At 36.9% G+C, this 259,747-nt stretch overlaps 21 protein-coding genes across 40 annotated transcripts; 14 read left to right on the forward strand and 7 right to left on the reverse strand.

Annotated features, from left to right (window-relative positions):
- Positions 1–43,057: 43,057 nt before the first annotated feature.
- Positions 43,058–44,169, reverse strand: LOC111519003. The gene is made up of 2 exons (XM_023177521.2): positions 43,999–44,169; positions 43,058–43,942 (listed from the first exon to the last, which is right to left on the reverse strand). Exons 1-2 carry the CDS (start codon positions 44,032–44,034, stop codon positions 43,058–43,060), a joined length of 921 nt encoding a protein of 306 aa, XP_023033289.2. The 5' UTR covers positions 44,035–44,169.
- Positions 44,170–48,566: 4,397 nt separating this feature from the next.
- On the forward strand, positions 48,567–56,296 carry LOC6645202 (LIM homeobox transcription factor 1-beta). Its single transcript, XM_002068176.4, has 6 exons — positions 48,567–48,603; positions 54,330–55,116; positions 55,194–55,408; positions 55,479–55,666; positions 55,736–56,009; positions 56,078–56,296. The coding sequence occupies exons 1-6, from the start codon at positions 48,567–48,569 to the stop codon at positions 56,281–56,283; spliced, it is 1,707 nt and encodes a 568-aa protein (XP_002068212.2). The 3' UTR covers positions 56,284–56,296.
- A 3,324-nt stretch (positions 56,297–59,620) lies between these two features.
- LOC111518996 lies at positions 59,621–60,796 on the forward strand. Its single transcript, XM_023177500.2, has 2 exons — positions 59,621–59,701; positions 59,758–60,796. Exons 1-2 carry the CDS (start codon positions 59,666–59,668, stop codon positions 60,637–60,639), a joined length of 918 nt encoding a protein of 305 aa, XP_023033268.2. The 5' UTR covers positions 59,621–59,665; the 3' UTR covers positions 60,640–60,796.
- Positions 60,797–75,428: 14,632 nt separating this feature from the next.
- LOC26529588 (inositol polyphosphate 5-phosphatase E) lies at positions 75,429–80,115 on the reverse strand. 2 transcript variants are annotated; one of them, XM_015177841.3, is made up of 5 exons: positions 79,987–80,115; positions 79,402–79,447; positions 77,657–79,343; positions 76,672–77,586; positions 75,429–76,150 (listed from the first exon to the last, which is right to left on the reverse strand). In XM_015177841.3, exons 3-5 carry the CDS (start codon positions 78,883–78,885, stop codon positions 76,042–76,044), a joined length of 2,253 nt encoding a protein of 750 aa, XP_015033327.1. In that variant the 5' UTR covers positions 78,886–79,343; positions 79,402–79,447; positions 79,987–80,115; the 3' UTR covers positions 75,429–76,041. The 2 variants fall into 2 exon arrangements, with proteins under 2 accessions (XP_015033327.1, XP_023033101.1); XM_023177333.2 differs by having other exon boundaries at positions 77,657–79,349.
- A 249-nt stretch (positions 80,116–80,364) lies between these two features.
- Positions 80,365–85,898, forward strand: LOC6645203 (spermine synthase). 2 transcript variants are annotated; one of them, XM_023177284.2, is made up of 4 exons: positions 80,365–80,804; positions 82,243–82,354; positions 84,002–84,124; positions 84,180–85,898. In XM_023177284.2, the coding sequence occupies exons 1-4, from the start codon at positions 80,520–80,522 to the stop codon at positions 84,761–84,763; spliced, it is 1,104 nt and encodes a 367-aa protein (XP_023033052.1). In that variant the 5' UTR covers positions 80,365–80,519; the 3' UTR covers positions 84,764–85,898. The 2 variants fall into 2 exon arrangements, with proteins under 2 accessions (XP_023033052.1, XP_002068213.2); XM_002068177.4 differs by lacking the exon at positions 82,243–82,354 and adding an exon at positions 83,447–83,555 and having other exon boundaries at positions 80,369–80,804.
- Positions 85,899–86,499: 601 nt separating this feature from the next.
- LOC6645204 (myophilin) lies at positions 86,500–96,370 on the reverse strand. 2 transcript variants are annotated; one of them, XM_002068178.4, is made up of 3 exons: positions 96,066–96,370; positions 87,551–87,892; positions 86,500–87,444 (listed from the first exon to the last, which is right to left on the reverse strand). In XM_002068178.4, the coding sequence occupies exons 1-3, from the start codon at positions 96,117–96,119 to the stop codon at positions 87,274–87,276; spliced, it is 567 nt and encodes a 188-aa protein (XP_002068214.1). In that variant the 5' UTR covers positions 96,120–96,370; the 3' UTR covers positions 86,500–87,273. The 2 variants fall into 2 exon arrangements, with proteins under 2 accessions (XP_002068214.1, XP_015033256.1); XM_015177770.3 differs by lacking the exon at positions 96,066–96,370 and adding an exon at positions 87,989–88,018.
- Positions 96,371–99,461: 3,091 nt separating this feature from the next.
- On the reverse strand, positions 99,462–111,318 carry LOC6645387 (ensconsin). 11 transcript variants are annotated; one of them, XM_023177408.2, is made up of 15 exons: positions 111,236–111,318; positions 110,377–110,433; positions 108,522–108,778; positions 108,265–108,404; positions 107,659–107,777; positions 106,667–106,942; positions 105,038–105,178; positions 103,682–104,362; positions 102,065–102,238; positions 101,834–102,003; positions 100,833–101,774; positions 100,534–100,764; positions 100,082–100,467; positions 99,838–100,001; positions 99,462–99,727 (listed from the first exon to the last, which is right to left on the reverse strand). In XM_023177408.2, the coding sequence occupies exons 1-15, from the start codon at positions 111,282–111,284 to the stop codon at positions 99,711–99,713; spliced, it is 3,804 nt and encodes a 1,267-aa protein (XP_023033176.1). In that variant the 5' UTR covers positions 111,285–111,318; the 3' UTR covers positions 99,462–99,710. The 11 variants fall into 11 exon arrangements, with proteins under 11 accessions (XP_023033176.1, XP_023033177.1, XP_023033178.1 ...); XM_023177409.2 differs by lacking the exon at positions 111,236–111,318 and adding an exon at positions 111,128–111,155; XM_023177410.2 differs by having other exon boundaries at positions 99,464–99,727; positions 104,015–104,362; positions 111,236–111,317.
- LOC6645388 (replication factor C subunit 2) lies at positions 111,318–112,614 on the reverse strand. Its single transcript, XM_002068180.3, has 2 exons — positions 112,340–112,614; positions 111,318–112,274 (listed from the first exon to the last, which is right to left on the reverse strand). The coding sequence occupies exons 1-2, from the start codon at positions 112,508–112,510 to the stop codon at positions 111,444–111,446; spliced, it is 1,002 nt and encodes a 333-aa protein (XP_002068216.1). The 5' UTR covers positions 112,511–112,614; the 3' UTR covers positions 111,318–111,443.
- A 130-nt stretch (positions 112,615–112,744) lies between these two features.
- On the forward strand, positions 112,745–115,664 carry LOC6645389 (ras-like protein 2). Its single transcript, XM_002068181.4, has 3 exons — positions 112,745–112,968; positions 113,914–114,001; positions 114,318–115,664. Exons 1-3 carry the CDS (start codon positions 112,888–112,890, stop codon positions 114,725–114,727), a joined length of 579 nt encoding a protein of 192 aa, XP_002068217.1. The 5' UTR covers positions 112,745–112,887; the 3' UTR covers positions 114,728–115,664.
- A 687-nt stretch (positions 115,665–116,351) lies between these two features.
- LOC6645390 (adipokinetic hormone) lies at positions 116,352–116,828 on the forward strand. The gene is made up of 2 exons (XM_002068182.4): positions 116,352–116,464; positions 116,552–116,828. Exons 1-2 carry the CDS (start codon positions 116,393–116,395, stop codon positions 116,726–116,728), a joined length of 249 nt encoding a protein of 82 aa, XP_002068218.1. The 5' UTR covers positions 116,352–116,392; the 3' UTR covers positions 116,729–116,828.
- Positions 116,829–118,064: 1,236 nt separating this feature from the next.
- LOC111518963 (proline-rich receptor-like protein kinase PERK2) lies at positions 118,065–118,725 on the forward strand. Its single transcript, XM_023177389.2, has one exon. The coding sequence runs from the start codon at positions 118,065–118,067 to the stop codon at positions 118,683–118,685; it is 621 nt and encodes a 206-aa protein (XP_023033157.1). The 3' UTR covers positions 118,686–118,725.
- A 497-nt stretch (positions 118,726–119,222) lies between these two features.
- Positions 119,223–131,586, forward strand: LOC6645391. The gene is made up of 11 exons (XM_023177501.2): positions 119,223–119,822; positions 119,887–120,098; positions 120,168–120,239; positions 120,451–120,573; positions 123,107–123,832; positions 126,758–126,989; positions 129,759–129,928; positions 129,990–130,260; positions 130,324–130,717; positions 130,783–130,858; positions 130,924–131,586. The coding sequence occupies exons 1-11, from the start codon at positions 119,273–119,275 to the stop codon at positions 131,449–131,451; spliced, it is 3,354 nt and encodes a 1,117-aa protein (XP_023033269.2). The 5' UTR covers positions 119,223–119,272; the 3' UTR covers positions 131,452–131,586.
- Positions 122,973–124,145, forward strand: LOC124460623. The gene is made up of 2 exons (XM_047011860.1): positions 122,973–123,050; positions 123,107–124,145. Exons 1-2 carry the CDS (start codon positions 123,015–123,017, stop codon positions 123,986–123,988), a joined length of 918 nt encoding a protein of 305 aa, XP_046867816.1. The 5' UTR covers positions 122,973–123,014; the 3' UTR covers positions 123,989–124,145.
- A 3,793-nt stretch (positions 131,587–135,379) lies between the features above and the next one.
- LOC6645393 (NGFI-A-binding protein homolog) lies at positions 135,380–143,337 on the reverse strand. 3 transcript variants are annotated; one of them, XM_047011883.1, is made up of 6 exons: positions 142,836–143,337; positions 137,829–138,101; positions 136,837–137,762; positions 135,956–136,047; positions 135,807–135,882; positions 135,380–135,690 (listed from the first exon to the last, which is right to left on the reverse strand). In XM_047011883.1, exons 1-6 carry the CDS (start codon positions 143,335–143,337, stop codon positions 135,442–135,444), a joined length of 2,118 nt encoding a protein of 705 aa, XP_046867839.1. In that variant the 3' UTR covers positions 135,380–135,441. The 3 variants fall into 3 exon arrangements, with proteins under 3 accessions (XP_046867839.1, XP_046867838.1, XP_046867841.1); XM_047011882.1 differs by having other exon boundaries at positions 135,807–135,885; XM_047011885.1 differs by having other exon boundaries at positions 135,619–135,690; positions 135,803–135,885.
- A 1,025-nt stretch (positions 143,338–144,362) lies between these two features.
- Positions 144,363–151,230, reverse strand: LOC6645521 (protein masquerade). 2 transcript variants are annotated; one of them, XM_047011924.1, is made up of 9 exons: positions 151,179–151,230; positions 148,265–148,424; positions 148,058–148,207; positions 147,662–147,985; positions 147,452–147,607; positions 146,469–147,380; positions 145,433–146,402; positions 145,087–145,364; positions 144,363–145,008 (listed from the first exon to the last, which is right to left on the reverse strand). In XM_047011924.1, the coding sequence occupies exons 2-9, from the start codon at positions 148,371–148,373 to the stop codon at positions 144,686–144,688; spliced, it is 3,222 nt and encodes a 1,073-aa protein (XP_046867880.1). In that variant the 5' UTR covers positions 148,374–148,424; positions 151,179–151,230; the 3' UTR covers positions 144,363–144,685. The 2 variants fall into 2 exon arrangements, with proteins under 2 accessions (XP_046867880.1, XP_023033270.1); XM_023177502.2 differs by having other exon boundaries at positions 148,265–148,414; positions 151,179–151,201.
- Positions 151,231–153,980: 2,750 nt separating this feature from the next.
- On the forward strand, positions 153,981–155,530 carry LOC6645522 (general transcription factor IIH subunit 2). Its single transcript, XM_002068187.4, has 2 exons — positions 153,981–154,443; positions 154,504–155,530. The coding sequence occupies exons 1-2, from the start codon at positions 154,046–154,048 to the stop codon at positions 155,468–155,470; spliced, it is 1,365 nt and encodes a 454-aa protein (XP_002068223.3). The 5' UTR covers positions 153,981–154,045; the 3' UTR covers positions 155,471–155,530.
- Positions 155,531–165,127: 9,597 nt separating this feature from the next.
- Positions 165,128–178,441, forward strand: LOC6645523 (cationic amino acid transporter 3). 4 transcript variants are annotated; one of them, XM_047011857.1, is made up of 4 exons: positions 165,128–165,188; positions 165,282–165,445; positions 176,218–176,836; positions 176,896–178,441. In XM_047011857.1, the coding sequence occupies exons 3-4, from the start codon at positions 176,221–176,223 to the stop codon at positions 178,107–178,109; spliced, it is 1,830 nt and encodes a 609-aa protein (XP_046867813.1). In that variant the 5' UTR covers positions 165,128–165,188; positions 165,282–165,445; positions 176,218–176,220; the 3' UTR covers positions 178,110–178,441. The 4 variants fall into 4 exon arrangements, with proteins under 4 accessions (XP_046867813.1, XP_046867814.1, XP_002068224.1 ...); XM_047011858.1 differs by lacking the exon at positions 165,282–165,445 and having other exon boundaries at positions 165,134–165,188; XM_002068188.4 differs by lacking the exon at positions 165,128–165,188 and having other exon boundaries at positions 165,241–165,445.
- A 12,841-nt stretch (positions 178,442–191,282) lies between these two features.
- On the forward strand, positions 191,283–192,327 carry LOC6645524. Its single transcript, XM_023177503.2, has 2 exons — positions 191,283–191,350; positions 191,407–192,327. Exons 1-2 carry the CDS (start codon positions 191,315–191,317, stop codon positions 192,292–192,294), a joined length of 924 nt encoding a protein of 307 aa, XP_023033271.1. The 5' UTR covers positions 191,283–191,314; the 3' UTR covers positions 192,295–192,327.
- Positions 192,328–193,350: 1,023 nt separating this feature from the next.
- LOC111518997 lies at positions 193,351–194,811 on the forward strand. The gene is made up of 2 exons (XM_023177504.1): positions 193,351–193,368; positions 194,128–194,811. Exons 1-2 carry the CDS (start codon positions 193,351–193,353, stop codon positions 194,809–194,811), a joined length of 702 nt encoding a protein of 233 aa, XP_023033272.1.
- Positions 194,812–205,938: 11,127 nt separating this feature from the next.
- Positions 205,939–209,275, forward strand: LOC6645525 (myb-like protein AA). The gene is made up of 3 exons (XM_023177437.2): positions 205,939–206,166; positions 207,358–207,835; positions 207,948–209,275. The coding sequence occupies exons 2-3, from the start codon at positions 207,528–207,530 to the stop codon at positions 209,128–209,130; spliced, it is 1,491 nt and encodes a 496-aa protein (XP_023033205.1). The 5' UTR covers positions 205,939–206,166; positions 207,358–207,527; the 3' UTR covers positions 209,131–209,275.
- A 15,658-nt stretch (positions 209,276–224,933) lies between these two features.
- On the forward strand, positions 224,934–226,082 carry LOC111518998. Its single transcript, XM_023177505.2, has 2 exons — positions 224,934–225,102; positions 225,159–226,082. Exons 1-2 carry the CDS (start codon positions 225,067–225,069, stop codon positions 226,044–226,046), a joined length of 924 nt encoding a protein of 307 aa, XP_023033273.1. The 5' UTR covers positions 224,934–225,066; the 3' UTR covers positions 226,047–226,082.
- Positions 226,083–259,747: the final 33,665 nt, after the last annotated feature.

The raw sequence follows: 259,747 nt of genomic DNA on the forward strand, positions 1-259,747 counted from the left end.
TTGGCAAAAACTGTTTGTAAGTTAAAAAAAAAAGAATTAAAGCTTAATTTTTAATTTGATGTATAAAAAATTCACTTTAACTTTGTTTATAGTCTTAATCAGAAGTATCTGCCAAATTTAAGGATCTGGAATATTTTTCATATTACTATTGTATAGCATTTTAATAGACACCCTTTATGCTTTGCTTGGGCAATCTTAAAAGTAGGCAAGTCGAACCCGTTTTGGTAGAAACCAAGCGAAAAGTGCCAACTATTACTACAACCGCCCACACACACACACACACACACATGAGAAATATAATCTTAGTGTGTGTGGAACGTTAAAAGAAAGCCGAACAGCAACAAGGAGAAAAACGGAAACTGAAAAGACAAACCAAACATGGCGCTGTGCATAAAAGTTTGGCTATACTGATGCCTGATGCCTTTGCACTCCTCTTTAATGCTCTCCCTCTCGCCTCCTTCATCTCTTTATCTCATGTTTCTTCTTTTGTTTGGCGCTTTTGGCAACTTCTTGTTGGCTTTTGGCTTAAGACTGGGCTTTAGCTTCAACGATTTTCCACAGAACTCGGCAGAGAACGCAGACATAATTCGGATGGACGGTCGGTCGGTCGGTCGGTCGCTCGGTAGGTTGGTTGGTTGGTTGGTTGGTTGGTTGGTTGGCTGGTAGGTAGGTTTCGGTTTTAGCTTTGGCTTTGACTTGGTTGAGTTGGCCATGTTTTTGTCTCTCAGAGCTTAGAGAAATCTTAGAGAAGTCCGCGCGCCAAGTGAGAGAATTTGGCAAAGTTGTGCCTTTGGCATCACCTCGCCGCACTTGGCCAAAACAAGAAATTGGCAACGCATACTTTTGTTGCCTTTGCTCGGCTGTTTTGGGCTGCTGCTGCTGCTGCCACTGTTTCTTCTTGGCTTGTTGTGAGTTGAGTTTTGTTGCCAGTTTGTGCAACTTTGAAAACTTTATTCTTTTCGATTGCGACTAGAACAAAGGCCATTGAAACTGAAGAAGCCCGCCCTCTCCTCATCATTCTTGATCTACATCCCATCCATTTGCTGTGTGGAATTATAACAAAGCAGGGAAAATATATTCAATAGTCGAATGTTTTGATACGTACTTACTTTTGTGTTTTACTTTTTTTTCATATTGTTGTTTAAACATCAACAAATTATTGGAATAAGAAAGGAGCGCTTAACTTTTAGCTAATATCATTGAATGTACCTACTGATGCATTACCCTATGTCTATATTGCCTTATCTATATCCACATATATCGAAATGTCAAACTTGTCCATTTATGACCATCAATTGGTATCAATTGCAATCGGAGGAAAAGCTCCCTGCCCATAATTAAACTATCTGCGTGAAATCCATTGAATTCGGTGACAAAAACTTCGGTCAGTTAGACCAGCAAACCATCATATACTCCAAATTATGGTTTACAACGGGCATTATAAAGATAAAAAGACTAACTTCGATGGATGTCATAAATTTTCGCATATATCTAAATGATAGCAAAACAGTTTCGATGCATAAAAGCGAAAATTCAATTAACCTTGGCCCCCATCATGGGCGTAGTTCTTTGGGGTTACGAAATCCAATCAATTTTATAATGAAAATTAAATATTTCTAACTTTAATCTTGTATAGGTTGAAACTATATACATATATAAATATATAGGTAGTACATAAAGTACATTCTTCTTTGAATTTACTTTCAAGACCCTTCAAGTTCAGAACGAAAATCTCTATATGTTGTATTCAAAAAATTTTCTCCAATAGAAGGAATTTGCACCTTTCATCTACTCCCTACTCTTTTCTATAATTGCCACGTTTATGTTTGTACTCAACACAGAGAAGAGGGACGAGTTGCTTGTCATTGGGTTCCGTGTGGTTTATTTGCAACCCCATTAATCGGAATAATGATGTCATCATAGGGCCGATAAGTTGCTGAGAGGCGACCACCGCAAATAGAAAGCAAGCGGGCTAATAAAATCAAATCGACAATGGGCAAAAAGTGGAAATTGTCATCAAACTCGTCCGTCAAATGGGAACAGGAATGACAACAACTACAATTGCAGTACACACAGGCAGAGAAATGAATGAAGAAGGAGGAGGAGTATATTATGGAAGGGGGTATTGAAGCCAAAATGCCATGGCACTGGAAACAAATTTAATAAAATATCTAAAAAAAACAAAAAACAACATAGGAAGGCAGAAAAAAAAGTACTGCAAAGGGTAGCACAGGGAGTAGGGGTACGAGATTTGGGTTCAATGCATCCATTGTCCGTCTGCCTCTCATTTCTGTCAATGGTAAAGTAATATTGAATAACCACAACAACAGTAAGAACACCAACAACAACAGCAACAGCAACAGCAAGGGCACGCTCGGAAGCCTCAGGATAAATAGTTTTTGTGTGGCACTTCAATTATCATTTGAGCATGATAAGCGCTAAAGAGGCATGAAGAGTAGCAGTAGCTGTGGCAGTGGCAAAAGCAAAGGCAATGCCATGTTCTATGTAGTAAGTAAACGTTTTGGGTCTAACCATTGAAAAGTGGTAAGAAAGAAACCAGTCGAAGTAACCGCACAAGACTGCTTGAGGGACCACCATCGATATGGGATAGGGGTCAATATGTTTGCTGGAGTGGGTCGATGAAGATGAAGATGAAGGTTGATGGTTGCCTACGTTGCTTTTTATTTCGCATTGAAATGCTGGGCAGTCAAGTAGAAGGGCGTCTTGGCATGAGCGGGTGGTGTCATTGTTTGTTTTGGCAAAGACTCCTCTCGAATGTTCAAACGCTCAAACGCTGCACCGATGCAGCTGCACTAAGAATATACACTATATATATAGAATGAATGAAATCTGTGAAGAAACCTGACTACTACTACTACTTCTGCCTAGCAAACTGTCAACACAACGCGTGCTGAATATACTGGGCAAATGAGTTTTTTCCTTTTCTCGAGAAACGGGCCACGGCCAGGCAAATTGTATGTGAAGTGTGTAAACAAAGGGTAGAAAAACACAGAGAGCTCTCAGAAGAGGAGAGGGAGAGGTTGAACAGCAAAAGAGTGCAGTATCGAGCCAATGCACCCGCTATGAGCAGCAGGCCCGACGACCTTAAGTGGGCTAATTTGATGGTCCCCTGCGTTGCTGTGTATAATCAACCCCCATTACCCCAGTGCCTGTGCGTATGTGTCCAGATCCAGGTCTAAGGAAAAAGTGTTAAAGGATTTATGCGCGTAATTTTGCAGATGTTTAGATTTCAGCATCGACTCATATCAAACATTCGCGGCTACACTGTGAGACAATAGGAACAATTTGAACGAAAATGGAAATGCTGAGATCTGATATAGATATGTAGGTTTTAGGGTTTCAAGTAGAAAATCTGTTAGTTCTAAGCGCTAGTTTTAAAATTTAAGTATTCATTTTTTCATTTCTTTCATGGTTTAATTTTGTTTTATGGATTTCTAAGTTTGTTGAAGAGTTTTTCTCTCAGTGTGGTTCTGCCAATTCAGTTCCTGCCCGGTATGTGTGTCAACAGATATCGTTGTCTCAGCCTCAGTCACAGTCTCCATCTCCCTAACCCCATCCAATCCTGGTCCAGTTTCAGTTCATGTTCAGTTGGGTTCCGTATTCAATTTGAGTCTTAGGCATTGATAGACATGCTGTCTGGCCGCACTCGGGACACAGGACGCAATGGCTCAGGGGGGTTCTGTGACTGGCTTTAAAGTGTGTACATATATACTTAAATATACAGATATTTATATATGTATATAGAAGTATGTATATGCATGAAGAAAGTGGCTCAGCATGTGTGCAATTTAGTTTTGAATATTATCTTTGCCTCCCTTACCCACCATGGTATACAAATGCCACGCTTCGACTCTTCTTGAAAGCCGATTTGTTTGCTTAATGGCAATTTTAAGGATATTTGTTCTAGGGACCGATTCCATCTCAAGTCAAATTTACCTCAAAATTCATATCTTTTGCATACGGAGACTCTCATGTGGGAAGAATGGTGACTCAATTGATTCGCTGACCAATGTTTATTGTTTGTCCAGTTTGTTTATTTGCCTTTTGCAGTTTTCTCATAATTTGTTTTGACATACCAAGTTCAATCGATGCACTGGCCGAATGTTTATGTCTTTGATTGAAAATGAAATGGTGTGAATTTTGCATTTGACTAATTCAAAAACCAAAAAAAAACCTTGTGTATAAATATTTAAAAGTCAACGGTCATATCTCTGCTATACCCTTCGACCAGTGGATTCCCTGCGGCTGGTTCACTTCGCTCTTCTGAAAATGATACTTTGAAGTTGTTTTTATTTTTTCTCTCTATCTCTTTGATGGGGCTTTGGAGGCGGAGGCAAACGACCATGTCAAAGACAAATACAAATATTGGCAATACGCTAAAGCCAAAATCAAATAGAGCAGCCACATCGAAACCAATATTCATTTGCCGTCCACCGAAGCGGCAATAAATTGCTCAGTTGTTGCCTAGGGTGTGCACGGCACCAGAACCAAAGCCATAGCCAGGACCACTTTAAGCCTTAGCACTAGCAACCAGCATAACACCAGCACCAAAATCGGAATCAGCCTCAGAATGGGAATGAATATTCGCGAATCATAAGCGAAAACCATAAAAACTTATATTAACAAATGGCTCATTTGGCACATTGGGCAAATACTTTCTATAAAGGGATACATACTAATATTTACATTTGGTTGAACTGATAACCTAAGAAGCGTTCCCATCGGTATCTGTCTACCATTTTTTAGTATTTTTTTTTTGTTTTTTCTGAAGAATGATATTTAATAGACAACACAAAAAAGATAGCAAACTGTTTTAAAGGACTCGAGAAATGTAATGGCCTTACCATACGCTTTGACGCTAAAACAAGTTAAGACTTACAACTAAACAAAGCGAAAATGACTGCGAAATGTTCCAATATTGGAGTTCACCTTTAATGCATTACTCATCGTATTCATCCAATCGTAAGTTTAATTAGCTTAAATGTAACACAAGAAGAGATATAAGCTTATAAATCGAAAAGATGTATTCAATTGACTATCTTGTCTAAAAAATCTATGAATCTGTTTTCGTACAAAATACTTACAGATCTTCGAAAGAGCTATCGAAAGAGATACATCATGATGAGAGAAGAAGTGGAAAGGTCTTTCTTAAAACAAATGTCCAAAATACAAGTTCAAAAGTGATTAGGCAGAATGTGAACAAATTTTAGTTCCTTTCACTTCTAATTATATATTTTGCATTCATAGTTCCCATCCCGCTATCAGGCGTATGTAAAGCAACATATTTTCAAAAATACCAGAATCTTCAATTGAGATTATGCTTTTGTTAAACGTTTTCGACAAACTCATCAATTTTACGCATAATTTTCACAATATCACAATAACTCTAAAGCACTGTGGCGATACGTGGGATGGAAAAATGGTAAACGCGAAAGGAAGGAAGGCAGCCAGTGAGTAGTCAGTGTTCAGTATCGATGACCTTTCAAATTGTTTGCGTGTGCTGCTGGTGCTCCTCTTGATGTCGATGCCGATGCCGATGCTGATGCTTTTGCTTGACTATTTTTCATTTTGCTAGTACGGTGGCGTCCATCCCGTTCTTGTAGTCTGTCCATGAATATTTTCTTTTTTGCCAGCTTGTTGGCACAGCGGAACGCGCATTTTCCAATTTCATTTGCGTTACAAACGCGGAATGTGAAAGCGCGGACGCGGGCGAATCTGTTTTTTTGGACGGGAGGCGCTCGCATTCATCATTGGCAGGGAGCGCCATCATCATCATCATCATCCGCTATAGCTTTGGCATTGGTAACTGGCGCAGCGGCGGCATCATCATCATCATCGCCCATCGTCAGTGACGGTGACGACGACGACGACGTCAACGTCGTTATCGTATCGTCCGTCATGGGCCAGCCATTTGGCCGTTTGAAAAAGCAACATTTCAGCCATATTTTTCTTGCTTTCAATTTAGCGTTGTGTGCTTTGGCCATTTTTCAAACGAGGCTTTGATGCGTAAACCTTCGGTTCTTTGCCCCACTAACCGCCCTCTCGCTCCCTTCAACTCCAAACATATTCGCTTTAGATGCTTTTTCAGTTTTGCTTCGAAAAACGCAAAACGCATAAAACGCGTCCTTTGAGCGATTTGAAGTCAAGTGTAAAAAAAACGTTTTTTTGTTTTTTGCTGGTATTTTTTTTGTTTTTTTTTTTTTGAAATAAAATAAAAATCGGCAAGCCAAGTGTTTTATATGTTTAATTTGGAAATATTTGAATTTTGCTTATTTCTTGGTTCAGTGGTCAGCACAAGTTTCGTTTTTGGTTTTGTTTTTCAGCAGCAATTGGTGTGAACTGAATGCTTATCACAGAAAACGGGTGAGAAAAATCTCTTTCAGTGCAATTTGGATAGTATCTCGGCAAACAGTCCATATTCAATCTACATTAACGACAAACAGGCAAATATTTAAGGACACGCACACGGACATAGACAGACACCCACAAATGGGAAAATTCGCATACGAAAACGAGCGAAGGTCGCCCCCTTTTCGTTTTGTATTTGATATGGCAAACTACCCTTTGTGGCTATCGGCCACGGCAATCAATCTGTGATTCCATTGGCGGCACACAAAAACGTTTCAATTTCAATATTTACACAAATAGCCCAAATCGCTTAGTTTGATCAAAAATCTTGCCATCTCGTTATTTGTCTGTGTCTCTGAATGAGAGAGTGAGTGTGAGATTCTAAGGACTCATGGGAACAATTTCGTGTTGCCATAAACGGCAAATCAATGAGGTTGACCCTCTGGGAATAATATTCTGAAATTGAAATCATTTCAAATGGAAACGGGTGTATATTGTATATTGGCAAAATGTTTACATAAGATAAAAAGCTTAGAAACGATTTTTGACTTGCTGATAACTCAACGGTTAATCCTTAATTGCTAATATCGAGAGAATTTTAAAATTTCTGGTGAAAAGACTTTCGAAACTCAGTACCAAAAAGACTTAACCACGATTTTTCCGATGTTAGGAATAGTTAAAAAACGTACAAAACATCACAAAAGTATTTGAAATTATCTTATCTAATGTCAATTAATCTTTGTTCTCTAATATCTATCTAAAGATAATCTGTTTTCATCTATGTCTATTTAGATTCACAAGACTTTGTTTTTGCTAGCCCCATAGCAGCTTGAGAAGAGTTTGCCCGCATAAGTAGGCAACAGTAATTGTTCTTTTTATTTACTATAAATTCCAAAATAATTTAGCTAAGCTTAGCGGACTAAATGAGATATCACTTGTAAGGATGAATGACAGAATGAGTTTTTATCACAATACAATGACAGGAACAAAGATATAATTCTGAATGCAAATATTTTGTACTGTTTGGGCTCTTAGCCTGCTCTTTATTTTGAAAAATGGTAAATAACAGAGAGAGAGAGAGAGTGATAGAAAGAGAGTTAATATTGCCTATTGGACTGATGGTATCTGTTTGCATGTCGTTTTAGTATTGAACTGCAATTGCTGTGAGTTTGAGATAGAAAAATTTTGTGCTGACCAACCAAACTAAACAAAATATTTGAACGTTGTGCTTACGGGGCGTACATACATATAAGTACATAAGTCCGTATGTATAGAAAAGATAACCCCCGTAGCAGCAACCAATGGACACAGCATGGTGTTTGGGGTCAGCATCAAAAATGCTGAGGCATAAAAATACTGACCAAAAGAGTGTATAAAAACAAAAAAAAAAAAAGACCAAAAACGAAAAAGAACCGAAAAAAAACAAATACCAAACCAAAGACATCACTTGTGGCAGTAGTTTCGGGCCATGTGCAGCTTTTATGGTTGTTGTAGTTGTTTTTATTATTATACCCAGCGACAAAGCACAAACAAAGATACCAACACATATACACACACACACACACATACACACAACCAATGGCTATCTCATACATATTCCGTTTACGTAGCCCGTTCGTTTAACTGTTGTTTTTATGCGCTGCAGACAAATATTTGCTTTCCGACAATAGTCATAAATACCAAAAGCTACATGCTCGGCATACTTAGAAATACACACACACACACACACACACACAAACACACGCGTATATATATAGAATGAGAGGGATAACATACACACACACACACACATATGCACGTCCTGGGCGCAAATAGAAATCGAGGAAAGCAAATAGCGTACAGGATATGGTTTTTGGCAGCACCAGCAACAGCAGCAGCAACATTCAGGCTAGTGCCAACAAAAAAGCGAACAAGAAAAGAAACGATGCTAACGAAAAATGCGGCTGGCCGAAAAATGGTTGGATGGGGACTAAATATGGGAAGGAGCAGAGGAGGACAGAAGAGTGAGCGAGGAGCGACGAATGGTGGGGGGCGAGGGTGATGGCGATGCTGCTGCCGTTGCAAGGCCAACCAGAGCAAACAAAATGGCTGCGCAAAAAGTGGCAGCAGTCAACGAAAAATATTAGAAAAAAAAGGAAAGAAAAAAAAAAACAATATCCCCTATACGTTAAGCCATTGATTGCAACGTCTTTAAGATACCCTGCAGTCAAGTGGCACTAAAATAGGCGCATGAACTGACTTATGTCTTGACCAAATTTAGTATCAATCTTTCTTAAATGAATCCTCTTACAATTATCTGTCTTCTCCTGACAGTCTCTTCCCTTGGACTAAATACCTTTTCTTGGTGGATAGTTTCAAAAAGTTAAATGTTTTGATTGCCACCCTTTATTACTTTTATAATCTAGAGATTAGCTAAGATTCCTAATATTTCCTAGAGTTTGATTTCATATAAACCTAAAAGTGGAAATATATTCCTTTACAATGTACTGAGTACAGGGTATATGAAATGCTTTTACCAAACTGGTAGCAATAGTGGCCAATACCCACACACACGCACAGACATAGAAAGAACACAGTAATGGTCGATGGGACATGCCAAAGTGTTTAACGAAATGGCGACCAACAACTGTGACACCATCTCATGGTAATGGAAATTGAAGTTCACAAAATAAGATCGTCTATAAGACATATAACGAACTATCGAATATGAATACTAATTCACAGATCACACATAGGATTTTAAGACTGAACTACAAAAAGTTTGTCAGAAAATATTTTATTCTGTTTGCAGTATATCTGAAAGAAAGAAAGAAAGAAATAGTTCTTTACAGATCTATGTGTGGCCAAAGCACTGCAATTCAAGTAGAAAACTCTGGACTATATTGTGACTAATTATTAGACTAAATTGTAGCCCAAGTTATAGACATAAATTTATTATCTATTGTAATACGATCTACAAATTCCAGATATGTATTAAGCTATTCAGCTCTTAATTAGCATTTAAGATGGAATAATTATTCGATATATCTTTGTGAGGATTTGAAATTTTATACTGAAAATGAACTTGCAGCCCCAACAACTGATATGCACCTGACTCACTTCTTCTCTCTCTCTCTCTCTCTCTCTCTCCCTCTCTCTCTCTCTCTCTCCCTCTCTCTCTGTAAAAAAGGGTAAGAAACTCATATCGGTCTCCTTTTTTCTATCAGAAAGATGAAAAGTAGTAGAAAAAGGTAGAAATAGTGTGAGAATAGTTTTCATATTGAACTAACTCTTCTCTCTCTCTCTCTCTCTCTCTCTCTCTCTCTCATTATTTCTTTCTTTCTCTATCATCTAGTTCAGTTCTCTTGCACATGCTAGATAAGAATGTGGTTGCAGTTGTGGAGAGGAAGATCTCTCTCACAAGTGAACTTTTGCCTTATACCTCTGAAAAGGTATAACTAATCATTTACCATTGGAAAGTATATATGGGAAATATATGTTATTTCACGTTCCCGGTTCTGATTGTAAGTAAACACATAATTCATTTTATAATTGAAATACCTCAATCTTAAGAGCTGAGTGTGTCTTAGATAATTTAAATCTATGGAAAATTTGATAGATTATATATAAAAATATTAAATTTTTGTCGAGCTATATTATATTTATATCATAAGATGCATTTCAATGAATAGAAGGAATTATCGTTTGGCCAAATCTACCTAAGTAGACGATTAGTAAACGATTCGCTGCAATTACTTTAATTTTTAACAAAGCAATTCATTCTTAACTGCTTTTGAAGAGTTAATTGATTCAACGTTAGATTTTATGTCTCAAGCAAATTGAATAAAAAATACTAACAAAGATGTTCCAATGTCGCCTACACATTTATGGAGTGAAATGGCCAACAATACGAGCACTAAAAACTTCAAAGTCACAGAAAAAGTTTGCCTCCTGCTAAGAGAAAACGAGATGATGGAAAATTGTTACTAGGAACAAAGGCAAACGACTTATCCATGTGAAAAATCTATGCCTCGTGTCCAATGCACACGTTCCCATTGCCCCAGGTTTTTTCTTACTGTATCTCTCATTCGTTCGCTCACACTGTGCCGTTAACGCATTACACCTTTGGACATTGCTGGCGGGATCCGGATGTTAGTATTGAAGTTGGAATCAGAGCTGAACGACCCACTAGGCAGGCAAAACAAATAAACATAGCTCACGTGCCTTCCCGGAGATTATCCCCGCATCACAATCAAAACAACAACACCAACAACAAACAAACTACCCGCCATTGAGAAGCGGTGAGTAGATTTGATTGCGAGTCTGGAGACCTGTTTGATTTGCACAGAGCACAGACCACACCCTATCCTGACCCTTGGTACTTGTATGTGCTCCTTCTCCGTTCCCGTCGATGTTTTTTTCTCTCCATTTTTTTTATTTTTCGTTTTTTTTTTTTTTTGCGATGCTAATCTCAACGAAATGTTACAAAATGTTTAACAATTAAGTAGCGACACGCGCTGCCACGTTTCAAGTGTATGTGTTTTGTGTATTGTTGTTGTGTGTGAGTGAGTGTATTTGGTGTGTGTCCTGCCTCGGGGCAACGTTCGTTTTTTATTATTGACTGATATCGCTTACATGAGATGCATAGATACAAGATAAGAGAGCGCTCGGCATGACACTTGAGGCAATTGAGAGAAGGACGAACGGTTGGCCACTTGAAATTATTATTCCGTTCCATATATGTATGTATGTATAAATGTATGTATATTGAATATTCCAATGACAATGCCGATCATCACACCGATAATCAAATGCAAAGGGCCAATCAAGAGTTTAAGCACATTGTCAAGAACGTTTCTCGATATAATAAAGTTTGATATGATTTTGTATACATCTTATTTATTCATTTAACAGCAAACTATTATACTTCTAGGGTTAAGACTAAATTACTCTTCAATGACCTCGTATTCGCTTACAAATTTAAACATTATAAATTATTCAATATTTGCTTGATACGTATATATATTAATCAGTAAAGGTTTTTCTCCTTTTTTATTTCATAATATTCATCAAAGCTAATATAATCATGTAAATATTTAATAATAAGCGAAAAATAGAGAAATCTAATTGAAAATCTAATAAAAATAATTCCAATAAAAACAAGTTAAGTTTAGCCATTTATTGAGAGATGATTGTAATAAGGTAATCTGCCCGCAAATATTTTAAAAGAAAGGCTGAGAAACCCGCGAGGTTGAGGATCTTCTTGTTTGATTTCAATTTATGTTTTATCTTAGCGGACGTTAAGGATACTTAGCGCACTAGATTAAAATTTGTGCAGCACTATAAGGCACGGCACACATGAGAAAAACAATTCATAATTCTACAGCTATCTATGAACTAAATAGGAAAGGATAGATGTTTTAAGGAAAGTAATAGAATACTCTGAGCAGATTACAGGGAATAGGAGGCTGTAATCAGAGCAGCGGACTCTAAAAGGTTCGTGCAAGGCATAGTTTTCTTAGTAACTAAAACTTCTAAAAATTTGTACTGTATTTTTAGAAGTTGTTGAAGTTTTTAATCAGAGTGATTGAAATAAACACATGTTGCGATAGTTGCATTATTATAAAATAAGTTAAAACAAAGAAGAGGCTATGCCGAAGTTTGAATACCCTTGCAGTCCTTGGCAATAATATTTTTATATGTTCAAAATTATTTTTCTGTAACTCAATTTATCACACCATCAAAACCATTTCTTCTTCTTTCCCCATGCCCTTTGCAAACCAAATGTATGTATAGCATTTGAGCGTTTGACCAGAGCCGATTCATATTGACTGTAACTTGTGTTCTATTTATCCGATCGGATTGAAATTTTGGAATCTGAGTTTTCGATATCACATTAGTAAGTTTCACAGGAATACTCCAATTTCTTCACGTATTACGTATCACGATTTTCATACTTGATCTCACGCAGGTCATAAAAAGCCCAAAAAAAAATTACATCCCGACGCATTGACGGAAAGACGGGCAGAAATATTTCCTTCTATGCGTTACAAACATCTAACCAATTTTATAATACCTTATAAAAAGGGAAATTCATTGCGATTCCATTATATTAACATTCAAAAATATATGCTGAATAGCACAGCCAGAAATATTAGATTAGTTAACAATATTTGATTGAATTCGATTAAAGATTGAATGCTCTAAATAAAATATTCAAGAAATTGAATGAAAGATCGATGCACTGGTTAGACTGCGATTTGATTATCATATTTAGTGATCTTTTATGAATAGAAAAAACAGAGAATAATTTTAAATCAATTGTCAAGGCAGATATGTGAGTGTGGGTTTTCCTTTCTTTTGGTTTTGCTTGTTGCAATATGGCTATGCCGAATGTATGAGGCACTTATTAAAAAAAAATGAAAGAAGGAAAGAAGAAAGGAAGGAAGGAAGGGAAAAAAGAGAAGAGCGTGGCTGAAAAACCGCCACCGAAACTACTGCAATATGCAGCAGGAGCACTACTAACAGCAGAAGCAGCAGCAGCAGTTGCAACAGACCAAAAAAAAAACAACAAAAATGAAGAAAAAGTCACGACAAGGAAACGATAAAAGCGACAGAGTAAAAGGCAGACTCAACGACAAGGCAAACACGAAAAACGACAACGACAAAGTGCGGGAAGTTTGCACAAGGACATTGCTGCACTCACCACATGCATGCACACAAGGATATGAAAGGACACACAAACAGACGCAGACACACAGAGACAAACTAACAACCACATGGCAGGCAAATGACACAAACAACAAGGACAACAGGAAAAGAAAGGACAGAACAAGAAGATGAAGAAAAAGTCAACATGCCAACAGTGCAAAACAGTTAAACGAGTCCTTATGTAATTGTATGGAAAAGCGTTGCTGTCCTCTTCATATATGTAAGTGTTTCTGTGTGTGTGTGTATGGGTAAGTGTGGGTGGCAGGACAACCAATTGAGGCTCCACTTGTCATGCACGCACGAACATGAAAAGAAACACTCACACACAGCTAACGAACGAACGAACGAGCGTGCGTGCGTGCGTCCAATGTCAATAAGGCTCTTGCCCTAGCACTGCCACAGCCACTGGCACTGGCCTCTCTTCACTGTTTTTGGCTTTTCCCAACGAGCACCCCCAAAAACCCCCGAAAAGACTTCCATCCGATGTCCTCCCTAGTATGCTGTGGCCATGCGCTTCACTGCATCCAATGACAAACCAAATATGTTTCGTGGTTTTTACGCACGTTGCGCCCGCAGACCAGTACCACACACACATTACACCTCACCACAGTATCCACACTCACACACACACACACACACACACACACAAATGCATTCTGGAAATCAATCAGTCCGCCTGTGATGCGAGTCCATGTCCATGTCCATGTTCATGTCCATGTCCATGTCCATGTCCATATCGTTCAGTCAAAAGTCAATGTAAATGCAAATTTTCGCCTTTTTGTGACTGTAAATCTGAATCTCACTTTAGGCTTGTGCCTCAAATCCGTGACTTTTTCACTGATGAAGTGCATGTTACTATGTCCCATTTCTACGCTTTGACAATCCTCTCCAGTCGCTTGCCCATTCTGCTTGTTCGATCTGTTGACATTTTCACATACATATGTACTACATACATACATTTGCCAAGGGCTCACAATCGGTGGACAAGTGGGCATGACTGTATTGTAAGCCACAGTCGATTTCCCACTCAAGTATATCCAGGACCTGGACCAGAGTTGCAAGTGTTGCAAAGTTAATTACCAACTTGCCCCAATAAAATACATTTCCTCCCAAAATGCAATTGATGCAGGTGCTTAAAAGGGCAATTTTATGAGCTAATTTAAATGTTTTATATGAATGAATTAAACAAAAAACAAAGTGAATACCAAAAAAAAAAAAAAGGAATAAAGAAAAATATCAAATCATCTCCAGTCTTTATTTTAGTCATATTAAAGCTGATTTAAATCACATTAATTAAAAACATTTCAATTGTTGAAAATATAAATAAATGACCCAAAATACACAATTAAATGTAATGCAATATTTTAAGGCTATAAAGAAAATTAACCAGTTTATTGAGATGATTTCCTCATACGTTCTAGCATGTTATATATGTATGTACGGTATTGTCTGTGTAGCTACGGGCGTGTGTGTGTGTCATAGCAAGGATATATTTTGAGTGTGCATCAGCATCAAAGTCACGGAAAACACAACTCATATATTAAGAAGACAACCCGAAATGTTAATCTAGTCATTAAAATTCATACTAGAACCTCCTAGGGCACAAAAAGAAAAGAAAAAAAATTAAGGCAAAAGAAGAGAAGACACAGCCCATGACAAAATCCACTTGGTAAAGCGGATGATGATGATGATGATGATGGAGAAGAAGAACTAGAAGTAGAAGGCAACATAAACAAGTCAGTTGTTGGAGTTGCCTTGGCTCGACACAAAATCAACAAAAATAAATAAGAGCAAACGGAAACTTGAAAAGCTTTGTCAGTTCCATTCCATTCCAAGCGATAGAAAAAGGTGAGAAACGGCAGTGGAAGCATCAAAAGGTTTTTGGTGGATGCCACGACAACAACTTAATGATGATGTCATGAATAAATTAGTTGACTTGCGCCGTCTTTCGACAACTGCCACAAACAAAAAAAGAAAAAGAGCCACACTAAGACAGAGAAAGGGATAGAGAGAGAGCGATGAAAAGCTAAAAGTGCTCAAAGTACAGGGAAAACTACAAGGCAGCGAATGAAGAAGAATGCCTTAGGCCATATAGCTGGTAGCAAAAGGTGTCTAATAACCATCCACCCACTAACCCAACCACCAAAATGGATTTTTCGGCTAGGAAAGTTAATGACAAAAATGAAGTAAACCACAAAAAGTGGCATTGGCATTGTGGTTGCTAGTTTTGCTAGTTTTTGGTAACGAAAAACTCAACACCCGCCCCCCACAACCAACCCCCCCACCACCATAAATGAGCAGCTCTGGAAACTGTCGCACACGTGTGATCCCCTTGGATGAAGTCATTTAAATTTAAGTTTCAAATTATGCAAATGAAATATGCAAGAGAACTGAAAGAAAGAAACAAAAAGTAAAAAATACAAAAAGCAAGAGCCATCATTCCATCCCCTTCCACTTTCATTTATGGTATGAGCAGCACACAGGACACGTGTGGTTTTTTTTCACCCACCTACTTTCCTTCATCCTCTCTGTGTCTACATGCTACCTCTATATTGCAGGTGGCCAATGTACCAGTTTGACATCAGCAATGTTCTAGCCACGCCCTGTTTTCAACGCCTCATTGTCACAGTGACATAAATTAATTAGTTGCGCCTACTTTTGCGATCAATCATTCAATTTTCTGCGCCATAAACTCAAAAGGGAAACAAAAAATTCAGCCAAACCAAAGGGCGCCACTTGTTTCTGCTGTTACCCATTATTATGTCCTGCTAACATTGATGCAACATTTCCACTTCCACTCCCTCAGTTTGTCAAACTTTTGAAAACTGCCTTGTCATTTATGCGCTACTCGGTTTCGTTACGCTTTTTACGATGCGGGTTTGTCGCCTTGAGTTACATAAGTTGCGTCTCATCCCATCCGGATAATGCGAGGGTTACTGAACATTAGCGGCAATTTTCTTTTGCCTCGATTGGGCTGCAAGTTTTCAACCGAATCTGACTGAAATCTACAACAATCTGTCACATGGCCAACAATAATGAAGAGCGAATCCTTTAACTCTTTCAGTGACCTCAGTTACCATTGACAAAACAATAAAAACTATTTTGTAGAAATAAACCAGGCTTAAGTGAATAAAAATTCTTATTGCTATCATTGGAAAAATAGCGCCCAATTCATATATGTATCAGTTTTCGTATTGGAAAGTAATCTTTTCTTAAAGAAGTGCATTAAAATCTTAGGTACTAAAATTTTTGAAATAATTTTTTTCAAATATCCTAGTTTTTAATACCACTTTAATTGAGATATAACTTTTAGAAATTGGTATGAAATTGGCGAAAATATAGTTTGAGGAAAATAGGTCGAACAGCAAAGATTATTTTAAAAATATCTCAAATATTCTCAAATAACCCTAAGTACATATGTGAATCCGTAATTCTGTCAATTTTCGGCCGATTTTTAAAACTCATATATCGGGTTTCTCCTTAAAAGGTAATCTTTAAGTTTGCACTAAAACCTCAAAAACTAAAATTTTGTCAATTTGCGTAAAAAATTATGATGCACCTATACACCATGACTTTTCTCAAGAATCGGGCTGAAATGAACTTGTTTAAATATCCATGTTTTCAGTGCTTTTTTAAAATATATGCTAAATTCTACTTTAATTAAGATATAACTTTTAGAAATCGGTATGAAATTGATGAAAATATAGTCTGAGGAAAATAGGTGGAAACACCAAATATCTAAAATATTTTCAATTAACCCTAAGTATGTGAGTAATTCTGTAAATTACCGACCGATTTTTGAAATTTATTTATCGGTTTTCGTAATTGATCGGTTTTCGTACTAGAAACTAATACAATTTAATAAAAGATATATAAATTTGTAAGTCAATTTCATAGTGCTAATTGGTAGGGTTGAAGACTTTTAAACTGTAATTGTAATTGCTTATTAAATGGGATTATTACCTTAAAATTAGGTTAACTATGCCGCTTTTTCAATGTGTTAATGCCCTCAGGGATTTAAGAATGGTGGCAAAAGGGTTTTTTGTTTGTTTTTGTATTCTATTTTTCTCTTTTTTTTGGTACACAAATTGTTTTATATTCGAAAATAATTTCAAATATTTGTGCCCGCAATGAAATTAGCTAAATTAACACCTAGAGACCAAAAGTCTCGGCTAAAGGCTTAGACCGAAAAATAAATGAAATATTTCTTCTTGTGTTTTAATAAAAAGGTTCGCCGACGTCGTCACCATCACTGCCGAAGTGTGTGTGTGTGTGTGTGTGTGTGGGTGGATGAAATAAGTGAGTTACTATTACTAACTGAGTGCGGTGGGAATGTGGCATATTTAAATGGCTAAGGCCCACATTGGTGGAAATGGTTTGGCTTGATTACATACGAAATAAAACAATACAAAAAAGAGACCAAAAACTTGACCTTTTGTGTCTCTTATTTTTTTCTGGCAAAACCGGGATTCCCCGTCTCCATTTCCGTTTCCCTCTCGCCTGTCTCCGTTCCCGGTCGGTGTCTCTGTCTGCCCTCACTCAATTAGGCAGAAGTCACTGCGTGGCGGCGGTGGCGGCGGTGGCGGCGGTGGCGGCGGCGGCGGAGGCGATTTTCGGTCCATTTGGAGGCAAATACTTTAAACCATTTTAACAATTTCCATTAACAAATATGCGCAAATTGCCCTTTGGCGGTTTTGCACAAATACAAATAAATTATAACAGTAAAAATATTTTTTGACGAGAAAACCGAAATACATGATGTTTAATCTTTTTTAACCGAAATGCATGAAATATTTTTGTAAATTATTTTTATGCACTTCATTAAATATTTGAACAATTTGTCTGTGTGTGTGTGTGTGAGAATGGCTATCCACAAGGCAAAGAGAGAGTGAGACAAGGAGTCAGAGAGGTTTGCTGCAGAAAAGGGTAAGGGAAAGGGGGTGGTGGGGTTTAAACTGCCCCCCCTAAAAACGCTTCCAGCTACAGCCTGGCGCACTTTAATCAACCGTAAAATGTTGACCTTTTTTCTCTCTCTCTCTCTCTCTCTCTGTGTTAGTGTGTGTGTGTGTGTGTATATTTTTTTTCTTCCATTTTTGTTGGGCCACAACATGTTGTCAGAAAATTTCTGAAGCAAGTGGGCGTAGATGGTTGGTATGAGTTACTGTGGGCGTGTGGGCGGTTGGACGGTTGGACGGTTGGGCGGTTGGTTGTGTGTGTGGTGAGCCTAATGGATGGAGACCTCAGAGCATGCAACTATCAGCTGGCCCAAGGTATTAGGGTTCTGGGATTTTGAGATCTTTCGCCAGGCTGCTGCATTTACATAATTTATATAGCAAAAAAGAAAGAAAGAAAGAAAAGGGAAAACGAACTGGGGTGAAATCAACTTGCAGCCAATTTCATTTACGTTTTCCACAACTCAGTTTATGACACATCCTGTGTGACGTTGTCGACGTCGTCTACGGCTGCTGTATAGCTCTCTACATACCACCTACCTACCTACATAATTTCCATTTTCACCGGATCCGAGACCGGGCAGGCGAGTGACATTGAGGTTTTTATGGGCCAAAAACTGAAGTCAGCACCAGATGAAGAAACCAAAACGAAGGAGATGGAGAAAGTGAGTGTTTTAAATGAAATGAAGGCACATTACAATGTCAGAAAATGACATTGCCATTGTCATGCCAATGACTGCATGAAATATTTAATATTTTATTTATGCACACATACACACGCACAGACACTCACATATACATACATACATATATGGTTTTATATGTAGTAATGAAATTCAATGGCTATTGCATTATTTATGCATTTCAATGGCCAAGAGAAAATTCATAAACATTTGTTGTGCAAATTTCTTGCAGATATTTCTCACGCCCTTTTGTGGAATCTATCCGGCTTTGATTCGTCCTCCTCCTTCCCCTCATCCTGCCCCTTCTCAAACAACTCCCGCTCAACTTGCTTTTATCGCCCCCTTCTCTTCTTCGTCTTTGCTTTTTTTTTTTTTTTGGCCATTGCCAATAAATTCACATCAAAGGTCTTTATTTATATTTGCTTAGCAGCCAGCCAAAACGAGAGAAAGCCAAAAAGGATGCGCCCCCTGGCTCTGGGCTTACGGCTAAGGCCTGTGCAAATATCATTTTGCGTTTCAATTGAACATCTCTCCTTGTACTGTCGTTTGGCTTAGGATCTATATGTATCTATAGACTCGATGCTAACCTACGACACGCGCATCATCGCCTAATCCCGCTGCCGTTGTTGCTGTTAAATGATTTTCTAGTTGCCAGGCAGCAGCAGCAGCAGCAGCAGCATCAGTACTCTATCCTACCAGAGCGCACGTGTCAATTGTGTGTGTTGAGCCTTGGGCTTGCCTCGACTTGGGGTGGAAACCTCTATACGGCCAAAAATAGCCAAACGTCTTGCATTGCAATGAACTCGACACTTGAGCCATTGGTTGGTCGTTTTCTGACAAAGTAACTCCCGGCATTAGGCGAATGACCGCCAATGGATTTTTAAATACTCGGCATACGTTCGCCATCGACACGGTCATCCCCCACCCTCACCCCTTAGGGCTCACACGGCGAAATTAAATGCCTTGCCGCGCTTCATCTCTCTCTCTGTCTCTGCTGCCCGCCTTTGCCCAAATAAATAACTCAATTGTTTTGTTGACATTTTATTTGACACGTGACTTTGACTGGTTAAACATTCAACCTTACCAACCTTCTCCACCTACATAGCTTCCACGGGTCTTTAATGCTTTGTTCTTTTTGCGGTTCATGTGGTTTCCATCGTCCTCGTCCTAGTCCTCGTCCTTGTCGTTGGCGTCGTCGTCGTCGTCGTCGTCGTCGAGTCATCGCATCGTCGCTTCGTTCACAGCAATTAATCTCAAAGGTGTCCATTAAGGCAGACACGCGCTAGCCATGGTAGTAAAAACTGTGCACACTCACTTGCACACGCTCTAACACACACACATAGACACATACACACACACATATACACACAGGTAGGTAGGTAGATAGGTAGGTGATAAAAGGGGGCGTTTATACCAAATGGGCGTGTAATAGTGTCAATTTGGTATTTATGGCTTTTGTTGCATGGCAGTGATTTGTGTAAAAGTTTCAAAATGAATATAGCTTAAAGCATCCACGCATAAACTAAGACATCAGCATACTTTCAGGGGCAGACACACACACACGCACAGTTAAAATAGAACAGAAACAATTCTCACACCCTGTGGATAAAGCATACAAATTGTTGTTAGGGTTAGTGTTCTATTTGAATCAATTTCATCTTAATATATTCAGTATCGGACGGCTCCAAAATCGGTTTAAAAAATTTAAAAATCCTCTGCCTTTATTTTTAAGTCCTTTATCGTTTGATGCGTTCGAAACATCAGATTTTGCAGTTTAATTATGACAAACGAAAATTTACCTTAAAGATTGGATAGGAAATGATCCACTAACTAAATCTCAGCAAATCAAAGGTAATTAGATTAATTCATGAAATTTTGATAATTAATAACTAAATTAATATGTAAACTTACTAATAGATAGACTTTACCTGTAGGTACTATATGAGGCAAACAAATTGTTTGTTTTTTTTGTTTTTTTTTTTTTTTGGTAACCTGATTTGCACTTAAATATTGAATTATATATACAAAATACATTTGTAATTGGTACTTTTACTTAGATGTTAAATACTTTGGAAATCGGAAAAATATGCAAATTTTCATTGATGTTCGATAGGTTCCAAATGCAAATTTTCCTCTTACAGGGGAAATTGGCAAACAACAAAGAAAACGAAACGAACAAGACAGCGAAAAATTAACATATGTATGTACTTCTATATGTATTGCTTAGTACAGGAAACGGAAGTGTGAAGCATATATACTACAACCGCATATAGACAAACTGACAAACACGCACACACACTCACCCACGCACACACATACAGAGACGGACCAAAAAATGTGCACGACTTGTTTAGTTTGGCAAAAGTTTTTCTGTCCGCCTCAATCTAACTGGTTGGCTGGATGGCTGGCTGGTTGGTTGGCTGGTTGGTTGGTTGGTTGTTTGTTTGCCTGCTCTTCCACTCCCTACTCCCATCGACATACCTTACTTTTTCAAGACTTTTGACTTTCTTTTGCCAGAGAGTTGAGCTTTGTGTATGCGTGCGTTCATGTGGTTGCTGACACAAAACCAAAATTTAAACAAAAGAAAGCTGGCAACATCCAACATTGAGTGTCGAGTATGAGACAAACTTATCCCTCATTCCCAGTTTGAAGCCTCAGTTAAGGCTGTTGGCTAACGGAAACCGCACTCACACACATACCTATACACATATACGCACTCGCATACACACACACACACACACACACAGACTATTACACGTTTCGGTGCTAAGTGACTCTTGGCTCTTTTGTTGGTCCTGGTCTTGGTCCTGGGTTTTTGTATGCCTTTGAAGCAACAACGGCACAAAAACTGAAGTATATTGTTAACAGGATATATAATACACAAAATAAAGTTTTCAGCCAAAGTTACACAAAAGTATTTTACAAGTTCTCCTCCTCGTCGCGACGAGACTTTCCAGAGAGAGAGAGAGAGAGAGAGAGGGACAGAGAGAGGGAAAGCGGAGAGGCGGTAGCCAGAGCCATAGTCAGAGCCCCTGCATCACCTTACACTTGCTTTTGTGTGTTTGATATTTGGTATTGTTTTACTTTTGTTGATTTTACAATACAACAAAAGAAACAACAGTACCTCCAACACCCACCCCCACCCCGCCCCCATCCCCACCCATCATCATATGGATGGCTAATGGAAAAACTGAAAAGGAATTAAATATATAAAAAGAAAATTAGACTGTAAGCAATTTAAATTTGATTCTTTTTTTTTTTTTACTTAAAGATAAAACAAAAATATTTCATATTATTCCAAATAAATGTTGGCCAAGAAAGAAGTAACCAAAGGCAGTGTCAAAATTTTTAAAGAACAAAATCTAAAAGAAAGTAGTAAACGAAACTATTTCTCAATACATTTATCTGTTTTTTATCGAATTTCACTGAACTGGAAATTCAATTTACTTCACTTCTAATTAAAATTAGTTAATGTCGTAAAATAATGCCAAATCGATAGACTCAAATTCATTTTTTTAGTTTTGCCTCCAAATGGGATTCTGGTTCTTAATTCAGTTTTTAATTGACTCTAAATTGGATTCGAAAAGACCTTCATCTTTTTCTTAGGGTCCAAAGGTGTAAATTTGAATTTGAAAGTTGTAAAAATGTTTTTTCCTTTGTTGTCGAATCAAAAATTTGTGGCTTTGTATGAAAATTTACTTTTTACAAAAAACCCTTAAAGCCATGTACACATAATTTACAGTACATCATCTCACTAGAGTAATAAACCAAGAGCTATAACTAAAACGCTTTCCTAACCTTACTTAAAATTCGAATAATATCTAAATTTAAGAACCAAAAATCTAACCTTTATATGCATTGGTGTCCAATTGGTGACATGCAAATTATGTTTATTTTTTGTCATTCAATCAGTTCTTTCTATCTGCATATTTTTACTGAGTTGCATATGACAAACAACTGGAAGTGGAATAACCAACAATAATTGAAATAGTTAACAACTCGGAGATTGCAAAGATGCTAAAGTAATTAAAATATTTCAAAGGAAGTGTCATATATGGAAGTAATATATATGTCTAGACAATTTTACTAAATCATTAGACGATTCACACCTATAGTTCGCTAAATATTTTTGAATTTACTACATTAATTGTATTTTTTTTTAAGTACAAAAAGAATGATCCATGAAGTTTTTTTTGTCACTTTAGGTTGTGACTGTAAATTGTTATATTTTTTGATGCTGCCGATGCTGTGGAAAAGAGGACCCATTTGCTGACAAATAGAAGAGGGCATCGACAACTACATAAATGCCTTTTGGAAGTGAGGGTTTGTCAGAGGTGTGTGTTTTTAAGGGGGGTTGTGAGGTGGCATCATCATTTATCACAGGACACGCAACATGCCCCCAGAATATGCGTCACTAAAAACCATTGCCAGGACCTCTGCCCTACCACCAACACACACACACACACACACAGACGCACACATTAACTTTGAGCGGCAACTCTGAAACCGAATTGCAGGAATGGAATGGCAAAAAAATAAACTGGCAAACGGCGACGAGCTGTCAGTTGGCAGTTGGCAAAAAAGAGAAGCTTTACGAGTTTGAATGTTGCTGTTGTTGTATATGGAGCAAAAATAAATGTTTTCAAATGTTTGACGCGTACTGACAACAAATAAGAACAGAACGAAATGGTACCAGGGACAGGGGGTGAACACTCAGAGGACCAGAGTGTCCCCGCACACATACACTTACACTTGTCCTTATGCCTGGGTATATCTTGATGGGTGAATCGGTGTGTGCGTGAATGTGTGTGTGTGTGCGTTTAATGTCTGTAATTTACCGTTAAGTAGACAAGTATTAATGGTAAAATACCAACGGAATGCGTAGCAGAACGTAACCGAACAAACACGCACACACACACACACACACACACACACGACGCCATCGATGGAGGGTGGAGGATGGAGGAGGAGAAGTAAAAGAGAAGAACCAGAAGACAAGGGCAGCGCTTTGGGGTACAAAAAAAACCCACACACACACACACACACGTAGAACCGTCAGCCGAAAACAAAATGGCGACGAGGACAACATCAGTTTGACTTGACGTTGAAGTTACATGTTAACTGTGGCAGTGCCACCCCCACGGACACACACAGAACCGCTCACACCCCCCCCCCAAGCAACCAACCATCCACCCAAACCCACCCACCCACCCACACACACACACACACACACATACAAATAAGCAATTGTCATTGTGGCGCGCGCATGTTGCCTCCCCCGCAACAGCAGCAGCAGCAGAGATGTCAAAAAGAAGAAAAAAAAAACAGAAAGGAAGAAAGAATAAAAATAAAAAAAAAAATAAAATAAAACCTGAAAGGAACAGAAGAAAAGAAAAAGAAGAGAAGAACAAAAAAAAAAAACGAACGAACGCCAACAAATTCCAAAGAAAACTCAACTTTGGATTGTTGGCATTTTTGCTGTGTGCTTTGAATGGCTGAGGACGAGAATGGGAATTGAGAATGGGGCATGCAGAATGGAAGCAATTGAGAAGATGGAGGGGTGGGGTTTGGCAAAAGAAGAAAAAATATTTGCGCGTTAAAATAGTAGAGATAAGACGAATGCGGAGTGAAAGCGTAGGGGGGGGGGAGGGGGGAAGAGATGGAAGCGGGAATGACAAAACAAACGCGCCGTTTTTCTTGACGTTTAGCAATTTGACATTTTACGTGATTTTTCGGTGCCAGACCCAGTCAGGACTCAATGGTCTACCTCCCCCCACACCCCACCTACCGAACCCCTCTACCACCTCCGCAGGCCTTATTGGGGCATCAGAGAGGGACCTCCAGTAGCCTGGTGACTTGCCATTTGCTGAAAATTACAAACTGCCAAACTGTGTGTGCACGATTCTTCTACTACTGCTGCGCTTATGTAATTGAGTTCAAAAGCGAAGCACCCAACCATTCAACCAGCCAGCCAGCCAGCCAACCAACCAACCAACCAATCCACCCATCCAAACAACCAACCCACTGGAGAAAGAGAGTCCTCAGAGCCTTAGCACATTTTTCACAATTCATTTCATTTTGCCGCGTTGGCGCTGCAAGGCAACATTATTACAAAAAAAATAAACGAAAAGAAGCAACAGCACACAAAAAATATTGCTCAAAATAGAAAGAAATGAAGGAACCGAAAAAAAATGTAGCATAACTTAAGGCTCTTTCACATGAACACACAAAAAAGCGAAAGAAGTGCAAAAAAAAAAAAAATAAAACGCAGAAAAGAAATGGTTCGCTTTAAACAAAGGCAACGAACAAATGCTGCACAATAATTTGGTTTTTTTTTCTTTTTTTGTTTACATTTCGCTCCTCCATTTCATTTTTTTTTGTTTTGCCTGAAAGTCTCCTTGTCCTGACTAGACTAAGATGGATTAAGCCCAAGTAGTAGCAGTGGCAAGGCAAGGCAAGGCAGTCAGCCAGCTAGCATTCATCTCCTTTCACCATAAGGACCCTGGCAGGCACTAAACAATTTTTCTTGATTTCTTTTTAGCATTTCGCCTTTCCTTTTTCACAGTTCTCATCTCTCATTTTCCCCCCCTAACATCTCTGAATTTCTGACTCTTGGCACTGACTCTGACTATGGGGGTCCTTGCTTTTGTTGCCTTTCATTCCTTCGACTGGCTTTGTTTGTGTCTTCGAGCATTAGAAAATAATATTTTATTCGCTTCACTTACAATTTTTCTTGTAGTGTTTGCGCTCGACTGCTCCACGTTGTTGCATTCATTCGGTTGGTCGCCATATTGTTGGAGTTGTTGATGTTGAAAAATGTTACATGCCAGAAATTGCTGGTTACCCACATGGAAATTACGTTGCATGTTTTTCCAAAACGGAGATACTTTCCCACATACACACACACACAAACACACACAGCCACACATACACTTTACTTTACTCTACTTTTACATTTGTATGCGTGTTTGAAAGAAAAGCTGCAGCTGCCGCTTTGATGCGAATTAATCGCCCATAAGTTCGTTCCACTTTCTTTTCACTAGTCGTTATCGGTCCGTTAAAGTCGTTGACAGCGACAGGTGACACTTTGCCCGTTAAACTCACGTCCAGCTGCCCTTAGACCACAACACTCCAAAGTTCTATGTGACTATGTCCCTTGTGACTAAAATTACTTCTTAATTATCTTAGATTTTTAATTGATGCAAATTGGAATCTAAAGTACAAGTAAGTTTTGATTTTCTTTTTTAAGGTGTTTGATGAAATTATTAATTATTAATTGATGAATTCAAATGCATATGCGAATTTCGTACCTTAGCGTAGGAAGTAGAATTGAAATGAAAACAGAGAGTCAGATCAAAATCTCACAAAGTGTTCGATATGTCCTTGTTGACTTAAACACCAAATTATTGCATTATTGGATGTAATTAGGATCCATTCACTAATATGTCAACTTAAATCATAGGCGGATCTAGGACTAGGTTATACGGAAACTTTGCTCCTTAATTGGCTTTACAAAAAATTTATACCGTATCGTGTGCCCAATAACTTAAAAATTGTCTACAAGCAATGTTTGATTTAAGGCTTTTTTTATCCAGAAAATTTACCAAAACTTCTTCGTATGTTTCAAAAAGCGAATTCTTTAACTTCTTTTTGCATACTTTTGCGAGCAAATTCAGCTTAATTCCCCTTTATAGATCGTTCAATGCTTAAATCATTTAACTATTTGATTTGAGTAAATATTTAAATACTTATGTACATTTTAGTAATTAAAGCGAGGTAATTGGCATGAGATTATGAAAAATAAAAATACCAAAAAATTATATTTATCGTATTTTAATACAATCAGTTTTTTTGTGTTACGCCACAAAACTTAAGAACATAAGTTGAATATTCCAATTCCAATTTACTTCAGCATTGGAGCAATTGAAACATATTTCGAGTACTATTATCATGTAGCAAATGTTGGCTTAATTCTTGAGTACTGACAAATTTCTTACAACTACGAGTTTGTTTAAAGGAACAAGCTATATTAAGCTACCGATATTTCAGACTTCTCACTACCTAGATATATGTATGTATATATAAATTAAAACTAGGCCACGTTATTAACTTTAATTAAAGTTAATAAGTTAGTCCATTTCATTTATATATTCGGGTCACCTACTTTCTTTTCTCAATTTGTTCATATTATAGGGTATATCAAAAATCATCTTTTCGACAATAAACGAAACAGTTTTAATTTGCCAACTATGCAACTTGGCGTAGCAAATGGAAAACATTTTCAATAAACGCTTGTAACACACATTCAAACAAAACCCCATACACTGACAATTGGAAGGGGCTGGGGAGGGAATAAAAAAAAAGGGAGAGAATTACATAGAGCTGGCTATCTGACTGGCTGGTTTGGCTGGTTAGCTGGCTTCCTTGTACAAAAATCAATTTTATTTGAATTTAACAATTTAACCGTAAAACCACAGAAAACATTTTAAACGCATTTTTAATAGACTCAAATATGTGATGCATATGATGCGGGGTTCCGCCTCGTAGGTGTGTGCTTGTGTGTTTGTGTGTGTGAGGCATCAATACCATTACGCAGCACCGCAACCCAATGCCAGCCATTTTGTTTTTGTTTGTTACAACATTTTGCACATTTACAAAAGCCATTGGCAAAAAGGCTTCCCGAGAGCGCAACTAAAAGCGCGAGCTAAAAATTATCCAAGCCCTCCCACCCCCCCCTTCCCCATCCCGGCCATGGCCAGACCAACACCCACTCACCCATCCACCACTCGACTTGCATTTTATTTTGTCGATGGAAAATTAGTTTTTGCAATGTTGTTGGTTATGTAGTGCACAAACACACTTACACACACACATTTATATATATATGTAAATTTATCAGCTCCATGTTGGCACTGTGCTTCTCTATGCTTTTGTGTATGTGTGTGTGTGTGCCAGTGTGTGTGGGCGGGTCGGGCTATGATTGTGGGTATGGGTGTAGCTTGTTTGCACATTGTCTGCATACTTTTGGCTCTGGCACAAAGTCGCGTGCCTTCATTTTATGTTTTTTTTTTTCTTTTTGTTTTTCTCTGCATGTTTTATTTCCACATGTACAAGCAAAACGCGAATAGCAAATATTTGTAAGAGAAGAGAGAAAAAATATTTACCTACGCATCAAGTCAAGCCGATTTCATAAGCTCAAAACTTTTCATAAGTAACATTGACGGGCATTGGCTTTGCAAGGTTTTCTATAGCCCCCCTTACCCCGAACAAAAAACCAAAGCAAAACCAATACTCAAAAAGACAACTTAAACCTACATATATGTGTGTGTGTGTGTGTGTAGATGGACAGTCAGTCTGTCGTGTCTCCATTGTTCACACATGTTGCTCGACCCGAAATCATAATCCCAACTGACCATGAAATGAAAGTGCATAAAATACATCCATATGAAGCTGTTTTTGCTGGCCAATTGCACATTGTGTGTGGTCAAATTGAAGCGATGCTGTTGCTGTTGTTACCATTAAATGCTAACCCCAAAGTGTCGACAAGGGTCAGAGCACAGTGGGCCACAATATACATATAGCTCATTTTGAATTAGAACTCATTTTTATTTTGATCTTACTTTGGCTTCTTTTTGACGACAGTTCAAAACAGACTTTATGACTTTTTAGTATAGTTGCTTAGATTATTATGATAATCATAAATTTTATGACCAAACTCTCAAACAAGTTAGTTGATTCTGATCTGTATTAATATTTGTGTCTATCCTTGAATCACTCTTAAGCATAACTAGTAATAAAAGATTATCCACTAATTGTTTCTATCAGTTGTCTTATTCATTTGAGCTTCTAATTAAGTGATTCATAATGATGTTGGATAATTTGTTAACAGACAACAACTTACAATTAGACAAAGTATTTTGCAAATTTAAATTATCTCACAGCTCTCAATTTTCATCATCTGTTATGTAAATGTTTGAATCTTTACATATGTGAAATACTTTGGAATGAAGTTAGAAATAGCATTTGATTCGTTTTGGAAATTTGACGACTAATTTGTGACAGATTTTTGAGTAATCTATTTCACTGTACATACGTCATTGTCGTCAGGCCAGTAGAAATTTAGATAACGCTTTGAGTACATCATATGGCAGACGTTACCATAGTAAAAGTCTCCAGTCAGTGTGTCTTCTCCTCCACCCTCCACTTTCCCCATCTCAAATTCCATCTCCATCTCCGTCTCATCTTGATCAGTCAGAACGATGCGTTAAAAGCGCCGCATGTTGTCTGAGAGTTGCTATTACTGTTGCCATACTATGCCTTCTGCTTTGACAATTTTAACATAAATTCGGACAATTTTTTTTTTTTGTCTGTTGTTCTTTCGTTATTTTTTTTTCCATAGCGCTGAGATTTTTTCAATTCAGTTGCTGCGTTGATGCTGCAACATCTGGCAATGTGCGCCGCGCCGTTCAATGGAAACATATTGGTGGTCCGCTATATATTGGTGTGGAGCGGGGGTGGGATGGGTGAAGCAAAACCCATGGGTGAAGCAAAATGGTTGGAATGTCGCCTTATTTTTGTGGGGCGGGGTGTCGACTGTATGCCATAATCATCGCTTGCGCTGGCCTAGCCAACTTAGCCTCCATCTTCACGAACTAGGGGAATCCATGTCAGCACCACAGGATGTACTGGCAGGCTGGCAGGCTGGCAGGATAGCAGGATGGCAGGACGGCAGGCGTTGGCGTTGCTATTCTTAATTCCCCGCTAAGTCCAGACACAGTCGCAGGGTGCTCGCAGTGGTGGTCCATTTGTGTGAGTGTCAGAGAATTCATCAGGGATTTACAATAAGAATGTAATCGAAACCTTTGTAGATGTACTTATATATATATTAATTCGATTGTTTGTAGATATATGTATATATATATATTAATTCGATTGTTTGTTTACTATAGAAACCGGAAAATCTACAAGTTGTATCACTTAGTTCATTTAAGTATATTGAAATTTATCAGAATTATAATTTCCAATCTCCAAGAGTTTAACTAATATGTGTATACGAGTTTTCATTATCTACCTTAATAAGCTGAGTTTATTTTATTAATATATTCATTGAAAGATAAACCAACTTAACGACTGACTGAAAAGAAATGCTTTAATAGGTAAATAGCCACACACTTTAAACCGCTTTAAACTTTTATTGTTGACGCACCTGGACACCCTGTACCCTTTATATGTATATATGTACAACACTTAATATGTAGCTCAAGTAGACCCCGCACCAGCAAGAGGACTCCGACACGGGGTAGCAAAAGGAAACTGGAAGAGCAAGAGCCAATCTAAGAAAATGCTACAAGCTTACACACTGACACTTTGACTTGAGCCTGAAACTGGAGCCATGAGTTTTGGTTGGCTTTCCCTTCCCTACTCTGCTGGACTATTGTTCCGTTTCCATTTGCTACGTGCCCAGAGGCAACTGCTGGGCAGTCAGTCAGCAGGTGTGCTTGCCGTGTCCATGTCCATGTCCGTGTCCTTGCCATGCTTTGTCTTGCCTTGCCTTGCTTGCGATTTTTGGGCCCAGGACGCTAAAATCGTCGCTGTGTTGTAAGCAAACCAACAACAACAAACACAAAGTAGATCAAGCGGCAAACAGACCAGGCCACTGGTCGAACTTTCAAAGTCTTTGGAGAAGGCATCGCCTGGCATGGTATGGTATGGCAAGGCACTGGCGTCACGTGGTCACAACATAAAAACGTGATGAAATTTCACAAAAATAAAACGGGCAAACCCAAACCCAAAAGGACGTTGCCAAGACCTCTGCCAGTCAGTGACAACCAAGAACCAGAGCGGATGAGGGGCGCGGAGGATTGTGTATTGAGAATGGGCCGAGAGGTCGGTCGGCATTTGGTTGGTTCAGTTTTGTTCTGCTTTTTACGAGCTGGGCTATGCGATTGCTTGACATGGCTAAATGTGTGCCTTAGTAGCGTAAATAAGTAGTAAAAAATTTATAGGATTTGTTGTATTTTGTTTTTTTTTTGTGCTCTCACTTCCTTTTTTTTCTCCATTTTTGTTATGGTTTTTTGTTATTTTTTTTTTTGGTTTTGCGAAATGAATGGGAGACGTAACAGTTGCAAAGGTTCTGTATTTTGTAGGTGGTGCGAAACAAAAGCGCGGACAATTAATAAAAATCGCCTTCACTTGAGCAAAAAATATGGTTGTGGGGGAACAAATCAAAGGGGGGAAAGGGAGAGAGGGCCACAGATGATAAACATTTTGAAATGTCATGGCCTTAGCCACCACAGTGATGGGGTCCGCTAACAGTTTCTAGTGTGACTGGCAGTGCAATAAAGTAACGCAAAGTGAACGCTTGTGTCTGGTTCTGGTTCTCATATTTAAGCGGAGCTCAACTCATAAAAGCCAAAAGGCAACAAACAACAACACACAGCACACACATACACACACACACACACACACACACACAGAGGAGGAGGAGGAGGAGGAGGGAGCGAGCTGGAAAAGAGTTTCTCATCTTGCTAAAACTTCGCCTTCGCCCTCGTCCATTTTTATAATCGCATTTTTATGATTAAGACGCATTTTATGGGATTTTAACTGCTATTATTTTCGCTTTTAACTGTCACAATAAAGTCAAAGTTAAAGACAGCAAAAGCTGCACACAGACACAACACACAATGCGAAAAAGAGAGAGAGAGGGATAGAGAGAGTTCCCTTTTGTTTATGCGGAGCTGTTCCATAAACGAAGGAAACAGAGCATGGGGCATCGGGCATGAGGCATGAGGCAATACCCGAGACGTAGACCAAGCAAAAGGAAAAGGGCACAAAACAGACACAGACGATTCATTCTTCTTTGGCTTGTGCAAACTTTGTTGTTATGCAGATTTCACAAAATGATTTGAAAAGAATTTTATTTAAGATTCTTATTTTTATACCATACACCCATAGGGTGAAATGGTATATTAAAGTCGCCAAAATGTATGTAACAGGCAGAAGGAAGCACCTCCGACCCCACAAAGTATATATATTCTTGATCAGGATCAACAACCGAGTCGATCTAGCCATGTCCGTCTGTCCGTCCGTCTGTCCGTCTGTCCGTCCGTCCGTCTGTCCGTCTGTCCGTCTGTCCGTCTGTCCGTATGAACACCTAGATCTCGGAGACTATAAGAGCTAGAGCCACCAAATTTTGTATGTAGACTCGTGTAGTATGTAGAGTGATCAAGTTTATTTCAAATTTTTGCCACGCCCCTTTCCGCCCCCGCAGTTTAATAAAAGCGTTTATCTCAAAAACTATTCCAGCTAGAGACACCATATTTGGTATGTATATTCGCCTAGGAAATGCACACATTTTGTATGTGTAAAAATTTTGCCACGCCCTTTTCCGCCCCCGTAATTTGAAAAACTTGATTATCTCCCGTATTTTTTTACCTTATGCAATCAAATTTGGCACACTTAAATTTAATACTAATATCTAGCAAAATACCAAGCTTGATCAAAATCGGACAAAAAACAGTCGAGTTATGCATATAAACGTTTTTCCGTTGGCTGGTGGGGGCGCTAGGGTGCTCGTATGATTGAGTGAGCGAGATACTAAGATATGCTTGTAAGAAGCATGTGAAAATGCATTTGTTTAATAAAGTTGAAATATTTGCTTTACTGGTGTATGGTATACCTAAGTCGGCGAGACGACTTACTTACTTCATTTTGTTATTTTTTGTTTTTACGCTGATTAAAGTATTCGTCTTTATCATTTACGAAAGCATGGACTTCAATTACTTACTTCTTATTATCATTAAATTCTAAACCTATTGTCAAAGTAATTTAAGATGATTCGAATCGAATTCAATTATAAGATATCAAAAAATAGTTTCTATTCATGGGAAATTTTAAAATGGCCAAGAATATCCTCGAAATTTTTTATTTCTTTGTAGATATTCCAAAATGCAATTCCTCAGTTTGTATATGTAACTATAATTGTGATATTTAAAAAGTCTGCAAGTATTTAATGATTTTTAAAGTAACATTAAATAAAAAATATATCTTCATAGTTAATAGAATACCTACCTATCTCCCTTTACTTACATACTTAAAATTACTTTTCTACTCTATGACAATTCTAACAACTAAAAGTAATTCTTATAATACAGCGGTAATTCCACTTGAAAGTACTTACTTTTTAATTGAATTGTAACGATAAAGAAAGGTAGTTAATTTAAATGAAGATTCCAATATGTTGTTCTAACCCACAGTTCCGCCACAAATCCCTCTGCAGTTGAAATCAATGACAATTTATCATAAATTAAACAAAAGTCAATGCCTTTGCCCAGCGGCAATTACCGCGTTCATTGTAATGTTGCAATATATTGCGAATAAATATTGTTGTAAAAATTGATGAGCATATCAAAATGGCCAAGACGACGATGGCTTTGTGGCATTAACATTTATGAGGCACAGTAAAAACATAAAAAAAAAGAAGAAAGCAAAGAGCAAAAGAGAGAGAGAGAGAAAACCACAGACGAAATGGCAACTCTGTCAAAATGCTACGATATGAACTCTTTTTTAATGAGGTGCTAAAAATGCCGTTATTGTTATGACAGACAGGATAAGGATTCGGTATGGCCATTTAACGGCCACACTGGACCATCCCAGAGAGTTTGCTAAGTTTGCTGTTGTTGGCTTTTGTTTTCTTTTTTTTTTTTTTTTTGGTTCATCTTCTTTCTCCACAGAACATTACAGTGAAAAGTTTTTCAGGCAAGAATAAACAATACAAGACGGAAGAGGGGAGAGAGGGGACAGGAGAAGAAAATGGGTTGGGGAGATGAAATTAAGTTGCCTTTAAACATCGATTTGTAAATTGTTAAATGATTGCCGGCTAAAAGCGCGTGGCTAATGCATATGCCTCCGCTCCCATCTCATCTCTGACTCTTCCCAAAAAATAAAAAATAAAAAAAAACCGTTTTCCTCCCTTGCACTTTGATAGACGAATTTATATGGAAGCAAGGGTTGTTCCTATCCTAGCCAGAATCATCCACGGTTCTCAGACAGAGTCTGGGTCTGGCATTTCGCATTGAATTCTTGAAATATTCTTGCAATGTGCTCACATTTTCTCTGGATTCTCTTTTTTCGCCATTTGTCTATATGTATATAGCTATTTTTATTTTATGTTTTTTGATCTCGATTTCTTTACTCACCGCAAGAAATTATTTTGCCCTGCAAAACAAAGAAAAACTATTTAAGAGACATCACATAAACAGATATACCAATCTATGTATATATACATAAATGTATGTATTTCTATCTGATTCTTGACTTTGGCTTCCTTTTTTGGGGTTCTTCTGATGATGACTTCTTAAGTCGTGGCCCCCATACTCCATGTTGGGGCACTTCAATTGCCGGCTATAGCGTTTTGTCGGCCCCCAAGTAGCTCTCCAAAGTCAAAGTGCGGAAGCAGCCATTGAATATTCAAGCGGCAAACACTTGGCCGATGATGGCGGGCATAGAAATTGGCAAGGAGTGTGGGTTTGGTGATGGAATACGCCTTGTTTCATTGGCGGTTTTTATGAAACTTTTGCACAGCCATTTGAGAAAAATGTTGTCCACTAAGAAAGCCATATTTGACTTTTTCTTTACATAATTTTTTTCTCCCTTTCCTTTTACTTTTTGGGGTTTTTTTTTGTTATTTTTTCTTTTGGTTTTTGTTGTTTTTGACATGGCATAACACTTTGGCCCGGCTAAAGGCAACGCCAGCAGCAGCAGCAGCAGTTGGCAAACAAATTTGAATTTATATTAATTTATTAGCATAGCAAAAGCGCAGCAGCAGCACAGTAAGCCGGACGCGAACTTGGACTCCAAATCTGACACAGAAAAAAAAAGAAAGAAAAGTCGGGCATAATGAAAATGAAAAGTAATTCCAGCATTTTTAGCAATGAAGTTGCTAATTTGAAATGTAAATTGAGTCAGAAATGAATTTTGGTCAAAGTGGTTTGGTTTGGCTTTGGCTTTTGGCCTTACCTTGGTTTGGGTGTATGTCAATTTTGGCTTAAATGAGGGTTGCAGATTTACTTATTATTAATACGAGCACTTTCTCACTTTTCTTTCTGGCCATAAAATGAACAATGTTGCTTTAGTCGACTTGGCAATGCCTTTCCCATTATCAAATGTCTACATAGAAATTTCGAGAACATAATTCAAATATCCTCATTATAGAGTTGTCTGCATTGCTGCTGAGGCTTGTCACTTATAGAAGGGCTGTCAATTTAACAGCAAATCACAGTATTGCCAGATATCTTTAAATATGTACATAGACCCTTTTAAATTTTAGGAGAAGAAGCTTGCGATTTTATTATTACTGGGATAGTTAACAAACAAAAAAATACTTAAATTTATTAAAATAACTAACTAATTAAATTAGTCTTTATTTATTTTAATGTGAAACAGTGTTATTAATAATACTAATGTTAATCAAATATTTAGTTTATATTGAAAACCCTGAACTCACTTGTCATTTCATATTGACAGATGAAAAATTCTTCTCTTTCTGCTTTTCCTCGCTGCTGGTCGGTTCATATTCTGCTGGCTCATCCCGTGCATACATATATACATATATAATTAACAAGTGAAAGTGAAATTTGATATTAAAAAGTGAGTGAAAAATTAATAAATAAAGAACATCCACATATACTGATTTGTTTATTTTCTTTCCCTTCTTCAATTCTAGTCCGAAATAATGGTGACACTTGAAGAAAACGACAATTTTTCCAACATATTGCTAGAGATTATAGATCATAAACTGAAATTAATGGGAATCAATGTAGATGACCCTCCGACCGATAAAGTGAATTTAATTATCAATCACTTGCCGTGTGATATGTATGAAGACGAATTCTACTTGTTATTTGCCAAATATGGGTCAATTGCTAGTTACAAACTAGTACGTGATGCTGTTACTTATCAAAGTATTGGATACGGATACGTTCAGTATAAAGAACACGACAACGCGGTTCAGGCCCAAATGCTTCTACATAATCATGAAATCCGTGGAAATTGTCTAAAGGTGGGATTTTATAATCCATACAGGATGGATACCAAGATCAATGTCGGGGGTATACCATTTGATATGTCTACCCATCACTTTGAAACATTTTTCAAAAGGTTTGGAAAAATGAATGATATACATTTTAGAGCTAAAGGGGTGGGCTTTTTATTCTACGAAGACTTGATCAGTGCCGAAAGGGCTTGGCTTGCCATGGAAATAAATTCACCGATTCCGATTCCCTATGGCAAATATATAGCAATTAAAATTGCCCATTGTCGTCTAAATAAACCAAAAATTGTGGACAAAATCGAAGATGAATCACCAGAATCTGTTATTCCAGATGAAAAGCAACAAAATGAACCCATCTATTATGAGAATGAATTGATCAATTTTTTCACAATTTTATTGTTAATCGTATTCAGTATTATATTGTATTATATTTCCGGTTAAATAGGTTTTTTTTTGCTTAAATAAATTTTTGTACACTTTTTTTCCCCCCCAATTCTTTTTATAGATGCTTTTTTTTCCACTAACTAACTTTATTATTGCTAAATACTAAAGTGAAAAAATGCCAGTGTATACTTAGGTACTATTCTCATTGACTGTATTTAGCTTTGCTCTTTGCTCTTTGCTCTTTGACACAACTTACACACACTCATATCCACTTAACTATATCTATCTCTGATTCTTGTAGACAATTCTTCAACTAAACACAAATCTAGTTTTAGATCTTTTTTTTTAGTATTTCAATATCATCATACAGACGTTTATCAATGCAAAAGTATTTCACTTATGTTACTTGCATTTGGTTGACTTTAATATACCCCACCTTTGACTTTTGTGCAGGTTACAGAGTAAGACAAGCTGCGACTTCATTTAGAGTTTTGTCCCAAAAATAGAAGAAAGGGAGGCAAATATGCAGCATTTGCTTGAATTATGCCAGAAATGCAAAATTATGCTAATGCCAGGTAAAAGGGAGCATTGCTAAGTCGATGGGTGGGATATGTCGAGGTGGGAGGTGCAACAGTTTTATGCTGCCAAATGTCAACCAACAGCTTGTTGGCTTGCAGTTTTTGTTTAGTTTAGAATGAAAGAGTCAAAGCATTGGGGAGAACTTTAACACGCCCCTTCCCATTCTCAACACGGCCCCCTCTCCCATAACAAGCAACCTTTGCAGTTTAAAGTCAACTCCAACCTCGTTCTCACCTACACACTCATAAAATGCGCATTAAAATACACACACACACACCCACACACACACACACACACACACATACACACCTATTGAGGCAAAAAGCCAGCTCGGCCCTGGCCAAATCCAAAAGGATTTAGTTACGCCACAGGAGGTGGTTACTTCACGTCGTCAATTGCGCCATCTTTGCATATATATACATATATATGTATAGGATGGAGCCCAAACCATACAATCCACCCATCCAGAAGCATCCATCCCACCAAACAAGCAACCAACCAACGAGCCAACCAACTGAGCAACCTCTGCTCCCCAGCTGGTAACATGAATGGCTTTTTCATCCATCAAACATGGCGTCAAACGTCACAAGACTCTGCGAGAGCAGCAAAAGGCTGGCAGAATGGCCCGTCCTCCAACCCGCCAGCCCACAGACCCCCAACCCCTGACTCAAGCTATTGTCGTCTAATACCACAACCAAAACGTCCACAGCCACGTCCCCTTTCCCGTCCTCGTACCTCGATTTCATTCTTCCCCCAAGGGATACCCCGTATCCTTTCAGACCGCACCACGGACAGAGAAGCGCCATGCATCACATCACTTCCGTTGCCGCTCCCTTCGCCTTCTGGCGGTTAACTGCCACCATGCCGTGGGCTACATAATCTTTCCAGCTTTATGTGTGCTGATGACTTGCTGAGCCTCAAACTGAGACAGGGATAGAAGGTAGCTTGTTGTTGTTGTTGTTGGGTGTTGGGTGTTGGAGGCCATTGAATGGGTAGGTGGAGAAATGTGGGGATTAGGTTTACTGCGTGTTTGGTTGTACCGAAATGTGCTGAGTCGGTTTTTGTGTATGAGCCCTGGTTGGGATCTTTTGCACTTTTGTTTGTGGATCGGGGTGAGTTCCATTGCCACTGCTGTTAGCTCAGCATGTTACTCGACTCTAAATACATGGACACACACACACACACACACACACACACACACACACACACTTACATATATACACACTTGGACTTGCATAAGCATAGACATTCATATAATGCTTGTAATATTTGCGCTTAGCCTTTGCCATCCGCCACCGTCATCGTCAGTCTCCATTCGCCTCCGTCTTCAACTTTTTGCCGCGGAGCCTCTTCTCACACTTCTATTGTAACATTTTGGACTTAAATTTAGCTTCAAATACTGGTCTCCCACTGGCCATCCAAGTTTTAGCTTGTCTTTTGCCTTTTGCCTTTGCCTTGGCAGTTGAGTTCAAAATGTTTATTTTGTTGTCCTTAGGTTAGTCGTTTGCTCATTTTGTGTGTTTCCGTGTGCCCAAACTGGAACTCATCGTCCTCCATATCCTCTTGGCACTAGGTACTGATGCTGATGCTGGATGCTGGATGCTGCTCCCCAAGCTCTTGTTTGCCCTGAAATGTACTCGTGTGTACACATAGTTGAATGTGAATGTTCACTCACTGCGTTTTATTTTCTTTTATTTTTTATTCCTTTTCGTTTTTTTATTTTTTGCTCTCTTTACGTTCTCCCCATTGTTTTTGTGTATGTTATTTGATTTGAACAGTTTGCGTTTTGCGCTGTTTACATTTCTCAGGAATATCTAGCCCGTCCCTACGGTAAATATCCTTGATCCATTTGCAAACATCAAGTTGTAGTAGCAATGGCAAGCAGCAACAAGAGCAACACATATTCCCCCACAGCCCCCAACCCCTCAGCCATTTCCTCTTTCTCAAGCTTATTGAAGCTTTTAAGCAAATGTTTGAAAATTAAACTTGACTCTTAAAGCCAAATTGCCATTTAAATGTCTATTTCAAATCATCGACAAATTGAATGAGAGATACTAAGAATTTTTTATGTTAACCTTTTATATACATATGTACTAAGAAGTCTTTATCTTAAACCATCTATCCACATATGTACATATGTATATATATGTATGTATGGGAACATATGTTCCCACGTAGATGAACATTTTTTAAGAAAAATCTAACAATAAGAGTAACAAAAGGTGGGGAAGATGGATCTAGATCTTCAAAAGTAATAAGAAATATATAAATTTTATAGAGAGATTTTATATATGTTTTGAATGTCAGCAAAGAAACCAAGAAATTAAAAAAACCTTAGAGATCTCAAGGATATCTAATACATATCTCATAATTTACCTTGATATTCCATATTTATCTTTACAAAACCCTTTTTTCGACAGTAAAATTACAAACTGAAGGGCATTTCAAATCATTATCATCACTATGCCACAAAAATGGTCTTTAAAAATTTCAAATGGCCACTCAGCAAACAGTTTTGGCCGGATTGCAAATGTCCATCATAGCCAAATTCTTTGTAATACGGATAAGTATGAGTACCAAAAAGGAAAAAAGAAAAAAATTGTAAAAAAAAAGAGTGAGTCACATAAAAAGCGGCCATGGAAAAGAAAAAGAAGACACAATGCTGACGATGACGAGATGATGAGCAGCGCACAAAACGATGATGCACAAATCCTTTAAGAGCGGATTTGGAATATTTGCGAGGAGGCCAGAACGGATGGGGGGCCACAACGACAACGTCGAACAAACGGACGAGGCTTAGCAGCTGCTTCTGCTGCTGCTGCTGCTGCTTAACGAAAGAATTTACTAGGGCTAAATGGGGGCGGGCTTTAAAATATTGTAAATGTAAAGTATATGCAGAAACACTCACACACACACAGACATAGATAGAGAGTGAAGAAAAGCCATGAATGCCGCATGCTGTGGCCATGCGGGGGGTGGTGTGTGTGCGAAACCCAAATGACAATGTGGGCGGAGTAGTAGATGATATGACAAGTCAATCCCCAAGCCATTGGCATAGTCATAGCTATAGCTATAGCCACAGCCATAAAGAGGACAGTTCGAAAAGGAAGTGTTGTATTTGTAGCTCACAAAACTATTTGTTTTTGGCCCGCTGTGCAATGCGCTGTGCGCAAATTTCTCTCAATTCCGTGTAATCGTAAGCCTTAATGGTTATTGGAAACGCAGTGAGAAAGAAGAACTGTCGTCAAATATTGACATTGTCTGGCTCACCACCTCTCCACCACATCCCTTCACCCTTCACCCCTCTCTCTCACTCTCTGTAACTCTCTTTTGCTATAAAGCAAAACCAACTTGGCAAATCCTTTAATAACGATAAACGTTCATTCCCCACATCCGCATTTAGGCTACAGCCTCCCATCTCCATCTCTACTCATATGTGGACTGAGGGGAGAGAGAGAGAGAGAGAAAAAAAGTATGTATACACCAATTCAATTGCCCTTGCCAGAAATCCCCCTTGGCCTTTTTTATATTGTGTCAACCATAAACTTTTATTATGCCTTAAGGTAAATTATTTTATTTATTTTTTAGGCCTATTGCCGACAGCCACGCAAAGGCGACAACAACAACAACAACAGCAACAACATGGACATCAAGGACAACAGTAACCCAACAATGATCCTGGTCAACGCATAATTCTACGTTATTTTGTTGCCACACGACTCCCCCACCGTAAACCCCTCTCTCTCTCTCTCTCTCTCTCTCTGTGTCGTTTTTCACCCCAAGCGCCACCACCCACAGAGACACAGAGCGGCAACATCCGCAACTCCATCTCCTGTATCCATTTACCCAAAAAAAAACTCGCATCCCTTTTGGCCAGAAGCAGAAGCAAAAACAAAAAAAAAAAACCCCAACAACAAAAAAATCGCAACAATTTGTAATGCCAAATATTTTATTCATTCTGCGATTGCGGGGCCTCCCATGGGCAGTCCGCCACCCTCCCCCTAAATGACTACAGACACAAGCACACAATATACATAAATAAATACATATTTGTGTATTTATATATTTATTGTTTTCTCTTCTTCTTTTTTTTTGTCAGCAAAAGCCGCTCGATTAGCTCAACAGGTTCCCATCAGCAGGAGGTCCGTGTCCGGTCGCCACAATCCGAGACCACATATGTACATATGTATGTATGGGAAAGCATTTGCTACTAACCAATTACTCTCTACTTTTTGCCATGATAACAAGTTAATACGAATTCAATAAAACAACAAATTTACAATCATCCCAAGTGAAAGAATCACCCAGCATGCTTTCGAGAGATTTTTGTTTGAGTTTTATTTAAATTTTTAAGATTCTAAAGTTGAACAGTTTTTAACAACCAACAGCAAGATGCAGAATTCTTCAAATATTTACATAATGTTCAAATACAATTTCATTTCTTAATCAATTCTCATATCATCATACTAAAAAGATAACGGCTATCAAACTATTTAATTTTCAAGTTGAAAACTATTTTATTATTTTTCCAAACCATGAAAAATAGTCAATGAAAAGTAAAATAATAGTCCTGACAACTTTTTCTCTGCCCTCATAATTTGTTTCATAATTATGATTTATAATATTCCTTAAGCCATCTAGTGAAACAGTTCCATACATTGCAAAAGGTATATAATTTTGGTCAGAAGTGTGCACGCATAGAAGGAGCTTACGACATATAAGTATATATATTCTTGATCAGTACGACGAGACGAGTTTATATAGCCATGTCCGCCCGTCCGTCCGTCTGTCCGTCCGTCTGGATCAACGCAAACTCCTCCTAGACCGTAAGAGCTACAGAGCTGAAATTTTGCATGTAGGCTTGTATGTATATACTGCAGGGGTTATATATCTCGGATTCAGTCGGATCGTATCACTATATCATATAGCTCCCATACAAACGTCAAAGTCATGAACAGTGACTTTTCTCAATAACTTTGTTATTTTCTAACTATTGTCATGAAATTTAATATTTGTGAGATTATTAAACATATAAACGACTATGCAAATTTGATAAAGATCGGGTGACTATATCATATAGCTCCCATACCAACGATCGGGGGAAAACAGTGAGTTTGAAAATTCACTTGGCAACGTTTCGGTAGTAAAGCAACGTCCATAAATTATTATTATATTTTATTATTTTTCTATTACGATAAACTATTTGACCGTTGCCAATCAGAATAATCGGTAGGCAAACGAGTCTGCCGTAATCGTAACTTTTTTTTAACATTGCAAGATATAAATTCGATAAAATAAAAATATATAAAGTCATCTAATCGCGAAATCGAATACGATGTCAAAACATTTTATTTTTCTTGATTATGCCTGTGATACAGATTCAATGTTGAAATAACAACCAACAGCAAGATGCAGAATTCTTCAAATATTTACATAATGTTCAAATACAATTTCATTTCTTAATCAATTCTCATATCATCATACTAAAAAGATAACGGCTATCAAACTATTTAATTTTCAAGTTGAAAACTATTTTATTATTTTTCAAAACCATGAAAAATAGTCAATGAAAAGTAAAATAATAGTCCTGACAACTTTTTCTCTGCCCCTCATAATTTGTTTCAATAAATTATGATTATAATAATATTCCCTTAAGGCCCATCTAGTGAAACACGTTTCCATACCATTGCAAAAAGGGTATATTAATTTTGGTCAGAAGTGTGCAACGCATAGAAGGAAGCATCTACGACCATATAAAGTATATATATTCTTGATCAGTACGACGAGACGAGTTTATATAGCCATGTCCGCCCGTCCGTCCGTCTGTCCGTCCGTCTGGATCAACGCAAACTCCTCCTAGACCGTAAGAGCTACAGAGCTGAAATTTTGCATGTAGGCTTGTATGTATATACTGCAGGGGTTATATATCTCGGATTCAGTCGGATCGTATCACTATATCATATAGCTCCCATACAAACGTCAAAGTCATGAACAGTGACTTTTCTCAATAACTTTGTTATTTTCTAAACTATTGTCATGAAATTTAATATTTGTGAGATTATTAAACATATAAACGACTATGCCAAATTTGATAAAGATCGGGTGACTATATCATATAGCTCCCATACCAACGATCGGGGGAAAACAGTGAGTTTGAAAATTCACTTGGCAACGTTTCGGTAGTAAAGCAACGTCCATAAATTATTATTATATTTTATTATTTTTCTATTACGATAAACTATTTGACCGTTGCCAATCAGAATAATCGGTAGGCAAACGAGTCTGCCGTAATCGTAACTTTTTTTTAACATTGCAAGATATAAATTCGATAAAATAAAAATATATAAAAGTCATCTAATCGCGAAACTCGAATACGATCGTCCAAAAACATAGTTTAAGGCAGTTGAATCTCTCCTTGATGATATCCGCACTGTCCGCATCCATCCAGATGTCAACCTGTTCATTGGGGCAAATATTTGTGACTGTAGGGGTACATATTCCCGGCTCACGACAGCCCACTTCTCCGTCTTTATATCAGTGTTCTGCTGTTCGAGGAGCGTGAAAATTCGCAGCAAACAAGTCTCTACCTTTGGCCAAGTAACTCTGGCCGCTGTCAGGTGCAGGAAGTCTATAAAACCAGCGGCCTCATAGAGCCCTATAGAACACACGCTGCTCGCCACCCATTCCCTGGTCTCTTCGTTGGCCGCTGCGATGTACAGCCGGCCATGGTATTCAGCGACCGGAGTGACATCATTGAAATCTAAGCTCCGAACGTCTCCGAAACGCAAAAGTATATCAAAGAACCCTTCGAACAGATCGGAAAAGTTCTTTGCGCATGAAGAAACTACCACAATAAACGGCCTCTTCTCTGGCAGGATGTTCATGTATGGCGGGTGCTGACCAGTTGTAACATCCGGTTCCATTTCCATTTCAGATTCAACTTTAACTTCGATACTTGAGTCTGACACCGAATTATCGACTAGTGGAAGCGCGATATCCTCGGCCTCAAGAGAAAATCGTATATAGCACACAAAATTGTTGCCTTCATAGCAAGACACAATCGGCTTAATTTGTTCGTTGTTGCCTAGACCAGCAATTTCTGTCAAAAGAACTGAATCGGCCAACGTTACATCAGAAGTACAAATCTCCAATGGTTCCTGAATATTGAGAAGACTCTGCAGCTCTCTCTTAAGTTCGTATATACTAGCTGAGATCGGGAGCTTCATAACCAATTGCTGGAAAAGAACACTTGGTCACGATTATGAAAAGTAATATCCTCACGTTTACTAACCTCTCCGGATTCCATGATCAATTGAACAGTCAACATATTTTCACTTTTTCTCTTTTTTAATATTCAGAATTAAAACAGTTTTTGTTTTATTTTTGATGTTGACTGTATGAGTTTACGAAGTAGAATGATTGAAGTACTGTACCCCCTTGACCAGGTCGAATTTTACAAACATCCCAGGCCTTCTTGGATCTCAAAAATATGTGAATTGCTTCCGACTAGCCGAAAGTACTAGATACTTTCGAAAATAAGCTGAGCAGTAAGCAATTGTCAAATATTTCTGTCTCTTTTTATACCCTTGCAAAATGGGTATATTAATTTTGGTCAGAAGTGTGCAACGCATAGAAGGAAGCATCTCCGACCATATAAAGTATATATAAGATTGTAGGCCGCTCTATCGCAAACATTAGCTTTTTTAGATAAAACTATTTCCACTTTGATGGCTATAGGTAACGAAAGAGTTTCCAAAAAAGTTGCAAGGGTATACAAACTTTGACGCGGTCAAAGTTAGCCCCGGCCCTCTGGTTACATATAATTTAAATATTTCCAGTCCGATTTGTCCGAAACTGCCTTCTGCCTGTTACATACATTTTGCCGACTTTAATGTACCATTTCGATCTATGGGTACATCGTACATGGTACATGGTACATAACGCGACAGTATCAACAGTTTTATAGAAAATATAGAATTGAGACATTTCGTAGGGATATTTGCCAATGGAAATAACGTCAAAATAATTTCAAGACCTCATGAGTTGAATTTGATGAGTAATTTGTTAATTTACATAGTGGCAATCGGTAAATGATTGTTATGTTGTTGTGCATGTGAAAGAACTATCAGTATATTAATGGTCGCAGCATTATGTGTTTCTATTTCCATAAATCAACACAACAGACCAATGAAAACACCAGAAATTATAAGCAACTGCAACTGCAATGGGCAACTTCATAAAAGCATCAACACGCTGCTTTTGTAGTGCCACATAATGAACTGAGTTTGCGAGATGGGGTTTGGTCGGTGGCAATTTGTCTATTATGGGGCACATTGATTAGCGCCTGCAGCCTCCTACTTATTCACACTAGGCGAGGAGGGGCTAAAGGGGCTCTACAAGAGGTGCCGCGTCCTGCATTTCGCTGTCGCTGCACAAATGCATGCAATGCCACACATGTCGTGCTTAATTAACCCCGAACAATTTCAACTTCCGACTCTGACTCTCACACACACAAACACACACACACACACACACACACACACATGGACAGAGAACACAATGGGCGGCATTCATTCATTCATTCATACGAAAAAGGCACGCGCATAATTCCTATAGTTGGGGCACACTCTACAACCACACTACCCATTCTCACACTTCCCCCCACCCCCCAAAAACACGCACACATAACTCCCCATACACACACACACACACTCACACTTGCCCCACCAATGCATGGCCATGCCTTGTGCCTCCTCCACACAGAGCACAGTGACCCAAATTAATCTTAGTCATTAGCAGTGGCAAGTGCAAGTGTATAGCGGTAGCCAACTTCAAGTCGCCTCTGACAGACATCACGAGGACGACGACGACAGCATCCTCCCAAATTCTATGTGTATGTGTGTGTGTGTGTGAGAGGGGTGGTTGAGCGGTTGCCTATTCCCTCTCGCCTTGACTTGTCTAGGTTACGCGCAGACAAAGTGGCAAAAGTTTTCTGACGGCTGACGGTTTTGTCAGGGGGTCGAGAAGTGTTCCAGCGGGGGCAAAGCGGGCGAATGTTATGTTGACAGCCTTTATTTTGGCATTTACGAAATTCGACGGCGTGAAAAACGAAAGTATTCTCACACTCTAATAATAATTTATGAAAATTGTAACAACCTTAGTTTTGATTTCGCTTTATCTTCAGATTAAGTAATGTGCTTTAAGCACAAATAACAAGAGATACAAAAAAGTGTTTTAAATTTGATTTAAATTTGATTTTATTTTGTTTTTAGATAAGATCAAATATTTCAACCCAGCATTTTATAAACTTCCTTTTTATATACAAATCATTTTCGTATCCTCTTTCTGACTAAAATTGTCTTTTTAGTCTTTTTAGAGTCATATTTTTATCAAACCTTTATTATATACCAGCTCCAGTTGCCGAATATATTTCAATCTCCTTTGAAAATCATCTTCAGGGGATTGAATGATTACATTTTTTTTTTGTTACTTAGACCTTAAGCCGGCAATAAAAATCAAAATCGCAGTAACAACATAATATTGTTTATTTTACACTGCGATAGCTTTACTTTTTTTGTTATTGTACTTTATATAAATGAGAACTTAAACATATGGAAGGGTTATTTTTGGTTATTTTCTTAATCAAGTAAAAAACTAATCATTTTTTTCAAGAGAGTTTAAAAAAGACTCATCTAGGTGATTTGTGATACAACAATATATTCCAAAACTAAGACTAAAAACAATTTTATCCATAACAGTAATAAATAATTTTTTTAAAAGTTTTGAATTAAATATTTAATAAATTTACAACTTTTGATATTTGTGATGGATTTTTAAGGCACAAATAAACACAAAACAATATTTTTTATTATAACAAAATCTTTCAAGGGGTTTTTTAGTTCAATTTGTCTAGCAAATTATTATACATTTAAGTAGAAAATGCCAATGCAGTATAAACTCTTAACCCTTAGAATATTACTCACACATATCAAATACATACATGGAGCATGACCTTTATTAAGAATTATTATCATTGTATTTTAATCAGTTTGAGTTAAAACTCAATTGATCGCTTTATTCATAGACTGTTTAAAAATCAATTAAAAGAAAGCCAAAAAAACAGGAAAGCATTAACATGTACTATCTACCGGCCATGATTATGAATCATGAAAATTGCTCACATAATTATTATTATCATTACCATCGAAATGAGGGCAAAAGAAGGAGGCCAGAAGAGCCAAAAAGTCAGTCTCTCCTCCAATGACGGTTAAGTGGCTGTGCCCTCCACTAATTGTAAGTAACACGTTCTCATTTACGAAACTTTCTGAGTAAGTATTTTTGTTGGAAAACACCAGCAAGCCAACCAGTCAGCCAACCAGTCAGCCATCAGGCGAAGACAAGGCATCCAGGCAACCGGCTAGACATGACTCCAGTCAGCCAGCCATGCTTAGACATTAAAGTTTTGGCGCTTCCTTTGCTTCTGTTTAATAGACCGAAAAATCATTTCTGGCCAAAAGTTTAAAGTGTGCGCCTACATTTATCACTCATTAACACGACCGAGCCAGCGACTTTCTCTCTCTTTGCCTCCCCTTGTGGCACGAAGAAGGACGAAGTAGCCAACCAGTCAGCCAACCTAAATGCAATTAAAGCCAAAAACTTAAAGTTGATAGCATCTTGCCCCTTTTTTTGTTTCTTCGTTTTTGCTTGGTTCTGTTTTCTATAACATTGAAAATCAATAAAATTAAAAACAACAACAAAAAAGAAATAAACAAAAATAATGTTGACTGCAAGCCAGAAAAAAATGAAGCAGAAGAAAAGAAAAACAACATTCCAGCCATAGATTTGTTAAGTATAGATGAGGGGAAATTTCTTTCACGGGCAAGGGGGGTGGATATTGAGAGGGCCAAAAGCAAGAAATCGCCGAGCCAAACATCCTTTGAACAATACAACAACAACAACAAGACAAAGACCAACTCACTTGGCCAGAAACAAAGACAAAAGTCAAAAGTGCAAAAACCCAACAAAAAAAAATGAAATAAAAGAAAAACCGATATAAAAAAAAGGAAATGCCAACAACAGAAAGCCAAAAGAAGACTAAAAAACAAAAAAAAATGATATATATATATGTATATATATATATATATACATACATATATGGAAAGAATACCAGTGAGACGTCCCCAAAAGAAGTCAGGCGGAGCAGAGGCAAAACGCATGCGCCCAACGATGCCGATGAATCTCACTCAAAACAGGGGAAGGCCGTACTCACACAACTGGGTTAGCCGGGGATGGAGCACAGGAAATGCACACACACACACACAATCCATATATATATGTATATAAAATGGCGCGTACAACCCATAGAGAAAGTGGTGTCCATTTCTCCTCCATTTTTTGGAGAAAATTTCCTATCTCGGCAGCAGGCAGCAAGAGTCAGCAGCATTTTGCCCAGAGCCCAAGAGCAAATGATTTTTAACAAATTTCATTAACATCAGAGGTCCGTAATCATTCAAGCATCGCGTTTCGTAACAGGGCCCTCAGTTGGCAAAGCTGTGGCCACTCCAATTAAGTGTGTGTAGTGCCGCACAATTGCATTATCTCATACAAGACAAGATTCGACGACGAATTTGAACTCACAACACACCGGCCTCCTGCCCCGCCCCGCCCCGCTCCGCCACTCTCTCACCCCTTTTGAAGGACTAAATTATTATATAGTAATAATTCTATAAGTTCATAGTGTCTTATATTAAACTCTCTCAACCGCGTTCCAAATGTGCATTTTTTTAAATTAAATGTGAATGTCCACCTTGTTACTGATTGTCAGTGTTTTCTTTTTGTGATTCGATAAACTTGAACAAAATGATCGATGAGCATCATCCAATGCAGATTGGCATGTGTAAGTACAAACAAATGAAAACCCAATTTTGCCGACGGTCAAATTTTTGGCACAATTACCGACGCGTCTTACCAAAAAAAAAAAAAATTCTTTCATACAAAAAAGATGAAACCATAACAAATGTGATGGATTATACTGACAAATGTACTGTTTTTTACACACATTTGCGGCATAGTTTTAATGGTTTTTCATAAAACTTGTGAGGAGGTGAAATTCTGGAGACTGGTTAGCTAAATTAAACTAAACAGTCGGTGGATTATATTATAGCAACTAGAAAAACGATTCAATCAGTGAGAAGTCTAACACAACATGTCCTTTTGGCATGATCAGAAAAGCATTTATATATTTAACCGATTACACCACGGGGTGGGGGGCGTTCCTAGGAAACACCGTGTTAAACGAAACATTGGATTCACGTTATGTTCCAAGAATTCGATGGAGGCTAGAGAAAACTTCATATTCGTCGAATTTCACATATTTTACAGAGCAGACGATTTGAAACTGTTTCTTTAGCTTATTGATTCCATGTGACTTTGAATTTATGGCTTTATTGTCAGCAAGTGCAAGGTCGTCTTAGAATCGAGCTTAGATCCGCCAGCAAATCTTGTATTTCGTCGATTGTATGATCTCTCTATCATTCACCGTTAACTAAACCATCATGGAGTTTGCATTGTATCAGTTGCCTTTTAGCCAATTCACAATCGTGTTAGAGAAGAAGAGATTGTGTTAAGCAAAGTGTAAAATATACAAACGGGGCGATGGTGGAAAAACTTTATTCCTGTTCTGCTGAAACTGTAACTATAACTGTTAGAACTGTTATTAGAATAGTTGTATCAAATGACCTGTGAATCTGTTCGCATTGAACCTCTAAGCCTGACAAATTTGTCACAAAACTTCCTTTAATCAGACTTTTCTACATTCCCACTAAAAAATATCTCAATAGAGTAGGATTTATTATACCCTTGCAAAGGATATATTTATTTTAATCAGAAGTGTGCAACGCACAGAAAGAACCATCTCTATAGTATATATATCCTTGATCAGCACGACGAGACACATTTATACAGCCATGACCGTCCACCCGTCTGGATCAACGTAAACTCCTCCTAGACTCTAAGAGTCACATAACATTTTGCATGCGAACTTGTATACACTGCAGGGATTGTATATCTTGGATTTAGCCGGATCGGACCACTATATCCTCTAGCTCCCATACAAATGTCACGAACAAAGACTTTTCTCAATAATTTCGTTGTTTTTTAAACTATTATTATAAAAACTAATATATCTATACCTATTAATGACTATGCCAAATTTGATCAAGATCAGATGACTACATCATATAGCCATAGGAATGATCGGTCGGAAACTTGCAAGGGTATACAAACTTCGACGCGGTCGAAGTTAGCTCCGGCCTTCTGATCGATTGGCATTACCAATTAGAAAACTGATTTTAATCCTCTGATATGAGATTATCTGTTAAATGTTAAACAGCTATGATATTCAAAATAGAGCAAGTGTCTAATCTATGTGCTTTATATTTTAAATTAACGTCTAACAAATACAATATAAATAGCGTATTTTAAATATTAGGGTCTTATGATTAGTTGATTAAACACCCAAGGTAGGCACATTTAGATGAATTCTAGTATTGCACATTTTACCAATTTTTTCGCTTTAGGTAGTTGTAATTCTCAACTATGTAGTTTTGATGTTGAATACCATAACAATTCTGTAGGATTTGCAATGTCCGTCTCATTATAGACCTTGTGAATTGTTAAAATAACTATACTGAGTCTTTATTACAGGCAATCTGCCCACCTTTCTTCAGCTGCCTATGAAAAAAATGTATTTGGGGATTGAATTATTTTAAAGAAACCGAAATCTAGGCAGAATTAACTTTTTGAAGGCTTCTTTGGCCCTTTTTTGTTGATCAATACAAACACACTAAAGGTTGACTCACTTTAAAAATGTGCTTAAGAAGTTGTTTAAATCTATTTAGAAATAGATAACTACATAACCAACCCATGCTATAAAAAGAAAACTCATTGGACTTATTATGTAATATTCTTTTAAATTAAATTTTAGCACTAATGGCTTAGCATACGACTAAATAGGAATCCAACAAAAATGTATGGTTTTTAATTTTAGTAATTTTTAAAATATTTTCGATTTTTTAACGAAATACATAAATACATTGTATATCAATTAGGCTCAAAAATATTTAAAACGTGAAAAAATATTACAGAAAACACATTTTTTCTAAATTTTCTTGAGCCAAATAATGGTTAGACTCACTAAGTGAGTCTTTTTATTTCTGTTTATGCTGTTATAAATATTTACTTATCCATTATTTACATTCCACCTTCATGGCCCATCATGTATGAAAATTGCTTTACCCACTTCAACTGTTCGAAATCTCAACATATTTTGCAGTGCTGAACAAATTTTTTGACTTCTGTCAAAGATTAGAAGAAAACAAAGCATTTAAGTTGCAATTGCTGGCACAACAAAACTGCTGCTCCATAATTTCGCTTTGTGTGCTCGAAATCCGATTAAAATATAAATGCCGCATCCGTTGTAGGAACAGCCAATTCGCTCTGACAGACAAACGGGAATGGAAACGGGGGAACGAGAACGCTAACCAAAAAGGAGAAGGGCAGTCAGCGGCAACACACAGCATCCTGGCAAGGGGTTTCCGCTCACCGACTGCCAACATATGCCGCCAGCCGCCGTAACCAACATAATGAATCGCCTGCCTTTGCTTTTTGCCTTCTACTTTTGCTCACTGTTCCTCGAGGCTGGGTTTGCAGGGATGGCATGGGATGCGATGGGATGGGATGGGATGGGATGAGACGAGGATGAAGTAAGGGTTGCCATTTCGTACCCCTTGTTGTTTATTCATTTAAATGCCCCGGTTAACGGGGCACGCACTACTCGTAAATTCTTTTATAATTTAGTTATAAGCTGGCGAGAGGGGAGATGGACCGTAAGGCGAAGGGTAGTTGCTGTTGCATCGAACTGTTTCATCAGTAGTGTCTCTAATCCGAACACTCCGCCCCCTTGATTTTCATATGCACACATTAGAATCTAATTAGAGTTGAGGGAAAGCGCATAGCTATCAATGTCGGATTTGCACTTGTTGTCATCCACAGTGCAAATCCTCTGATCTTAGGCATCGGCATGTCCGGCAAATATGTTGGCATATTTTCTCTCCAAATGTCAAAATGAACTGAACACTAAAGTGTAACAGGTGTGGCCGCTGAGCCGCTTAGCCCTGGTTAAGTATGTTCGTTTGAAAGTGTCTAAAGTTAAAGTGCGAGTAACTTTTGCCAAGAGGGCATTTCCTTTGATGGCTATGATTGAGAAGGGGCTCCCTCCACCTTCCTCCATCACCATTGTTTATTTGATTAGATTGAAATGGGCAACGGGCTGCATGAGACTGCAGTTGCGATTGACAGCCAGAAGCTGACAGGGTGAAGCATTTTGCCCACTTTACCCTGTCTTCTTAGTCTTCCTGATTTTCTCCTACTTCCTTTCTGACTGAGCTGCTATATAAAACGCGGGTACCAACAACATCCAAGTTGAGGCAACTACATATACATTTATACTTTTCAGCATATATTTTTTGACATTTTTTTGGAGTATGAGTTATGAGTGCATTTTATGTTTTTATATCTTTTATCAGTCATTTTTTAAATGATCAAAAAAACGAGTAAAATCTATCTATTAGCTGATAATAAAAAGGATATAGGCAGAACTCTTAGATCCAAACTTTCCAAACTTTAAAATCATAAGATCATTAAATCAAAATCTTTCTAATTCGGACTTGAATGAGTTTACATTAAGAATAAGGTGGAGTTTTCCAAATTCCAACTTTATTATTTCAACTATCTAGCATTTTTGAACTAATCATCTCAATTCTAATAAAACTATGAGTTAGACGATTTGAAAAATGGTTGAATCGTCTTGGAGCTATAAATATATATATAGATTAAAGTTTTTTAGATATAGCTTTAAGATTTTCAACTTGCCAAATTTTGTCGATCGTGACAAATATCTAATTCTCTAATGGAAATTATTTTTCCGAAGCAAATAAAGGGATATACCTAAGACTCTGAGAACGGTTACTGGGGCTGAAAATAAATGAACCATGTAAAAATCAATCCATAAAGAAATGATTAAGAAATGAATCATACACATACATCCACAGGACTTAGATTAAGTACTACACTACGACGAAACAGTTTAAACTTGTTGTCATAAGTTAGAAGAACATTCAACAAATAGAAAAAACATTTAAAAAGGGAAAATTAATTGGAGATATCGAGGATATTGAATGATTATCTAGATTCTAGAATAATAGTTTTTGCAAATATAGATTTTTTAGAAACCCAAGATCAAATAATCAAATAAAAGCTAATGAGCGATTTAATAATCTTTGTCATCGGATCATAATTATGAGAGTCTATAAAAAGCCGCTTTAAAGAAGTTTTATTTTCAATAAAGGATTAATTTTTAATATAAGTATTTCCCTATTTCTACAGATATTCAATTGTCATCTTCTGTCTCTTGTTAAAGTAATACAAATAAACGTTTGAATGAAATACAAATAACTGAGTCCGTTTTAAATGTAATAACTTTAAAAATTCTATAAATATTTCTGAATGCCACAAATATTATTTTTCTGCCACAAATTTAATGAAATTGTGAACACGTTTAAATCATTTAACTGTGGATTTCACACACAGGTCACGAGAGGGAAGGGAAGAGGAAGAGGAAGGGGAAGAGGAGGAGGCAAAAGGTGGTGAAGGAAGTGGAGAACATTTGCTGTGTGAAACAATGAAAGAGAAAAAGCGTGTAATGGAAAACAAAACAAAGTGAATACAATGCACACATACAGGACAGAGGGAAAGGGAATGAGACAGAGACACACACACACACACACACATGGAGGGAAACAAATTACGGTGAAATTTCAACAATTTGCCATAAATTGAGACAACAAGTAGCAAAAAAGCCAACCAACAGAACAAATACCGCAAATGTACAGTAATTTTTTGCCAGCAACTCGAACAATCTCACACAGATACAAAACCCACACAATCCCACACACGCACTTACATACATACATACATGCATACCCACACATATAGGGAAGTTACGCATACGCAACGTTGCCTTTACATATATTTATTTTCTGTTGTGTATAATTTTTTTTTTTTGTTTGTTATTGTTGTCGTTGTTACTGTATTGCAAGTGCGTGGAATTTCGAGTGAGAGACAGACACGCACATATTACGTCGCTGGAAAAGTCATTTCAATAATTGCAAAACCACAAATTTACTACAACTCGAAATGGTAATGGTTTTTGACCAAATGGTCAACAACCAACTCTCTCCCTCTCTCTCTCTCTCTCCCTCTATATCTGTCTCTGCCTCCTGGACGGATTCAGAGATATGTATGCAGATGTGGCAGAAAACCGCAAATGCAAATCCTATTTTTTTGTTTAAGTGGGTTGGGTTCAGTTGAGTTGGTAGAGAGTATAGTTTTTGCCACGATAACCAACAGTTGTAAATTTGGCTCACACACACACACATACTTTTAGCCGCAATTTGCATGCTAAAGTGAAAATAAAAATATCTGAAATGTTTCTCATTTACATGTAATCGGAAAATACGGGGCTGGGTAACAACAACCGGGATCTGACCACAAAAACCAAAATAGTTCCAATGGACATGAAATGTCAACAACAACAACATCAACAGCAGCAGCAGCAGCAGCACCAACAACAACAACATCCGCAAAATGGGAGCCTCAATCAACTGCTGCTGTTGAACGGAAATGAGCGCATGTTAACAACACCCACACCAACAGCAGCAACAGTAACGGATATAACAACGGTAGCAACAGCAGCAACAACAACAACGGCAGTGGCAGCGGCAACGGCAACAGGCAACAAGCCTGGGGCTAGCCACAATGACAAAATGGCGTCAATCAGCCGAAATGTCAACGGAAGTTGCAACAACCTCAATAGCAACACCAACAGCAATACCAAAACCCATGCACATCAGCAGCATCAGCAGCAGCAACATTCAATGCCCATGACAATGCCTGGACAAGGACCAGGTCCACCATCAGCCCCCAACCATACTCAACTCTGCAGTCGTATCACTCTGGGTGAATGCAGTCTCAATGGTATGAGCAATTTTACAGCACCAGCACCTCCATTGGCAACAACAAACAGCACACCGCAAGCGCCTCAAATACTCCAACAGCACACGGCAATGGCCATGGGTGCCGGTGTGGGTGTGAGTGTGGGTGTGGGTGGTGTGGGAGCACCGCTTAACCAGTGCTCTTACTGCTGTCAGCCAATTTGTGATCGCTACATCATGAGGGTGGTGGACAATTCATTTCACGAGAGTTGCCTCAAATGCACAGCATGTTCCCTACATTTGGTACACTCCTGCTATGCAAAGGATGGCAAACTCTTTTGCCGCATCGACTATGAGAGGTAAGAAATGTGATCAATTTATGACTTATGCGATTTATTTCATTTTACATACATCCAATACCTACATATGTTCTCAGACTCTATATACGCAATCGTTGCCTTGGCTGCGGCCATAAAATTGCACACGATGAGCTTGTGATGCGATGTCATGAGAATGTATTCCATTTGAAGTGCTTTGCCTGTGTGGTATGCGGATCATTACTAAAAAAGGGCGAACAATATGTGGTTAAACAGGGACAACTGTTCTGTCGTTTCGATTATGAGAAGGAAGTTGAAATGCTTCAAGGATATGGTATAGATTTCTCGTTTCTATATTCCTTTTCTTGCTGACTAAAAAAGTTGTTTTTATGTTTTGTAAGCAGACTTCTATAGCGATGATATATTTCCGCCCAAAATGGATGGCAGACGTGGTCCAAAGCGTCCCAGAACTATATTGAATACCCAACAGAGGCGGGCCTTTAAAGCCTCCTTTGAGGTGTCACCCAAACCTTGTCGCAAAGTGAGAGAGAATTTGGCCAAAGAGACTGGTTTAAGCTTAAGGATCGTGCAGGTTAGTTCACACCCGCTTAGCCTTCGAAAAGCCTCCATTCAATTCAATGTGATTTACTTTCCCTTTAAGGTTTGGTTTCAAAATCAACGTGCCAAGGTTAAGAAAATCCAAAAGAAGGCCAAACAAGAGCCACCATCTAAGGGTGCCAGCGACTCGCAAGATTCACAAGAGTCCCAGGACAGCAGTCTGGCCACAAAGATCAAAGATGAGGCTCACAGTGACAGTGAATCGCCCATGGAATCATCGCCATATTCAGCCACTTCCGATGGTTTGGCTCGACTCCGTTGCACAATTAAGGATGAACAGGAGCAAGTGCCCTTCAACTGCATGGAAACTAATAAAGGTGAAACTGAAATGAAGTGAAGCCATCTAGGTTACACATCTAATTGAACTCATTTAAATCATTTACAGAGAACTGCAATAAAAACAACGAGCCCATTTTGAATACCATATTGGGTTTAAGCTATGCCACATTTCAACAACTCATGGGTCCTTTCACCCAAACGCCAATGATTAATCCAATCGATCGGCTATATAGCATGCAAAGCTCTTACTTCCGACCCGAGGAGCTGGGAGCCTATGGCGAATGCGGTGGCGGCAAGGAGCCAATGGACTAAAGTCCTAACTAGAATTCTGTTTTTTTTTTTTTTTTTTTGACAATTGAAAATCAAAATTAGATCTTGTAAAAAAAAAAAAGAAAACCAAATAAAAAACAAATGTTAATGTGCTAGTCATTGAAAATGCCGACAAGCTTTAGCAAAAAAAAAAAAAAAATACCCCAACCCAATTTGGACATGACGTGCTCAAACAACCACCCAGAGCAAGGTTGCGAAATATTTTCCCTTTTCTCGATTTTTTTTCTGATTTTGGTTGTTTTGCAGGTGCAGCCTTGAAATTAGTTCCACTCAGTTGACAGGAAGCCACCCCAAAAACAAAAAAAGGAAACCTGAAATCGGGCTCATTGCCCTTTATAGGCGTAAAATGCCGATTCGTCATGCATTGTTCGATGAGCAGCAGCAGCCCCGCCCACACACACACACACACACATACAGGCACATTACCGACCCTCTGTGTTGACAGCGGCAAGCCGTCACTTTTGGCCCAAAGTGCAGCCAACTTCAACGACCCCAAAAACTGAAGCTACTGGGTCCCTGTCGTGGAGCGACATCAACTGCGTTATTTGAGGTATGCGCCTGCTCTGTGGCAGACACAAACGAGGCATGGCAGGACCAGGACAGGACAGGACAGGACAGATAGCAGGACTTACGTGAATGCCATTGGCATGCATAGGGTTATGCGATGTTAATGGTATTTGTGTCTTACCTATTACTGTCTCCAAACTGGACTAAAAACTCTTTATCTAAGGGAGTTAGGGAGTCTCTTAAAGTATAGTATAAAAATTGATGGGGTATGAATATTAAAGGCTCTGATTAGGTTCACTAGGGAATTGGTAATCACAGAATACTCATTCAATTATCTTTCCTGCTGAAACCAGTTGAGAATCCGAATCACATATCTTATGCCTAGAAATACTTTTTTTGTTTTTGAATAGTTTTTATAGATTTTGCCAAATTTTTTAAATTAGCCAGTCAAATACTCAATTGGAAATGAACGCGCAATTGTGCGCCCCCAAACAAATTGAATTTCAAGACACTTGCAACACGTGTTTACACACAGGCCTTTCCATTTGTCGTTTCTCTCACCCCCTCCTTCTATATTTGCCCCCTCTCCGTGTATTGCTGCTGCCGTACTTTATGCAATTTGTCACAATATGTGTCACATTAGCCACAGCAATTGTGCTTAAAGGTCGTCGTTGTCGTCGTAGACTCACACTTCCTTTTGTTTTTGGGTGGCGTCATCATCAGTTTAGCGCTGCTAACCAGATTATACCCCAATTGCAGCACGGTACACCAATACGGGTTGGTCGTGGTCGCTTCAAGTAAAGAAATAGTAGTTAAACAAAAGGGCCACACCACCAGGCAAACTACCACCAACCCATCCCAACCCAACCAAACAATCTAGTGCCACTACCCCAGCTCAACTCGACTCGACTCGGCTCAACTCAGCTCATCACCACCACCACAAGAACAGTAACATTGGATTCTGTTGAGACCAATGCGCACCCCTGACGGGTATGAGGAGCATGTAAGTCATTTCTGAAACACGCTGTTAAAAAACAATGCACGATCTGCCTGAGCTCGAGCCGGAGTCAGTCCGTCTGTCCGTCCAACCCATTAATCAAACGCTCTGACAAAGGACAAACAAGTGCGCGGCGAGAAAAAAACCAAAAGAAAAAAAGGAGAGAGGAGCAAAAAAACACACCGATGATTGCTGAATGGTGAAGCAAATGATGGATAAAAAAAAAAAGAGCACCGCAAGTTGGTTGTTTGCCCAAATGTCCATACGTCCTTGAGAGCCACCATAGACATACACTTGGCCGGCGATTGTCCTGCTCTTTGCTCAACGATCTGATTCCGCTCGTTAATGTGTAAATGACGTAATTAATTACCATTCTATCTGTAGTCAGTGGACATCATTGAAATGCACACACAGCAAAAAATGCAAAAGGGACACAAAGACAATCAAAAAGCGATTCAATATTATAAAAAATCTAAAGAAAAGGCACAATAGTATTCAAAGACTATGTTCTAAAACTAAATTTGCTTGTACTTATTATTATTTAAAGATTACATACCTACTTTATTTAACCCTTCCTTGGTTACCCTTTTTAAGCATCCTAGGTGTATATTTTAAGTGTATGTATTTATGTACCATTTCGTGTTTTCAGCAATGCACAACTCATTCAATATTTATCCAATTTTAATCTACATTATCTTGTCGACACGAAATCATAATTTTCTTTTGCTTAACCACGAAAAAATGACTTAAACTTTATAGAGATATAACACACTGCTTAAGTGAAAGTCAGAAACCAAAAAAAAAATTAAAACTACATTAATTTATCTATTAAATTTTTTATAATTGTCGTTTCAAAAAGGAAAAACCTATTTATAGGGGTCTGTGATATCTCATTTTAAAACTTTTAAATTCATTATTTAACTGCAATGTAAATTAAGCTAATAATGAAGTTTTTTTTTCAAGGCAGACAAAAAATTAATATAAATAGCAACATATTCAAAAACCCAGAGGGCCGGGGCTAACTTCGACCGCGTCAAAGTTTGTATACCCTTACAACTTTTTTGGTATCTTTTTCCTTACCTATAGCCATCAAAGTGAAAAAACATTTTTTCTAAAAACGCTAATGCTTGCGAAAGAACGGCCAACAATTTTAGCATTGGAAATAACGAAGATATTGATCAAAGTCACTGTTTTCCACCGATCGTTCCTATGGGAGCTATATATAATATAATATATAATAGTAACCCGATATTTATCAAATTCGGCATAGTCGTTTATATGTATTATAAACTCACTAATATTAAATTTCACGACAATAGCTCAGAAAATAACGAAGTTATTGAGAAAAGTCACTGTTCGTGACTTTGCGGTTTGTATGGGAGCTATATGATATAGTGGTCCGATCCGGTTGAATCCGAGATATACAACCCCTGCAGTATATACAAGCCTACATGCAAACTTTCAACGGACGGACGGACGGACATGGCTATATGAACTCGTCTCGTCATGCTGATCAAGAAAATATATACTTTATATGGTCGGTGATGCTTCCTTCTATGCGTTGCACACTTCTGACCAAAATTAATATACCCTATTTGCAAGGGTATAAAAAGAGACAGAAATATTTGACAATTGCTTACTGCTCAGCTTATTTTCGAAAGTATCTAGAACTTTCGGCTAGTCGGAAGCAATTCACATATTTTTGAGATCCAAGAAGGCCTGGGATGTTTGTAAAATTCGACCTGGTCAAGGGGGTACAGTACTTCAATCATTCTACTTCGTAAACTCATACAGTCAACATCAAAAATAAAACAAAAACTGTTTTAATTCTGAATATTAAAAAAGAGAAAAAGTGAAAATATGTTGACTGTTCAATTGATCATGGAATCCGGAGAGGTTAGTAAACGTGAGGATATTACTTTTCATAATCGTGACCAAGTGTTCTTTTCCAGCAATTGGTTATGAAGCTCCCGATCTCAGCTAGTATATACGAACTTAAGAGAGAGCTGCAGAGTCTTCTCAATATTCAGGAACCATTGGAGATTTGTACTTCTGATGTAACGTTGGCCGATTCAGTTCTTTTAACAGAATTTGCTGGTCTAGGCAACAACGAACAAATTAAGCCGATTGTGTCTTGCTATGAAGGCAACAATTTTGTGTGCTTGATACGATTTTCTCTTGAGGCCGAGGATATCGCGCTTCCACTAGTCGATAATTCGGTGTCAGACTCAAGTATCGAAGTTAAAGTTGAATCTGAAATGGAAATGGAACCGGATGTTACAACTGGTCAGCACCCGCCATACATGAACATCCTGCCAGAGAAGAGGCCGTTTATTGTGGTAGTTTCTTCATGCGCAAAGAACTTTTCCGATCTGTTCGAAGGGTTCTTTGATATACTTTTGCGTTTCGGAGACGTTCGGAGCTTAGATTTCAATGATGTCACTCCGGTCGCTGAATACCATGGCCGGCTGTACATCGCAGCGGCCAACGAAGAGACCAGGGAATGGGTGGCGAGCAGCGTGTGTTCTATAGGGCTCTATGAGGCCGCTGGTTTTATAGACTTCCTGCACTTGACAGCGGCCAGAGTTACTTGGCCAAAGGTAGAGACTTGTTTGCTGCGAATTTTCACGCTCCTCGAAGAGCAGAACTCTGATATAAAGACGGAGAAGTGGGCTGTCGTGAGCCGGGAATATGTACCCCCTACAGTCACAAATATTTGCCCCAATGAACAGGTTGACATCTGGATGGATGCGGACAGTGCGGATATCATCAAGGAGAGATTCAACTGCCTTAAACTATGTTTTTGGACGATCGTATTCGAGTTTCGCGATTAGATGACTTTTATATTTTTTTATTTTATCGAATTTATATTTTGCAATGTTAAAAAAAAGTTACGATTACGGCAGACTCGTTTGCCTACCGATTATTCTGATTGGCAACGGTCAAATAGTTTATCGTAATAGAAAAATAATAAAATATAATAATAATTTATGGACGTTGCTTTACTACCGAAACGTTGCCAAGTGAATTTTCAAACTCACTGTTTTCCCCCGATCGTTGGTATGGGAGCTATATGATATAGTCACCCGATCTTTATCAAATTTGGCATAGTCGTTTATATGTTTAATAATCTCACAAATATTAAATTTCATGACAATAGTTTAGAAAATAACAAAGTTATTGAGAAAAGTCACTGTTCGTGACTTTGCGGTTTGTATGGGAGCTATATGATATAGTGGTCCGATCCGGCTGAATCCGAGATATACAACCCCTGCAGTATATACAAGCCTACATGCAAACTTTCAACGGACGGACGGACGGACGGACGGACATGGCTATATGAACTCGTCTCGTCATGCTGATCAAGAAAATATATACTTTATATGGTCGGTGATGCTTCCTTCTATGCGTTGCACACTTCTGACCAAAATTAATATACCCTTTTTGCAAGGGTATAAAAACTTTAATTTTATGAAGCTTTCATTTGTTTCACTTTTTTTAGGTATTTGAAGAATTTTCTGTCTTTATTTTCAAGTTAGAACATAAATCAATCAGAACCTAACTCTCGACAATTAAAATGCTTACAAATTTTCGCAAAAAGTCATGAATTTTTTTAAAAATCGGGTTGACATTAATTTTTTTTAAATATCCAAGATTTGAGTGCCATTTTCAAATGAGATATAACTTTTTAAAATCGGTGAGAAATTGACCAAAATACAGTCTAAGGAAAATAGGTGGTATCATCAAAGACTTTTAAAAAATATCTCAAATAACCCTAACTTTGTGAATATGTAATTTCGTAAATTCTCGGTTTTTAAAACTCATATGTGTATTACATTATCTTATTGGAAAGTAATCTTTAAGTATAAATTTTCGATTTTCAAAACTCATATGTGTATCACAATTTCTTATTGGAAAGTAATCCTTAAGTATAAGTTGGAAACCCAGATTTGCGTATTGTTTTCCTTAGACTGTATTTTGGTTTTTCTAAAACTTATATCTCATTTGAAAATGGCATTAAAATCTTGGATATGCATATTCCTTTTCGAGAAAGAATTCAATTTTAGGAAGTTACCTGAATCTATAGGTCAAAATATATGGAAATCATGTTCAATGTCGTTAAAGTTCTGACAAAACACATGGGTTAAATAATCGAACTTATTAGACATCTTATAAATTATTAAATAGTAATCATATATGAAATCAAGTATCCTTAATTGTTTCATACAATTCCTTTTGCATTGTTAAATATGAAAACGTTTTTTTAAATCTCACTGTAAATCCCTTTTTTTATGCAAATCAAACAACAATTTTGTTTTTGTCAAAGACTTACAAATCGGTCATTGATTTTTATGCACCGACAAACCCAATAAGAGGCTTTTAAAATTGTATTAGTATTTGAGAAAAATTGTTGACAAAAATTGTGTTTTAATATTATATCCAGCTCGTAATGCCATAAAAATCTAAAAACCATTGAATACTTCTCTTTCCTTTTGCTCCCTTAAATTGTGTGTGTGTGTGTGTGTGTCTCTCTCAATAAAATCGAAATCATAAAAGCAATCCAAATCCATATAAAATTGACAGTTTCCCAAAAATTCTGTGTAAAACGAAAAGTAGCCCATTCTGTTGTATAAACAATGCAACATTTTTCACAAAATGCCAATCATTATTGTTTTATTTTTGTAAAGGCAACACCACGCCGATCGAAATAATAAACATAAAAGACAAAGTGCTTAAGTGGTTGGCAATAAAATGTTACAAATTTTGTGAGAAAAATTGGCAAAAATATTTGACGGGCTACACATTTCATGGGAACAAAGGTGTTATTAAGTTAAGCCCAAAAATCATTTATTAAGTCATTTTTTCAATTACATTTTTTAGTTTTCAAAATTGTTAAGAAAGTTGATTAGTTTATGCAAATGTGTTCTCAATTATTGCAAATAGCTACGCAATCTGTAAGTATGAATATAGATGAAAGTTTTGTTCGTTCTCTGTTTCTGCTTGTTGCTGTAAGTGAAACAGCAAATGTTACGAACAAAAAAAAGTTTTTTGGTCAAAAATTGTATACTTGTAATTATGTAAATCGAAGTCCATAACATGAACTATATCCTGGAGCAAGTGTAACCGCAAGAAGTATACAAATTGTCAGAAAGCCAGGCAGGCAGGCAGGCAAAACATCAAAAACAGATGTCACTTGTCCCTGGACCACCACCACCACCAACTCTCAACTTTTAGTAGTAGTTCAAAGGCCTCAACACACACAGACACACACACCGCACACACCACACACACATACACAGGCCAGATGGGTTGGGTGGGCAAGACTAGTGTACTGGAGTTGAAGTTGGCAATCTAAATGCAAATGGAAGGGCGCCCAATGATGACTAAAAGTGAGCCGTTGCCCCCCAAAAAAGCCGCAAAAGCCATAACCAAGAATCTCTCGCATAATCCAGTCAAGAGTAGAGAGTAGAGAGTAGAAAGAGCCTAGGGTAAATGAGTGGGCCAAGTCATTTGATGTAGTTGTAGATGTACATACGTGCCACAGCAACTGCTACTGCTACTGCTGTTGCCACTAGTGTTGGCTGTTGGGTGTTGCTGCTTTGGCTGCTCCAGCCTTTGCTTCTACTTCTGCTCCTGTTGTCGTCGTCGTCATCGTTTGGTTAGAAGTTGGTTCGACATTTGGCACAAAATTCATAAATGCTAATTTCAACACATTGCGCACACGCTACAAATATGAATATTTACCATAACTACACAAACACACACAAATGCACAGAGAGAGAGAGAAAGAGAGAGCACACACACATATATAGACTTCGATTGCCTTTTGCCAGTTAACCACATTCCAACCCATACCTTTAGACGGCTTTATCGACCTACAGCTTTTGCTTTGGTTTTAGCTCAACTGTTTCTATTTCTCTTTCTGATTCTGGTTCTGGTTCTGGTTCGGGCTTAGGTTTGGGTTTGGGATCGAGCTTGGGTTCTGTTTCTGGTTTAATAAAAGCCTTTTACGAAATGAAGCAATTGTGCATTTCACTTTTGAGCACATGCTGCGGCGCCTCAAATGTATCTCATATCTGCTTAAGTATACATATGTATGTATGTATGCGTGTGCGTGTGTGTGTGTGTTTGGCAAATATGCGTCAAATCGCACAGACGCACAGTTTTTGAATACCAAATAGAGGCAACTCACATACACACACACACACACACACACACCATCCACCCACCCAAACAAATGTCGATAGACAAGTAGATACTTACACATGGCCATAGTCCATATTTGTCTACTTGATATGCCATAGATTGAGATTGGTTTTTGCTGCCTCTAAACTGAACTCAACTGTTGTAATTGGCTTACCGTCTGCCTCTCTAACAATTTCTTTGGCATTAAATTGGAAAATTTTCTTTCCAATCAACCAACCAGCCGCCAGCCGCTAGCGCTTGGCCGCTGATCACCACATTATTACTTCAAATTTGTATGTGTTTTCCTCCCTTTCCAACCAAACTAAAACGAGCATCTAATGAGTTTTCAATGGGCTTAAAAATTGCCACTTTTGTTTGTGACCAAGCATTATAAGAGACGCGGGCAGCGGGTGGTTGCAAGTAAAGAAAAAATTGACTTAATTAACTTTTGCAATTTTGAAATCAAAACTCATATCATTGATTCCTTAGTTCATGATTAAAAAGAAACACACTGTACGAAGTTTCAGGGGGAAAAAAGTGATAACAATCCGATACCCAAAATGAAGGGATGCCTTCATCATTGGCTGATCTACTGCTACGGATTGGGGAAACCTTGTCCCTTAAAATAAGTATTCATAAGTATTTATTGTTTTTATAAATTTATAAATTTTCATGTGCCCCAAATTGTATATGAAAAATATTTGCTTCGACATTTCAAAATTTTGCGAATTTTAAAACTGCTCGTTGCATTTTTTTAGGGTTCAAACTTCCCAGTCATATCACAGACCTTGATCTACCAGTGGGCTGAATTGAATCCGAAATTCTCTCCATCCTAGTCATTTGACTCTATCCTTTTCATGGTAGGTGTAACTGATTTGGAAAAGGGACATATACATACATAATTGCTTGTCAAGTTTGGCTATCTAAGAAAACTTCAATCATGAATTTTGATTGTTTTGTCTTTTTTTTTAGGGATTTGCCTTTTAGCACACACACACACACACACATTTTGGAAAATTAGAATTGCAAAACTGGCAACTGGCAAATTGAAAAGCCCAACTATGACACTTGGCACTTTGGCAAGCGAAACGAAAACCAGTTGATATATTCGACATCAAAAGGGCGTAGTTCAAGACAATGAATGTCTTTTGTAGCTCCTTTTGCGGTTGCTGCTGCTGCTGCATCTGGAACCTAGACGTATTGCCTTTATAGTATAAGTATGTGTGTGTGTGTGAGACCATTCAAGGTGTTGCCGTGACTCAAAGTCAAAATGCAAATGAGCAAAGCGTTTAATATGCAAATTTTGTTACAAAAATATTTAAAGGGAAATATTTTAGCTGTTACTGTTGCTGCTGCTGAGTAATTTGAGTAAATACAAAATCTTATATAAAAAAAAATTCAAAAAATACAAAAATGGAGGAGAAAAGCGAAAATGCATTGCATATTTTTGCATATGACTGGAATGTTTTTCATTATATGCTGCCAATAAAAGCAACAACAACAACAACAAAAAAAAAAACCAACATCAAATGGTTGGCAACAGTTTGGTGTATGTGTGTGTGCGTGTATGGGTGTATGGGTATTTGGGTATATGGGTGTATGGATGTGGGTGTTTGGCATACTCAAAGTCGCGTGCATGTATTAAAAAATATCTTTTAGATACTTTCGCAACAGCAGTAGAAGCAGCAACAGTAACAACAACAACAACATCAACTGTGACTTCAGTAGCACAAAGCAAGAAGTTGGTACTAGAAAATCGGTTGCAGTGGAACGAAATAAGATGTTTGCCTGCCTGATGGAAAAAAATGTTTTTATTACATTTCGCGAACGTATTTTACGCTACTCACAAAATACTTCTAGCCAACAAAACCAGCAGCAACAGCAGCAGCAGAGTCAAAAAGCCAAAGAGTCTGCTTCTAACTATAGTCTAACCGATTTTGGTATACCCTTGCTAAAAGGCCTTATCTAACTATTATATTTGATCTAATTTTAAAAAGTAAGCAATTTATTAAAACAAAAATTGATTAGGAAAATATTTTTGCCAATTACTTGGACAATATGGGTATGTCAAAAAAATGCTGCCTACTTTTAGGCACTATCGCTTAGTGGTGAATTTAAGGATGTAAAAAGGACAACGTTTGCCCTCCAAGGTGTGGGCAATATACTAGAAGAAACAAACAAAAAAAAAATAAATTTTATATATCCTGTAGATAAGTCATTACTTTTCTTATCCACTGATCTCCCATCTTCTTTTTTAGGATCATTATCCAAGATGGAAATATTGCATTCATTTTAACATCCTGCTTTGATTCAACTTAACATAATTTGTGTTTCTTGACCTGTTATACTAAAAATATCACAAGCTGGGAACATAAAAAGCTAATTTGTGGTCAAATAGCAACCACATATAAAGGTAAATCCTTTAGCATAAGCAAGAGTTAGTTAAATAAATATATGCACATATGGATGTAGATACTCTTCTTTGGCAAGAGTATGATGAAACCAAGTCAAAATAAATAAATATCAAGCAGCAACAGTAGGAGCAGCACAAAAATGAAAATGAAAAGAAAGAAGAAAGGAAGAAAAAAAAAGCCATGCTATGGCACTACCGCGAGGAGTACCTTCCTCTGGATAGCCCCACCAACCTCCAAATAGCTGCCACCCCTGCACCCATCCTTCCCCCCACTATGCCATGGCAGTCACACTCACGCACAAAGCCGTGCGCATCAAAGCGTATTCACAAGTGGTCCTTTTCGCTTTACTGATTTCCCAAAGGCTAAAGGATATTTAGCAAGCAGTCCTTCGACTTTGGCCCTCCCTTTCTATGTTTTTGTTCTTGATTTTTTCTTCTTTTTTTTTTGTTGTTCCTGTTTGCATGGAAAACTGCGAGCACACCACCACGAGCAATAGAAGCAGCACAGAACTGAAGGAGTTGTCTAGGAAACTTTTCTGCGAGCTACTCAAGTCGCTGCTCAAGTTATTGTTGTTCGTTGGGCGTACGCGAATATAAAAACCATAGGACCAATCCAAATTTGATTGTCCATGCCGTTGCTTTGAATACACTAACTAATTCGATTCATTTTAAGCTCTAAGTACTGACTAACTAAAGTCTTTAATTTGGCATTTTATTTTCTTATCCTAATTTTGATTATTTTTGTTCAAATGATTATACTTATTAGTCATTCAATGCTTTAAGATCCACTTCAGCTTTGCAAACTCGACAAAAAAAAATTGAATAATAAACTAAACAAACAAAAATCCTTGTACTAACATCGATTCAGTTCCATAGTTCAAGAAATGTTTGTTCTTTTTAAAATATCATTCTCAATGAAATCAATATACTCCTTCCATTTGAAAGAGTATTAAATATAAAAATTGAAAAAAATTGAATAAAACGAAACCAGATACTTTGGTATGTCTTCTGGGCTGAGCTACTAAGTAAAAGAAGTCTAATTTTATAATAAAAAATACAAAAAATTAAAATTACAAAAATTTCACTCAAAAAGCTGTAGTAAAAAGTCCGAATTATTTAAAAAAAAATACAACAAATAAACGCTAATTCAAAAAATAACAATTTAAGCTGCATAATAAGGCAAAGGGGTTTTAATAAGATCTAAGTATATTACTTATAAGTACATTTGATTTTCTTAGAGATTGTATACACCTGCAAGCCCAAAAACAAAATGAATTTTTGAACATTTCTATAATGAGAAATGCTTAATATTATTTTATATAAAAATACATAGATTTAAATATACTAAATTCTTTTTTATTCAGAAATTAGAGGTATTCTAAAGGAATATATTAGATCTTTCCTCCGCAGAGCCAAATGGCTTATCCATAAACATTATCTGATATGAACGTGACCTTTCAAATTCAACTATATATCCGAACATTTTAATCGCATTTGGTTAGAATTTTCATGAAATACTATTAAATATTTATAAAACAAAAAATTGATTTGATTTCCATTTGTAAAGGTATTAGGGGGATTCTTAAACATAATCTCGAAATAAATACAATTTTAAACACTTTTTGACATGTTTTAAAACATATAAAAACAATTGATGGAAAAGAGTTCTATTTTTCTTATACAACAGAATAGGTATAATGTACGTAAATATTTACAAAGTTTAGAGAAAAAAATCTTAAATATTTTAAAACTAATGCAAATTTACCCCGAAAATTATATTAAAATTCAACAAGACATTTTTGATTATTTTGGCATATACCAAGCTAAGTTGAAAAAGTGTGAGCACAATACGAATCGAAATCCAATAAAAAAAAAAGATGAAACACAATTTTATGGATACAATGCAATAAAGTGAAGAAATATTTTATAAAAAAAATTTCTATCGGCATAGTCCTTGGACAATAGGATAAAGATTTCAACTATAACTTTGTAAAAACCCTCATTAACCCATTTAAGCCATATTCAAAGAAGCCAAACCATGAGGTTTGGCTTTTTATTAAGCAAAAATTAACGATTTTATTTTAAATTAGTTTGCTTTTTCTATGATGGATGATGAATGGTCCTTCGATCTACCTACCTATCTCTCTTCCCCAAGTTTCTCTATCACTTCGTTGGCCAGATATAGCAGAGAGTCAGTCAATCAGCGGGGTTGCAATTGAAAATGCAATCAAGCCAAAGAGAAATACTTATCACTCGTGCTCCAAGAACAGAAGCCTCGAAAAGCTCTTAACAGACGACCTGTCGCCATTTATTAAAACAAAAAAAAAAAAAAAGAATAAAAATTTTCCTACAACGTTGTGTTGTGCAGCATTTTATCTAGAGGGATACCTGATGGAAGGAAGGGTGGGATGCCCCCATTGGCATCTTGGATTGCTGCTTGTTGCCACCTTCTCGTACTCCTTCTGCTCCTCTTTCTCCATCTGCTGTCTCAGCGTTTATATTGTGAGTCGCGGGTTTTAGCTCTCGTTTGCTGCGTGTTCTTGGTGTGAGTCTAAATGTGTGTGTGTGTGTGTGTGTGTTTTTTTTTTTCTTCTTTTTTTCTGCATGCAGATTATGTTTTCATTAAATTATGGTAGCTATGGTTACTTTTATACAATCCAAAGCTACTTCAAACACGAGAGTGGTAGAGTGCGAAACCATTGCGACCATCCATCCACCCCTGCCCCCGCCCACCCCAACCCCCAAAAGGCACCCCCATGACAAGGAACCAAAAAAAAAATAAATAACAATGAAATAAAATAAAAAAAAAAAAGAAAAAGCCAAAATGGAAACGAAACGAAAAGAAAAAGTATGCGCATAATAGAAAGTAATACTGCAAAATGGGGGACAAAAGGTAAGGGTGAAGCGGGGTTGGGAAGGGGGAAACGAAATGAAATGGAGATGCTGCAAAAGTAGTCAAAGAAAATGGTAGTTTATTTTTATTGCATTACGTAGAGTGAAAACTGTGTGTGTGTGTGTGTGTGTGTGTGTGTGTGTGTGTGTGTGTGTGTGTGTGTGTGTGTGTGTGTGTGTGTGTGTGTGTGTGTGTGTGTGTGTGTGTGTGTGTGTGTGTGTGTGTGTGTACACTCGCGTTCGAATTGGTGCATTTACATGCAGGCCTTGTGATCGTGACATGTGCGACGATGTGTACGACGCACGAAGAAGCAGGAGCAGGAGAAGTCGAAGGAGAAATGCCTTGCAAACGGAAACGGAAGTGCCATCTTTTTGACTCGAAATTCACGCCAAGTGTATGCATATGTATATTCGTGTGTGTGTGTGTGTGTATATGTTGTTGTATTTTAGTGCGGCACGTACATTTATTACTTTTTTGCTTACTTGCCACCCCTTCCCTCATCTTCCCGTTGTTGCCCCTCTACTGATAGTCGCTGTGGCAGCTCCTTTTTTCACCTCCTCCTCGTCCTCTTCAGTTGCATGCAAAGCGGTTTTCATTTTTTATTGCAAATATGTAACGTGCCGCATGCGAATTGCTTGCTTTTAGCCTCAGTCTAACCGAGTCTCTCTTTCCAGCAGCCTTGGTAGCCTTTTCGGCACCACCAAAGAGCCATGGCTCTTAATGTTAACGTTTTTTTTTTCGTTGTTGCCCCACTTGGCGCAGCAAAAATATGAAAAATATTCGTAATAGAGTTGTTTGAAAATGTACAATAAGCATTCAAGTGGCCTCGCTGAATGTCGAAACGAATGTATGTATGTATGAATGAAAGAAGGATCCCTCCTGTCTCCATCAGTATCTCCATCTCTTTTTTGAGGCATGGGCATAAAATGGGGCGTGAATATGACTATGAAACTGCCGCTAATGTGGAATCTTTTTATTGTTAACCAGTTGAAATTTCAAATGCCATGGGCAACATTATCAATGTGCTTAAAATATGCACAAATGGCGCATACCATACACAAAATGGCCGCTTGAACACGACATTTTGAATTTTTACACACACAAAAATTATAAGCGCAATCAAATGAATAATTCATATGCCTCAAACAAAACTCATTAAAGATAATTAAAAGCAACCAAATTCAATGCTTAGTTGAACCTCAAGATAAACGACTTGTCTTATTTATGAAATTGACAGTAAATATTATGAACTCAACAACAGAAATCCAAGATTCCTTTTAGACCAAGTCAAATGATCTTAATTGACTTAAATTGCAATTGAAAGTATTCCAAAATGATTTCACCGAATTGGCTCTTAAATATGTATACAATAATCTACCAATCTACCAGATTTTCTATATTCCACTGTTGAGTATGTCCTGCTTCAAGGTTTTAAATATCTGTAAACGTCCACAAGCTACTGCACATATCCATCAGCTCACTGCATCCGACTCCTGTTGCTCCTTTGACACCTCCTGGATCTTCTCTTGCTCTCGACTTCAACCACCTTGCCAGAGTTTCATACGAGGGCTGTCATATATCTTTTCCAAATGGCTAATAAATATAAAAAGTTTTTACATAAAAATTCCTTTTTTTTTTTTTAAATATTCCATAGGTCACAGCAGTTGCTTCACTTTTCTTAAGAAATCTCCAAATAGGTTTTTGAACTCTCTAATTGCTTGTTGTGAGAGAATAATAAGATGTCATTGCGTTCCTAGGCAGGACTTTAAGGCGGATGACTTATTAATTCAAACAAAATTTTACGAAATGTGTGAGAGTTCGTTTTGTAATGATTGCGAATGAATTCGGCGACGAATTTCTTTAAAGATTTCCGGCAAACTGAATTGTCAGTCCTACGGTGGTCTAGCGAAACAATAGCCTCATGACTTATTTTCCCGAAAAAACAGTCCACCATCTGCTTCAAAATGCTTTGTGTTTGAGCAACTTTTATTAGATTTATCTCATCTTAGAATACCCAGACGGTCGTTTGCTCTTTAGTTTCCGGCTACATAAATCCCTAATTCATCATTTGTCACAATTTGATAAACGTCTTCTGAAGTACTCCACTCGATAAGAGCCTTTTTATACAGTGAAATGGTAAGATCTAAACTATACAACATTAACAAATCTTTTGTACCATTGGAACTAATGTGGAAGGATGCCTATATCGGACAGTATGTACCATGTCCATAGTAAACTAACAATTCACGGCTACCAACCGATTTCGGATGATCATAATCAAATTCTGCAAACCAAAACTAAGTTAATTAACATCTATGTCGGGATAATCCCCGTCAAAAGTTGTGAAAAATAATCTAACGAAAACGATTTTAAGAAATTTCCCACGAAAACCAAATGTATTTTAAGACCATTGTACGTTTAACTAATGATAGACACCAGTATCAACAATGCCCGAAATATAAATAGCAGCCCTCGTACATACATACATATGAAATATGTTCTCTATTTGACTGTACGAGTCCTTCTGATATACGACTATAGTATAACGTATCCCACACTCTGATGTAGTTTGCAATATGCAAGTGCCGGGATGTCCGGGAGTCTGGGAGTCCGGGTGGAAGGCAAAATTTTAATAATTTCTGCATCTTCAACACTTTGAATAAAAATTGTTGCTTTGATGATGGAAACGACAGCATCCAGAAGCGTAACTAACAATAAAACTTTTTAGTGTGAAGCTGGAAAAAAGAGGAAAGGCGACACACAAAAAACAGAGAAAAGGGAATATATATACATACATATATAGTATATATGGACACATATGAAGTCATAAAGTCATATTAACACGTACGAATGCGCACAGGATATTAATGTGCAGTGGCAACAGCAACAACAACAACAACAACAACAAACAACAACTATAGAAAGTTGAGAAAAAGGCAAATGGTGGGGAATGGTGGGCCTGAGGTAGGGCCATAGTTTTTATGCGCCAAGTTGCTGCCGCCTGACTTCAATGTTAATATAATTTCATATATATTGTGGTTAATTTTTGTACGTGCAACGGCTGCAAAGTAATCAACAAAAACCGAAACGAGGAAACAAAATCATAATGAAGGAAAGTCATGAGCCAAGGAAATGAGTTAAGTTGAGTTGAGTTGAGGAAATTTTTTGTTTTCTCGCCGTTTTTATCTGCGCATTTTCATTTTGAAACCGCCGCAAACTAATTTCATCCAATGACCCCAAAAAGTATGCAATACAACAGAAAGAACAAAAAAAAAAGCAATTCACAAACCTTTATGAATTTCTCTAGCAACAACAATTGCAACAGCAACAGAAACAGAAGCAACATTTGGCCATTTGGCCGACCACAGCGCAAAAATTGCAATAAACAAAACGCATGCGAAATTTTCGTTTTTTTGTTCGTCTTATTGCTTCACAATCGCGGTCTGCCAAAAAGGGTTAACACAATGGCCCAAGCATTCGGCTCAGAGCGACAGCCATTTGACCAATACGAATGAAAGTGGGAGTGAGAGTGGGGGATGGACATGAAGGACATGTGCCCCCTCCCAAAGTTCCGTGGTACGGGGAGTGTTAACTTTTCAATCGTTGGCAGTTGCCCGCTTGGCCTCGAGTTGGCCCAAAATGATTTTGGCCCAAAAATGGATGGGGACAACCGCATCGGAACTCATCCAAACACAATTTCGAGGGATGTTAATGCATTTTTGCAATCATTTATCAATAGTTCTGAGTTATAAATAGCGATTTCTAAATGTTAGAAATTGTATTAAAAATACAATTCAATCCCGGGCTGGTCAGCAGTGCCGGATTAGTCAAATACATATATGGTAGGATTACTGAATGGAAGAATGATTTAATGTGTAAATTAAAAAAATCACATTTTAAAGCTTCAATTTATTCAAATTTAATTTATAATTGGAATGGAACTTAAGCTAATAGTCAAAATCAAGTTCATCTTTTCAAGCCAGACAAAAAATGGAAATAAATATCAAAGTATTCCAAAAAATTTTAATTTTATGAAACTCTAATTAAATCAATTTATGGAGTATTTGAAATATACCTATATATATATATCTTCATTTTCAAGTTGGAATAATGTCTTTCAATCTGAACTAAAATCTCGCAAAATTCATTTTTTACAAATTTTTTGCAAAAAGTAGACTTTTTTCAAAAATCGAGTTGAAATTAATTTTTCCATACTCTCGTTTTTAATGCCATTATAAAATATTCCGCTTTAAATGAGATATACATTTTAGAAATCGGTTTTAAATTGACGAAAATACAGTTTAAGCAAAATAGGTGGAAAAACCAAAGATCATTTTAAAAATATCTCAAATAATTCTTTACATTTTCGACGAATTTATAAAATTCGAGAATCACTTTTCTTATTAAAAAGCAATCTTTGCATTTAAATTTTTAATAATCGGGTTGAAATTTATTTCTCCTAATATCCAAGTTTTTAGTGCCATTTTTAAAGATGGTAACTTACGATTTAATTGGGGTAAACATTTTTATAGGCAGAGCGACAAAAAAGCGTTTGGTTCAAAAATTCTAAAAAACAAAACCATTATCATTGGGAAATGCTTTTATATTTTCATTCATGTTCTAATATCTTTTTATTCCTACAGGATCCAGGATTAGGATCAGGATTACATTACTAAAAAATTCTTTACACAAATACAACAACAAAAAAGACGGCGACTGAGACAAGTTTTTCCACTATTATTTCCATATGGATCGTTAAGTGATCGAAAACTCACTCTTCTTGCCCGTCAATGTCCCAACCGCATATTTATAAAGAAATAGATCAACAAGTTGATTTAAAATCACAGATATCAACCCAAAAATTCTTTCCAAATCAAATTTTGTAAAGATTGTAAGATATATTATGAAATTTTGGAGGGTGATATCTGATATTTAAGGGGGAAATTCATCAAATATGTATATAATGGGGTATAGATGCGTATCTTAATTGTTCAGAAGAAACGTAATAACATCTCACTGCAAATTGCTGAACAAAACTAACTTTAATAAAATATCCAATAAGATGAAAATCCCAGTTTTACCATTTTTTCATCCAAAAATTTCTAACCGAATACTATTTAAATAAACAAAGTTCTGAACATTGATTTGTATTTTAAATGTCCCATTTTTTTGCATAATCTTTTGATTGATACTCCTCAACAGGCTCTCGTAGTGGAGCATAGGCGTTTTTGCATCAACAAAAACACCCACGAAATCGCCTCATTGTGAATGTTGGGAGCCTAGACCGCGAGGCCACTTATATGACGGACAAGTGGTGCGATGCGGTGGCCAGTGGCCATCGGTGCCAACTTCAGCGAACGCCAACCAATCGTCATGGCAATAAATTGCCGTCCCCATGGCCGTTCTCGTTCATCTCCACCACTCAGCGGGAAGCGGTGGTGAGCGGCGGCGGCGAGGCCAACTCAAGCTGAAATTGGTCAAAAGTTTAACATATTTGCGTTCATGTGCGGAGTGCAGAGGCTAAACCCCAACCACAGCAGTGAGCCGGGCAAGCGGGCAGGCTGGCAAACAGCAGGCGCCATCGTCAACTGCTTTTGTGTGTCCTTTTTCTGTGCATTTTTGGGTAAATAAACGAGTTGCAGTATTTTCGAGTGCTGCACGCGACCGGCCACACATCACGGTCGTTTGCTGTGGTGAGTCCTTCACATGAGAGATGGCGAATGGTGAGGGGACGGATTTAAAAACATATATGAATATTGAAATATGCATGGAAAATCTGTAAATATAAGAAAAATACAATAAACGAATATAAAAATAAACCAAAACAACACAAATAACAAAAACTTCTGCACAATATGTAACAAAAACAAATTATTCTTTTAGTGTAAAAAAATTATTGTATGTAAAAGAGGAGGAAAAAAAACATAGTAGCTAAGTTATACACTAAACAATTCAACAATCAAATAAATAATGAGGCACTAATTAATAACACAACTTACTAAATATATAAGCGATAACAATCAACAACAATTTTAACTAGGTTTAAAGCAAAAGTTGTTTTTTTTTCATAAGCTGTATATACATACATATGTATGTGTGTATATCTATAGAGATATATGTATATTCATTTAGTTTTTACTTTTATATTACATTTTCATTGTAGCTTCATAAATATAATTTGACTTCATTTAAATATTTGCACTAAACTATTAATAATTAGCTAACAGATTTCAGGATTTTGCTATACACTAGGCTTGTGCATTTAAAGTATACATATATATTTATCTATATATTCATATATTTTGTATATATAAAGAGAGAGGTACATATTTGTTACTCTGTGGAGTATATGTATTCAATTTCATAAGGAACCTTTTACAACTAAGTAAGGCCAAAGACCTTAAGGCAATAATATTGAACTACTGCAGCAGCATGAGTATTAAAGTATTCTTTAGTTATTTAGTTTTCATTTATAGTATTTCTGCAGCATCTTGTTCTATCCTTTGGTTTTCTTTTGTTTGTTTTTTGGTATTCGACTTTAGGCTAAACTAAGTATAATACAAAGGCATTACACAACCGTAGGAAATAATATTTATATATATATAGACAATGTCCTGACTAGCAGACAGAATCAGTTTAAATGAGTTATTCCAGATCAAGATTAAGCTAACGATCTAGAGTTTTAGTTTTGACTAGTGTCTCTCTCTCTCTCTCGCTCTCTTTCTCTAGCTCTCTCTTTTTTTTCTACTGTATGGCACATACAGCCGAGGCACCTGTATATTGGTTATTAAGACGTCGTCTCATCCCTTCCAGATAAATGTCACGACTAAATAAACCAGCGGCCAGTGGAATTCTGAAAAAAATTAAAAAAGGGAGGTGAAAAAAACACATTAGTCTAAATAAATCGTACATCTAATTGCCATAATTGCATTAAGCATTAGGCTGTATAGTAATTTACGAGTAATAGTTTCTGTTACAATAGCTTTGGATTGAAATCAATCAATTATATTAAAGCTTTGTGGATACTTAATATTTTTTGTCTACTTTTTCCCAACGAAAGCTTTATTTTCAAACTAAAAACAGATTATTTTTAAAATGTCTACTGCTATATTTTAAGCAAATTATTGAAACGCACACAATTAGGCATAACTATTTTAGTAAGTAGTAGTTTTCTCACTAAGAAACTAAGAGATAAGAGTCAATATTGATTCAGTCAAATCTATATAGATTTATAAAGTCATCTGATGTGAAAAAGATTCAACATTACTTTAAGAGATTGCTAAACTATTAGTTGTAGGAAATTTTGAGATTTCTATGATACTGCTAAATTCTGATCCAGCTACAAAGAAGCTGGCAAATTGGTTAAATACTCACGCATCGGTTCCAGCTCGTATGAGAGTGCGAAATAGAGCCCACACTGGCTTGTGATCTGAGGTGGTAATCGATGGCACCGAATCGTACAGCAGACATTGAACATAAGGTTGCGTGGGTGTGGATATGCCCGGCACGATGCTTTGTCGTCTTATAACCAGACCTTGAACCTGACGATATTTATATAGTATCCTATCGGTATAGGCCGGAGCCCGTTGCTTTGATGAGGTATCAAAATTCTGGCTACCCGGATCATATTTGTAGGTGGGTGGAAACGTTATATTTGCCTCCATGAAGCCACGAAAAGCTGCACCATCTGCAAGAACCGACGTAAGCTGATCCGTATGCATATAGCCATGGGGCAAATGCGAGGGTAATGGAAATTTTGTGTTTTGTATCCATTCTAGCAATTTTTCACGCGGTTCGCTCAATCGGAAATTAAGATCACCGCACCAAAAGACATTGTCAAAGTTTTGGGTAACATCCTTGTTCTTGTGCCTTAGATTGGGTAAATTCCGTGGCAGATCCAAGGCGTTAATAATGCGTTTAACATCTGATACACGTTCCTTCACCTTCTGCTGGTGCGCCGTCAAATGGGAGGTGACAAAGAGCATAGAGGTACCGAATAGGCAGAAGGATATTGCCACAGCGCCTTTTGTGCGAAAAGCCGAACCCGTGCGCACCGACATCGATGCATCTTCTGGCGCTGAGCAATACCAAATGAGATCACGTCGCATATAGACAGCCAAGTGGAGAGTGCCCAATGTCGTTGAATGGAATAGCACATGGGATGGTCCAAGGGTCTCCTGCAATGTGACCTCCCATTCAAAACGATCTGGGGTGGATTCCTGTGTGCCAACCACCACAATATCCGGAACATGTTCAACATTCGCTGGCAACACGAAATCATTCATTTGCCTAAAGAAACGCAAAAAATTTTAAAAAGTCAAAGATCTATGCGAAATTTTCATTCAATTGCGTGACTCACTTGGGCGGACTGTGACCATTCATATTCCAAGTGCCCACAAAAATGGTGACCTCCTTTTGGGGCAACACTCGACTCAGTTCGCTGGGACCCAATAGCGAGGAGGAACCCAAGCGGCCATCAAGATAGCTACGCTCACGTGCTTTCTCAGCTGGTATCAAGTTGAGAGCATGTGCAGCCACCAAAGCTTGACGAGCCAAATTGGATCCGGAACCCTGACGTTGAAGTGTCATATTCTCATGGGACATGAAACGCATGCCGGGCATTTCCTGTTCCACACTATGCCCATCTTCCTCCTGTGTGGCAATATTCGGCGATGACATGTGCTGCGGAGTGGTTGCCCTTTTTATGTCCACCACCTCATCCGAAGACTGTTGCAGCGGAGGCAATTCCTTGCCTGGTGGATACAGTTTCAAACGCAGACGTGATCGGCATGCCGAAACAGCAATTGGACGTATGGGCGCACGATGTAGGCTATCGCTTCGCGTTGACAGATTAGTGGGCGATGCTGAGGTGGCCATGGCGGATGTTGAGAAGAATGTCTTTGTGGCGACTGGAGATTCTGGTGCACTGGCACATTCGCTCGATGGCCGCGGACGCTGAAACGTAGATGCTGCCCCTTCGCTAGAGTTTAGCGATCCCGATTGATTATCCACCATGCTCCAACTTAAGGAGAGATTGTCTCGACGCAGTACATTCCCATTGTCCGGTATGGAGTTGTAACGCACTGTTACTGGTGGTGTTAGGGGCTTCTTTTCGGCTTTGCAGCATAGACTGAACTGATGGCTAAATCGATTATGATTGGGCGAACGATGTTTGGGTGACTTGCGACGCATGACCACATCGGCTCCGCCATCACTCTGGGAACCAGCATCACTACTATAGCGATGTGTATGCCCTTTACTCTTGGCCGTGGGTTTACTACGCCTATGGAAGCTTATTAGGGCACTGTGCGATTTCTCGAGCGGTAGAGTTTGACTTTTATGATGATTAGCAGCCACTACATGGTTTTGTGAAATTGTGCTGATCTCAAGTGGGGCAGCTGCACATTTGGCAAAACTGACATCATATTGGCCACAGGCCGAAACGGGTCGACGCTGCTGCTGATGTGGAGAGTCGGGTGTAACGGGATGTGGCTCCACTTTGCTAGGTCGTTTCGTTAGCAAACCAAACAACGATCTCGGACTGTTGGAGGAGCTGGCAGCAATGCGTTCCTCGCTGCCCTGATTCATGGCGGCAACTATATATTTTTTTTCCTATGCAATTGTAATTGTAATTGAATGTCGTTGTCGCTCGTCGTCGTCCTCCTTCTATAGCCGCTCCTCTGCTTACATCACACGACCCTACGAACTGCTGGAAGCTGCTGAGATTCTCTTTTTGTGTTAACTATTATCACTGGGATCGCTCGTGTGTGTGAGTTGTTCATATTGTGTTGTCGGCCACTTGTGTGGCATTGTTCGCATTCAATTTATATATGCACATATTAATAGTTGCGGCGACGGACTACAACACGATGAACGACGTCACCATCATCATCATCATTACCGTCATCATCATCATCATCATCACCAACATCATCATCTTTATCGGGTGCAGGCAAATGCCAAGTTTTTTCTCATCAGATTGTGATGTGACGTCTTCGGCACTCTTGTGCTAATCATCAGCCCATGGGTATAATCCTCGTCTCTGCCTGAAACTGGAATTAGTTCAATTCTTGTTTCACAATCCACAATTAACTCAACTCTTACCTGTTTCTCCGGGTTAGTAGCGGTTTCCAGCCAGAACAAACGAGTCCTGAAAAAGAAAGAGTATATGAATGAGTGGGGGGCGAGGGAGAACAAAAATCAATACCGCAAATCATCGCTTCACGTTGCTCCGGCAATGCCTGGGGACACACACACACATATACACAAACACATTCAGAATTGAAGTGAACAGGGGTAAGTGGGTGGTGGGTGGCAAGGGTGGACTACGTAACAACATTGGCATGTTGTTGGGCCCCCACGCAGGCGACATCATCCCACATACACACATAAAAACACATACAAACGCACATTATTGTGTAGCTACGACGGCATTATTTCGCTTACTCGTCTTATGTCTGATTTAGAGAGATTTATAATTAGCTGCCGCGCTCTGCCCATTGCCTATTGTTGCCGCCAAATAATTGCCTTGAACGCGAGCTACACCAAGAACAACAACCACAACAACATTAACGTGCCGTGCGACGCAATGGCAATTTTATTTTTTTTGTGTGGCTATCAAATCCAAGTTCAGGTTCACGATCGAATCCCAATGACATTGGGACAATTGATAGTTTTTGTTATTTTTACCTGTAATTTATGCTTCTTCCACGGCTAATTTATGTAATTGTTAATGTTGTGCCGCGTTCTTCTCCGTCAACAAATCGTCTACATTTAAATTGTTTATTCCAATTGCGGACACAACATTAGTGTTGAGCAGGGCCACACATAGAGTGCTCGGTTAGTGTTGCCTAGCAACTCAATTGATATGCGATATTTGCGTGTCACGCAATACAAATGTTTTGTTGATTATAAATGTTCATAATTTATTTCTTCATCTAAAAATGCGTAAGCTTAATTCACTCACTAATTGAACATTCTATCAGATAAGTATGATTTATATATTGCAGTACCTTACTGTGGCAACTACTATTGCTCATCTCTAGAAAAGTCGATAACTTATCGTCTGGACCATCGATAGGCCAGCATGCGTTGCGCGCATTAACACTTGCCTGAACGAACCAACTAACCGACAGAAAAGTTAAGACCGCTCAAAACCAAAAACATACCAGAAAAAAGTCGGTGCCGACGGATATCAAAGGATTAGCTTCTTACCAAAAACAATGGCAGCCCAAACCATTCTATTTGATTTCACACTAGACAAGGATAAAACAGCTGATGCCCAGCAACGACAGGAGGTGGCAAAAATACTAAGAAATGAATTGGAGCATGTTTTCCCTCAACTGGAGCTGGCCTACAGCATGGAGTCTGAGGAGAACGGTTACTTTTCTGTTCTCCACGAGAACAAGGATACCATAATCACTTGTCGCATATTCCAGCATGGTCTACTGACTCTCAACGTGGAGTATTATTTACCCGATGGCAAGGAGCCGATCATATCCTTTGATGTATGTATTTGAATAGCTCTTAGATAACCAAATTGTCAGACATTCACACACACACACACACACACACACATACACTGACTCACACCCCCATACATAAAGCATTTACCGTTGTTCCCCATCTCCCTTCTATGGATTTACTGTGGCAGACGACACCACGTCACTTTAAGGGTGTTTAAGAAAGGGGAGGAGAGGGCAAACATCTTTCGTTCCTTTTTTTTTTTTTTGGTCAGGGTCGGGGCAGCAGCCTGGTAGAAACCGAGGAAAATTGATTTTCCGCACATGTGCGAAGTCCGTGTGAATGTGTGTTTGTGTGTGATGTACGCTCTCATGTGTAGGAGGAGGTGTGTCAGTTGCACTTGACCGTTTCGCCTTAGCCATTGTCGCATCAAAGGCAAACTTGGTCAGGGTCAGTGTCGTCAAGTGTCATCGCTGTCTCTTCAGCCTCTTCATTGTGGCTCGCCCACAACCACACACCTCACCCTATCTTAGCTCAGCCCCCGCTCTCGCTCTCTCTCTCTCTCTAAGGGCCGAGCCCAGCAAAGTGTTATCTAACGATAAGCTTACAAATCGCTCCAATTTCAATTTTCATTTAATGTGTGATGTTAAATCACACTATATGCATATATATATAAAAGTAAACAATTCATTATATACATGTATATATATATCTATCTCTGTTGCTCACTAGCAGCCGCTGCACGTGGGCAGCGGCGACATCGGCGGCGGCGGCGAGTTCATTGATCGAAAAATACGCTTAGAAATAAATTTCACAACCTTTTTTTGTGCAAAATTGTATTTCTTTGAGATTTCACAACTATCTATTTATGTATGTTTGAATTCAAAATACATTCCCTTCTTAGATACATATACAATTAAATTTATATGCCGCCTCCTGTTGTCATTCTGTTTTAAAAAGGCATAAAAACAAAAATGGTTCAACTAAAAATAGTTTTTGTTTGCTGCTTGCCTGGCCTGGCCTTAGCAGGAGGTAGCTTGAAAAGTTTCTAAAAAAAAAAACCAAAACCTACTTAAATAATGCAGATACTTTTATGGTTTGTTAGTTTTTCTAAATTTTTGCAATAAATCAATCTCCAAATGAAATGATTTGATTCAAAATAAATAAAGGATAAACATGTATCTTTTAGTTAAATGAATGTAAACTCAATTACTTAGAAATTGTTGTTTTGTCTCTTCAAATCATTTTGTCATTATCCTACATTCTACAATGTATATATACACTATTTCATTATGGGGAAAATATATCCTCTATAAACCGTGTATGATTTATCATAATTTTCAAACGTCACTTTCGTTCACTTTCAAGCTATTTATTCTTCTTGTCGTTTCAAAAATGTTTCCATTTTTCTTATGCATATATATTATACCATAAGTAAATATATGTGAAATAAAGAAACGAATATTAAATATAAATTTGCAGACCATACGCACATTGGAACTAATTTTACGGCAAAAATTAGATTCCGATCGATCCAAATATTTGCCTCCAATTAAACGTGGTGGATATATCGATATATACATGACTAGCTCAGGTTGGTCAGCAAAATATAAAATCTAACTAACTTATTTATTTAAATACAAGTAAACAAAAAAAAAAAAAAACAACTCAAACAATCAAAAACAAACTATATACAAAATACAAAAGTTTAGCGTTTCTTTACTTTTTTCATTTTTCTATATATTTCTTTGTTTTTTTTTCTTCTAATTTTTCTTCTTTTGGTTTTGCTAATTTCATACATATATAAATATATATATACCCCTTTACTATATACTATATATTTATATATATATGTATATATAAAGACAGAGAGAGTGTTTCTTCCATGCCGACTTTTTATCTCACCCAATTTGTCTATCTCTCTCTCTCTCTCTCTCTCTATCTCTTGCGCTAGCAAATCTAAGCAGCTAACAATTAAATTTGTATCATGATCCATTCAGCAAACAAACAATCGAAACAAAATATATCTGACAAAATATATATAGACCGATATACATATAGTCGGATTTTTGTAAATTTCACCAAATGTTCTCGCTAGTTATTACATACCTTTTTACAAATATGTATATCTCTAGCCGCTGCTAAAACTCTCCTCCTAGTTAAAAATGCCAATTAATCTAGGCAAACTTCTCTTCCTCTTGCATGCTAAATTTAGTTAGCCACTTGAACTTATTTTACTTGTTTAAGTTTCAATTACTATCATTAATGTTTAATATATTTTTTAATTTACTTTATACATACATATATACATATTTTCTATGAAAACAAGTTTTTAATTTATTTAATTTCTTTTCATTTCAATTCATTAAACATTATTTCTATCTCTCTATATATATATATATATCTATGTATCTCTCGGACAACAATTACAACAACAAACAACAACCAAACAAATCAATCAACAATCAAAATTTGTCTTCCACTCTTGATTGATGCACCACCAACATGTGTCCACCTGTAACGTAACCACCTGCCCGCCCTCACCACAACCACCACCAACACCACCTTCAACCACTTCACTGATCGCTCGTTCGTACATTCGCCTCGCCTCGCCTCGTCACTCATCAAAATCAAAATCAAAACCAAAAAAAAAAAACCCAAAAAACAAAATTTCCACCAAACGCAGATCGGCAAAAGTCTGGAAAATTCCCTAGCATTGAAATTGAAAGCACTTAGAGGCCAGAAGCTACCTGCCTTGAAGCGCGGTGATGTCGCTAGGTATTTTCCATCATCAGGTAAAGTAAAATTCCTTCCTATCTCTATCACTATCTCCTCTCTCTATCTATCTATCTAACTGTCTATCTATCTATCTATCACGCCTCTATAACTTTTTAACGAATATATAGAGTTCTACTACTAATCATATTCATAGTGTGGCTTGCTAAGAGCATGACTTGACATCATTCCAAATGAGTTTTCAAAACCATCTGAAATCTTTCGCATGCAAGAGAAGCACTTTTAAGTTTTGTTGTGTATTTTAAAAACCTGATTTCTGTATAATATCTAACACACATATAAATATATTTTCCATAGCCTCTTGTTTTCTAGTCTGCCTTGTTGCTAATGCCAAAAACTATATATTTAAACATAAAAGAAATAAAATTATAAATCAATTTGAACTGTATAATGAACAAGGCATATATCTACGATATTAATTGAATTATCATTCATCCATTCACAGATGAACGCATTATTGAATACGATATCGATACTTTGGTCTACGAGACACGTTCACCGTTCCAGAAGATTCAAATTATGCACTCCAAGACATTGGGAAATATGCTAATACTAGATGAATTGCAAAGTAAGTAAAAATATCAAACTATGTAAATACTCGATACTCAAGAGTTTTGTTTTAGATATCGCCGAGTCTGATTTGATCTATACTGAAACATTGATGGGCCGTGGCATTGAGAACTACGAGGGCAAAGAGATTTGCATTCTTGGCGGTGGGGATGGTGCCCTGCTCTACGAACTGCTCAAAGAGAATCCCAAACATGTGGTTATGCTCGAGATTGATGAACTTGTGATGCAGGCATGCAACAAACATCTCAATTCAATTTGTGGTGATGTCCTGGAGAAACGTAAAACCGATCAATATGAGATTATTGTCGGTGATTGTGTTGAGTATATGAAAAAGTTCATTGCCGAGGGACGTAAATTTGATTATGTTTTTGGTGATCTAACTGACATACCCATATCGGGTGCACCGATTGGTGAATGTTGGGACTTTATACGTACAATATTTGAGCATTCGTTTAAAGTATTGAAACCGGATGGTAAATATCTTACCCATGGCAATGGCACCAGCTGTATTGAATCTTTGGAATTGTTCGAGGAGCAGCTGGGGCTGTTAAAGCCAAAAGTAAAATTCACTACAACTAAAGCGTTTGTGCCATCGTTTATGGAAGAATGGCTTTTCTATCAAGTAACCTTCGCTTGACCAGCTCAAGAGGAAGAGGAAACATTAGCAGCAACAGAGCGACGACTACGACGGGTTAGCAACAACAACAACAACAACATCAACAATAAGATCAGTGAAGAAATTATGCAATCAACTAAAACGACAATTAGTATCACAAAGTGTCTCCAAAATGCTACTTCCAGCACACCACTACTAGAACCATCACAACAAGCAATAAGAACAACAACAACAACACTCGAGCCGATTAGGGAAACGCTCAAACTGCACTCCTATACCATCACTCTTCATGGAGGTGAGCCGAATCCGGTGCCGCCAACGCCAACGCCGCCAAAGCAGCGTCGTCGTCAAAGACGTGTTCACTATCATCATGCATTGGTTTCATAGTGATGGACATTAACATCATCGTCATTATCATCATCAACAAAAAAGACAACCTACATACATCGGTGCCATCATTACCACCGCCGCTGTTGCCATCGCCAGAAAACCACCAACAACGACAACAACAACAACAAGAACACCAGCAACAACTTCACATCCATTTCCACCGCCAAGACAAACACCAATAAAAAGCACTTCCAATGGCTGTTACTTACAACTGATGAGAAAACCAAACCAAATATTTGAACCCAATTTGTTTAATTTAAGTTAGCAATTAATTCACATTTTTCGGCCGATATTGATTTCAACACAAAAACTCAACTCTAAACTTAAGTCGAAAGTACAACAAGGCAACAAAAAAACAAAACAAAAAAGAATGAAGAAGCTAAAAGTGTTATGTATTTGTTTTATGTTTTAATTTAAATTATGTCTAAGCATAAAATGTTTGCAGACTATATGTAGTAGTATTATCATATAACATATATATATACATACTTACATACATACATATTGTATAGAGTGCATTTTCCATTTACGATTTTACATAAATAGTAAGCAGGACCTAACTCGCCTTTGTGTCTGTGTATGTGTGTCTGTATAAAAGAAGAAAGAAAAAAGCGTGTGCGAGGAAATGTAGCATTCAGCACCGTCATTTATATTGCTGTAAAACAACTCAAACCAAAACCAAAAGGGGCAAGTGTCACCTGATACACATTTTAACAAAAACAAAGTACTTAAAAAGTAATAAATAGTCGTACGCAGAAATAATTTAGCAATATGTATTTTTATTTTCTTAGAAAAGTCACTAAATATTTTTTGACCAAGTTAAGGGAAACGGCTTACCATTTGATAAATTGGTTATTGGTTCACTGGTAAAACTAAACTCGGTTTGAATTTATTCACTTACCCGCCATTAGTGTTGGAAACCGTTGGCCGTTGCTCAACATGACATTGCGGAACCAGTTCACTCAAATGCTCAGTTGCTTATTCTGTTAAGTAACAGAGTGAACTGAACTCATGTTAAACAAGTGCTGATCTGCTGATCGGTTCGGGGGAATTCCAAAATATCAATTTATTCATTAAAAAAAATATTCAGCTAATGGTTTTAACCGATCCCTTACATGTTTATTCTGTTTTTTCGCCATCAAGATTTCTGAAAAGGCCATAAACTGATGTTTATTTCAGTTTTGGCACTTTTTCTTTTTAATCTACTAGGATTAGGATTAAAAGGACATTTTCTCAAAAGTAATGTGGACGAAAAAAAAAAAAACTCTGCCAAAATTTTAACCATTTCTTCCCTCTTCAATTCGATTTTTCCAAATAATTTGTTCTTATTTTTTGTTTAAAGCTTTATTCAAATTCATCCAAAATGATCAAAATGCAAAACGTTTATTTATAAGAATAATTATTTATTTTCAACAGGCGGGGGGGAATAACATTTAAAATATTTCATTTAAAAGTGTAATAGATATATATGTATGTATACTTCCTCTGTCCTGTAAATACATTTAAATGCTTTAGATATTTAACTTGAAATTTCAGGTGGTTTAGTAGTTTTCAAACAATTAACATTTACTCTATGAGATAGAAGACACTTTTGTTTTAATTTATCATTTTGAATTTCCAACAGTTTTTGAAGGCAGAAGACGTTAATTGTTATAATCAACATTAATTATTATCTCATTTTGCAATGGCACCAAAAATATCGTGCATTATTATTGTTGAATGTGTGTTGTGTTGAATGGTGTTGAAAATAGAATAAAATCATTCTAAGAAATCCGTATGTACGAGTACTTAATAATATTAAATTAAATGTAGTATATGTTATTACATTACAAATTTGAATACAAATACGAATTGGTATCATAAATACATAATTTCAATTGTCTTTTGTCAACGGTGATTTTGTTGCTTTTGATATTTTGTTTTGTTTTGTTTTGTTTCAACGGAGTGTGGAATGTCATAAAAAAAAAAATATAATAATAGATCAAAAATAAAAGCTTGGTAAAAGACTTGGCTTTTGGTTCAATTGCGGAATGTGTGTGTGTGTGTGTGTGTGTGTGTGTGTGTGTGTGTGTGTAGAGTGTGTTTGTGTTTGTGTTTGGTGAGAGAAAATGAATGGAAGACTGAACAATTGTTGCTTCCTTTTACATGTGTCTGGTGTTGCCAAAGTTAATGCCAGATTGGGTGGCACCCTTGTTGGAGCCATACTGCAGAGAGATGACATTCTGACCGGCACGCAGCTGCTCCTCACTGAAGTTGCGCACATTCTTATCAGCCTCCTTGGGTCCAATCGATGGCTTGTTAAAGTTGGAGGCCTTTATTTAAAAATTAAAATGCAAAATATATAGATGGTTGTTACACTTGACTTCACAATGATAATTATTTCCCCATTGGGATTATCTTATATAGAGGTAACCTTACCTTGCGACCCAGCGATTGCAAGCAAATGACCACAGAGTTCAGATTCTGACGTTCCCAGAGATCGACACTCTGGAAGGTCTCCTGTGTGGGGACACCAAAGTTCTTGGCACACTCCAAAAAGGCCGAAATGTTCTCCATACACTTGAAGGCCATTTTGCTTTCATTGATCTTCTTGATAACGCCCGGCTGCAAGGCATTGGCCAATTTGCAAAGAATCACACCATCCTTCAGTACTTCAAAGAAGTTGTCCGTATCACCGGATGTGTTGATGGGCTCAGCGGTAACAGCCTTGATCCATTCCAGAGATTCCTGGGCCAGCTCTTCGCTGTATTTTGAGTTAATCTGCCAAACGTAAAGGTAATCACAAAATGTTCTAATTAGTTAATTAATTCTTTTTGCAATAATGCCACAGAAAAAAAATTAAAAATAAATTATCACCTTGGACTGGTACATAATTTAATCTCTTTCGATCAGCTAGAGTTTCTCAACTGAATTGAAATTATAGATTGAAGTCCTAAACTTGGCCATATTCAGAGTGTTTTAGTATCGCTCAGTTATAATTCATAGACGTGTATATATATAAACTTGAGGGTATTTCAAATGCTATCTGCGGAAATATCGCCTGATAACGTACTTATCGCTAATTGGTTATAAACATATACCTAATAAACTCGTGACACTTTCGAATGCCAACAACAACAACAGCATTAAAAATAAAAGAGTTCTTAACAAACTCTTGCAGTTTCCTCTCTTAGATATGGCGGCGTTAGGCACTCCCCATTTTTGGATTTTTCAATGTGGGGAAGTCAATCCAGTCACGTCGTTCTCAAAATCAATATCCATAGACACACACACAGACAAACACACAACCAAGTTTGGCAATACCAATAAGCTGGAGCAGCACTTGACCATATATGGCTATAAGTTTTGCCGGCCGCTTAGGCGTCCTTCGCACCGATTTTGGACTGGCCCGGTCATAGAGCGAGGCCCACTTGTTAAGCCAAGCCAAACCGCAAAAAAACAAAAAAAAAACATACACACATTGCGTGTTGTATTTCCATTCCATTTGCCCATAAAAACAAATCAAAATCAACAAATAATAATAATAATAAAAAGAACACGAAACATAAAAAAAAACATTGGAAATGTTCTCTCCTTTGCCTCTCCCCTGAGGTCAAATTAGTTCTCACCACTTGGCACCTATTTGATTAGTTTGATTTAATTGAATTGCTTGTTTAGCTAACTGATTTTAGATTAGCAACCATATTTATCAGATATATAGTATATGTATATGCACACCAGAGAGAGGGAGAGTGAAAAAAAAGAGTTGTAGAACGTGTGACGGGGCGAGTCTATTAAAATGAATGATCTCAGAGAACAAATGGAACACGATTGTCGCCAATTGAGTTGTTAATATGTGTGCACCCTCAACACACACACACACACACGCACAGTCACTGAGAGGGGGGAGCAGGGGGGGGGCCTTTCTTATCGCTCTTGGGCTTGGAAAAATGCATACGTAGAATTCTCATAAATTGGTTGAGGGGAAAACAACAGAAAATAAAGCAAAAAAAAAAAAACTGTTGCCCTGTTGATTTTTTTTTTGTTTTGTGTACAGAAATCAAAGGTGAATAAACTGGCACACAAACAACCGGTAGTCGAGGGAGACAGACAGACAGACAGTCAGTCAGTCAATCCCCGGTTGATAAACATCAAAATTTATGACTTGATTTGCCCATATTTTAATGATGATCGTCGCATCGATTGAATGTTTCAATTAAAGTCCAGAGACCAAAAAGAAGTTGCCTTTCTTTGTGATGGTGGGTTTTCTTCTTTGTTCTATCATTAGAATGGCCTCTTTTATATATCAATTATTGATAATTATTATCAACTTGTTGCCAAAAAAAAAAAAAACAAAAAAATTGCCATAACGGTTCAGCAGTTAGTTTAGAAAGCAACCGTTACGTTGCTTTGCCAAAAAAAAAAAATGATCATTTATCATTTCAACTAAACAAAATGACAGAATGACAGAATGAAGCGGGAAAAATGTCCAAAAAGAAAACCACAAACCAAACGTGAGACCATCAATAAAAAAAAAGAGCCACAAAAAATCAAAAATCATTTTGATTGACATTCATTTTGGTTTTTGTTGTGAAAAATCTCTATTGATGATCATAAATTGACACCCTCCGGGGGCAGATGAATAAATTTTGATTATAAATACATATATTTAAAAGAAACAAAAAAAAATAGAAGCCTCAAAGCCAAAATCTCCATACATATATGCATGAAGAAGAACATAAAGATGATCATGATAAGGATGATGATGATGTTCATAAATTAAAAGCCGTTAAAATACTAATGAATTCTAAATTTCTGGCAATTTCTTACACATTCCCAAACACCAAACACCACACAAACCACCGAACCACTAAACACAATATCGTAAATGAAAAATGGCTACGGAATATAATAACGAAATTTATTATTCCCCCTCTCCCCACCATCCAATTCTTCAGCTTCTTCTTTCTTCTTCTACTTATTGTTGTTGATGTGTTGCTCTATACAAATATTTTTAGCGCTATTTTAATGAGTCAGCCAATTCGATACGATCCAATCGAATCCAAACGAAGCAAACCAGCAAAGCATTTCATTATTTTTATTAAGTTTCGCTATGAGTTTAAGTTGAAATTCAACGACAAGTATAAAACAATTTTATACATATATGCAAAAACAGTTGGGGAAAACAAAACTGAAGAATAAATAGCTGAAAGTACAGTATAATTAAGTATATAGAAAACATATGTACACACAGCTTTTGTGTATAATGTGTTCCCCCTCCGCTTATCGATGAAAAGCTAAGCTACTTTTGGAGGTTGCCAAAAGCGAAAAGAGCAACAACAAAACGGAACAAGGCATAGAGATTGTGTATTCTTTATATACATATAGTAGCGACAGAGGGACCGACCAACAGACCGACCGACCGCCGACCACCCGACACATGGTTTATCGCCAAAACCAAAAATGGTTAGAGAGAAATGTCGTTAGCGGAACTCAGTTTTTTTTTATTTTGTAATTAGAATTAGAATTTCAATGACACGCTCGCTTTGAGGGTCAGTTTTTGTTTTTTTTTTGTGGGGCTCTGGGTCAGAGTTTTGAGTACTTTTGATTAATTACAAATGTTTTTTTTTTTTTTTTTTTTTTGTTTGAGCAATTATTAAAATAAGCATGACAATGAAAATATGCTCTTCACCCTATTCACCCCCACACCTTTTAATGCTCACCCTGGTATGATTCGCAACTAAATTTAAACCTAGCTAATTAAATTTGATGCTTACTAAGGGTAAATGCATGTGGACTAATTGTAACCACATCACACGCAATGTGTGCCAGAGACAGAGGCAAGGGCCAAGCCTGGTTTTTAGAGCTTTTAGTTAAATTAAAACACACACACACACTTGTGGAACGGAACCTTCTTGAGAAGATGAAGTGAAGTCCACATAAGTCAAGCATTCTCTCAACTGAAATTATGGCCATAAATCATGAAACAGAGGTTTGGGTCTTGCGGGGTTCATAATCATTTTGAAAACCTTCATTCTATCCCAACTGTCATTTCCATTGAAGAAGATTGAAGAAAAAGTAAATACGAACTACTAGTTTATTCTAAGTCCTAGATTATAGATCACAAAGTAAAAACTTGGTTATAAACATTACAATGAACGTTTCTCAAAATGTCCACGATTTTAAAGATAAAATTAATAAATTTGATAAGTATATAGAATTTCTAGATTTATAATTTTCAAAATGTTGTTTTTTAACCGACTATTCTACGATGAACAACCATTTAGGGTTGGAGTATATAATTCTGCTAAATTTTAAAACTAAATTAATGAATTACTAAAAGTCGGCAGTATTCATAGTGGCCTGGGCGTAATTTTCGGTAAATCCGGCCATGTGGTTTATCCTAATAGCATTAGTGCTTTGTGTATATTTGTCATTGACCAAATTTGGTGATATCATAACAAAAAATCCATTAGGCTAATGTGTGAAATCTCATCGAGTGACCCACGATCACTCATTCGTAGAGCACAAACAATCTTTAAGTCGAATATATGCAAAAGTTTGCCATTTCTATATCTGTTTATGTTGATCAAGAGAAGAAGAAGAACCAGACTTAGAGCAGAGTCAAAATGTGAAATATTCTTTAGTCATTATTTACCACAACTAACAATAGAATTTGTAACATTCTTTTAAAGTAGCTGTCACACAGTGCGTATACGTTATGATTGGTGAGGCTAAAACGGGGAGGGCGGCCAAACCCGTGAATCGGGCATATATTTTTACATATGTATTTGTAGATATATGTATGTATAGTTAGGTACTTCCTTCTTTAAAAATGAACACGTATGCAAAAACGAAAACCCAGAATAACAACCTGTCTCACCCACACACACACACACACACACACACAAACACAGACTTTATTGCACTCCCAGAGAGTTAGTTAGATACAGAGAGATTTGAGTGCTTCGATTCTTCTTCCCACAAATCGAACAACATTTGACGGCAATTTCCGCTCTAAACGTTCATTTTTTATATTTCTTACCGCCGCCGGTAAATGTTGATAATGATGATGATGATCATTGCATAATAATCCATTGTAGGATACACATTTAGCTTTTAGACTTGATGGTTTCTCCCCATGGCCAAAAAGCCAGGCATCACATCGGCGATCGCCAGCGGTTTAGAGATGATGTCATCTCCCCCCTCCCTGTCAACCCGGCCGGCTGGCAGGCGTCCCATGAATTTGAACTTTAGCAATATATTACTCGAGCCCCATAGATGATTAGCTAAAAGATGTGTTAGAGCGTGTGTCTCTGTGTGTGTGTGTGTATTTGCCTGGAGTTGTTGACGCATCGGCAAACACAGATACACAAAAAATGTGTTACGTAAGACAAGTTTTAAAAATTTGTCAGTTTGTCAGTTGGTAATCATCAGTCAAAAATCTGTGGATTATTCATTCCCAATTCGATTTCCGAATACGAATTTCGCTTTCTTTTCTTCCCCCCTACCTCTCTCCCTCCCTCCTACACAAATGCGTCATGTGAACCATGACAATTCGCTGATACACACACACGCACACTCATACAAACATAAACTCCAGCAAAAAATAAATAAAACAACATTAAACTACAACAAAAATGCCAACAATCAAAATGTGTAACGAGGTCAAATTATGTGATTTTTGACTTTTTTTTTTTTTGTGTTGCAAAATATGGACAAGAGACCTTAAATGAAATAAAAACTTATACTTGCCACCAAATTGTAGTGCGTAAGGAGAGAAAGAGAGGGAGGAGAGTAAAGATTAACCCCAAAAGAATCTATGAAACTGGCGAGTGACATAGCAAAATCTGATCCTGAGAAGAAACAACTCCAACATAAGTTTAATCTTTCATATAGAAACTAAACTTTGCTTGCATGACTAATGATCGTCTGTAGAATACAGTTTTATACATTATATAGATGATTTTTTTGCCTTAAGTACATATTTCCTATATTAAGCTTTAGTTTTGCTTTTCTGTGTTCTTTGTTTTGGAATTTTCACCGGAAATCCAAAATAACAATTTGATTTATGATAAAATTGTTTCTGTGTTACCCCCCAACAACTCGACTTTTTATGGCTTATCTAAAAAACAGAATGAAAAAAAAAAGACTAACGAACTCTCCACCTAGGTACATAATACATACAAACAAACATATGTAGGCCAAGTGCCCAACAAGTTTCATTTACGTGATACCAATGATAGGAGGGTTATGTATCCATACATAGATAGAGAATATATGTATATGAATTTGTACGTACGTATGTCTGTCTATCTAACTATCTGTATGGCATGTCGCGGATATAGAATTTTATATCTCTGTCTAGATTCCCATTCCCCCAATGTGTGCCCAAATGCGGCAAAGGTGATTAGTACGTGGCTAATATGCCAATGCCTCTTGGCTGGCGGCGGCCCTAGAAGAGTGAAAGAAAGAAACATTGTGGCAACGTGGAAGCGAACAAGGCTGACAAGAGTAGAATCGACTAATTAACGAACAACGATATATGTATGTATAGTATGTTAGGTAGATGATGGGAAGAAAAAAAAAGGGTTGAAGGGTTGACTCTGTCAGTAATTTGCACCCGAAATTTGAGAGTCTTGAAAATAATGGAAATAATATATTGAAAGCTCATACATAAACTTACCTACCTACCTATATATGTACATACATACATACTTACATATATACAAAATACTTACTAACTATACATACTTGGGGGGAATATCAGAAACAAACAACAATTTTTCAGTTGCCTCACACAGACAGAGACGCAATACAACAACAACAACATTTTGTTTGCTTTTGCCACACACACACACACACACACACACACACTTTAAGTGCTGTGTGACGATGATGGAATAGGTGCTATCGCTACCCTTATATCCCCCTCATCCCCCCTCACCGATGTCTATAACCAACCACATCTCTTATCCCCTTCAAACTAACAAACGCAAACTGCTGTACTGTAGGTTGTTTTATTTCATTTTTGTGTTCAAGTCGTAACCAAGACGCCGCCGCAGCTGAGAAAGGAATGAAGAATGACATCATCGCCCATCATCATCATCATCATGGCCAGCTCTCTTGCTGATCATCATCATCATCCTGTGCTATGTGTGTTCATTTGATCAGACAATTTGCTCAAGCTGAAGATGTTTGTGAGACCAGCAGTAGCAGCTGGAAAATTTAACGTCTAAAATATAGGCGTATCCCCCCCATCCATTGGATCGGCCATTTGATACTCTATTCGCACTTCCAACAAATGGATCTTCGAATTCGATTCTTCAAGTATTTCTGCAATGTGCCATTTCGTTGGGAATCCAACTTAAACAAAGATATCTAATTTCATTCAAGATAAAATTCCTTTTTGCCATTTATCAAGAGCCAACTATGTTAAATTTAATACAAATTATGGTGAAAGCTTACACTTTGGTGACGTTTATAAAGATATGAGATACATTTGCACAGAAATGTATCTACCCAAGAACCATCTCGAATTCTTTGCATTAAGCGCTTAAGATCCGAATTAGTATAGAACGTTTCGTTTTTTAAGGACTGAAGGGGATTATAAAGGAAAATAATCATTGTCGATATCTTCTCCTAAGAATTTCAAAGTCTATCGATTTTGGCAATAAATTATGGTGCTGATTTAGTTCTGTAATATGCAGGGATTGATTAATAAGCCTACGCCAACTAGTGCCACCAAATTCAATGGCTAATTTACATTTTGACTGTAAATTTGACTCACAAAAATGGTTTACATTAAGTAAGTATATATCAGTTACATACATGTATATGTATGTATGTATGTATATAACTCAAGTTGGCTACGATATTCCCTTATTAGACAGAGAGAGAGAGAGAGTATAGAAGTTTCGGTCAGATAGTATGTACGTACATACATATAAATATGTGTTACTCATACCTAGCGGAATTTTCCTGACTTGAGTGTTTTTTTTTGTTTTGTTTGGTTTGGGCAATGTTATAACTGTAACTGTAATTTGTTGTTGTTATTGCTGTTGTTGTTGTTGTTGTTGCTGGTGCTGTCACAGAGTGCACTTAATCCCCTTTACCAGGGCGACATATACAATTTCACTTTGGCTTGGGCATTGCGTAAGCCAGACTTGGCGAGGGCTAAACTGTTGAAGGGAACACAAACACACACACAAACACACATGCAAACAAATTTATGTATACATAGAGGCAACAAATGCATACATATGTACATATGTATGTATGTATGTTTGTATGTATGCATGTATTTCTTGGTAAATTTGTAATATTAAGTGTACCAAATAGGCGGCACTAATGTTGTTAAATTAGTTGCAATTCGAATTGAAGGGGGGAACAGAAAGCATGGCTGGCAAACAATTGAGAGAATAGCTCCCTCCCCTTCTCTCGTCCTATTCCCCTCTTTTTGCCCTAGCATTCCCTACATACAAAAACAGAACGAATCTCAAGGGTTGGAGGATCAGTGATGAGTATGGGAGAGAGTGTCTCTCAATGTTGATAAGATTTCATTCAAATAATTTCGAATGCTAGGCACAACAGTTAAACGTACACCCATACATATGTACACATACACATGCTAATGTTAAGTATGTTTCTATGTATGTATGCATGTATGTCAAATTCATATATACTTGTCACACTTATCAAACAGAAATGAGGTCATTCCTTGTTAGCTAAGCGCAATTTCAAGTCCATTTTCAGTCAAATTTTGCGCTTTTTTTGGCGCGAGCAGATAAAAACTCAACTCAATGACCAAATTTGGTCAATGCAGCTTCCAAATACAAACACCACACACACACACATGCTAGCACACTACATACACAGCCTGACGTTTTATTTTTTGGCAATTTGTTTACTGTGTTTCGTTTGTTGTTGTTGTTGCTTTTATTATTGTACTTACTTTACGCTGGGCCTCAGCGGCAAAACCAGACTTTGGTGCACGATTGGACGACATAATGTTGTTTTTGTTGTTGTTGCTTTTGGGCTACAGGTAAACTGGTTTGCAGGGAACTTTTTTTTTTTTTTGTTAACAAAAAATTATGTAGGTTGGTCGGTCTCTTGGCTCGTTGCACTGTCCACCACACACACTCAACAAAAAATGCTAAATGAAATGCTTATCACGAATTGACGAAAAAACGCCAGGTAAAAAGAGAGACAAGAAATGAGAACTCAAAAGCACGTCCGTTCACAACGAATTGTTACAAAAGTTTAAAACATTTTTTAAAACTTAGGCGATAACGAAGGTTTTTTTAAGCTTATCATGTTACCGGACTGTTGAATAGCAGAATGTCAAAATAACAGCTTACTGTTATTTAACAGAATCTCACATGCTGACTGTTAATTAACAGCTACGGTACAGGGCCGATTTAACATTGTGAGTGGTGGGGCTGCCAAAATAAGAGAACGCCCTTTATGCTAGATTAAATTGATAACGATATAAAAATGAAAATAATTATTTTGCTATGCTAATCAATCCATCAAAAGGAAGCATGTGAAAGATATATCATATTGAGTAACATTCCGATAGCACTTTATGATTGTCACTAAATGCATTCCCAGATTACAATAACTTACGTCATTAATTGTTTGTTTGCAATACAAATTATGTCATAGGCTTTTTTCGTATCGCCTCCTTCAGGTTATTAACTGTTGAAATCAGAAACATACATAAGTAGGTACTCATAGCAAGATAACGATTCAAGTCGTTTCACTTTTCAAATACAATGTGCAGATATCGTTCAACTATATAGTGAGTAAGGTAAGGAAGAGTCATGCTTGGTTATCAGAGAAATCGTTGCGACATTCCAAGAGAGTTATGTGAACCCTATATACATATATGGATGTGGGGTTTCTATAAAACGATATGGAAACTTCTTTTTTCAATAATTTTATGCCTTGAGAATTAGTTACATTTTATTCACACAAATATAGAGTTTTTGATATTTGTATATGGTATTATTTTTATACTGTTTGCATTTCATTTTAATTTCCGCATTAAGAAGAGAACTTTTATTAGTGTTTTCGTGTGTGTGTGTGTGTCTCTGTGGTGTGTTTTAAATAAATATAGGGAATTGCTTTAGTTTTTTTTTTGTTTGTGTACATGTGTGTGATATAATAGTATTAAATATTAAATATACATAATTCAGCTTGATCTTGAAGGGTTTTTTCTTGTTTTTTGCAATTGAAATTGTTAAATGATTTGGATTTGAAGTAAACATTTCATTCTTATATGAGTTTTGTCTTTTGTTGGTTGTTGTTGTTTTTTTTGTTTTGTTTTTTGATTATATCGCCTTTAGGTATTTTATAACATAGGAAAGCATTATTTAACTAGAAGTTAGGGTTTTATTAGTTTTGCATACATATATTGCCATTATCATATCATATTAATATTAAACTATTAACGGGTTTCACATGCGAAACTTTCGGAAAAAATGGTTTTCTTTATCATCATCATATTATCATTCAATTCTTCTCAATCATGCAACATCGTTATCATTATCATCAACATCATCATCGTCATTATCATTATGCTCCTCTCAATCATTAAATCATTCAATTTGTTAAGGCCCTGTCGCTCAGATACAAGTGGATGAGTCTGTGTAAACATTTATGTGAGTTTGTGTATACATATACATACATATATATTGCGTATGATCGATTTCAATTCAATTTACAATCTTATTGTTTCCTTTATATTTTGTTTTCCTGCATGCTAATACAATTTACTAGGCTATGATTAGTGCACAGGGTGGTTGAAGGAGGAAGGCGGGGTTGGATAGACTAAACATAAGAATTTTTCAAAATTATTTAAAAAATAATCATCATAATTTATTTGTTGTTGTTGGTTTTGTTTCTTTTTGCACATGAATAAATACAAATTACAGTTATATATATATATATACACATATATATATGCATGTATAAAAAATAAACGTATTTGTTATCAAAAAAAAAAATATATATATATAATATTAAATTGATATGCATATATATATGTATATACATATGTATATATATTTATTATATGAAGACGACGCACAAAAATAATCTACACTGAACTTTTACTACAATAAGACCAAAAAAAAAGAAAAATAATTGTTTATAATAATAATAGTAATAATAATAATAATAATGACATAAGCATAATCAGAATTTGTTTTTTCTTTTGTTTTTTTTCTTTTGATTCCTATTACAAAATAGTACATTTGTATATATATATATATACTCATCACTCTCCCCTCCTTCCATTTCCATCAATATTAGATTAGACCTAGGCATTCTTTTTATCAAGCACTGATATCTGATATCTATGATTACAGTGTGTGTGTGTGTGTATATATGTGTTTTTTATAGGCTACCTATATTTGTATATATATATATTATCTGATTCTGCTCATGAATTCTTTCTAATTTGGACATACAACAAACAGTATCAGCAAATAATTTCAATTGAATTTGTTTTACTTTCTCTTTTTTTGTTTTGTTTAATAAATAATACCGCACGATTCGTTGGCTCAACGTAATAAACTTAACTTACAAAACAACTGTGCATACTTGAGGGAAGGGAGGCGCGTGTAGGGCGGGGCGGGCAAACTAAACATTATGCTTATGAAAAGGGGAGGGGCGGCGGCTTCAAGGTTCTTGGGGTATGCATTTTCGACTGTCGGCTTTTGAATCTCTCTTTCTGTGTTTCTCTTGATGTTTTCATATTATTTCGTAGAGGGGAGGAGGCGGTCGGAGGTGATGGCGGCGGCGTTGGGGCGCTCATATCTTTGTGCCTCGCTTGAATCTCGCGTAAAGTTCTCTCTTGATATCCATCCGGGGTGGGGTGATGTTCTCTATCACCCATTTGTTTTTCCTAATATGATTTCTATATATGTATTTATAATTTTTAATTATATCCTTCGCTTGTGTATTGGTAATTCTCGCCGTTTTAAGTTATACTCAATTGTAATTATGCACTTTTAAACTTTTAAAGCGTTGTTTTATGTTTTTTTTTTTTTTGTAATTAAATTATGCATCATTCAGATCGCAAATCGAATTGAATCGAAAATTCCATTTTTTGATGCTTCACAAACATTCTTTGATATATAATTGCTTCGCAACGATCCTTAGAGCTCCGAGACGCCGGATATATGTATATGTATATATAAATGTTATATGTGTGTGTATGTGTTTATATCATATCCTATATCCATCTCGTTAGCTCTTATCTTTGTCTTAGTTCTTAACTAATTACATGCACTTTTGTTTTCTCTGCGGCCTCTTTTCATTTTTGTTTTTCCTGTTTATGTATGTATAGTATATATATATATATATATATACATATATAGTTGGGACTTTGTTTTTCATATGTGTACACATACATATATATAAACTTTTATGTTTTCCTGTTTTTCTTTTCGATTTTTGTTGTTTTGTAGTAGTAACCATAGTTTGTCTCCACATTCCTTATTCATGCTCCTATAAATAAATACTCCACACACATTTAGCTATATCAAGATTTAGATTTAGAAAACAATCATGTTTGGTTTCCTCTTCCAATTCACAGCAACGATATATCTATGGAGAGACAGAGACACAGACAGAGAAAGAGAACGAGAGAGAATGATTGACAGATCAGATTAGCGTAACATTGACAAAGATAGATTAATGGGAGGAGGGGTTGGCACCTTTATTCTCGTGACTATCAGCAGTGACTAGCGTGGTGGTTGCCGCTGTGCTCGTCAGCAAGCTGTTGTTATTGTTCAGGTGCAGATCTTGTTGTGACTCAATGCTCAGATCGATCAGCTGCGTGGCGGTCGGAGTCACTGTATCCTGCAGCAGGTTGATGTCACTGTGGGGGTGGGCAAATAGAGTTACATTTCGGTTTAGTAGTCCTCGACTTGGTAATATGCTAGTTTCAATTGCTCTTACTTTTTGTTATTCACATTCTCAATGTGGCCATTGCCATTGGCCACTGCTGGAGTGTTGGTGGTAAACTCCGCCAAGAGCTTGCCATTGCTCACCTGCTGCTGCTGCAGGTTCTTGGCATTTTCGTCGATGATCATTGTGGAGAAGCTATTGATCAGCGAGTTCTCTTTATCTACCACCGACTGCTCATACATGGCCTGGCTGTTGGGTGGCTCCGAGGCGGAGTCAGCTGTCACTGAAGGTGTAACTGCTGGAGTGCTGGGTGAACCACCAGTGGAGTTGTTGCTGCTGCCGCTGTTACTTTCGCTACTGCTGCTGGTGCTGCCACCTGTGGGATTGGCCTCTTTGGGACCTTCTGTCGCAGCTGCCTTGGAACTATCGTTGGATTCCTGAAAATTGAGCAAAGAAAATTTATCTAATCTGTTTTTTTGGGAGAACATTTAGGAGATTGTTACCTTGGAAGGAGTGGCTGCAGCCCCACCCTTGCGTGTACGGGACATGATAGCTTCTACGCGTTTACGCCGCTCTTCCCGTTCCTTCTCCTCACGCTTGAGACGTTCAGCTACCTCCACACGCTGCTTCTCGGCTTCCTCTTTGGCCTTCTTTTCAGCCTCCTCACGCTCTACTCTCTGCCGTTCCTCTTCTTCGCGTTTCTGTTGTTCCTCCGCTTCCCTCTGTTGAGCTTCCTGTGTGTGTGTGTGGAGAATGCAAAAATCAGAATTTGTTCATTCTGAAGACTTTTCCGTTTACTTACCTCGATGGCCTTGCGTAAACGTTCCTCCTCGCCACGTCGCTGTTCTTCAGCCAGGCGTGTTGACTCCTCTTCGAATAGACGCTGTCGTTCGGCCTCTTCTTCTTGGGCTTTCAGTTCGGCCAGACGTTCGGCCTCGAGTCGTTGGCGCTCCAATTCCGCCTGTCGTTCGGCCTCCTCGCGGGCCAGGCGTCGTCTCTCGGCCAAGGCGGCCTTTGCCTCCTCCTCGGTCGTGATTTTTTTGGCTATCATTGATGCCGTCATCAGATCGTTGCCATCAGGACCAGCATTGGGTGCAGGCGGCGTGAGCTCACGCACTTCAGAGTTTTCCTTGCTGCGCGATGGCTTCTTGGGAGCCGTTTGCTCTTGAGGCGGCTGTGGTTTGGGGGCTGCCAGCTCCTCTTTCTCAGTGCCCTCATCTGCTTTCTCCTCCACATTGGCGGTGACTGCGGAAACAGCAGCAGCTGGTATCGGGTCAGTGGCTATCGGTTCGACAGCCTGCGCCACCTGCTGAGCTACTTCTTCAGTTTTTACCGAATTCAGAGCCTCTTTTTCTGCCTTGCTAACAGCCGTAATAGGAGCTTTAACTGCTGCAACTGTTACATCCGCTGAATTATCTACAGGAATCTCGTCAGCAGCTAACACCTTTTCCACACCATTTTGATCAGGAACATAAGGAGCTGTTTCTGATGCTGGAGCTGGAGCTGACGCTAGAGCTGGTGGTGTCAGAGTGCTGCTAGTTGTGGCTGTTGTGGTAGTGGTGATTGTTGTGGTATTGGTGCTGCTAATGCTGCTATTGCTATTGGTGACAATCATGGATCTGGTCATTGCAGAGGTATCCTTGGTTTTTGACTCCTTGGCATGCCTGCTAATGCGCTCCGAGCTGGCTGTACGATTCGGAAGAGCTTTTGAAGCAGATGCAGCCTTCGGCACCATTGGAGAATCCTACAGGAAAGAAGAGAAAAATTAGAGACGAGCCTGACATAGTCTTAGGAGCAACTTACCCGCTTTGAGGGCGTCTTCTTTTCGGCGCTGCTCAAACGTGATGAGCTAGAGGTCACAATTAAGGAGGTGGACATTAGGTTTGCAGTTCGTTTGGGGGTCGTTTGTGCAGATGGCGAAGCGGCTGTTGTTTTCACCGGCGGCTTCTGATCCTTCTTTAGTTTGTTTATCTCTGCAAAAACACACAAACAATAATGTGAGTACAGAAAATATCTCAATTTAAGGATGCTCACCTTCAAGGGACATACCAGTGCCGGCAATACTTGCTGGTCTGGGTTTACGTGGCGCTGTTGCCGGTCGTCTGGGCACTAATCCTGATGTGGACATTGTTGTGGAGGTGGACATGGCGCTGCCGGGCCTTGAGTTATTGAAATGTCCGCCTGGTGTGGCATTGCCCGATCGCGAGCCTAACAATAACAAAGATTCATATTATCAATTCGAATGATGGGAAAGACAATTATTTTTCCATTTGTTGGATTTAGAGGAGGGAATTGTATTTTTTTTTTTTTAACATAAAAGCGCATGTGAATTGTGGCCGTCACCAGAGTTTTCCATAACGAATAAAGACATAAGACCAAAGATAAACACAAAACAAAGTACAGGACAAAAACCAAAAGCCTAAATTAATATACTCTAAAGTTAGCCATAAACCATAGAAAAGAGAACAAACACATAGATAGCGGGCAACATATATTCAAGGGGAATAAGGACATCAAACTTTATACCATAGACAAATAAGGATAAGTGCGTTTGATATATGTGTATATAATGCCCCGCTGTTTCTGTGTGCGTGTGTGAGTATTTGGGTTGGGTGTTTGGTGTGTTGTTGTGGGTTGTTTTGCAATGTGGAAAAAACCAAAATTAAAAATAAACCATCCATGATTAATTGAAAAACGAACAAAAAAAGATAACTATGCCAAAGAAAATGTTCCGCTTCCACTGTGTGATGTTGATGATGATGATGATTATGATGAAAATCATACATAAGAAACGAACGAACGAACGACAGAGATCAATGGCGGTAGAAAAACTCAGCATACAATATGGACAATCGATCAATAGTTCTTCAATCCTTATATCCATTCAAAATGGATCTCGAGAGATGATTTGTAGAAACGAAGAGCTCACTCTTTTGCGCGTGAATCGATGGGTTGCCGAAGTCCTCGAACAACAAATTTGAATGCTTAAGAACCGAGTTACTCTCTTGGAGCAGTTTAATGCAACTCTCATCTTGCAAGGCCCAGCTCTAGGGTAAAGTAAGTATTTTGAAATCTTCTTGCTTCAGGCGATGCAGTTAGAGGTAATTTTTTTATATACACAGATCGGACATCTTAGATCCACAATTGATTTGTAGATACATAATCTCAATAACAAATTGTTGCTCATATGGAGAACATGAAAGTAGAAATCTAAAATCGGTCGTTCATTGTATGTCTTCTGATGTTAATGTTTGGTAGCACTATATATGTATGTGTGAGTAACTATAGGCATGTGTGTGTGTGTGTGTGTGTTGGTATGTTTGTGTTTGTCTGTGGGGGAAGAGGTGTGGTTTTCGAGTTAGCCAATTAAGTGTGCAATGTTCTTTTTTGGTTTTGGTGGTTACTCTAATCGGATTGGTGTTGGTGGTGAAGGGGAATTGGTTAGGTTATAGAGGTTTATAACCATAGGAACTACAAACAAAATTATTGTCATGGATTTTGAATTGATTTGAATGGTTTACAGTGACTACAACTAGCCGCGATTAGGAGGATAGAAGTTCGATTATGGTGTGTTGTTTGTATTATGAAGTGGGTGGTTGGTAGCTTTTGAATTGTTTGTTTGTTTGTTTGATTGTTTGTTTTCTCACACACCTGCATTCACTAACAAACTAGAAGAGTTCATGAGCAACAATGAGTTTGGATCGAGATCGAGATAACGATAGGGGTTAGTAGTAGAAGTCGCATATTGTTGCTGGCCGCCACGCCTAGTCGCGTTCGAGTAGAAGGATGCGGAAGATGAGGCAAATGATGATTGAAGATATTTTTTAGTTGCGGCAGTTTGTAAGCCAAGATTGGATTGGCGTTGTGGTTGGTTGTGGTTGTGGTGGTGGTGGTGGTTGTTGTGGTATTGGTATTGGTGGTTGTAAATTGTTGGTGTAGTGCCATATGTTGACCACGAAGAACTAATCTGTGTCATGCTCTTACTGGAGTCACGTTGCCCAGTACTGCCCAATGGCCGGAAACTGGTCGAAATGCCGCCGCCCAATGAATATTTTCCACGCTCCCGATGTGTGGTGCCCGCTAAATGGGTCATGCTGCGCGACATGTTACCAGTGGCACTGTTTGTTCCACTGCCACCAGCACTGCCCGCCCGCTTGGAGCGTGAACCGGCGGCATTTCGCCGACCGACACCGCCGCCCAGCGAGGACGTCTCGTCCAGCATCTCCAGTTCACGTTCACGTCGCTCCCGTTCCAGAATGGCACGAACATGCTCGCCATTGCGTCGTATTGGCTGGGCCAGTTGATCCAGTCGATTCATCGAGTAGGCACGTCCTGTGGTGGTGATTCACGTTAGTGATAAGTGAAAAAGTGGTTCATGAATCAGAAACAGTTTTGTTTTTGGTTTTGAGGGTTTTTTTTTTTTTGGTTTTGGTAGCTTCGTTTGCATTGTTTTGCAGAGGAGATCCTTATTTAGCTAATTATTTTTATACAGAAGACGGCACAATAAAAAAAAAAAAACAAATGGGGAGGACAGAAAGTGTGTGGTTTAGGCTACAGAATGCGTGAGATTGAGATCGAGAAAGTGTATGTGTGTGTGTGGGTGGTTGTGTTGTTGTTGTTGTTTGGTGTGTAGGTGGTAGTGGGTGCTTACACAAAAATAGTGCTAGGTAGTAGGTAACATGGTTTCCTTACTCTCTGCCTAAGCATTTTCTCATAAAAACAATATAATATAATAAATGCACAAATTAACAAAAGAAAAGAGCAAAAAGTAAGGGGTATTTGGTTTTTTTTTTTTTTCTTTAAAGGGGTAGGCGGGGGGTGGGCAACTCTAGGGCACTCGGGAGGACTTGGCACCTACAAAATGGGCTAACCGAATGATAAGGCAATGGAGATTGATTGATTGATGATTGATTGTGATGGCAGTACAATGAGATCTTAGATGATAGCTGTAACTAAATTGTTTTTTTTTTGTTTTGTTTTAAGTTTCAATGGGGGTCGCATTCTTACCTGGGGTTCTGGCTGGCGTGGTGCTCAATGAGCTGCGCGAACCATAATGCCCGTCTCGGGGGCTGGGTATTGTTGGCATAAGGTCCGTTTTCCTGCGGTAAACGCTTCGGAACACGATGGGTGATGTGTCAACGATATCTTCTGCAATATTGGTTCGAGTGGTTTTTGGAATTTGGATTTTTATCTTTCTTTCTTTTCTTAAATCTTTGATAACAGGCGTAATAACAAATCGTTAAGAGAGAGAGAGAGAGAGAGCAAATTGAACTCCAAAAAAAAACAACTATTTTAACTTATTCACTAAGAGCAAAAAATAAACCAAAAGCAAAACCAAAAAAAATTAAAAAAAAAAATAGCTTCAAGGATATTTACACATTACACAGGCCGACATTTTTGAAGTCATGAAAGAGTGTTTAGGGTTCAATGGGTCTCTTATAGTAATTTGAGCGTGCTGTCATTATTCAAATTGACCTCATTTGCAATACTTTATAGTATAATATAAACAAATTATTATCATAAAACATTATTATTTGAACCTATAAATATATTAGGTATGATTTAAAAGCAATTTACAAAATATCAAGGAGGCGTTTTCTCATTATAATGCATAATATCCTACACTTTGGATATGGTTCCAAAATGAGTCAAATTTGAGCCAAAAAGTATTTCATAGGGATTAGGGATTCGAAGAATTTGAATCTTTTTAATTTTAAAGAATTATTGGAATCTGGATGTGATGGACAGAATTAGCGTACCCGAATTAGTTAGGAAGACCTCTTAAGTTAAAGTGACCAAAAATCATGTCGGCCTGTGTTATCTGAAGGTTTCACAATAAGATGGATGCAAATTTATTCAGAATTGGAATTCGTAGAGGAAGTATAAATTATATTAACTATATGGAGCTCCTATATCATTTTGTATATACATATTATAAGTCGCAGACCGAGATTGAGAGAGATTTTCGCCTGGAACTGGCATTTCGGAGTTATTATAAAACTTTACTCCTTGTAAACATAAATTCAAAGATATAGAATCTCTAGTCCCTTTTGTAGGACTTCAGTTTATATCCATCTTATAACCTAAGTTTGATGTGTAAAAATCTTGTCAAGTAACAACCATGCCAAGGGAAAAAGAAAACAAGCTACTTTAAAAAAAAATAAAAAATTCACAAGAAAATAAGCGAATAGCCTTTTCTGAGAGATTTTCTGCGCTGCTGCTGTTCAAGGTTAGAAAGTCTCAACAGCAAAACGCGACAGGGAGAGAGAAAGAGAGAGAGAGAGAGCGAGCGAGAAAGATTGAGCCAGGCACAATATTAGGAGCTACACAACTTGTGGGGGAGCAGGGGTCGACGGAGTTTATATATCATGCAAAAAACTTGGAAAAACATGCTGAAGGAGACTGTTAGTTGACAAAAAAGATTAGCATCAAAGGGAGACAGGGGGGCGGGGCAGGTTAACAGATTGAACAGGCATTTATGGTAGTAGTAGGTGAGGAATTTTAGGGTAAACAACAAAATATGGTAAGATTATTACTAAAAACAGGAACATAATAATTATAATATTATTGGATTTGGTAATGAAGATTTAAAAGAAGTTGACTAGAAGAAGTAGAAGAAGAAGACAGAACCCTCACCCTTACGATACGAGTTATGATTGCTGTTGTTGTTGTTGTTGTAGTGGTGTTGGCTTGCAGCATTTGTTGTTGTTGTTGTTATTGGAGTACTATTATTATTATTATTTTGTCTGTGCGCGGTTGTTGTAATATGTTTTGAATTTGAATTGGGTGGAGCTGGCCCATCAATATTTATCTCACTGCTCGCTATTGATAACGAATACCGCTTTGGCGGCTCATCATTGGAATAGCCCCAATTGAATACCTCATACATGGACGAAGATTTGCGTCGATGATCTGTGTGTGTATATGTGGTTGAGTGTGTATGTGTGTGTATGTGTGTGTGTGTGTTTGAGTGAGTTTCGGTTTGCAAATTGAGTGTATTAACAATTTGTCATCAATATATATATATTTATTTATATATATTTATGTATATTTAAGGGATAGATAGAGAGAAAGAAAATTGGTGGGATATTACAGAGGTGTGATTACAGCTTGCTTTGTTTTCTATATTTGTTTGTTTGTGTGTGTGTGTGTGTGTGTAAATTGGGTGTCTGTGTGTGTATGTGTGCAAAATCATATATTATACTAACAATAAGTATTCAAAATTGTACTAGAACAAAATCTATTTTGTGCCGCATATTATACATATATAAGGATATATATGTGTATATGTAAAAGGAGAGAGATACAGAGAGAGAATTAGGGTACATTGATTAAGATATAACAGGATATATCATTGGATCATAGGAAAGTGGTTAAGGGGTAGAGGAGGTTGGTCGGGCGGTCACACATTTAACAAAATAGAAAACAACTGAGATACAAACGATAACTGCAAAATAAAATATATTAAGATTACGTGGTGTGGTGGTGTCATTTTCGTGTGTTTGTGTGTGTTTGTCGTATGTTGGTATTGGTATTGGTGTGTGTCGTGTGTGTGTGTGTGTGGGGGTTCAAGTTGCGTTCAAGTTGAGTTTCAAGTCTCGTTTGTTCGACATTTCCCATTGACTCACCATCATGTCTGTCCGTGGATGATGAAGCACGCTTCTTTGCACCACTATCGGCAAGTTCACGCTCTGAACTTCGACGTGAGAGCGAGGCGCCCGCTGCAACATTCGATATTGATGTTGATCTAGAAACAATAATAATCAACCAATCAATAATTAGATAATGACAATTAATCAATCCATAGATAAGGGAATGCATCGACGGGCGACATTGACTCTCAAATTTATTGAACCGATTTAAACTCTGTTGTTTCAACATTCTATTCGTCTATTGAGGTGGGGGAGGGGCAAAAGCCTTCTCTTTACTATTAGTTACCTGGGCACAAGTTTAACGAACCGAAAGACTTTCTATTCGGTGCTAACGATTTTTCATACTTCGCTCAGTGGAAAAAAAAAAAACACCGGCAATATCTAACAAGCATTTGGCACTTTTATTGGACTTGGCAACATTTACTTGTGGGCGCGGTGATAAACGATTTAGAAAACACCGGAATGAAGGCCAAAACGTAATCTAGTACCAATAAATGCATTTTGCTTGAATAGAGTGTTCTTTTGGACAGTTTCTGCATTGAGTGCATTCCCTTCTCTATGGATCGTAATTACAAATTTTACCTTCTCTGGCCCCAAAAGGCACTGGGCGATACCAAACCATAATCCGCAGGCACATCCAGTAAACGTGGCGTTGATGAACCGAAAGCAAACACTATAGAGTTTCTATCCCTTTTCTTTGTCTCTATTCGCGATTCTCGTTCCTGCTTACATATATAGATAGATAGAGAGATAACATATTTAATTGTGCTTTTTTTTTTTGTTTGTTTGTTTGTGTTTTGTTTTATTTGCCCACAACAACAGCAACAACAAGTTCTTACCAGATTCTTTTTCAGTATATATTCGCGTCGCTCTTTCTCGGCCTCAATTATGGCTTTTTTCCGCTCCTCCACCTGATGACGCTTCTCTGTGTCACGGACCCGTATCTCCTCGATGCGACGTCGTCGTTCCTCTTCCTTTTGTTCGCGATACCTTTGAGCTGCCTCGGCCTGAGCACGCAGCTCTTCAATTTTCCTTTGTCTCTCCTCATTTTGTCGGTCTCGTGCATATTTTAGTTTCTCCTCTCGATCTTTGGACACTGGAAAATGATTTAGAATAAATCGCCGGGATAGCGAAAAAGAGAATTAGTCGTCATATTGATTTGCCCAAAAAAAAAAAAAAAAAAAAAGTGATAATTCCTTTTGCATATTTCGCTGTTTTGGGCTACCTGTAGCCAAAAATCAATAAAAAATAAAAGCAAAAACAGCAACAACAAAACAAGTTTCATTTCTCTTTTCGTTTCGGTGTTGTTGTTGTTTTGTTTTTTTATTTTTTTTTTATTTTGGCATTTGCCGGCAAGTTATTTACAACGCGCTGACGTCATCATCAGACCGACCGACCGACCAGCCGTCCGTACACTAACTATGTGGGTCAATTGACAAAACAGAGAGCGACCGCCGACCCAGAGCCGCCCCCGCCCGTTTAACCCCTTCACAACTCGCAGAGAGTGTGCAAAAAAAAAATGGAAAAAAAAAAGAAAATGTAAGCACACATTAGTGTGAGTGTGTGTGTGTTTTTTTTTTCATTGAAATGACATTGGACTCGCAAATATGCAAAAGGAAAACGAAAGAAAAGATAATAAACATTGTTAACTTTTTTTTTTTTTGTTGATAGCAAACCAAACTAGTAATCGAACGAATGAAAACACTTGCGGGCGGACGTTATCGTTGGGATTGGAGTTTTTCGGAATTGGAATTTCATGACGCAATTAACATTTAGTGAAAATGCAATTCAAAGTTGGAGTTTGCGGGGTCAGATTTTAATGTACGATGATTCATTTGATTCAAGGTGCAAAATATCAAGCTCTCGAATAACAACTCGGAAATCCTCAAACACAGACACAAAATCTGTAGCCAAAAGTGATTGACGACCTTGTAGAACATTTTCAAGTCATACGGTTAACAACAATTGGATGGACAGACAAACGGACATTCTCTTTACAAAGTGAATAGTGAATAGGCATAACTATCCTTCCTTTCTTTATACACTACCGATAAGTTAAGTTTTATATTTAGATTTGTGAGGCGACACATTGTTTTGTGTTTATTTTTAGAAACTACGACATACATCTTAAGAACTGTCAACTATTAAGATAAGAGATAAGAGAGACCCATGTAACCCTTTAAGCCATGTTATAGATAGTTTCAAAATTCAGTCTGCTGACAACAGACAAATCGGGTCTTTGTGCTCTTAGAGTTGTAACAAAGTCATCAATTGTAGCAATGAAAAATCAATCGAGACCATGGCAAGGTCGTTAAGCTGGAGTCTAGGCCTCTTCCTCAGTATAAACGGTTAGTAAGTTTAGTGAGATCATGCTCTGGGGCGGGGCAATATAGTTGGAATATACATATGTATGTAAGTACATATATTGAAGGTGGAAGGAATGTGAACTACCTTGAGAGTCATCTTCGACAGGGCGAGTGTCGCCGCCCACCTGAGCAAACCAATGCAGAGTTGTGCCGGCTGATGCGAATGCGTGGGCTAGTTCAGAATGAATATTTACACACAAACACATACACACACATTGGATATATGTATATGTGTGTGTAGATGGTTAGAGTTATATTTACATATGGTCGAACTTTATGTAACAAGTGGAGACCGACCAACATTAAAAGTATATTATTGTAAGCTTACCTTTTCGTTCGGCGCTCCCCTCTCGGCTTTCGGGTCTCTTTTGGGGTGTGTTTTCCACTGCAAAGCAAAATTCAGAAATTAGTCAAAAAAGGAATGAGTTGAATTAGTTTTTTTCAGTTTTTAAGTTTTCATAGAACTTTTCCCTCCCACTCCCTAACACCCATTCCTAACAATAGTTGGCTCTTTTCACTCAATCACAGAATCGTATCGAATGGGAAAATCAATGGGCTTCTGTTTTGCACTTGTAGCCAGAAGAAGAAAACACGCATTTGTCTTTGGAGGAGGCAAGGAGAGCGGAGGGTAATGCTAAAGTAGGCAGCCAGAATGAGGAGGAGGAGGCGGGGATGGTTATGGCTGGGGGGACACACACATACACAAACAAAACTTTCAGCTGCACGATGACGAAGCAGCAGCGAGACAGCAGCAACGGAAAATAATGTTTTCCTCTGGAAACATGAACTTATTTATAAACTCAAACTCCGGTTGACTTTTTCTTCCTCTTCTTCTTCTTTTTTTTTTTTTTTTGTCTGTTGGTGGGGGTGGGGGATAGAAAACGAAAACATTATGCACATAGGCTATAAAGAACACACGGTAGACAGCAGCATTTGCCACCCATATGAGAGAAGGCTTCTTTTAAATTTTTTTCGTTTTTTTTTTCTTCACTTCGTTTGCTTTGTGCGTGTGTGTGTGAGGTGAGTGAGTGTGTGTGTGCTGCGCAATCAGTAGAGTCTGACAGACAAATTTTTGGCACCTTCAGAAGACATTGCTCCGGATAGTTGTTTGTATTCTTCCACTTGAGTTAGATGGTCAAACTTTTAAGTTTCGTTTTGTTATATGGTAGACAATATTTAATGCCTACCTCCTGGATTAGTCGAATAATTTTCGTGCTGGCCCCCAAGACTCGCCATGTTCACTTTACTGCAAAAACTAAACGTTAGAGATGACAGTGCATGTAGTGCGATATTTATCGATTAGTGGTGATAATTATCGACCCGGAAAGTATCGAGTCGGTTTATCGATAAATGTTTTTATTTTTATTTAAAAAAAAATTAATTACTAATTAAGAATTAGTTAGCCTCGGCCACTTGGCAGAGGCGGGCCAGCAAACCAGTAAGCTGTAGAAGCGAATTGTTACCATCGACGATTTTCATGTGTGTTATGCCGATCTCGCGTATAAAGTTTAACTTCATCTGTTCGTCGATATTCAAGCGTTTACAGACACGAAAAATATTGCCAATTATATCCTCTGGAGCGTAGCCCAGTTTCCATAGTTTGGCCAGAATTTTATAAGCCTTGTGTATGTCATTGCCGGCACAATGATGCAGCATGTCCTGGAGCAGCATGGGATGCGGTTCATCGCAGACTTTGAAAACATTTGGACCCGTAATATCACCAAATCCCTGAGCAGTCGATTGAAGATTGTTTAATGCCTGTCGCATATCACCCTGTGCCGTAAATACAATGGCCTCCAGGCCATCCTCCTCATACTTGAGATTCTCCAGCTGGCTGACCTCAATCAGCTTGGCCATCACCTGTGAGTCGGAGAGCTTTGTGAAACGGAGCATGGCGCAGCGAGATTGTATAGGCTCGATTATCTTTTCACTGGTATTACAGGCCAGGGCAAACCGTGTGGTATTACTGTAGATTTCCATGGTACGGCGCAAAGCCTGTTGAGCGCCCTCCGTCATGCTGTCCGCCTCATCCAGAATGACGATCTTATGCCGACCCTTGGGTAGGGTAACTTTTTGTTGGGCAAACATTTTGATCTTGTTGCGTACGACATCAATGCCACGCTCGTTGGAGGCATTTAACTCCAAGACCGCCTCCTTGTAGCTATCGCCCAATAAAATGCGTGCCAGACACTGGATGGTAGTGGTTTTGCCCACACCAGGCGGACCCTAAAGATATTTTCATTCATATAAATATTACAAGAATTATATCAAAAAAAGCTTGTCTCACTTACCGCTATGATAATGTTTGGAGCATTTCCTTGAGTCGCAAACACTGAAAGACGCGCCACGGTATCTTCATTGCCGACAATTTCGTCGAATTTCACAGGTCTGTACTTTTCAATCCATGGCAGACTGTTATTGTGCCGCTTATCAACAATAACAACTTCAGGTTCCTCTGGCATTTTTGTTTGTTTGAGTTCGGGTATTTTTATATTTAGAATTTGTTTATATCAACTTTTGCATGCTTTGCACACAATATTGGATTAGGCGGGAAAATAAGTGTTGCCAGATATTTAACATGGTCTGCGCTCAATTTGAGTTAACAGTTCGCGAAAATGACGCTGTTAACACTTAACAGAGCTCCCAAACGATGCTTTTAAATTTAACAGAGATGCTTTCAGTGTGACCATTTTTTTGTATCGTCTTCACTGTGACGAACGAGTTCAACAATGTAAATTAAGTATACGTATTCGTACACTACATAAGTTATTTGAATATTATATTATTGTACAAAACAACGGAAGTACTACAACGCGAACTCATCAATAATTATTGCAAAATGCAAATGCAAACATACAAACTGGTCGTCGTTGGCGGCGGCGGCGTTGGAAAATCAGCCATAACGATACAATTCATACAGGTAACATTTCCACACATCGGAGAGGAAAAAAAAGTATTCTAATACTTTTACCCCAAGAAAATATATTAACAAATATAAATGGTGACGTCGTCGTCTTCAAACGGATTTGTGTGTGCGCATAATATGCGGAATGGCGGCAGCGGGGGCGTGGTCATGCGACAAGTGGGCAGCAGGCGACCCTTGTTTTGGTAAAAGCAACAAGCTTCTTTTGGCCATGCCAGAGCTACAAAAATATTTTCAAGTCGAGATCATCGGGAGCCACACCCCCTTGCCCCCACCACCACCACCACAATTCCACAAAAAAAGCAGCGAAAAGAAGAAGAGTCGAGCCCTGCCCCAAAAAAGAGGTGACCCGAACCGCGGCGGGTTATGAAAAGAGGGGCAGACTAGCAGGCACGCAGGAAGGGATTGGGAGTTGCTTGATGTTGTGATTGAAGTTGAGCGCTGCTTTTGGGTGTGCCCGTCAGCGTCAGTTTTATGTGCAGGGTGGCGAGTGGAGGGGCCAGCAGTGGCGGCGGTCGGTTGGCCATGCCTGGCATGGTCATGACCATGGTCGCGTTTTGTCCATTCGTCCCAAGTATAACCATCTCTCACTACGATGTGGCAATGCGCGCCCGTCCGTTTCTCATTTATTTATAGTTATTTGCGTCATCTCCCCATCTCAGTGTTGTCCGTCTGTCCGCCCGTCCGTCCGTCTGCCTGTCTCTATGTACATACATGCATGCACACACACACACACACACACTTACTCAATCGCTAGTTCACACACACATGGGCAAAGATTTTCTTGTTATTGTGGATTTAGATGATAAAAAGTGGCGTCTCTCTGCGGGTAAACAAATCAAAATAGAAGCCAACCCACTTGGCATTTATTGTGGCATCTTCTAATCTAATTTATATATAATGTACATATATCTGATATCTTTCATCTGATCCACCCTGCAGAGCTACTTCGTCACAGATTACGATCCAACCATCGAGGATTCATATACCAAACAATGTGTCATAGACGATGTGCCAGCCAAATTGGACAGTAAGTTGTATTCATTTGAAAGTTTTTCGAAAAACAAGGCGAGGCCAATCTCTAAAAACGAAACGTGCTATAGCTTAACTTTATCTATACACATTGTCCATCCTTATGTTTACTTGATACTTTATCATGAAATTCTTTGTGAAACAGAAAATTTGTGTTAAACAAACTTTTTCTAAACAATAACTTTACCAAAGGGCCGAATCTTGAACTCTTTGAGCAAAGTTAACGATTGATAGTTAAGTTTAGAACACGTTTCTAAGGCTTTTGCTATTCGGAAACCATAAAACTGACAATTTTCTTTCGTTTTGTCTTTCAGTTTTGGACACTGCTGGCCAAGAGGAGTTCAGCGCCATGCGGGAGCAGTATATGCGTTCAGGTGAAGGATTTCTGCTTGTCTTCTCGCTAAACGATCATTCCAGCTTCGACGAGATACCAAAGTTTCAACGTCAGATATTGCGGGTGAAGGATCGCGATGAGTTCCCCATGATGATGGTGGGCAATAAATGCGATTTGGAGCATCAGCGACAAGTATCACTGGAAGAGGCCCAAAATACAAGCAGAAATCTAATGATACCCTACATTGAATGCAGTGCCAAGCTGCGTGTCAATGTCGATCAGGCCTTTCATGAGTTAGTGCGCATCGTGCGTAAATTTCAAATAGCTGAGCGTCCCTTTATCGAGGAGAGCTACAAGAAGAAGGGCAAAAAGAAGTGTTGCCTGATGTAGGGCATGTCTACTTATTGCCCCTGTGCCCAACAGCAGCAATCAACCATCGGATGCCAGCAACGCCAGCAACAACAACCAACACCAATAACAATATCAATAACCATTTAACTTTAACCATTAACCATAAACCATAAACCAGTGAAGTGAATCTCGAAAAGATGAAAACACCAAATTGACTGCGCATTGACTGAGCTATGAAATTCCATTGATAAGGGAATAAACTTACCGCACCAGACGCTGCAGCTACTAGTAGACCAGTAAAAGTAATCAGTCCCCCGTAGTCCGTAACCCGTCTATTCGTAAACCCAAATGAAGTGCATTTCTTATCTGCCCAGTATCCAACGGCATCCAACGAAGCCATCGAATATGCTTTGACCCTTAATTGAGTAGCTAACAAAAACAATATATATCTAGACATAAACACAAAAACAAACACACTGAAACACTAAAAACATATATACATATACAGGTATATAAATATTTTTTATAATATTTGTTCATAACCACGACAACAATAACTCTGCAATCAAATTAGGGAGAATTTCTTGTTTGTGTATTTTTTTTTTTAACTTTTGTATATGTATGTATGTATGTGTTCTTTATTATTTTTTTTTTGTGTAAATCAATTAATTGATTTATTTCTTTTTTTTTTTAATTATTGCAATAACTGAGCCAAAAGATTGTCTCATTCGTTGGATCGTTTGTTTCGATTAAGCCAAAAGTAATGTGTTATTGTAATTTGTATTGTTATTTACTAATATATACAAGGTATTTGCATATGCGGATACAAATTTGATTATATATATTTATATATATATATATAAACATATATGCTTATAATCCAATTTTGTTATAACAAATTGAGTGCCTCAAAAACGAATGCTATATCTATATAATTTCGAAACGAAAATAAAACGAAACGATTTAAGCAAACAAACAAACAAAACAACAACAAGAAGAAGAAAACAAAAGCGCACAACGCAATAATATTTATATTAATATTTAATAATAATAATAATAATAATAATAGTAATAATAATAATAATAATCATAAAATTCGAATTCAGTCAAGATTGTCTTAACTAGATTCTAGATTTTGTATGTGTGTGTATTTTATCATTATTATTATTGTTATTATTATCATTATATTTTTTGTATTCGTATTTGTATTTTTTATACGCAAAAACAAAAAAAAAAACAAAACAAAAAACCACAAAAAAAAAACAACAAACAAACAAAATTGTATTCTCGTTTAACTCTTATACACTGCTTAATTTAACGAACTTATTTAATTATTAATATGTATGTACATAACCATATGTATGCTATATACATATGTATGTGTGGATATACAGATTTTCATCTATATATACCATATGTGTGTCTTATACATATGTGTAGTGTATATATTAAATATTAAATATATATGCGCAATTCTAATAAATACCAGAAAACAAATCACAAATGCTTCCAAACTGCTGACCAATCTGTCTTTCAATGACCCAAAAAAAAAAAAAAACAAAGTCTTGAGTCTCTGGGCATAGGAAATCTAAAAATAATTATTGAAACGAAACCCTTCAAGTGTGTGTGGGCAGTGAAATTAATTAACAATTGCAAGGACTATAAAACTCGAGATGTTCCTTAGGAGAACTATCAGTAGCCAACATGAATACCAAAAGTCAAGTCATCATTGGAGCAGTGCTCGTTGTCCTCCTGGCCGCCTCTGTGGAATGTCAAGTGAGTATTTTTAAGTTTGATGTGTGTTTTAAGATCAAATTTGCTCATCGTAACTCCCTCTCTCTCTCTCTCTCACTCCAATTATAGTTGACATTTTCACCCGACTGGGGTAAACGTTCGGTTGGTGGCTCCAATTCCGGTGCTGGAGCCTTTTTTGAACCCTCTCAGGGCAATTGCAAGACATCAAATGAAATGCTTTTGGAAATCTTTCGTTTTGTTCAATCGCAGGCTCAACTTTTTCTCGATTGCAAGCATCGGGAATAGAGAGGATGGCATTAAATCGGGATTAGACTGCTAATACGCGCACACCAACCCATAATTTATAAACTTTATATATAAACATTTATATATCTCGCTCTATATATGCATGTAGATATATAAATTCATTCAATGTCTATATAAACACACACACACGTAATCGAGGTAGTCGTAGTCGGCATTTAGATTTAGCGGAATTTTTGATGAGAGTTCAAATAAATAAGAGCATCTAAAACATAGTTAAACCTTGGTGTTCACCAATTCAGAGGTACTTCACCCTCTCCAAGTTCATGGGATGCGTCATGATTTGGCATGGAGTTTTTCTCCATTTTATTTCATTTAAATTGTTTTAATTTGGAAAATTGCCATAATTAATCCACTCAACCCATCAATTGAATACCTTTTCATATGGCGTTTCATTTAAGTCGAGACGACGAGACTGACGAGAGTCAGTGGCTCATTTATTCAGTTCACATAGAGTTGTTACCACCACCAGCATGAATATCAAAATGTCTTGCTATATATTTAATCAAATACTAAAGTTCATTTCAATTTTGTGGCTAATTCTGATGCTGATGAATTCCTCTTCCATATCGATGAAATGTAAGTGTTTTGCTACACATATGTATATTCAGATAATGCCATGAGATAAGGATCGTGTCTGTGCTTCTTTTTTTTTTTTATTTTTGAGGCTTGTGTTAATTGAATATTCGCTGGGTGTCATTCGAATTAATGTTGGTTAGATAAACAAGAACATAGTGTTAACACAACTAAAATGATCGTTCAGGTTGGACATTATCGGATGACAAGCACCAGTGGCCCAGTTATTTTAATTTGACAAGAATTAACGATGCATTTCAGTGCTGGAACAAAGTGAAATACGGTTTGGCTATCAAACTGCGGAAATTGCTTAATTCAACAGGGTTTTGTGAAAGAAAACCATCAAGACCCGCTCTAGGAAATGAATTTCATAAGCAAAAGATGGTTTATCTGATTCTCTATATTGAGAAAGATATTTCGAAATCATTTTATTGACTAATTTTTGCAACTTGGTCCATTTTTTCCACTCCTTTCATTGCTATGTCAGAATTGACAACATTTTCTATTTCGAGTGTTTTTTTATTTGGGCTTTCATTCGCCCTCATTTGTTGTGGAACCGCCCCTGGTGATGGAACAATCTATTTGGTCTGCATATATGTAGATAATAATTTTGCTCCACAAAAGCAAATAAATAATTAAATAAATCATTCACACATTATGTTTGGGTCCAGTTGGTTGAGCATTTTGGACAGTTGTCAACTTCTTGTCCAGTTGCACGGATCACTCTGACTCGCTCTCCGATATGCTGTTGGAAGAGTTTTGCATTAAGGTCTACTTTTGGCCATTCCTATCGTATTTGGCGAGCATCAAGGGACTGTGTCCGCTGTATCCAACAGGTTATCTGCCCGTATATCCATTGCCGCCACCAAATGGTCCACTAACTCCACCTCCTCCACCTCCATTTTCGTCATTGCCGCCACTGCCGTTGCCTGTGCCGCCTGTTGGACCGCCCTATATGCCACCTTCGACATCTGTAGTGATACCGACATTCCAGCCAACACCACCGTTTCCACAGACATCGGCAACGCCGCCGTTTACCCCACCACTGACTTCGGTGACTCCACCGTTTCCACCGCCGACGACCATTACGACAACAACGACCTCGTCAAGCAGCACCAGCACCACCATTGGCACCACTCTGCCCTTGCCGACGTGCCCGAGTCAGCCGTTGGTCTGTCTGCCAGGAGGCATGCGTCCGTTGCCCAATTGCCCTTGCATAGATCCACGACAGCAAAATTCTCGACTGGTGGCGTCGACTGGTCAAATTGGTTCGGACATGATGATTTTTATGCCACTCAATCCGGGGCCACAGCGTCGTCGTCGCCGTCGTCGTCGGCGACGTCGCAGCAGTCTTCACCTGTAGACGCATCTCCCCTTCCGCCTCCTGCTCCTCCACCAACCCTCACCCCCTTTACCCACGTATTTCTAGTTATAGTCAAAAGCGCAATAAACTGAAACACATAAAGCAAAATTCAAAAACAAAACGAAAACACAACGAAATCACCTTATCAATTGGCAATACACTGATAGATTAGCGACCTTCCCCTCGAAATTGCAAGCCACACAATAATCATCATGAACATCTGCCATCCCTGGTTCCACCCCGATTTCGCTCGTATATACTTGCAGCAATTGCAGCCCAGGGTCAGTTAATTCAGAGCACTCCGCCGTCCAGTTGCCAGGATGCACGTTCCCGTTGGGGCAACTGTTTGCCCCTGACCGCCTGCCCTCAACTGGTTGAAGAGTATCAGAGCAAGGGTCAGTCCTCCGGATCGAATGAGTTTCAACAGTTTTTAGGCCAATCCATTTGTGGCTATGATGGTTCCAGCTTTTTGGTAATTTCAAACCCCGCCAAACATTTAACCAACTCAGCCAGGATGATTGCCTCTTTTGATTTAGATTTGCTGTGCCTTGGATCATGCGATTAGCAATAGAAGTCCTAAAGATCTTATGATACAGCCGCCGCCAGCAACAAGTCCATCGAACTCATTTCATTTCTCACCCCTGGGACCGATCACCACATTGGGTCCCCAAGTGCCGGTCTTTCAGCCGACGCCACCGCTGAATCAGGGTCAGAGAGTCAACAATAATCCCAATCCCAATGCCAATTTGAATTTTCCACCCACAAATGCAAGTCCCTTGCCCATGTGTGGAGTCAGTATGGCCACTTCGAATCGAGTTGTGGGTGGCCAGGAGGCACGACGAGCTGCCTATCCCTGGATTGCCGCCTTGGGTTACTTTGACGATATCAATCGCAGTGCCCTCAAGTTTCTATGTGCTGGCAGTCTAATCAATGGACGTTATGTTCTCACCTCGGCCCACTGCATCAATGCCATGTTGACTCTGGTGCGTTTAGGTGCTCACGATCTGTCGCGACCCTCGGAGCAGGGAGCCTTTGATTTTCATATTAAGCGAACTGTTATTCATGATCAATTCGATCTAAATTCCATAGCCAATGATATAGCTCTGATCGAGCTAAATGGCATGGCAGTTTTCACTGGTAAGACCTAAACTAATTCCCATGGAATCTCCTAATCTTACATATATCCATCTCATTTGGCTAGCCACGATTGCACCAATTTGTTTGCCCGAGTCTAATAAATTTCTGCAAAACGATTTTGTTGGCATGAATCCATTTGTGGCTGGTTGGGGTGCGGCCAAACATCAGGGGCCCACCTCGCAAGTCCTTCGAGATGCCCAGGTGCCAATTGTGTCACGACAAATTTGCGAGATGAACTATAAATCTGTGTTCCAGTTTGTACAATTCAGCGATAAGGTGAGTCAAGTGAGTGAGAACAAAAATATAGAATAGTATAATCATATCTCTCTCTCTGTCCAATTCCAGTTAATTTGCGCCGGCAGCTCCAGTGTCGATGCCTGCCAGGGGGATTCCGGTGGTCCACTCATGATGCCACAGGTCAGTTACAATAATTTATGTTACTGATGAATCATTCAACCAGTTTTGGTTCCAACTCTTCAGCTGCCTCCAAGGTGGTTAACTGCTAATTTGCTGTCGTCTGAATCAGAGCCAAAAAAGACAAAAAAAAAAAAAAAAACAAGTGCCAATGACTTGGCAAAAAGAAAACTACCAAAATAATCAAAGCAAAAATGTAACTCTTTCTTTTCAGCTGGAGGGTAATCTCTATCGATTCTATCTACTTGGCATAGTGTCGTTCGGCTATGAATGTGCAAGACCAAATTTTCCAGGAGTCTACACAAGGGTAGCCTCTTACATACCCTGGATAAAAAAACACACTTCATAAACTTATGAAAAGATTAACAGAAATAAAAGCATACCACAGAAAAAATGATACAAAATTTGATGGTTTTCACTTCGGATTGACTTGGATCTCGTATTGCATCTAAATTTTTATATTGTAAAAGTGTATCGAGCCCATTTGATTGCGCAACTGATTTATAGTGGAATAGATGGCAACAGCCAAATTCATTGTCTCATCCAGAAAATCTCTTCAATAAATTAAGCAATAAGTTAATTAGCCTAGTTTAATTATCTTAGGTGTAACATCCTAACATCCTACATCATAGAATGGATTAACCTGCCACCTTTTTTTCCCGACCTACTCATACTGTGTTATATGTTGTCATTGTCCACTCTCTAACAGAAGCGGTTGAACCGCAATCAAAACAAACAAAGTTAATAGATTCTAGATAGATCAAAATATATTCAAAGATTCTTGTCTTATTATTGTTTTAGTAAGAGTTTAGTTTGCTTAGATTATTAATTAGAAATGGTTGTCCAATCTTAGTGGAAATGCATAACTTCCTATCGATCTTCGCTTTAAACTTCCAGCTGCATGGGGAGCGATCAGGTTAAAAGCTACGAATAGTAACAGAGAACACAAGTCGATTGTAAACATTATGGCAATCGTAATACCAAACATAGCAGATTACGCAATAGCACAACTTGTCTTTAAAAACATTTCCATAGACTTTGCACAGATCTTACACAGACGGCTCCAAGACTAGCTTGACCGCAGGTCGACCTGCTCCAACTTGAAGAGTCTTAGTCTCCTTAGCACTGCAAGTGTCTTCCAAGCAGAGATAATAGCTATACGTGAAGCCTGCACAGGCAGAGGGATCAGGAATAGAAACAGGAACATCACAATCCTTTTGGACACTCAAGCAGCTTAAAGCCTCTGCCCTTAAACTATGCCGAGTGCAGAGAATGGTTGAAAACGCTCGGAGAAGTAAAGAGTACCGGGCCATTGTGCAGTTTATGGCAACAAAAAGGCGAATAAGTTAGGTTGGCTGGGATCTAACTCACGACAAACTTCCAAGCTGGTTTATCTTTCACTAAACAGTTCACTACACATTACAAGAACCTCGCCAACAAGCGAACAGGACCTCGAAACTTCTTAGCAATGTTTGAAGGACAGTGTATGAAGGGCATAAAAAGGTAGAACTAAGTTTGTCTGTTTTTTTTTTATGTATTTGTCCACGCGTTATACGGCTGCACCCCCGGTCGGTCGTTCGGTTTGGAGGTTGACAGCTTTCGGCTGAGGCTCGCGCGCTTTATCCTGGTGTCCAGGTCCACTTGAACGTACTGACCATAGTATCGTGAGCGTCCGAACAGAGCTGCAAGATGTAGGATGGACCACGCTCAATCACTGGACTCAGGATATCAGCACAATGGCACTGAGCGGATTGTCGAGATTCCTAAACCACAGTTAACCAGAGGGCCGGGGCTAACTTCGACCGCGTCAAACTTTGTATACCCTTGCAACTTTTTTGGTAACTCTTTCCTTACCTCTAGCCATAAAAGTGGAAATAACGAAAATATCGATCAAAGTCACTATTTTCCACCGATCGTTCCTATGGGAGCTATATGATATAGTAACCCGATCTTTATCAAATTCGGCACAGTCATTTACAGATATATTAAACTAACAAATGTTTAATTTGAAAGCAATCGCGTCAAAAGTAACGAAGTTATTGACAAAAGTCACTGGTTTCGAGCTATATGATATAGTCACTAGGAGCTATATGATATAGTCACCCGATCCTTATCAAATTTGGCACAGTTTATATGTGTAATTAACTCACCAATATTAAATTTCACGACAATAGCTCAGAGAATAACGAAGTTATTAAGAAAAGTCACTGTTCGTGACTTTGTCATTTGTATGGGAGCTGTATGATATAGTGATCCGATCCGGCTGAATCCGAGATATACAACGCCTGCAGTATATACAAGCTTACATGCAAAATTTCAACTCTGTAGCTTTAACGGTCCAGAAGGAGTTTGCGTTGATCCAGACGGACGGACAGACGGACCGACGGACGGACATGGCTATATAAACTCGTCTCGTCGTACTGATCAATAATATATATACTTTATATGGTCGGAGATGCTTCCTTCTATGCGTTGCACACTTCTGACCAAAATTAATATACCCTTTTTGCAAGGGTATAAAAAGAGACAGAAATATTTGACAATTGCATACTGCTCAGCTTATTTTCGAAAGTATCTAGTACTTTCGGCTAGACGGAAGCAATTCACATATTTTTGAGATCCAAGAAGGCCTGGGATGTTTGTAAAATTCGACCTGGTCAAGGGGGTACAGTACTTCAATCATTCTACTTCGTAAACTCATACAGTCAACATCAAAAATAAAACAAAAACTTTGCTCTAATTCTGAATATCAAAAAAGAGAAAAACAAAAGTGAAAATATGTTGACTGTTCAATTGATCATGCAATCCGGAGAGGTTAGTAAACGTGAGGATATTACTTTTCATAATCGTGACCAAGTGTTCTTTTCCAGCAATTGGTTATGAAGCTCCCGATCTCAGCTAGCATATACGAGCTTAAGAGAGAGCTGCAGAGTCTTCTCAATATTCAGGAACCATTGGAGATTTGTACTTCTGATGTAACGTTGGCCGATTCAGTTCTTTTGACAGAAATTGCTGGTCTAGGCAACAACGAACAAATTAAGCCGATTGTGTCTTGCTATGAAGGCAACAATTTTGTGTGCTTGATACGATTTTCTCTTGAGGCCGAGGATATCGCGCTTCCACTAGTCGATAATTCGGTGTCAGACTCAAGTATCGAAGTTAAAGTTGAATCTGAAATGGAAATGGAACCGGATGTTACAACTGGTCAGCACCCGCCATACATGAACATCCTGCCAGAGAAGAGGCCGTTTATTGTGGTAGTTTCTTCATGCGCAAAGAACTTTTCCGATCTGTTCGAAGGGTTCTTTGATATACTTTTGCGTTTCGGAGACGTTCGGAGCTTAGATTTCAATGATGTCACTCCGGTCGCTGAATACCATGGCCGGCTGTACATCGCAGCGGCCAACGAAGAGACCAGGGAATGGGTGGCGAGCAGCGTGTGTTCTATAGGGCTCTATGAGGCCGCTGGTTTTATAGACTTCCTGCACCTGACAGCGGCCAGAGTTACTTGGCCAAAGGTAGAGACTTGTTTGCTGCGAATTTTCACGCTCCTCGAACAGCAGAACACTGATATAAAGACGGAGAAGTGGGCTGTCGTGAGCCGGGAATATGTACCCCCTACAGTCACAAATATTTGCCCCAATGAACAGGTTGACATCTGGATGGATGCGGACAGTGCGGATATCATCAAGGAGAGATTCAACTGCCTTAAACTATGTTTTTGGACGATCGTATTCGAGTTTCGCGATTAGATGACTTTTATATATTTTTATTTTATCGAATTTATATTTTGCAATTTTAAAAAAAAGTTACGATTACGGCAGACTCGTTTGCCTACCGATTATTCTGATTGGCAACGGTCAAATAGTTTATCGTAATAGAAAAATAATAAAATATAATAATAATTTATGGACGTTGCTTTACTACCGAAACGTTGCCAAGTGAATTTTCAAACTCACTGTTATCCCCCGATCGTTGATATGGGAGCTATATGATCGGGTGACTATCTTGATCAAATTTGGCATATTCGTTTATATGTGTAAGAAATTCACTAATATTAAATTTCACGACAATAGCTCAGAAAATAACGAAGTTATTGAGAAAAGTCACTGTTCATGACTTTGCCGTTTATATGGGAGCTATTTGATATAGTGATACGATCCGGCTGAATCCAAGATATACAAACTCTGCAGTATATACAAGCCTGCATGCCATAATTTCAACTTTGTAGCTCTAACAGTCTAGGAGGAGTTTGCGTTGATCCAGACGGACGGACGGACATGGCTATATGAACTCGTCTCGTCATGCTGATCAAGAATATATATACCTTATATGGTCGGAGATGCTTCCTTCTATGCGTTACACACTTCTGACCAAAATTAATATACCCTTTTTGCAAGGGTATAAAAAGGGACAATAAGTTGATCCTAATGCAGCAAAACAGAGCATAGCTTTAACTCTTATCATCTATCTATTTATTATTTAAATTGATCTAATCTTTACCTTATTACTTTACATAAAATAATTGCCAAAACTTAAAATTCCAATAGATTTGTTTAAATTTTGTTTATACCAACAAAAACAAAATGATGTGAAAATTACAACTTTTTTGTATATATGTAGTTAATAAACGAATTAACATGATGCACGCGGCCATTAAAAGTGTGGAAAACAAAAGGGCTGAGCGGATTGGAGGGGACTTACAAAAGTTGCATAAACAAAAGTATCGAAAAATCGGAAGTATTCTAATTTGATATGACATGAATGAAACAAATATTTATATGCTGATACGTTGAAAACTGGAATTTCCAAAAGAAAAAAATCAACTGGTTGTTGTATCAGTTTTATTTTGTTTCACAAGATTACCCTTTTGCGAGTATTTATTAGCTTTATATATGTATATTTGTGTGTAAAAATATAGTATAACACCCAAATAATCGGCATAAAAAATGAAGATGAGAGAATTTTGTAATCTTTCAACAAGTGATTGTTTATTGTTAGTTAAGGCAAATGACTTCCCCGACTCAAAAACCGGAATGAACGATTAAATCATTTCATTTTAAAACTCCCCCTCGCTCTCTCTCTCTCTCCTCCCACTTTTGATGTAGATAATTATATAACTTAAAGTTACAATTCACAACTATAAAAATGTACTATACGAAGAAAATTTATTTTTTATTTGAGACTCAAAATATGCGTCTACTTTGTTATATTGAAGCCTATTGCCTTTCGAACCGGAACCAAAAAAAAGAAAAAGGAGTGATTCGCGATGCTTGATGATTGGAATTTCCCTTGGCTTTAGGACTCCTGCTGTGTTTTGTGTATGGCAATGTCAAGCGCGTTCTGAATTATTATTACTCATCATAGATTTAATTTTATATGTCGTTTTTATACTGTTTTTTTTTTTTTTTTGCCTTTCTCGATTGCATTATTCGCATTTCAATTGGCTATTTTTTTTTCGGGCTATTCTGAATTCCAAACAGGCCGCTTGCCAACTGATCAGTCCGTCCGTCGGTACGTCTATGCTGTCCTCTTCAACGTAAAGCAAACAGAAATAACAAAAACAAAACTTAGTTGACAGTCACTTAGCACCTTAATTTAGTTAGAAGAGAAAACGTATGTATGTGTAATCATTCAATCAGACGACTCTTCTAATCTTGATAGAATGTCGCCAGGCTTACAGTGATTCCCAACTAAATGGAGCCATCGTTCTGTCTGTCTGACAAATATAGACTGAATCCGCCTTTTTGCCTTTTTTTTTTAAATGCTGCAATTAATTGACTCATCTGGAATTCTTCAAATTGTCTCAATGACAAATTGTATAAATTAGTACAAGTTCTCACATTTTGTCGCTTTATTTTTATTACTATTTTGCTAGCTAAGGTTATAATTTATTTACAACTTGATTATAAATTTGCCATGTTAATTTTTAGTTTTGCCATATCATTAGTTCCATTAAACATTGCCATAAGCCACTTAATTAGGGGTACAGCAAAAATAGTATTGTTTAATAATACCAACTGAACCCCCCAACCGCTCCCCGGCCGTGTGGGTGAAGGAGAAACTTAATGATTATCCTATAGAAAACTTGCAAAAATCACAAAACTCAACGGTGCTTTTTTTATTTCAGATTTATACAACTTTAATTGATATGCTTAGAAAGCGTATCAATTAGAAATGAATTGCTCTCAATTCGTATGCAAATCAAAACTGAGACTAAGGCTGACACTGAGCATGAGATTGAGATTGAGATTGCGAATGGGAATGAGAATGAGAATGGGAATCATCGTTCCAGCCGAATGTTGCTGGCTGAGCAAAACGTCTCGGTTTCAGTCAGTTCGGCACACATATAAAGGCCAGCTCAGGCGACCAAATGGCTCAGCTCAATCTCTCCACGGTCGGCATTCGAGTCTCAATTTCGTCCAAAGCTCGAAGAGACCTTTTATTTTTTGCACAACGAAACGGGAAACGGTCAAGTCAAGTCAAGTCAGTCAGCTAGCTAAGCTGCTCACCATATATAATTCGGCTTTAGTCTGATAACGTTCGTCAAACAGTGTAAACGTCGTCGTCGCGAGAGTTTAGAATACAAGCACACAAATATACGGCAAAGTCTGATATCGATTTACGATCCGATCTCATCATCCAACATGCAATTAGCGCCGCGAAACAGTGTTGTGCTAACAATAGTCGTCGCCAGTCTTCAATTGTTGCTCTTAGCAAATCGAGCCTTTGCCCAGTTTGATCGCAGGCAAGGTATATACACACATATTTATTTATATTTTTTTATTATTTATTTGATGTTTTTGTGTTTGTGGATGTGATTTTTGTTTTGTTTTTGTTTTTTTTTTTCTTAGTTAATTAGAAGGTTTTTGAAATGTTTTTTTTTTATTATTTCTATGTTTTTACGACTAATCCGGCATCTTAATTAAGTAAACAAGCAATAACGAAACGAAAACTCAAAACCAGTTTTATCAATTAACATTAATACCGAATGACAAAAAAAATGAAATGAAATTAAATCAAACTAAATAATAGTTTTGATTATGAATTTATAAGCGAAATATATTTATATGTATATTCATAAGCAAGTTCGTTGCCTGAGTCTTTCGTTTTGTCTTACATGAATTGCGCACACACACACATGCGCACACACACACGCACACACCTATACATACTGTAGTATCTGCTGCTATTGTTGTCTGGCTAAGTAAACTCGTCTTGAATTTGGCGAAAAACAAAAATTTAAGTCATTTATTATAAATTTTTTTTTTTTGGTAGGTTTTTCCCCCATCCCGCTTTTGCTTTGCTTGCTTTAAGTTAAGTTCAGTTTTTGGTATCAGTTCGTAAACGAAAAAAAAAATGAAATAAAAACCAGTCATTGCCATCACTGTCATTGCGATTGGCCAGTCAAGGTCAGGAGCAGTGGATACGGACAGGTGTTGTGTGACCAGAAAGGCGTTTCCTTAGAGATCTAAATTTACTGCTGGCTGCTGCTGCTGACTCTAGGTTTTTGTCTGTGTCTGTGTCTGTGCTGAGTGGCACATTATATATTTTAAGCGCGTCCATTCAAATAGCAGGAGGAGGAGTAGTATATAAGCCAAAACCGCAGCCAGCCCATAATTTTCGGTAGTTTATTAGATTACTCAATTAGAACCCCTCATTAGTAAGATATGTTTTCGAATGTCTGTAGAATGTTTCATAGTGAGTCAGTACCTCAAGACATGTGTGAACAAAGAACCTACTTATTTAGCGCCATTTACTTTTGAGATTTATGTCAACCAAGAACATGTAGAATGTTGAATTTATACTTGAATTAGGTAATGCTTTTACTGTGTTTATAAATAAGTAATTTGAATACAAGCAAATGAGTTTAATGGAAAATGTAATTTGAAAGCATATTCTTATAAGTATAACTGGGTACATATTAGAGTTTTGCATGAATACAAATGTATTTATAAGACAAGTAGCTCTTTGAGTTGTCTAAAGCCAACTGAACAACGAGTATCATCCGGCTTCGAATCTCTGGTTGTAGTTATCATCTAAGCTGATGGACATATTTCTATCCCTTACTACTTTTTACAAGCTTAGTTATCATCTAAGCTGATGGACAGAAATATGTATGTATAACTAAGCTTGTAAAAAGTGGTAAGGTTAATAGTTAACAACTATTTCCCATACTTAATAATACATAATAATATAAAGTTGTATACACTTGATACATGAACAAATGATTCTAAACAAAGTACCTGGTAGTTGTTAGTCAAACAAAAACGAATTAAATAGAGTTCAACTCTTAAGTAAATGAATATAAAATGTACTCCAATTTGTAATTGAAAATATGAGTTCTCATTCTCACTTTAAGTAAAGAAAGAGTGATATAATTTGTAGGTATTATTAGTGTACATAAAGAAAATTATAAAATATATAAGACCGTTTTATTTTAAATAGTTTCGTTGTGTTGATAAATACAAGCCAAATACTAGTCAGTAAGTGCCAAGCACAACTTGGGTTTTAGAGTCATTCGTTTCTTCACAAAATCAAGACGTTTTTCGAATACTAAACATTTGGTTTCGTGAATTTGCTCAAATGAGTAAAGCTGGGCTTTTTGGGCTCTTGAATGATAAATACTGAGAAAGATTACTACCTTTATCTATTATCAAATATAACCTTGAATTTTCTGAATTCCTCAAAAAAACACCGAAAAAAAATTGAATTTCATATAACTAAATATTTCAAAATCAGCTTTGGTTATACAAATTTTGTTGTTTTATATGACACTAACACTAAACTTGGCTAACAAGAGTTTTTACATTAAAGAAATAAATCAAAATTTAATAACTATTAATAACCATTTTCTAGTGGCATGTGGTGGTCTTATAAAATATCCCTTAGCGTATTTAACTAAAGGCTAAACAACCTTTAAGAAATACCAAGCCTTTTGTTGGTCACCTTGAAGTCCTCCACCGATCAAAAAGGTCGCCAAAACAACCAACTTTCAGAAACAGTCGAAACTAATTCCCAAAAACAATATTGCCTAATAAAAGCTGAATTTCTTACTATTTAAGTCTTGTTAAGCTTAGTGAATCATTCCACTTATTACAATTGATTTCATGGAATTTAGATAATCGTATTAATAAACTGGAACAATCGCTTAAATGAGGTGCCATAAAATTGATTCTCTTTTGATGTTTGATCACCATTTGATTCATCATTTAAAATGAAATCGTTTGTTAAAAATAAAATAAAAATTCCGTTTAACAAACGTTCCATCATAATCTAGTGAACTGAGCGATTTTGTAGTTTGTTTATGCCAAAAGACAATGGAGTTTTTTTTATTAGCTATCTAGCGTTAGTTTTAATCTTTCTTTTGCTACATATACATATATACATATATATACGTTTTGCATTTATATAAAGCCATTTTTTAACTAACACCAGATATCGAGATGCTAAACTAACATTACTTACTTTCTGTTTTCTTCTATCTTGTATTTAATGTCATTGCAAAATACTTTCTTACAGTTCGTCAGAACTGCATTACTCCAGAAAATTACTATGGCAGTTGTGTGACCCTCAGCTATTGTCCCCAGGTGACAAATGTCTTCCAGATCGCCGATAGAAATACGGCCCAACGTTATGTGATTGCCTTGCAACGTAGTTGCGGCACACGCAGCTTTAATGGGGATCCGGTGGTAGGGTGACTCTTTAATTTTTCATCTGCTTTGGTCATATTATATAAGAGTATTGTTATAGGTTTGCTGTACTAGACCGATAAATAATCCGGTCACAGCGCGACCCAACACCAATCCTTTCTTTACCACAGAGGGCACATTTGTGTGGCCCAATCCCCAGCCGCTACCAGATCCCGAGCCACAGCCACAGCCACAGCCGCAACCAAATCCATTCTTGCCAACAAGAGCTACAACTACAACTACAACCCCAGCGCCGACTACCTCGGCTCAAATAGTGGAGCCTCGTGGTAGGGCCTGTCGTACACCCAAGCTGGAAATTGGCGACTGCATAGGTAAGATTCGTGTTTTTCTCTGGCTTACCCGAATGATTAAGTTATATGATATTGTTGATACAGATATTAAGAGCTGCAGCAGTCTGTTAAATGAATTGCGTGCCAAACAAACAGATCCATCTTTTGCCAATTATCTTCAAGCTTCGAATAAAATTTGCGGTGGCATTGGATCCATGGTTTGCTGTCCAAATGGCCAGGTGGAGGTAACAACTCCAACGCCACGGCCAGTTAATACGAATGAGGTACCACGACGTTTTGTCACTTTGGAAGAGGGTTGCGGCTACACATTGAATTCGTACAAGAAGATTGTCGGTGGGGAAGTCAGTCGCAAAGGTGCCTGGCCCTGGATAGCTCTTATTGGCTATGATGATGCCTCCGTGACACCATTCAAGTGCGGTGGCACTTTAATAACAGCTCGACATGTAATCACAGCGGCCCATTGCATCATAGAGAGTCTGTAAGTGAAATAACCCGACAAATTCACAATTAGAACATCCTTAAGTGATTCATATTAATTTCTAGATCATTTGTTCGTTTGGGTGAACATGATTTGAGCACGGAAACAGAGACAACCCATGTGGATATACCAGTAGCCAGAGTAAGTTTCAACTAATAACTTTTTACCCCTCTCCGTCTAAATTGTTTACTCTTTCACATCTCTAGTACGAGGCCCATGCGGAATATAATCGTCGCAATGGACGCAGTGATATAGCCATACTCTTCTTGGAGAGTAATGTTCAGTTTACGAATAAGATCGGACCCATTTGTATGCCCAATGCTCCCAGTTTGCTGCGCAAATCATATATAGGCTATCAGCCATTTGTCGCCGGCTGGGGCAGGACCATGGAGGGCGGTGAATCGGCACTTGTTTTGAATGAATTGCAGATACCTGTCCTTCCGAACGAACAGTGCCGTGAAAGTTATAAGAAACAAAATCGTAGCTTCACATTGGATCAATTCGATCCGGCCATCATTTGTGCTGGCGTTCTAACTGGCGGCAAGGATACATGCCAGGGTGACTCTGGCGGACCATTGATGGTGCCCGAGGACTATAAGAAAGCTGTGCGATTCTATCTAATTGGTGTTGTATCCTATGGCATTGGATGTGCACGACCCAATGTACCAGGAGTGTATACCAGCATCCAATACTTTATGCCCTGGATTACCGAGAGGGTACAGAATACGCAATGAAAGAAATGAAAATATATGTATATGCAAACAAATAATTGCTAATTGCCATTCTAAGCTCTATGTAGACCTAGTCCCTAAGGTTAAGCCATAATTTAAAATATAAAAATCATAATTCAACAAAAAAATAAAAAAAAAATACGAAAGAAATTCCACTTAGAAGTGCAAATATTGACATTGACTGTGCGTGAGTTCTCTTTGTCGTTTGGTCTTTGTTCTCATGACACTCTTCGGTCTCCTAATCCTCAAATCGCATGCCTGGCTGACTGCATGATACCCTTTAAGACTTATGCAAATTGATAGCAGGACGCTTCATCAATCATTGTGCTCGTAATGAAGAACGTCTTGCAGTCTTGCAGTCCTGCAGTCTTGGAGATTTAGGTAAGCAACCCTAGGGAAGGTAGCATATGTAAATATGCAGGACTAGCGCAAGGACAAGGACTGCATTCTAATTGCATCGCCAAGCCACAAAAGCTGCGATTCACCCCAAAAGGGATTTACATAGCTAGCATGAAACGCGTGACTGAGCTAGAGATTTTCCCTATTCAACTTTCTTTCTACATTTTCTGGCATCAGTTGGCGCCATCAGGAAAGCAAGCAACGAAAAGGTTCACTTTCTCCCCTTGTACGCCCACAAACCCTAAGCCAAGATCAAGATCCAAGTAAAACGAATCCTTTTTTCGACTCGAACAACGCCCTCAATGCTCACATTTTACCACATGGCATGTGGTTGCCTTTCTTTGAATTGCCCCCCACCACATCAACCAACAACCTCCCATTGTGATTCAAATCGGGATCATCTGGCAGATGATTCAATGCCTCTTGCCGAGTTCATTAAACTGCATTTTCTCTTTTCCCGAATACCTCTTTTCCATTCAATTATTATTCAATCATAACAACTGCTCCTTATCATCATGTTCGATCGAACGATCGATCGTTCATTTATCAACAAGAAGGTCATCTGATCCAACAAAAAAAACCTTAAAAATTTGCATGCGAAAAGGACTTTCGCCAGCTATAAAAAAAAAGAAACGAGGTAAGAATGACGAAAATTTGCATACCTAATACCCAAGAAGGGTGTTAATTTCATCATTAGCTAATTCCCAGCCAGAAGAGAAGTGAAAACGAGATGTCTTCATCGATTGCAATTGCGAATATTGGCAAAAGGGGATGACCCTAGTTTCGCAATCCATTCTCTTACAGTTAGGCAGCTTTTGGGTGTTAGGGATCGGATTTAGATCCTCCAAAGGTTTACAAGGGTTGTTTGGGTTGAATTTATTCAGGTTTTGCCTTTTGCGGTGCAGTCAAGAGCTACACAAAAGGATAACCCATAATTGCAAATATAAACACAATGTCAACATGATCTTTACTCTGCTCGTTTATTGATTTTGCGGAATCGCTGGGCCAATTCCATGCAAGCAATTGTGCTCTTTGTGGGAATAAAGAGCCAATCAAAGCATATAATCTACATAAAAAGACATTTAACAACCAATTCAATGGCTCACAAGTAGTTGAAATATTTTATTAAATTATTTAATAATCGGTGTAATAATAGAAATGCAAATTTACAACCAAATGTTGATTGAGTCTTTAAATGTTAATTGGTTGGTTTTATGTATGATTTAAGGGGCTATTTACGGATTGGAAATTTAAAGTAAATTTTTTCATTTTTGTATTGTTCAGGTTCTACATATATGTATACCTATGTATATATTTAGATATGTTTCTCGAAAATGTCCAGAAAATCCGATAAATAAATTCGAAGATATATGTACCTGAATTTGTAAGGTCACCTTCATATCAGATAAGTTTTGTGATCATTTGGCACTGCGGGGGAATGATCTAATATTATATCCTTACAATTCTCCTTATTTCCTGATAGATGTACTCTCCGTTGAATAAAGCCCCAAATGTCAATATTAAACAGTTTTTCTTTAAAAGTTGTTCAAAAATTATCGCGAATTCTGAATCCATATCACCTTAATGAAGGCAATAAGCTACATATATGAGGAAAGTATCTAGAAACCATGTCCTCGGTAAAGGAGTTGTCTAAGTGGCCCAATCATTTAGTCAACTGAACAACGAGGATTCGGGTTCGAATCCCAGGCTAGTGTATGGATGTAGATTTCGTCTAAGCCGAAGGCCTTAGTTGCCAGTGCTTGTAAAATATAGTTAGGTTGATAGTTTACAATACTTTATCCTATACTTGAATAATACTAATAATAATAATAACTTTATTCATAAACGAACTTGAGATTTGCTAACCGTCAAAACCAAAATGGTGTTAAAAAGTACCAAGCAAATGCGGTTTTCATTAGCCGTAGAGGGCTAACATTCCGCTTAATGGAGGACTTGTTTTTTAGTTTTAAATTCCCTTGTCTTTAAGTGTTTCATTTTTGGTGTTGTTATTGTAGTTTATTTCGGTTGTATGAAGAAGTAAAAATGGTTGCATTTAAAAGTACAAATGAGTTTTCAAGTTTTATTATTTGTCGTTATGGCAGTTTTGGTTTTAGAGGAATAAGTAATACATCTTAAGATAGGACTATCCATCTTTTAGGCTTTCATCATGGAGTCTATAGACACAAGACAATAGAATAAAGGTAAACCAAAATGTTTCTATATATGCATGCAAGTGTGTATAGAAATTCCGAGTTTTTGTTTATGTGTTTAGATGTTCATTCTATACCCAGGCCATTCCGAACCATCGACTATGGTAAAAGAGCAGGTGGCTAAAGACTAAACCCCTGCGATTAAAACGTAAACTTCTTCCTTTATGTAAATTTGATGGGAGATTTTAGAGTAGGTACGTTTTTTATTGGAAGCTGACCGAACTTCGTATCATAATAGTTAATGTACTCAACTCTAGAATATCAGTTGATCGGCTAACGGCGTCATCTCAAAGTTCTAAAAGCAAACTTATCACAGTTGCTTAACAACAACAAGTAATGGCTTTTAAATTTTCCATATACATAACATTCATATAAATATTTATACAAATATATAATATTTACATAAATTTACTACTTGATTATTTCTTTACTTTTTAATCAGAGTTCAACCATCTGTTCTTTTTATACCCTTTTAGACGACATTATAATTTTAGTCAGATGTTTATAACGCCTAATTAAAATCAAGCTTAACAATTCGTCGGATCGAACAACTATAACATATAACTGCTATAAAAATAAGCGATCGAAAACCACTTTATTGAGGACCACTTTATTATCAGGAGTTATATAGAAAAGTCCTTTTATAGTAGGATTATTGAGAAATTTATTATGGTATAGAAAAATCTTATGAAATACAAAAGTATTTGGAAAACGTTACTTAAACTTATTGAAGCAACTAACGATTTTGAAATGACACGCAATTAAAGAGTATATGAAATTCAGCGCAGTCAAAGTAAGCTTCTTATCGCTGAAGCTTACAAATTTTTGGGGGTTATTAAAAAATTGTAAACATTTAATTTTTATCCTTTATCCTACAAAGATATATATAGATCGAAATGGATATAGATTATAGGTCTTTATATAGTGGTCCTAACAATTGCTTGTATTCTCATTTTTACTGTATTTCGCAGATTTTGTAGTTTAAAGATATTGAATATATAGTATTTGCAGAAACTTGTGGATCATTGATGAGAATTTTTTGAAATAATTTCCTACATATAGGCATTCCCAAATCTTTCAGTTAATGCAGCATATATAGACAAAAAAATAGACAGACTAATATCTCATATTCCATTTGTTTTCGGAATACGTATGACAAGTATTTATGTTAGAATATAGTTTTATTAATATAAAAAAAAAAAACTTTAGAGTAGATCACAGAGATTACAAAAACTAAATATTATTGATTTGCTTAACTCTTGATTACATTTTAAATTTGTATACAACGAAATTGAATAATTTATTTTGAATTGCACTTGGAATGTTGTATATATATATACCTATATATGTTTATCTTCTTATATGATTAAATGTTCGTTTTAAACTAAGCTTCAGGCGAAGCTGCATTCCTCTTCAGAGCCAAAACCTCATTCAGTGTTGGACTGAGGGCAAGAGCAGGATTTGCTACGGCAATGATATTATCACCGGATGCGGAAATAACATGGACACCCGTTAGAGCCGTTGCTGAGCCACTTAGGTCCACAGATTCCACGGTTAGGTCACTATGCGTTGTTTCCATTTTCGCCGAAACGGGTGATCTTTCACTTTCCATACCATTGCAATGGTGGGTGGTCTGTGTATATGAGTAGGAGGAGGAGGAGGAGGAGGTGGAGGATGGATATTCACTTTACTTTTTAGAGTTTCGAATTGAATAAAGTCTAAACGCTTAGCGCTCCAACACATACTCACTGGCATGGGCGGCGAACTGGAATTGCTGAACGAGAAGCGTGAATCGTTGTCCTCGAAATCAGCCGCTTTGCCCAAGCTACTGGAAATAAAAAGTCATAACGATATATAGTAATCGATAACTGAACAGATGTAATTTGAATTTCACTCACGAGAACTTGGCAATTTCAGTTAGATCGAATGGCGGCTTGGCAAACTTCTGGTACATGGCAAATAGGTTATAGCGCGAGTCCTCCACGGTTTCCTTTTGGATTCAATCGATATATATATTTATATATATATATATATATATTTTTGTTTAGATTAATTGCTCTAAAGGGGGATCATTTTGTTTTTTTTCTTTTTGGTTTTGTTTTGTAAGCGAGGCTGATAGCGATAAGCAATTTGGCAAATTTTGAAGGAATACACGAGGTTCGTTGGTTCTCAAAAAAATGTTCTGGGATTTATTTTATAAATATAATATACAATTAAAGTCAACAGAAATATTGCAAACGTTTAACAACTAAATAACTTGAAGATACATTTAAACAGTTCTAATAGAAATTACGTTAGATCGGCTACTAAATAAGTAAATGAGATAGAGATATATTAAATATTATAATAGTAAAAAGTAGCAACAATTAAAAAACAGAAAAAATTTAATCAAACCAAATACTGTTTAGGTTAGTTTAAGAAGAAAAAAAAAACACATCAAACAATTAGCAACTTTATACAATAATAAACAAATTCTCTCACTAAGCGAGAGAAGTCTACAAGGACTAAAAATTCCCATCCAACCCAGATCCAAACCCAAGTATACCCCATGATAAAGCATTTGTCCAGATATTCTAAAAAGAACCTCACGGCAAAAGATTAGTATTAAGATTTTGTGCTGATTTTTGAGGGGGGATGGCGGGGAGAAAGCTGCAAAAGCATATTAATAAATTAAGAAGCTGTAGTTGTAGCTGAAGCTGAAGCACTTCACCAGCCGATCATCAAGATCAGAATGGCCCGTTATTTACTGCTCTACATTATCAATCGGCGTCTTTCTTACCCGATTCATGTCCACGGGCAGCTGGGCCGCTTCCGTGGAGGAGAGTCGTTGACGTTTGATGGGCATTGCCGCATCACTGGACTCACAATCGACATCGATGGCCGCACTGTGCCTATGCTGTGCCCCCTGCACTGGCATCTGGGTGAGCAGACCCCCGTAGCGGGCAATGCTGGCCGAATGACCGAAGCCGGCATCTTTGACTATCTGGCGGGCCAGGGGAAAGAGCTCATCGCGTCTGGTGAGCAGCCAAATGGTCTGCGGATTGCGGCACAATTGGGCAGCCGCCTCATTGACGCACACCTCGTGCAGGGTCAGCGGTTTCTCTGGCCGACGTTTGCAATCGAAGCGGCCATAAATGGCAGAATACTTACGTATCTCGTCCATGCGACGGGGATCGTGCTCACTCATGGCTATCACCTGCTCCAGTTCGCGAGTGGTCCGCTTTTTGGTAGTCTGGGCACGTGGCTCACGCTGTGGCAACTGGCGGGCAATCTTCTCGGCGCACATGGTAATGCGCTGAACCTGCATCTCAGTCAGCACAGGCGTCAATTGCGGGGAACTGGAGGACACCTGATGCGCAGTGCTGGCGGTGCCGCAGGGAGTGGCCACCACGACTGGAGGAGCACTGCTCGTATTGCTAGATGGATTGCTAGTGGGCAGAACAAGAGGCGAATGCGAATGCGAATGCGAATGACTCTGTATGACTGTGGCGGGAATGACTGTCGGGCAGATGACTGGTTGTGCTGAAATCAGATGGGCAGCCGCTGCTATGGAAGCAGCAGCAGCTGCAGCCGAACTTGCACTTGATCCCTGAAATCCAGCAGCCGAACCCGATGGATTGAACGAGGGAAACTTTTGACGTGGCAATGCTGGTGTTGTATCCGGATTGAAGACCAATGCCGGTTTTGGTGGCGTCTCACAGAGACCTGAAAGATTCACAAGTTTAGACATTGGCATCACTTTGCTCCCTTCCTGACGGTATCCAGGCATACCCAAATGTGGCAACATGGGTCCCTGGAAGATGGATGGATTGTTCGCCCACTCATGCAGGGCCTTCTGCAGGCGACGTACATGCAATGGCTTCGATGCCATGCCCACCAATGCCATTATCTCCAGGAACTCCTCCTCGCCGGCATCGTACAGCTGCTGCACATCATCGCCGCCCATCTCCAAGAGTGTGTCATAGTAGGCCAACAAACTGGCACGCTGGAGCACACGATACAGCTGCACCTCAGCCTCATTGCTCGGCCTCGACGTGGTGATCACTATAGAGAAAAAGAGTTAAAAACAAAAAAAAAAAATCAACCAAGTTCATAACCAAAAAAACATGATAAAAAAAAAACGAAAGCAAAAAAAAATGATATTTATAGAGTTCTGGCCCCGCCGAGTCGTTGTTCTCACAATGTTGCGAGACTATAAGAAAAAAATTTTAATTAAATTCGCTTTTTTTAGACGAAAAAGAAAAAAACTCGACGGACGTCTGGACCCTAACCCTTTCTCAGCACACGCACACACACACACACACACAGAGAGAGACACACACAAGAACGAGAAAACGAAACCCAATCGAAAAAAAAGAACTCAAAAAAAAAAAAGGACTAGGCAAAGCATTTGGGAACGGTCTCATCTGCATAAGCGAGAGCAACCCTTTCTTTGAGTTTTGCGTCCTTCAAGGATATCGGCATCACGACGCGGAGTCGGCAAACTCGTTAGAAATTCTTCACGCATGCTCGTAGATCGTCCAAGGATTGCCAGGATCATTTTAATCTTTTTCTTTCATTTTTTTTTCTTAGGTTTTATCACTTTCGGTTTCAATCTTTTCGGTTTCTTTTTTTTCCTTTTTGCGTCAAAAAAATAAGAAGAAAACCCAAAAAAAAAAGAAAAAAAAAATTAATTTGAATTAATTTCTGGCCGTGTGAAAAGAACTTGCAGGCTTCTTCTGCATCTGTTTTAGTCGATTTGTTGTTGGTTTGGTTTGGTTTCGATCTTGGGCTTGGTCTTTTGCAATTTATTACCCATCCTAATGATGGGCGATAGTACTCGCCATGGTCTGTGGACTGGACTGACGATCATCATGGTGATTATGTCAAATCGTAAATAATTATGTGAGAATATTTCACGATGGCGACAATAACGATGATGACGACAAAGACGATGGAGCTGCTGGGTATTGGATACGATGGGTAGAAAATGGCGCAAGACGAGTTCAACTTTAATTAATAGAAAAACGAGCTGGCCAACTAAATTATAACATCGATTCTTGATTTCATTTGGTTCTTTGTTTTTTTCTCCTTTCTTTAAAAGGTACAGGCGCATCCACCACCACCACCAACAACAACAACAACAACAACAGCGACAACGACAACAAAAAAATACTATGTTGCACTTGGTGGTACTCACTCAGAGAGTTGCGACAAGTTGCCATTAACCCATGACAGACCAATGTCAGCCAATATTATAAAATTTCGTGTCATATATCTTCCTTGATTATTCATGTTGATATTTCATATTATCATTAAGTTTTAGGATCTTTGATTTAGTCAAAAGATATTCCTTATCAACATTCAGTTCTAACTTATTGCCAGATCTTTTTGAATAGTTTAAATGAGATAAACTTAGAGATAAGAACTTTTACTTTTACTTTTAATTTGAATACAGAAATTTAGATTAATTTGAAATTGCCAGTTCATTTTTTCGATTTTATCAATTGTAATTCTCAACTAGTTTAAGTGTTTAGGAATTGATTAGAATTCTTCTGCTGATAATAGAACTTGAGGGTTCTTGAATTAGTTATAGATATAAAGTGGTAAATAATATTGATTATCATTTGCAAGCTTCAATCTTTTCTTTAACAAACTGAACATTCCTCGAGGAATTCAGAAAGAAATTTCATGCCATATTACAGAAAATTATGCAATTTTCTCTTTTCAAATGTTGTTTCCATTTTTGTATAGTATTAGTTATTTCTAGGGTTAATAACATTTATAGCTGGACTTCTTGTCTTCTAAAGGGGTCTCAGCATTCTATAGGGGGGAGGGGCGGGGCGGGTATTTAACGCAGAATCTGATCTTTTGCGCAAGGAGAGAAGGAAAAGGGGGGGGGGGGGGGGGGGGGGGGAATGCATTTGCAGCAATAAATAAATGAGACGTGATTTCAATACACAAATACACATAATGGCAAATGGGTTGGAGAAGGGTTGTGGGTGGGGAGAGGGGAAAGAGGTCGCGGAAGTTTTCTTGCCACCAACTTGGGGACAATTTCTTGGCCTGGCCTGAACTGAGCTGAACTGAACAGAACTGAACTGATCGTCACTCGGCCAAGTTTAGTCTGCAGTCTTTTAGTTTTCTTTTGCTGCCTTCTGGTCCGGGTATCGGTCCTACTCCAGCTTCGTCTACTGATTGTGCTTGATTTTTTATTTATTTAATTTGCGGGTTGGGGTTTCTTTACTTTTTTTTGGTCTCTCCTTCCTTTCATTTTCAATTTTTTTGTTGTTGTTCTTGTTGTTGTCATTTGCTAAATATGTTGTTTTTATGCGAATGGCAAATGGACAAAAAATTAACTGCAGTAGCTTTTTAGTTGGCACTTGAAAGCAATAATGACATTCGACGCCACATACCAAGCAGCTGCCCAGGCGACCAACAGGGAATGGACCAGGACCAAGACCAAGACCGAGACCAAGACCAAGACCAAGGACTAAGATCAGGCAGACAGAAATTGAGTCTGGGTGTGCGTACATTTCTATGTGTGTGAGTGTGTGTTTGGAACAGTCAATCGTGCGATCGCTTCGATTATGGGCAATGCCAAGATGATGATGAAGAGAAGAGAGAGAGCGAAAAAAAAAACAGACGCCGGACAAGCTGCGCCTCCACCACAAGCATCACCTCTTCTCCTCACACTGCTTCTGGATGTTCATTCTCATCTTTCTTTAGATGGCAATGGTGGCCAAGTAACCGAAACTATTTCTCATATACAACGATAAATTAAAAGCCAAGTTTTTAAACGACCAAATTCTTGTCGATCAAAATTCCATTGGTGGCAATAACTTGGTTGTACGTGCCAATGGCTCTGGCACCAGCACCAGCACCAGCAGCACAGGTCCAGGTCCAGGTCCAGGACCAGGCAAATGCTATGCCATGCCAGGACAGGGCCAGAAGAACAACATCCATAACCATAATGTGGCGACATTTTCTGACAGAAGGCAACAACATCAAGAATTGAGCTGATGATGCTGAGAATTTTCAAGGCGCAACAACCAGAGAGATTGCCAAAGAGAGAGAGAGAGAGAGAGAGACAGAGAGAGGGAGGTGTAAAGGTAAAAGGCCGTCCCTAGTTGGCTGAGGGGTTCGTCTTCTACCTTCATTTCTACCCTAAGCATCTGGGGTTAGTGTTTTTTCTTATAATTTTTTTTGTTCATTCGTTACCCCTAAGCAAAAGTAGCCTATCATCTTGAAGGTAATCTAACGGCTGTAAGGAATAACCGTTATACCTGCTTCACAGACACATTTCATTGGATAATATTTTGCCATTTGCCTACCTGAATTTCATTTCAAATATGCAAAACAGTTGCCCTATGCCCTGCCCTTCGCAAGGGTCTTTCGGGTGTCTTTCTCAAAGTCTTTAGCTTTTTTTTTTTGGCAGCACCAAGGAAATGGAAACCGGAACTCAGTCCGCAAAAGAACTCCAATTGCGCCAAAAACACACACAAACAAACAAAACAATTCGATAAAGGTAACTTTTTTTTTTTTTGTTATTGTTCTCCCTTTTCTATTTTCGCTATTGTTATCAGAAAGTCCAAATTCCGTTACAAAAAAGCGCTCAACAAAAACATTTTGGACATTTTGAAAAATGAAAAAAGGCGCGGGAAAGCACTAGAAGCATCTGCTATGTGGCCAGATCCACGGAGGGAGTCCCAAAGTGTCAATTTATTACATAATTTTGGACTTTTTCCATCTTTTTATACCCCCAACTAATGAGTCTTTGAAGTGGTACTCAAAATTACTCAAAATTACTCAAATTATTGAAGAGAAAGTCGGAAATTTTTGATCGAACCCTTTCGGAAAGTATTTATGAAAAATATATTCTTTCTTTTGGTCGTTGAAAGAAAAGATTTAAAAACCCTTACAAATGGTTGAAGTCATCAACAAAAAAGGAAAAATAAAATCTAAGGTACTTAACTTTGGTTAATTCAATCTTTTTAAATGGTTTTAAATGAAAACTAAAAAGAGAAAAGAATATCCTCAAGGAAATAAAGTTTTTAGAAATGAAAGAAAACTATTATTTTATTTTAGAAACCAAGAAAATTGAAGTTATTCAACGAAATCAATTGCGAAAGAAATTTTTAAAAAATCTTTAAAAAAAATTAAATGATTATCAACTTTGACGTCCTACCAAGTATGTAGTCAAGATTTCAACTAGGAGGATATTTTTATCTTCCTAATTAGTGTTTTATCTTTAAATAAATGAAATGATTTAATTATTCAAAAGCAAAAATTTAACAAAATGAAATCTTAAATTGGAAGAATTCCTAGAAAATAATAGAATATTCTACAATCGGAAGGGGGCAGCTGCCCTCTCCTGCTCAACAGACCTCACCAGAACAGTTAAATATTAAGGAGTTTAAAAACTGAATAATTATATTTTAGTTCTAAGTAAAAATTGTAGCTAAACTTTGAATTTTTATTATGGGCGTCAAATTATAATTTCTTCAATACTTTAACTAATTTCAAGTAAAATTAGTAAGCTGAATATGAAGTAAATCTTTGGATACCAAAACATTTGTTGAAGTTTTGACCGATGATTCGACTTAAAATCAATATCTAGTATATTAGGGATCGGGCAACTATATATGTATATCAAACAGTTTCCATGATTCTCTAAATATACATGAAAGCAATGAAATGAAGTTTAATTTAAATTGAACTATATAAACAAAGAACTCTTTGGGGCCCAGATTATTAATTAATTTAAAATTAATTTATGCAATTGTAATCAATACTCACTTGTTCCATTTGCATTGCGTCCAAAGATCTTGCCCTGCGGACTTAGAATGGGACTGGAGGATGCCGACGGAGCACCCGAAAGTGAACGTTGACCCTCCGATAGTCCGCTGGCCATGGATAAATTATTGACATCCTCCTGTTTGCAGGCTTCAATGCTGGTGGTTAACAGTGACTGGGATTGGGATTGGGATTGGCATTGCGATGTGGCAACAACATTTGTGGGCGTTCCAGAGCAACTTGAGGCAGCTGCCGTCTGGGATTGACTGTGACATTTGCTGCTGCTGCTGGTACTGGCAGCTGGCGAGGGCGTTGTTGAGGCCACCACCATGGTCATGGATGTGGTAACTGCTGATGTTGGTGTTGTTGCTGTCACTGTAGTTGGGGAGTTTGCCTCCATTTTTAAGAACAAATTCTGAACAAATTGCTGACGACGTGAACGTAAACGGGAACGGGATGCAAACAAGAACCAGGCACAAACACAAACAATCAAAACAAAATGCATGCAAAAATTTCAAATCAAATGTTTAAAAACAAAAAAAAAATAGACCAAAGAACAAAAAAAAAAAACCGAAAAACAAACAACAATTTTTTTTGTTTTGGGATGCACTAAAACGAACTACCAGGAAGGAAAGAATCTACTAATTGACTAAGTTAAACAAATTTTGTTGTCGCTGAAGATAGTTTTTGATAAGCACAGAAATTCACGAGAGCGCGCTCTAGGATTTTGATCTTTGTCATCCGCTTAGCTCGAGGCCAGACGAACTTCTGTTGTTGAGCTACCGCGTGGACAGCTCGGGAACCCTTTTTTGACGACGGCGACGACAACGACAAAGACAAAGACGACGACGACGACGACGACGGACCAAGCCGCAGACCGCTTTCGTTTTCTTCAAGGGAAACATCTTTGAGATACTTTCAAAAGAGAAGAAAAACATGTACATAAAATCACGCAGCAGCAGACGAAAGGGTTAAAAAAACACACACACACGCACACACATACACTCAAAAGGACAGACCCGATGTCCATGCCAAGAGAGGGAGAAAGACCAAGAAGAGATACTGAGCCAGTGAGAGAGACAAGGAGAGGGACAGGGAGAGAGAAATGCCAAGACATTGGCGCTTCTGGTTGATCATGAGGGTAAGTTTTTCTACACAGATTCCACCAAAGGAAGCAACAACCCGAGCGTTGCCGTCTCCGTCTCCGTCTCCTATTAGAAGCAAGTCAGAGACTTCAAAAGTCTTCGGGATCCTTAAGTTTACTTCTTGCTTTCCTTTGAGTGAGTTTTTTATTTTTCTTTTTTTGTTTTTGTATGTGCTCCGCCTACTGAGAATAACTCAAATTCTCATATTTTTCGATGCGATGGGAGTAATTCTCAAAGATCCTTTTGCTTATTTTTCTCATTTTCAAATTTAGAATCAATTTTTTTTTTTTCTTTTTCATGTTTCGTTTTCCGTTAAAATTGAAATTTTTCAACGTTCTAGAAGTCATGGATATGCAAAACAATTTTTTTATTTTCTTCTGTATTTTATATATTTATGGTATATACAAAAAGTGTACAATAGGTTTTAGGTTTTCTTATTTGTTTTTTTAACTTTACTCTAAGTAAGAGGAAGGGGGGGGGGAATACTTTTAAAGATTTTATCGATTAATCGTATATATTAAAGGATTAATTTTTATATAAAATTTTGTTATTTTATTATTCGATTCATTTAGAATTAAGTATGAATAGATTACACTAGGATGGGATTTTAACTTTAACAGTCGTAGAGTGTGGAAAGTGTGTGTGTGTGTGTTTTTGGGAGGGAAGGGCTTAAAGGGGAATGGTTTTTGTTAGTTATATAGACACCTATTATAAATTATTCACGCTAATAATCTGATTAATCCAGCCGATAAACGATGATGTCTTCACATAGACACCAGGAACATCGACACGTCCGCAACCAAAGCCCCAAGATACAAGGCCAGCAAGCTCATAGAAGCCATCATCCTGGCATACCAATGGACCACCGCCATCACCCTGACAGGCATCGTGTCCCTCCTCGCCGCCAGCACAAAAACTGGATGCGGGCAATATAAAGATTTTCTCCGTAACAGCATTCACTTTACGTATACATTCCGTATCACTGACAATTGGAATTTCCGCTTCGCGTACCCGCAAAGGAATGGGACCAGCTGCAAAAAACAAAACAAAAGTGATATACATAGAGATCAGCTAGAGAGAGAGAGAGTCCAAAAGAAATGTGCTTTTACCCTCGCCCATGTAACCATAACCGGTCACAGTGCATCGCTTGCCAGCCGCATGACTAACTCCACGTGCTGGCAAACAGACCAAGCAGACGCCATCTCTCAATTCAGCCTGACCATGTAGCTTCAGCAGGGCAATATCATTGTCCAGTGTCTGGCTATTGTGATTGTGATGAATATAAGTGGTGGCCACGCGCAAAGTCTGAGCTCCTGGACTCCCGTATTTACGTGTCAAATCGTAGTCACCCACACGGACATAGATCGCATCGCCGGAACGCACAATGCTAAGAGATAGAGAGAGATTTCATTAATATTTATTGGGGCAATTGGATTATCCGGGGATTCCACATACTTGGTCACACAGTGGGCAGCCGTGAGGACCCATTGGGTGCCAATGAGTGCTGCTCCGCATAGATATTGATTGAGGGAATTGATCAAGGCCACTTGCCAGCACCATTCACCATTCTCACCATCCTCGCCACCCACAACGCGTGCCCGACGTCGATTGCTGGTGTTGTTGTAGTTCATGTAGACCGATTGCTGATAGTAATCCGGATAGACAACATCAGTGGGTTCGGCATCATCGTGATAGGAGCGCAGTTGATTACTTTGGACACTGCCCGTCTCAACCAGATCGCCCAGTTTATCGTTGTGTATTTGAATGGGCACAATGGCCGAACCAAGGATAAGGCGTTCATTGGATTTATTGAAACTGCTGGCATACGACGGGGATGTGGCCATCGATTGACGAGCAGTTCGTTGTACTCCGTACTTGGCTCGGGCATACGACACCAGTGAGAGAGCCGGGGATCGAGCTAGACGGCGTCCTGTTCGCAGGGTTCCCTTGACACCGCAAACATACTTGGAATAGACATGTGGACGGGGTGTGGTCGATGTGCTTGTTGTCGTCGGTGGCGTTGTGGTCGGCGGCTGTGGTTGGGGCGGCAAGCCAGGTCCAGATCCATAGTAATCTCCATAGTTAGGCAATGAAGGCGGAGGTCCTGGTGGATACGGGTTCGGATGATGTGGCGGCAAGTGACCAGATAGTCCCTGCTGCTGCTGCTGTTGTTGTTGTTGTTGTTGTTGCTGCGGTGGCGGCGGCGGTGGCTGATTGGTCATGTAAGGATATGCTGGTGGTGGCGGTACTTGTGGTGGATATGCCTGCGGTGGACCCATGGGCGGCGGCGGCGGTGGTGGCGGATAGTAGGAGGCCGTATCGTTGCGGGTCTGGAACTGTTGCTTTTCCAGTATCTTACTCTTGGGTGCACAGCAAATCTGTCCGGATCGCTTGCACCTAAATAGATCGGTCATCTCGGCGTTTTCTAAAGAAAAAACACTAAAGTCAAATCACCATCGCAAAAGATTAGACTAGATTTTGGACTACTCACTGAAGCATGTGAAGCTCAGCAAACTGACTATACATGAGCCGGGGCATTCCTCTCGCAGATCGGGACTCGGGGTATTATGCAGCACATAAGGCGGCGCTGTGGGTGGTGCAGTGGGCGATGGCGTTGGTGGCGGCAACTTTGGCTTGGGTGCTCCTGCTCTTGAATTGTCACAACACACTGAGCCCTTGGCACAATTCGTTGGGGTCGAAACCAGAATGGAGGGACGTTCACAGAATGCCGCCATTATGTTGAGCAGACAGAAGCCCTGACAACGTGGTGGACTCTGTGGCGGTGGTGCAGTTGGTGCTGGTGAGTTTAGAGTGTTCTCGGCAAAGGATATGATTGTCTGTAGTAAGTCTCCACCACCCAGCGAAGTGGTTGGCGCTGGTTGAGGTGCTGACGAGGCTGGACGACTTGGTTTCTTGACTATTTTGGTAGCCGGTTTTGTTGTGGTCACGGGAGATTTTGATGGTGAGGCCTCCGAGGCACTGCCAGTTACACAACAACTGCCCTCGCCAGGACAGAAAGCTTCCGAATCGATGTCATCGCAAAAAATGGCAAAAATGCCATTCATGCATTCTCCTTCGCATTCTTTCAGAACTTGCCCCTGGCCTTGTCCTTGACCTGGGCGTGTCTTCTCATATGTGGTTTCATCCTCATCATCTTCCTGCTCACCATCATCATCCTCTTCCTTTTCGGCAGCCGCCTCTGTGGTCGTTGTAGTTGGCGGATGTTTCTTGTGTTTTGTGGGTTTCTGTGTATTATTATTTGTCCGTGCTGGCTCTGGAGTTGTGCTCGTCGTGCTGCTGGTGCTTGTGGATGAGCTTGTGCTGCTGCTGCCTGAACTGGACTTTGATGGTGGAGCGGATTTCTCTGCAATTGTCTGATTGGTCTTCAAATTGCCCATGTGTTCTATGTGAGTGAGTGGAGAAGAAAGAATGAAACTTTATTTGCTTTTTGAATTGTTGAATTTTTCAACTTACTGGCTGGTATATAGATATCCTTTGGCAACTTGCCATTCGAGTATTCATCCAGGGAGACGCAACATTTGGTACCTTCTTTACACAAACCATCGCTGGTCAAATAGGCCTCACAATATTCCGCAATGCGATCGGCCACACAAACACCCGTACAATCCTCTGTGATGTGAATTTAAATTAGATTTGCTTTAAAAAGTGTCCTTTAGAACTTACTATTCTCATCATCTGCCTTGGTGCTTTCATCTTTATCCTTGCTAGGTTTGCTATTCGTGGACTTTTTGGTGGTGCTTGTCTTCTTGGTGGTTGGTGCTGTTGTCGTTGGAGCCAAAGTGGTGCTAGACGGTCGCTTAGTCTGTGGCTTCGGCTTTGGCTTGGCTGTCGTACTAGTGCTAGTTGCTGTAGTAGTTCTTTGGGTCGTCCTTTGTGTTGTCTTTTGTGTGGTTCTATGTGTAGTTGTACTACTCGGTGCGGCTTTAGTGGGGCTAGTGGTAATGGTTTTCGGTGTGGTTGTTCCCCTCACAGCAGTCACATTTTTACCTTAAACACGTATATATGTATGTATATGTTATATTTCTATAACGAATTTGAATCGTAAGTATGTATATTCACCTGGTGCATTCTCTATGCAACATTTCATACTGGGCGATGGGCAGGGTACATCGTCAAGCACTTCATAGCAGATCAGAGTGGCCAAGGTATGAACACAAACGCCAGGACAATCCTTGGCATCGGCTGTGCTAGTTATGGTATCCAGAAGGCCTAGCAAAGAATACCTTTGATTACATCTTCTTTGTTAGGTTTTTGCATTTTACTTACCCGAGAGAAAACTTCCAGCAAGGGAATCATCCTGAGCCTGAGCCAATGGCAGTTGGCTTAACCACAGGCTGAGACACAATGTTAGGAGGACACTTGAAAACTTTGTCATTGCACAATTATTTTGAACTTGTCAACATGTGTTCATCGCTTCTACAAGAATCTGTATATATATACACACAGCACACACACACACACACAGAAAGAGAGAGAGACACAAAGTAGATAGAGAAGAAGAAAAGATTCACATTGTGTGATAATTAATGTTTTTTTGTCAAGTGAAAGTCCAGACAAAATGAATCATCTGCCCATGTAACCCCACTCTAGGTGTGTGGTGTGGGGTGGGGTGGGGGTTCGAGTGACGTAATTAAGCATAATCATTGCATCTTTGTGACTGGAATGGATGGATGGATGCCACAAGCTAAGAGCATTGGCCTAGAAAGATCTCTGCTTAAGTTGTAAATGTTCTTTATTCTCTTCTTGTTTGGCAATTGATAAGAAGAGCTTTGGTTAACTTCGAAAAAGCAAACCAGTTTCTCTGATATCATATGGATATATGGGTATGGCTAGTGGTAGAGCTGGTTCTTGGTTCTTTTTCATTTTGCTTCTTCTGTGGCAGGTGCTTCCATCCATCACTACCATTTTCAATATTCAATGACAACAATTCCCGTTCTTAGTTCTCGATTCTCGATTCTCGATTCCCGATTCCAATTCCAATACCAATTTTGTTTTATTATTACATACGAATGTGAGAACTGAATACTAAGAACCCCTCCTCCCTCTCTGTACGCAAAACCAAAAATTCTTTCTTCATAAATTTATGTATTTAGGTTGACCAGAAGAAGAATGGAAATGGAAATGAAAACATAAACTGGTTCCGTTCAATGCAAAATAATTATGGTAGGTATATAGTACCTACATACATACATACATATACATATATATATAATGATAAAAACAAAACATTTAAATCTTCAAGATTAAATACGACTTTATAGTACCCTATGACAAAATCATTTTCAAACAAATAAGACACGATTAGCTTAACATATAATTTTGAAGGTTATTTCATTTAAATATTGACCCAAGACAAGGTCATAAGAGACATTTTAGATCTTACTTTACCTATGTACATACATATTGTGCACAATTTGTGAAAAGTAACTAACTTTTAAGTGTTGTCATTTACAATGGGGTAAAAGCAATGGCATTCTTGTTAGATCGCACAATTAACAACCATTTATGAATGAAATAGAAAGTAAGTACACACACACACACACACACAAACACAACGAAACGAAGCGAAATGAAACCTTAAAGATCGAGATCTTTAGCGAAAGTGCAGACCCGGCCGGCAGCCCGCAAACTCCTGACTACAAATGACTAGATAGATGGATGGATGGATGGATGGATGGTTGGTCGGTTGGATGGATGGATCACGTGCCAAGTTAAAAGCTTTCTACAATGAACCGGAAATTTCCTAAAAAACCACAACAACAATTAAAACCTAAAATCATGACTTAGTTCAAGTGTTGTTCTCTCATTAGAAAGTGACATGAATTAAGTTGCAATAGATATCTATGTATCTATATGTATGTATGTATGTATGTACACAAGTCTATATATGTATGTAGATTCCACAAACCGCTCCCAAAAACGAAACAAAACGACCAAGAACCTTAATGCTTCTGGCACGTAACTCTCGATTTGAAGAGGAAGAAACGCTACCTATATATTCAAATGGATTTGGGGTCAGACACACTCTCGACATTTCTCCCCACTTCATTTTGGTTGGCTTGGCTTGGCTTGGTTTGACTGTCAACGTTGTGTTGTTGTGTCTTACCCCCGCCTACGCCATCATGAATACCAAGTCCGACACCAAAAAGAAAATAAACTGAAAGAACGAAGCCCGAACCAGCCGCAAACACACAGAAATGAGAAACAGAAGAGGAAAAAAAAAGAACGGTAAAACTAGGTCAGATGCATAAGGCGCGACGGTGTTAAGTTCTTGGCATGTGAATTATGCCTTGAAATTCCAGTTGCTGAATTTGAATTTCACATTGGGCCAGTCCAAGCCATGCCAAGTCAGAGTCAAAGTCAAAGTCAGAGCCAAAGCCAAAGCCAAAGCCAAAGCGAGTCTCAGACGAGAACCAAAACCCCGTATGAAAGAAATTCTTTTTAGGAAAAACAAACAAACATACATAGATAGAGATAGAGATGGTTAGATAGATATGTATCTGATGATCGTACGGTTTCAGTTTAACGGTAAATACTATATATACACACACACACACAGAAAGAGAGACACACGCATTTATGTAGATACGTAAACGCATATTTGGCTTAGCTATTTTATTCTCTATATATACATATATAAAAGTTTAGTTGTAGTTGCAAAAAAAAAATTTAAAAAAAAAGACCGTCTCATTTGTGTTTTTGGCTTCTTTCATTTTTAGCACTTCCATAAAATAAAAAAAAAAAGTCCCGAGACAAATTTATAGACAAATAGACCGACAAAAGTTGTCATAGTTTTTTTGGCCTAAGGCTCTACTTCTCACATGAACAAGTTATGCGACTTTTTGTTGTTGTTGTTGTTCTTCTTCTTTGTTTGTTTGTTTGTTATAACGGTAAGATCGACAGAACACATTTCTAACAGCTCTGAAAGCTGCCTGTGACAGGTGCTGCAGGAGTTAACTTTTGCCAGAGCCAGAAGAACTACTCAGAAGACGACAACTATTAGATTCTTCTTTCATTTGAACCACATTTACTCACATTCACACTCACACACACACACACACACACACATGGAGAAGTAAAAAGAATATAAGCAACTAAAAAAAAAACAACTCAAAGCACTAAAAAAAAACAAAAAAAAAAACAAAGTAAGAACAAAGTGTCCCGGGGGAAAGTAACTAACCGTTGAGGATGAGGGCGACTGCACCTTGCGAAAGCCAAAAACAAACTGACCAAACGCTCAAGGTTCTCATTGCTTGGTAAGCTGCTGCTGCTGCTGCTGCCAGACCAAGTCAGACCCCAAAGACCATACACAGGCTAGCCCAACTAATTCTGGACTCTTGGACCATGAGGAGAAAGTGAGCAAAACGAAATGAAGAGAGAGAGAGAGAACAAGAAGCCAAGAGCCATTAAAGAGCAATACCTGACTCTCTTATGGTCGTTTGTCTCTCTCTCTCTCGCTATCTCTCTCTTGGCCACCTGTTGGTTATTGCCTTCTGCCCTGACTGATTGGCTGGCTTTACCTGCCCATTTGGCCAGGCAATAAATAAGGATCGAATTGCTTTCGAATTGCGGATCACACCTTCGATCGTTGAGTGCTGCGATTTGGCAACAACCCTTAAACATTTCGCCAATCTGCTCACCACCACCCGGAGTGTGCCCATTTATAGGATTAGGATCATTTGCCATCCACATTTTGGCACTCACTCTAAGAGAAAGAGGTTTAGTTATGCAAATTTCAAGTGGTTTGGTTTTCGCGAATGTAAAACACATCAGTTACACACACACTCACACATATGCTAATATATTTTTTTTTAGAAGATTATCCATCCTACCTGAGAGCTGTTGACATTGGCCTGTTGGCCAAACATTGTAAAATTGCAATTATTGTTTATGAACAGCAGAACCTAACCCTAATGAGAAACTAAGATGGAAATTTTTGCATGCTTCGACCGATTTGCATAATCCTTGGGCGTAATGCCAAGGACTCGTAGTAGTTAAAAGATATCCTCCAACTCTTTCTTTTTCTAAGATATCTAAGGATAATTAGCCTCTAGGCGCAGTTTGTGCGTATTTACTTGAATCGGATGTTCCCAGGCTCTGTGATAGAGACAGACAACAGCCGGCAAAAATCTTCACACGACAGTCTCAAATCGAAATTTGAATAAAATCCTGACGATCCTCACAAAAAAAAAAAAACGACAGAAAAAAAAACCGAAAGTGGTAAAAAAAAGTGAAAAAAGTTCAGAAAAAAAATGAGAAAAAAATTATTTATCATTCTTTGCATGCGTGTGTGAGACCAAAGAGCTCTGTGTGTGTGTGTGTGTGTGTATTTTATACCTGGCCAAGGCAAATAGATAAGGAACAAGCAGCAAGGACCTCCAGAGATTGTGTCTGTGTGTGTGTTGGTGGTGGTGGTTGTTGCTGTTTTTGGTCGCCGTGATTCCGCGTCCTGCGTATGCAAATTACTCGCCCGAGTCCGTGATGATTCCTTTTCAATTCTGAACAAAGCCGAGGGTCGCCCTGTCCATGTTTGTGTCTGCGTTTTTTTCTTCTCTCTTTTTTTTATACATTAATCGTCCTATTTAAAAAAAATTGATTAAACCCTTTTTCGGTATCTGCGTTTTTTTTTTTCTTTCGATTTTTCCTCATTTTTAAACGGAGGTTTCTAGTCTTTTTTTTTCTGCTCATCCCGTTTTGCTGTAAATTTCACTTTTATCGTGAGAACTTTAGATAAATGATGAGCAGAATGGGATAGAATGAATTATGGGCGACAGGATCAAGTTTAGTCATATCGTATCACATGGGATCATATAAAACATATAGACGAATCTTATGGGATCATGCAATAAGTTTAGTCGGTCAGAGTGGAGACAAGTGCTAAAAATCGTAAAATCTTACTTCAAGTTGATGATTAACAAATTGTTTATTTCAACCGAATGCATTATTCAAAATATCGACTTTTGTTGTGGTTAGTGTGTGTTTCTTTTTTGTCTAACAATAAGTAGATTTCACACATATAGAGAGAAAGAGAGGGGGAGAGAGAGAGCGAGAGAGAGAGAAACCTCAGCTTATTTCTTAAAACATTAAACTGCCTGCCCTTAACCCTCATATTCTATGTTACAATTCACCACCCCAAAAGGTCATGTCTGATCTGATCGGATCTGATTTGATATGATGTGATCTGATGCTGATGTAGCTTGTGTTTTTTATTTTTCTTGTGTTCAATTTGCATATTGAGGGTCATGTTCATGAGGGGCAGAGCAAGGGGTTTGTCATGGGAACAAAGGACGCATTCTGAATTAAAGAATAGATGGAAATCAATATTTGAGGTAATTAATTAACAGCATCAACAATAAACCAACAGCGATCGCACTTAGCAATCAATTGATTGACAATTCAATATTATCGTCATATTGATTGTTTCATCTAATACTTAAAAACTATTTGAAATCTAAAATGCATTGATCTATGGGCAAAAAAATATGAAATTTCTATTACATAATTTAGGTAAAATAAAGTTTCCATTAAAAATTTTATTCATAAGCTAATGCTTTATTTTAAATTTTGAGCAAAAGTCACATCTGAAATTTCAGTTTATTCTTTCTTGAATGCTCCTTCATAATTTGTTCAGAAGAATCCAATATAGTTTTCAAATTTCGGCGCCTTTATGTTAAAAAAAAAATAGATCTGGCAACACTGCACAAGTATATAAAGCGCCCTCTACATGTGAAGATAAATGTCGGCACGCATCGACTCCAAGGTTGCATGTTCGACTGTTTTGTTGGACTCCTTTGCTCGAGTTCGACTCCTTTACCTGATGTTGGTACTTTTTTTCACGATTTTTACTTTTTTGTTCGAAGTTGGGGACTCTTGCATGAACTGCACTCTTTTGTTGCATGTTGGATGCTTCCATCGATATATCGACTTCGAAAAATGCCCACCGATTTATCGCACTCAATTTATCGATAATATCGATGGTGCTATCGATGGTTTTCCCAGCTCTACCGCTGCCGGTGTTTGTTTTATTTATAAAAGTTCAATTTCGACATGGAAGAAGATGACCAAAAAGAATACCGTTGGGAAACTGGCTATGAGAAGACATGGGAGGCCATCAAGGAGGACGACGATGGCATGCTGGATGGCGCCATTGCTGACATTATACAAAAGGCGAAACGCCAAAGGCAGCTCGAGAAGACCAAACAAAATCGCCTTGGTATGATGAGGCACGTTTTCCTAGTCATAGATTGCTCCGAGTCCATGAGTGTCCCAGATCTGAAGCCCACACGTTTGCGTTGCACTCTCAAGCTGCTGGAAATCTTCATTGATGAGTTCTTCGATCAGAATCCCATCAGCCAGCTGGGCATTATAGCCCTTAAGGCTAAGCGGGCGGAGAAAATCACAGAACTGACTGGCACCTCGCGTGTTCATCTTAAGGCTCTTGAGAGGTGAGTCTATAAAATTCCGATTCGGATGTATAATGGCATTTTGGTTTATCCTCTTTGTAGCCTAGCAAATGTTGTGCTGACTAGCGAACCATCACTACAGAATGGCTTGGATATGGCTCTGAAGACGCTCAAAGTGGTGCCATCGCATGCTTCGCGAGAGATTGTCATCATAATGGGCTCCCTGACCACCTGTGACCCGGTGGACATCAACTTAACCATTAATGAACTGAAAAAGGAGGGCATACGCTGCTCCGTCATATCATTGTCGGCGGAAATCCATGTGGCCCGCTATCTGGCCAAAGAGACAATGGGCTCATATGGCGCCGTACTGGATGATGCCCATTTTCGGGATCAATTGCTCTCGCAAGTAGATCCTCCACCCGCTGCCAAGACACAACACAATTCCCTCATTCGCATGGGCTTTCCGCATAGCACGAGCAACGAGGCGGATGGCAAAGATGCACCCCTGTCCATGTGCATGTGCCATATCGAGAATGTGGACGAGCCCAGCGAGCTAAGCACAACGGGTCACTATTGCCCGCAATGCCATAGCAAATACTGTGAACTGCCAGTGGAATGCCAATCGTGCGATCTCACATTGGTATCTGCTCCCCATTTGGCGCGCTCCTATCATCATATATTTCCGGTGCCAAATTTCGAAGAGATGCCCCACGATCAGCTGCCAGGTCCAACGGAATGCTTCTCCTGTGCCAAGCTTCTTGCTACGGTGGCCGACAAGACTGTATACAAATGCATCCATTGTGGGGAGGTCTTCTGCCTCGATTGTGATATATTCATACACGAAACCCTGCATGCCTGTGTCGGTTGTAATAGCACCCATGGGGTGGCTGGTCTGGTTTATCAGGCCCAGCAGCAGCAGCAAGGCACCAGCAAAGATGGCGAAACGCAGGCACATCAACAGCAGCAGCAACAACAACAACAACAACAACAACAGCAGCAACAACAACAACAAATGGATGAATCTGCATCACCACCCACCACAAAGCGGCGTCAATTTAACATGTAACATTACAAGAAAAACAAAAACATTTCTTAATAAAAAAAAAACACTCTTAAACTTGAATCACATTCAAAAATACTCTTTGTGTTGAAATAGAATCATATACGCTTCAAAAAACCACGAAAGATTTTTACACTCATTAAGCCAACTTTTTAAGTTTTCAAGAATAAAATCGATAAATCAATTTGAAGGGAGTCCGATCAGAAAGTCGAAACATTTTGCTTTCAATAAGTTGAATCTAAAATGTTTTATTTTTTAGAAATTGCAACAAATTTCGAAATATGAACTAAGCAATTTACTACTATTACGATCGGTTGCTCCTTAGAATCAATAGCGCACATATAAATTGCCCTCTAAAGAATGCATTAGGCATTAACTAAATAATAAACGAATCAAAGAATAAAGGAAATTTGGGAAAGATCCTCGATGTAAACTATCTTTGTGTAAATGTGTAAAACATTTGTTTAACACACAAATGTATTTGAATGAACACTTTTGCTGCATATTGCATACTTTAGGGAACAATTTTCTTCCATTTTGCTTGTCGTTTACTTGTAACACACTACAAGAAACTCAAAACAATAGTACTTCATATATTCAAATTAGATTCGGTTGATGAGGGCAGTTAATTTGTGCTTTTAGCTTTTTTAATAAAATTTGTTTATAATGCAGTGGGAGGAGTAGGTCATGGCAAAAAATGGTCACGATTCTGGGGAGTTGAGTTATCTGATATTGAAAAGAAAATAATCATTTTAATCTTTATGAATCATTTTATAAAAACCCACCTTTTTCGGTTTTCTTGGATCAGAATTGACACAGTTTTTTCGTAGTTTTTTTGAAAAGGTTTCAACTTTGAAGTATAGGATTTTCTATTGATTAGTAATATTTATTAGTATTTAATTATTACACTTGAAAATGAAAATTCAAGACTCGATTTAAATGGCTCTTAGAAAATAGGTATTAACCCAGGAATGTCATTAAGGCCATTCCAGGCACTCTTTAATTGCCATTTTTCATATTTTCCCACATTAGGAAAATTGTGAAATATTCCGCCTGGGGAAAGTATAATTTCCCTCTCCTTAGATGTGGTCCTTATGTACATATTTAAGAAGTCACTGCTAACCATAATTAAATATAAATATAAACTCAATATGTTCTTATTTTATCTTTAGTATAGGATATATCTACCTGCTTGAAAACTATCAATCTAACCGACTATGGCCATCGGCTTCAACGATACCTACAATCTACTATCCACGTTAGATTTGTTTGGATTTTATTTTTGTACTTTAATTATGATTGAATCTTCGGCTTGCTAGTTGTGTCTTACTTAAGTTTGTATTCTTGGTTGGGAGCGTGTTTTTAGAAGCTTTTTAAAAAGAGGATCACAGAAAACTGAAAGAGTTATTGTTTCTTTTTTTAATTAAGAACAAATTAAAGTTAAAAACTCTCAATTTTTGTTTGGTACGAGGAGCTCTGCCTCCAAAGTAAACTTAAAACCAGAGTGCCGGGGCTAACTTCGACCGCGTCAAAGTTTGTATAGCCTTGTAACTTTTTTGGTAACTTTTTCCTTACCTATAGCCATCAAAGTGGAAAAACGTTTAAGCTAAAAGGGCTAATGTGTCCGAAAGAACGGCCTACAATCTTAGCATAGGAAATAACGAAGATACTGATCAAAGTCACTGTTTTCCACCGATCGTTCCTATGGGAGCTATATGATATAGCTACCCGATCCTTATCAAATTTGGCACAGTCATTAACAGATATAATAAACTAACAAATGTTTAATTTGAAAGCAATCGCGTCAAAAGTAACGAAGTTATTGACAAAAGTCACTGTTTTCGAAAGATCGTTCCTATGGGAGCTATATGATATAGTCACCCGATCTTGATCAAATAGGTGTAATAAACTAACAAATATTAAATTTCATGACAATAGTTTAGAAAATAACAAAGTTATTGAGAAAAGTCACTGTTCATGACTTTGACGTTTGTATGGGAGCTATATGATATGGTGGTCCGATCTAGCTGAATCCGAAATATACAACCCCTGCAGTATATACAAGCCTACATGCTAAATTTCAACTCTGTAGCTCTAACAGTCTAGGAGTTTGCGTTGATGCAGACGGACGCACAGACGGACGGACATGGCTATATGAATTCCTCTTGTCATGCTGATCAAGAATATATATACTTTATATAGTCGGAGATGCTTCCTTCTGACCAAAATTAATATACCCAATTTTGCAAGGGTATAAAAAAAGGTATCCTGCTGGCGGCAAAGATGATTCGGAGCAGGATCGTTTGAAATTTAAATTTAAGCCGGCGTTAGATTTAGCATAGATGTAATTTTGGTCCCGATCTTAATCATAATTTTAGGAATTTTTTCGACAAAATAGTGGCAGTTAAAAAATAAAAATCAGTTTTTGGCCTTGTATTTTTTTGTTTAATTTTAAAAATAATAGCCAAAAAATCAAAAAAATCGTAAAATTATGATTGAGGGATCAGAACTATGACTATTCTGCGTCGATCGGTTAGGAATAACGAGCTGTATCCTTGCCTTGGCCTCACATGACGATAACATTGCCTCACAAATCCGAGATTATTTTGAATTTTAAGACGATATTCTCAATAGTCTATAGACTAACAAACAAAAAATCGAAACAACAATTTCCCAACCAATAAATTATACTAGGATGTGCCATGTCGACTCTAGCTTGTTTTACGTATATTTATGCCGCTGAAGCCTTCGAGATTCTTTCAGATCTTCTTGATCAATCGATAAAACAAATAAACCAATAATTTTCCCAATGCTTTTCAACTGATGTCAGGTTTGACTTGTTTTAGAACCTTTTTTATGCTTACTAATTATGATTGTTTTTTTGTAGTAAGTTCTGTGTGTTGTTTCTGTTTTTTTTTTCCAGCCCCCACCAAATAATTATTGTGGCTATTGTTGTTGTTGTTGTTGCTGCTGCCTGTCACAGTTAATTTTTTTCTATGCCAACTTGGCGGACTTTTGTCTGTTGCTGCTGCTGATCGTTCACGAGAGTTCGTTCATTCATCGCCAACATTCATAGCTTTCGGTCCGTTGAGTTTTTGTGTGTGCGTTAAAAAATTTTGCCATTTTTTTGTTGTTTTTTTTTTTAACTTGTGCTCTCGAGGTGCTACTACAGGTGGTTTTACGATATATATATAGCAGATACGTATGAGTGTGCGTTGGTGTGTGAATTTTCAAGTGCGTGCCTGGAGAGTTTAGAGTTTATTGTTTCATATTTTGAAGTCATCGCAGGTAGGTTGAGGTTGTCTATACTATATATATATATATGTATATGTATGTATGCATGTACATATAAGAATCATAAAAATCCAAAGCTAAGTCAATGGCACTGCTTTAAACTAGTAGCAAACTGGTTTTAGCTAAATTAAACCCTTTATGATATTCCAAATGTTCTCGGTTGTTTTTTCTCGTTGTTGTCGGTTCAATAATTAAGATTTGTCAAATTATATTTAAAATTAATGATGTCTAGACTAGCATAGATGGGACTAGACTAGACTAGACTAGACTAGAAACTGGAATTGGAAAGGGATGAGTGACTCGATCGTTTTATGCTCTGACTTCCTTGATGCCTTGTTTCTATCTTTCTTTCTTTGGCCAACCTTGAACCAATTCATCATTAAGTAGATCGCGTAACTAGCATGCACATTCATTAAGTGCATTCTAAATTAGACCGATCTCTGTCTGACTGACTGACTGACTGAATGAATGACAAAATAGTCGGAGCAACAAATCTGAATCGTCTGACCAGTTAATTACCTAGTATGAAAAGAAAAGATGCATTTCCGCATCGAGCCCCACAAATTTTCGCCAATTTCGTTTCGGTGTGTGAAAGTGCAAATGAATTAGTTAATATCACGTGTATTATATATGTATGTATACTAAATATATATCTTATATATAAATCAACAGACAATTGAAAGTAATTAACAACATTCTGATTCGGAGTCGAGTCTGCTAATTGAGGAATTCGTGGGCTTGTTCCTGCCAAAATTGCTTGTATTCCGGTTTTTTTTGCTGTTTTGGGTGAAAATGAATGCAGCCAAAAATTTTCATTAGCTTCGCCTTTTCTATACTTGCCGCCCCCTGCTCCACCTCCCCCCTAAGGCGTTAAGAAGAAACTAACACACAAAATTTGGCCGTAATAATAATTTATGCTGAAAAAGGACCAAAAATTGTTGAATAGAATAAAGGGGGTAGGTAGGGCCAATCGGGATAATAGAAAAGGAAGAGGCCATACACTTGAAGGGTGGCGCCGACTCAGCTCGACTTTGATGCTGGCAAAAGTTTTGTGTGCGGCTAATCACTTGTTAAGTTATTTGTTTGAGGCATATTTGAGGCTACCAAGGAGTTGGGGAGAAAACGGAGGACTGGCTGGCTGGCTGGTTGGTTGGTTGGTTGCCTCCTAATATGATGGAGGCATAGACGGAACGGAGACGGATGCGGATGCCATTGATTGTTGCTGCCTTTTGGCTTGTTAGCTGGTCTATGATAAAGTTATTTGCATTGTATAGAGGAAGTTTTTGGGCCAAAATTGTTGTTATGCATATTAAAGTGGTTGATTTGTAATCAGTCATTAAAATTTAATTTCAAAATAAATTATACAGCCATCTTAGAAGTACGCATAATATTACAAATACACACAAATATATATTTCTATATATGTATAAAGCGATATCAATGAATGTGACCTAAACCGGTTTCAATTTCAATAACCAGTTCATATGACCGCTTGTTTCAATATCAATAAAGTGACAGAAACTGATTTGCCAGTAATGTATATATAACTATATATTATAGGTGCATATATTAACTGCAAAATCGGGCATACAATTACATGTATGTATTTGTTTTTTAGTTTCAACTCATAAAAAAAAACCTTGCTAATATAGATTGAATCAAAAGCTAAAAGATTGAATTCACGAGGGTTCTGGACATATGGTAAACCGATTTTTGGCACATTTTTCAAGCTGAACATAAAATTATTCTAGAGGATGGTCATTATTGACCTTTTTAGGCTTAAAATTGTAACTGTATTTAATGTATTCACAAAGTATTAATGTATTTAAAATGTAGTTTTACATGAAAACATGAAATTCATTTGATTTAAACAAGGTAAATTCCAATGTTAAATCGAATCTGTCAAATCAATAAAATTCTGCATTGGACTTGGCTACAGAAATGGCAATTAATACAGGTGTTATTGCCCGTAATTTGCAAAAATAATGCAAACAACGGTCCAAGAAATATCGAAGACTGCATTTTTGATCATCTAGTGGTTATCGTGACCATCCGTAACGAAATTCGGGGACATTTTCCGATTTTATTCACCTATTTTGCTTGATTCACAATGTATTTTGAAAAATTTATGAACCTTTAAGTGATAAAATCTCAAGAAAGAACAAGGCCTTTATTACATCATCAGACATTTGATTTTGAAGTTTCAAAATTCCTCGAAAGATCACGTCACATTTTTAGTGTTTTGTCGGAAAATTGAATTGCTGAGGGACAGAAACATCAGTAGTTTAGTCGGCTTGGCCATGTGTTTCATTTCATATGGTTGAAAAAAAACGTGTAGATTCAGATATTGATATATTATTAAGAAACATTGAGAAGGAAAAGTTTGCAGTGAAACCTAAACTTAACGTGTTTAAAGTTGAAAGTGTTGTCAAAGTAACTTGAATGGTAAGTTGATGACTATTGTTTAACAAATTACAAACTAAAAAGGAGTTAACGCCTTGAGAAGTAAAGTATAAAGATTAATTATTGATAAAATGCAAATACTCTTCTCTGGATAGGGTAAACAAAACAGGTGACAGGCGTTAAAGGAGCAGCTTGAATTAGCATTTTCGGCCAGAGCTCTCGTGTGCCACGCTCTGATTATGGGTTATCGTATTATTTTTACCTCTCCAATATGTTAAATTGAATTTAAATTTAACTGCAGGAAAAAAAGTGGCGTTGAAAATGCAATTTTATCGTTTTCATATTTCGTAAATTCTTCAATTAGTGACTTTGCGAACGATTTTTGAAAGAGAAATCGTGATATCGAACACGAATACATAAATGGAATATATATTGGCTCTTTTGTGGTGCAACACAAAAATAAAATTAAAACCAGATAACAAAAATATATTTAAATAATTAGATAGTATTATAATTTAATTATGTATAGATTGTACAAATTAAATAAGCTGATTTCTCATCTTTTTTGTACGTTTTTGTTTGCTGGCTACAAAAGAGAAAAACCGCAAAAAAACAAAAACCAAAAAAAAAAAAGGCAAACAAATATAACATTTTTATATATGATCAACAATAAAAAAATGTATAAAGTCGACAGAAGTAAACAATAAAAACAGACGGCAGGCAAATAACTTCCGGCAAAATTCAAATTGAAATTGAAATTGATAATCCTCTTTTCCTTCACCCATTTACTGTCCGTTCTCTCAAACGCCCCCCTCCGACCCACCCACCAATTAGTGAGAGGAAAAAAATAAAAAACACCTCTTTGAAATTATATTAATATTTGAAAATGTGTGCGAACAAGTTTGTTAATTATTATTGGTTAATTGTTAATTTGCAATGTGAAAACTCAGGGGAGAAAATGCAAATCCAATGAAGAGCTATGAAATACTTGCACTCCTCTGTCTCTGTCTCACTCTCTCTCTCTATCTCTTTTGCATCTATTAGTTGCAAATTGCAGTATGATTTTATGGCAGTCATGGTAGATCGGTGGATTGCAATGGGGAAGGGTGTGGGGGGTGGGTGGAGGTTGGAGGCTTGCGGCAAATTACTCAAGTTAAAGTTGAAAGCTAAAGTTAGTTACTTTTTGTTGTTTTTTTAATTGCAGCTGGCACGTGATAACCTTAACCCGTTTACCTTCAGTACTTATGTATATTTAGATGTTCATATAAAATTCCCCTCACGGCATTTAGTGGTTCCTATACACAGATGCAGTGAGAGTCGCCACTATGCGGCATTAGTGCAAGGTTGTTCCCACTAACGGAATTGAAATCAGGGGAATATGTAAAACTAAACACGTTTTCTGCATATGATAAACGATAAATAATATGAAAAAGTCACCTCAACTTACACATACCTACATATACATATGTATAAATGCAATAATGTCAGATTCCTAGAACTGAAATTGTGTCATCGTAGAACTTTTGTATACAGTTATAGTCGCACTCATTATTAAATGAGTTGAATCATAGGTATGTAGCAGCAAGTCCCAAAGACTATGAACTAACAAAAGATCATCATTACAAAATATATATGTACATACGTAAGAGATATGTATGTACATATATCTCAGGCGACTATATGTGTGATCGTGACTAATCATAGAACAATTATAATCAAATATCTACCCCTTAATCATCATATAAATAAGATTATCAGTTCAATTACATTGCTAAATATGAATAATAGAATCAAGCCTTATTTTATATCTTATATCATGATTATGTCTATATTAGAGAGCTGCATGAATGATAGAAAAATCAATTTGAGTTAACAACATTCAAAACCAAATGAATGAATTGAATGACTTTGAAAATCAACTTCAAGTAAAGTCGCACAACATTCAAACGGACAAAGAGTTGCTATGATTCGAATGCATTTGAATCCCAATTCTGATTTTAGTAGTTATTTGTATTGTATATTTTTGAACTATAGGTGATTACTATAGATCCATCGTGTATATAATGGATTAGAGAATATTATTTTTTATAATATAATCGTGGCAACTAGGAATCTAATTTAGAAAAATTAGATTTTACAAGATTTGTCCCAAATTGTTCGATCCAAAACTGCGCACTAAAGTTTTTGGTGTATAGCATATTTTAATTTTAATAGCCCTCATTTCGCAATTATATCCTCTACATTTTTGATGAAAATAATTAGTTGTTGTTGCTTTGAAACATTTCAATAAAAATGAGACAATTCGAATAATTCAAATGATTCGAGTGCCTTAGTACATTTCGATGCTTTAACACTCAATTCATTGCCTTTCATTAAACAGAGTTACGCATTTTTAGAGATTTGATAAGTACTAACTCACACTCATTCATTTCTTTGTGTAGTTATCAAATGAATAAGTCATTTGAATTCAATTCGAATGGATTCATTTGACTTTGATTTTTCTCTGGTTTCTGGTTTTTTTTTACAAATGTAATATATTTCGAAGACCGTCGGAGTCTTCTTTAATTTCAATTTATTACTTTCAAGATATTTTCAGTGCAGCTTTCCGAAATGGTGCCCTGTGATTTTGCAATGCTATCGGCATTTGTGAAACTATCTGTTAAGTAGTATTATTTTACAGACAGCCTTTTTCAACACTATGGAATACATTTTTTAGTCAACACTGCTGAAGACCTTATCTTCTACCCAACACTGATCTGTCAAAATTTTTGGTATAAATATCAGTATTTTGCGGCACAATTGTTTAGTTGAACTCAATCTCCCGAGACAACCACAACTAACTTTCTTTTTTCCTTATTCCTTTTTATTCGAGCTATTTGTATTAAATTTTCATTTAATGCCAATTAAATCGGCATTAAAGGCATCATATTATCCACGGCATTGCATCTTTACCATCTCCGCGATTGTATGTTTCCTTTTTCGAGTTTTTGCTATTCAAACTATTTAAGATTGGAATTCTATGCTAATCAAATGGGCATGTAAAGACATAATTTTAAAGAAATTTGTTCACTTTTTGCCGGATAGTTGTTCTTTTTTGTTGGAAACTATTTGTTGTTTCTATTTAAATGTGAAGATGTTTTTTAATTGTTTCTCCTTTGCTTAGCTGCAGTATTGTTCCTCGTTTCAGTGGACGATCAATCCGGTTCTCAATTCGAGCTATCATATCCTACATATCAACATCTTGCCACCTGGTTTTACCTACATATGTGACAAGTTGAATGGACATGCGAATTGCTTGTCGGACGATACAGTGCAAACTCATACAAATTCGTAACTCTTTTGTTTTTACAAGCATTCATGAATGATTAGTTCAATAAATACATACATATGTCAAAATATAACGTCATGTTACAAGAAGTCACAAAGCGGCTAAATATACTGTCAAAATGTGCTTATGTGGAGATACTTTTAAATTTTCGTTCTCTTTACTTATTTTACTTTTTAAGTTTTCCTTTCGTGTTTTGTCGACATACTTCAAAACCTTGTTTATCCAGCTTTATGCTTCTAAAAAATATTTGTAAATGATCAAATATTTCTATAAAGTTTTTAGGGTCAAATAAATTGATTGTAACTAAAACATATATTTTATTGGAATTCTTTCTGAAGAGGAACCACAAACTTTGTGGTTCAATTTCACAAAAACCCTTGACTATCTATATATTAAGATCTGGCAACCTTTATTGAAACTGTAACTCTCTTTGGTTTCTATTTCTTTTGTCCACTTCCACTTGACTCTTGTCTTCTCTTTTGATAGTCTTTCTCTCGACTTTCTTGGCAAATATATTTGACGCAGTTTTTTTTTTTTACCCCGTGTGCTTTGCTTAACTTTGCCTTGCAGCTTTTGTTTTATTTTCATACGTTAAAATTTTTTCTTTACTTCTTTTTATTGTTGTTGATTTTTTTTTTTTAATATTCGGTTTTCGTTCTTGTTTTATTGTTTAAACATTTAGCGTATGACGAAACGTTTGTATGTACATTATATTTTTTGTTTTTTCGTTTGTTTTTTTTTTTCAACAATTTTACATGTATTTATTGGGTTTTGTTTGCTGATTTCATCAAGTCTCGAGACATAAAACGTATAAAATCAAAGTGATTGTGTCTTACGGGAAATATTTGAAGTCAAGTGCCATCAAGTGAAGGACACAAAAAACGAAAAAAACGAAAAAAAAAACGGTTCCATACATTAAACGAGAAGCACATAAATCATTAGAATATTAAAAGAAGGTTTGTGTTTGTTTTTTGTTTTGTTTAACCGGTTCAGTGATATACATAGATATATAATTTTGTATAATTAACCGTTTTCAAGTGTTGTGTTTGCTTCACGCTTTTCGCACACTTTAAGTATCATAGAATAATGACGTCATAGATGTTGAAGTTGTGATATATATTTCTCTGATGAGTATTATGGCTAACATTCAGACAAAAGAAATCTATTCATTTGATTGGTTTTTTGGGCCATTAATATAATTTTAAGAAATAGCTTAAAATAATTTTAAATTTTCTCAAGTCCTGTAAATATCTATTGTACATTATCAGGTATTTTTATACCCTTCCTGAGGGTATTATAAAATTGGTCAGATGTTTGTAACGCACAGAAGGAGACGTTTCCGACCCCATAAAGTATATATATTCTTGATCAGCATAAAAAGCTGAGTCGATATGGCCATGTCCGTCTGTCCGTCCGTCCGTCTGTGTTAATCAACTTCACGCCGCCATCTTAAGAGCTTTCGGGATGAAACTTAATATTTGAGCTACTCATAGCCAGGAGCAGATAAAGTATGAAAATTGTCAGGATCGGATCACTATATCATATAGCTCTAGAGGAAAAATTTTCATAAAAATTGGAGTATCCCCATGAAATTTACTAATATATTAATTTACCTATAATTCCCCCCTCATCAAAACAGCTTAAAGATGTGTGTTCTTTTCACTTCCTTTCTTGCCGTTTTGGTTTATCGCAAAAATAGTTATTCTAAATCAAGTTCTAAAATAATTATTTTCGAGGTTTTTATTATGTTATCACACTTAAAACGAGTTTTTTGAAGTACAAAAAAGATTTATAACTTTATATCATACAATAACTTAATTTTTTAATATTAATATTTTTCATTGATAAAAATAAAACAATTTGGGGCGAAAATGTTTTGAAATCAGGAAGACATGAGATCATATATATATATATTTTTATCAAATCGCTAGAAATTTATTTTAACAAAGTGAGTTTAATTGTTTTTCTTAATTTTCAATTTATTTTTGTTCTTTTGGGGTAAGGGATAAGGATCTGGGCATAGCAGGGGCTAAATACTTCCTTCAAAAAAAGTTAAGAAGAGAAAGTTGGGCCCAAAACAAAGTCTCTGTGGCGGAGGCACAAGTAAAGAGATAATGAAAAATCTGTTTCCAATTCGCAATTTGCAATTACCACGTACAATGTATTAGAAGATCGAGACTTTCCAGTAACACATTTTCGTCTTAATGATAGATACTGAATATGGTTATTCTAATACAATGGCAAAAAAACACAGGATGAGAAGATCATATAACAATTTCGTCCTTATTTCTTTGAGTGGGAGTGTATAGTCTAACAATAAGAAAGAAATCTTTCCCCTCCAAGTGTTTTATGAGGGGTGGTGAAAGGGTTTTTGGTTTTTTTTCGGCGCCAAATGTATGTATGTGTAATTCCCGCAACTCGTGGATTTGATTTACTACATGCAGGCGATTTATAGAAGAAGAAAAAAAAAAGAAATAACTAGTGTTATCACTTCAAGGCGGCACACTCTAGAATTGATAAGCCATAATGCTGTGTTCAGGTATTGAAAGTAAAAATCACTTGGTAACTGAACCTTTTTTTTTTCTTGTGGTCATGGATTAAATGTAGGAAGCAGCAATAGAACAAAAGAAGTGGGGGAAAATAAAAAAAAGATTGAAATCAAAATCTATATAATTTGTTAATACTTGAACAACATTTCTGGGGAAAGCAACAACAATGCTCTTTAAATGACGAAGGTCCGACAATGATGATGATGATGATGATAAGACGACGCGCGGACTAATATAATAAAATTTTACCCCGTGGGAAAGATCATAATCGTGCAATAATATCTTATCAAGTATAACACATAAACAAAAACTTGACTCGTGACGCCTATGATTGCGGTTAATACAATGTAAATGCTGATAGGCACTTGTCAAAGATATTTTAAATGGGGTAATGGACAGATATCAGGGATATCGTCAAGGAAAGTCTATGTATATGGCAGTAGTTATGAACTTACCTGCTTCTGATTTGTGATTTCTTTAAGGCGGAGGCCAACTCATTCCATTTCAGTTGTCAGAATTTTCCCATTTACATAATTAGCTCGCTTGAGTAACCCTCGCAACTGGCTTGTGCCTTTTTTTCTTTTTGTTTGCGAATTTGTTTAAGAGAAGTCCTTCCTTCTTCTCCATGTATATGTATGTGTATGTGTACTTACCCCTTCGCAAGCACTCCCATGGAACGCGCGGCTTCAAAGTCACAAACAATTTGCAAGCCGCACTGAGCACTCAACAAGCCGCATTAAAATACAAACCATTGTTATATGTATGTAGAAGAAGAACCCTCTCACCGCCACTCCCTTCCTCATCCTCATGCTCATCCTCCCCTCTCGCTTTCCCGCATTCAATCTTAATATGGTGACGCAAACGCGTCTACTGCTCCCGGGCTCCATCATCATCATCATCATCGTCATCATCAATGCTACCGCGGCAAGCAATTCCCCACCTGACAGACGTCAGTTAATGAAAAATTGTTAATAACGTAAAGTATGCAAAAAACATTCTACTTTAACCAAATTGAAACTTTACGAGAGCTACAAAACAATCAACATTAAAAAACACAAAAAAAATGAATAAGAAAGAACATTAAAAAAATCACAACCCAAAACCAAAATGGACAAAACGAGAAGTAAATCTAAAAGGTTTAGTTGTTAACTGGCTGGTTCACATGGCTTAAACACTGGACAACAAAAGTAAAGTTAATTACAAGATTGCAATCTTGGAAAAGAACTACTACAACTAAATTACAATTCCCAACTATAGAAAATAATAATCAATTGTGCCCTAGAGGGATTAATTTAATAGACTTGATGAGAACATTTTTAATTTTAATTAATTAATAAATATATAAAAACATTGTTAAATAACCGATTAGTGTTGTGACTTACTGATTCACTTGACTCAGTTGTTCAGTGACTTACTAGTTCACCGACTCACTTATTTCATTTTTATCAAACTAAATCTAGATAAGTAAATGAATTGTGTCACGTGTAAGTGTGAGTGTGCAAAATGAGTGAAGTGAATGGTGAGTGAGTGAACGAATGGGCATTTTCACTAAACTTGTTCTTTTTGACTCATTCATTTGCTCATTCAGTGACTTATTTGCTCACTGACTAGGTGGCTCAGTTCACTGACTCAACTGTTCGTTTTTTCCCACACTAAAGTACATGAACTAGCCACTTAAACAAATGAGTTATGAAAAAACAAATTTTCTTGTAATTTTTTCAGTAACCCTTTCTAATTTTTGATTAAAAGAATAGCTAAATACCAAATCATTTGAGTGAGTGAATAATTTAACTTTTTAATAGGAGAACACTTTAATATATTACTATACTATAAGTAGACTATAAGACTATAAGAGCTTGTCAGGGAGAAAGAATAAAGTCAGCTAAGAACTGAACAAGAGAATAAATTACAAAATAAGTGAACAAATGAGTGGTTGGGTGTTCACTCATTAAAAAGTGATTCAGTGAACTAGTTCATCAAACTAAATCATTGGCCCAACCGTATAACCGTTACCAATTCAATTTGGTATTTCAGTGCCTATGAAACTGAAAAATTTATGAAAATATGAAATGAATTTTTGAGCGACGAATCTTTTAGCTTTAAAATTCTTTTGAAATCGATTACAAATAATAATATTCACTTAGGGTCTACTTAAGTGAATTATGACCAGTTGACCAATTTTGTAGAATAGTGTAAAGGTCTTTGTATGCACGTTGTTTTTTTGTAAGGGTTATGTAATAGGTTCAGTGACTTTTAGTAATTAAAATGGCGACTTGTGTTATCCAAAAGTAATTCAATTTAACATTTCACAATTAGACCGTGATCAATTTCCTTTTTATACCTATAGCATCTCATCATAAATATATGTATGTATAAATATATATAGAGACATATGTAGATAGTAAGTATTTTACGAGAGGGAGACCTTAGATAAGTTTGCAGATAATGTGAATACTATAAGTAGCAAAAAAAAAAAAAATTAACGAAGTACTTACTTCTTTCTTGCTATCAAGTGGGGCCACCTCACGAGTCTGGGGCCAACATGAAAATTATCGGCTTATCTTCCTTTAACTTGAAGCATTGCCATATGGATGAAGGGGCCTACTTTAATTGCATCAGATATTAGACGTATGAAAAATTATATAGCCCCATACGCTCCATAGGCAGAGGCCGACTTTGCACTAAGCCAACGCATGTCGTTTTTTTTTTCTATTTTTTTTTTTTTTGCAAGGAATTTCTCAAGTGATTAAACTTTGCTTGTCTGGCCGAGAATAGAAATAGAATATACTCTTAAACACTTATCTGCATATAATTCATAAAAACCACCAATTGAACTACATTCAAGACACACAATCTTATATACATACATATATTTTTATGATCCGCACTCATGTCGGCCGCAATAGAAGAGCCAATAAATAAAAGGTGGAGAGAGCACCAAAGTTAAACGGATGCCAATGAGACAGAAATGAAGTCATATGAAATATATTTACGACCCATACTTGTAATAATAATAAAAATTAGAAAAATGTTTGAACCTGTGGTAATTATCGCTAAGAAACATGATAGGACGACGAGGGGGAACCCCCGCTCAATGTTCATTGTGGGGATACATTGCGTATCCTTAGTTGCTCTTATCATTTTTCTGTTAATATCTTCATGGGAAATCATAAATTCCAAGCTGTGTACAGTTCAATTGGTGCGAAATCGTAAATTCAAATGCAAATACACAATATCGATGATGATGACTTTGGCTCATAAATTTCAATCGGCCACAACAACAACAACATCGACACATACTTCCCACATATGTATTTACACATGTATATTGAACCCCCGATATTGATACATGTACTATATAGTTAATATGTGTACATTTTGTACCACATTTGTCTATGGTACAACTAACTAAATATTATTGTTATACCCTAACCACTAAGCAAACATTGAGTAATTGACAACATTGAATGCAGTCGAAACTAAGTGGAACCGAAAGTGATTTGAATTCGATATTTCGATGATTACATTTACGTTCTATATAGTCTAATTTGATTCTTTAAGTTTCATTTGCATATGGTAAGGGTATTTAAAGTTCTTTAGGATGAGGCTGGCTAGTTTTTGTTTTTTTTTTTTTTTTTCTTGGTTTATCTGTCTAACATACATTAATCTATAATGACAACACAACACAGACACATACATAGATAGACGAAGAGACAGATTGACAGACGGACAGACAGTCAGAGGCAGACGCAGACAGACACCTTGTGAAAAGGTGTGAAAACTTAAATTGGTTTCGAGAGTGTGTTGTGTGGTGGAAAGGTGGCAATCAGTAGATTAAATATTTAGAAATAATCAAGCATTAAATTAGTCGGCTTAATCGATAGCTCAATCGATCTATGGCCAATGTGACGTCACAATCATTTAGCCAACTGACGTCAAAAAGACCATCTTCGGCAGCAGCGACAACAACAATAAAATTTTTGATCTGAATTGCTATTTGATTGGGTGTTAATCAAAGTCCAAATAAAACCTTTGCCGAGAAATCAATGAGCCATGCCTGTGTGTGTGTGTGTGTGTGTTTAGGTGGCTATGTGTAATCGCAGGTGTCGCATTACAATTTCAATTTCATTTTGGATTTGGTTTCGGAAAATAACTAGGCCTACTTAACTATATCAAATAAGAGTGACAAAGCCAGTGAGAGAACGAGAGAGAAAGAGTTGGATAGATAGATGGTTAGAGAGACGACAGTCCACAAAACTCGCTTTGGCAATGTATATATTTTATTTTATTTTTTTTTTTTTACACCGACTTGCGGGCCACATCGTGATTTGTTTTTCAAGTTTGGCTCTGCATTCGAGAATTTTTTTTCATTTGCTTTTTTTTTATAAATTTTCTGTTTTATTTTTGGGCAAAGTCATTGATCTTGCTCGAGGCTGAGGCTGAACTTTGAATTTGTTGATTTTGGCCCGGTCAGGCAATTTAATTTGTCCCAAAGAGTCGTTAGTGGCCTAGTCGCAATGGTAGATGTGAAGAGGAAGAAGGGTAAGGGGAAGGGGAAGAAGGAGGAGGAATGCCATGGTTTAAGCCAGAATTGGAGTTAAACTTAATGGAAAATTTCCATGACTGATTCTTTTTCTCTGCTCTTTTTAAGTGAAATTTCATGTTACACTGACAGAAAAAAATGGTAAAACCATTAAATTGGTAATTATCTATTTGCAAACCTTTTAAACTAGTTTTTAAATTGGTAAATACAAATTTTAATTTCCATTTATCGTAACTTGGTAAACTCAAATTTGAGTTCTTACAAGTATTTTCTTCAAGTGTATTACATGATATACGATCAATGATCATCTATAATAAATAAAATTAATACTTTTACGATTTTTCATGGCAAGAGTGGGTCAAGGTTTTCTTTACTCGATATATATATATAAAAGAATTTTGTTTACATTTTCATTACATTTGACGAATCAATAATACAGGGAAAAAATATGTTAAGTTGTTGCCCAAATCGTTTCCAGTTAACGAACGTGTCTGAATGCCTCAAAGCCAAATGCATTGGTTATCAGAAGACTCCACGCTCTTAATAGTATGTAGACGACGGGTTACAACAAGTGGGCTGTAAAATCACCCACCTAACATTGATATTTATATATGTAGGTACATATATACCCACATGTAGGTGGGGGCCTCCATGTGAGACTACAACTAATCAATGGCACGAGCTTGTCATCATTTTAGAAAGAAAGATAGCGAGAGTAAAAATGTTAGACAGAGCAAGAGAGAGTGAGAGAGGGAGTGAGATGGTGTCCATGTGACGTCAGAGAGGTCGTCGTCGCTAAAGAAGTGGGAGTTGGATTAACTAATGCAAAAAAACCCTAATCAAATCCCTTCACATAGAAAGATATCTCTCTCTCATATATATATATATATATACACATACCGCACTGAAATCGGTTTGAACCGGAAATCCAAAACGATGTCGATGTTAGTGTTGTGTTGTGTTGCTTTCGTTAAGAAAAAGTTGTTAACAATTTGCCGCTGTTGCTGTTGTTTTTGTTGTTGTTGTTGGCAAAAAAACAAAAACAGAAAAGAAAAATAAAGCTTTAAGCGTTCCACTGCCAACAGACGCACGATCAGAACGACTTTGGAGCGCTACGCGCGCGGTCGATGATATTGAGCAGCGCTTTCAGTTAAAACTTAAAACCGATTCCGATATCCAAGAAGAGTCTACCAACCAACATTCGGTTAACAATAACTAATTTGTACAAGTGAAAAACCATCTCAAAAAACAAAACGTATGTGTGCTAATCCAAAAAGAAAAAAAAAAAAAAGTAATAACACTAAACAAAACGAATCTAAAGGGATCTTAAGGGATTCCAAAGGATCACAAAAAAAAAAAACAGCAGATAGCTTGGCTAAAAAAAAAAACACAACAACAAAAGATAGAGGAGACGACAGACAGGGCGAATAAGAAGAAAAATAAGCTTAAAAACAGCCAGTCAAATAATTTCTTGTCTAAACCCAAAGCAAAGAGAATAATTATAAATGTGTTCGTTTTGTCTAAACTCTAAAGTAAAGAGAATAATGATAAATGTTCCGTCTAAAACCTTAAGTAAAGAGAATAATTATAAATTTTCTGCCTAACACCTTTAATTAAACCGAAAAGCAAAGAGAATAATTATAAAACTTAATGGCCTACGGCTCATAAAATTGTGCAATTTACAATCTACAAAATGGTGAAATGTACCAAGTTTTCTTTTTCTTCTTCTTTTCAGTTAGTCTTTCTTTTTTTTTTTGTGTGTGTGTGTGTGTGTGTGTGTTACTCATGTTATTTTTCGTTTTTTTTTTTTTATGACAAAGAACAGTTTAAAAATAATAAAAAGAGAAAAATTATCAAAATATGATGAAATGTCATGCAACTATGGCATGAAAGATTCGCATTAGTTTAACTAGATTTAGCCATAGTTTTTGTTTAAATTATTATTATTATTATTACTTTTTTTTTTTATTCTTCATCATTTCGTTTTCGCCACACCTTCAGCAGAGTTGGCACTATCGATATTGATTGCAATTACTTAAGTGCGACAACAACTCGACAAGATATTGAAAAATGTTGTCTATAAACTTTGAGCTGAGATTAGATTATCGTATTGGGCATTGATGTATGTGAAATGCTTCAAATTGACATCATCTATTTTCTTTCTTTCTAATAATAATAATCTGCACTTCCTCTATCATTATCAAACGTTTATGGTCTTCCCCTTTTAACAAAAAGGTGCTTTTTTAGGCGAAATACGTATACTCTAGTAAAATATTGGAAAGGTATGGTTTTTTTTTTTGCGCTATTATTGCAAGAGATTCATAAAATCTATAACTATTTTTTATGAATCTTAAAGTTTGCTTTAAAAGTTAAAGGATATTAGTGAAGTAAGGCAGGACTCTTTAGGGCATCCGAGGGAATCCTTCCTCTCCCCTATGTTTGTTACTTTTAATTAAAAATTTAGAACTTGTTTAACGACATTATAAATCAAATTTTAGAATTGTTGACTATATTTAACAATAACAGAATAGTTTCTGCCCCTCCCCTCCTTTCGTTGTTCGCATAACAAAAGTTTATTGCTAAATCAAAAGGAAAGAAAAGACATAAAAAATCAATAACAATAAACCTCACAACACACAACAAACAAATGACAATTCGGTCATAATATTTCATTCAGTATTAATTAAGTCATAAATCTGGAAAATATGCATATTCTCTAAGCCATAGAGAGAAGAGTGTTGTCTACTTCTAAAATTGGCCAAACAAAGGTCATGCCAAACGAAATCATCTTAGACTATGACCTCGATCTAACTGGATATGTGCATAGTTGAAAATTGATTTCATTAATTAAATAAAATGATGGATATATTAGCCAAACAGTTAGCTGACCTTGTCGTTGATGATTTCAAGTAAAATATATAGATGTGTGTGTGTGTGTGTGTGTGCGTGTGTGTGTGTTCCCAAAAATGGTTAGAAACGCTGCTGCAACCTTCATTAATCGTCTGATTGATAAGGGGGCAACAGGTTTTAGGTTTTCATGTACAAATAAGATATGACAGAAACCAAAAACTAGCTTATTGACGATATATTAATAGGTATTTATATATACATAGATATATTTATTCAATGTCAGTGTATATATTCTTTTGACTCTCGGACAACATATATACATAAATCTGGATCACTTCAATTGTGTGTTACCCTTGCAATTACAGTTAATTCGAGTGTTAAGTCCAAGTGGGTTAATCTACCTAACTACAAGAATATAAGAATAAAAACAACAACAACAACAACATAAAAATGCGTTTATTGATAAGATAAGAGATATATGTATGTATATATGTATGTGTAGTAAGTTGGCGCGTGGGGGCTAGCTATTGAGAGGCTTATCGATGTTTATCTACAAAATAACTAAGTATATTCGAAATGTGTCAAAGTAGTAGTAGGCACATTGTAAATTCTGACATGGGGACTAATAAACGAAAAATAAAAAAAATATAAAATTGTTAATTTGATTAGCAATTTTATAAAGACCTCGGTCATGAAGCATATTGTAAATAACTTCTTGCTAAATATGACATTTTATAACTGATATGCCAGTTTAAAATTTCCCATCATCATTGCCACCAATCACATTCAAATTATATTAATCATTTAAATTTCTCAATCTCGTTTCAATATATTTATGTTCTCTTCTGTTTTGCTGTCATTCAGTTCAAAGTTAATGCACTTCACATGCCGCCACCATCAAGTTCAACAACTAAGTAAACAGCACTGAAAGTAAAACTCTAACAAGCTTTTGGCGCCATATACATATATGTACATATATTATATATCTACCTATACAAATATATATATATATATAAATAATATATTACAACCCGTTGTGGTTCGATGACCGAATCTCGTTGAGACTTCAATTCATCATTAATCCAAAAAACATATCTAGTATACTTAGAAGCTCTGAAAAGCATGCAAAAGACCAATCTACAATGATATATAGATATCTAATCAATATCTAATTATTAATTTTACTTAATTATACTTAGGAATAATATATTTAATAATCAACTGTAAGTACTAAAAGGCTTTGAAGACGGCAAATATGAGTTTCTCTTTACTTTTGGTTTAATTTGAAAAGTGAAATTGTTGGTTTTGAAAAGAGATAATTGTTTCATAATAATTGTAAAGGACAATTAAGGACATTAAGGACAATTTCTAATTGTTTTAATAAATAGTTTAGTATAAAGCATTTTCAGTGCATATCATAAATGATTTTGTTAAAACAAAGATCAATTGCAGATTGCAACAAAACAGCAAATAGAATTCTGTTTATTTAGTTGATTTTCGTAGTTGGCTTTGTTTTTTCCATTTTGTTTTCTTAGCCGTGTTTGGCCTTGCCAATGCCAATGAGAATGCTGTATACAATTTGTGTGTGTTCATTACCACAAAAGAATGTTGTTGAGCTCAAGTGAGTCTTGGTTGACATAGTCGTGACTGTTGTTGCCGGTTGTTTATCGCTAGACTTTGGGGCATACATTGGAAGATTAGATATGCTATCATTTAAGAAATACAAATTTTGGTTGTTCTAAATTTACATATTTGTCGTTTTGTTTGCTTCTGTTTCTATTTGAAGGCGATGTCAAAAGTGTGGAACTCATTAACCCGCCGCAGGACGGACGATGTCAACGAGGGTGAATCGCAATTGGCTCGTGTCCTCAATCTATTTGATCTGACCGCATTGGGAGTGGGCAGCACCTTGGGTCTGGGTGTCTATGTGTTGGCCGGTCAGGTGGCCTATGATATTGCCGGACCGGCTGTAACAATATCCTTTCTAATTGCGGCCATTGCATCGGCCTTTGCTGGCATCTGTTATGCTGAATTTGCCGCTCGTGTACCAAAGGCTGGAAGTGCTTATGTCTATAGTTATGTGACAATTGGTGAATTTGTGGCCTTTACCATTGGCTGGAATTTGATATTGGAATATGTTATCGGCACAGCATCCGTATCCCGTGGTCTGAGTGGCTATTTTGATTCTCTTATTAATAACAGCATGTCGCGTTCTCTTAATGAATCGATGCACATTGATGTGAGTTTCCTGGGTGACTATCCGGATTTTCTATCCTTTGGCATGATATTGCTATTGGCCGCATTGCTGGCATTTGGAGCCAAAGAGTCAAGTTTTCTCAATAATATCTTCACTTTGGTCAATTTGGTGACCATTGGCATTGTTCTTGTCACTGGAGCCATGAATGGTAAGCATGATATAGTTGAAAAAAATATTCGATTCTTATCATGTTCTTGTAATTTTTAGCCAATGCTGATAACTGGCGTATTCCGGCTGACCAGGTACCCGAAGGATTCGGTACTGGCGGATTTATGCCTTTCGGTATTGCCGGTGTTATGGCCGGTGCGGCGAAATGTTTTTTCGGTTTTGTGGGATTCGATTGCATTGCCACTACTGGCGAGGAGGCAATCAATCCAAAGCGTAATATACCGCTGGCCATTGTCATCTCATTGATAATTATATTTTTGGCCTATTTTGGTGTCTCGACGGTATTGACCATGATGTTGCCATATTTTCTTCAAAACAAGGATGCCCCATTCCCACATGCCTTTGATGAAGTTGGCTGGTATACCATCAAATGGATTGTCACCATTGGCGCTGTATTTGCCTTGTGTACAAGTCTCTTGGGTGCCATGTTCCCATTGCCACGTATTCTCTATGCTATGGGCAAGGATGGCATATTGTTCAAACGTCTGTCCAAGGTTCATCCATATACGCAAACGCCTCTTTTGGCCACCATTGTGTCGGGAATATTTGCAGCAATTATGGCATTGCTTTTCAATTTGGATCAATTGGTCGACATGATGTCAATTGGCACTCTCTTGGCCTACACCATAGTGGCGATTTGTGTTCTAGTGTTGCGCTATCAAGATGAAGATATGACCCGTGAGGTTACCGTGAAGGCACCCAATGTATTCCGTCAATTGTACAATGGCAACTCATACAGGGAGCCCACCGCCATGACCTCGTCCATAACGAAAATTGGCATTGTCGTGTTTGCGGTAATGTGTCTGGTATGGTGTTCCTGTGCCAAAGCCCTGGAAATTAGCAGCACCGGGGGCATTGTCTCACTTAGCCTGGTGGGTGTCGTTTTGATACTTATTTGCATTGTGATTGGCATGCAACCGGTGTCCAGCATTGAGCTCACATTCAAGGTGCCATTGGTGCCATTTGTGCCATGTCTCAGTGTCTTTGTCAATTTGTATTTGATGTTCCAATTGGATTTGTTTACCTGGATACGTTTTCTTATTTGGATATTTATCGGTTATGTCATCTATTTCACCTACGGTGTGCGTAACTCCACACAAATACAGCGCTCTCGAAATCATGCCGACGCATCTGCCACGGCCATGCAGCAGCAGCATGAGAATCGCGCCTTTGAGCCGGACTGGAAGCCACAATCGGAGAATGGCATGGGCCGTGAATTACCGCCAGCCTATGAATATTCTGAGAAACTTTAAGTATTATATCAAATGAGAGACCAAGCGACCTCTCCCCACCCCAAGCAACCCCCTTTACTAACCACCACCACCCCCCTTACACTTTTAGTCCAGCTAAAATCTTTGACATTCAGCTAGTTTGTGTTTGTGAGAGAGATGAATAGATTGCGTATTAAAAATTAAATGGTTCCGATGCCAGAACCATTATTTTTATACGCCCCCCCTATCCGCCCCAAGAAACCAAAAGAAAAACATGAAAACTCCCCCCCTCCCCCCACAATATTTTCATTCTTTTATTTACCTAAATAACTACTTTAAACTATGTTTCATAATTTTCAATTTTCAATTTTGTTTTTTTTTTTTTTTATTTTTTTATTTGTTGTTATACCCAATCTACAAGTGTGTACATACATACATATATACATATATATATATATCTATAAATCAATGATTTCGATGATTTTACATATTATGTTGCTTCCTTTACCTTAACTTTCCTCATTTTCCCCCGATTTTGTTGTGATATTTGTAAATACACTTATATGTATGTATATAGAATTTTATTGATCGCATATTTGTATATTTTGTCACAATTTATTTGTATAATATCTTATAATGTCATAGAGTTTTATAATAATGATAATAATAATAATAATAATAATATCTGTACAATCATAAGAAACATTTTAGTATTAGTGCCTCCCCCCCCTCCTTTAAAGTAATCCCTACAACATTTAGTCAATAAGTTTTCCCATATAAACGAATTTTCCCCTATATGCTTTCCCTCATTATGAAAATTGGTTGTTTTTTTTTTTTTGTTTTTAATAAAAATCAAATGTTGTAAAATGCATTTTTATTTTAATTGATAGATCAAGTCAGGACAGGCCGAAAACTTTTCAAGGAATCTTCAGAGAAGAAAAAGAAAATTAAAATAATACAAAACTCGAAAATTTGAAAATCTCAGGGCCAAGTTCTATGAGAACTGCAGGAACTTAATTTCGTTTCATATCCAGTTTGCCATTCAGCTTAGTTAAGTGGCAAATAAGCAGCATCCTTGCCCCTCAGCTTAGTTCCCAACAACAAAACGAGCTATATAAAATCACTTTCACAGTGATGCCAAATGGAAAACAGCTAGATTCAGCTAGAAAGAAACAGCTTTATTGCTATAAGAATAAGTTGTAGACTACAATAGTTTATGACTTTGTGTGAGGAGGAAAGATGGGCAGAAATAGGATCGAGAGACTTACTCTCTCTCTCTCATAAACATAAGAAATGGCTAAGTTCTGTTGGAGAAAATGGCTAGCAAATGAGTTTTATGAGTTTGATTGAAACTAGAAATGGAGTGTCACTTAAACTGACCAAAATAACTTGTGTAACAGAAAGAGAGAGAGAGAGAGAGAGAGAGAAATGGTGGAAAAGAAAGATTGACTTTCATAATTATAGTTATAGCCATGATAAAAGAACTGGCTAAATTGACATCTTCAAATGCTAAGGCGGGACCAACTGGCGAATTTGCAACCCGTAGCCAAAAAGCCAGACAATAGTTGCTTGACTGAAGCATACATACAGACACACACATACATACATACATACATACATACATATGCAGACACACATGGTCATAGCACACAGAGAAAAAGGATCTTGACTGGTGCCAAATGGTCACTGAGAAAATAAAATTGTTTTGGCCTGGACTTAGCTCCATATGTATGTACATATATACATACAAACATACATACATACTCTCCTTACTGCATATATGTACATACGTATGCACTTTGCTTTTCCTTTTTTTTCTTTCATTTCTAGCTGGTACTTTTCTCCTCTCTTCTACTTTTTTGCTTTTTGTTGCTTTACTCTTAGTCGTTTCTCTGTTTTATTTTTTTTTTATTTTTGTTTTTGCCAGCATTAATTTATGCATTTTAAAAGCATATCAAATGCTTAAGAGGGAGGACGAGTTTAAAAGGGACTTTGACTTTTCCGACTCTTTGCCAGTGCACATATGCGGAATGAAGCAATTTTTCACACGGTGCCATTTTAGCAATTTAGAGAGAAGAAAATACAACGAAAGGGTCAGACTAAATATTGTTTAAATATAACGAAGTTTCTTTACTCTAGATGTCAATATAAAAACATAGGTATGTACATTGACAATTTGAATATATAAGCCCTTTCAATTGGGCAATATTTATCGAATTTTGACAAAATATTAATTAAAAATATTGAATTTGAAGATTCAATTACTTATCAATTACTACTTATCTACTATTGATTTATTAATATTTTATCGAAGTTGTTTTTCATTCAAACTCGATGAGGCAAATTTTTCGTTGCCTATTTTTGGATACTTTTTGTTTAAGTTTTTCTACTCCTTTTTTTTGGAAGGGTGTATGAAAAAAAAACATTCTACTTTACAGTATATTTGTTGAGAATGTCGTCGATATCCTGAAACTCCATTTGAGCAACTGATGGAAAGGGGCGCTTAAAATGCAACATTTTCAATTGGATTGTCAGAATGTAATAAGCCCTAGGACGAATATATCAAGTATTAATTTATAAGTTTAATTAACTCAATCATTTTTCAAAGAGAAAGGCAAGTTTTTTTTTATGTTTTTATGGGTTGTAATATATATTTTATGTATATCTGTCAGTAAGCCAAATCAGGTTAAACCAAGTGGATATGGAATGGAAACGACATGTTAGGTACCTGGACCTTGCTTTAGACATTCATCTCTTCTTAACACACCCATCAGATTATGCACAAATAAAACTGCAAACTTAGAAACTCCAGCATATCAATATTTTAAGCTGTACGAAGAATGGAGCTTCATTAAAAAAAACCAAAAACTAAATTTCAAACAAATCAAAATGGTAAATAAGAAATTGTCACACATTCCAAAATATCCTTCTAGAGGTTAATCTTCTGTTTATAAATTCATGCAAATGAATCACTGATTCAATTTTCATCATATTTTTGGGTTGAACAGAGAAAATATCAATTCAAACAACGAAGGGATGAATACGTTCCCCTTATATCAATTTATAATTTTAGATTTGTTACAAGGGCTTTTTAATACAATTTTCTTATCAAATAAAATCCGTAATAAATAGTTAAGCAGCAATTTCTAGTATATTTTTATATATTTAAGTTAAATCTTATCTCTTAAGTATATTAAGCGCACAAATTCAATGTACATAATCATAATCAATTGAATGAATGAAAAGTTATAGCTGCATCTTTACTTGGAACTCATCTGCAAAAAGAAAAATAATTAAAAATGAATTTAGTTATGGAAAAAAAAAAACAAATTGATGTTAATGCTAGATTCATAGAAATTCATAGAAAAATAATGAGATGGAAGAAAACTGAAGCTTAGCTATCATTTTTTTCAAATACTCTGAATGTTATCTACCTGGTCTTCACGCACTCCTATGAGTATGCAATGAAATTTGTGTAACAATCCAATAAAAATGCCAGCCGACCAACAGTATGCAATGCCAAAAATCACCAACATGTTCAAAAAAGAAAAGTGAGATAGAGAGAGAGAGAGAGAGATAGAGTGAGTGAGTGATTGAGGGAGGGATGGGTGAGGCTGAGTTATACAACATACATAGAAAAGCCATAGATGTCTGAAAACCCGAATGTATGGCAAATGGGGAATAAAGGGGGGGAAAAGCGGTTTTGGGAGGTCACACCCACCTTCCACTCATGACTGACTGTAACGGTAAATAAATAAACAATAATTTGAGCATTTGGTCAAAAAAGGGATAACCGGAGAGGGGATGTAAAACTGAAGTGACTAGAGTCATGGAGCGCCCAAAAGAGTGGAGTGGAGAGGGGGGACCTGGGGTATATTCACTCATTGGGACGCTCGCTCTGCGTTTGCGGTTTCATTTGTGAGTTTTAATTAAATACGTTTAAATATTTGTTATTTCCGACAGGCAGACAAACCAAACGACCGACAACAACAGCAACAACAACAACAACATGGATAACGAGATGCATAGAGGAAACTGAAACCAAGTAGAAGGTGTGCTACTGGGGCTATGGTGTTGGTGTTGGTGTTGGTGTTGGTGTAGTAGTTGCAGCTCGTCTCTGACATCCAGGGGCCAACCTGGTAAATATTAGCGAAAAATTAGCAAAGTATTTTAAGCGCAACATGTTCGTCCTGTGGTTTTTTCTCTCTCTTCTTTTTGTTGTTGTTGTTGTTGTTTGAATTCTCTTCGCACGGGCAACGATTTGCTGCAATACCAATACCAGGTAAGGTAACAGTGTGCGTATGTGTGTGTGTGTGTGTGTGTGTGTGCAAAGGGTGCACACCACATCATTTGGAAAAGTTTTGCTCTGCGTGTGCGTATGCATTTCATTTATTTATAAAATAATGTATAATTAATTTAAAATGCGTGCGTAAAATTGCTGTTAAGTGCTTAATCCTGTAAAATGTATGCACTGGACACAGCACGCATTGGCCATCCGGAAAATAAGCAACAGGAAACGTTGCCAAGTTGCATAAACCATTAAACCATCGAATCCAATCATGAAATTTAGTGAGTTAGAAGTGATGAAATATTGACAAAACTCTCTAGCATCAAAAAAAATTGTCTCTTTCTCAAATCCATACGGGATTTTTCTACCAAATATCATCTACTGATACAATTCGTTCTAAAAAAAAAGTTTGTTGCTCAAATTGTTTATTAATATTAACACAGGCCAACAGTAAGAGATAATGAAAATTCCTTAAAATCAACAAAAACCAATAAAAAAAACTTCGACTTTCTATAGCACTTTGATACCACTTTGATATTTACCACTTTGATATTTAGTAAATAGCTTTTAAAATTAGAAAAGGAATCTTAAAGAATTCTTATATTTTAGTAGTTTAAAATAATCAAGTTATAGTAAAATGTTATGTTTTATATTAGACATTGCAAAAAAAACTTTACTAAACATTACTAAACACAACTATTAAGCTTCTTATAACCCCACAAATCTCGGCCTGCATAAGCGGATCTATGACTGTGAGATGGGAGAACTTTGCCCCGTCAAGTATGCAACAGCCAGGAGAAGTATGTACTCATTGTCTTCAATAAATTTATAACTTTCTGTTAGCCTAATAACTTAACGATTATCTACAGGCAATGCGTGCTTTAAGGATTTTTTATCCAAAACATGTTTAAATGTTTTAAAAATTGAATTCTTGAACTGCTTATTGTTACCTTTGGAAGCAGATTTCTCTCATTTCTAGATGCGGTCTGTGTAATCCATGCCTAAATTTCCCTACCTTTGATAAAGATAAAGATCTGTTAGGTAACAACTTTCAGTAGCAGATCAAGCTGACTGAATTCCTGATAACCTCTCAATCAAAAACATCCATAGACTTTGGCTTGGAAACTATTCCGTTATTAAATGTTTGCTTATAGGATTTTGGCTTGCAAAAGTTTTCTAGATCCGTTTAACAATTGGATTAATATCATCACATCATACTGCTTGTTCTTTTGATTTCTTCCCAAAACACCCACAGTTAAGAGCCTTTTGAGCTGCAATTAATGTTGTGTGTTTTGGTCTATGTTTGTTTTATTCCACTTTGACACCATTCAAATGTAATGAATTAAAATTTTGCATTTTATGTATGTTTGGCAAAAAGTTAACAATATTACAAAGTCAGATAGTTTGAAAAATTTTGTATGTGCGGTTGGCAAAATCAAATTAACTTTTAGCGCGTTGAAAATTTTTGCCCACAAACCGCAACTTGCGGGACTAGGTAATTTTTTTTGTTGTGTTTTTTCTGTTTTTTGTAAATTTAATTTTCAACAATGCGACAACAAGCGAAAGGAATACATATATACATAGGAAAATTTACAATAGATATGTAAATACGTTGATGGATAAACGAGAGAGAGAGAGAGAGAGAGAGAGAGGAGATATTGGGCAATGTCAGGAGATGTGCATATAATAGGCTGATCAACATCAATTAAGAAAATAATCCGCGCATTATGGGGTCGACAAAATAGTATATAAAACATTATTTGACATTCATGGCGGATAAACGACACAAAAACAAAAAAACAAGGCAAAAGAAAAATGCAAAAAAATAGTAAATAAATAAAAGACATGAAAAAACTGTCAGCGGGTCAGGGATTTGGTGAATTAAGTCCCATTACACAAACAATTTTTTTTTATCTCATTCCCTTCAAACCAACAACATATGTGGCTAGAAAGGGATAGCAAGGCTCAGTGAAAACTCATCGTGTGGCATGTCATGCGGTGGTAATGATGTTGCATCTACCTGCTGATACTGATACTGATGATGGCCATGATGATGACAGGTGCTCGAGGCAAGTACATGACATTTATATACAGAGAGAACGAGCGAGAGAGAGATGGATAGAGAGAGACAGCGCAAAGCCGACGACAAGGACATATGCCAAGTTTCACCCTGTAACTATTGCAACACAATAGAGTATACAGATATAGATCAAACAATACAAATTATTCTATAAAGGATCTCAGTCTTTTGACTCTGACTTCATAAGCACACAACGTATAACAATATTATATTTCCCGTTTGCCTTAAAATGTATAAAATGGATAAATATATTTATTAAATATTTGATAAAATAACTGAAAAATCAATCGATCTCAACTATTCATGAAAATTGGGCAACTAAAAGTAAGTCCATGGATCTAATATGCTTTCTGTTTCTCCTTGTTGATTTGGATTTCGACATCATTTTCGAGTAAATGACGATGTACGGTAAACATACATATTTGAGAAAAAACACTTAGCAGTCATTGCTACTAATTGCATTTTGGTGTGCACGCCTTTTGCTTGATGCCCAAAACCAAATAAATCAACAATTTTCCATATTTATTCAGGCATATCAGGTGGCAGCTAGGCTATATAAATGCTAAAATCTAAATGATATATGTATGTACATAAATAAGTATATAAATAAATAGCAATACATATACATATATGTATGTACAAATACATGTATGTATATATGCACATTTATATATGTATGTGGAAATGTGGTTAAAGCGCATTTTAGAATTTGACTACGCATCGAGCCATTTAACCAAATTCATCATACGCACTGTTGCACCTCACCTAACTCCCCCTTGATGCTATCCTTAACAAGCTATAAAATCGCATTTACCCCATTTTGCGTGTAATCAAATCATCAGAATGAATGTGGGCGGGGTCGGTGACGGTTGTTGTTGCTGTAGCTTTTGTGTGTGTGTGTGTGTTTTTTTGTTGTTTTTTTGGGGTTTATGTATTTTGATGACCATAATGAAAAGATCAAAAGGCCATAAAATGGCCAGCTATATTTGACATGAAGCGGTATTTGTTGTGTATTCTGGGGGTAAGGATTGAGGCAAATAAAAACAATGAAAAGGCATTTGACAAAAAGTGCTGCAATACAATTTTGAATTGCAAAATGCCATTAACAGCGACAACAACAACAACAGCAGCAGCAGCATCAACAGCAACAACATAAACAAAAAAAAAAAGAAAAATAAATAAAACATAAAGGTACAACAACGACAACAAAAAAAAGGGGCCAAAAACAACAAACAAAAATATGTATTATAAACATAACAAGGGAAATAAAGATAACTTTTTTTTTAAACGCATATATGTACATATATGTATATAGGGATTTGTAAGTCCTTAAAATAAATAGGATTGTGTGTAAATTTAACAGGATATGCGAGGGTAGCCTTAACCATAACCATTCACATACTCAGTTGTCAATTTTTTCATTCAATTAAGAGAAAAACAAAGGTGCTAATTTAATTAAATTGATTGGAGGCAGCGTAAAAACTAAATTTAATTATTTTATTTTTGCAAATTGTCATTAGAAATAAGGTTTTTTATTTTTAAAATGGGCGACATCTTTTTTGGCCTACCCTCGTTTGCATGTCTGAGCACTTAAACTTGTCAGATAAGGACGAATGTCCTTTTGGGATCATAAAATTGACAACTGAAGCTGACTTAAACTGAGATTTTATGAGCCCGCATTCAGCTTTAGCGTGTGATTTAATCATCTGATTTGATTCTAAATTAACCAACTGGTTGAACAAGGAAACTGACAGCATTTTTCGATTGCTGGCAATGTTTAATTACATTTCATTTATTACCGAAAGAACTAGGCTATTCTTCTGATTTCAATCATAAACAGTTAAATCGTGCAATAAAAAAAGATTAATTTAAAAACAAAAATATACTACTTTATTTATTAGTAGGGTTCAATTTACTTTTTAAAATTTACAGTGGCGGCTCTAGAGATGTGATATGGGGAACTTTATTTCCCTAAGGTATGCAACATGCAGCAGTTGGGCCAAATATTAAACCAAATTTGAATCAGTTTTATCCAAACTGTATATACATATATAGTTGATAATTAAAGGTTCAAAACAGTTATATCTAAATTCTAAAAGTATATAAGCGACACAAATATATAAAGTTTTTTTGCGGTAGGAATAGAATTATCGACCAATTCCCACAGTGTCATATAAATCTTGTCCAATTTCCATTCCAATATATCCAATCAAAAAAAAAATGTTTCAAATATAATTCAATCATAAGAACATTATAAAAATTGGAAAACTAAGTATATATTTTATATTTCATTTTGTCAATTAGGTTAAATTTAGATCAAATAGGTTCATTCTCTTTTAAATTTGTGAGTAACATTAAATTTGCATATACACTTTGTCAATCATTAAGGACAGAGAAGGAGAAGGAGAGCGAATATTGGGTTTTAATTGAGATTCCAACAGCTGTCGCAGTTTAATCACATAATTTTGGTCAACTCTTTGGTGGCACTCTATTAATTGTGTCTTTTACCTATGTACCACACCTACGGTCATACACACATACCCATCTATCTATCTATTTGTCTATCTATCTATCAATCAATTTCATTTCAAGTTCTATACGCTGAAATCCACTTATCAGACCCAATTAGTTTTGTGTCTTAGGCTCTACGGTGAGTAGTGCGAAAACTCAATTTACTCAGCCGAAGAGATGCTTCTCTTTTCAACGATTCCGTTAGCTATAGTATGTCGACAACTGCCATCAATTTGGCTAACAATATTCACGCCAATTAACAAATTAATTGCCTACTTTGAGGCTGCACTTGACACACACACAGACACACGCACACAAAGCATAAGCACACATATACACTAAAGCATATTCCCATTGGCGTCTTAGTTTTACGACCAAATACAACAGACCAAGAGACCAAGGGAAGAGCAGGAAAGATAGAGAGAGAAAGAGAGAGAGAGAGAGAGAGAGAGAAAGGGAGAGATGACAGAGACCACAAAAGCATCGGCAGAAACACGCTAATGAAATTTCCAAGGGTAGATTGTAGTCAAGGGAGTTGAAAGTTTGCTATTGCAACCTCTGGACGGTAGGTGGCGTGCATGCTCGTGTATATGTACATATTTGCAAGGCTTTTAATATAATGACACATTATCATGGGCAATGTCAAAGGCAAAAGGCAGGCATAGAGATAGGGAGTGAGTGAGAAAGGAGCCCAAGAACTGAGACCACGCATAAGCAGGATAATCAGATAAAGGCAAACATATGCAGAGCCTACAGCCAGAGCCACACAGAAAACAGAACTCGCATTTTGATACTCTAACAATATGACAACAATCACTTTGTGAATCGAAAATGCTTTCTAAATCGCAGTTCTTGCTATCAGGCGAGGTAAATAAGATTATTATTACACAATATTTACTTACGTGGGTCATGAATTTTGAAGGTATACCAAAAATAAGAAAAACTATGAATTAAAAAATGTCAAGACATTCCTAAACTCCTGATCTAGAGGTAAAATTCTTTCAAATATTTAGGGAAACCTCGATAATCGCTGATCCAATATTCTTCGTTTTTTTTTTGGGTCGGTGGAAATATGTATCACGCAAACAAATAACAATAACAAAGTCTGCCAAAAGAGCTGGGAATTTTCGATTTTTTGATAAATTTTTTTGCCTTTGATGCCATTTTACGACTCTAAATTATCTTCCCGATTTATTTCAAGTATGTTAAATGTGTTAAATTTAAAAGTAGACTCGAGAATTTATTAATTTTTTTAATTGTCTTAACTGTTAACAAAAGTTTAATCAAAGTTCTCTGACATGAATTGATATCATCAATATAACTTTAAACAAAAAACGTATAGTTAAAGTTGGTGATACATGACACTTGGAAAACAGGAAAATGCTTTTAAACATTTTCAGAATTTAAGCCTCTAAAGTTAAAAAATTTTAATGATTCACAAAACAAAATTTATAAATTTCTATGTATCTCAGACAATTTTAATTTGAATTTTACAAAAAAATATCGTTTTAGCGATTTTTAAGATATGTCTGAATATTCATATGAAAGGATATTTATGAACGTTCTGAAGATTTCGTCTATAAAGTTTTTCTTCAAATTTAATCAATTTAGGAAATTTTGTGTTATATGATGAATGAAAATTTCACACTTTTCCTTATTAAGGCTATAAAATTAAAGCGTTAATTTAATTGATATTATTTAATTGTTCTCTCAAATTCAATGTATGCTTTTAAAATGCTAAGAAGAAACAGATTTCATATATTAGAAAGAGAAATAATAGAAAAAGAGAAAGAGAAAGAGACAAAGACAGAGAGAGAGAGAGAGAGAGAGAGAGGGAGATATCAATGTGAACACTGCCTTTTTGGCTACCGTTTACATTCCAAATCGAAACGAAAGCTCTCTAGTATCATTTAATGTTATTTATTTTTCTGATGACTAGGTAAAGAGTTGTATTGCAATTGATTTCATTAAATGCTCTTTCTCTTTCGATTGCCGTTCTGATTGCACTTATTTCTGTTACAGATATTACGCATACGACCTGTCGCTGGCATGGCCAAAATTGCGATTTAAATTGACTAGCAACAAAAAACGCAGGGGAGGACCGATGGTTGGAGATGGTTGCAGAAAAAATACAGAATAAGAGGAATACGACCGACACGAACGGAAATGCAAACAAAATGAAATGCAGCCGATCCCACATGTCCCGCTCCTACTACTTTTACTGCTACTACTACTACCCTCTGCCTTTATAAAATATGCAACAGCAGCAATGCTTTTACAACAATAATAATAACAGCAACATCAACAACAACAACAACAACAATTATATGCAAATGTCTGAGTAACATACTACATATGTATGTATGTATGTATGTATGGATGTTGTGAATCTATATGTACATACAATAAATTGCCAGAGCATCCATTTAATTTCATTTTAATGCACGAGAAGGCATTATCCTGGCATTGTCCTTATGCCAAGCGAGTGCAAACAAACGGCTGGCGCACCGCATTGGCTAGGGCATCATACATAGGTGGATATCCTCGCTAGAATGTGGGAAAGCTGTATAGGTGCGGCGGCAATTAAAGACCGAAAGTGTGTTTAATGCATAATTTTTCGGCTCGTTGTCTGTCCACTTGGTCCAGTTGCTGCATATTATTTGCTTTATTATGGCCTGGGCTGTCATCATTTGGCCGCATTTATGTTGTATATATGTATGTGTTTATGTTTGTCTTTGTATTTGTATTTACTCTCTCGTCTGTGTTTGCCGAGTGCTGCTGATCGACATATTTTGCATTTATGCGTTTTTGTTTGTCAAAAATAAATTGGTTGGAATTTATGGAATTGATGAGGAGCTGCACACTATACACACATCTGTTTATACATACATACACACACACAAGAGAAGAGACATAGACAGGTTTTTGATTTGTCTTCTATCTGCCATTATTATTTAGCTCTCCATACTATTTCAATTGTCCGACTTAGATTTACAGATAAAATGCACGTGGATCTAATGGTTAGGAACATTATTTTACAGTGCAGTTAATTCCACATAATTTGTTTTATTTTCTAAAGTGGCGGGAGCAGAAGTTTTATTCCATTAGAGTAATGTATGTTTGTACATCTCGAATAGCAAAAATCAAGATGATTGACATATCCACATACATATACATTGGCGGTTCTTAAAGAATCATCTGCAGGATCTCCATTATCAGGCCTTTATCAAATTGGTAAGCAGTTAACAATTTTCAAATTGCCTTAAACATTTGTAAATACCTTTGTTAATAAATTGTAAAATTGTAATAACAAAACACTTCAACTAGTTAGGAATAACAACTAAATGAAGCGAAAAGAATGGACAAAAATTAAAATCCAATCAGACCTGTTCATGTATTGGATACAGTATAAATTTGTTGAAATTAAAAAGCCCTTTTGATGACTTTGACCCAGACGAGTTAAAGTTGCTCGCTTAATTGGTTTTTTAATAGTTAGCATTTTAGGCTTATATTTCAACTTCAACACCTTTAACTACAAAGGCTAATGTTTACGAAAGAATGGGCTACAATCTTAGTATAGGAAATAACGAAGATATTGGACAAAGTCACAGTTTTCCACCGATCGTTCCTATGGGACCTGTATGTTATATTTACCCGATCTTTATCAAATTCGGCACAGTCATTAACATATATACTAAACTAACAAATGGTTAATTTGAAAGCAATCGTGTAAAAGTAGCGAAGTTATTGACAAAAGTCACTGCTTTCGAAAGATCGTTTCTATGGGAGCCATATGATAGATCTTGATCATAGTCGATCTTTGGCATAATCGTTTATATGTGTAATACACTAGTTATTGAGAAAAGTCACAGTTCGTGACTTTGACGTTTGTATGGGAGCTATATGATATAGTGGTCCGATCCGGCTGAATCCGAGATATACAACCCCTGCAGTATAGAGGAGGAATTTGCGTTGATACAGACGGACGGACGGACGGACATGGCTCGTCTCGTCATGCTGATCAAGAAAATATATACTTTATATGGTCGGAGATGCTTCCTTCTATGCGTTGCACACTTCTGACCAAAATTAATATACCCTTTTTGCAAGGGTATAAAAAGAGACAGAAATATTTGACAATTGCTCAGCTTATTTTCGAAAGTATCTAGTACTTTCGGCTAGACGGAAGCAATTCACATATTTTTGAGATCCAAGAAGGCCTGGGATGTTTGTAAAATTCGACCTGGTTAAGGGGCTACAGTACTTCAATCATTCTACTTCGTAAACTCATACAGTCAACATCAAAAATAAAACAAAAACTTTGCTCTAATTCTGAATATTAAAAAAGAGAAAAACAAAAGTGAAAATATGTTGACTGTTCAATTGATCATGGAATCCGGAGAGGTTAGTAAACGTGAGGATATTACTTTTCATAATCGTGACCAATTGTTCTTTTCCAGCAATTGGTTATGCAGCTCCCGATCTCAGCTAGTATATACGAACTTAAGAGAGAGCTGCAGAGTCTTCTCAATATTCAGGAACCATTGGAGATTTGTACTTCTGATGTAACGTTGGCCGATTCAGTTCTTTTGACAGAAATTGCTGGTCTAGGCAACAACGAACAAATTAAGCCGATTGTGTCTTGCTATGAAGGCAACAATTTTGTGTGCTTGATACGATTTTCTCTTGAGGCCGAGGATATCGCGCTTCCACTAGTCGATAATTCGGTGTCAGACTCAAGTATCGAAGTTAAAGTTGAATCTGAAATGGAAATGGAACCGGATGTTACAACTGGTCAGCATCCCCCATACATGAACATCCTGCCAGAGAAGAGGCAGTTTGTTGTGATAGTTTCTGCCTCCGAATGCGCAAAGAACTTTTGCGATCTGTTCAAAGGGTTCTTTGGTAAATTTTTGCGTTTCGGAGACGTTCGGAGCTTAGATTTCAATGATGTCACTCCGGTCGCTGAATACCATGGCCGGCTGTACATCGCAGCGGACAACGAAGAGACCAGGGAATGGGTGGCGAGCAGCGTGTGTTCTATAGGGCTCTATGAGGCCGCTGGTTTTATAGACTTCCTGCACCTGACAGCGGCCAGAGTTACTTGGCCAAAGGTAGAGACTTGTTTGCTGCGAATTTTCACGCTCCTCGAACAGCAGAACTGTGGTATAAAGACGGAGAAGTGGGCTGTCGTGAGCCGGGAATATGTACTCCCTACAGTCACAAATATTTGCCCCAATGAACAGGTTTACATCTGGATGGATGCGGACAGTGCGGATATCATCAAGGAGAGATTCAACAGCCTTAAACTATGTTTTTGGACGATCGAATTTGAGTTCTACGACTAGATGACTTTTACATATTTTTATTTTATCGAATTTATATTTTGAAATGTTAAAAAAAAGTTACGATTACGGCAGACTCGTTTGCCTACCGATTATTCTGACTGGCAACGGTCAAATAGTTTATCGTGATAGAAAACTAATAAAATATAATAAAAAAAATTTAATGATATAGTCACCCGATCTTGATAAAATTTGGCACAGTTTATAGGTGTAATAAACTAACAAATATTAAATTTGATGACAATAGTTTAGAAAATAACGAAGTTATTGAGAAAAGTCACTGTTCATGACTTTGACGTTTATATGGGAGCAATAGGATATAGTGGTCCGATCCGACTGAAACCGAGATATATAACCCCTGCAGTATATACAAGCCTACATGCAAACTTTCAACTCTGTAGCTCAAACGGTCTAGGAGGAGTTTGCGTTGATCCAGGCGTACGGACAGACGGACAGATGGACGATTTACTTGTTTTTAAGTCACACAAATTGAAACCAATCAAAAGAAAATCTTTTACTTTCCCATCAGAGTAACAATAATTCAAATATTCAAGTGAATATGATAAAGGAGTTAACATATTTGAATAGAGAATTGGTTCTGAGCTAAAACTACAAAACTACAACTAAAACAAAAAAGTTGTTTCTAACACCTTTTATGTAATTGTATATATTTTAATTAAAAATTGTGCTTAAGAAAAGTTACTTCAAAATAATTTCAATGGAAAAATATGTTGAAAACCAAAGGAAATTCTAATTTCCAGTCTTAAATGAAAGCCTAGATTGCTCTTTGATAGCGAAGATCTGTTAACAAGTATATTTGAATAATTTATTTATAAATTAAGGCTAAAACTCAAAATGTAAAGTGCTCTTAGGCGACCACAAAAATAGATTCAAGTAAGAAAGAGGAAAAGAGATAGAGGTAAGTTAATGGTTGGTTTAGTTTTGATCTTTATGCAAAAGCATTATTAACAAAACGATCTCGTTAGATAATAATAATTATAATTACTTAATAACCACAAGTGGCTCTTAGCTTGGACCAGGAAACACAAAACGAGTAAAATGTGGCAACATTTCAAGGTCAGAAGAAGTCAGAACAGTATTTTTTTTTTTGTTTTCTTTTTCTTTTGTTTCAAGTGGTTGGTTCTCTTGAGTGGTTCTCTTTAAGTGCCGACCAAATAATCAAAATTAGCGCAAAAACTGCCAAAATGCCATGAAAATTCAATTAATGGGCATAAGAAAAGCATTTCCAAATGGTAAAAAAAAAAAAATCAGTTTAACATGCAAATTTGTTGTCAAATTGTTAAGACACTTGAATTCTTGTTGGTTTGAAAACCTGATCCAAAAATAATTGTACTCAAGTGCGTGGAGACCAGAAAGCGACCAAAACCAAAGACGGAGGCGGACACATTTGAGTTTTAAGTTCGTGTTCGAGCCATCGTCATCGGCTTAAGTGGTTAATAGAGAGACCCCGTCAACATCATCGTCGTCATCGTTGGTTTTGATGCGCACTTCACTTCATATATGTTATGTTTCTGCTATTTTTTTTATATTTTTGCGTTTTGTTGTTTTTCTCTCTCACATCTATTATTTGGAGATTGGTAATGAAAACCTGTATGAGATAGTCCACGATGATTTTGATCCATTTCGATATGAATTGCCTCCTATAAATAAGCAAAGCAAATTGGAACAAGACATCATTGGGTTCAATACCTTCGACATAGAAACATCTACGAATAGTTTACCTTAAAGAAAAACTACCAAAATAATGGTAAGTCTTAAAAAAAATATTTAATTTAATTTTAATTTTTGTTTCACTCATTTGCTCTGTTTGATTAGAAACTTTTCATTGGAGTCCTGTCCATCTGCTTGGTGGTGGCTTTTGCTGCTGCTCAATCTGCCGATCCCGCTGAACCTTCTGCCGAATATCTGCCACCTGTTGGCGAGGCTGAGGCAGCTCAATTGTCCGACGATGGTTATCGCTACAAGACTGTCCGCCGCCTGAAACTGCGTCATCGTCGTGAGGTGCCCAACCAGGAATACTTGCCACCTGTGGACAATAGCCCCAGCCAGGAATATTTGCCACCAGTCGATGCTGCCGCCATTGGTGATACTAAAGTTGCCGATGATGGCTACCGTTACAAGACTGTCCGCAAGTTGAAGTTCCGTGCCCGTCATCGTCGTGATGTATCTGAGATCGCTGAGCCTAGCAACGAATATCTGCCCCCCGTTGAGGTTGAATTGGCCCCTGAGCTGAAGACCGTGTTGGGTGATGATGGTTACCGTTACAAGACTGTGCGTCGCCTCAAGCTCCGTCGTCATCGTCGTGAGGCTGAGGCTGTTGCTGCCGATGAGGCCGCTGCCGCTGCCACCAACGGTGAATACCTGCCCCCAGTCGAGGCACCTGCAGCTGAGTCTGCTGTGGCCGAGGTTAAGGCTGCTGAGCCCGAGGGCACTGAATTGGCCAAGGATGGTTACCGTTACAAGACCGTGCGCCGCATCCGTTATCGTTATCGCCATTAAGTCAGTCAGTCCGATCCGAATCTCCACAAAACCTCTTAGGAATATTGAACCAAATTGATCCTGATAGTACACACATTGAGTTAAAGAGTTAAAGCCAACTCTGCACTTAATATAATTCTTTTTTTTTTTTACTCTCCCACCCAGCATAAGGAATAATAAAAGTTTATTCACAAAAAACAAAACACACACTGTTAACTGATTACAAGAGCTAAAAACCATCATATCCATCTCAATTATCATTAGTGATCGAAAACGAAACGAAAATACTCAAGTGAAATTTGCAATTTTTGTTCTTGTTAAATTGCACATTAAATTATTGGTAAAGGAAAGAGCCAAGAAAAAATCAAAAAAATGCCAAAAGAAAAAAAAGCAACAAAAACAACAAAAAATTTACCAATGGCTAAAAAGGCAAAAAACAAAAAAAAAATGCAATTGAAATCAATGGCCAAGTAATGGGCAAACGGAACAAAAAAGAAGAAAACGGAATAAGGCAAGCAAGGGCATAAAAGGCAAAAAGAAAGAAAAGGGGGAAAAAAAACTTTTGGCGAATTGCAAAATTCTATTTAGAAATGAAGTGTGTGCTTTTAGGCGCACTTGCAAAACAGGAGCGTAGTCACAGTTAGGGGAATTAATACTCTGCAACTATCATAATTTACCACATCTAAATATGATTCTCCAAAAAAAAATGCCTTAAAGTGATGACTAACTCGAGAACTCGAGAACTCGAGAAGAGTTGATAATATTTTGCTAATTCAAAATTCCAGAAAAGGTTTATGAGTTCATTCACACAGAGTCATGATCCGTGAAGGATATACTTAATACTCATACTTAATTTTCAATTGCTTTTTGCCTGGTTAAAATGTATGTCAAAATTGTGTCTCCGCAATTAATATATGTAGGTACATATGTTTGAACCAAAGACAGCTACGATCAGAGAAATATATTCATCTGAATAATCTGGGAAGAATGACAATCTTACTCATGTACTCAGACTTATCATTCATTTACCTGTAAGCCACAATGTTCTAAATTCAAGGGGTAATTTCTGGGGGAATTTCTGTATAAAGCATCGTGTGTATGACCAAGTTCGTTGGTAGATGTTTTCTATAGAATGACAATAGCAGAATAATGCCCGATTAGACTGATTCCATAATTTCAGCTGAAATTCCCAACAAAAATACCTTTCAGAGTTTTCAATTAAATAAAATTCCTGTAGGTTCAATAGCAAGTGTTCCAAACGTAAACCTGATTGCTGAAACCATCACTGGAAATGATAAATACCCAATGTATATAGGATATAGGATCTGGGTATGGAAAATGGGACAAAATTGATCCTTCAATAGGCTGCATAAGTATGCATTGTTTTCAATCGAATTTATAACTTTTTCTATGCCTTGTAACTTAAGAATTGTATATAGACAATGTTTTGCCTCAAGGTAAATTTATTATTGTAAAATTTCGTTATAAATATCAAAAGGGACACCTTATTGTATACTTTCAATGGCAACGTTTCCCCATTTTACTTTTCCAGATGCATTTGACCCGTCTTTGCTAAAACCAATGCAAATTATCAAGTATCACAGTACCAGCTTGGCCTTCAAGTAAGTATCAATTGGGCGCTTGCGATCTATGCAAGATACAGTACTCCATTTGGCAATGTATTTAAAAAATTTACAACAATTACATTTAAATGAAGGGACAAGATTAACAAGTCACTTCACACTGTCCTCAAGATGATGTATAGTATTAATTCAATGTGTGTCTAAGGAGATTTGCGAATGGATTATATTCACAATTTGTTAATAAACAAATCGCAATGATTGCATTAGACTCACACAATTTATTGAGACGTCCGTAACTTTAATTCGCATGACAACATTTACGATTGTTTCTTGTGTTAGGATCGAAGGACTTCTTTGTGGTTTGTCATTCAATCGAATTTTAATTTTTCCTTTTGTTGTTGCGCCCCTGGCGGGGTCGCACTCAAAGTGCAACGACTTGCCTCTTTTGATACTCCAGGCCCAGAGATCCCGAACCAGGAACAGTCTAAGGCTAGCCAGGCACATGGCCCATCTTTTTACGGTCAACTTTTCATTATATTATTTTGCATTTATTTGCTTAAAGTTTTTTTCTTTTTTTTGCTTTGCTCTGATTCGAGTTTGCAGTCACCACCCCACGCCCAACCTCCCCACCTGCCCCTCAACCCTCCGCTGTGCACTCTTTTTGCAGCCTTTTTATACCCTTGCAAAAAGGGTATATAATATTGGTCGAAAGTGTGCAACGCATGGAAAGTATATATATTCTTGATTAGCATGACGAGACGAGTTCAAATAGCCATGTCCGTCCGTCCGTCCGTTCGTCTGGAATAGACCGTAAGAGTTTTTCCACTTTGACGACTATAGGTAAAGGAAGAGTCACAGAAAAAAAATTTCAAGGGTATACAAACTTCGGCTTGGGTGAAGTTAGCCCCGGCCCTCTGGTTTTGTGTTGTGTTTTCTTTCGTTTGCTTTTGACTTTGTCGGTGGAAAAGGCAGCCAAAATTACAATATTGTATCCCAGAAGTAGCAAGAAAAAGTAAATATAAATTGCGCTTAGTTTTTTAGTTTTATTTTTTTCTTTGTTTTTTAAGTGTTCTTTTTTTTGGTATTTTTTTTTTCTGTAGCATAATTGAACGCGCTTGACTTTGCTCGAAAAAGGTTGCCAAAACGAATGAGAAGAGTTGAAAAGATATTAATATTTTCATTTTTTTTTTAGCATATTCAAGGTTGAATCGAATGTTGCAAAAGAGGGTAAAAAATTGATTGGGCCTAATGTTTCATAGTAAACTAAATTTAAAAATAGTTCTCCCCTAACCCAATCCCCCCTTTCCCACTCAGTTATAGAGAGTGAGTGCGCTTGCCTTGTTTTAATATGTATAATTTATGTATGTTAATTGCTGTCAAAGGGAAATGTTGGCCAAAAGCTTTTCACTGCCATTTGCTTTATTAATTTTTCCCCCATATTTTTTGTTTTTATTTTTGTAGGGGTCTTTGAGGAGTAGAAAATGCACACACACACACACACACGCACACACACAAATAAACACACACAGAGACACGATTTTAATTGCCTAGGCTAGGCTGGGTTATTTTTTGGCAATTTACTTGATATTTTCTCAAAAACTCACTTGGCCTGGCCCAATTAGCAACGATTGGGGTCCAAGCGGCAACCGGCAACACCAAAAACACCAACAACACTCAACAACGATAAGAGAGTCAAGGAAAAATAGTCAAAGTCAAACACAAACACGACAAACTTTTTGAGCCAGTAAAAGAAAATGTAAAAAGAAACCGAAAATAGAAAAAATAAAGAGACAGCGACAGGGAGAGACCAAAAAACTTTTTGCAAACTTATGAAATATTTAAAATTATAGTTTTTTTTTTTTTTTTTTTGACCCAGGTCAGTGACTCATCGAAAAATCGCAATTTGAATCTGAAGAGGAGTCTGCCATTTGTCCCCATCCCATCCCCTCACCCCCACCGCAATACCAACTCATCAGACCATGCCATACCATCCCACTGTGAGGCAAGCAAATTGAGCTGAAGTATTTAAGACGAAATCGGCTTGACTTATGACTCATAAGCCGAATAGGTTGCGAAGGTGTATATGCACTATGGAGGGGGTAGAGGGGAAACAGGGCTAATGGGTATGGGAGGTATAGGTATATGTACGCACATACATGTGTAGGTGCAGCTTGGAGGGTTGTGGTAGGCGTAAAGCTTAGAGGCAGACATATGTACATACATATGTGACAGAAGGAGAACAATTTGTCGACCAGACGTTTATACGATTTTCAATTAAGACTCAGACTCCTTAGCGTGATGATTCGTCTTAGTCAGAGAGTTCCTCCTTCGTTTAAAACGCGGGACTAAATTCTTAATCACTATTTCTTTATAGAGACAGTATCTAAGTAGATAATTAAATACCATCATCCTAATCCCTTTCAAATTCGATGGTGACATAAGCTGATTCTTAATAGAGAGAATGGACAAGAAAGTCCCAACTCCATTTTTTATTTCCATTCCTTGACTTTTATTAACTTTTTTTCTATCTATATGTATCTGTTAGCCATTGGTTTTCTCTTTTACCAAACAAAGAGAAGGAAAACAAAACTAACATCTTATCGAAATTTGGATAATCAATGTATTTCCATTTTTTACTCTAACGATAATCCAAGAATCTCTGTCTCCATGATAAAATCTAGGTAAAAAATCTCAATTTGTCTTCTTATAGGTTTCAATTTCATTGAATTTCTAATGGATTCTTTAATGTATTTGTCTGTTTAATCAGGCATTTTGGCTTATCTAACAACTAGGAATAATTCATTTATCTCAATATGTCTTATCGTATGAACATCATGTACACGTTTGTATGTTTGTACATACATACACACATATGTACATCTGTATGTACCTACATATTAATATACAGATGTGGCACTGCCCGCATTCTCTTGTCGTTGCCTTGTGGGCTTATCTTTTGCAGTCGTCAGAGATTTTCTCGCTCGTCTGCCGTATGTTTCCATTAAAAATCCATTTAAATATTATCTCATACGGCTCTGGCGATTATTCTTTTCGCTTCTGACATTTAGCCAAATGTGGGAGAGAGGCAAATGGAAATGGAAAGGAAAAGGAAGACCAATAGGCCAATATGTACATATATACATACATACATAGATAGGTAGGTAAATGACCATTGGGTACATATAAACAACAATTATTATATGCAAACAAAAATATGTTTTGTACATACAAACATACATATATGTATATACGGACAAATTTTGTATGTCTTAATTAATATTTCACTAGTCTCAAACTGACTCAAACAATAAAATTAGCATTATTTATTAGTTATTAGTTAATTTATTATAATTAGCCAGCATTATGAATACAAAAAACATATATAATCTCAATTGTTGACCCCTCAAGGTAAAAGAAAACTTACGAGTGTCAAGAAGAGATTTCACATTTGGTCATAAGTTCAAAATTCGCTGTCCCATACAAAAGTGCAAAAAAAAAATGTGGTAAAACAGTAAAACAAATATTTCCAATTTATAATAACAAATGCATTAATGTATTTTTGAAAAGCATATCTCAGTATCTCGCTCAACCATGCAAATTAGCACACTAGCGCCGCAACCAGCCAACGGCCATCTTCGGCCTTATGGAAAAACATTTACAGTGCCTGTGAAAATAATAGCACTAAAACAAGCAGCTCACTTTATTTTACAGTAAAATGTATACTGGGCTGTTCCAACAAAATGATCAGGAACGCCAAGAAATATGTCCCAAAAGTCGCGTCTCGTGGGCGAAAATCCGCAATGACGCCATTACCCGTCAAGCGTCTGGTAAGACAGAGCAAGAAAGAGCCATTTAAGCCAGCAACAGAGCTTAAGAAAGACTTAAAAATTTTTGCATCTGTTGAAACCGTCCGTACTAGGCTACGGGAACATAATTTAAATAGTTGTAGTCCAAGAAAAGTGCCACTATTGACCAGTAAACATGCAGCTAAACGCATGAAGTTTGCACAGGAACACTCCAAATGGCCAGTGGAAAAGTGGAGGAATGTATTGTGGACAGACGAGAGCAAAATCGTCTTGTATGGAGGGACAGGATCTCGTACTTTCGTTCGGAGACCACCAAATAAGGAGTACAGACCAATGTACACAAAAAAAACGGTGAAGCAATATTATGATATGGGCGTGCTTTTCGTACTATGGAGTAGGGCCGATTCATTGGATTAAGACGATCATGGATCAGCACGTCTACGTTGAAATCCTGCAAAATATAATGCTACCACATACAGAGGATGAAATGCCATTAGTTTGGGTCTTCCAGCAGGATAATGACCTCAAGCACACGAGCAAGAAAGCGAAAAAGTGGTTTTCAGACATCAACGTCATGGAATGGCCTCCACAGTCCCCGGATATCAATCCAATTGAGAAATTGTGGACTGATGTCAAAAAGGCAGTTCACACCTGCAACCCAACATCAAATGAAGCACTTCGGATGGTTGTGAAAGAAAGTTGGGAAAGGATTCCTATTTCTAGATGCCAGGATTTAGTGGATTCCATGCCAAGGCGCTGTGCGGCCGTAATAGCCAATAAAGGATACTCGACCAAGTATTAACACACTAGTTAAATATTATAGTTTTAAATTACAAGTATTTTTGTTTTATATTTTTAAGTTAATTTTTTGTTTTCGCCATTGTGACTGAATAGTGATATTTTTGTTACCGCCTTATTTTGACCTAACCAATATGATAAGTGAATATATTTTGAAATACTCAAGAAATATGGAGTCCTTTTTTTTACAAATATATTAATAGATTGACTAGTTGAATAAAATCATTTTAGGTTAAAAAAAATCAGGTATTTTCAAAATTTTACATCTTTGAATTTCGCAACATCCTATGGTGCTATTATTTTCACCGCAGCTGTATATGCATAACTTGCCTTTTTTTGGTTCGACTTTGATGAAATTGGTATTTTACTGAATATTAATTATTAAATTTAAGTATGCCAAATTTGATTGCATAAAGAAGAAAATTACAGGAAATAATCTATCTCTTGATTTGGTGTCTTTAACTAGTATAGTCTTTGAGAAAATTACTTTTTATCCTACGGGTGTATGGTATAAAAGTGGAATTTCTTGACGACTAATTATTTCTAACAATTGCAGATATATTTTAAATAGTTTTATACATTAAAATAGTTAGAGGAATTCCAGGGGGATATAAGAGAGTTTGTTGACCAAGAAATGTCTACAATTGACTGTAATATCTTTGTTAGTGTTTAGCTTGGCTTACCAATGGTAATTTGGTGTGTTACTCTTTTGGTATTATCAATATTTAACAACTACTTGAATAAAAATGCAAGAACCTGCTAAATGAAATAAGAATATGTGTAGTAAACTATTTATAGTCAGAAAAATGTTTAAAAAAATATATATGTATATTTACGACATGTGCACATTGAATGTTCATTAATTTTATTTGAAATTGTGGACTGAGAGCATACATTTACATACATATGTATGTACACACATACATATGTCTCTTAGTGTTCGTATGTGTGTGTGTATATTGATAAGTCTAACAATGAGGAATGGGGAAACTGGCCGACATAGTGTACAAAAAGAGATTGATAAATATGAATACGAATGCTGCTGTTGCGAAGCTTATTTTTCAGATGACCAAATGAGAGGCGACAACAACAACAATAATAATAACAACAACAACAACAGCACCAGTAGCAACAGCAGCACAAAGTAAACAACAGCAATAAAAACAACAACAAGAACAACGGTGGGGGTGGGGAAGGGACAAGCAATAAAGTTGATTGCAGTCAGTAGCCGTAGAGCCAAGGCGGCAAATTGAATATTTGTTGTTGTGTCTGCATGTGTGTGTGTGTGTGTCCGGTGTGTGTGTGCCTCTATTTGTATTTGTTCGCATTGTTAAATGTCAGCAGCAGCAGCAGCAGCAGCAACCACAGTCACACAGCATCAACTTTGGTTGATAAATGCCAAACCAAAAGAGGGAGAGACTCACACACACACACACTGAGAGCAAAAGAGATTATTCCGCTCTCACTCTCTCACTGTGCTCCCCATTGTTAACTGTAGGTCAAAGATATTTGCCCCATTGCTACCAATTCGAATTCGAACTCAAGACCAACCCTTGCTCTCTTTCTTTAGCTGGCTCATTCACGCTCACTTGCTCTTTTATGTGCTTGTATGCGTGCTCATCTTTCTCTCTTTCTCTCTCAGCTGTTGCTTCTTCGTCTGCAAATTGTTGCTTTTTATTTTATATTTAATTTAATGGATTCATTGCCAAAAGATTTTGAATAATCCCCCAATAGATTATAGACGACGAATTGATCCTAGATCTTGAAGACAACTAAAATATGACTTAGTAAATCAAATTCGAGACCAACTGCTACCACTTTTTATACTTGCCAGCATATTCTTAGCCAACATTCCTTAAATATTAACTAACTAATATTACTCTTTATTACCTGCAAGGCCTTAAAGTGTAATTCAAACCTTAAGTGAGATCTATTTTATTTGGATTAGGATTTTATTTCAACTCTTAGTTTTCAATAGTAAAACTAATATAGGATCTTACAAGAGGCTTAGCCAAGGAGTTTTGAATTTTATACTTTTTGTTTCGAAATTGATTAAATTTAGGGTGAAAGTTTGTTAAGTTATTGGATTTAAATCATTTATTTAATTTAATTCATTTAAAGAAGAGCCTCTTTTTGACTCAAAATGTCAAAATGCACGTTCTAGCTTACAATCCTATCTCTTAAGTAATTCTTTAATTCTCTAAAAATTATTTGTTTAGCCTTTTTAACTTAAAGTGTCTCTGACAAATCTGTGATCTTGTTAACTACAGTTGGTTATGAAATATACTATAAATTAGAAGAAGAAGGAGATTCTTCAAAAGTTTATTAACTTCTTCCTGTAGTTTGAAATCATCTAAAATGATAATAAAATCAAAAAAGAACTCATTCAAAAAATCCTCTTATTTTAATGAAATCATTAGAAAAACAACGTTTTGTTTTTTACCCATTTTTGGCCAATGTTCGACTTTTGAAACAGTAAGTTTTGTATATTTTTAAAAATTCTATATTTTAGTAGAATATATTTAAATCAAAAGGAAGTTTGTTTGAATTGTCGACTTTTAAAACAAAATACTACGTTTATTTTTTTTTGGGGTCAATTATACAATATCAACGTAATTTTAATTCAAAAATAAGTGTTATTTATTGCGAATAAAGAAATATATTAGTATAGAATCTAGAATTTAAAAAAAAAAAACAAAATATCACATCATTTACAAAATAAAAATTATATCAAAAAAACCTACAAATCGACTTTTAGATCAGTCGGTTTTGCCTAAACTTAAATTATCATGGTAGTATTTTGACCAAAGATTTGGATAGAAGAAGAAGAACATAGAACATAGAAGAATGTTAAAAGTCAGTTTACATCTTAAAGTCGGTAAAGCTTAAAAAACAGAAAATTGTTGTTGACTTGTTTTACAAAAGCGTGATCAGAGATTGGGTTGAATGGTGGGCTCCTTTTGAAGAAGGAACCGAATGATTCAATATATTAAGATTTAGTCGTATTTAAATACAGCTTAAAGACAATCGATTTGAATAAAATGTGGAAACTTGTTACACATAACAATAAATTGATCATCTATTTCATTTTGGTATCATTCTTGCCAGATTTTATGATTTTCCTGAGCTGCTTTTGTGGTTTGGTTTGTTCAGTTTCTTCTCATTTGTAATAGTAGTAGTTTCAAATGCAATAGTTTAACTATAAATTCATAGTTCGCCTAATAAAAGTAAAGGGCAAAAAGAAGGCTAAACTTAATGTTTATTATGTATTTGTTTGTTGTTGAAATTTGACTGTAGATGGTAGGTTTAATCCCTAAACGAATAAAATGAAACATATTAATCAGCAATTTTTAAAATTAGTCATCAACTTAAAAGCGATAAACTTGCCACTCTGCCACATACAATAAACAACAGTTGATAAATCCCGAAACAAGAGCCGCAAAATGTTTACACATTGGCAAGAACAGCATTAAACACTACACACAAGTTCACTCTCTCGTTCTTCCTGTCTCTCTGTCTCGGGCTTTCTATCTCTGCAAATGTTTCTCTCTCTCTCTCTCTCTCTGTCTATCGGTTTCTCTTGGTGGATGTGTGACAGTGCCTTTGCCTTTTGCATTGCCTCCCCCCAGAAACCAAAATTGTTTACATCTCAGCATGGCAGCAGCATCCTCGGCAGCAGCAACAACAACGACAACAACACGACATCAGCAATTATTTCAATGGAGAGAAAGAATAAAAGACAGAGAGCGAAACATAGAGAGAGAGAGGGAGAGAGAGAGAGTTCTTTCTTTTCATAGCACACCTACAGCACTCTCGCCCTCAATGCATCACAAAATTCTCTCGTTTTCTCGCTCTCTGTCTCTCTCTCTCTCTCTCTCTCTATGACTCTCTGTGGTAGTGAGTCTCTTTGTATGTGTGTGTGTGTGTGTATGTCTCTCAGTTTCATTGTGGCGGCTGCTGCGCCGCCAATTTGCAAGAAAATTAAGTTCGTTTACAGTTGGTTTCTGTGGGCAAGTTGTGAAAATCAAACTAGGAGAGCAACGTGCAACGTGCAAAAGGAAGCTGCTGCCAAAAAGTAGCTTGTAAAACGCAACCAAAGTGGCAAGAAGAGATACCAAAAATATATAAAAAAAAAAGAACTAAACAAACTACCAAAACCAAAAGTAAATATCAACTAAAAGAAAATAAAGTACAATAATTTTGAAAGTAAAGTAACAGTAAATAGAAAATATTGTTAATTGGGCTTGCAATTGCTGATGATGTTGTTGTAGTTGTTGCTGCTGCTGCCGCTTCGTCCGCCCGCTTATTTGTGTATACACACACACACAAACATACACTCACACACACACAAAGAAATATATGTATTATATACAGAATGGAATTTTTGTGGTAAATTTTGTGCGCCTCGCCAACATTATTCTACAGACTTTTGTGTTAGTTGTTGCAGGGCCTTCAGCTTCCACACAACATCAAACAACAACAACAACAATAACAATAATACTAATATCAACAAAACCAACAACATCAGCAATAACAGCAACATCAGTAAGAGCAACTACAACTACTACAACGTTTGTTGTTAATTGAAATAAATTGAAATAAATTCCAACGACTTTGTCAGCCTCCAACCTATCCGACATATATACCTCTACGTATATTGTTAATAGAGAACAGCAGCAACAACAACAGCAACAACCACTGTAGAATTTCAACAGCAGCAACAACTTTGTAAACAAAATATTTAAAAACATTTTTTTACTTTGCTAATATTCTCAGTGTAAAATTAAGATAAATTAAAGAAAAATAAACAAAAAAAAAAACAAATCAACAAAATATGGAAAACTAATCAAAAATTACACAAAAAATTATATATTAGATGTATAATTTTTTCGATTATAGTTCTTTTGCTTTTTTGATATTTTTATATTTTGTTTTTTTTTTTTTTTTTTGGTTTTAATTGTTCTTGCTGTTTCTGGCAAATAATTAAGTTTTTGCAAATTGCGTTTGCAGTTCGTTGTTTTTGCTATAAATAAACCAACAAAAAAAAAAAAGTGTGTGTCAGCGGTACAAGCAAAACGAGCGAGAGACATGCAGAGAGAGTGAGCGAGAGCGAGCAAGTGTGCGAGGGAGAGAGAGAGAGAGCAACAACACGAGGTTAGCTCTCACTAGGATACTAAATACAAAAATTGGTAAGAACAATTTTTTCTTTTATACTTTTGCCTATTGAAAACTTAACTAAAAATAACATTTGACAGGAGAAAGAGGATTTGTGATTGATTACGAAAATTTCTGCTTAAATTTGTGTTCACATAAATATAATTGAATATTTCACACACACACACACACAAACACAAAAAACCACACACTTACTTTTATTTCCACGAATTGTTTATATTAACTATCAATGGGTGTAGGTGTGCGTGTGCGTGTGCGTGTGTGTGTGTTAGGTGGTTTACCAACAGATTCAATACACTATAAATAATTTTAGACCCTTAGTTGCAACTTTCATTTTATTGCCATTAATTGATTAATTACTTTTAATAATACCTTGCCAAGACGAGTACCAGATATTTTATGTTAAATTGGCCAAAACTTTAAAAATTAAAACAATTTTGAATTATTGAAATTCAAATTCATATATTAAACAACGAACAGTTTTAGTATTTCCCCTAAACCCAAGATATTACATAAGAATATAGTCAAATTTCGAAGTCCAACAACGATTTTCCCTCTAAGTCTCACTCCAATGGCCAATTTCTCCTAACAAAATGAAGAGCGAGATCTGCTAGATCTGATATGATGATTATTACTCAGAAGTAAAAATCATCTTCATCTGTTAAGTACTTGCTAAATTGCTAAACTGAAACTATATTTCAACAATTTGGTGTGCTTTCGTTTCTTGTTGTGTATATAGTCCACATGTGTGTTGTTTATATATCGAAGGCAGCAAAAGGGGTTCGCATATCACATCATGATTATTTGTTCACTTATTTTTCTTGGCTTTTTCTGTATTGTTTTAACTAATTTTTGGTCTGCACTTTTTCGTTTTTCTTTTGGTGTATAAACAAAGTGAATTTGTCTTTATAGCACTTTAAACTGATTGAATGTGCTTTAAAATCAATTGAAATGATTGGCAAATAGCTCAAACCCAAAGTCCCTCACACACACACACCTGCCTGTGCGATGGGTCGGCAGAGTTCAATGAACTTTAAGAAAATTATAATTCCTTCAAAGTTCGCGTATGTATGTATTTAAGGTGTACAAATGAATGGTTAGGCCTCAAACCCTTTTTGAATATTTTTGGAGAAACACACAAAGTAGAGCGCCAAAAAGTATGCAATGCATTATTATTATTTTCAATTTGAAATTTCTCTTTGCAGACGTTTAAAACGCGCAGCATCCAAACCGCTTTACACTAAGGACATGCGCAAATACTTTTTTGGTAGCAAAACTTAAGAGAGCGAGAGAGAGCGAGCGTGAGAGAGACCAATTGCAAGAGAGCAATTTGAGCAGAAAAAAGCCTCTTAGAGCTGGTTAGCCTAAAGCCATTATGGCCTTCTCCCGCCACAATATCGAAAAGCGCCGACTCATCGAGCTAGTTCGCCAGAATCCCATACTATGGGACTGCCGTTTGCCCCATTACAAGCGTTCGGACAAAAAGAAGGCCATCAAATGGAACGAACTGGGACGCATGTTCAATGTGAATGGTGAGCGTGTGCAAAGGACTTTCACATCGTTGCGCGAGATATTTCGTCGTGAACTGAATCATGAGAAAATGTTGGGAGCCCAACGTTTTACATCCAAATGGGAATATTATGATGCCATGGCATTCCTTAAGGAGGTGATCAGAGAGAGAAAGTAAGTCCCCCACCCCCCCCCCCCCCCCACACCCTGTCACTTAACATTTAATATGGATTAATATGAGTTGTTTTTTGATTAAATTTAAATTTAATTATTATTTATTTTGCAGATCTCGTGAACGCATTAAGCATGACTCTACTTCGGGTGAAACGTCCAACAATAATAATAACAATGTCAGCAGTAACAACAACAACAACAGTAATAGTAATAACAACAACAACAACAACAATAGTGTGACCCACGATGAATATCAATATTTTGCCCCAAGTGATCCCAATAATCCGAATAATCAATTGAAAACTGGATCAACAGTGTTACCTCAATCACAAGCTTTAGTAGTGCCATTAGCCACAATGCCCCTGCCGCTACCCCTGCCATTGTCATTGCCATTGCCACAGTCGCTTGCAACAACAGCAGCAGCAGCAGCAGCAATAACAACAACAGCAGCAACAACATCTGCAATGTTGCCTAACCTCAGTCAATTGCCATTGGCACGACAGCAACAGGCACAGCATTTGCAGGCTCTACAATTGCAACCGGATGTGACATTAACCTCACTGAAACCCACATCGACAACCACTCCAATGACCACCAATACCGCCACCACCACGCCCACAGCCGCATCCGCCACATCGCCCACTCAGGTCTTGTTATCCAGTTCACGATCATGCAGCAGTTCGCCCTCGATCTATATCAAAGATGAGCCCGATGACTCCCAGGACGACGATGAAGATGACGATGAAATATTGAAAAAGCCACGCCAAAAATTGGCAACAATTCGGCCAGCCACCAAGCAACAGCTCAAGTCACGCCTTCAGTTGCCAAAGACCAACAGGGAAGGACCAAGTGGGGGGACAGATGGAGCTATTGCTCGAGCCACTGCCCTATATGCCACGCCCCCGCCACATTTGATTATCAATGCCAACAATGAGCTAATCGATGCCGATGCCGGGGACTTGGATGACGATCTCGAAGATGATTTCGATGAGGAGGAAGAGGATGATGAGTCGCGTGTGGTTGATGTCGACATGATGACCGGTCTGGGTGGACGTCTCTCGCCATCGAGTAGCTTTGGCATCGGAGGGAGCGGCGTACCTGTTGGAGGGCATGGCGTTGGCAGGGGCGGCATCGGGAATACCCATCACACGCATCATCACCACCATCAGCAGGGACCTAGAGAGCTTTTATATAACAAATTTGGCGATTTTCTGGCAGCTCGACTGAACACACTCTCCGAACCGTTGGCCAATGAGCTAATGAATAAGATTTTGCTGCTAATTGCCGAGAAGTGAGATGATGAGACTGCATATCGAGGCAAAGGATCTAATCCAAAACTAAGAGAAACCCCATCAATTTGTATATATATATATTTATACTTTTATATACATACATACATATATATATAAATATATATCAAGTGAGTATAAGTGACTTGAATTAGTTTGGTTTTGATTTCTTTTTTTTTTTTTTTTTGTGTGTGCTTATTTCTTTTCTCCACTAAAATTTATGGCTTGTATGTGGATGTAGTTTTATTTCGCACAAGACCATAAAAAAGTTGTAATTTCCGTTTGTTGAAGTGGACCCCAGTGGACCTCAGTGGACACACTCACACACACACACACATGTTGAGAAAGAGAGAGAGAGAGGGAGTGAGAGATTTGCGAAAGGCATTTCACGCATAAATAAAATGCCTAGAAGTGGTGCCCCTCCCCTGCTCCTTCCCCCTTATAGGCCCTTCTCACTTCACATACATGCAACATGCCAAATTTAAAATGGGCCAAAAATGTAAGGCGAATGACCCAGGCCGAATATCAAAATTTAGAAGCAAAATGCAGCCAAACACTTTTCGCTGCGAGAACATTTCAAAATTGCTTCCAGTTGACTTCATGGGTGGAGCAATGGGATGCCAATATACACATATGTTCATTGAGATCCCTTATCATTTATGACCAATTCCCATAACTCTGTGAAAGTTTGGAATAGTTTTTGTTTGAAAAACATACATTCAGTTTGAAGTCTGCAATTCGTTTTAGAGATTATATGAACTTGACAGGCTGAAAGGAGAATTTCTTTTTAATCTAGATCTAAAGGATTTTTTTAAATTAGATTTGATTAAATGATTAAAGTTAAATATTTTTCGGGCACTTTTAAAAAAAATTACCATTTGTTGAAAAAGTGATCGGCCTCTAAAAGAGGCATGCTGCTGGCGGCAAGGATAACACGATGCAGGATCGCCTGAAATTTAAGCTGAAGCAGGAGTTAAGTTCACCATGGATGATTCTGGTCCAGAATCCAGAATTTTTTTCGACCAGATGACGGTTGTTTTCTGCCATTTTTAAGTAGCTTAGTTTAAAAAAAGAGTAAAAGTAAAAATCCTAATAAGATCGGGAACAGAATAATAAAAATATTACGTCAATTGTATTTGTTACATCAAAATCGGTTTAGATTTACGGGCTGTATCTCTATTGACGTTATTTTTGGCCTTGTCTCTCAAAAAGCGTCATATCTCACAAAGTATTTCAAAGTGCAAAAAAACTCTTTCAAAACGATATTTCCAATACTTCAAAACAGAATTTAAGCTACAAAGGAGGACTGTGGCTAAAATCTTTATTGTTTTCGTTTTCATTAGGCGGGCAATAAAACATAAAACAGATTTAAATTAACATAAATATGTTGTCTAAAACACTGCTTAAGTTAAATCAATGATTATTAAATATAATGTTATATATACATAAGTATGTATGAATATAGTTGTTGAGGATCGATTGGATAGCGTTAAATTAAAAGTTTATCTTTATTTAGTGTCCATGCAACTTTCAAAGGCGGAAAAGGAAGAAAGACAATATTCGCAGTTACATAGACTCTTAATCGATAACTTACAAGCTTAGTACAATTGATATAACCAGGGATAACAAATAATACAGGGCTTCTAATAGAATAGAATGGTATTTTCAACAATAATTATCTATTATTTTCATTTTGTAGGTTTTTAAATTTGCAAATTATCAAAAATGAATTGAGTAAAATGACAAACAAATGCAATTAGCTATTTAGATATTATTCTCTTATACACAATCCTTTTCAAAATTACCGATCAGTATTACTTCATGGCGGGGGAAAAGGCCACCTTCATACGTTGAATAACTCAGAATAACTCAAAATTGGCTCTTTCGTGCCACCGATTAGGTTGTATTTCAATATGGAAGTAGAATTGTCTATTCATTCTTCTTATTAAGATACATGCATTGAATAATGTTAGATGAAGACGATTAAACCAAGTTTAAGATAGCAAAAATTTGCCTACACCCATGCCTAGTCCAATATAGTCGAAACGGACGATAGAAATTCTAGATTCATAAAGCAAAATACCAAACGCATCCTGTTTGCACTGCAACTGGACATCTCAAAGGGTGGACAGCCAAAGAAAAAAAAAAAAAATAGATATATATATAAGAATTAGATACAGATTGCCTTCAACAGGATAAGGAGCAAGTTAAAAATTTGTATGGGCTTGGTTTAGGTTTGGTTTTGCTTGTTATTGTTGTTTTTGCACTTGGATCTATGCGAAATGGCTTCACACTCACCATACATAGGCAAACAGAGAGATAGAGAGAGAGAGAGATAGAGAGTCATGGGGCGTGTATATTTACGATTTTGTAATATTTATGCAGCGACGCCTTTTGCGGCTTCCCTTTTTACCACTTCCACTTTTGGCCCCGCCTCTTTTTGGCCTTATCTATGAGCTGCTGGGCCCAGTTGGTTGCTTTACGAGCACAGAGATTCACTTTTCGCCTCAGTGGGTGGTATGTATGTGTTTGTGTGTGTGTGAGTGTGACCTTTTATGGATAGTTACAGCAAGTTTGTTGGCACTTACAACATTATAAATTCACCATAAATTATCCATTTTATGGAATGATGCTTCGATGATGATGCTGCTGCTGTTGCTGATGATGATGAGAAATTTCAAACCGAAATGAATCGTCTCTCAACTGCAGTTTTAGCGCCTGGTCCTACATACCCCTTTTACTACTAGACACTTTTTATACAAAGTTCACACATTGCCGATAAATAATTTTCAACATTTCCTTGTCCACACACACACACACATACACTAACAGCAGACACACATACTTGTATATATGAAGAAGATAGTCATAGTCGCGTTGCTCTTGAAAAGATTTCCCGCAGCATTTACAGTCGCATTTCCTTTCATAGAATTTTCTTTAAACCAAACAATTCTTTGGATATTTTTTGAAACGAAGTTTAGATATTCTTTTGTTAATAAAGCAAATCGAAAACTCTTAACTCTACACAAAGTCTCAACACTTGAAATCTAGACAGATAACTACAACACTCTCTTAATGAGTTTATAAGACTTCATAAAAATTTGTTCAAAAAATCGGATTTGAAAATATTTCTTGTCCAATACAAACAATTTCGTCTTCTGTCTTTTTTTTTTAATTGTAAACAAAAGCCGAAGTAAATTTGCCCACATTCAAAATTTTGCCAAAAAAACACCCAAACAACCAATTAAACGTTGTCAAAAATCGGTTTTAAATGAATATCACTCATACGACACGTGGAACAAACAACGATTGTAGGAAATTAAACATTGTAAATTCTTAAAACTACTTTTCATTGGCTTGATATATTAAATTGAAAAAGATATATCTGCGTTTGGAATACTTTCCAATAGCCACATATTTTAATTGTATCCAATGAGAGGAAAGAGTATGAAAATATATCAAAAATCTCTGTTGGTTACAATGTTGGATAGAACATGTACGGGATATAGATATATGAATTGTCTATCTATGTATGTATGTGTATAATGCTTACACACACATCCACATACTGTCACATACATTTCCTTTATACACATACATATAAAGTTCGAGTCAATGGGGCAAGTTTCAAATGGCAAATCCTGCGGCGCTTAGCCTCTTTTTTCACACACACACGCACATTCACACACACACCATAAATTGCATATGCAAGTTAATGTTTACAATAGTCGTAAAAGTTTAATGGATTTTCGCCTGCCAATGGAAGAGAAGAGGAGTAGGCGGTTTTAAGGGGCAGACTGGATTGTAACTTTCAAAATCTTTTTTTTGCCCAATTTTTTATTTTATTTTCGTTGCCTAAAACATTTACCATTCTTTTCCTCTTTGCTGCTCTCTTCGCACCGTGTTTGTATAATAAAAATGCATTTATTTGATTAATACGTTACAACAAAATTTTTCTTAGTTTTGTTTTTATTATTGCTTTCTTTTCGTGTTTTTTTTTTTTGTTTGGGTTGGAAAAACTTTTATGTTGATTTTTCAAAAATTTACTTTTACACTTTACAGGCTATTTGAACTTTTACTATAGTAAAGCAAACCAAAGTTAAAGAGGGAGAGACAAAATGAATGATTTGGTTATTATTTTGGCTAATGAAATGAATTTCATTAAAATAAAGGTAAATTCCCTTACCGAAATGGCAAATGAAATTACATACATACATACTATATACAAAAGATATTGGGTCAAAGATATATGTACATATCTAATCAATGATGGAAAAATGAGAAGTCATTGAAGAAAAGGGGCGGGGGGGGGGGGGGGGGGATGGGGTAAATGAAAAAGAGGCGATGAATACATTATCTGTTGGTAAATGCAAAACTCATCAAACTAATTTATACTTGTGATTGAATGCAGTTCATCATCTAATGAAATATATATGCCAATCAACGTAATTATAACTGTAAATTATCGAATCGTGCGTGTATGTGTGTGTGTGCATGTGGTTGTATTTGCCATTGAAAGGATACAAAAACCCCAAAAGTCCCACACAGCAGAGAAGAGTCGGACGGAGCAGCCTGTAGCCTGAAACAAGACTCTCAATACTGGATACTGGGATAGTAGATAGTGGCAACTGGTAACTGGCAAACTGAACTGAAACTGAACCTGCAATTGCAATTGCATATTGGTTGTTGGATTTGACAGTCATAGCAACCCACAATGGAGCAAAGCCTCAATGCCCGTCTCGTATACACCGCCATTCCCCTTATCATCAGTGACATCGACATGGCATGATAATGCTAACCGAAAAATCTTATGTCTAACATAAGCACACAAAATGACTTGTCGTCCTTGCACACACACACACACACACATATACATAGAGTGATGAAAACTGAAGTGGACTGAAGTAGAGAGATGAGTATAGCCTATAGATTATGGTTATGATTATGAAAACCCATGGGTGCAGTTAGTCATAGTTTATTTAAGAACAATCAACTAAAAAAAGGGATAGATTTTTTTAGAGCAGTCGATAAATTTAAATCATAACGAAAGAAATGAATCGATAAGTGAAGAATGAATGAATAAGTTTTCAAAAAGTATGTGAAAATCTGTCAATGAATTTAAAATAAACTCTGAAAAAACATTAACATTAATGAGTACAACAATCAACAATACTTAACCGAGTAAGAGGTACGACTCTGCTATATGATTATGAAATAAACTTGGCGATTAATGTAGAAAATTTTTGATTATTGATAAATATTGTCAAAGAAAAAATATGTATATTTTCCATTAAATCTATTAGAAATTCTTTGCTCTTCTAATTTGCTTTTACCAATCACTTGTTGTGAAAATCAATTGACATGTGGCGATTTATGGATTTCGATAAGAAAACCCCTGGAGGCTACGCCCATTCTGATGAGTAGTATCAATATTGACAACCATTAATATGGCATTTTATACAATAAGCAGCACAAGAGACAGAGGAGAAAGCTATAGAAATGAATGCGAACAGTCAAGTCAGTCAGTCAGTCCGTCAGTCAGTCCATCAGTCAGTCAATCAGCCTTTGGATTGGGTGAATTGGAGAAGAAGTAGGAGTACAATGCTGAGCAGTTCAACAGCAGCTGAGGAACTGAGTGAGAGCTGAGAGTTGAGACCTTTGCCTCCTGTCTCCTTGGCAGTGTTGCATTTTTAATGAGCTTCAGCGCAAGAGGCGGCGCCTCATCCTGGCTTCCGTTGCTTCTACTGATGACTGCGAAATGTTTCCGTCTGCGATTGGAGATTTGCCAAGCCGGATAAAGTAGGGAGGGGTGTATATAGGGTCGTCAGGTATAGGCAGGACGCAGTCAGGTTAATTTCAAAAGGTATATGGGTACAAGGTACGAAGCAAAAGGCGGAAGGCACAAGCGGAAACGCGCAGACACACACGACTTCGACTTCGACTTTGACTCTGCCCCCATCTCATACTTCAGCTCATTCCCCTATACTCTCTGTCAGTGACTCGTCTCGTCTTCATCGTATTAATGGCCGCAGGACATGTCAAAGGAATTGATGACGCGTCTGCATCTTTGCCTCGACGTGCATTGACTGCAATCCATCGGTTACACTATTGCAACGCTTTCTAGTTACAACCATCCTTAATTTTAGTCGCTTATTGTCCAGCAGAAATGATAGCTGCTGGGGGGGGAGGCATCATCTGGGCGAGGGAAGAGTGGTTAGGGCATCCCGTTTACTGCATATCAATCAGGCATGAAAATCCAGCCAGATGGCGAATAATTGTAGAAAATTTTCTCATCCAATTTAATTTTTTTTCTTTTTTCTACTCTGTAAAAACAAAGTTTACCTTTGCCATTTGAACAGCAACTTTAAAGTTGACAAAAGAAAATTTCTTTAAATTAATAATTTTGATTGCCATCGTTCGTTAGATTTGTCAGCCAAAAAGAAGGCAAAAAAAAAACTTTCTTATTTCAAGTTGTTTAAGTTTCATATTAAAAATTATCAGCCCCATCTGCTGCTGCTCCTGCTCCAGCCTAAAGTTTTTGTAGAATTTTCTGCTTTGACACAATCAACGCGAGTGTTTGCAAAGTTCCAGAGTTTATAGTGTAAATGTTCATAAAATATATACAAACATATATGTATGTATGTATTAAAAAATGTCAAAAGTCGGTAATTAATTTGCAAGAGCTAAAAACAATATATTTTGTACTATTAATAGGAAGACGTTCTCATAATGACCTTCCTAGAGTATTAAACAGTCACTAATGTATATTTTTAATCAATCTGCAATCAATTTAATTTAATCTTTTTATATGTATGTAAATATTAAATGATATTAAGAGAGGGCAAATTACTTCAAAGAAGATAATTTTCTCACTAAGCTCACATTTATCAGAGTTTTCTAGGTTTTTCGATCGCTTGCAGCTATATGTTATAGTCGTACGATCCGACGAATTGCCAAATAAATCTTATTTGTGCACTAGAAAGCTTAAATACCAAATTTCATTCCATTTGCATTCCTCTCTAACTAAGGTTATAAAGACTTGGCTTCTGAAGCTGGAGTCAGAAACGTCTCGCTTTATAAACATCTATGAAATTTTTAATTCGTGTATTCTTTTTAATAACATTTAGTTATAATAAATATATACAGAATTGCTTAAGAATGCCTTAAGATGGTAATATGTATTTAAGAGATACTTGTACCATAAATTTAGATCATCAATGAGATAAAACTATCTGATCCTCAACAATAGAGGTCGACACAATTTAATAGGCAATTCTATAAACAAAGTAATAAAAAAATCGCCTTTAAAGTGAACAGCTTTAGTGATGACAACTCAAATTAAATATGAAATAAATTAAGAAACACAAAGCAAATCAAGAATTACGTATACAATTTGATAACTTATAACTTTTATTTGAGTAATTGAGTAGAAAGTAATGAACAAGATATCGTTAAAACCCAAGCACAAGTTAGTTAAATAAATTGGCTATTCCTTTGAAACGAAACAGTATTTCGTTAATAATCAGTTGGATAATAGATTTTCCCCTTAATTTTAACTTTTCTTTCGAACAAACACCAAGAAAAACACTATCTATAAACAATATGCAAAGAATCGTAATTCGAATGGACTTTCGTTTTTTCTCCTTCAGTGTTCACTATTGAAACCAAAGGAATATCATTGATTTAAACACTTTTCAGTGTACCCAGACCTATTTTAAATATTTATACTGAGTGCAAACATTCCAACTGGAATATGCAAAATGCACATGGAAACTGCTTTTGTAGTGTTGCAAAATCACTTGTTCCATTCTCATATCAATAAACTATGTATATAATGGCAAATGGAACTAAATAGACATGTAAAAATACATCGAAGTTTACTTTAGAATGTTGTATTTTAACTGAAATTACACTTTCCAAATGTAAAGTGTTGTGAAAGTAAATATATAAATAAATTTCTCTAGTTAAAACCAACTAGAACTACTACTTTTCAGTATGATTGACTCTTTCATTCGACTGTTCAAAGCAAATGAAAGTAGTTTCATTTTTTGCACAGGCATCTTGAATGCATTTTATAGTGTTGTACAGGCATAACATATGCATGGTTATGAATTACAGCTCCTAAAAGTTGCCACAGGTCAAAACATACATACATCATAGCTAAATTGAACTGTTGGAGACTAAAATTTTAGTGTAATCTAATGTATTGTGATTATGCAAAGTGCACTGAGTTTTCGAATGAACGAGTTCTTTATGGTCTCGGTATCGTGTGAGTTGCTCAAAATATTGTGAATACTTAAAGTCGAATTTTTCAAATGATCAAATTATCAGAATAGTCAAAGTTATGAATACACTCAGGCACTTCTCAACATTGTATGAGAAGATAATACGTTGAAAATTGCAAAGGAAACTTCAATGGAAGTTTCCCTTGTAGAGTAAAGACTCAACATAATTAAATTATCAATTATATTTAATGAAGAAAGTAAAATCCTAAAAGCACATTCCTATTCAGTTCAAAAATACTCTATAAAAATATTGTTGTTTTTTCTTTGGTGGCATTTTTTACCTGAATTTTTGAGCCCCATTTGAACTCAATGCGTTGCCTTGTTGAATTTTACGAGAGAACATTTATGCTTTATTTTTGCTTTTCTATTTGTTTGTTGTGTTGTTAATTAGAGAAAACTATTTGGGCATTGTTTTTCCATTTTGTTATGGCTAAAACTGTTGCTAGCCACATTTCTGATTGACTGCAAACATAAATTGTTTGGTAATATTTCTGCATTAAGGGCTAGCCACAGCAAATTGATTGCTGTAAAAGCCGAATAGCAAAAGCAAATAACATTTTGTTGGTCTAACTACCACCCCTATCGGCCCTTCCTCCTCTGCTGGGCCCTGTTATGTCCTGTTCTGTCCTGTCCTCATCCTGTCCATGTCATCTCGTGCAACTGCTCTGTGGCTTTCCACAGCATTGATAAATCGCAGAGAAATTTTTGAGGAGAAATATCAAATTGCCGGATGCGTTTTCAATTTGTCGAGCAGCAACAGCAGCAAACTGGCATATCTACCTAATGTCAATTTACTTGGCAGATGATGTTGCTGCTTTTGTTGTTTGTCAGAAGAGCAAAGCCACAATATAATTAATTATCACTACAAAACTGCGGCCAGTTGTAGTTCAGAACAGACCTAATTACATTAACTGCCACAACAATTTGTCTCTCTCTCTCTCTCTGTCCGTCTTTCTCTTGACTCAATCAAAAAATAATGCAAAATATTACAAAAAAGCAAGAAAGAGAAAAATATATATATATTTACATATATAAATGTATAATATTTCGGTCTTTACAAATCACGGAAGAAAACATGTTGACAGTTGCCCGTCGAGACGAAAGGACAATGACTAAATGCAGGTTCGTTCGCTGCTTTTTTGAGGGATATTTTATTTCAGAGTTTTGAATTTGGCATTGTGCAATTTCCTAATGAAATGCAAAGAAATGAAATGAAAAGAAAAAGGCCTGAGAGAGCTCAGGTTATCCGCCTAGCTAACCGGCACTTGGTTGACTTACAAACTGGCTAGCTAGCTGGCTGGCTGGTTGGTTGGTTGGTGAGTTGGTTGACTGGTTGCCTGTTTCAGTTCTTCTTCTTGTCGAGTGGCAATTAAATATTTATCTTTGCCAGCAAGCTATTTGCTTTGATTAATAGCTAACCGAAACGAAAAAGCCCAAACAACAATGCAAAATACTTTATTCCACTTCCTCGTTCTCACTGTCACTCCATCTCTCTCTCTCTCTCTATCTCTTTGCCCTTATATATGTATGCCTTTTTCTCTCTTGCTTACTCTGTTTACTTTTAATATTTTCACAATTTTTCAATTGTTTTTCTTGTGCTCTTCAATACCCTTCCAAATAGCAGTTACTTTTAACGCAAAGCATAATTTGAGTTCAATTTTGAATGTATGAAAAGTCTTTATATAGGAGCGGACGTTTGAGACAAAACTTCGATTGAGAATATTTTTCTGATTTAGGCCTAATTTCTTGTTTAGTTATATTCAAATATCTAAAATATTACTTTATTCCAAATTCTGGTGGAGGAGCTGCTTGATGAGTTTTAGAACATGAATTCTGTAGCAATTTGGCAATGCTTTGAAGTAAATTGCAATATCTTGATGATTCAGCGACCTTTTTGAACCATTTCGAACCTTTTCTTTTTCGGCTCGTAGTCCATGAATCAAAAAATTCAGATTTTTGTTGGTTTTTGGCTTCTGGTTTGTTTATTGCTAAGTATTGAAAAATTATATTGATCATTTACCCTCAAAAAATTGATCAACATTAGGACATCCAAGATCAATTTTCTCCCCCAGAAAGTAAAGAATTGTAATCTTAAAAATAAAGAAATATATAAAGATCAGCTCCAAATCCAAAAGTATTTGTCTCTAACCTCTAGATGGCAATAAGTTGATCCTATCCAAGGCTTTCTTTTTGTTTATAAATTAATTATAATATAAATATAAACTTACTTCTAAAGAGAGTATTTAAATTTCGGTTTGTTATGGAAATTTTTTCTAAATTTATTGTTTTTTGTTTTTGGTATGTGTTTCTAATCAGTCAAGGAATTTTTAAGGGTGGATTTAAAAATATACATATTTGGTTTAATTTCAATAATGTGTTTTTCCTTTTGGTAGTTAGTAAAGTCGAAAGTGCTTGGGATCTTGGGATTATTCATTTTGTTGTTGTTGTTGTTGTTGTTGTTTTTTTTCTGCTTTTTCCCCATTCTTCATTGGCTTGTCCATTTCGAATTTCCCTTTTGACCGCTTGCCTGAACGGTGGTGTATTCATTTTTGCATATCGACACGAGCGACTGACTGGCCAAGAGTAATTTATTATTTTGCCAAGGCGCCAGCAAAAATGGAGAATGAAGATGGCAAACAAGTGTGTCAGACGCGACACATTACCACATCATTACGAGACCACAGGGAACCACCACGACCATCACCGACCAGTCGAGAGATGGTCTCGAGGAGAATACAGAAACAGAGACGGAGACAGAAGACATAGACTTGAATGAGAGTGAGGAGACTGAGCCAGACGATAACAACAGCAACAACAACAACAACAACTCGGACAAAATCCAAATGCGTAAAACCAAAGAGTGAACAAAATGGCACCACAAGGGCGACACCGAGTCGAAATATCCAGGATTGCAGTTGCACCAAAGCGTCGTCATTAAGTCAATTTGTGACGGGGCCAAAGCGCCAACTTAATGTGCAGTTTGGGACTTTCTCTCTCTCTCTCTCCTCGAGACGGAGTCCTCTGCACACACACACAAAGAGAGAAAGAGAGAGAGGGGTTTTGGCGAAAGCCAAAAACATGGACACACCAATTATCCAAAATGCCAACACACGCACACGGAGAAAAAGAATTTCTGGTTTGAGTATACTAACTACTTCTGTTCCTGCTGCAGTAGGTCCCCAAAAAAGGAGATTGCGCTTTTGCGGTTGTGTTAAGTTGATTTCCGGCACGTCTGTAATCGTTCACATTCAGTCATCCCATCCCAAACCTATTTCATCCGTAGAAGTCTGTCCCCACTTCCAAGATGTCCTACGCCAATTATGCGTAGTAGCGCTCTCCTCGCCATCAACGTTTTATTCATAAACAGTCGTTGTCCTTGCCTGTCAATGCTATTATCAGCATTCTCTTCACCATTACCATCATCACAAATCGCCCACCCACCATCACCAACACCATCACCACCACCATCACCACCATTATCATCGTTATCCTTGTGATCATCTTAGTTGTCGTTGTATGTAGGTGTTGAGGTAGTCCCTTATACGCAAGTCTGTCATATGCATTGTCATCTCCTCATCTCATCTCAACTCAACTCATCTCTCATCATTCTCTTTAAAAGGTGCACTGTAAATTATACGCTTTTGCGTTTAGCCGGCCTAACCTCAAAGTCCTTCGGCCTATGCCTTTATGTCCTAACAACCATACTTGACTCTTCCCCCACACACACACAAATTCACCCTCTTCAAATTGTTCGCAGTTTGATGTTTTGTGGTTTGTGTTGACGTTATTGTCCCTGGGCCTAGGGAATCTACACACATATATAACTTTGCCATGTGTGTGTGTGTGAGTGTGTGTGTGTGCCTGTATATATGAAGTGGAAGTGAATTCTCCTTTAATATTTGAAGTATGCGGGCGGCCATTTTAGGGGGCCATTTCATCAGCATATCTCAGGTTGGCCAATTAATGAGATTTTCAACTTGAGCAGCCTCATCAAGTGGTAGGTTTCCATTCATTACACTTTTGGGACTTAAGACCAATTAAAATACATTCTCAACTATAAACATAAATATTCTTACAAAACAAACATATGTTACACATTGATGATGATATTAATGAAATTAAGTATTTTTAGTAGTTGGACTACATTAAATTACTAATCACATCGATCGAAAATCATCTAAGTAAAGAATATTCTTACCGCAAACGACAATTTTTCTTAATAAGGAAACCTGAAATCCAATTGCCATTTCTAATCGACAGCCTGACTTGAAAGTGAGTATTAGCCAACAGGGCTAACATTTTTCTCAATTTGCATCAATTCTGGGTTCAAATTTTATGACCAGAATTTTATTATGTATGGCAACAAAAGAGAGAGAGAGAGAGAAAAAAAAAGAGTGTACTCATCAATTCGGTCCCCATTTTCTCCCCTTTCTCTTCCTTCTCTTTTGTTCAGATGTCCTCAAACTGTTTGCCTGACGAGCAAAAAACTAAACTAGAAAGCGGTAAAAAGAGGAAGAGGGGAAAGTTAGGTGGGGATAGTTAGTGGTGAGTGGTGGGGAGGGGTAAAAAAAACTTTCACACTCGTCGTCTGTTGGCGACTGACTTAACCTTTATTTTCATTAGCTTCAGTTTTCTATCTGCCAACCAGACTAACCCCATTCTCCACATTTTCATTCCCATTTCCATTCTTACCCAGAGACTCATTCGCAGTCTCAGTCTCTGTCTCATTCTCATCCACATATTCTCCAAACTAACCGCAGAGTTGTTGTTGCTGCTGCTGCTGCTGCTCCTACTTTTCATGTTGTTGTTGTAGCTGGGGTGTCATTTGTTATGTTATTGGTTTGGACATTTTGCAAATTGCTTATTTAGCAGTGCGTAAAATCCACAGTATCGTCCTGCTACTACTCCTGCTCCTGCTCCTGCTCCTTCTTCTATTCCCGCTCGTTCGGTTGCGGTTCTTTTCGTCGAGGACACACACATGTCAAGGCGATAACCAGAACAAGAAGAAGATGATTCTGTTATTCTTTACCTCTCCATCTCTATACACACGTATGTACATTTCTAACTGCAGTTTACCCTCACCATTCCCATTGCCCCTCCGCTGCCAGCTGCTTAGTTTTCTCTGGCGGTATTGCTTTTGGTCAGTTAGAATATGGGGCGGAGCTGGCCAAAGTTAACAGCGTGTCAAGCAAGCGGTTACTTCTCCATTAAAAAGAAAGAGGATGCAGAAAATCCATCCATCTAACCGTTTGTATGGCCTGTTTTAAGGGGGCCGACCAGACAATTGGCCTGAACCAGGTGCATTCTCAATGTCATCCCTCTAGTTATTTGTCCAAGTGTTTGAAAAACTGTCAATGCAGCCACATTTCCTGGCACTTTGGACATGAGCAGTTTTCCTCTCATCTTCATCTCCATCTCCATATATCATCTCCATATCCGACTCTCATTCTCTCTCTCTCACTCTCTTTGTCTCATCTGTCGTCCCAATAATAATATTTGCTTTTCATTCGGTATGACTTTTTTTCATCTTTATCTTCATCTACTGCTTCTGGCCAGTGTGTGGCGGCGCCTAATTGCCTGCTACATTTTACAACATTTTGGTTTTTCTATTTCTTCTTTTTTCTCTGGTTGTTACTTTTTTTTCTTTGGTTAGATCATAAAAGTTTTTATGGTTCGAGGGTTTTTAATTAGGTTAGGAATGGTCGTTAAAATTGATTTATTGCCTATGATGGAGAATTGTTAATTGGCAAAACCCAAAGCCTAAGATGATTTTGTTACCAATAATTACCTAATCGATTTTCTCTCTCTCTCTCTCTCTCTTTCTTTATCTTTCCAGTTGCTAGCGGTTTGATAAAATAATTTTTTTTATATATATATATATAAACCTATATCAAACGTTTTTTTTTTTTTTTTGATTAATAAAGTCTGCATAATGTGCCATATGAACTATAAAAATATAAGACATACTTGATATTCTATGATGTAATGTATCAATAAAACTCAATTTTATTAAATATCTATAACGAATTATTTTAATGGGCATATGCTTGTATGGTAAGTAGAAATGTTTGATTAGTTAAAGTAAGTAAACTTTAAATAATTTAAAAGAATACAATGGGACTTAGTTAAATTACTATAATAATTATATTTTTTAACTCGTTTTATATCCTTGCAAAGAGATACGCAACGCCTAAAAGAAGGCATCTTCAATTATTTTAAGTACATATACTTATGTATACTAACTCTAGATCAGCACAACGGAACGAGTTCTTAGAACCATGTCCGTACGTCCGTCTATATGGATTCAGGTAAGAAGAGTAACAAATTTGACACAGAAGTTAACACCGGCCCTTTCGCTTTTATTTCAATTTTTGACATAAAACTAAATGATATTAATATGTAAATATACGTATTCTACATCATTCTCATTTTAGTAGTTAAATCTCATTAAAGAAAAAAAACTTTTGTTTATATTTATCGATAAAACGCTAGAAAATTGTAGCAGTTATTGCCAAACAAAACTGTTGCCTACTATTTAGCGCAAAATAAGAAGAATTGACAAGGATTCCAAGCAGAAATAAAAGTCTCTTTAGTTAGGAGTTAAATACTAGAGTGATGCATGAATTCACACTTAAAAGGCCAAACGAGTCATTCGGTTTCTACTCGTCTTAACGAAATATTTGATATTCGAAAAATTAATATTGTTACGTCTTTAATTTGTTGAGTTGTAAGTCAATCTTAAAACTTAACAAAAACCAGAGGGCCAGGGCCAACTTCGACCGCGTCAAAGTTTGTATACCCTTGCAACTTTTTTAGTAACTCTTTCCTAACCTTTATAGCCATCAAAGTGGAAGAACGTTAACGTAGCTACAAAGCCTAATGTTTGCGAAAGAATGGGCTACAATCTTAGTATAAGAAATAACGAAGTTATTGACAAAAGTCACTGTTTTCGAAAGAACATTCCCATGGGAGCTATATGATTTAGTCACCCGATCTTGATCAAATTTAGCATAGTCGTTTATATGTGTAATAATCTCACTAATATTAAGTTTCACGACAATAGCTCAGAAAATAACGAAGTTATTCAGAAAAGTCACAGTTCATGACTTTGACGTTTGTATGGAAGCTATATGATATAGTGGTCCGATCCGGCTGAATCCGAGATATACAACCCCTGCAGTATATACAAGCCTACATGCAAAATTTCAGCTCTGTAGCTTTTTAACGGTCTAGGAGGAATTTGCGTTGATCCAGACGGACGGACGGACGGACATGGCTATTTGAACTCGTCTCGTCGTGCTGATCAAGAATATATATACTTTATATGGTAGGAGATGCTTCCTTCTATCCGTTGCACACTTTTGACCAAAATTAATATACCCTTTTTGCAAGGGTATAAAAAGAGACAGAAATATTTGACAATTGCATACTGCTCAGCTTATTTTCGAAAGTATCTAGTACTTTCGGCAAGTCGGAAGCAATTCACATATTTTTGAGATCCAAGAAGGCCTGGGATGTTTGTAAAATTCGACCTGGTCAAGGGGGTACAGTACTTCAATCATTCTACTTCGTAAACTCATACAGTCAACATCAAAAATAAAACAATAACTTTGCTCTAACTCTGAATATTAAAAAAGAGAAAAACAAAAGTGAAAATATGTTGACTGTTCAATTGATCATGCAATCCGGAGAGGTTAGTAAACGTGAGGATATTACTTTTCATAATCGTGACCAAGTGTTCTTTTCCAGCAATTGGTTATGAAGCTCCCGATCTCAGCTAGCATATACGAGCTTAAGAGAGAGCTGCAGAGTCTTCTCAATATTCAGGAACCATTGGAGATTTGTACTTCTGATGTAACGTTGGCCGATTCAGTTCTTTTGACAGAAATTGCTGGTCTAGGCAACAACGAACAAATTAAGCCGATTGTGTCTTGCTATGAAGGCAACAATTTTGTGTGCTTGATACGATTTTCTCTTGAGGCCGAGGATATCGCGCTTCCACTAGTCGATAATTCGGTGTCAGACTCAAGTATCGAAGTTAAAGTTGAATCTGAAATGGAAATGGAACCGGATGTTACAACTGGTCAGCATCCCCCATACATGAACATCCTGCCAGAGAAGAGGCCGTTTGTTGTAATAGTTTCTTCCACCGAATGCGCAAAGAACTTTTCCGATCTATTAAAGGAGTTCTTTCGTAAATTTTTGCGTTTCGGAGACGTTCGGAGCTTAGATTTCAATGATGTCACTCCGGTCGCTGAATACCATGGCCGGCTGTACATCGCAGCGGCCAATGAAGAGACCAGGGAATGGGTGGCGAGCAGCGTGTGTTCTATAGGGCTCTATGAGGCCGCTGCTTTCATAGACTTCCTGCACCTGACAGCGGCCAGAGTTACTTGGCCAAAGGTAGACTCTTGTTTGCTGCGAATTTTCACGCTCCTCGAACAGCAAAACTCTGATATAAAGACGGAGAAGTGGGCTGTCGTGAGCCGGGAATATGTACCCCCTACAGTCACAAATATTTGCCCCAATGAACAGGTTTACATCTGGATGGATGCGGACAGTGCGGATATCATCAAGGAGAGATTCAACTGCCTTAAACTATGTTTTTGGACGATCGTATTTGAGTTTTGCGACTAGATGACCCATATATATTTTTTATTTTATCGAATTGTTATTTTGAAATGTTAAAAAAAAAGTTACGATTACGGCAGACTCGTTTGCCTACCGATTATTCTGACTTATCGTAATAGGAAAATAATGAAATATAATAAAAAACCAGAGGGCCGGGGCTAACTTCGACCGCGTCAAAGTTTGTATACCCTTGCAACTTTTTTGGTAACTTTTTCCTTACCTATAGCCATCGAAGTAGAAAAACGTTTTATCTAAAAAGGCTAAAGTTTGCGAAGGAATGGCCTACAATCTTAGCTTAGAAAATAACGAAGTTATTGGACAAAATCACAGTTTTCCACCGATCGTTCCTATGGGACCTATATGATATATTTAGCCGATCTTTATCCAATTCGGCACAGTCATTAACAGATATGTATATTAAACTAACAAATCATTAATTTGAAAGCAATCGCGGCAAAAGTAACGAAGTTATTGACAAAAGTCACTGTTTTCGAAAGATCGTTCCTATGGGAGCTATATGATATAGTCACCCGATCTTGATCAAATTTGGCACAGTCATTTATATGTGTAATTAACTTACCAATATTAAAATTCACGACAATAGCTCAGTAAATAACGAAGTTATTAAGAAAAGTCACTTTTCGTGACTTGCCATTTGTATGGGAGCTATATGATATAGTGATCCGATCCGGCTGAATCCGAGATATACAACGCCTGCAGTATATACAAGCCTACATTTTCAGCTCTGTAGCTCCAACGGTATAGGAGGAGTTTGCGTTGATCCAGACGGACGGACAGACGGACGGACGGACGGACGGACGGACGGACGGACGGACATGGCTATATAAACTCGTCTCGTCGTACTGATCAAAAATATATATACTTTATATGGTCGGAGATGCTTCCTTCTATGCGTTGCACACTTCTGACCAAAATTAATATACCCTTTTTGCTAGGGTATAAAAAAAGACTTAAAAAACCGAGTTGTGCTTGGTATATAATGAATTTGAATTTGTGTTTTTAAAAATGAAATAAAAAATATTAAAAATAAAATCCTTTTAATTCTTTTTATTTAGTTATTTATTAAGTAGACTTTAAAACAAATTATTATTTAAATAATTTTCATTTCGTTTACTTTTAAAACTAATTAAACAATCTTAGCCCCTTTTTATTTTCCTGTCAACTTACTTAAAGTGAGCTTGAATTACTTGATTTTTAAATACCCCGATATTACGATAGTTGCCACAGAAGCAAAAGTCCGTCTCCGCATTGGTCACTCCACTACTACGCATTGCCATCTGCTCACCGGGGAAACTAAACCACCTTTGCGGGCAAAGCACATCGTTGTCCCACATCCTAGACTACTGCCAACGAATAGAGAGTATCAGGAAGACCCATTTCCCATCTACTCCTTCCTCAACCCACCTTTGCATAATATCTAAAGACAATATTAACAGAATTTATAACTTCCTCAAACATTGTAATTTACTTGAATATATTTAAGTCAACCCTATATATCTTAGAGCCAAAGGCCTCGACGCTAGCGACGCTATTTTCCTTACCAGGAACTATTATTTCGAGAATTTGTTTCAATCGTTTACTACTTGGAATGACAGAAAAATTAAAATTCGAATTGAATTCAAATAACTATAGAATAAAATGAATGACTTGTCCAAATAAAATGCAATGATTTAAGTGTCAAAACTTTGAAATGTACTAAGGCATTCGTAAGAGTTCGAATAATATGATCTCCACCCACTAGACCGACTCTATCATAGAATAATCAGATTTATTTAAAAAGTATATATTATAAATAAATACTAACTACTAAATAAAAGTAGCTTTTAAACCCATTAACTTCGTTTTAAACATTGTTAAATCAATGTATTGCTCACAGCATTTTTTGAAGTGTTTTCAAATTTAGACTTCATAGAGTTATTCATGTGTACCTCTTGAGTGATTAAATGTCAAGTACCTACTTAAAGTTTACAATGTAATGCCAGAAATTGATTAATATTTGAACATTAAAATCAAAGTCCATCCCGTAAGCCAAAGTTCATGTCCATGAATTTCTAATAAACCCGACCAATCAATTCATTTTCATTCTTTTAAATAACAAAAAGGACAGAGTAAGGGGAAGGAAAAAAAAAACTTTAACTTTATGCTAATTTTATGGAACTGGTCGGGAATCTTCTTGAAAACCAAAAACGATTAAATGTCATTAGCATTATAATAGCATTTCGCGACTTTGACTCTGGCCACCTATTCACCTAGCCGCCAACTGGCCCCCCTCTTCACTTCACTCTTCACCCGTCGCAATACTCACGAATTTCATCTTCATCTCTCCCTTTTTTCGCCCTGTCTGGGCGTTGTCTAGGTGGATGAATGGTCGGATGGATGGATGGATGGTTGGATGGATGGATGGACGATGGGCTGGCCGGGCCAGTCATTTGTCTTCATGGCAGCAACAAGAACAACAAAGTCATTACAGTTTCATTTTAATTGTAATTAAAGCGATTATTATGGTGGAGCGTGGATGTTTCTCTTAAGATTTTTTTTTTTTTTTGCTTTCACCTCTTAAACTGAACGCTTAATCTTTGCTACTTGTAGCCTGCTTTTGCTTTTACTGCCCCGCCACCTTGTTTTCAATTTAAAAAATCGTGGTAACTTTTTCTATCTTCCCTTATGAAGCCTAAAGGCTAGCAGTAGGAAAAACTGTTGCAAGAGAAGTTCAACTCCTTTCGGTGTATGTATGTATTGAAGAGGGAGTTCTGTTTTTTTTTTTTTTAAGTTTTGTGAGATGTGTAAAATTGGTCAAAAATAAGAGAGAGAGAAAAAAAAAGAAGAAAAGTTTGCAGTTGTTGTTATTTCTTGTATGAGTATATATGTGCTGGAGAAGTCGTAAAGTTACTAAGGCATATAATCGTATAGTATATGCACTTTAGTCGAAGGCAAGTTAAGTTTTCTAGTTTACTTCCATTGAATTGAAATCGATTTGATTTCGGCCCCAAAAAGAAGAACATTTTTTTTCTTCTGTGTGTGTAGAATACTTGGCAATTGAAATGAGAGTTGAGAAAACACGACACAAGAGTGGAGAACGCATACTTGAAGCCTTAATTTAAAGATTCCAGCTAACAGTTACCTCTAACCCAATTCATTTCGTTTTTCTGTCCGTTAACATTTATAAATACTCGAAAATGTTTGTAGCTCATTTACCTTTTCCTTTGATACCATGTAATCATTGAAGTCCAAAGGGCATATGCAGTTAATTTAAGGTATCTAAAAAAAGAAATTAAGCGAAAAAACCTTTATTCAATAGTTAATACATTAAACAAAAATATATATTCATGGTTTTTATGCATATTTTATAATGTTTCCAAGTTAAAATCTTTTTAGATTATTTAGCAAAGTATTGCTATAAGGCAGTTGGTTTTGTTTATTTAAGACTTATTATTTTGCTTTCGATTTCTGTGTTATGCTCTTAATCAAAATCGAGTATTAAGTTAAGCATTAAAACTTTAGAAATTATAAACTATATTAAACTGATGGAAAGCTTCAAATTAATAGAATGTTCCTTTTATATGTGAAAAGGCTACCCAAATTCAAAAAGCTTCTGGAACAGGGCGAAAAAACATGGAAATTTACACCCGATTTTGAGCTCCAGGTTTGGGCCAGTTCTCTATTTAAAATGTATGAGATCATGTCGAATTTCACATACTTTTTTATCATCTTTTCTTGAAAAATCTATGGGTAGTCTATATTTTACGGTCATTTGTTTCATATCCATCAATTGATATTAACTCTCATAATTTGAGGATAAACATTACAATTTTAAAAGGACAATTGAAAAAACTTCATACAAAATTTCACGTAGTTTTGTTTTTTTTTTTCTGAATTATTCCACTTAAGCGGCTACCACTAACAATATGACTCTTATTCTTAGGTGGTAAAAAGTCCTTTTAATTTCGCCTTGAATGAGACATGGCAAATTAAATTTTAGATAAATATTGAGAGACTTGTGTATTGTGAAAATACGAAATTGTAAATAAATTATCCAACTCCTTAGAAAGATTCCTTAAAATGCTTCTCCAACTTTCTTAGATCAAATTTTACAATAGTATATAAATCATTCAGTTTAATATATGCCCAAAACAAATTACACTTATGCTTATGAATGACTCCGCATTTGCCATTCAATAGATATGTATGTATGGGAATGAGTGGATCAAGCACGGATCAGAACAGACCAATGTGAGTAACATAAAATTCCAAAAATAATGTACAACGGCGGGTTAATTAATGTACTTCTTTGATGGCCAAGACTTATTTTAAACCTCTTTTTACGGGGTACCCAACTGGAGACTTATAGTTAATTTTCTCTTTTTGCCCTCTGCTTGTCGGGTTTTTCTTGCACAACATTTGGCATATACTTTTTTTCCTTCCTTTTTGTTGTAGTTGTTGTTTTTGTGTGTGTGAGTTTTTTTTTTTTGCTTTGGTTCGTGTAATTTTTATTACGATATTTCCCAACTGAGTTAAGTAGCAAAACTCACTTCGCATAATTACAAACAGGTGAGAGAGGTTGTTTGGCTGGGTGAGGCACGTGAGGGGTGGGTGTCCGGGTGTGCGGGTGTGCGGGTGTGGCTATGGTTATGGGTGAGGTGTTGCAATGGAGCTGTAATTAGTGGTGCGAAATTAGGGTTATCCTACAGCGTGAAAACATTGAGAGCAAATAGAAATGGAAGAACAGTTGCAGGGGCAGCATGAAGAGAGGGGGAAAAGGGGAAAAACGGATAGAGAGATGGCAACTCGAAAGTGAAATGAAACACAGGCTGATAGTTTTTTAATGTGTGTTTCTGTATCTGTGCCTGAGTATGTGTGTGTGTGTGTGTGTGTTAGTTGGTTGGTTGGTGTGTGTGTGTGTGCCTTTCCACTTTTCTGTACTCCTACATCAACATCATAATTTCCATGTCGACGACCCATAACCACAAGTCTGCCTTACTACGCCCCTTACACACTCACACACACACACACATACACACAGTTCGAGGCCTAAGCGGACCCCCCTTAGGCTTTAACTGGGTCAACTACTCTACAGTCTAGGCTCTTCGCCCACACTTCCCCCTTGTGTAGTTGGGCAAAAGCAAGGACTTAACTTTTTTTATGAACTGTTAAATTTCCAATTAGCGCTGATTGTTGCGATTTAACGGTAAACAAACAAACGGTGCGTGTGAAAAGGTGAAAGGTGAAGCTCGAATAGCAACAAGAAGAAGAAGACGAAGTAGAAGGGCACTTCCCAAGCAGTTTCACCAAAGCAGTTCGGCCCATTGTATAGCATTTACGTGGCACGTTTGTTGAACTTGTCTATCCACCTACACCTCATTTAAAGACAGACTCGGGCAGTTCAAATCGATAACGAATTCTTGTTATACATTCAACATTACTACCAATTACTTTAACCCAAGGATAATTAGTGATTAGGTAAATAATTATTGAAAAGTTATATTTCAATGCAATTTTAATTACCAACGAACAAGGAGAAAAGCGATGCTTTACATGAGGATTAAGATTCATTTCAGCTTTCAAAGTGCACACAGGTGCTTCAGAAACTCGTCAAATTATAAGCTGCCCATGGTAAGTACGTGGCTTCACAATACACCGAGATTTCAACCTGAATACAGTGGAGGAGCAGATCGGTAGACACTTTATATACAGATATAGCAACAGACACCGCAGTATCCTCACAATACGATTAATTCCCGCCAGGGCCCAAAGACTATATAATGAATGGGCTTCGCCAAAAATACAGGAGCTTATTTCCACCATTTAACAGTCTTAGATCCGCCCATGGGTCCTGCATTATATTTTCAAATCTTTTCCAAACTCTTATTTCTGAATTTTTTTTTAAAAACGTAATTTGGTTGTGATAAAGAATAGTTCTAAAAATACTTGCTTTAAATTGCAGATTAAAATGTCTATATTTAACAAAAATAAAATTCATTATAATTTTTCTGACATGCAAATTTTTCACTTTTTAGTCGACCATTTTCCTACGACTAATTAGAGCTGATTAGTCAAGAGGTTCGACTACTCCAATATTCCAATAGTCAACCATTTCGAAATTTTTTTCTTCATTCCTATACACACTCTACAGAATTTTTTATCACGATCATTTGTGAAACGTTTACATATGATGGAAAAAGTAAAGAAATATGAAAATTTTTGGAACTGATTAATAATAACCTCTTGCAATCAATTAAATGTAATGTTCTTATGTGCCCCATACTCTTGACTTACGATAACTTAAGAACAAAATATATGGCAAGCTATGTGTATACTCTATTGATAATAAGTTAATTTGGATACTTAGGTATATTTAAAATCAAAATACCCAAGAGCAAAAATAATTATTTACAATTAATGTGGATCTGCTAAAATCTGTTCTTCATTGGGAATCCTTCAATCGAGTCCATATAATCTTTTAAGTATACAAAATCAATAAAATAAATCACATATTTTTGCATATTTTAGCAATTTTTTGTTTGTATATCAATAATATTGCTGCCTTTTTTGATCGGCTGCATATATGTATGTATAAGTGTGTGTGTGTGTGTGTGTGTGTGCATATAGTAAACTCGCAAGTCAAGTATTATTGAAATCAATAATTAATGCACTTGACAACACTTCAGGTTCTACAGAGTCAGAGATTCCCTCTGCCTACTGCGAATGCATTGAGGTTTTTGTTTTATTCTTTGCTGTTGTATTTTGTGTTGTTTCTGTCCATGTTGTGGGTTGGAATCCCTCCTCGAGTGAAACCTCGATATAACGAACTTCGTTATAACGAAAAACCCAATATAACGAATTTTTTGTTAAGTCCCTTGAAAAAACCTCGTTTTTACGAAGTTTTTCATACAAAAAAACACTATAGGTATAACGAATTTCTGAGCCTAAAAGCCCCTAATTTTAAGCATTTCTATCGCAAAGAGGTGGTCAAAATTTTTATCAATGACATGGAAGAGGGGCGCAAGAGCAATATTAACGTTTTGCAAGGTATCAGAATGGCCCATAAAGCATGGGAAAGCGTAAAACAATCAACGATTGTCAACTGTTTTGCGACATGTGGCTTTGTCGACAGTCCAAATATTACGGCTACAAACGATTGTATTCAAGACAGTGAAGAATGGCTTGTCATTAAAAACCATTTTAATTTGGATGAACATTTTGACGATTTTGTTACCTTCGATGACAACGTTAGTGCTTCGGGGCCTTTAACTGATGATGACATTGTTGGTAGTTTTGCGAAGACAGTCGATGTTGTCGAGGAGGAAGAAGAGCTAGAAACGGTTATCACCGCAAAAGAAGCTAAGCAAATGGTTGAAAAACTACAAACTTTTCTTGAGGCACAAGAAGCTACACCCCAGACTACTTTTGATGGCTTAGCATCTGTTGCACAAACTATAGATGGCTGTATTCAAAACTTGCGCAAACAAACTAAAATAACCAATTACTTTAATAAAGTCTAATAAAAAAAAAATGTTTATTTTTTGTATATTTACCCCCTTTCAGTGCAATTTAGCATTATTTTGGTGGAAACAATGTTTATAACGAATTTTTTTTCAGATTTCTTTAAATTTCGTTATACTAAGGTTTTACATTTCAGTACCTATAGCGAATCAATAGATATAACGAATAATTTTGCGATCCCCCTCAGATTCGTTATATCGAGGTTTCACTGTATATACATACATACACACTTGCACACCCGGACACGCACACACACACACACACACACACACATGCGATGGGTAGTATCAGGGGCCATCTTTACCATATCGGATATCTTTCGATATGCACGCAGGCGGACAGAGACAGAGAATATTGGTGCTACTGGTCCTCTGCCATCTCCACCTCCTCTTGCTTCTCCACTTTGCTTCTGCTGGTGGTGCTCTGTCCTCCTGTGGTTCCTTCACGATGACGTTTCCCCCAACAGATGAATGTCTGTTAAATATTTATGAGTATCGAAATGTTGCCTCAATGCATATTATAACAAATGAAACGTCAATTTCATGCGAAAAATGCAAACAGACGAGAGAAAACCAAGAGAGAGAGAGATAGAAAAGAAGAGAGAAGGAGATATAGAGGGAGAGAAAGAAAGAGAAGATGCCTTGGTACGTGATAGTCCTCTTTCTATATATGGTTTGGTAGGAGTCGCACTAAGTGTATGTCCTGTTCTGTCCTGTCCTGCCCTGGTCTCAGCTCTGTTCGCTCTGGCATACAATTTCGTTATGGTTGATAGCTTTAAGTGAAGTTGAATTTCATTTTTCGACCATAAATTGGATGGTTTTCTTTTTCTCTTCCTTGTTTCAGATGGCGTGTTGTGAGTAAATCCTGAGAATCTTAAAAAAAGATCCCCAATGTCTCACTCTCTAACCTTCTCTTTCCTTTCTATCTATTTTTAGAATTGTAAGAAAGTACAACTCGACAACAAGTAAAACTCTCCATAAAAATAAAACAAAAAAAAAATTGGAGTGAAATGTAATTGCAATGAAATATTATTACAACTGGCCCTGGCTAATTTACGAGAAAGAGCAATAAAAATTGTTTATTGAAATGTGAAAGAAAGGAAAACGTAAAATGGAAATACGCGAAGAAGGTAATGATAGAGATAGATACACAGAGACAGTGATAGAGAGAGTGAGAAAGAGAGCAGAGTCACGGAGGGGGGGGGGGGGGGCGGCGAAGAGAAAATCAAATTTTTCATTTCCATTTCTATTTTTTCAGTTGCAGCAGGCAGAATTTAATTAAAATTTTCAGCACTGCATTCATATACATATAGTATATATATAGTTGAAATACGAGGGCTGTAACATTAATTTATGATAAAAAAAAACAAACAAGCAGCCCATTAAATAACACTTGCGATCACTTGCTCTCAAATCTAAGAAAAAAATGTTCCAATACAAATCAATCTCTCTCTACAAGTAAATTCTTGGCTAGGTATATAAAGTGTTTTGTCGCTGATGTGAAAGCATTCCATATACAAGTCCTTAAAATTGTCGAGTATTTCACATTTCACACACTTGTTGAGCAACCCTCGCCTACTCTTACGTCTTTATGCATTTTGCGGGCGCTTGCACTTGAAATGAATTGAAGGTGCCCCAAGGGGGGCGGGAGGAACGGTCAGAGGGGGGTGCAGCAGAAAGCCTGATGGCAATAATAATTTTCATGTTAAATGCCAGAAGCGTGCAAAATGTTTTTCAACAATCGGGGACAATAGGCCTAGAAAGGACAATAGAATGATAGGTGGGTGTTGGTTTGGGTGGACATAAACTTTATTCAAAAGATTTGTCAAGTTGCAGAGGGAATTCCCTCTTTATTACTCTCCTTCACAGCCACTCTCTCTCTCTCTCTCTCTCCCTCTCTCTGGACGCCTTCGTTCTCTTATACACAAAAGGTGTGTTGTGTGACAGAGACAAAAACAAACAAACAATTTATAAATAATAATTTTTCGTCCGTTGCCTGCTTACAGACGGTGATTCTGTAGCCTCTACGTCTGCCTCTGCCTTTGCTTCTGCTGCTGTCGTCTTCAGGCAAGTAAAGACAGGACACCTTTGTCTAGCCAACAACAACAACAATAACAATAACAACAACAACAACAACAACAACACCAAGGTATAAAAAGAGCAATAGGCAAAACCTGGAGATGCCAGAGGCTGGGCTGTTGATGAAGTGTAGACAGAGACAGTCGCCTTTACCGTAACTAGGCAATGAAGTTGCTTTGCCCCTCCCATTGAAACACCCTCTGCTCCCTCACTTGCTCTCTCTCTCTCTCTCTCTATCTATCTGTCTTTTTCTCTCTCTCGCTGCCCATCTGTCGACGTCTCACACCTGACTGTGTGTTGGGATCCTTTTTGCCGTTTGCCAGCTCACTTATCATTGTTTTAATTGTTTGCCAGCCTCTTGCGAGAAAATTTACGACATAAATTTTGCCCCTTTTTCTGTCTTTTGTCTTTGTCTCCTGTCTCATTCTCGTCCTCGTTCTGGTTGATGTTGTTGTTATTGTTGTTGCTGTTGTTTTTTTTTCCTTCCTTTCTTTCTAGGCCTTGTCGTCAATCTTTGAGGGCAGTTAATTTAGTTAGGCATATTTATAATGCAAAAGCACTTGTCTCTTACAATGCTTTCTCTCTCTCTCGCTCTCTCTCTCTGTCTCTATTTTTTTTTTAATACACTCAAAAAATTTAACATATCAAGCGAGCAAGCGATATAAAAAGTCTATTAAACAGACTTCCATTTAGAGTATTAAAAATTAAATAAATGTTATGTTGTACGTCTGGGATAACATTGCGTATGAGTGATTTTTTAATGTTAATTGTTAACAGTTCCCTTGTTTATTATATTATTTTGTTAATTATTATTTTCTTGTTTTTTTACATATTTTAATAAAATGTCACTTTATACTTTATATGCCATGCATCCATAGAATGAGGGGCCCATAGAGTATAGATTCTTGATCAACATCAGAATAGCTGAATCGATCTAACAATGACTGTCTGTCTGACCGTCCGTATGAACACCTAAGTAAGTGTATAGAAATTTCCGCACAGTTTCAAAAGCTTTCGTTTCGCTTGTTTTTTTCTTTTGTGTAATTAATGGTTTGTCATTTAGATGGGACATTATCAGAGAGGTTCTCAATTAGAAAGTTGTTTTATTTTTTTTTTTTTGTTTTGTTTTTGTGCATTTTGTTATTGTTGTTGCTGTAGAAGAAAATGATTTCCATGTGGAATAATGAAGTGGAGCGTTACTTAAGTTCCACTGCATTACAAAGGCGGAACTCACTGAAAAGTGACTTCACCGCCAAAAATCGCGCATCATTTACTGCCACAGCGGGCCATACACTGTACACCGTGCACCATGCAACCGAGCACCATTGGCCCAGCTGTTGTCAACACACAGGATGCGGCAAATATGCCACTTTTATGGCACGCTTCCGCTTCCAGCAGCCAGTGAAACGAGAACGAGTACGAGTACGAGAACGAGGTAGGTGGCTGAATCTCGCCCATTTGAGATTGTCATTGCCTTCACTTGCTCTCTTCCTCGCTCAATGTGGATAGGTAGGTAAAAGGTAAGGTAACAAGGCGGATATAGTTGGTAAATTACGATGCCAACCTGTGCCGCCTCGCAGGATGTAGAGTGCTGGAGGATGCACAGCGCCACAAGCAATAGCTGCAGTAGCACCATTCTCCTCTGGTATGCAAAAAGTATCTAAAAAGTGCTTTAGGCCAAATATGCAGTTGGGGCAAGTCAATATAAAATGAAAACTAAACAACAACCAACAACAAAAAACACGTCTCAGCGATTTCAGTTTATCTCTCAATAATTATTTCAAATTAAACTTACCAAAAAATTTGTACGGTTTGGGTTTAATTAGGGTTCGTTTTTTTTTAATTTTTTAACCCATTTTATTGTTACTTTCTTTAGCTAATTCAAAAATGTGTTATTTAAAACAAAACCCTTTGAATAATTTGAAAAAAGCAAGTTTAAGGCTTTCAAGTCTATCAGACGGCATTTTAAAAGAAAATATATCTAAAATAATATATATTCTAAATATATATTTATGTAGAAGATCTCAGGATTTCTTTAGATATTAAACCCACGGCAAAAACTTTAAACTAAAAATACATAGAGCATTGAATTCAGTGATTAAGTTCTTCATGTTGAAAGGATATAAAATTATGTTTAATTTGTCATTTATTTTGCACATGTTTTGCAATTCAATGTGTGTCAAATTTTATAAAAGTGTATCAAAATGGCATATTAAATGCGGCAAGTCGCTCTCACTACTGGCATAGTAATGCCAGCTATCGACAGCAACAGTTGCAGGAGAAGTAGCAGCAGTTAGAATTGATACGGGGAGCGGGTGTGGGCTGTGGATTGCAGAATGCAGCTGGCGCCAGCTGTTGGTGCGGCATTTTTTAAGTTTTACGTGTGGCACGTGCAGCAAACGCAAGCAGGCAGGCAAACAGGCAGGCAGGCAGTCAAGGCATCCAAGGATGAGAGCATGCAAAAGTTGCATCCTGACCAAAGAGTTAAGTCTAAAGTCTCAGACTGACACAGAGAGTAAGGCACACGTGCCTCGTGCCTTGAATGCTCTCTCTGTGTCTTTCACTTCCCCCTCTTGTCACTCCTTTGCTTGTTGTTTTTCCACTTTCTTCATGACTTTCAGCAGCGCGTAAAACTAAAGAAAAACTGTCAAAGCTGTGGCCAAGGCAGGAAGATGCCACTGGAGTGAAATAATTGTAAGAAGACAAAGAGGATGATGGGGGATGGTAAGGGGGTCGAAGAAAGCTGCGGCTGCTATGAGTTACGGGCCGTCGGAGCAATCTGCAATCTGCACAGCAGCTGCGTAAGTGCAGTTCCCTTTTGGAGTGTTGGAATTAGTTGACAGCGTTGATTGGGCCATTGCCTCCCATTCACCTATATATATGGAGGAACTCTAAATGTGGGACACTGCAGCAGATGCTAACCATTCCTAAAAGGTTATCTATATGCATGTATAGGTACGAACACAATTTCTCAGTTGCTAAAATTGAAAAATGAATTTGAAGGGATTCTTTTGTTAATAGTCCAAGAATGCGTAAAAGATGAACCTCATAGACTTGACTTCTTTTCAGCCTGTTATCATGGGTCTGCAGCTTCTGGTTGTAACTGCTGGTGTGGCGACAAGGTAAGATCCTGTTACAATAAGGCGCCTCGGATGAGCTATTTGCAGCCATCCCCCAGAATTGAGTACCATATCTCCAAGTAGGAGCTACTATGCCATTGTATAGTGCAAATTTGCATCTTAGGTGCAGTTTGCTTTTGCCATTTATCAGGCATTTTAACTTTGGGCCATATTAAATATGGTCATTGAGTGTAAAGCCCTTGCCAAGGACTACGCTCGGGTATTTTACTTTTTCTACTGTATCTAATACCTTGCCATTTAGCCATAGACGAGAAGCATCCTTTTTTGTTTCCAATGTGAAGCAGTTATTTAAACACTTGGCCTTATTTGGTATTTCATTCTATCCGCCAGCCCAGCTCTTAAGCAGATATTAAGATCTATGAATTCAAGCAAAAGCATACTTTTAGGAGTTAAATTTGAAACTACATATTTCTTTATACATTTAATATCCATAATTCGGTTTATTTGTAATTTGGTGAATATTTTTTATTTAATTTGTAATGTTAATTTTACTTTTAAGTGAATTTTAAATATGCTGTGAACAATATTAAACAAACCATCAATTAATTTTCATAAATTTTTACAAATGTGCAACAGATAAAAACAAAAACCAATTCCTCTTATTCTCTCTTGTCAGCTATAATTATATTTGATGAAAATGTACAGAATAAATAGTGTTTAAGATTTATGTATATTGATGAATATTGATGGGACGAGTTAATTTAAAAACTATTAAAAACAAAATAATAAAAATGAAACAGCTGAATGGCACACAAAATTATTGGCATTTCCTTTTTGAAACGAGAAGGCTAGATAGCAATTTAATAAGGCAACAAGTAACTTACTTTGGACTAGGCAAATATAAATTTTAATCTAAACCACAATCGAGAAATACTTTCGGCAAGCGTAATCCACATAGATAAGAGTTTCTATTTGCTTAAATGTAATAAATACATTTTCATATTGAATTCAAAAGCAATATTATCAGACAACAGAGCAGATCCTAATAATCCAAGAGGAAGGTAAAATCTATATGTAAATGATTTCTTGCAGTTGAAGTTTGAAATCTCAATAATTTCATCCATGCATGACCACAATGTCAAATATATATGATGAAATTTATACATGTACATATGTATGTGTATTTGCAATCACTTGTGCCTGTAATATCCTGTCGTTAGGCACGTTTCAAACGACTCAATTCTAAAAGAAGACACTTGTCCTTCAAGTCCTGCAACCTACTGGGCACATTACAATGCGATTGACCGGAAGCGGACACGGCACGCACTGGACGCAAGATACTTGAACTCGACCAAGAACTAACTGCAACTGTCAAGGAGCAAGAAAAACCAAAGAAGAAGAAACAACAACAACAAAAAAATAAGAAAAGACCTGGCTGAGATTTTTAAAAGCGTCAAACAAACACTTTTGAAGGCGACACACACACTTACACACACACACACACACAGTCAAACGTGGCCAGTAAAGTTACCAAAAGTGAGCTCAAGGAATCGTTAGGACATGTGACCGAACAACCAAATGGGACTGAGACTGAGACAAACACATAGTTAAAGTTGGAGCTGGAGTTTGGAGTTTAGTGCGGGGCGGAGAAAAGAACACCTCTCATACTCAATTTCAATTTAAAGTGCCAGTTCCTGGCAGTTGGCTCTGCTTGGCGGACTTGGGGAAACAAACTTCTGGTTAAATTATGCGGCATTCATAATGCAACAGAGTCAGAGCAGAGTGTGCCAAGCAGAAGCAGTAGAAAGACGAGAACAACATGCAACCTACTACGACTACGACTGGCTGCAACAACTGGCCCACTATTGCCTCGGTTGGGTTTGCTTCAGTTTGGTTTGCTTTGGTTTGGTTTGGTTTGTTTCGGTTCTATTCTGGTTGTGTACTCCTCTTTGACATATTCCTTAGCTGAAACTTACCAGCAGCAGCAGCAGCAGCAGCAGCAGCAGGAGCATCAACAAGAACAAAAACAACAGGACATTACATTTTATGCACACACTCATATCCTGGATGACTGCTTTAGCTTCAGTTTCAGTTTCAGCTTTAGCTCCAACTTCAGTTGCTCCTCTCTGTCTTGGCTTAAACTTAAGTTAATGCCCGAAAAAGGCTTTGGGCCCATTATTTCAGTGAGTTTTTTTTTTATATCCATTTTACCATTTTGTTGTTACTATTTTAATACCCTTTAACCATACGATTCAAGGATATATATACTAAGCTAAAATTTCATGCCATTAGTAGCCAAACACAAAACTTATTTTTTATTTATATATAACTAACAAACTATTAAAAGCCTTGTAAAAGTATAATGAATAGGAAAATTTAATTATCTTTAAGTAATGAATACGATTTCATCTCACAAACTGTAGTCAAATACCCTTTGAAATGTAGCAAATATGCTTTAAATTAATACACTAAATAGTTTTAATTTTACTTTTTCTTTATTCTTAGAAAAGTTTTCTTAAATTAACAATGAAGAAAAATATCTTACATTAAACGAACAACAAGTTATTAGGAACCTCTTAGGAAACTTAAAAATGCCTCAAGACACATATCGATATTTTATAAAATCATCAATACTGATGGATTTTAAAATCATTTGGGAAATTTATTTAGGTTTAATAGTTTCATTTGATTGTTTTCAACTTATATAAATTGCGAAAGTTTTCTTAAAATTTGTAGATTTTATTATTTGTTGAATTATTTAAAAACACACGGGGCTTAGAGAGGTCAAGAAATAGTCAAAGTCAAACGACTGACTTTGATTAACGACTTCACTCACATATTTTTGATGTAATGAATAAACAAGTTCATTTACTCACTTAATTATTTCATTCAATTTACGCAGTTATTCAACTGATTCGCCTATTCACTTGCTCAGTTTTACAAAGACTTTTTTGTTTTCTCATGTCTTTGATCAGTTCTTATAATCAGTGATCTAGTAAGCCAAGTAACTAGTGACTAAGTATGTAAGTAAGTAGAAATAGATTTAACAAGTCTGTGTGCTACAGGGTATCTTGTGGCCTTTGTTGTATTTTAAGTAGCAACAATATTGTTAGTGTTTTTTTTTTTTTTCATATTTTATTTTACTTGAAAAGTTTGTCGCGCTCTGCAGCAAAGTCAAAAAAATTTATTTAAAGTTCAAAGTTGTTTCCTTCTATTTTATTTTACGGCACTTTTGTGCGCTTTAACCAGCGGCTTAGAGACACATTTTTTTATAGATAAAATTATCAAATTTCGCCATTTGCCATAACAATGGCATAAGATGGAACTTTTTTAAGGATAATTTCTTGAAATTTCTTTTGGCCATTATCATGAGACCAAAAAAGTAAAGAAGATTCAATGACAAAGAGGTTTGGGGCATAATCCTGCACACACACACACACACACACACACAAATTATGCTAAAAGAATGATAAAATAAGCATATTGCTATGGCATTGTTTGATTACTCACACGATCCATAACAAAATACACATGACAATACGTGGCCAGGAAATGGAGAACAAAAGAGGAGTGATTGTCAAGTGAATGGACAGAATGTATCTCATATTCTCCAAACATCTCCCCTTCCACACACACACACTCTGTTTCTCTCAGACTAACAGTCTATCACTCTATCAGTAGCACTCACTACTATGTACTGTCCAGTGTCCAGTGTCCAATTGTGGGTCCACTTTTTGTCCATTGAATTATCAATATTCGCATATGCATTGTTGCAATGAAAACCTAATCTATTTTTGATGAATCGCAATTGTAAATTTCAACAATGAACGATATAGACCTTACTCCAACTACACCCAAAATATAAAAAAAAAAAACATGAGTCGAGGAGGAGGATGGGGGGGTAACACAGAAGTGTATCAGTATGAGTATGAGCCATCCCAATGAAAATGCTTCAAAGGGCTTTCAGCGAATTATTGTGCACAAAATATATTTGTATATGAACATATCTTTTTTGCCCCTTGTAATGCAATTGAAATGCTTGACCATTGTTGACCAAATGTATGCACTTCTCTCTAGCCCTTCGTTTTATTATCATTATCATCATCATCATGATGGGCGATGGTCGATGGTCGATGATGATGATGATGATAATGCTACTGATTTGGTATGCACAAAAACAGCCGACTGGGCAGAGAGATAGAAATTGTCATCAATAAAACAAATTGTTGTATTATTTTCAATATGTGGAGGACCACGACAACGAGTTTACTCTCTGTTCGTGTTCCATTTTGTTGGGTTTATTTATTATTATTATTTCGTTTTTTTTTTTTTATCTCAACTGAAATTAACAGAAAATAAAATTATTGCTTACATACAACAATATGAACATACATACATAGTTGTATGTTATATGTTCGATACATGGCGATGAGTTCAATGCATAAATCATGAAGCGTCAGTCCATTGATGAGAGTAAAATTCGAAATCATCTCAATGGCAAAAAAACAAAAATTGGTAAAATATGGATACACATACATACCTACATATGTATCTACATATGTTATTTATTTCATTTTTTGTTTTCGTTTCATATATGCTGAATGCATGTAGTTATGACATCCCCTAAATCCAGTCAATTAAGAACTCGAACGCACAAACAACTAGTTTAATATTAGTTTATCTAAAGGCTATTCTGTTCTTACTTATAGACTTATTTGAACAAAAAACAAAACTAGTCAAGCGCTTAGCTAAAGTTACTCTTTCAAAGCGAGGCATGCAGATTTGCAAAGTCATTTAAGTAACAAATTTATAACCATTTAGGTAAAAGGTTGAATCGAAACAATCATTCAAAAATAAAACAAAGTTAAATTTATGCAAATTCAGTTAACGTTTACTTAAGTTTTTATGACGTTAAGACCACAGTTAACATTTTTAATGGATTATGATGTGCTGAATCCGAGTCCGAAGTCAAAACGTTCAGATTGACTCTGGTTAAAGTATTATTACTATGTATTTTTGATAAACTTAAAGTTATGTAGCATTAACATTTTTGTCTCAATCCAAAAACGAAGAAAAATGCTCCAAGGTATAATGGATATATAACGATATATTTTCATTTGAAAGAACAAAAGTCAAGCTTTCAAAATAAGGTTTATCCTTTTGTTGATCTGATTCCTATACTTATAACTTCAATAATAGACGAAACTCCATTTTACTTACTTTAATACTACCAAAAGCACTCGTTTTTGGCATTCAGTGAAAACCAACCGTTTCAGACTAAAAGTGGAAACCAAACCAAATTTTATTGAGTAGAATTGATTATTAATTCATTGTGCTTTAAAAAAATTTTACTTGATTAGTAGTTCAGCACAATTTGGCTAAGCCAACGACTTCGTTTAACACTAACTCGGTCTTAGACGAGTGTAAATTTGCTACCTTTTCTCTTCTAAAGTGCCCCGAACCACAATATTACATGATTCAATTTATCGATTTTGTTTAAAATATATTTAAAAATGGTTTTGGCTATATTGAAATAGTTTATATATTGTTTTCGATACATACTCCTTTTAAAAGGCAATCGATCATGATCCAAAACACAATGAATGATGAATCGGACAATCGTTTGGGTGCAAGATTTGCTCTATGTTTGATTCTAGGACGATCTTTAACAAAAATTTGCTGCCAATAAAGTCATCAATTTAAAATCAATCAGAATTTATCGAGTTAATCATCTTAAAAAATTGAAATTCGACCAAAACCAAGTTTTCTTTAGCCTCTGCCGAAATATTGGAACGTAACCCCTCGTTTAACACGGTGTTTCCTAGGAAGGTCAACCTTATTTTACCAGGTGTACATATATGTATATACAATATGAATGTTATGTTATTTAGCTACTTTCTTCATTATGGTCTGCCAACAAATGATATGCGGTAGAGTAAGAAAAGGCTGTAAAAGGCTGCACATTAGTTGATCAGCCTTTTTAGTGTATTGGCAAAGATTTAGAAGTTAAATGGAGATTTCGATTACTAACACATAATTCGACTATTATTATGCACGCGCAGTTGCTTAAATCAAATATGTATTGGATTAAATTTTGTCGTTTTCATTTGTATTTGGTAATGTTTTTTCTACTGTTTTGTTTCAACGAGTCGTTGAAGGACTATACATACAAATGATATGCAGATAATGATGAACAATCCAAAGTTAGAACAAGGTTTCCAGAGTAGATCTAAGAATATTTGCATACTCAATAAAAATACGAGTGATAGGAATTGGCATATTACCTGAGGTCAATCGAATGGACTGCTGCAGCTGTTTCGAAAACTCTTTTCGATTTTAGCAAATGCAACTTTAACTTTTATGTATGCTTCAACTTGATAACTTTACCTATTTTCTGATGGTGATTATTGGATTAATAAAAGTTCATAAGGTCAGTAGTTAGATGCTAATGGCCTCAATATACCATTGTTTAAGGCAGTCGAAATAATAAATTCAACAATTTTATAACCCTAATGGCAAAGACATTCAGTTTCTCTTTAGGTTTTCGTTCTGTTTCGGTTCGGTTTCAATATTCGCCATTCACCATAAATTCAAGCACACAAAAACCTCAATAATTGACACATAAATAATTTCAAATAACTTACTCTCACCATGACCCAAGGGCCCATACAGCAGGCACGCCCACGCAATCTTATTAAAAATGTCCCTGGATAATATCAATAGAGGAGCGAGAGAGAGAGAGAGACATAGAGAATGAATGTGAAGACGAGGACCATGTTGAAATCGGAGAGTCGTAGTCGAAGTCGAGTTGGAGTAACCAACTTTTAACTGGCACCTCTGGGATAAATCATAAAGGATATTATTTTCGTTTTGCCTCCGCCGCCTTTGGTCGTGGGGTCATTACTTGGCAGAAAAAATACAGCATTTCATTCGCTCTACCCACATAGTTTCCATTGCCCTCGTCCCATTTTTCCTGGTTTTCTTTTTTTATTTTCCCTTCTTCGTATGCTTTTTGGAGCTCCACTTTTAATATGGCCAATTGTTGTGGCTTCTTGGGGATTGTCTTCGTTTCAGTTTTAATGCCACCAGCCTCAGCCATTTTTATTGACATTTCGTTTTCTTTTTTCTTTTTTTTTTGTCGTTTGTCGTTGCGTAAAACTACTTTGAACGCCTTTAGAGATTTACTGGCGGTCACTTTGATGGCTGCTCATAAAAAGCATCAATAAACTTGCCTTAAAATAGCCCAGTCAAGCCCTGCAGGTGTTAGAGGAGCCGCCCTGGGGGAAATAATCAAACGACTATTCGCAAATCTTCCTGCTTTAATTTCACCAAAAATATGGGCAAGTTCTTCTCAGCTTTTTGTTGTCCCTTTTTATTTTTTTTTCTTTTTGGTGTTTTTGTTTCTTGTGGCTTAGTCCTTTTCTGTTGGCTTGCCAAATGGCAAACGAATCCAGCGAAACACAAAAAAACAACGAAAGAAAATCGCAACTAGCACTCATCGAACATGCAAAACAACTTCCGTTGCCCGTGGCATCTGTAGGACTAACACGCAAAAGCACACAGCAATGAACCTGGTTCGACAATGCAATGGGCCCAATCCGTTAGCCATTCGAGTCTTTTAACTAATATAGAGTATACCCATATTCTCAATTTTGAATAGATTTGTGTTCAGACTTTCATTAGGATTTTAATTTTAATCAAAATTGTTTTTACAAAAATTAAAAGTAATTGAAACAGTTTTTTAAATAGATATATAATTGCAATAATCTTTGTTTCGAAATACAAAAACAACGACAAATAAATGTATATATAAAAATGTATAACAAAATTTTTTTAGTGTCAGAATCTCACAATAAGGAAAACAAATGCATTTTGACCCCCTTTTCTAAGATTCGAAATTTTACCACAGTTATTATCAGCAATTGGTTGCATATATACTCCCACCTCTTTTCTTTTTTTTCTTATTCGTTGTTTTTATTCTAAAAATAGTTATTTTCTTTTTGTTTTCAAATTTTTATATTACAAATTATTATTATTGAAAAAGTCGACTTGTTTTTGTAGAAACAAACAACCTAACAAACAAGTCCTATGGTATAATTTATCAAAATAATTCCAATTAAACAAGATATTTGCAGAATGTTCTTTATGGCATACAAGTTTGAATTGCTCAATTGACTTTCAATATATATATTTTCAATATACTTTCAGACTGAACTCTTGTGGTACATACTACTGACTCTTCATATAGCTATGATAGCATTATAAAACGAAATTTGACTAAAATTGTTCACATCAATTTCCGACCAGTCCGACCAGCCACCAGTCCGACCAGACAATGTATTCAAAAACAGTGCAAAGATTAGCAATGATACCTGCGATTTAACGATTTAACATTAAGAAGTTTGCACTGGAAAGAAAATTTTCCCGATCCTGGGACATTAAAAAAACCAATTAAAAAAGATATAGAATAATATGTAAAAGCTGTACCATTGAAATTGATAACAAAACTTTTATGAGATCTATAATAGGACAAAAGCGACAAATCACTCTTTGATTGTTCAGATCGTTTGAATATAATGTCACAAAATCGATAAACAATGCTCGCTAGAATCTAGAATAGTTAAGCTGTAAAGGATATTCCGAAGTACATAATATATTTGAGCAATAATATATTTTCTAGGAAGGAAAACTCTAAGGATTTGCGATTAAGATAGAAGATTGAGTAAAGATAAAAATGTAATAAAGTTGATAATTTTCACTTACTTTATTTATTACATTGATCTAAGGATTTGCGACCACTGTAGCTGTCTAACGGTTCTTGTCGTTTGTTTGTTTGTTTTGCGCTCGCGCGCCTCCTCCGAATGAAAATGTGTTGCATATGCAAAAGGCGCAAGGGCTGACACGCACACAACAAAAACAGCAGCAGCAGCAGCAGCAGTAGCCACCAGTCGGTGGGTTTGAGTGGGTTTAGTTAGCAGGAATGGCAGTGGGGCCAAAGATGTTGATGAAACGCTGACACTGACACAAGTGACGACGTCGTCGTCGTCGTCGTACGCTACGTCGGCTCGTGTTTGATTGAAAATTTGCATCTCGCGGTGGTTTGTCAATGGTTCCTCCCTCTTACTTTTTTTTCTGTGTTTTTTTTTTTTTTTTGTTGCCGCTCCCTTTCCATCTAGATGACGTTAAGAAAAGTTCTCAGCCAACAGCAGCAGCACCAGCAGCCCCACTGACAGCTGTCAAATAGATGTGTAGTACGGCCTTGGCGGCAAATGGAAGACAATTTTGTGGCATTTTGAATTGTAAATTTTTGCGCATCAAGTGCGGCAGAAGAAATGGCTGACTGTTTGAAAGAATGGATGTCTAGATGGTTAGATGGATGGATGAATGGTTGGATAGATGCTTGTCTGCTAACTCCTACACATACGGTGTACGCATATCCTCTTCCACCCATCCAGTGGCGCCACCTGGCACAACAAGCAACGATGACGACTGCATTCCATTTCATACATTCTTTCCACTAAAAATGCAAAATCTCACACAAATTCCCATGGTTGCTGCCAACTGCAATGCAATTTACACTTGAATACAAAATGTAGAGAATACAAAAAAAAAAAAAAACACACACACACACTAACACAGAGTGAGAGAGAGAAAGAGGGATAAGGGGAATGCAATGCCAAAAACATAAACCCTGAACCGAACCATAACCAAAAACCCCAACCAACCCAAAAAAACCGAACTTGAATCACTAGGTTAGACCAAACGGTTGCTGGCTAAGCGAAAAATTTCTATGCGAAAAATGCTAAAAACTCTCGCACTCGATTGCAATTGCGCATATTAATTGAAAATTTCTCACGCAACAAACAACAAAAAATAAAAAAAAAAAAAGAAAACAAGCAACCAAAATGAAAGGAAAACCTAGGCGAGACCCCCCACCATTCCATTCTTTCCCACCTTCGTTCTATTCAAAAATAAAAAAAAAGAAAATAAAAAAATAAAAACCTAGAGCAAATTGGTCCATCTACCTTCACCTCGTTCCCCCCCCTAAAGCTACTTGCATAACTACAATGGTTGAAAGAACATCAAGGGTGTGTGGGGGGGAACACACACACACACCTACCCATAGACCCGTCCCGACCTATAGGTAGAAATGGCTATTACTTCGTGTATCAGGGGTTGGCGCAGATAACTGTATATGCTATTCAAAAAATGCAATTGATGATCGATTTATGGCTAAAAGGCTTTATAGTTCAATACGATGGAATTGCCAATTGATTCAAATTTTAATCGAAATGCAAGAATTTGGCACAAATCGCACATTCCATCATAAACGTAATCAATTTGTTTGAATAGTAAGAGACTAGTGTATATAGCCCAAATATGTATAAAATTCCTTCATAAATTACCAAATTCGAATTGCAACAATTTTCAATTGCATCTTATTGATAGTTATCCTTGGAGATGATTTCAAATGCTATCCCTTTTTGATTTTTGATGCAATGCAGATGAGTTCAGTAGGTTTTCATATATGAATGAAATTTGTTTGTGAAACAAACAAAATGGGTTGTTAACATTTTCAAGCAATATATTTGGCTTCAAACTATTTATTGACTTAATGATTGATTTAAGAACACTTTCATTTAGATTTGAAAATTATATAATAGGTATATATGTATGTAACGAAAACGTCTTTTTCTCTGGGTACCAAAAATTATTTAAAAATCCATCAACAATTGATTCCCGTTGCTCGTTATTTATGTTTTAGTAAAATATTTAATATAATTTGCAATTGCCATCTTGGCATATTTTTTATGATTTGATTGTTTTTTCTTAGCTAAAAGTTGACAATTTTTAAAATGTTCATCTCATTCCATAGGATAACTATAGATTGAATGGCTGGCTTGGCACTAGACTAGACTAGACCAATGTTTAGCTATATACATACATATGAACAAGTACTTGATGGATACATACATACATAGTGAAAGAGGTGTACCCTTTAATCATTTTAACAGCTGCCAATCATCATTAGTGCCCTGGTGGTGAGAATGTGGAGTGTGGAGTGTGCCCAAAGCTGAGAGCTCGTGGTGGTTGCGTGGTTTGACTCCAACGCCCGACTACCGCCTAGTGCACTTCACTCCCCCACCTATCTTTTACTTCAATTCCCCCCACCCGCTGCTCCTCCTCTACATGTCGAAAATTTTCAAAGCCAAGCTAAAACTATAAAACCGCCAATTAGCAACGCGTTGCCAATAAACTAAACAACGTTTTGGGGGATGACCTCGAGCCAACATCGGCGGTAGTAGTAGCAGTAGCAGCAGCAGAACATCACCCAATGTGTCGTCAAACGTAAGGGTTAGCTCACTAGGTTCATAGAGAAAGGGAGAGAGAAAGAACTGGTAAACGGATGAAGCTGGGGTATTCCATTGACTGTAATTTCCTCTTTTTTGGGGGCAGCCTTCAACTTCCGTCTCCTTGTTGTTGATGCTGCTGCTGCTGCTGCTGTTGCTCCTGCTTCTCTTTTTGGTTTTTAACCGCTCGCGTTTTTGAGCCAATTTGCCAGACTAATCAGTATAAACCACTTCAAAGCTATAGCAACAACATTTTCTTCTTTGTAATGTTTTTGTGCTGCGATGTGCGCAAATTCCAATGTGTCTGAAGGGAGCGTCCCCTACATCGACGACTACAGCTCGTCGTTGTCGATATAAAACCTACTCGAATGTGTAGAAGGTATTTCTGGCTTTTTACGCCTTTTCAGTCATCAACGAAACAAAAACGAACAAACGAAAAACGGACCAAAAAAAAAAAAAGAAAAGCACCCAAAAGAAGGAACGTATCAAGGAATCCAGTAAAATAAAGGGTTTATCTCCAAGGGTATATTGACAACCTAAAGAAGTAGATAACAAATCGATAATGCATAAAAATTGGCAAAAAAAACGATGAAAAATTTTTAAATAATCTACTAGAAATTCTCCAAATTTTTCAAAATTATTATATTTATAATTAAAAATTTAATTCAATGTGAGTTAAAAACAACTTTAAAGAAACAATTAAGCATTATGTATTTATATTGCCTACTTATAGGGGTCATGTAATACAAAAAATTCAATTAAAGAAACTCTAATTGTGTTTAATAAACATTGAATTCAAAGTGTATTTGTAAGTTTGTATGAAATTCTAAACACACATTTACAACCGCTCTTCAAAGTGTTAAGTGATCCCAAGCAAACGTGTTAAAATGTGTAATTTAATTTCAACCAAACAACAGCAATGGAAACGAAACGAAACTCATTTCTTCAAGATGTTTACTATCACGTAAACACACACACACACACACACACACACACACAGAGAGAGAAACACATATACACAGACAGACAGACATACATACATTCAATCTGGTTTGAGAGGGTTGAGATTTAAGGACCCAAATCAAAAGAACTTTAAAGCCGAGATGACATTGAAAGCTGGTCAGCAAAACTTTTGGACCAAACCCACCTCCACCTCCTCCTCCCCCTTCAGCCACCTTCCCACCCGTTCCACACACTAGCAAACGTAAAGTAAGCAAAATAGACAAGCGTAGTGGACAAAAAAAAGAAAAAGGAAGAGATGCAGCCTTGACAACCAGCAAACAACTAGAAAAATCGAAAAGTTTCTCAAGTTTTGGCGCCGCCATATGTCAATTTGATGTGGCACAACTCGTTCAGTGGGTCGACAACAACAACAACAACAACAATAGTAAGTTGAAACACCACCACCATTACCACGCACCACGCACGGAGTTTAAGTTACAAACTCCCCACTCAATTTGTAAAGACGCCGCTGATTTGTTTTGAGTTTTGTTTCCTGGTACAACAGCACGAGAAAAAAAAAACCAAAATAAATAAATAAAAAATACTTTTTAACAACTTCTGGCCCTGGCCCTCGATTCGGTCAGCCGTAGAAGTTTTCTAATCTGTAATTTTTTTTTCTTTCGCTACGCTTTAATACCCCAAAAAATGTCCTTCTTTTTGGGTATATTAGTCAAAGGATAATAGAATCATGAGATCTATTTGGAAATTTAAAATTTTCATACTACTTCATTTTTAAGTATTAAAAATTGTTTGCTAAATCTATGTTAAGAAAATGATTTTAAAGTATTAAATAAATATTTTAAAGGCCTTAAATTATAACAATTTATAGAGGGAGTCAACTTAAAATGTATCAAAAATAGAAAATTTAACTGTCAATAAAATTATTATCTCTACAGGGTAACTTAAAGGCGGTGACTTATTGAAGATGTTTTAGTTTTTTTTTAGGTACCCAAAGCAATTCTGGCCATTCCATTGATCGGCCAAGTGTTTATTTTCCCACTGTATTGGGACATAGGGACAAAGGTTTGTTTATCTTCTTCGCAATGTTGTTCGGGTGGTGTGGAGAAAGTGGGAGTGGACAAGCAGTAGGAGAATGGGAAACGAAGGGGATGAATGTGGGCCTAAAATCAAGTTGTATAGAAAGTCAATAAAACAGTTTGACAACTCAATGACTGGCGAGACTGGTGGGCCCAACCAAAAATGTATGAGTCTAAGAAATAGCTTAAGTGGGAAGAAGTCGACAAAGTTGGGGTGGAGGTGAAGTGCGATAGAAAGAGAGAGGGAGAATCAAGAGCCTTTTGGGCACATTAAATTTACAATTTATGGCTGACAATCCCATGGAAGTTTTGGTTTTCTCTGAAGCAGATTTAGGATATGGCTTAGTTTAGTTGAGCGTAAGATATGTGCTAGAAATACTTAAAAATAAATTTTCAAAATAGTTACAAAAAATAAAACAAAACGAAAAAATTTGATATAGAGGAATAGGAATAATTTTTCTATTTCTAAGTTTATAAATCAAATATAATTTTTTATGTTACAAGTTTAGGCAAAATGTGGAAGAACAAGACAAAGAATGGTACAAATTATCCCAGGTTATTTTTGAATCATTTGAATAGACTTGGCATAGACTTAAAGCGTGGAATAGAATAGTTTAGAATCTTGACTTTTAAATCATTATCAGTATCTTTGTTGTTTTTAGAGAATATTGTGGTTGGCAGACGGTTGAACATATTCATATTACCTACATAAGTTATGGTCTATGTGCAAGGCACATTGTGCTCATTATACTTAATTTTTCATTGCAATCCGCTTACAATCCATAAAACGAGGCTTAAAGTCATACTTCAATAAGCATAATGCAAAAACAATGTAAACAATTATCTTTTTTCATTCTCTTTATATATGTATGTCTCTCTCTATCTCTCGCTCTCTGTCTGCCAATGCATCGTTAAAGTTCCTTTTTTTTAAGGGGTGCAGGGGACGGAGAGTTGGGGGCCAAAGTAATTCAACAGACATAATTATGGTATTGCAATGATGCTGATGCTGATGGAACCCAAAATGCTGTTAAAAATGGCAATTAACTGCACACTGAGTGTGTAAAAGAGAAAGGGAGAGAGAGAGCGTGAGAAAAGGAGAGATAGTCTCACACACACACGGGTCGTATGCGTAATTTATCATATTTTTACACGCATTTTTATTTGCATTTTCCGCTCTTTTTTTCTCTACTTTTTTTTGTACTTAAAATTCGATTTATAACAATTTGCGGTAAATAAACTTTTGCTTCATAAATTGCAGAACACACACACACAAACACACACACACACATATTTTGGGCGCCGAGTGCTACTACTATGTTACGTAGGTGGATTTTGGATCCCGAGGTGGACTCTTTTATGGGTGGATTGGATTGGATGAATCGCTAGGCTAGGTGTGGCTTGTCAGGAACAAATATATTTATATATCTCTTTGTCAGGCGTTTTTACAATCGTTTTGCACTTAAAGTGCATTGCACTTTACCATCTTTTTATTGCTTCGTTCGACATTTTTTGTTTTTTTATTGTGGTTTATTTGTTGTTGTTGTTGTTTAAGATGCCGCAATTGTATGCAGTTGTTGTTGTTCGGGTACGCTTCATATAATTAATGCATAATTTATGCATGCCAAGCAATTGCCAAAAGGGCCAAACTGAAAGAAATCACCAGCAGACAGGGACAACAGAGTGCAAGAGCGAAAGGAGTAGGGGATAGGGGTGGGCGGTTGGACGAGCGGATGACTGGGAGTCATCTCTTTTCCTTTGGCTTTTTTCATCCTTTTCCCATCTTTTTTTTCTTTTTCATTTTTCTGGCTTGTAAATAAAAGTTTACATGTCCATTTAACCGAAGGCGTTTTTAATACGATAATGACAATATTTCACAAAAGGACTAGCCAACAAAGGGACCAAAAGAGCATAATATCAGAAATATCAGGCAATTTATTTATTACACATATGTATATATATCTATATACCTACATACATATATTTTCATATGTAGGTGCTTATATATATAATATGCAAGGGTAAATTCAATGAGTATTATTAATTTATTTCACATCTTGACTCTGTTTAACTGTTTAGATAAGGCTAAACTCGGAGTATTGGAAGCTCCTCATTTACAAAGTGGTTTTGATTAACGAGCGTCTACTATAAAACAAAAATAAAGTAAATCATATTCTTAAATGAAACATTTTAACCAAATTGTAGGACTAGAAGTAAGACGCAGATCGTTTATGTTTATATATAATAATAAATTCCAATCCTCTTAGTTGTTAAAATATTTTGATGTCGATTTCTTGTGTAACATTTTCTCGAACAGCTTAAATTAAAGGAGAAAAGAAATGAAAAAAGCAACTAAGCCAGCCAGGGAATGGGAGAGTTGAAACAAATGGGGAAACCATTTAGCCAATTTAAATGTTGTTCGAACAAGAAACAAAACATTAAAAAAAGGAAAGGATGGGAAAAAAACGAAAGAAACTCATCGTAATAGACAAACCAAAAAATCAACAAGAAACTGCAGATGAAGAAAGAGAGAAAAAAAAACGCAAAAAGAAGCAAATCACATGCAGCAGCACGGCAAGAGGCAACAGACAAGAACGTCAGCTCAAGCTCAAACCCAGGACGCAGGACACGCATCCCTTTTTGGGTACACACAAGGAGCAGGCACCAGCAGAACACAGATGCATATGCCGAGAGAGGAAAGGGGAGGGAGAGGAACAGGGAGAGAAAGTAAGATGGCAGCAAGTGGGTCCAACAGTTCATCTTCTCTATAGTCTCTGCCCAGTAACATTTCCTTTTCGTTTTTTGTTTTCTTGCTTTCTTGGTCTTTCCATCTACACTTCACTTAATTAGATTGCGCTTTGGGTGCATGTTTACTTTCGGCATTGAGGGAACGACTCCTAGTGGAATGTGCGAGGGGGGGTGAGAGGGGGCGCAGCCCAAAGGACGAATCAAAAAACAAACCAAAATAAAACAACAAAAAAGATATATAACGAATGAACACAAATGAGAGAACAAGGCAAAAGAAAACTTATCAAAACACATTTGCCAGCGAAAGTGAACACACACACACACACACACATGCATACATAGAATAAAAAGAACTAACTACACCAACAACAACAAAAAGAAAGCGAAATTGGAGCAACATTTGAAATCAGTTTTGTGGTCTCTCGATTCCCAACTTGAATGTAATACAGCCACTAATAACACAATAATAACACAGAGGCCAAATTATTTCCCAAAAGTAAGATTCTTGCCACTCTAAGTTCATAGTTGAAAGAATCGTTGAAACATTGTTAGCCACATCGACTGCTCAGATACCCTATCACCACAAAAGTTTGGGCAAAATGACAGTAACATATTACTTTGAAGTTTTTTTTTATGTTAAACTTTAGATAATAGTCCATAAATTTCTAAACTAAGTTTGTTCGAATGAACTACTTAAATGGAATGAAATATAGTAAAAACGATTTGGCATTGAATATGTCGATTTATTACCATTCAAAGATAATTGACTCCTTTGATTTCTTTTTGGTGTCGTATTGCTAAAACTCTCTGCCATCGGATTAGGTTTAGGGCTCCTAGGCGGAATATCGAAATATTTTGTTTTAGAAAGAAATTCATAATCTTGCAGTATTCTCCTAAAATATTCAGGAATGTCATGAAAACTGTTAAAAGGTTTACAAATTGATTGTACTTGAAATTAATCATCAAATCGACCACCTTATGAGGTATTTTAAACTATTAACTTAATTTAATCGGTACTGTGTATAAAATATTTTTACATAATTGAAATAAATGAAATCTGAATTAAATACTGAAATACTTAATCCCAATTAGTGGGACGTATTCAGTTTTTGTTATTTTAACAAATTTTGCAAAAACAAAAAAACAGGAAAATTCCATTAGATGAATATATATCTTATACTATATATGATGGTTGATCCTAATAACCCAATTTTAGTTGTATTTTATTTGCTACTATTTTTTTCGAAATCCTATGTATACGTAAACTATTGGAACATATGGATCTCATATCGCTAAAAAATAACTATATATAAAATAACTCTATTTTATCTAAAAACCTGAACAACAATCAAATGCAAAAGATAAACAACAACTCGTTTGGAATCATTACAAAAGCATATACAATTTTTTATACGAAAATATATCATGGAAAAAGCTTTTCATTGTTCTTCTTTCGTAAAAAAAATTATATTTTAGCTTAGAATAATTTTTGGCATTGACGGATCCAGAAATATCGATATTTTGAATCCATTTTTACCTTTTTACAGCCAATGAATCTTCAAAATCTTAAAACTGACAGAATGCCATCCTCTAAACTTAAAGACCGAGCATGATCTATGCAAAACGAATAAAACAAAAACTTGTCAAAAATTCAAAAGTTTCAAATGTGTCCCAAATGTGTATATTATTGCAATCTTAAACAGGAATTTGAAAATCGTTTGATCCTTTAAATTTTACTACATTATTAAGACTGAGGACATTTGGTGTGGCCCAACTGAATCTTTATGTTGTAGTAACCATTATTTTGCCCGATTTTACAGTCAGTTTGCCTTACCCTTATGTAATTTTTTTATTTTAAGTTTTTGCCCCTTTGCGGGTTTTTTGACTCAATTTTTTTATTTTTTTTTTTGTGTGTTTTTGTTCATTTTAAAACTACAACTAACAGTCAGCACATGTTCCGAGAGGTCTCTTGTTCTTACTCTCATTCTCATTCACATTGTTGGTCCCCGTGGGCAACTTGCCTTGATTATGACAGCTCGGGTTTACATGCCACAAACAACGGCAGCAGCAGCAGCAACAACAACAGCAACAACAACAACAACTACAACAATATGAACACGAAGCTGCAACAAGAGCTAGAACCCATTGTAAGTTTTTGGTTCTTGTTATTGCTGGTTTTTGGTCAATGTTATAATTTGCCATATGTCTGCATGATTCTTACAAGGACATTTCACAAGCTTATAGAAAATCTTGGTATAATTTATCCCCTTTTACCCGAACCCCAATTCAATCGCCAATGTCAGCATAGCACTTGTTAGCGAAAAAGCCAAGTCACAAGAATGTTTGAGATCTGCTCTTGATTTTGGGGGCTTCCCTTGAAAGTGCACAAGACTGACTAAAGCCTGTGATTTGCTCTTACCTTACCCTTCCCCATCGGTTTTGTTTTTTTTTTGTTGGGAGGGAAGAAAACCCTTTCACATAAGCCATGTTCTCTGGTAATTACTTGGCCAGTTCCGTTTCAAGGAAAGGGACGTGGTCTGCCTCTGAATGTTGAGTGATAAGTTCTTATTGTTGTTGTTGTTGTCGTTGTCTGTCGAGAACATGGCAGTTACTCGCCCTCAACACAAACCCGTAGCCCCTCATACCGCTTTACTTCCATCATGGGGTATTGCTGCTGCAGTTACTTTATTTTGTTTTTTTTTTTGTTGGTGGCCCAAATGTTGCTCTAAATTGTTAATTAAATTTTTCTGTTCTCATTCTCTAACGGATATATTGTGGGAGCAGTTGGGCGAACTATGGAAGGGTGAAGTGGTAAGGGGAAAAGATGGCAAAGACAAAAAACAACAGAAACAGATACAAGCTGTTTCGGGTTAAAGTTTAAGAGTTTTTTTTTTCTCTCGCTCTTTTTTTTGTGTTTTTGCTGGTCGTGTAGGTGAGGTGAGTAATTAACAGCTACATATGGTAGTTTTCAACTAGCAACAACAACAACTATGAAAACACATAGAAAAAATGAAGAAAATAAACCATTTAAAAAGGGCTTTTTATACCATGCAACCTTAGGGTATTATAAAGTCTCCAAAATGTATGCAACAGGAAGAATAAAGTTTTTTTTCTAACCCCATAAAATGTAGGTCTATGTAAGTCTGTCTGTCCATATGAAAACCTTAGATTTCGGAGACTAAAAAAGCTAAAGTTACCACATTTGGTTTATTTAAACTTCTGCCTCCAAAAGTTTAAAAAAATATTTGAGTATTTGAAATATCACATCAATCTATCGATATACAAAATTTAATTAAAATCAGACTGAAAATAGCCAAGATATGCTAATAAACGTTTTTTTAGTAGGTGTGGAATTGGCCGTTTAATACTGGCGGCGCTAGCGTGCTCATGTGCATGTAAGAGTGAGCTAGATAGCATATGAATGCTGCATAGCAAAAAAGGATTTTATATGTGTACATTAATTTGGTCTTTTTACTTGCTACATGGTATACCAAAGTCGCTTATTTACTCTATTAGTTTAATAACTACCATTTACCAACACTGGTGCTCATTATAACCTACATATGTATGTGAAATGGCTTGTTTGATTGGTAAAGAGGTCGCTTTTCAGGTAGCTTATTTATTTATTTATATTAAAAATAGGTATAATTAAAATTAATCCTAACCTATGTTAAAAACTCTGGCTGCTAAGGCCTTTGGCTTGTATTAGTTGACTTTTCACACATATATTAAATATTTATTTTACACATTTATTTAAATTACATTAACCTATTCTCTTAGGATGTTCGCAGTTTATATAGTGTGGTATTGTTTGAGGAATTTAATTATTATAGGGATATTTTCAGGGGTTGGGTTTGAGAGGATTGCTATGGGACATTATTTGTTGAATATTTATACCCTTGCAAAAAGGGTATATTAATTTTGGTCAGAAGTGTGCAACGCATAGAAGGAAGCATTTCCGACCATATAAAGTATATATATTCTTGATCAGCACGACGAGACGAGTTCAAATAGCCATGTCCGTCCGTCCGTCCGTCCGTCTGTCCGTCCGTCTGGATCAACGCAAACTCCTCCTAGACCGTAAGAGCTACAGAGCTGAAATTTTGCATGTAGGCTTGTATATACTGCAGGCGTTGTATATCTCGGATTCAGCCAGATCGGATCACTATATCATATAGCTCCCATACAAATGGCAAAGTCACGAACAGTGACTTTTCTTAATAACTTCGTTATTTTCTGAGCAATTAATATGAAATTTAATATTGGTGAGTTAATTACACATATAAACGACTGTGCCAAATTTGATCAAGATCGGGTGACTATATCATATAGCTCCCATAGGAACGATCTTTCGAAAACAGTGACTTTTGTCAATTACTTCGTTACTTTTGAAGCGAATGCTTTCAAATTAAACATTTGTTAGTTTAATATATCTGTTAATGACTGTGCTGAATTTGATAAAGATCGGGTTACTATATCATATAGCTCCCATAGGAACGATCGGTGGAAAACAGTGACTTTGATCAATATCTTACTTTTTTCCTATGCTAAGATTGTTCTCGGAAACATTAGCCTTTTTAGCTTGAACGTTTTATCACTTTGATGGCTAAAAGTTGCAAGGGTATACAAACTTTGACGCGGTCGAAGTTAGCCCCGGCCCTCTGGTTATTTCCTTAGGTGGGAAGGGGAGAGAGTTTTTTAGAATGTGTTCTATGTTACGGTTGTATTGTATATGAATTGCAGTTTGGGCAGGGTATAATTTCGTTGGGATGTACATGAATCTGATCAGCAATAGTCGAGCGTTTCAGAGCTGATTGCAGCTATAAAATTAGCATGGGGCTCGATTTCCTTGAATCATTTGGGAAAATTGTATGAATCTCTTCCAGACCGAAT

This window comes from Drosophila willistoni, assembly GCF_018902025.1.
Source record: "Drosophila willistoni isolate 14030-0811.24 chromosome XR unlocalized genomic scaffold, UCI_dwil_1.1 Seg143, whole genome shotgun sequence".
Lineage (NCBI taxonomy): Eukaryota > Metazoa > Arthropoda > Insecta > Diptera > Drosophilidae > Drosophila > Drosophila willistoni.

Excerpts from the sequence above, each read along its gene's own strand:
- LOC111519003 (XM_023177521.2), bottom strand. The coding sequence starts at position 44,034 with ATGTTGACTGTTCAATTGATCATGGAATCCGGAGAG. Across the intron at positions 43,943-43,998 it reads TGATCATGGAATCCGGAGAG|CAATTGGTTATGAAGCTCCC; the intron begins GTTAGTAAACGT and ends GTTCTTTTCCAG.
- LOC6645202 (XM_002068176.4), top strand. The coding sequence starts at position 48,567 with ATGATCGATGAGCATCATCCAATGCAGATTGGCATGT. Across the intron at positions 55,667-55,735 it reads TAAGCTTAAGGATCGTGCAG|GTTTGGTTTCAAAATCAACG; the intron begins GTTAGTTCACAC and ends TTTCCCTTTAAG. Across the intron at positions 56,010-56,077 it reads CTGCATGGAAACTAATAAAG|AGAACTGCAATAAAAACAAC; the intron begins GTGAAACTGAAA and ends AATCATTTACAG.
- LOC111518996 (XM_023177500.2), top strand. The coding sequence starts at position 59,666 with ATGTTGACTGTTCAATTGATCATGGAATCCGGAGAG. Across the intron at positions 59,702-59,757 it reads TGATCATGGAATCCGGAGAG|CAATTGGTTATGAAGCTCCC; the intron begins GTTAGTAAACGT and ends GTTCTTTTCCAG.
- LOC26529588 (XM_015177841.3), bottom strand. The coding sequence starts at position 78,885 with ATGAATCAGGGCAGCGAGGAACGCATTGCTGCCAGCTCCTCCAACAGT. Across the intron at positions 77,587-77,656 it reads AATGGTCACAGTCCGCCCAA|GCAAATGAATGATTTCGTGT; the intron begins GTGAGTCACGCA and ends GCGTTTCTTTAG. Across the intron at positions 76,151-76,671 it reads ATACGAGCTGGAACCGATGC|AATTCCACTGGCCGCTGGTT; the intron begins GTGAGTATTTAA and ends AATTTTTTTCAG.
- LOC6645203 (XM_023177284.2), top strand. The coding sequence starts at position 80,520 with ATGGCAGCCCAAACCATTCTATTTGATTTCACACTAGACAAGGATAAA. Across the intron at positions 82,355-84,001 it reads TATATACATGACTAGCTCAG|ATGAACGCATTATTGAATAC; the intron begins GTTGGTCAGCAA and ends ATCCATTCACAG. Across the intron at positions 84,125-84,179 it reads AATACTAGATGAATTGCAAA|ATATCGCCGAGTCTGATTTG; the intron begins GTAAGTAAAAAT and ends GTTTTGTTTTAG.
- LOC6645204 (XM_002068178.4), bottom strand. The coding sequence starts at position 96,119 with ATGTCGTCCAATCGTGCACCAAAGTCTGGTTTTGCCGCTGAGGCCCAG. Across the intron at positions 87,893-96,065 it reads CCGCTGAGGCCCAGCGTAAA|ATTAACTCAAAATACAGCGA; the intron begins GTAAGTACAATA and ends TACGTTTGGCAG. Across the intron at positions 87,445-87,550 it reads TGCAATCGCTGGGTCGCAAG|GCCTCCAACTTTAACAAGCC; the intron begins GTAAGGTTACCT and ends TTTTAAATAAAG.
- LOC6645387 (XM_023177408.2), bottom strand. The coding sequence starts at position 111,284 with ATGGCGAGTCTTGGGGGCCAGCACGAAAATTATTCGACTAATCCAGGA. Across the intron at positions 108,405-108,521 it reads ATATACTGAAAAAGAATCTG|GAACGAGAATCGCGAATAGA; the intron begins GTAAGAACTTGT and ends ATATGTAAGCAG. Across the intron at positions 100,468-100,533 it reads CTGCAGCCACTCCTTCCAAG|GAATCCAACGATAGTTCCAA; the intron begins GTAACAATCTCC and ends CTCAATTTTCAG.
- LOC6645388 (XM_002068180.3), bottom strand. The coding sequence starts at position 112,510 with ATGCCAGAGGAACCTGAAGTTGTTATTGTTGATAAGCGGCACAATAAC. Across the intron at positions 112,275-112,339 it reads CTCCAAACATTATCATAGCG|GGTCCGCCTGGTGTGGGCAA; the intron begins GTAAGTGAGACA and ends AAATATCTTTAG.
- LOC6645389 (XM_002068181.4), top strand. The coding sequence starts at position 112,888 with ATGCAAATGCAAACATACAAACTGGTCGTCGTTGGCGGCGGCGGCGTT. Across the intron at positions 112,969-113,913 it reads TAACGATACAATTCATACAG|AGCTACTTCGTCACAGATTA; the intron begins GTAACATTTCCA and ends TCCACCCTGCAG. Across the intron at positions 114,002-114,317 it reads TGTGCCAGCCAAATTGGACA|TTTTGGACACTGCTGGCCAA; the intron begins GTAAGTTGTATT and ends TTTGTCTTTCAG.
- LOC6645390 (XM_002068182.4), top strand. The coding sequence starts at position 116,393 with ATGAATACCAAAAGTCAAGTCATCATTGGAGCAGTGCTCGTTGTCCTC. Across the intron at positions 116,465-116,551 it reads CCGCCTCTGTGGAATGTCAA|TTGACATTTTCACCCGACTG; the intron begins GTGAGTATTTTT and ends CTCCAATTATAG.
- LOC111518963 (XM_023177389.2), top strand. The coding sequence starts at position 118,065 with ATGCTGTTGGAAGAGTTTTGCATTAAGGTCTACTTTTGGCCATTCCTA.
- LOC6645391 (XM_023177501.2), top strand. The coding sequence starts at position 119,273 with ATGATACAGCCGCCGCCAGCAACAAGTCCATCGAACTCATTTCATTTC. Across the intron at positions 126,990-129,758 it reads CCAGTTTGATCGCAGGCAAG|TTCGTCAGAACTGCATTACT; the intron begins GTATATACACAC and ends ACTTTCTTACAG. Across the intron at positions 130,261-130,323 it reads GGAAATTGGCGACTGCATAG|ATATTAAGAGCTGCAGCAGT; the intron begins GTAAGATTCGTG and ends TTGTTGATACAG.
- LOC124460623 (XM_047011860.1), top strand. The coding sequence starts at position 123,015 with ATGTTGACTGTTCAATTGATCATGCAATCCGGAGAG. Across the intron at positions 123,051-123,106 it reads TGATCATGCAATCCGGAGAG|CAATTGGTTATGAAGCTCCC; the intron begins GTTAGTAAACGT and ends GTTCTTTTCCAG.
- LOC6645393 (XM_047011882.1), bottom strand. The coding sequence starts at position 143,337 with ATGCATTTTGTTTTGATTGTTTGTGTTTGTGCCTGGTTCTTGTTTGCA. Across the intron at positions 138,102-142,835 it reads ACGCAATGCAAATGGAACAA|TGATCACCACGTCGAGGCCG; the intron begins GTGAGTATTGAT and ends TTTTCTCTATAG. Across the intron at positions 135,691-135,806 it reads CCAGTTCGCCGCCCATGCCA|ACCACCCACCATTGCAATGG; the intron begins GTGAGTATGTGT and ends TCATATACACAG.
- LOC6645521 (XM_047011924.1), bottom strand. The coding sequence starts at position 148,373 with ATGACAAAGTTTTCAAGTGTCCTCCTAACATTGTGTCTCAGCCTGTGG. Across the intron at positions 148,208-148,264 it reads TGCTGGAAGTTTTCTCTCGG|GCCTTCTGGATACCATAACT; the intron begins GTAAGTAAAATG and ends ATTCTTTGCTAG. Across the intron at positions 147,986-148,057 it reads TTGCATAGAGAATGCACCAG|GTAAAAATGTGACTGCTGTG; the intron begins GTGAATATACAT and ends TACGTGTTTAAG.
- LOC6645522 (XM_002068187.4), top strand. The coding sequence starts at position 154,046 with ATGGAAGAAGATGACCAAAAAGAATACCGTTGGGAAACTGGCTATGAG. Across the intron at positions 154,444-154,503 it reads CATCTTAAGGCTCTTGAGAG|CCTAGCAAATGTTGTGCTGA; the intron begins GTGAGTCTATAA and ends TCCTCTTTGTAG.
- LOC6645523 (XM_047011857.1), top strand. The coding sequence starts at position 176,221 with ATGTCAAAAGTGTGGAACTCATTAACCCGCCGCAGGACGGACGATGTC. Across the intron at positions 176,837-176,895 it reads TGTCACTGGAGCCATGAATG|CCAATGCTGATAACTGGCGT; the intron begins GTAAGCATGATA and ends TGTAATTTTTAG.
- LOC6645524 (XM_023177503.2), top strand. The coding sequence starts at position 191,315 with ATGTTGACTGTTCAATTGATCATGGAATCCGGAGAG. Across the intron at positions 191,351-191,406 it reads TGATCATGGAATCCGGAGAG|CAATTGGTTATGCAGCTCCC; the intron begins GTTAGTAAACGT and ends GTTCTTTTCCAG.
- LOC6645525 (XM_023177437.2), top strand. The coding sequence starts at position 207,528 with ATGGCCTTCTCCCGCCACAATATCGAAAAGCGCCGACTCATCGAGCTA. Across the intron at positions 207,836-207,947 it reads GAGGTGATCAGAGAGAGAAA|ATCTCGTGAACGCATTAAGC; the intron begins GTAAGTCCCCCA and ends TTTATTTTGCAG.
- LOC111518998 (XM_023177505.2), top strand. The coding sequence starts at position 225,067 with ATGTTGACTGTTCAATTGATCATGCAATCCGGAGAG. Across the intron at positions 225,103-225,158 it reads TGATCATGCAATCCGGAGAG|CAATTGGTTATGAAGCTCCC; the intron begins GTTAGTAAACGT and ends GTTCTTTTCCAG.